The sequence below is a fragment of the Ursus arctos genome, unplaced genomic scaffold (assembly GCF_023065955.2).
Source record: "Ursus arctos isolate Adak ecotype North America unplaced genomic scaffold, UrsArc2.0 scaffold_24, whole genome shotgun sequence".
Lineage (NCBI taxonomy): Eukaryota > Metazoa > Chordata > Mammalia > Carnivora > Ursidae > Ursus > Ursus arctos.
In genome coordinates this window covers 40724362-41000420 of record NW_026622919.1, presented here as the reverse complement: position 1 = coordinate 41000420, position 276059 = coordinate 40724362, and the positions used below count along the sequence as shown (strand labels likewise).

At 49.5% G+C, this 276059-nt stretch overlaps 14 protein-coding genes, 2 non-coding genes and 1 pseudogene across 33 annotated transcripts in view; 9 read left to right on the top strand and 8 right to left on the bottom strand.

The window, feature by feature from the left end:
* Window positions 1-19200, top strand: part of SEZ6 (seizure related 6 homolog) — a 21199-nt gene extending 1999 nt beyond the window's left edge. The window contains exons 3-16 of one of the 2 annotated variants that reach the window (XM_026517740.4): window positions 7323-7518; window positions 11692-11877; window positions 14237-14405; window positions 14539-14705; window positions 15289-15483; window positions 15731-15869; window positions 15980-16176; window positions 16796-16990; window positions 17386-17577; window positions 17684-17881; window positions 18397-18435; window positions 18688-18805; window positions 18889-18991; window positions 19171-19200. In XM_026517740.4, coding sequence (XP_026373525.4) covers window positions 7323-7518; window positions 11692-11877; window positions 14237-14405; window positions 14539-14705; window positions 15289-15483; window positions 15731-15869; window positions 15980-16176; window positions 16796-16990; window positions 17386-17577; window positions 17684-17881; window positions 18397-18435; window positions 18688-18805; window positions 18889-18991; window positions 19171-19200 — 2124 coding nt within the window. Of the gene's footprint in view, window positions 1-7322; window positions 7519-11691; window positions 11878-14236; window positions 14406-14538; window positions 14706-15288; window positions 15484-15730; window positions 15870-15979; window positions 16177-16795; window positions 16991-17385; window positions 17578-17683; window positions 17882-18396; window positions 18436-18687; window positions 18806-18888; window positions 18992-19154 lie in introns of both variants that reach the window. The other variant, XM_044390807.3, reaches the window with a different exon arrangement.
* A 4137-nt stretch (window positions 19201-23337) lies between these two features.
* PHF12 (PHD finger protein 12) lies at window positions 23338-63479 on the top strand. The gene is made up of 15 exons (XM_026517739.4): window positions 23338-23980; window positions 24629-24810; window positions 44800-44872; window positions 47450-47843; window positions 49160-49280; window positions 50516-50648; window positions 52495-52659; window positions 55542-55700; window positions 56310-57105; window positions 58341-58466; window positions 59043-59186; window positions 60209-60307; window positions 61054-61136; window positions 61710-61848; window positions 62211-63479. The coding sequence occupies exons 1-15, from the start codon at window positions 23915-23917 to the stop codon at window positions 62543-62545; spliced, it is 3015 nt and encodes a 1004-aa protein (XP_026373524.1). The 5' UTR covers window positions 23338-23914; the 3' UTR covers window positions 62546-63479.
* Window positions 63480-66036: 2557 nt separating this feature from the next.
* On the top strand, window positions 66037-70636 carry DHRS13 (dehydrogenase/reductase 13). Its single transcript, XM_026517738.4, has 5 exons — window positions 66037-66278; window positions 66380-66498; window positions 67533-67656; window positions 67839-68150; window positions 69655-70636. Exons 1-5 carry the CDS (start codon window positions 66152-66154, stop codon window positions 70095-70097), a joined length of 1125 nt encoding a protein of 374 aa, XP_026373523.1. The 5' UTR covers window positions 66037-66151; the 3' UTR covers window positions 70098-70636.
* Window positions 70637-70821: 185 nt separating this feature from the next.
* FLOT2 (flotillin 2) lies at window positions 70822-85741 on the top strand. 7 transcript variants are annotated; one of them, XM_026517734.4, is made up of 11 exons: window positions 70822-70999; window positions 75878-75959; window positions 80928-81018; window positions 82016-82139; window positions 82542-82660; window positions 82763-82876; window positions 82978-83097; window positions 83186-83400; window positions 83810-83993; window positions 84260-84409; window positions 84486-85741. In XM_026517734.4, the coding sequence occupies exons 1-11, from the start codon at window positions 70951-70953 to the stop codon at window positions 84522-84524; spliced, it is 1287 nt and encodes a 428-aa protein (XP_026373519.1). In that variant the 5' UTR covers window positions 70822-70950; the 3' UTR covers window positions 84525-85741. The 7 variants fall into 7 exon arrangements, with proteins under 7 accessions (XP_026373519.1, XP_026373520.1, XP_057174001.1 ...); XM_026517735.4 differs by lacking the exon at window positions 80928-81018 and adding an exon at window positions 78879-78969 and having other exon boundaries at window positions 70834-70999; XM_044390740.3 differs by lacking the exon at window positions 70822-70999 and adding an exon at window positions 73445-73779.
* Window positions 85742-103507: 17766 nt separating this feature from the next.
* Window positions 103508-107566, bottom strand: ERAL1 (Era like 12S mitochondrial rRNA chaperone 1). Of its 2 annotated transcripts, none has more exons than XM_026517732.4 (10): window positions 107249-107566; window positions 106184-106311; window positions 105985-106062; window positions 105540-105586; window positions 105320-105381; window positions 105040-105152; window positions 104700-104948; window positions 104414-104563; window positions 104211-104291; window positions 103508-104097 (listed from the first exon to the last, which is right to left on the bottom strand). In XM_026517732.4, the coding sequence occupies exons 1-10, from the start codon at window positions 107529-107531 to the stop codon at window positions 103975-103977; spliced, it is 1314 nt and encodes a 437-aa protein (XP_026373517.1). In that variant the 5' UTR covers window positions 107532-107566; the 3' UTR covers window positions 103508-103974. The 2 variants fall into 2 exon arrangements, with proteins under 2 accessions (XP_026373517.1, XP_044246716.1); XM_044390781.3 differs by having other exon boundaries at window positions 103508-104058; window positions 107249-107563.
* A 6716-nt stretch (window positions 107567-114282) lies between these two features.
* On the top strand, window positions 114283-192117 carry FAM222B (family with sequence similarity 222 member B). Of its 2 annotated transcripts, none has more exons than XM_026517730.4 (3): window positions 114283-114424; window positions 178858-178979; window positions 185989-192117. In XM_026517730.4, the coding sequence occupies exons 2-3, from the start codon at window positions 178898-178900 to the stop codon at window positions 187593-187595; spliced, it is 1689 nt and encodes a 562-aa protein (XP_026373515.1). In that variant the 5' UTR covers window positions 114283-114424; window positions 178858-178897; the 3' UTR covers window positions 187596-192117. The 2 variants fall into 2 exon arrangements, with proteins under 2 accessions (XP_026373515.1, XP_026373516.1); XM_026517731.4 differs by lacking the exon at window positions 114283-114424 and adding an exon at window positions 143748-146094.
* Window positions 172428-172824, bottom strand: LOC125280896 (60S ribosomal protein L28-like; annotated as a pseudogene).
* Window positions 192118-192132: 15 nt separating the features above from the next.
* Window positions 192133-198359, bottom strand: TRAF4 (TNF receptor associated factor 4). Its single transcript, XM_026517728.4, has 7 exons — window positions 198126-198359; window positions 194971-195022; window positions 194273-194377; window positions 194040-194201; window positions 193788-193949; window positions 193539-193694; window positions 192133-193281 (listed from the first exon to the last, which is right to left on the bottom strand). The coding sequence occupies exons 1-7, from the start codon at window positions 198266-198268 to the stop codon at window positions 192649-192651; spliced, it is 1413 nt and encodes a 470-aa protein (XP_026373513.1). The 5' UTR covers window positions 198269-198359; the 3' UTR covers window positions 192133-192648.
* Window positions 198360-198931: 572 nt separating this feature from the next.
* On the bottom strand, window positions 198932-208129 carry NEK8 (NIMA related kinase 8). The gene is made up of 15 exons (XM_026517727.4): window positions 208032-208129; window positions 205574-205779; window positions 205103-205335; window positions 204768-204899; window positions 203859-204067; window positions 203616-203698; window positions 203353-203534; window positions 203111-203261; window positions 202551-202627; window positions 202086-202203; window positions 201067-201217; window positions 200682-200845; window positions 200418-200576; window positions 200082-200240; window positions 198932-199694 (listed from the first exon to the last, which is right to left on the bottom strand). Exons 1-15 carry the CDS (start codon window positions 208076-208078, stop codon window positions 199666-199668), a joined length of 2100 nt encoding a protein of 699 aa, XP_026373512.2. The 5' UTR covers window positions 208079-208129; the 3' UTR covers window positions 198932-199665.
* A 2137-nt stretch (window positions 208130-210266) lies between these two features.
* TLCD1 (TLC domain containing 1) lies at window positions 210267-215403 on the top strand. The gene is made up of 4 exons (XM_026517725.4): window positions 210267-210626; window positions 210945-211027; window positions 211118-211200; window positions 211621-215403. The coding sequence occupies exons 1-4, from the start codon at window positions 210433-210435 to the stop codon at window positions 212002-212004; spliced, it is 744 nt and encodes a 247-aa protein (XP_026373510.1). The 5' UTR covers window positions 210267-210432; the 3' UTR covers window positions 212005-215403.
* RPL23A (ribosomal protein L23a) lies at window positions 212582-217829 on the bottom strand. Its single transcript, XM_026517726.3, has 5 exons — window positions 216055-217829; window positions 215257-215440; window positions 213368-213544; window positions 212825-212894; window positions 212582-212641 (listed from the first exon to the last, which is right to left on the bottom strand). The coding sequence occupies exons 1-5, from the start codon at window positions 216077-216079 to the stop codon at window positions 212627-212629; spliced, it is 471 nt and encodes a 156-aa protein (XP_026373511.1). The 5' UTR covers window positions 216080-217829; the 3' UTR covers window positions 212582-212626.
* Window positions 213631-213699, bottom strand: LOC113269219 (small nucleolar RNA Z17). The gene has a single exon (XR_003321377.1). It is a non-coding gene; the product is annotated as a small nucleolar RNA Z17 (small nucleolar RNA).
* Window positions 215531-215595, bottom strand: LOC113269217 (small nucleolar RNA SNORD42). The gene has a single exon (XR_003321376.1). It is a non-coding gene; the product is annotated as a small nucleolar RNA SNORD42 (small nucleolar RNA).
* RAB34 (RAB34, member RAS oncogene family) lies at window positions 217497-221477 on the top strand. 3 transcript variants are annotated; one of them, XM_026517724.4, is made up of 11 exons: window positions 217497-217657; window positions 218439-218535; window positions 218744-218835; window positions 219696-219761; window positions 219864-219965; window positions 220072-220136; window positions 220248-220299; window positions 220490-220571; window positions 220656-220746; window positions 220879-220986; window positions 221069-221477. In XM_026517724.4, exons 1-11 carry the CDS (start codon window positions 217512-217514, stop codon window positions 221134-221136), a joined length of 969 nt encoding a protein of 322 aa, XP_026373509.1. In that variant the 5' UTR covers window positions 217497-217511; the 3' UTR covers window positions 221137-221477. The 3 variants fall into 3 exon arrangements, with proteins under 3 accessions (XP_026373509.1, XP_026373508.1, XP_048079924.1); XM_026517723.4 differs by having other exon boundaries at window positions 217551-217657; window positions 218323-218535; XM_048223967.2 differs by lacking the exon at window positions 217497-217657 and having other exon boundaries at window positions 217877-218535.
* A 2949-nt stretch (window positions 221478-224426) lies between these two features.
* PROCA1 (protein interacting with cyclin A1) lies at window positions 224427-232175 on the top strand. 4 transcript variants are annotated; one of them, XM_026517715.4, is made up of 5 exons: window positions 224427-224879; window positions 228495-228578; window positions 230449-230584; window positions 230863-231021; window positions 231116-232175. In XM_026517715.4, exons 1-5 carry the CDS (start codon window positions 224792-224794, stop codon window positions 231792-231794), a joined length of 1146 nt encoding a protein of 381 aa, XP_026373500.2. In that variant the 5' UTR covers window positions 224427-224791; the 3' UTR covers window positions 231795-232175. The 4 variants fall into 4 exon arrangements, with proteins under 4 accessions (XP_026373500.2, XP_026373501.2, XP_026373503.2 ...); XM_026517716.4 differs by lacking the exon at window positions 228495-228578; XM_026517718.4 differs by lacking the exon at window positions 230863-231021.
* A 1055-nt stretch (window positions 232176-233230) lies between these two features.
* On the bottom strand, window positions 233231-265740 carry SUPT6H (SPT6 homolog, histone chaperone and transcription elongation factor). Of its 2 annotated transcripts, none has more exons than XM_026517714.4 (37): window positions 265329-265740; window positions 255603-255744; window positions 254665-254823; window positions 254492-254568; window positions 253939-254131; window positions 253622-253706; window positions 252726-252999; window positions 252012-252113; window positions 251648-251764; window positions 250982-251071; window positions 250631-250773; window positions 249868-250016; window positions 249617-249715; window positions 248995-249124; window positions 248761-248911; window positions 248431-248585; window positions 248048-248243; window positions 247513-247652; window positions 247273-247390; window positions 245986-246062; window positions 245600-245735; window positions 245180-245317; window positions 244934-245101; window positions 244066-244193; window positions 242727-242934; window positions 242079-242226; window positions 241500-241642; window positions 240472-240612; window positions 239215-239410; window positions 238620-238858; window positions 237694-237807; window positions 237397-237521; window positions 235585-235697; window positions 235233-235310; window positions 234970-235136; window positions 234325-234512; window positions 233231-234036 (listed from the first exon to the last, which is right to left on the bottom strand). In XM_026517714.4, the coding sequence occupies exons 2-37, from the start codon at window positions 255709-255711 to the stop codon at window positions 233850-233852; spliced, it is 5181 nt and encodes a 1726-aa protein (XP_026373499.1). In that variant the 5' UTR covers window positions 255712-255744; window positions 265329-265740; the 3' UTR covers window positions 233231-233849. The 2 variants fall into 2 exon arrangements, with proteins under 2 accessions (XP_026373499.1, XP_057173797.1); XM_057317814.1 differs by having other exon boundaries at window positions 265420-265652.
* On the top strand, window positions 265512-274594 carry SDF2 (stromal cell derived factor 2). 3 transcript variants are annotated; one of them, XM_057317815.1, is made up of 4 exons: window positions 265512-265591; window positions 266206-266366; window positions 268843-269039; window positions 273916-274594. In XM_057317815.1, the coding sequence occupies exons 2-4, from the start codon at window positions 266258-266260 to the stop codon at window positions 274201-274203; spliced, it is 594 nt and encodes a 197-aa protein (XP_057173798.1). In that variant the 5' UTR covers window positions 265512-265591; window positions 266206-266257; the 3' UTR covers window positions 274204-274594. The 3 variants fall into 3 exon arrangements, with proteins under 3 accessions (XP_057173798.1, XP_026373504.1, XP_026373505.1); XM_026517720.4 differs by lacking the exon at window positions 265512-265591 and adding an exon at window positions 265849-265948; XM_026517719.4 differs by lacking the exons at window positions 265512-265591; window positions 266206-266366 and adding an exon at window positions 265741-265948.
* The last annotated feature ends 1465 nt before the right edge of the window (window positions 274595-276059 follow it).

Below are 276059 nucleotides of genomic sequence, written 5' to 3'. Positions count from 1 at the left end.
TTCTGAGCCAGCCAGGTGCTCCTCCACTGCAGCCATTTTTCCCATATGAAATCGGTCCTCCCCTCCACACCTCCCCAGAGGCCTCTGAACCAAGGCCATTCCCCCGGCCCGTGTCTAGCCACTCCCTCCCTCCCTCGTTGTCTACCCCCCCTTTGCACTGAGCAGCTTGCAGCTAACTGGATGGGCCGAGCCTGCTTTCCCCACAAGCCCCAATTGTACATGCTGGTCCTTCTGCCCAGAAGAGTCATCCTACTATCCCTTCCTGGGACTCACCCTTGGGGTCACTTTCTCTGTGACTTCTCTCCTGATGCCCCATCCTAGGAGTCTGTTAATAAGCTGGCCACGTCCCCAGCTAGACTGTGAGCTCCTTGAGGGGTACCCTGGAGCACAGGGCCCAGAATGGGGTCTCCGTGGACTGGCTGAATGAATGCACAAATGGATGGAGGAAGGAAGGAACGAGGTGACGGTGGCCCGAGTCTGGGGACAGACTGGAGGTAGAGGCAGGCATTCGGCCTAGCTGAGGGCATCAGGCAGGTGACTGAGGAGCAGAGGGAAGGGGGCAGAGGAGGAGTCCGGGAAACAGGGCAGGGCTGGCTGCTCCCAGCTCCTGGATCTGGGCCTGGAGCCAACTACACCTGACCTGGGGATGTCAAAGCCAGGTCTCTGAGCCAGGCCCAGAGGAGGGGGACCCTCTCCCACCACTGGTGGACCCCTCGCCTTCTTTCTGTAGCTGTTTGCTCCTGCCCTGCCAAGGCCTGGGCCCTCGCTCTGGGCTGACGGGGAGGGCAATTAGGAGTAGCCACCCCCCCACCCCCCGAGCCATTAGCACTCAGTGCCGCTTAATTAAGGTAATTAATGTAAAATCATCACCTAATGAGAGGTGGCACCGGCTGTGGCTCACCGGGTGGAAGGCGCCAGCTGCAGGTGTGAGGAAGGGTGAGGGCAGGGGCAGATGCCAGGCTGGGTGCCTTCCTGCGGGCCTGAGCCGGCTGCACCTGCCCCCCAAGCCTACCATTCCCACCGAAGCCCACCGGGCCAGGCTGGGCCCAGTTCCGGTACTCTCCACAATGGGACAAGATGCTGGCTCTGCCTGCACCAGCCCTGGCCCCGGCATGAGCCCACCCTGGAGGCCCACCCCCTCCCACCCTATAAGCCCTGTGTCTGTTGTCTGGTGCCGCCACTATTTTTTTTCATCAGAATGCAAAAGCTGTTACCAGGCAACCCTGAGATGAAGACCTGCCACAGCCCTGATCGCTGTCTGGGAACATGGCAGGCAGATGCTGGCGCCGCCCTCCACTTGCCACCATGGGCCAGAGTCCTTGGGGGCTCCCGCTGGCCCTGATGGCCTGAATTAGAGTCTGAGGCCATGGCAGGAAGGGCCGGGGGGGAAGGGACGGCACCAGCCAGGGCTGAAGCAAGGGTTAAGATTCGTCTCCTTCCGGGGCTGAATCTGCAACGTCTGCTCCTATCTGGGCCTCATGGCCACACCGTGCAGGTCTGGTTACTGGTACTGCAGACCAATACCCATGGAGAGCTGGGAAGACTGAGGCCAGCAAGGAAAGGGAACTGCCTAAGGTCACTCCAGTAGCCACTAACTAGCGTTTTTTGATGAAGGAATTTGCTCTCCAAATATAAACGGAGCAATTACCACGTGCCAGGCTCTGTGCTGGGGGCGGACACAGTTCCCCGGGGAGACGGATGTCCTAAGCCCTGACCAGGGAACGCTCAGCACCGTTGGGATGGAGTGGGAATGCTGGGATGGGGCGCACTTCCCCAGCCTGGAGGGTCGGAGAAGGCCTTCCAGAGGCCGTGATACGTGCTCTGGGGCCTGACAAAGGAGAGGTCAGCCGACAAGCCCGGACTGGGAAGCGGTGGCTCTGGAGGACTGGCCGTTGACGACTCCCAGGGCAGGATGGGACAGATGATTTCTATTGCACAGGAGCGGGAGGTGAGCCTGGGGTCTTCCCGATCACACTTCTGCCAGAGGCTAGGCCTGAATGCAGTGCTCCTCTGCCCGGACAGTGGGGGATGGAATGGGTGATTCTGGGTGGGTGGAAGGGTTGAAATCCAGGCAGGGGGGATGGGGGAAACCATGGGAGGAGAGGAGCATGTGAAGGACCATAGGTCACGTCCCTGACACCATGCTGAGCCCCTGCCATGTGATCACAGCTCTGACTAAAGTCTAGGGCCCCTTTTCATGAGGTTCCAGAACGCCTAACTCCCCAGCTCTCTGTTTTGGACTCCAGCCCCTCATAACTTTCTTTATCCCCCACCCCCACCTCCCTTCAGGCCGCCGCAGCAATTTGCGTGCTGAGGCCGAGGGTCTGAGCTGCCCACAGGCAGGAGGCCAGCTCAGGTCCTCTGTAATCAGAGGATGTTTGTCGTTTCAGCCCGGGCCCAGGAGCTGGGCTAGGCTCTCTTGAGAGGTCTAGAGAAGCCCCTTCAGGATGGGTGGGCACAAGCCCCCTGGCCCATGTGGGTCCCATCCCTTTTCCAGGCAGCCGGTCTCCCCCGAGGGCTCCAGGCCTTTCAAATGGGCCTGGCATGTGCCTCTCATTGCACTTGGCATTCCAAGAGCCTTCCCACTGCCAGTCTCCGTCTTGGCTTGGCTGCTCTCTGTACCATCTGGAGCCTGGGCACAGCTGCCCACAGTCCCTACCCTAGTGCCCCAGGTGGCCTCATTGGAGCACAGCTCTCCCACGCCAGGCCAGCTGCCAGTTTGACAGCCAGAACACCAGGACCAGGCTTGATGGGGCCACCAATAGGGTGGTGGATCAATGAGGTGAGATTTCTGGGCCACCTCCTCTCTTCCGGCTCCTGGAAGGCTCGTCTAAGAGGGATTACGGAGGCGCATGCAGGTCTGGCCCATTGCATTTAGGCCCCTCTCCCCATCCCTAAAGCAGACTCTGTCCCATAGGCTTTGTGGACAGACATCAATTCAGACAAGAGCACAGAGGCTGTCATGTGGGCCTGGGTCCCAGACCTGCCTCTGCAGCCCGTCTCTTGGTGACTAGGCAAAGCCACTGGCCTTCTCCGGAATGGTTTCCTTCTCTGTAAAAGGAGATGAACCAGATGAGGCAGAAGGGCCCTCCCAGCCAGTCCTTCTGAGAGTGTCTCCTCTCGTGGGTTCAGGAAGCTCCCTCCTAGGCCAGGCTGGGCCGCGGCCCCTCAAGCCCTTGAGCCTGCTTCCTGCTTCCTGGCGGCTGTAGAACCTGGCCCAGGGAGAGGGTGGCTTCCAGGGACAGTGCCTCCTAGGCAGAGCCCTGACAGAGCTGAGCCTCAGGGGGCTTGACAGCCAGCTATCCCCATGGCAAGAGCATTAGTCTTACCAAGGTAGAGCCCAGGTCTCCCCAAGAAAGGGGAAGAGGACTGTTCAGATGCGCTGAGCCCCTCACAGGTGGGATCTAACTTAATCCTGACAACCCTATCAAGTGGGCACGATCCTCCCAGCCCACACACGAAACCGGGGTTCAGAAAGGTCATGTGACTTTCCCCAGGACCTTTCAACTAGTCAGTAATGGAGCTGGAGGTTGATTCCAGGACTCAAGAGCCCCTGTTCTGCCCCTGGCCCAGGAGATTGGCCCAGGTGTGGCGAATCCGAAGAGGGAGTGCATTTGGGGACAGTTGGGGGCTCTAGCCCAACCCCTTTCCTCAGCTCAGCACTGCCTGCTCCTGTAAGATACCCACCTGGAACTCCCCCAGTCTGGGGCCGGGCCTGGGACGCTATGCACAAAGACAAAGCACTAGGCCAGGAATCGGGGGTCCTGGTCCAGAATCCTGGCTTCGCTTTGGATTTACTGTGCGATGCAAAGAGGAACTCTCAACTTCTCTGATTGCAAGGTTCCCTTATCTATAGAGCGGAAGTAAATACACTCTGCCCTGCCTCCCTTATTGAGATTTTGTGCGATCTGAAAGGATAATGGGTGTGAAAGAGCTTTGAAAACCGATAAAGGGTCTCATGGGAAAAGTTGTGATTCTACCGCTGTGGGGAGTGGGGAGCACGTGGGGGCGGGGGAGCACGTGGATTTTGTGGCGCATGCAAATGAGGGAGCACATGTGAGGAGGCGCACGTATGTGGGGGAGAACGTGGGAATGAGGGCACACGTGTGCCATGCCGTGTGTTTGAGGGAGCTGCGTGCACACGACCGGGCCTGTGTCACAGTACACGCGTGGGTGGTGGTGCCCAGGAGAGTGTCGGGAGCAGGGCCTGAGGCCATCTTCTGGGGGCGGGGCTCACACCCCTGAGTCATCCTTGAGCTCCTGGGTCTGTGTCTGCCTGTGTAGGGTTTTACTCGGGGGCTTGTGGCACCATCCCACCTATGAGTCACACCATTAGGGCACATTCTGAAGACCCAACTGGCAGCTTCGATGAGGATAGACAGGCCAATCAAGGCTGATGGTCTGGGAGCTGGCAGAGGGCAACCTAAATCCTCCCCACTCCCATTCGGGAAGGAGTCGGCCCCTTCAAAGTGGTTATATTTTCTTCCTTGAATGGACCTCATGGTCAGCTGGAAGCCAGGCAGTGCTAGACAGCCCAGGGTCCTGGGGGAATTGTCCTCACCTCCCTCTGCTCTATCTTCCCCCTTCCTGCCCCCCAGCTCCCCCCCTTGTCACAGGCTAGGGGTGTGGGAAGACAGCCCTTGTGAGCAGAGCTGACATTTCAATCTGTCTCCCAAGCTCTTCGGATGCCTGCAAATTGCATCAAGACTTCATCACCCTCCTTGTCCAACACTCAGCCCCGTCTGGCCCCTGTCAGGCCTGGCCCTCAAACAAGTGACAAATTACATTGCCGCCACTGCGGCAGGCCTGCAAGTGGGTGCTTGAAACCCAAGGGACCAGAGCCGCACAGACAGCCTGTAGCCGAGAACAGGGTGCCTTCTGAGTGTGAGCCCCGGGTGACCCAGGCCCACTCCATCCCATGCTCTCATGGCAGCCCTCACCACCAGGCTGGGCTGGAAGCCAGGCTAGCTGAAGGGGGTCATACGCCTCAGCTCCCAGTTTTCCCAGCCTTACAGGCTTCTGGGGAGGGTGGAGAGATGGTTGGTGGGAACATAAATCTCAACATCTTGGAAAAAGCCCTGGTCTGACCAAAATGCACCCCACTGCTAAACCTGGTGGGCCTGGGCTCTGGGAATAAACGGGTCTGGACATCTAGACGTCTGGATGTCTGTCTGCAGGTGACAGCCGCATGAGGTTGGGAGGGAAGGAGTTGCCTTTGCCTCCAGCAAGGCAAGATTCTGCTACTTAACACCGTGGTGACCTTTTGCAAGTTCCTTAGCCTCTCTGAGCCTTATAGAAGTGGCGAGGAGGAAATAATGCCTGCAAACAGAACAAGGCTCAAGGCGTTGTCGGTGCTCCTGTGCTCTGTGACTGCTAATTGTTACTGCCTGTCTGCCTGCCGTCCCTGCTGGTGGCAGAGCAGCAGGGTCACGAGCTGGAAGCTGTAGGTCCGAGGACGTTTATGGCAACTAGGAAAACTGCTAAGTTCATTTCTGTTTCTCTGCTTTTTCCTCCTTAGTCATTTCCTTGCAACGATGTCCTCCCTCCCACCTCCTTCTCCCAGTGCAGCCCCCACTGGGGCGCTCTCAGACCCACCTGCTACTCACTCTCCCTGAGCCTGCAGCCCCTCTGCTCCCCCTCTCCAGGATCCCCGCCGCAGACATTCAGTGCCTCTTAAGGCAGAATTATATGCTGCCTGGCATCTCTCGATAATTACAGATTCCACGTGTGTGAGTCTTGTTTGCCCAACTCTGGAATCATAGAATCTCCAAGTTTGAAGGGACCTCATCCAGCCTCTGCCTGCGGCAGGAATTCCCTGAGGAATGTCCCCAGCAGATGGCCAGGCAGGCTCACCCAAACGCGGCCTCTAAGGGAGGCTCCTCGCGGAGAGCCAACAGTGCTGCCCCAGCAGCCTGCCTTGAGCCTCCTTTTGGCCCCAGAGACCCACTGGGTCTTTTCTCCCAGGCAGAGAAGTCCCCGGGGCACATCTGTTTCCGGCACCCAGAGTCCAAGGGGCCCAGAGCATGCCATCTCCTCCAACCTGCCTGGGCTCAACACCCATCCTCTGTGCTCCTCAGCTTGCAGGAAGCTGGTGGTGAAGGGACTTCCGGTGGTCCACACGTTCACGCTCTCCACACATCTTTATTGTCACTGGCCAGTGATGAGGACGTTGCGACCCCAAATGCCACCCTGGGCTTTAATGGAGAAGTACAGAGAGGACAGGTGGGGAGGGCTTGCCGCAAAAGAACTGACTGGCCTGGCTTGGGAGGCAGAGGGCGATGGTCCTGAGAGCTGAAAGAATGACCAGCTTCCCCAGGAGGGCAGGAGGAGAGGGCTTCACCTGCATATGCACATGCCCAGCGGAGGTGAGGCGTGGCCTCCGACTGCAGTGTGGGCAAGTGTGGCTGGCTGAGCTGTCCTCAGAGGCCAAGGTGGGCAGGGCCCTGAGGGCCAGAGCAAGGCGTTTGGACCAGATAGTGGGGCTTTGTGGGCTCAGTGGAACGCCATCGAAGGATTTCAGTGAGGAAGCACTATGTGTGGATGGTCGGTCACAGGTTGGGGCTATTAACTGGCTGCAGTTCAGAAAGTATTGATGAGGAGGGAGGAGCGGGTGAAGCCTCGCAGGCAAGGAGGCTGGCCGGGAGGGCAGGGGGGATGAAGAGTAGTAAAAAGATCGGAGTCCAATAGATTGGACTGAATGACTGATTGGCCGTGGGGTATAAGGGAGAAGGCAAGACGCCAGTTTTGAACTTGGGCATATCGATGGATGGAAAGGGAAGCTGCTGGTGGAGTGGGGGGGAAGAGGGTGGCTCAGTATGAGGCAGGCTGGGGGTGGGATGCCTGTGAGGCGTCCAATGGGGCATCCAAGGGAAGCTGGGCACATGGGTCTGATGCTTAAAAGACCTCACATGGCTGGCCAGGCCCTTGGACACCATCTAGTTCAACACACCTACTCCATCCCCACCTTACAGATGAGAAAAGTGAGCCCAGAGAAGTGAAGGGACAGGAAGCAGCTGGTGTCCTGGTGTCATTGAAAAGCTTTGGAGACAGAAAGACATGCTTACAAATTCCAGTTCTGCTAATAATCTCTATGTGACCTTGGATATGAACTTCAGATCCCCTGTTATAGGGTTAATGGGAAGGTGAAATGAGCTCCTCCTGCACTCACGTGCCCAACTCAGGGCCTGGAGGTTCCAGTGGCCAAGTGGTCCTGAGGATTGATCATGCCTGGGGCTGGGGCCTCCGGGAGCCTGTGGGCAGCAGGGCTCAGTCAGCAGGAAGAAGCCTGACTGCTCCGCTTTGCACTGTCTATCCCATGGCAGGTCCAGAACATCAGCCTCCGAGAGGGGGAGACGGTGACTGTGGAGGGCCTGGGGGGGCCTGACCCACTGACCCTGGCCAACCAGTCTTTCTTACTGAGGGGCCAAGTCATCCGTAGCCCCACCCACCAAGCGGCACTGAGGTTCCAGAGCCTCCCACCACCTGCTGGGCCTGGCACCTTCCATTTCCACTACCAAGGTAGGCCTGGGCAGCTGGGGGAAGAACCAGCCCAGACTGGGTGCCCTCCTGGGGAGCTCTGCTGCCATTATAGGTTGGGGGGGTGAGGGAGTCAATGGGACAGGCACAGGTGCCCAGCGACACTCTGTACAACTAAAAGTAATTATTACACATTTGATACTTCTAGAACCTTCCCTCCTCCACCTACTACCCTGTAGAGAACTGGCTGTGAAGGGGGCCTGACACAGAACCAGGTAGCCCCGGGGGTGCCCACTGCCACTTACCCAGTCACTCATTCATTCATTCATTCATTCAGTAAACTCTTCCTAGGTATCCGCTCTTTGCCAGGCTGTGGACAATGACAATATCAAGGATATTTGAGGGCCTTGAGGCATTCCTTGACCTCAAGGAATTCAGAGTCTCTGGGGGAAGCAGACACTGAAACAGGCAAGCCCTCTCTCCCAAATGCAAGGGGGTCAAGGTCAAAGGGGCTTGATGGTGACCCTCTGGAGATCCTTAGCAACGAACCTGGCCTTCCTGAACCACCCCACCCACCCTAGACCTGGCTCATGCCCCAGTCAGCTCAGAACACCTCTGGAAATAGGGGAATGGCAAGATATAGTGGGAAAATCACAGACTCGGGAGATGGGCAGGCCTGGTCTAAATCTCCTTCCCATTGGCTGTTGACCTCGGACAGGTCATCTGACCTCTGTAACCTCCTTTTCCTCTGCTGTACCACATGACCAATATGCCTACGCCATAAAGTCACGAGGAGGGTTAAACAAAAGAGTTCATGTGAAGTGCTTAGCACTTAGCACATTCCGTGAACTTAGCGTGTTTCATGAAGGAACCGGAAACAAGTATTAAAGAGCTGGCAGAATGGAAAAGGGAGGAAAGGGGGCTTGCCTCTTCTCCTCTTCCATCAGTATCTCTCCTGGCCCCCTTACCCCAGGCGAAGTCTTCTTGATCCCTTGTACTGCTGTGACAGGGTCACCAGTTCAGACTGGGGAGTGCTAATGGGGAAATAATTGGTGTGAACAATTATGGCATTGCCCTGCATTGTCAAGGACTGCTTCTGCAGCCCTGCAGGGTCCACAGCCCAAAGAGGAGGACAACCGCTGGAGATGGGGATGCTTGGAGTCCACCTAAGAAGCACTCGCCCCAACCCCAGCCTCTCCACCCAAACTGGGAGAGCAGTCTGGCGTGGCAGCAGGGAGCCTAGCGGTGGGCAGGGGCTGGCCAGGGGCTTGGCAGAGGCAGGGGGCCAGCTGAGACAAGGGAGAGCATCTAGGCGGCCCGGCCAGCCTCCCTAATGGCTCATCAATCCTCCCTAGCAGCGGGCATAATTTCACGCCACGGTAACCTTCTCCCTTGCCGCAAATTCCTTTGCACAAAACTCTGGACCTTCTCTCTGTTGGGCCAGGCAAAGGTGGCTGAAAGGCAGTGAGCTGGAGGCCCAGCGAGGGGTGCAGACCCCAAGGAGGGGCTGGAAGAGCTGGCCCAGCCCTGCCTTCTGCTCAGCTCCCAGAAGCCCTCCCTCCTCAGCCCAGTTTTTGTCAATGATCAGCTCTTTCCTTAATGAGCGTAATTCCCCTAATTATAGGCTGTAATTAGCCCTGATCCCGGAGATGGGAACAGGAGCATGTGCTCACACGCGTGTCTCCCCGGGCTGGAGAAAGAGGGTGCCAGAAGAGGGGGCGAGGGGACTGGTACCCACATCACCGCCAGAGCTATCCAAGATCATGTCGGAGATCACAAGGATGGGCCCCCACAAGGGCCTCATATGCAGAACCAGGCTCCAACTCCCCTCCCACAGCCTCAGGCAGGGTGAGGAAGCAGAGGGCCCTGCCAGGCATGCCCCTCCTCCCTCCTGAGCATTCCTGGCACTGGACTTGGCCCCAGAAACAGACGCCGGGGAGAAAATAGCTCAACAGATTGCAGTCATACAGGCTCCCTGGGAACGGTAGTCATGGCAACAGGAGGAAGCTCCTCCTGCAAGTGGCCACCATGGAATCTGGGGGCTTCCTCATCTGCCCCCAAACTCCTGCTCTCACCTCATCCCAGCCCAGTTTCCTAATCCGTCAAATGGGGGACCTCCCTTCCTAGAGTTGTGGTAAGAACCCATAGGAAAGATACGAGTACATCTGGCTCATGACCTAGACTTGTCTGGGTGTCACCCCCCATCCCTGCACTCTGGTTGGGGTGCCCCACCCTCTTTTTCCCATCCCGTTCTGGCTGGGGACCGGTCTCTCCCCAGGTCATCGTGAGTGGCCACCCTCACCAACCACCCAGGGCAGCCTTATGTAACACTCATGGGTTCCTCTGACTCCCAAGCCCTGGTTTCTACTTCACCTGGGGAAGCAGGTGGGAGAGGGGCGTTGGAAAGCAATGGGCTCTAGAACCAGGAGCTTCAGTGCCCTCTCTGCCACTTACTGTGTGGCTGTGTGATCAGGGCAAGTCCCCCAGTCGCTCTGAACCTCAGTTTTCCTTATCAGAAAACGAGTTAATAACCCATACCTTGCCTTCCTTCCTCCCAAGCATGTTGTAGACCTCTAGTAAGAGTGTGAAGGCATTTTAGAAGCTGGAAGGTGTGAGGTGCTTTTATTATTATTATTTTTTTTAAGTAGGCTCCAGTGCAGGGCTTGAACTCACAACCCTCACATCAAGACCTGAGCTGAGGTCGAGCGCTTAACAAACTGAGCCACCCAGGTGCCCCTGTGAGGTGCTTTTATTAATCGAGATTACGAACAGTAACAGCAGGCTGGGACATTTGGTATTTGTTCTGTGCCAGGAATTACGCGTATGTCCTGTCAGTTAACCTCTCATGTAACAACACTGGATGCAGTACTCTATAAACGGGTGGGTAAACAAGGAAACGGAGGCACAGAGAAGTTAAGTAACTTGCCCAAAGTGGCACAGCAAATAGGGGCGCTTGTGTTCTTCAAACCCAGGCAGTCAGACCCCCAGAACCCACCCCCTAAGTGCTGCCCTGTCTTGCCTGCCAATCACAAGTAACCACTCATTGGCCATGAGAGAGGGAAGAGTAAGAATCATCCTCTCCCTTTTCACAAGCCCAGTGACTACAGCCAGGATGGGGAAAAAATCACAAAACTCATTTCTGGATCCTGTTCTGCCCAGAGACGGCTCTTTTTTCTGTTCACACAAATCACACAGAGGCTAGCAGAGTTCCAGCCTGGACCTCTCTTCCCATCCACCTATGACCATCAGTAAGGGTGGGCCCTTCGACCCAAAGATCCTCAGTCTAGACAATCCCCATCCATCTTACAACCCCCACGGGTTTTCAGATTCTGTAGCCCGAGCCTGCGCTCGGCCTCTCTCCTTGACCCCTCAGGCCTTCTTTCCCCCCTCTCGGACCCAAGCCCTGACCCCCATTTTTAACTCTCACCCTGGCTTGGCTCCAGGTTGGGGCTTGCCATTTTGTTTTGTAGGATTTGCTGCCACCATTCGGTCATACTTGGTATGACAATCCCAAAAGAAGCTTCCCAAGGCAACTTGTCCTTCCCCCAACTTCCAAGGAAGGCGTGCCCTGCCTCCCCACCCTCGCCCCATCCTGTTTTTAAAAGAAGTCCACAGTCCTTGCCAGTGAATACTGGGAAAGCTTTTACTGTCTGACTTCAGTCGTTCTGGCTGTAATTCATACTTGTCCCCTATAGGAAAAATAGTATCAATACTTTACATCAGGATAGACTTGTCATTGTTTCAAGTGCTTTCACATCTACAAGTCATTCAATAAATATTTCTTAAAGATGTGCTATCAGCTGGATTTCAGGGATACCAAGCAAAATAAAATAATACCCCCTTTATTCTCTTAATAACCCTGTAGGTAGCCTGGCATTTTGAACCTCATTTAACAAATGAGAAACTGGGACACAGAAAGGCTGAAAAACCTGCCAAAAGCGTCAGAAAGCTTGGACCAGAACCCAAGCAACCTAACTTCCAGCTCTGTGCTCGCTCCACTCACCAGCCCAGGCTGCTGGAAAGATCTGGCCCCTTCTGGGGAGGGGATCAGTCTTTCCTGGAATTCCTGATGCTTCCTTTGGCCCCGAGTGACACCTCCAGACAGCCTGTGGCAGGGCCCTTTTGCCCTGGCTGTGACTCAGCCCCCAAAACACACACACACACACACACACACACACACACACACACACAATGTCACCCACTTTCTCTCTGCAGCCTACCTCCTGAACTGCCACTTTCCCCAGCGTCCTGCTTATGGAGCTGTGACTGTCACCAGCCTCCACCCAGGAGGCAGTGCCCGCTTCCGCTGTGCCACTGGCTACCAGCTGAAGGGTGCCAGGCTTCTCACCTGCCTCAATGCCACCCAGCCCTTCTGGGATTTCCAGGAACCTGTCTGCATTGGTAAGTGGCTCCAGGGGACTCAGTCCTAAACAGAGGAGTAAGGGGAGGGCTTATCCCTCTCAGTTGCTATCTGGAACCTCCATTTGCTCTCCGTAAGGAAGCCAGAAAATGGTCACATACCTCAGTAGCATTTATCCAACCCCCCGTGTTGAGCACTTCCTATATTGAGGCGCCACGGGTATAAAGAGCTGAATTAAACGGGGACTATGCCCTTAAAGAGCCCACAGTCCTGGGAAATGTGTGAAGAAGGAAGCACATGGATCACGAATTTCCAGAGCAGGAAGTAAAAAGCACCAATGAAGAGACATAAAGTGACATGGGCAGGGAGGAAGCAATCGTTCTGAGCTGGGTATTTGGGAGCCTTCCTGGGGGAGCTGACATTGAAGGTTTGGCATTTTAATGGAGGGAAGAGTGCGGGCAGTTAACACAGAGGCAGCCAGGTGAGGCAGTGTTTAGGGACTCGGAAAACAGTCAGGGAGAAGCTCAGAACTATTCCTCAGGAGAGCCAGCCCAGCCAGGTGGTGTCTGGAGGCCAGAAGGCCAGGCAAACAAGAGGGTGTGAACTTAGACAGTGACTTTGGGAACAGAGAGGAGGGAAGAGGTCCCAGAGACACTGACGAGCGAAGGGGGACAAGTGGAAGGAGACTTCCTCCCAGGTCCTGGACCTGGACGATCAGGAAGTCTGAAGTTGCTGCCGGTGGAGAGGGGCTTCTTGGCAGAAGGAAGATGGAGTGTTTAATCTGCAGTGTGAAAGGCAGCTTGAACATCTTTTCTCTTCTTCTTCTTTTTTATTTTTAATAGCTTGGGCTCTTGAACCTTATGTCATTTTATAAACTCTCCCTGGGTGCTAGACACAAGCAGAGGTGAATAAGCCAGATGTGGTCTCTGCCCTCCAGGAGCTCTCCGGCAAGTGGGGACACCAGCATCAGCAAGTTCTGTGCAGACTGTGCTGTGATGGGGTGAATTCAGGGCATGGTCAGGATCCAAGGGAGAGAGAGCTGCTCCAAAATGAAGAAGAAGGCAAAGAAAGCTTCCCAGGGAGAGAGCATGGAAGGATGACAAGAATGTTAGCTCAGGGAAGTGGAGTGGATTCTCGGGACAGCATATGCAAAGGTGTGGAAAACACAAAGCCTGCTAGAGTGAGGACATGACAAGGTGTGCCTGAAGAGCGCATGCGGGATGGAGTGAAGCCGAGTCAGGAGACAGCCAGCTTCATAAAGGGCTTGAAAGCCATCTTGAGCTTGGATGACCTGGGGGTAACAGGGAACCACAGACAAATTTAAGTGAAGGGTGGGCATATCACGTTCGTGGGGCAGTTCTGTTCCGACCAAGCAGAAAGGTAGGTCTTGCCCTCTCCGCAGAGAAGCTAAGAAGAAACACCACGAGCCCCTCCCCAGGAGCTTTATTAAGTTAAAATATTCTGCCATCTTGAACATCTGGAGACAAGGGTGCTGTGTCTTGGCCAGGGCAGCCCGGTCTCTGAGAGCAGAGAGGGTCCAGAGCTGTGTGTCCAGGAAAGGAAAGTGCTGCCTGGAGCCAGCCATATACTCCTCTTGCCTTTGAAACCCCTTCTCTGGCCCCGTTCAACTGCCAGGAGCTTATGGCCAAGTAACCCAGAAGTCTTCAATGATGGGGCTGGGTGAGCTGCTCAGCCTCCCCTTGGAAAGAGGACAGTCCCAGGCCAGAGGGGTCAGCCCAGGAAAGATGGTGGTAGTGAGGCTATTTCAGAAAGTAGTTGAGGCCAGGTCCTGGCTAGTAATGTCTGCTGAGGCCATAAGATTTGGAGGTGGGTGGCAGGTAGACCAGATGTTTGTTGGGCCAGATCTAGTCCTGCCCTCTTTTTTTCATCCACTCACTCATTCAACAAACGCTGAATACCAACTCTGTGCGTGGCCTGAAAAGACCTGGCTCCTGCCCCAGGGGGTCCTAATGAAGGGACCTAGCCAAACAATAACTAGCTTTAGGACAGTGGCATGAGGTAGAAGCAGCAGATAGGCCCCAAGAAGGTTGGAGCCCCTGGGTAAGGGGCTTTAAGGGGCTGCCTGGAGGGAGTCGGGGAAGGTGTCCCAGAGGAGTCAGCAGAGAGGGAAAGTGACTTACCCAGGGCCACTTGGCTAGGTCTTGGTAGATCTACCACAGTCAAAGGAGTTGCTCATGAATAATCCCAGAGGTGTAAAAGGTTAGGATTCTGGAGTCCAGGCTGTCCGTCAGCCTGCTTGGGCCAAGGATTGACCTCCGGGATCATGAAGGCACAGAGGGCACAAGAGCTGGGGAGAGGCAGGCAGGCTTGGTAGGCCATCCAGAATCCAGTGGATCTAGGGTCCAGAATCCAGCCCACCGTCCTGGCCCTGTCTCACAGCTGCCTGCGGTGGGGTGACCCGCAATGCAACCACTGGCCGCATCGTCTCCCCGGGCTTCCCTGGCAACTACAGCAGCAATCTCACCTGCCACTGGCTGCTCGAGGCCCCGGAAGGCCAGCGGCTGCACCTACACTTTGAGAAGGTTTCCCTGGCGGAGGATGACGACAGGTGAGGGGAGCCCTGGTGGGATGGGAGTGCCTGGCCGGCTAGTGCCCTGCTGCAGGGCTGGAACCCAAGCCCGGGGCCACACCCCAGCCAGGGCAGTGAGACCAGCCATGCCTCTGCTACTCTCCTGGCCCAGGCTCATCATCCGTAATGGAGACAACGTGGAGGCCCCTCCAGTGTATGATTCCTACGAGGTGGAGTACCTGCCCATTGAGGGACTGCTCAGCTCTGGCCGACACTTCTTCGTGGAGCTCAGTACTGACAGCAGCGGGGCGGCGGCCGGCATGGCCCTGCGCTATGAAGGTGAGCCGGCTGGGGCCTCACAGGAGTGCAGGGCTCAAGCCTAGGGCCTCTCCTCTCACACCCTCCCCCCGCCTCCATTCCATCATCATTCCTTCCAACTTAGCCCTTGCTCACCTAGCACTTAGGCTCCCCTGCCTACCCCTCCCCTCCGGTTCTGGGGGATTGCTACCCCGTCCTTGCAGGAGACCCTTGCCTGGACCCAGGTCCTCTCGTCCAAGAGAATGAATCTCTACAGTTTGAAGAGCAAAAAGGGCCCCAACCCTAAGAGAAGGAAAATTGCTGCAAGAGACATTCTAGAACTACTCCTGCATGCATGCATTAATTAATTAATTAATTAATTAATTAAAAACATTTATTGAGTGCCCTGTATGTATGAAGCACAAAACCAGGTGCTGGGAATACAACAGTGATCAAGCCTGCCTCCCGAGCATGATAGGGTATGGTGCTCTGGGCATCCTGCTGCAGGCCTAGGACATGCATTTGTGGTCAGGATGATAAAGGCCTTGGGGCGGGAGGCAGAAGGACATCTGCCCCCAGTTTGGCCCAGCTGAGGCTGAGCTGGGCTGGGCCCCATGGTTTGCAGCCTTCCAGCAGGGCCACTGCTATGAGCCCTTTGTCAAATACGGCAACTTCAGCAGCAGCGCCCCCTCCTACCCTGTGGGCACCACCGTGGAGTTCAGCTGCGACCCTGGCTACACACTGGAGCAGGGCTCCATCATCATTGAGTGCATTGACCCCCATGACCCCCAGTGGAACGAGACAGAGCCAGCCTGCCGAGGTCAGTAGGTACCTATGTATGGGCCTGGCTGGGGGCAGGAGCAGGGTGGGGGACCAGAACCAGCCGCAGAGCCTGGGGCCACAGGGGCCCTGTGATGTGTGAGATTCAAGGTTCCCCCCTCCCCAGGGAGGAGGTGGGGGCTCCCGGCCATGGGTCGGCATACCTGTGGGCAGGTGGCAGCCCCAGGACATAGCACTGGGGGGGGACGCGGAGGGGACGCACCTCCCGGGCCTCCCCTGCCTTCCAGCTGTGTGCAGCGGGGAGATCACAGACTCAGCTGGTGTGGTGCTCTCCCCCAACTGGCCGGAGCCTTACAGCCGTGGGCAGGACTGCATCTGGGGCGTGCATGTGGAAGAGGACAAGCGCATCCTGCTGGACATCCGAGTGTGAGTGCCCGCTGGGTGAGGCCAAGCCAGCTCCTGAGCTCTGGGGCCATCTGTGGCCCAGCCCCCCTGGAGTCCCCAGGCCCACCCTCCCTGACGGTCCTCCTCCACAGGCTGCGCATAGGCCCTGGTGATGTGCTTACCTTCTATGATGGGGACGACCTGACGGCCCGGGTACTAGGCCAGTACTCAGGGCCGCGTGGCCACTTCAAGCTCTTTACCTCCATGGCCGACGTCACCATACAGTTCCAGTCAGACCCCGGGGCCTCGGTGCTGGGCTACCAGCAGGGCTTTGTCATCCACTTCTTTGGTGAGCTTGTTGCCCCTACCCTGCCCTGCTGCCTGGGGGACGTGATGCCCGAATACAGATCCCAAACCATGGCGAGTCAGAGAAACTGGCACAATGAGCCCAAGTGCTCTTATCCAACAAGGGAAAGCTGGGAAAACCCCAGTTATCCTCTACCTTGAAGGAAGCTAGTCTAATTCCCCATCTTCCCTGAGGGCCCAGTGAAAGGGAGCCTTCCGTTGCAGCAAGAGAGATTTGGGTAGGCAACAGGAAGACCTTTTTCACAAAAATGGGAAACTAAGGGAAGGGGCCTGTTTCTACCTTCTGACCATCTTAAATAGAAGTGACAATTTCCCCCAGCCTACCCGGCCCCCTCTCTCAGGACCAGGGAACCAGCCAACGTGTTTTTGAAAGTAAAGCCAAAGCCTAAATGATAACCCAGGAATCTGAGAGACAGGATGATGTCAGGGACAGGCAAAGAGGGGCCCTTGAGCAGGAAGGAATGCATTGCTGGGCCTGTCCAGGCCAGGCGAGGCCCAGGCCAAACCAGCAGGAGCTGGGGTGCCCTCGCAGTGAGGAAGGCTAGCACAGTCACATCAGTGCTGGCTGAGGGCCTGCATCTTGCTGCCCCTGTGCCCCCCAGAGGTGCCCCGCAATGACACATGTCCGGAGCTGCCTGAGATCCCCAATGGCTGGAAGAGCCCGTCTCAGCCTGAGCTGGTACATGGCACTGTCGTCACTTACCAGTGCTACCCCGGCTACCAGGTGGTAGGATCCAGTGTCCTCATGTGCCAGTGGGACCTAACCTGGAGTGAGGACCTGCCCTCCTGCCAGAGAGGTGAGTGCACCTGTTCCCCATGTTCCCCTCCTCCGTGCAAGATACGAGCCTCTCCCCTCGATTCTGAATCAGACCTCAACTGTTGCCAGCTAGTGCCCTTGAATTTCCTCCACCTCTTGTAGCCTCAGTTTCCTCACCTGTGAAATGGGATGATATCTTTTCAAAGTGTTATCCACCAAGCACTTCAGATATTTCCTTCCTGGCCAGTGTTTGTTGTTTCACATGGATAGGAAGGGGACAAGTGAGGGATGCACCGGCCAAACGGCAGGGACAGATAAAGAGGCAGCAGAGCCACGTGACATAAAGATATTAGCTGGCCAGGAACAAAGCCTGGGTGGACTGGCTTTTGTTGAGTGCAACCTGGGCTACTTTCCCCCATTACCCTCTATCCCTAGTGACTTCCTGCCATGATCCTGGGGACGTGGAGCACAGCCGACGCCTCATATCTAGCCCCAAATTTCCTGTGGGGGCCACCGTGCAGTATATCTGCGACCAGGGTTTTGTACTGACTGGTAGTGCCATCCTCACCTGCCATGACCGTCAAGCCAGCAGCCCCAAGTGGAGCGACCGGGCCCCCAAGTGTCTCCGTAAGTGTCGAATGGGTAGGAGGGGAAGCCGCTGGTAGGAGACAAAAGATGCCACCTCTGGAAGCTAGGGACCGGGCACCCTCACTGGGCTCCGCCTGCTTTGCAGTTGAACAGCTCAAGCCATGCCACGGCCTCAGCGCCCCCGAGAACGGTGCCCACAGTCCTGAGAAGCGGCTTCACCCAGCAGGGGCTACTGTCCACTTTTCATGTGCCCCTGGCTACGTGCTGAAGGGCCAGGCCAGCATCAAGTGTGTGCCCGGGCACCCTTCACATTGGAGTGACCCCCCACCCATCTGTAGGGCTGGTGAGTGTTCTGCCCACCCTCAGAACTCCTGTCTGTCCTGGGGCGCCTGGGTGGTACAGTCGGTTGAATGTCTGACTCTTCGTTTTGGCTCAGGTTGTGATCTTAGTGTTGTGGGATCAGGCCCTGTGTCGGGCTCTGAGCTCAGCATGAAGTCTGCTTATCATTCTCTCTCCCTCTCCCTCTGCCCCTCCCACTTATGTGCGCGCTCTCTCGCTCTCTCTCTCTCAAATAAATCTTAAAAAAAAAAAAAGAAGAAGAAGAAATTCTGCCTGTCCCACAGGGCTGCTGTAGCAAATACGCCAAGTGTTGAGAACCAGAACCCACTGCCCATGCCCCCTTCATGTCACCCTTATTCTCTCCAGTTTCTGCCAGATCCTTCTGACCTGGTGACACCAAGACAAATGCTGGGGTGGGCTCTCCTTGGATAAATCCTTCCCATGATCAGTCTACTCCCTGCCTTAGTGGCTTGGCCCATTGGTCTCACCTCTGCCCTTGGCCCTCCCCTCTTGTTCCAGCCTCTCTGGATGGGTTCTACAGCGGCCGCAGCCTGGATGGTGAGCCCCCCCTTGAGGGCCAGGGAAATAGTCTCCCTGCCCCTGGCTCTCACAGCTCCCAGGCCATGGGTTCCCCAAGAAGGGAGGGCAGAGAAAGAGAGAAGTCTGGGACCAGCAGAGCAAAAGTTCCTTTCCCTACCCCCAGCTAGCTAGAGGGAGCTGGTACCTGGATTCTCCTGGGCAGAGGTGAGGACAGATACGGGCTCTGGGTCACAGGGACTTCTGTCCCAATCCCACCCACTGTGTTTTCAGTTGCCAAGGCACCTGCTGCCTCCAGCACCCTGGATGCTGCCCACGTTGCAGCCGCCATTTTCTTGCCGCTGGTGGTGATGGCGCTCTTGGTGGGAGGTGTGTACCTCTACTTCTCTAGGTGAGTCCAGTTCCCTTCCTGCCCTACATACCTGACTCACTCCTGCCCAGCACTTTTAACTCACAGGCTTCTCCATCCCACAGGCTCCAGGGGAAAAGCCCCCTGCGGCTGCCCCGGACACGACCCCGCCCCTATGACCGCATTACTGTGGAGTCAGCATTTGACAATCCAACTTATGAGATTGGAGTAAGTACCCATCCCACTCTTCGCACCCTATCCAGGACATAATTCTATGCTCCCTTGGGCGGGTACCCCGAGGGTCCCTCCAAGCCCTCTTACTCTTTCCCTTTTTCTTGGGAAGGTGAATTATGGGCTGGCAAACCTTATACAAGTTTCCAACTCCCAGCAGTCTCTTTACTTTGCAGGAGACGAAAGAATATGAAGTCTCCATCTAGGTGGGGGCAGCTTGGAGAAGCCAGCTCAGCCCAGCATCACAGCCCAGCAGCAGAGTTTCCAGCTTCCTTCTGTCCCTACACCTCCTGTACATACCATCTGGGAAGAGACGCCACCAATCCCTCAAGAAGTTGTGCCCTCCCCCACCTGCAATGCCCACCAGGGCCTATTTTCTTGGTACCACTGCCCACATAGGGCCCTTCCTTGGGTTCAAGTCAGGGGGCATTTGCCTCTGGGCAGAGCACAGCTGGAGCACGTGCATTAAGAACCAGCATTCTCCTGACCCCTCTTCATGCCCTGGACCTCTAGCCTGGAATTCACAAGCAGAGGAAGAGCACCTTTCTCCAGGCTGACCACCATCCAGCCTGTCATGTGGCACCCTGCAGCAGGGTGAACTTGATGGTGGTGGAGACGGCACCAGGGTGCTCCTCACGGGACCATCACCAGTGGCCAAAGCTGCTGTCAACAGTGACCTCGGGGTACTCCTGGCACACTGACATCAGCCCCTTGGGGAGGTCTCTAGTCCTTCTCTAAGGCCCCAGGAATGGACAGTTCTGCTTCCTGGAGGCAATAATTCAAGGGACCCTAAGGGTTTTAGGGACCCTACCCCAAGCTCAGGTTGGGTTTCCCTAGACACTCATGCTCCACACCAAAGCAGGACACCCCACTGCTGCCCTGGCAGCCCGACATGCCAGGGAGAGGGAGACCTTCCCCTGATGTTGATCTGGGTTTACAAACATCTTCGTTCCCACTAGTCCCTCCCCCAACCCCAGCCACTCACCAGTCTCCCCTCCTGGTCACTGGGTTTTGGGATAAGGGGAGTGGGCAGGCATATTCTGGAGAGGAGCAGAGGTCCACGGGCCCAGGAATTTGGCATGGAACAGGGGGTGAGAGACCCAGAGAGAGACCGAGGAGTTGGCTACAGGCCATTTTGTACATGTAATGTATTATGTGGGGTCTGGGCTCCAGCCAGAGAACAATCTTCTATTTCTGTTGTTTCCTTATTAAAACGGTGTTTTTGAAAAAAAAAAAAAAAAAAAAGCAATGGCCAGGTAGATGGTGCTTTCTTGGAGGGAAGGGAGGTGGGAAATAAATGGGACGTGGATTTCAAGACCAGAAGGCATGCTGAACCTACCAAATGATCACTCCCACATTTCATCCAAAACAAGTTACAGGCAGGCGCTTCAGGGACTACTGTCCCAACAAGCTCAGTGCAACAGACGGCAGGTGAAGTAAGAGGCCCCAGTGGCTGGCCCACAAGGGTGTGGAAGCCCAGGAACCCAACTGCTCATCTACCCCAATGCTTCCTTTCTTTCTTTTTGCTAGGTCCAGTACTACAGGCTGGCACACTCCCAAGCCACTCCTCAACGCCACTGTATTGTTGACAAGGCCCAGGAAGCCTGATGCCTCTCTCCTTCCCTTTCTTTGCCAGCTAGCAAGGTTTAGGAAATTGGAATAAGAATCAGAGACTGAACCCCTAAACATGAGGCCCTAGTCCTTCCTGGCCTCGGGGACGATCCAAACTATCAGGAGGAAGGGCAATGCAGCTTAGGGTAGGGACCCGGCTCATATTTTAGCAAAAGCCCTATCCCTGGGCTCCAGAAAGAAGTTGGATGGAGAGGATCTGCTTAAGCTTGCCGTGTTTGGTCACTTGCAGCCCCAATGCCCCTTCCCTACAGCTCCCAGACACCTCCTGAGATGAAAGGTCTTAGCTCAGCATGCACAACCAAGCTCAGCTCTCCAGAGTAAGAGCAAGAGACAGGCGGTGGAGTTATGGACACTCAGAAGCCAGAAGACAAAATCCCTGAAAGAAATAATGGCAGCCGCCAGCACGTTCTACTTCCACAGTCTTCCAAAAGAGAGGTCCTGATCATTCATGGCTGCCCACCTCCTGGCTCTACCACAGGCCACCTTGAAGGCTGGAGAAGCTCCAGTCCATGTAGAGTGCACTGCCTATATTAGCCACAAGAGGTCACTTCAGAAGACATCTGTATCCCACCTGCGAGCTCTCCTCAATCCCCCTTGAATAACCAGGACTGGAGCTCTCCAAGGTGGCACCAACTTCCGACTGCAGGGCTGACCTCCCCCTCCAAGTTCTAAAAGGAAGGTGTGTAGAGTGATTAGTTCCCCTGGCACTTGTCAACAGAGCCAAGTATTATTTCCCTAGTTAGCCCACCACCTGTTCCTGTTCTCCACTGAATATTATGATGTTGATCAAAGCAAAGCGTTACTCATTGGGCATAGGCCAATGGACTACTTATCTGCCCCATAATGCTTTCAGGCTGACACAGCAGCGCAGCTGGATCCTGAGCAGTAAGAAGCCAGTGAGAGACAGTACATGTGTTTCCAACTTCTGAGGGCCTGTGGCATGAAACAAAACCTCAGAGGAGATGAGGTCTGGCCACTTTCATACAACTAGCACAGCCCTACTCTCTCTGTAGGCCGCCTCGCTGGTCCACAGCCACTAGGATTTTTTGTTTGCTGAGGCTGGTAGAGGGCAGAAAATGGCCAATCTACATGACACCTACACACACACACACACACACACACACACGCACACACACGGATAAGGCCCGTGACCTTATCACTCTTCCTAGGCACCAAGAGGATCATCAGAAAAGTCAGAAAAACAGAAACCTAAGACCACACACTGACATCCCCACCCTATCTAACTCATCCTCCTTAGTATCCCAAAAGAAGCAGCAGCAACAACTCCTCACAGACAGTTAACCTGGTGTAGTGGAAAGTGTCCTGGCCTGGGAATCAAATCTGTTTCATTCATCGGTCTGCCATAAATTCACTATGTGAACTAGGCAAGTCACCACTCCTCTCTATGCATCTGGAAATGAGAAGATTAACACAGATGGTCTTTAACCCCTTTCCGGTTTTATCCTTCGGCAAATGCTAAGTACACCTTAACGATCACAGGTGAGCAGGACTCAACTACCCGGCAACAATGCCAACTAAATGCCTAGTGGCAGTCACAGTGATGCTATTCCCTTCTCCACCTCTTAACCTGCAGTCAGGCAAGAGATAACGGGCCATCTCTGAAAGCGATAACAAGGGCGGGGGCGGGGACCGGGGCAGTGAGGGAAGCCCAGAATTCGAGGTGAGACCTTCAGACTACAAATCCCAGCATACAGCACAGCAGCTCTCAAAAGTATCCCTTCCTGGCAGACAAATCTCTCATCCGCGGGTCCATCCCACCATACAGTGCATACCATGCACACGGAACTACGGCTCCCACAACCCAACAGATCCCTCGCGATTCTTGCTCCCAGGGTGCAGTGCGCTCTCGTTAGCCCTTTGGACCTCTTGCGCATTGCAAACTGGGAGTTGAAGTCCACTATAGGCAGGTAGTTGGGCGTTGTCAGCGTTACTACTCTTCGCTGTTGGCTTCTTCTGGAGCAGTTCTCAGGGACAGTGATCGAGAGAGAGTAGTAATGGGCCAGCGAAACTCTCCATGGTGTCATCATTACGCAAGGCAGGGATGCTGAGGTTAAAATTAACTGTCGGGAGCGGAAGGGTAGTGCGAACAGCAGCCATCCAACCCGACACCAAAAGAATAGTTTTCCGTCGCTATGGCTTTTCTTTTCTCTTTACCAATATGGCGCCTAGTTCAGCCACACCTGACGCTGGGAACCAAACGATCCAGTACAATATCCCTAGGAATACTGCTGTCACCGACAGCCTGCCAGCTCCAGCCAACACCACACCTTGCTCCTTCCTGTTCTTGTCTGAGGACTCCAAGGACATGGTAGCCTATATCCCATTACCAAAATGGCGAAAGTAGAAGCATTCTTGTTAGGGCCTGCAGGTGACAATACGCTTGCGCGGAAGGCGGTTGTGTTGTGGGGCGGGAGGAGAGCATTCTCAACACGCCTGCGCAGAAGCAGAGTCTTCTTGGTCTATACACAAACACCAATGGATGAAGAGCCCCCATGTTCCTGCGGCTGCGCCGTGACCCTTAGAAAGTCTCCCAGGCGCCTGCGCGAGACCTCAGGTCCCGCCCTTTTATCTTAGTACGCTGGCGCAAGGCGGAAAGGCGGGGCTTCGGCGCTCCAGACGAATGCCAGCGCGGCTGCGCGCTGGGGGGTACCCCCTCACTGCGGCTGCGCGGGAGCCCGGCCGCCGGCTGTCACTGCGGTTGCGCGCGGCGAGCGGCGATCCCGGGGCGCCTGCGCGGGTGGCTTTGCGGGCGCTCGCGGTAAGTTTGCGCCAAGTGCGCGGCAGCCGGGACGCAGACGGCGGCGGCGGCGAGAGGCGGAGCTCGGGGACCACCCCCCATCACCCTCCCCGCAGTCACCTCACGTACCACAACCTCACCTAACCTCTCACCCCCCCTCCGATCCCCCCAACCCCGGGATGGCAGCGCCCGCCAGCCTTCCCGGCCGGACCAGCGGTCGCCAGCGCCGGCTTTAGCCTGTGGGACTAGGCCCCGCCGAGGCCTGACCCCCGGAGCCGGGACCCACCGTGCAGCCAGCCGCCGGGCCGGGGCTGAGGGGCCGCTCCCCCCTCACGGCCCGTGGGGAGGACGCTGCCGTCCCGGGGACTGGGGGCCGGGGGGTGGGGGGGAGCCAGGGCGAGGAAGTCGGGACCCGTGTTGGGAAAAAAGAAGGGGGGCCGGGGTCAGGAGCGCCCCCTCCCCCCGCTTCCCCCCTCCCCCCGGGGTTGGGGGGGCCGGAGCAGAGAGCGCCCAGCCCGGGAGGTGGATGAATGTGGGAGAAAATGGAGACCAAGACGATCGTGTACGACTTGGACACGTCGGGGGGGCTGATGGAGGTAAGAGTGGCCCTCCTCATCCCCTTCCCCCAGCGCCGGGAGTGAACCTCCGCCCTCCGCCCCACAAAGCCGGTCCTGAGCTCACAGCGCTAAAGGGCCGGGGGAGGGGGGGCTTCTTCCTCACCCAGACTCTCCCTCCCTTCTTTGCAATTCGAGGGGCTGAGCTCAGCCTCCGAGGACGTTTGCAGCAGTTTCACCTACCCGCCGCCCTGGATTCGCTCTCCCGAGGCACCAACCCACTCCATGTCGTTGCACCGGCGGGCCTCCCCACCCCCTTCTTGTCGGCCCCTTTGTGCTTCCCCCAGCACGTCCGGGTACCGGGTTTCAGGCCTCTCCAGAGCCTGGCTTTGGAGTCCCCCACTGTCCATACAAGGAAGTGGCGAGAAGGGAACCGCGCACCCTCTCCCCATCCCCCTACCCTGATCCTCCCCATTTGGAAGAAGCTGTTCTCGTTGTTGTGCTGCAGGAACGCTGTTAGGGTGGGCTCCCCCCGGTTCCGGGGGCTGAGAGGTTCTGGGAGCAGCTTGGATGGGAGGAAGAAGGACAAAAGGGGGGAGAGGGGTGGGTGACGGAGAAGCCTTGCCGGGGGGGCGACGGACCGCCCGGGAGCTCCGAGTGTGCACACACGCCGTTTGTATGTGTGTGCAGCAAATCCAAGCTCTGCTGGCTCCCCCCAAGACGGACGAGGCAGAAAAGCGGAGTCGGAAGCCTGAAAAAGAGCCCCGGAGAAGCGGCAGGGCCACCAACCACGACAGCTGCGATAGCTGCAAAGAAGGTGGGGATCTCCTGTGCTGTGACCACTGCCCGGCCGCCTTCCACCTCCAGTGCTGGTAAGGTCTGGGGACCCTTTGGAGCTCCTTGGCGGACCCTTCTCGGCACATTCCTTCACCCGGCCTACCCCTGGCTGCCGAAATAACGGGCGCTTGCTGCCGCTAGCTGAGTTTCTGCAGCGGCTGGGGCGAGCGCCTCCCCGCCCCCAGGTGTCTGCCGGGATCTGGCCGTTTGGGGGGGGAGGAGCAGCAGTGGGTCCGGACCCCGAGGTGGGGGTTGGGACGAGTGAGGAGTGCCCCATCTGGGATTGGAAGGCTCTGGGTAGCCGGGACAGAGCCGGCAGGGCACGGCCGGCGGTGGCGGGGGAGGAAGGGGAGGAGCTCCGGGCCCTGTGCCGCTCGTCTGCCCGCGCGCCCGCTGCCTTCGGGCTCCTGCCGGGCTGGGCTCTCCTGCGGGCGGGTGCGCGGAGCCCTCGGCCGCCAGAGTTGGCCTGGTCCAGACCCAGGGGGCCGGACACCCGGGCGCTCGCGGCTGTGGAAGAAATCATGGAGGGTGTCTTTCGAGTCCGCGTCTTCTGTGCTTCTCTGTTTACAATATGGCGACCTGCCTTTAAATTATATTTTTATTCTCAGCGCCATTTTGGCTGCATATATGATTTGCAAACGTTTCCCGGGGAACGGTGGGAGTAGAGGCTCGGGGTCCTTTCTGCAGAAGCTCCTCAGGGACCAGGGCTAGGATCTCGCCGCTTTGGTCCCCTTTCTCTGGCTCCCCTTGCCCCCTGTTGCCTCTCGGAGCTGCCTCCCTCTCTCCCTCCCCTCCCCGCGCTGCCGCCTCTTAGGAAATCGGGCCGGGTTAGACAATTAAAATTGCCCTTGGGCGCCGATTTCACTTCTCCGCTGCGGATCAGCGAGCCCTTCGCGGCAAAATTCTTTGCTGCCGGGGCAGGATTGTGTGCGGTTAGCTCCGCGAGGGCATTTTTAAGGAGCAGAGAGCTGGAAAGCTCTGCGCTTCCCTCCACCCACACCCCCCCCCCTTACTGAAAGCGAGAGGAGGGGAGAGACCGGAGAGAGAGGGAGGGAGGGACCTGGGTTGATCGCCCGCTGCGTGATCCTCCTCGGCAGCTCAGCCCAGAACAATCCGGCCAGGAAGAGTTTAAACTCCAGCTTCTGCCTGGAGAAACCATCTCTGCTCTCCACAAAAATCCCACATCTGCGCAGGGAACCCAGATGCGTCGTGTTCTGATGGGTCTTGTTCTGTTGTTCAGCAACAGTTGACTGAGGCAGGCGTTTGTGAGAGCGGGAAAGAGCGGGGCTTCTATTTGTTCCCACCCGTTTTTGATGTTGCTTTTTTTTTTTTTTTTTTTAGTCCGCTGTTTAAAAAAGAAAAAGTGAGGTTTTCTTAAGCTCTCCACACTGTTCCATTGACATTCCGTCTCTTGGTTTGTGGACTAGTGCCTACTGTATATTTGTACTAATTGCAGGTTTTGGAACACTTATTAGACAGATGACTGATACTGGGCAAATTAAGTCTGTGGTCAGAAGTTATGTAGGAAGCTCCCATTACCATTCCCCAGATACTTTTGCCCAGGAGGGCACCCCATCTGGGCTTGTAATGTTGCAGGGACAAAAATGGTTATCCTCGAGGAAGCTTTGTTGTCGGTTTTAAATTTTTTACTATGAAGTGACTAATACCAACAGGAAAGGTCTGTGGTTTTTAGCCTTTGCTTCCTGTAAGGTGTAATCCACCTGGAGAAAATATCTCTGGTCAAGTTTCCCCATGCTGTTCTTGAGCAAGGAGGAAATTTGTACCTGGATATGCTATGTTGCTTATCAGTTTTTTTCCTGTTGCTTACATTTTTTATTGTGCTTGTTTGATACATATACTTGGACTGAATTGTAGCCTTCTTGATTGAAAATGTGGGTGTTTCACCTCTAGGATGAAGCTAGGGTTAGTTAATCAAGAATGGTGACTTCCGTATTGAGAATTTTATAAGCTCTTTATTATCTTTAGCCTCCTGTGTTTAGTAAAGCTGAGATTGTTTATTAGAAACTTCAGGTATGGAAAAAGTGTGCTGTTTTGCCTGAGTTTGGGCTTCAAACTCTAAAATCTAACCTCTGGATCTTCTAATTAGATGAGTGTAAATCTTGTCAAGTTGTAACAATTAACAGTTTCTACTTCAGCTAGGAGAGAGGGAGGTACTTGTAGCTGTTGGTGAGACTCAGACTTGCCCAGACTGTGCATTTCATTGAATACTTTTTTTTTTTTCTTTCTTTTTTTAAGACCATGAATGGGAACTGGTAATCAGAGATTTGAGAATACTAGTAAGTGAGGCAGGGCTTGTTTTACATCTCCAATTCCCTCTTTGAAGATGCCAGTACTGAAGGTGCCATTGGCTTATCTGAGTTGTTATATAAATTACAAAACATTCTAGATACTGGTACAAAGGCAGGAAGCCCTCTTTCAAATGAGGCTTATCCCACTTTCCTGACTCCTGTTCCACACTTTCCAGCACAAGTGAAGTAAGTACTTCATTAACCGTCTCCACCAGAGTCATCAGGTCAGGCAGTTGACGGTCTCAGACAGTTTTGATTCCTGAGTGTCCTGGCTTTAATTCATGCCATTACTGATTACTTGTGCCATGTGGGAGTGCAGTTAGGTGTGGCTCTATTTTCTCTTGCTTCCCCTTTTAACTGGCTAAGACCGGATTACAGTTGACCCTTGAACAATGCTGGGGGCTTAGGGACACCAACCCCCATGCAGCCAAAAATCAACATAACTTTTGATTCTTCAAAAACTTAACTACTGATAACCTACTATTGACCAGAAGCCTTACCGTAACGTAAACAGTCAGTTAACACATCTTTTGCATGTTATGTTGTATTCTTATAACAGAGTAAGCTAGAGAAAAGAAAATGTTAAGGAAATCATAAAGAGAAGATACACTTACAGTACCATACTATAAAAAGTCCACATAGAAGAGGACCTGCAGTCAGACCCATGTTCTCCAAGGGTCAGCTGTATTCAGATAAGCGCAGTGATGGTAATTTTCCTTACGTACAGAATGTCCAAGAGTGAAGACGAAGGGTTTGCAAACCCTGTCGATCATAACTGTAGTGCTGCTGCGGGTCTTCGTCGGGAGTTCTCTGAGACAAGTCCTTTTTCAGTCTCTGGTGTGCCTTGCCAGCTTGCCTCACAGTGAGCGAGATCTAATAAAATGTTCCAGAAGTGATTCTCGGCAAACTTTACCTCCTGGGCTTAGTGACATGGTCATAACCACAGGGGATTTTTCTAAGATAAACTACTGTAGGAAATGACTGGTCAGATAAACTGTTTAATTGTCTTGTCTTTTCTCAGGGGCCAGTGCTCTGTATGAGGAACCGTTCTCTCTTCCCAATTAGACTGGGAGCCCTATTTCTGGGTTCTCAGTAATGATCCTTTGGGTGAGGGAATGAATTGTCCTGTGCTGGGTACCATGACCTCGCTGAAGAATTAAACTTAAGGAGGTGATTTTTTTGTTTTTAAGTCAGAGTGTAATCATTTTATCTAAGTTTAACTGGTTTATCAATTATTCAGAGTGGTAGTAGGAGTTATGAAACCTGCCCCAGGAGAACTGGAAAGAGAGAGATTTTTCAGTGTTTTCTGGTGAACCTGACCCCTCTCATAATTGGCATGCCGTTAGTTGAACTTTCTGAAAACACTGGTCTCTGTGGATTGGTCCCTAAAAATTGGTTTTAAAAAATTAGAATAACTGGTGGCGCTCTCGTTGCCACTGACCCATCTTTCTGTTTGAAATGGATTGAATTGTTCTCACCGGTAAAGTGAACACCATAGGCCATCGGTAACAAGGCCAACTGGAAACGTTGTTCTCTGATTGCTTTCTCGTGGCATTTTGCTCCAAACGGACTGAAGGACCGGAACGGTCTGATTGAGAAGTGCGTCTACCTCAGCAGACCTCAGCATGGTTGCTTCCCGTCAGACAGATTTCTGTAGCATTTGCCTCCGCATGTTATATTTGGAATTGTTGGCCGGCTTTCCTCTCTTTGGTGTTGGCAGCAAGATCCAAAATGAGGTTTTCGAAGAATGAGAGTAAAAAGGTCTCTGTGCACAGGCAAAACTAAGCTCAGCTTGGAGTTTTGCATATTTAATTTTCAGTGAGTCATAACAAGAAAGGTTTCACACATAGAGTAGAAAACTGCGTTGCAGAAAATCTTTGCTGTTTGAACTTTTAAGAAGGTGATTTTTTCTGATTTTGTTGGGTTTAGTTCCTCATTAGGAAAGTAGCGGGCTAGTGCTGAATTAAAATACATTTATTTTAACATATCTTATGAATCTGTTGTTTCTGACATTGTAAGTGCTTGGAGATCTGGCACTGAAGAACTGGAGGGGTCGGCATCTGGACTTCCTCCCCTCACCCTGCCTCCTCAGTAGTAAAATGATTGGACAGTAAACAAACCTAATTTGGTTTTATGTGTATTTTATTTATTTATTTATTTTTGCATTTGCTGCACTGCGTTGGAATCTGGGTGCGTATTATTGTTTTTAAATGTTCCACTCAAACAGGGAGGGTCCAATAACATTCAGCTTTAGCGCAATTTCACACGCATGCTTTGTAAACGTTGTGTGGGGCTCGGGGGCTAATTGTGGTAGGGGTGCTTTGGTTCAGTGATAATAAGGATAATCACCGTTTAAAAATAATAATAATATTTAGTATGAAATGTTTACTCAAAAATGGGTGTGACCTAGGTGGCTTTGGTTAAGAAAGGAAGCATCAGACGTTTTTTAAAGTGGAAGAGGAGGTAACACTCCTCAGAGGTGACAGTGTTTGTGTGGCCTACGGCAAGGACTTCGAGGTGCCGCTGTGGGAGATCTTTCCTGTCCCCAAATTAATAACCATACTCAGTGAAAGGTAGGATGCAGTTGTAATCTCATCAGTTTCCTGCTGCTCCTTAAGGCTCTCGAAGTACTTTACAGATGGGCTCCACTAAAACATTAGGACCTCTTTTAGGCTTTGTAAATGACTGGTGTATTTTTTACGGGTGAAATCATGTAAAAGACGACTTTGGGTACTGCCTTCATTTATATCTGGAGATGGGATTCATATTGCTCTGTTTTAAATTCTTAAGTATGTCTCCAAGAGAATTTTTTTAAGCCAAATCATAAAATACAGACAAATAGTGTAATTTGAACTAAAAAAGGATCCAAATAGTCACTACTGTGTGTTGAATGAGACGCTGGTTTTTATTAAGCTCTGAGCGAAAGGACAAGTGATACTCAAATGGGCTCGGTGAGTTTTCAGGATTCACCCTTGTAGGATTTATCAGTACTTACTCCCTTTTTGTAGCCGAATACTATTCCGTGTATGGCTATACCACATTTTTGTCTATCCATTTATCAGTTGATGCACATTTGAGGTTTTTTCTAGTTTTTGCTGTTGTGAGTAATGATGCTGTACACGTTTGTGTGCAAGTTTGGTGTGGACGTCTGTTTTCATTTCTCTTGGTTGTATACCCAGGAACAGAATTGCTGGGTCACAGGGTAACTCATGTTTAACCATTTTTTTTTTCTTTCTTTCTTAAGATTTAATCTATTTATTTGGGAGACAGAGATAGCAAGAGAGAGCATGAGTGAGTGAGGGGGGCACAGAGGGAGAAGGAGACGCAGACTCCCTGCTGAACAGAAACACACACACACACACACACACACACACACCCAGTGCAGGGGCTCCATCTGATGACCCAAGCTGAAGGCAGATGCTTAACCAACTGAGCCACCCAGGCGCCCCCATGTTTAACCTTTGAAGAACTGCCAGATTGTTTTCCAAAGTGGCTGCACCATTTTGCATCCTCACCAATACATGAGGGTTCCAGTTTCTCCACATCCTTTCCAACACTTGTTATTATCTGTCTTCTTGATAAAAGCTATCCTATGGGTGGGAAGTGCTATAGTTTTGATTTGCATTTCCCTAGTGGCTAATGATACCAAACATCTTTTCATGTGCTTATTGTCCATTTGTATATTTTCTTGGAGAAATGTCTATTTTGATCCTTTGTCCAGTTTTAATTGGGTTATTTGGTTTTTTTGTTACCGAGTTGTAGGAGTTCCTTATATATTCTAGATAGCAAGTACTTGGTCAGATATATGATTTTCAAGTATTTTCTTCCATTCTGTGGGTTGTCTTTTTACTCAGCCTTTTTATTTTTTAATTTTTGAGTCTTACCTAGGAGAAAGGTAGTTGATTTAAGCACGCTTTAATGCCTGTGCTATTTTACCAATGTAATGACAGTGACTCAAAGTCTTCTGTGAACTCCAGTCAGGATATATATCTCATTGGAGAGAACCTTACAGTGTGATTTGTGTTTCAACTTTTCTGAGTGATCCATCTTAGTAAAGAAGTCTAAGGCTGGAGGTTAACCCTAGAAAAAATTTTAAAAAATCCACCACCTACCTTAAGGCAGGTTGCCCACCAGGCACCCCCCAGCCACAATAGAAATTTTCTGTGTATAGAGATCTCTCTTGGGACGCCTGGGTGGCACAGCAGTTAAGCGTCTGCCTTCGGCTCAGGGCGTGATCCCGGCGTTATGGGATCGAGTCCCACATCAGGCTCCTCTGCTGGGAGCCTGCTTCTTCCTCTCCCACTCCCCCTGCTTGTGTTCCCTCTCTCGCTGGCTGTCTGTCTCTGTCGAATAAATAAATAAAATCTTTAAAAAAAGAAAGAAAGAAAGAAATCTCTCATATCTGTGAGGCTCCTAGTTTAAGGAGGAAGATTTTCATTTTCTCAGTTTGATTGGTAACACCTTGGGGTAGAAATAACTCCAGGTCAGTTGAGCTATTTCTTGAACTCAGTTAACAAGAACAAAAATTGCTTGTACATTGTATTGAACTCACCTCTTTATATGTGTCCTTATGTAAGCTCAGATAACAATAAATAGGGAGCCAGGGTACAGAGAGTATTTGCCTGAAGGTTTTATATAACTTATAAAAAGAAATCGTCTATTTTGATGCACCACCCCCCCCCCAAAGATTTTTGCTGCGTAGAAATGCAGACGTCCTGCTTCTTAACAGAAATGGGTACATCTTTTGTCCTACAAGCGATAGGGCAATAGAAAACAGATGAAGTTGAATGTTGTTTGCTTTTGGTCATGCGGAAGAGTGTTGAAATCTATCTCTGAACCTTCTTGTCTCACCCCCAGCACACGCACAGTTCCTTGGGTGTATAGTTAAGCAGGCTGCCCTAGTAGAAGATTCTGGTTGGGGTTGTGATGGTCATATTGTTATGATAATACAGCACAGGCTCCTGGAAATGCATTCCTATTTTAAGGTGCCAGAGTTTTAAGTCACCAGAGCAGGGGAGGGGGTTTGTTTCCCCACCTCTGCTGTGCTCTTCCTTTGACTTAAGAGTCCCCAGGGAGTACAGACATCGCCAGCTGCATTGCCATTCAATGAGTGACACTTATAAGAGCACCTCCGCATAATGCTAGCCTCCCAAGAGATGGGACAGGAGTACAGCTGTCCCCCTGCCAGTTTCCTGAAAGAGGAGGACATTGTATTCAGTGCAAGTCCTAGACCAAATTTCAGAAAGGCACTTTGGTATTGCGGATTTGTCACCATGCCCAGGACACATGCACAGGTCACTAGCTGACTGCTTTTCCCATGACTTGAGAGCAGTTAAGAAGAATAAGAAGGTGACTCCTTTTTCTGCCTGCCGTTTATAGATGTCACAGGCTTCATCCTTTAAGTCTAATATTATTTCTGAATCTAGGTCTCAGCAAATAAGAATAAAGATGAAGTTTTAGCACATTTGCATGGGAGGTGGAAGACACTGAGGGGTACAGTAGACACCGATAAAAGGAGAAATCATTGCTTTTGACCCATCAGCAAAAATGCACTTGTCTACTCTGTAGAGCTGTTGTTGAATTTACAGTACGCAAATTCCAAGTACACCTTACAGATTGATGACGTTTCAGGTAATATAAAACCTGACGCATTCAAAAAGCTGCTTTCCCTTTTGCAGCTATGTACTAAATGCCCACTAAACTCCTTGAAATCCATGGGCTGACCCGTTTCCTCTGCTCAGTGCTGCGTAATACCTAGTAGTCTTACAAATGAGAGATAAGCAAAGATAAGCACTAGCTGGGGAACAGAACTGTCTGCTTTTGCCAAGTAGATGGTGCCTTTGTTAACACACCCACAGTCACTAGTCCCTTCCCCCTAATTATGTTTCCTGTATGTTAATAGCGTTGGTGTTTAGTCTTTGCCCTTACCCTGTTTTCTGACAAACTGTACAGGATATATCTCCCAGGAAATGTTTCCCAGTCTTGAAAGGACAGAAGACAGAGCGTGTAACAGCAGGGTGGGGAGTCCATGCCCGAACCTAGCGTCGGTCTTTCCCACTGACTTGGCCTCTGCGTGAGGCTCTTTTTGAAATAAGCCTGAGTGAGCAAGAGAGGACTCTCTGCAGGGTTTGGATTTAACCATAGCCCAAAGACATCACTTCACCACCAGCCTAGGCAAGGGTGAGGGAACCTCTCAGAATTACTAGCGAGCTTGAGTTTCAGGGTGGAACCCCGTTTGTAGCAGCACAAACACATTGCTGACTTCTATCCAGCTGTGATCCTCAGACGGATGTCGAATATTTTTTTCCTGTCTGCATTTGTGCAGAGAACAGAGCAGAGAAGCTAATGAATGCTTAGAACTCTTAAGTGATAGTAGATAAGTCTCCTCATTACAAAACTAGGCAGTGAGGAGCTACTCTTGTTCCTTACGCCAGCCTGGGCTCCTGTGATGAGCTGGGAGCTTTTTAATTCCCACTTTTCGCTGAACCATCAGAGTTCTACTGATTCTTGGTTCTAGTGAAGCTCTGGAAATATTAGTGGGAAACTCTGCAGTGAACTTTTTCAGTTGACAGTCATCAATTATTGGTCAAAATGCATTATGAAAATTAGACTCTGTTAATTTCATTAAATGTGTCTAAACCTATGCCTTTTCCTAGTTCTTTTTATACATAGATTAGTTATATTCAACTTTCCTTGATCTTGCTTGCCATTTTTTGAAAGAGCATCTTAAATGTAGGGAGAATTTTTTTTTTTTTTAAGATTTTATTTATTTATTCGACAGAGAGACAGCCAGCAAGAGAGGGAACACAAGCAGGGGGAGTGGGAGAGGAAGAAGCAGGCTCCCAGCGGAGAAGCCTGATGCGGGGCTCGATCCCAGAACGCTGGGATCATGCCCTGAGCCGCAGGCAGACGCTTAACGACTGCACCACCCAGGCGCCCCTAAATGTAGGGAGAATTCTGTCACTGATTCTGGCCTTTTGATAGAAATTTTTTGCTTTATTGTTTTTGGTTTTTTTAATCCTTCCTTTGTAGTGCTCGTGGTTTTGCCTGGCTTAGACGACACTTAGCCATTCTAGCTTAACTTAGTTCTTAAAACACCTAATTCATCAGACATCTTTGACTGCAGGCTTCAGTTTGTTGGTGTTGAAGTAGCTGGATGGTAAGAAAAGTGTCTGCAGTTTAGTTAAGTTGTGGGAAAGAGCTTATGTCCAGGACTTGAATGCTTGCTGCATATAAGCTTTCCTCAGATCTTACCATTCGTGTGCACACATTCAGGCCTTTAAGGTGATCGTTCTTTGGTTAGGAATCATCTGAGAGAAAAGTGGGCCAAAGGGAAAAAATTATGGTGCTCTGTCTCTGAGAAGTATGTTCACCTCCTAAATAGATCACCGGGGGTATAACTGGAAGGCTTCAGAAGCCCAAGTCAGCACTCAGCTGTGGCGTCAAACCATGACAGCATAGTTTGACAATATGCCCAGGAGATTACTTCAATCGTGTAGAGTGGGGAGCTTTGAGGTTTAGAAGTAAAATGGGGTTTATGAGTGAAAAGGAGGAGGGAATAGGCCCTATGCTGTTTTGGTGCAAATAATAGCATTATTCTTTATCTTTCCTTTTTTTAAGAAGACCCTGTCAGAGGGGCGCCTGGGTGGCACAGTCGTTAAGCGTCTGCCTTCGGCTCAGGGCATGATCCCGGCGTTCTGGGATCGAGCCCCGCATCAGGCTCCTCCGCTATGAGCCTGCTTCTTCCTCTCCCACTCCCCCTGCTTGTGTTCCCTCTCTCGCTGGCTGTCTCTCTGTCAAATAAATAAATAAAATCTTTAAAAAGTAAAAAAAAAAAAAGAAGAAGACCCTGTCAGAGGAGGGTAAATGGAGCAGAAACCCTCCTTAGCAGCTGGGTCTTAAGTAGAAACCTGCTCTCTCTGTATTTAGTTGGATTTCAAATAAAGACATTGTTAGTGTTTGTTTTTTAAGATTTTATTCATTTACTGGGGCGCCTGGGTGGCACAGCGGTTAGGCGTCTGCCTTTGGCTCAGGGCGTGATCCCGGCGTTATGGGATCGAGCCCCACATCAGGTTCTTCCACTATGAGCCTGCTTCTTCCTCTCCCACTCCCCCTGCTTGTGTTCCCTCTCTCGCTGGCTGTCTCTATCTCTGTCGAATAAATAAATAAAATCTTTAAAAAAAAAAAGATTTTATTCATTTACTTGAGAGAGAGTGAGAGAGAGAACACAAGAGGGGAGAGGACCAGAGGGAGAAGCAGACTCCCACTGAGCAGGGAACCCAACGTGGGGCTCCATCCCAGGACTCCAGGATCATGACCTGAGCCGAAGGCAGCCACTTAACCAACTGAGCCACCCAGGCGCCACAAGACATTGTTAGTGTTTTTTTGTTTTCCCAGCCTTTATAGAATTTTAGGTCCAGTATCTTTAAGATATAAACTGATCCAGATTTCCTGAGCTGCATATGCCCCCAAAAAAAAAAAAAAAAAAAAATGTCCTGGCTATTTCCTTGATTTGGCCACAGAACAGTACCCAGTTTTCCATACCTCTGAGACTCCTCTGGAATACACAGTTAGAATTGTTGATTCTTCTGTCCAAGGAAGAACATTCCCTAGGAACATCAGAAAGTGTCTGTTGAGGCCAGAATGTTGACTCTTCCCACATAGGTGGGCTCCAACATCTACCAGGAGGGGAGTGAACGAAGCCCATTTTTAAAACGTTTGCAGGCAGCTCGTTCCTCATCACGGAGAAGCCAGGATTTCCAGAATAGCCGAACTAATGATGGATAAGGCCCTGTGGCACGCAGTTCCAGCTTGTAGGGAAGTAAGCAGAGGCAGACACCTGGCACAGCTGTTGGTGCTCTGCCCTCTCACCCTCCTTTTGCCGCACTAGCGTATAACCCTGTTCACCAGGTGTCCCTTCACTGGGAGGATGCCACAAGCCAGCTCTACATAGAAGGCAATGAAATTTGGGGGCACAGTCAGCTAGTCTGAAAGGACTGTATGCCTGTGGAAGTGACGCAACTCGCTAAGTTTCTCAATGGGGCATTTGTAATGGCCTGGCACTTCATTGGTCTCCTTGTTAACACTGTTACTCAGGCTTTGCATGAAAAAGCCGGCGGTCCTTGGGCTTTTTTTATGTACTTTGTGGCATTAGCAGTATTCGAGTCAGTAGCTGTGATGAAGGGAGGGTAAGGAGTTAAGGTTCAGGGATCCCATGAACTTTCTGCTTTCATCTCCAATATCTTTCAGTATGGCCATCTTCCCAGCCTTTGAAAGGTAGGCCATACTTGAAAATAAAAGCTGATCCCCATACAAGTGTCTGGAGGAAGCTGGCTATTTATGCTGACATTTAAATTTCATTAGATTTTGTTTCTCAAAACATAAACCATTAAATTGGGGTACATTAATACAGCTTTTAAGCTTTAAAAGATATTTTTTTTAATTAAATTTTCCCTGGCGTCTCTTCATTTTCCTAGAACAGAAGCTGGTTCCAGTTTAGAAAAGGCTTGTTTTCTGTGCTCATAGATTCCTTTGTGGATCAAGATGGCTGCCAGGAGGCGGAGATGGGATGGTGGTCCTGTCAGTGATCACCTTCACTCCCATTCTGGCTAGTACCGATGTAGTTCCTCAGCTGGCCAGAGTTCCGCAGCAGGGCTGGTCTGAGGGAGAGTAGGCCTGTTCTGAACATGTATTGTCTTTTGCAGTCACTCTTACACAATGCCATTACATATAATTGCAGGATTTTTATCTGGTAGTGGACCTCAGATGGATGGATGAGACCCATGAACTGTGAAATTAAAAATCAAAACTGCTCAGTGCTATTGTTTGCTGGCTGAACACCCCGCCACCACCCAAAAAAGGGAGGAGACATCAGATGCGGGGAAGGGGCAGTGAAATCTTTCTTAGTCTGATATTTTAACTGAAACTACCATATATGGCTAGAGAGCTTCTGATCCTTGGAGAATGATGGGTTCTGACAGGAGGGACCCTAGCAGTTCATGCGACTGACCTCTTCCAGAAGAGAACCCGAGTGGAATGCTGTTGGTATATTGTGTGTGGATATGCTGTCTGCACAGTGTTCCTGTTCAGTCTTTGTATTAAACAGAGTATTTTGTCAGTCTAGGAAGAGAAAATAAAATGTCTTCTTTCTTAAATATTTTTCATCCGTTTTGTTTCCTTTTGTCCTAAGACACACACCAAAGCTTTTAATTTGGTTAAGTGATATTTCCGTGTCTCCCAAGCTGCCTTTGGCTCAAGTTTTAAAATGTCAGTGTCACTTAGCTGGATAGACAGTTACAAGCCAGACATCGGTAACCTAACATATTTTTTAAAAAATAAGTCCAGAGCCCAATACCATTTTTTTCCTCAGCACCATTTTTATCTGCATGTTGTAATGCAAAAACTAGGTCTCTGAAATCAAAGGCAGTCTTTCTGCTTCCCTGTCTCCCTCTCTCCCTCCAACTCTCCTCTCCTCCCTTTGTTCTCTTGTTCCCCTCCCCCTTCTCCCTTCCAGTTCCATATTGAAAAACTGCTTGCGCTGGATGGATAATTAACACAGAGCTGTGGAGCAACAGGTCCCGCTGGTGGCGGCTCCATCTGAAGGAAATGTTGATGTCGTGCAGGGCCACGTGTATGAATAGGTGAGGGAGATGAGTGAGCTGAGACTCACATCAGCCACACTGGTGTAGGACTTGAAATAGATCCTCTTAATTAGAGAGCCAAGAACCATGACAACTAGCATCTTCCACCTGCAGTGGTGGGCTGCAGCCTCATTAGTGAATGAAAGAGGCACTCTAAATTAAAACTGGGCTTCATCCTTTGGCTGTGAGTCGGGAAGTCCGTCAAGGCAGGCATTACAGTGAGCAGAGGAGTGTGTGTGTGTAGTTTTCTCTTCCATGACTCCAGAAATAGACCAAGCTGGACACCCTCGTCAGCTACAGAGTCGAGTCATTTGATTTGTTTATGGGGGTCTAGATGCTGGAGTCCTGCAGACGTTGGCTTCGGGAGTTTCGGTTTTGGAAAATTAATGCCGGGGCACCTGGGTGGCTAAGCCAGTTAAGTCAATCCCCATTCTCCCAAAGAGAATTAAAAAGAAAAAATTGTTGGGATGCCTGGCTGGCTCAATCAATAGAGCATGTGACTCTTGATCTCAGGGTTGTGAGTTCCAGCCCCATGTTGGGTGTAGAGATTACTTAAAAATAAAATCTTTAGGGGCGCCTGAGTGGCTCAAGTCGGTTAAGTGACCGACTCTTGATTTCGGCTCGGGTCATGATCTTAGGGTCATGAGATTGAGCCCCACATCGGACTCCGCGCTCACCACAGGGTCTGCTTGAGATTCTCTCCCTCTGACTCCCCACTCCTACACACACACACACACACACACACACACACACGCTCTCCCTCTCGGTCTAAAACAAATAAATCTTTCTTAAAAAAATTAATGCCTTTGACCAGCTTTCTAACTGGTTTGTGTACAGGTGTTACTGTTAACGGTTTACAGGCCCTGTCAGGCTTCACAGAGAGCCACACCAAACTCTGAAATGCATATCTTTCAGTTGTACAATCTCTGAGGATTCAAAGCTCTATTGTTACAAGCTATTGTATAGCTAACGGAATGTCTTTACAGTCAGGTAGTGGTTAAGCAGCAAGTTAGAAAGCAGTGAATAGTCACTTTCTGGCCAGGAATTGCAGGCCGGGGCTTTTTAACAAATGACCTGAGAGGAGACATCCACAGCAGGGAAGCTGGATGGGTATTCTGCAAAAGCTCTGCCCTCACAGGGTGCTCTCTAAAGAGTTTTCCAAGACAAGCCAGCTCATGTACATTCCAGGACTCACCTTCCTTTCTAGGACTTGGACAGATCTCAGAAGGAATCTAAAGGTTCATACTGTTGGGTTCTAGATGGACATAAAACACTCATTGCCAGGAAAATGTCCCCACTCCCAGAACTTCCCTTCTTTCATGTAGTTTTTTCAACATAACAGAAATACACCTGCTTCCAAAATTATCATTTCCTCTTGAACCCCTCGAGATCCTTAACTTCACTGTCTTTAAAGGATCACTGACTGAATTACCATTTGCTGTATAGTTAGGAATTATGGAAAGAGAGTCGGGAAAAGGCCACCGTCCGCTTCAGATATCAAGTAACCAAACTTCTGGGGCTCTTCACTGAGCCCAGCAGCCGTGCACAGTTGAGTCTTACATAGGCCTTTATAGTAGCAGGTTCCGTTTGTAGTTGATTGTATGTATTCTCATTGTCAACTGTCCTTTTCATGGTCTGGTCTGTGATCCCTGAGAGCAAAGACCTTGTCTGAAATCTCACCATTTAGCACATTGCCTACCATAAAATAATGAATCGTTCATTAAATGCTTGAGTGGACGAATGACTTTGATCCTCTCTCGCCAGAGGCTGTTTCTAGGCGGGGTAGATCATAACCTGTCTGCTTTGTGTCTTTCCTCGCGTGCGGCACCTCTAGCATGGCTTCGGTTGGCTAGTAAGCAGTGGGAACTCAGTATCCTCACGTGCGGCACCTCTAGCATGGCTTCGGTTGGCTAGTAAGCAGTGGGATCTCAGTATCCTCACGTGTGGCACCTCTAGCATGGCTTCGGTTGGCTAGTAAGCAGTGGGAACTCAGTATCCTCACGTGCGGCACCTCTAGCATGGCTTCGGTTAGCTAGTAAGCAGTGGGAACTCAGTAAATACTGACTGTTGTAGGAGGAGATGCTCAACCTTGATGGATGTTCCGCTGTGTCCCCCAGAAATAAGAGAACTACCAAAGTTTTTTACAAATAGCTAGGACTCGAGATTTGAAAGAGCCAGGAAACTGATTTGGGTTCTGATTCTGAACCTTCACTGGTTCTGTGGCTTTAGATAAGTCCGTGTCCTCACCTGTATGATGGGAGTAAGAATTTTCACAGCGTGCTGGTGAAGATCAGATAAGAGCATCTGTGAAAACACTGTGAACTGTTACACACTAGGTAGATGCTACGTGCGGTTATCGCTCTGCTATTTCTAGGCTTCAGTGATTAGGAAGCATACTGATGTCTTTCCAAGCAGCACTGGCTCATGACAGCGGCCTCATGGTTTTCACTGCTGAGCAGCGGAAACTCTGATAGAGCATTTCCAACATTACCTGACTTTCAACTTGTAATGATTTCCTTTGATAGGGAATGGCCCTCAGCACCTTGTCTTCACTGATGTATACATACGGGTAAGAGGGAGCTGAGACAGAGCCTCGTCTTTCTTGACAGACATGCCATGATTTAAAGACTCTGGCATGCGTGTAGTTGTTCAGAGTTGCACACTAACTTAAGGGAGCACCGTTCTTACGGGGGAAAGAGCTTCGAGAAGGGAAAGTCTTCAGGATGTGTATGAGTGTCCTGAGGCTGCAGAATCGCCTTTCTCCCTGGAATCCTTTCCCTATTGGCAATATTTCTGATAAAGAACAAAACTAGTGTGTCTGCAAAACAGCCTCTTTCCGAACTAGTTCCTGAGTTTATTACTCCCACAACAGTCTGTCTTTCCTGGATCCACTTCATGAAACCTTTTTGCTCTAGATATTTGAGTTGAAAAACTGCCTTCTGAATATCTTGAAAGGAATTGAAAGGAATTGCTAGGGCCAAAGAGGAAACATCGAGAATGCTTTATGATGGGCAGTTCCTATATTCCTGCTGTACCTGTGCTGATCATTTTCTAAAAACAGAGATTTTCCTGGAGACAGTACTCTGACTTTCCTGTGCTGTTCTCTAAACTCACAGCCCTCATCACACACTTTCGGGCAGACGAGAAGAGCCTGTGCCCATAATCTAGAATTCTGAGCAATGAGTGTTCTTAAACCTGGTATCTCTAAAAGTGATCCTTTAGAAACTAACCAGAAGCTACTTTTAAGAACCTCTTAATAAAAATTTTAAGCATTTGACCCCTGTGTTCAGAAAAAGAAGTGAGAAATCAGATTGTTTAAAGAAGATGCAAATGAGTCAGCTGGGGTGGTTCAACGTGAAGTTCAGGTTTGCAAGTGTTAAGGTTTGCGAAGCTTATTGTTTTGTGACTTAGAAAACAAATTATTCCATGTGTGATTTAACCACCAAAACAAGTGCCTGCCCAACTGCATTGCTTTGCCTCATGACTTTGGAGGGGTATCTTCACTTCCTAGAAGCCCATTCTCTTAGGGTCCCTCAGTTCTTTAAAGCTGTATTGAGTACCTAGTATGTGCCAGGCATCTTGCAGAATGTGGAGGTACAAAGATAAATAAGGCATAGAGAAAGGGATTCGGGTACGTAGTAGTTTGAGTACAGCGTGGCACAGAAGTGCTGGAGGGAATCAGGGGCTGCCAGAGAAGGCTTCCTGGAGGGAATACCTGACGTGAGCTGCAGAACATAGAGTCCGGCAGGTGAAGGAATGAGGGAAGGCCCAGCTTTTGCGGTTGTAGGTGGCAGCTCCAGAGTGAACAGACATGCAGAGTAGAGGAAGGGTATAGACTGTGTAGGGAGCCACCAGGTTAATGAAGCTGGAGGAAGATGTAGGATTCTGGCCACAGGGGTCTTAACCTTCAATACTGAGGAGCTTGAACTTTATCCTGTAATAAAGGATAGGGTAGGGGTGATACCGAAGAGCTCTTTTTTTCTTTTTTTTTTTTTTTAAGATTATTTATTTATTTATTGGACAGAGAGCCAGCCAGCGAGAGAGGGAACACAAGCAGGGGGAGTGGGAGAGGAAGAAGCAGGCTCCCAGCAGAGCAGGGAGCCCGATGTGGGGCTCGATCCCGTAACGCCGGGATCATGCCCTGAGCCGAAGGCAGACGCTTAACGACTGAGCCACGCAAGCGCCCCCGAAGAGCTTTTTAATTAGGAGGGTGATATGGTCAGAATTGTGTTTTAAATAACTCATTCTACCAGCAGGGGTTGAAGCTAGATTGAGGGAAGCATGAAGGATGGCTAGGAGGCCATTTACATCTTGGTAAAAGATCTAAGTTCAAACCACCTTGCCTTGCCCTTCTCTGCCTTACATGTTTGGTGGAGAGTATCTTGGTACAAAGCCAAGTGGGCAGATGAAAAGAAATGATGAAAAACAGAATCAGAAGTGACAGCCTTTTCAGGGTTAATTTTACTATGACAGCTGCTGAAGCATAGCAGAGTCTGGAGGCCTTTGCAGATTACATGCATGCATTTCATTAGTTTGGATGTGGCCTATGCAAAAATCCACTGGAGGGAAGTGGGGAAGACTTTATAGGTGACATTCATCTGTGGTCCTTTAGGGTTTGAAGACCTATCACAACAGGCTGGTGTGCCTCCAGTTTTCTGCTGCCTAGCAAGGATCTCCTGAGATTCCACCAAGAAAACAGGGAGGAGAGGGAGCAAGGACCTGGGAGGGCTTGGTGGACATCCTGACATGTATACTGAGGGCAGCAGGGAAGCAGGCAAAGCAGGAGCTAGGGGAATTTGCCAAGCCAAGTGCTCTTTTAGAAAGAAACAGTAGAGCAACGTAGTATTAAGCCCTGGGACTTAAGAAGAGTCCTTACATTATTCAGCCCTCCATTAGTTTTTTAGTATTTCTCCTCTCTTTTTTTTTTTTTTTTTTTTTTTTTTGAAAATTTTATTTATTTGTTAGAGAGAACACGAGCGGGGGTAGAGGCAAAGGGAAAGAGAGAGAATCTCAAGCCAACTTCCTGCTGAAGGCAGAGCCTGACTCGGGCCCCGAGATCCTAGGGCCCCGGGATCATGACCTGAACCGAAGGCAGACGCGTAACCGACTGAGCCACCCAGGCACCCCTTTCTCATCTTTTTTTGATGAAAAACTTCCTCCTTCCCATTCCAAATAGGTGACTCCCAGGAACCAAATATAGGAATTTCTTTAGCATAAATATAGCCTCATTCTGTAGAAGATAATTTCTCATTCTGTATGCCTGAACTGAGGTCTCAGAATTTGCATTTCTAATAAGCTCCCAGATGATACTGATGTTTGCTTCTGATCTGGGTACCACACTTCGAGAACCACTACTGTATAGACATTAGAAATGTGACCCTCCCAAGAATTTAATAAAGTCTCATATGTATGGTCCTTGGTGTAACCTTAATGGAAATCAATGGAGGGTCAGTAAGGCCTGCCCTACACAGCTCTAATTCTGACTCAGTATTGACTTATTGAGTGACTACTGTGTGCACAACCTCTGTATCATAAAGCTACAAAGAGGGAAGAGATCCAGTCTTTGTCTCAGTCCCTCTAACGGAAGAAGTAAGAGCGGCATCTGGCCGGCTCAGTTGGTGGAGCGTGCAACTCTTGATCTCAGGGTTGTGACTTCAAGCCTCACGTTGGGCGTAGAGCTTACAATGAGTGGATGAATGAATGCATGAATGTGAGTTCAAGCCTCACGTTGGGCATAGAGCTTACGGTAAGTAATAAATAAAGAAGAAAAGACGTAAGAGAACTAGGGTGCCTGGCTGGCTCAGTCAGAAGAGCGTACGACTCTTGATCCTCGGGGTCGTGAGTTTGAGCCCCATGTTGGGTGTAGAGATTACTTAAAAATAAAACTTGAAAAAAACCTGTCGCACAAGGGAAAACATGAGAAGCACAAAAAGAGGACGAAAGCATGTAGCCCAGAGGTCCAGGATGCCTGAGTAATCCAGGAAGAGCGTATGGAGGAGCCGCACTCAAGTTCTCTGTTGCTGCGTAACAAACTACCCGAAACTCGGTGGCTTAAAACAGATGCTGGTTATTATCTCTCATAAGTCTGCAGGTTGACTGAGCTCCGCTGGGTGGTTTTTCTGTTCCATGTGGTCTTGTCTGGGACCACGGTCCTTGAGAGGCTCGACTGAGCTGGCATGGTCCAAGATGACTTAGTCACATAGCAGTAGTTCACGCTGGCTTTTGGCTTGGAGTCCAGAGGAAGCTGTTAATTGGAGCGTCTGAAGTCTCCACTGTGTAGCCTCTCAGCATGACAGCAGGGCTCTGAGATGGAACATTCCAAACATGTAAAAATGGATCTGCAAGTCTCTCAACACCCGGCCTTGGAAGTTACAACATGGTTACCTCTGCTGCATTCTGTTAGTCAAAACAAAGTCACAAGGCGAGCCTTATTCAAGAGGAAGGAAATGGCCTACCTCTGGGTGGTAGGAGTAGCAAAGAATCTGCAGCCATCTTTAATCTACCATAGGCTGATTGAGGCAAGTTTTACAGGATTAAAAAGGGTTTTAAGTGGCATAGCTTTCTGGGGGGGAAAGTAATGTAGAGAAAGAAATAGCAAGTCTTCGATCTGACTAGGGGGAAGGGTACCTGAAAGGGTCCTGGGAAGGTGGAATGGGTGTGTGCTACTACACAGGGCTCTGAGCAGCCCATGGAAGGGCTTAGCCTCACACTAACAAACTTTGAGGATAGTGAAGGACCTATCAATGATTTTATTAGCGTGATACAGTTTGGGAATGATTCTTAAGGCTCCAAACTAGTTCTTTCTATCTTTCCGTATAAGCCCAGTGTTAATAGCTATGGATTTGGCTTCTCTTTCTAAGATGTGGGAGGGGGTCCTCACTCTTTAGGTTATGATAAACGATACCAGGTAACCATTTTGAAGGAAGAGAGAGAGAGAGAGAGAGCCCTAGCAGTGCTTGCAGGACTGGCCAGAGTAGGAGTCAAGGGATGTGCGGCTTTGTGCCAGGCCTAGGCAGGCTTTTTCCTGCTGCATCAAAGCTTAGTACTTAGTCTTGCCCTTGTCTTTTCCCCACAGTAACCCTCCACTGAGCGAAGAGATGCTGCCTCCCGGGGAGTGGATGTGTCACCGGTGCACTGTGCGCCGAAAGGTAATAATGCCGCTTTCTGAAGGCTTTGCTGAGAATGCCGGATCTAGAGCACTGATACTCCAGAGCTAAGACGGCCTGGCCCTGAAGGCATTTTCGTCCCTTCTTCTTGTCTTTTCCAGCCCTGGAATCACCCTCACTCTCCCCATGGTGACTGTTTGGAATCCAGTAGGGCCTAAAATCCAAACATGAGCTGCTGAAATGGGCAGAAGAGGTGTGTTAACTTACTGAGCCATGTTCATTGACTAGTGACAGGAGTAGGCTGATAAGTGGCCTGAATGTGGCAGCTATATCCATGATTGAAAGTGGCTGAAGAAAACAAGGCTGCTTCTCCAACTTGGAGGAAAAAGGATTTCCCTCACCCCAAAGGCAAATAAGTCACTGGTATCCAGAGGCTTGGCTGGGCATATAAGGGACAGAGGACTTTGAATCCATTTGTACCCAGGGTTCCTAATCCCTCCTGAGCTCCCCGTCCCTTGGTTTTGATAATTTAGTACTGGCTTTGAGAACATGATTTTCTACTTTGAGACCTTTTCTGGGGTGCAAAAGCTCAATTCCTTATCAAAAAAGGAAGTAGGTGTGTTTCCATCCAGATTATGAGACCCAATCCTCAAATTATAGACTGTGGATTAGAATCTGTCTGTGAATTGTAAACCATCTCCTTCCCTCCCCCCCCCACACTAATTACACACCAAGCAACTTGCCTTCGTTGTGACATCACCTCTGTTTTCCTGGCCCCTGAACGTGATGTCACAATGAATGATGATTTCCTTGGTTGCAGAAACAGGATGAGATGATTCAGAGATTGTGGTTTATGTGTGTAACAGTTTTTAGCCTTTAAGAAGGTAAACAGATAGGCGGACTTTTATTTTTCAACATGTGCACAAGGGTTCTTATTAAAAGGCAAAGCAAGGCCAAGTCAACCACTTAGCCCCAGCTGTAGTTTGATGCCTCTGAAAGCCCACAAACCAGGCTGTCCTCCAGCCCGTCCACCTGTCAAGATCTCTTCCTATGCATCCCCAGTTCGGTTAGAGCAGGGCCTGTTAGTAGCACCTGCCAGCCAGGAGGCCTTTCAGAAACTTGCCACTGAAGAAGCTAGACGTGAAAGGGTTGGCAACAGCTGAGGGAGAAGTGAAGCCAGGAAAAGAGGGTGGAAAAGAGGAATTAACATTATTTTGGTGCCCGTCATGTGCCGGGTATTTTACATATGCTGGGGGTAGTATCTCCATTTTAGAAAGGAAGAAACTGAGGCTCACAAATTTAGAATAACTTTCCCAAGGACTCAAAAGAATTAACAGAGCCAAGGTATAAGCCACATTGTCTCACTCCAAAGCCCTGTTACCTCTTCATCAGTTTTCTAGAAGCAGAGCTGCTTGGTGGGGATTATAGTAGCCTTTTGCTAACATAGTGTGCTTTCCCTGAAATGCCATTGTGACAGGCTCTCGGATGGCCCTCTTTGCCTACCATTGCCAGGTCTGCCTTTTCCAGCCCCACTACCTCTGGCCCCTTTTGGTCTCCTGTAGTTACGCTGAAGTAGACTGAAATGGTACATTCTTTGGGCCTCAGCAACCTCTGATGTTCAGGTCCTGTTGCTGATGGAGGCTAGATCTTCCCCTGCCGTAGAGCCATCATCCCTTTCATATATGTGATCCTCTGTCTCCACCGTATCTCTAAAAGGAGGAGAAGCAAGGTTTTACTAGTCTTACTTTACAGAGAAATTCCTGCACACCACCCCGAGTCATCCAGGGTCGTAAGGAATCATTGGCAGAACTGGGACAGATCCCAGGTCTCCTGACTGGAGACCAGTGTTAAACCTTCATTTGACCACTCTTTGGAGTCCTAGAGGAAAATGTAACACCAGTCATCCAGTCCTACTGAATAAACATAGTCTTTTTCCATTTCCCCACCTTCCCATTTGAAGAAATGTCCCTTTCAGAGTTCTAGTTAAATTTGAAACATTGGAAGCCACCATTCTCAGACGCCGGGATCGCTGGGGAGCTCCCTTCCACACACCAGCCGTCCACCTTGTAGCGTAGTTACTTTCGCGTCAGCGCCCAGCCTCCCTGGACAGGGGGCTCTGCTTGCCTGTCGTACCTTTTACCTTTGCATTTGCAGACTTTATTTGGAGCACAATTCTTAAAAGCATTCAGGAGGTCAGGATGCTTCAACTACAGTGATGTTGAGTCCCCTTAGGTTTTTCTCACTGTTCCCGCGTGGCCTCCCTCAGTTTATGCTCACTGGGGTAACTTTTTATCCCTTTGCCTCTGTACTTCGTATAAAGATAGTGTGTATCATATGACGACTTCGAGTAAACAATGTATGATAAGTGTGTATAATTGTTTCTAACTTTCCCTGCTGTTTGGTGATTCCCTGCTGCTGTAGTTTGCCAGCTTTAGTTTAGCTTAGCTATAGTTTTGTCAACTTGAACAGACCAGTGTTCCAAGTTTCCAGGTGGATGAGTCTGTGACAGGTTAGAAAATTTCATAATTTTGGCTAGTGGTCTAGCAAGGACTTCGTAGTATCCATCTCTTTCTGTTTTGTGGTACTTTATGTGACGGGCCTACCTGTTCATTTGCATAGAAACGAGAGCAGAAAAAGGAGCTGGGACACGTCAACGGACTGGTGGACAAATCTGGCAAACGGACTACATCCCCCAGCAGTGATACTGATTTGTTGGACAGATCAGCCAGCAAAACTGAACTCAAGGCCATTGCCCACGCCCGGATCCTGGAGAGGAGAGCCAGCCGGCCTGGCACGCCCACATCCAATGCCAGCACAGAGACCCCCACCTCTGAGCAGAATGACGTCGACGAGGACATCATTGACGTGGACGAGGAGCCAGTGGCAGCTGAGCCGGACTATGTGCAGCCCCAGCTAAGGCGGCCCTTTGAGCTGCTGATCGCTGCCGCCATGGAGCGGAACCCCACCCAGTTTCAGTTGCCCAATGAACTGACGTGTACCACCGCACTACCAGGTTAGCCAGACTCTCGTGCCCCACCCTCACCCCCCCCCCACCGCAGCTTCCCCGAAGGGCTACTGTCCAGCCAGAGGGCAGTGCTGCCTCTGGGGTCACCGTGCGTGGAATCACTCTCAGGTTCCTGTTCTTTGTTCTTCCTAAACATCTTCGAAGGTTTTAGCTTTTACTGTGCTTATTCAGTCTTCTGTTTTCTGCCCTTCAACATATTACCTTTTTAGAAATATAGGTAATATATTCTCATGGTTTAAAAGCCAAAAAATACACAAAGGCTTAAAATGAAAAATTTCCCTTCCACCCCTGTCTGCCATTTGCCTCGTTTCTACCTTCCTACCCCTCACAGATAACCACTATTTGGTTCTCTATTTCCTTGTAGAATTTCTTTGTGCATATATAAGCAGTTACAGATAATATGCTCAGTATTTTCCCTCTAACTAGCTTACTTGCTCTACACTTTGCTTTTTTTACTTCACAATATGCTCTAGAGATCTTTCCATACTAATGTAGGCATTCCTCAGTTTTTTTAATGGTTAGACAATGGTCTATTATATAGACGTGCCATAATTTATTTAACTGATTTCCTATTAATGGACATTCGGGTTGTTCCTAATCTTTTGTTGCTATAGATGGTGCTTCAACAAATAATTTTATAAATATATCATTGTGTACATGTGAGTGTATCTATAGGGTAAATTCCTAATGTTAGAATTGCTGGGTTATAACCAGGCATTTATAATTTGATAAACTGTTGCCAAATTGCCCTCCATACCTTTTTTTTTTTTTTAACCAAGTCATGTCTTCTACTTGATACCACAAAGCTTCTAGATGTTCTTTTCTCTTTCCCAGAGAAAGTGAAATTGGCAGTCTGAAGAATCCTGGTCAGTCAGCAGGATGCATATGGAATCCAAGCTTTTCTGATTTCTGTAGAAACGCAGTAAAATTACAGTCTTTTCCTCAGCCACCTCCACAGAACAGTCTTTGTTGACTGTTTGACTCAGGCCCTTATATTCCGTAGGTTGCCAGTATCTAACAACCTAAACTTCTGACTGCTTCATGTTTGCGAAACCTAGAGCTGTGTTTCTGCCCCAGAATGAGTGACTTCTGACCATGGTTCTGATTTCTGTCTGTGTTCCTTTTCCTGCCTTCCTGTTCTTTTTCTCATTTGAAGCCAGCCCAGGGGGGTCTCAGAGAGACCCATGTCTAGGCCATGGCACGTGCTTTTCCTGAGATCTGTTCTTTCACTTACTGTTGTTTCCATATCCCAAACTAGGAACTCTACATCCAGGGAAGCTCAGCACCATCAATTTCTCTTCCAGGTTCTAGCAAGAGGAGAAGAAAGGAGGAAACCACAGGGAAAAACGTTAAAAAGACACAGCATGAGTTAGATCACAATGGTCTTGTTCCCCTACCAGTCAAAGTCTGCTTCACATGCAACAGGTATTTTTCTTCATCCTGAGGGCTCTTCTCCGTAGTCAGCAAATGATGTTTTTTCTCTCTCCCATCACCTCTTCCAAACCCTCTGTGTTAAATGTGGACACCGCATATTCTCATGATATGAGTACAGAGCCTGGGTGACCAGTTGACCAGAGCCTTGACTGTCTTAACAAGTTCCCTGAAGTATCTGAGACCGTGTTTACAGAGGCTCGGATGAGAGGAATTGGACTTAAACAGAAGCAGGAGATATTTAGACTAGCTAGGAGGAGGAGCTCTGGCCAGCAGAGACACAGGTCCCTGGAAAAGGCAAATAATTTTTTAAATCACCAAAGATGAGTTTAAAAGTAGTACAAGTATCCATGGTAGCTAATATGCATCAGACTGGATGACTTCCAAAAGCCTCTAGGCTGCCCCAGTTGTAGCTTCCCTGAGACGCTGGTTTCCTTCAAATAGGATCTCCTCAGTGACAGGAGCCAGCTGCTTCAATTACTGAAGCTGGACTTAGTGGCCTGGGTGTCTTAGAAGGGCAGGATACCAGGAGAAAATAGCTATCAGAAAGAAATGTGCCAAAGAAAAAAAAGAAGTGTCCCACAACAAAAGCTGTAGGGAACTAGATAGTAGAGCAGCAGAACCCTGAGCCAGGCCCAGAATGAGGCTCCGGTGCCTGTCAGACACACAGGGAGTGTCGTGGTTACAAGTCAAAATTGGTGTTTCCCGAAGCCCCTCCCTTGGACTATGCATACACGAATACATTACAGAATCCTTTCCTGGCACAGCTCTTTCTGCGTGTCATTTTTGCTGAGTGCTTCATGCAGAAGAGAAGTCTTGTCTTGCTGTAGTGTAAGACTCTAGGAACATGGCTAGAGATTTTTTTTTTTTTTTTTTTAATGAGGTAGTTACTTTCTTTTAAGGAGTAGAAAGATCAGAGCAGAGTTGGCTGTCTTCCCCTTGTGGGTACTGAGCATTGATCATTCCTGCTCTGACAGCCACTTTAGCTGTGCTCCAAATAAACATTCACTTCCCCACAAGACACATTCCTCTTAGAAGAGAGAATAATGGAGAGCCTGGTGGGAGCCCCCAACTTCATCCATCTTCCTCATCGTGAGTGTAACTGATCACTGGGGGGGGGCTCTGGGAGAACGTGGTGAGGATTAAGGAGGAGAGGCTGTTCCACGGTGCAGAGTCGGTTTGAATTTTCCCATCTTGCCACAGAAATGGCCCACAACTCTTTCTTGCAGGAGCTGCCGCGTGGCCCCTCTCATCCAGTGTGACTATTGCCCCCTCTTGTTCCACATGGACTGCCTCGAGCCACCGCTCACTGCCATGCCCCTGGGCAGATGGATGTGTCCGAATCACATAGAACATGTGGTGGTAAGCGCAGCGTCGCCCCTTCAGTTCTCTCTGGGCACAGCTGGGGCGTGGACGGATTCAGTAGAAGCGTAGTAGGGTCAGCTTTGTACCAGACGCTGGATTCTGCAGACCATCCTACTCAAGTCCGATTATTTTGACATGCCTCAGCTGTGCGTTTCGCCTTTTCCCACAATGCCTTGTGTTAGCTGTACAGGCAGACTTGGATGTTTATGCATAATTTCTTCCACAGTGAATTAAGCAGCTGATGTTACAGCTCTAAAAGGGGAGTATGTTAGATGCAGCTTATGGAATAAATGCTCTCATGGTGGTTGCTTCTGTATTTTCCTGCCTCTTATTTTTAGAGGAAACAAACTAAGAAACTAAGAGGTTTATTCTCATATCTCAGGAATTATCCCAGGCAGTCAACTCCCAGGAACTCGGGAGAGTTGAAGAATTGGCATGGATAACAGTGTTCAGTCAGCCATTTTTGAACACGGATGTGACCTTGGCACCCCATGAGGGTCTTTCCTGTCTCTGTAGTTTTTGACACCCACCTTGTCATGGTACATAATAGGGCTTCAGTAAGGAAGTTGTTGAATGAATGAATGGCCTGAGGATCCTTTTATCTCCTCTCCTGGGAGTCTTGGGTGCATTTTCCAGATGCTTCCTGCGGCTCAAACAGAACTGTAGTTTGCTATCTCCGAAAGAGGCTTAAGCTTAGTCCCTTTCCTGCTAGGCACTAAGAACAATCATTTACAAGGTTGAATGGGTGAGGGCTTCAGAAGAGCAGCTCCCTCAGAAGAGCAGCCTTTCCAGATTAAAAAGAGATTATCGCTTAAGACATTGTCTGTCAGATGGTAATAACCATGGAATGTCTTTTGACCCTCAGCATGACAGTGTGCTGCTCACGTTGCACTAAGGGACCTCGGTTATAGACTTACACACATGGGCAAATCGGTTGCTTTGGTCTCTTCACTCAGCTAGCACTGCTCAGAAGGGCTTGAGAAGGAAGCTTCTCTCTGAGGCGCAGTTATGAGTGTTTCATTTTGCCTCCTGCTGAACCAGAAAAAACAACCACGAGCGGTATGCCCAAATACGAATCTTAAAGAGCAGCTTTCCAACAGATGACAAATTAATTAGGTAATTTTTTTATTAGCCACTTAGGGGTTTTTCTTACTTGACTAATTAGGAAGCTGCGGCGCAGATCTTTTCTTTTGAATTAAAGCACAGTGGACCAGACATAGAAGTGGGAAAGCGGCACAGGGTTTCTGTGCCTTCTGTATGCCGCTGCATAAAATTCGTTCTTCCCTCCCTTTGGCCTCTGGGGGCAGTCCAGGTTTTGCACCCCGTCTGGAGCGGGACTGTGAGGTACAGGTGGACTCGCTCGTGTTCCCTGGGGTGTTGGAAGAGGAATAGGGCGGGCGCACGGCATTCTGGCGCTGATCCCTGCTGTCTGCCAGGCTCCTGTATAGGAAACCATCCTGTTTCATGTGGGAGAGAGTGCCTTCTAGAAAGGGAGTCTGGGTCTTGAGGGCCAAGGCCTGCATCTCCACTCAAACCTGTGCTCTGCTGGGGTGCACTGGCAAAAGGTGGTGTGAGCTGTCAGAGGCTGAATTTGAAGGGCATTTCTTGGCTAACTTCCTATTCCCTGTCCCCCTCAAGCATCTCTAGCAAATAGAACATACCAGTTTTCCCTTGCTAGACCAGGCAGGGCTGAGGGAGAATGTCTTATCCATGTCCCCTGGTCCTCTGACGGGATTGTTGACATACCAGCTCCTGCCAGAAGGAGCGCATTTGGCCAAGGGCTTCTATTTTCCGAACCTAGAGAATAGAGGTCGTTGTAAGAGTGCATCTGCTTTGTCCCTAGCTGAACCAGAAGAATATGACGCTGAGCAATCGGTGCCAGGTGTTCGACCGTTTCCAGGACACCATTTCCCAGCATGTGGTCAAAGTGGACTTCCTGAACCGAATCCATAAGAAGCACCCTCCTAACCGCCGTGTGCTCCAGTCAGTCAAAAGAAGAAGCTTGAAGGTGAGTCCCAGCCTGGTGCAGGCAGGATGGGGGGCTCTGATTGTTTTCATGGGATAGACAGAGGATCCTGGGCCCGAATGTGTAGACAGAGAGACTGAAGCCCTGACGTTTGTCTGTGCTGTCTCAACAAGTGGTGAATGTGCCTGTACGTTTTCATACTTGAGGATGGAGGTCAGGATAATGAAGGCCAAACCCCAGACCCTAGAAGTCTCCTGAGGACCGGTGCTCTTTAGCCCCTTCCGCCAAACAGATGTGCTCTGCTGTCGCTGCCCCTCACCGGGCACTCATGCCGTCTGTTCCTGGGAGACAGCCCCCTTTCCCAGAGCTGCCTGGTGGGCTGAAGGTGACAGTGATGAAGCAGAGGACCATATGGAAAGTGAGGAGCTATCCCGGCTGAGGAGAGTGGCTAAAGGAGAGTTAAATCTGTTTTTCCAGGCTGCTGGTAACACATCGTAAATACTCCAGATTATGGCCTTGGCTGGAATAATACCTAACCCTCGTATGCACTTGACAGTTGCTAAATTGTGTCCACAGAGATAGACAGAAAAAATCCCTTTGTTGAAAAGCATTTGGGGGTGTTGAAGTTGTTTTCATAAACCAGTCGGTTCCCTTATTCATTTAATCTGGAAAGCCCAACACTGTATACCCACACATATGCTTGATTTTTCTCTTGTGAAAGTAATCCCACAGGCAGCGCTCCGTGCCAGTGGAGGCCAGCAGTTCCCAAATATGGCCACTTGGTGGCAGCCTCACTTTAACTCACTCACACCACTCCCATCGCTTCCAATGGAAGTCAGCACCAGCAAGATGCTAACTGTTGGAAATTGTGTAACAATCTCTTAACCATGTAAATATTTATACTTCAGTGCAAACACCAGTTTCCAAAATTAAATCAAGGTGTTTTCAGTTGGGAGTATTGTAGAGGTGGCATGCCTCATATCTTAGTGAAACAGCTTTAAAAGTCATCTAAACTGTAGATTTGGAAGAGAGCCTGGCGGCTGAAACGAACAGGCCAAGAAGCCTTGATAAAATCCTGTCGTTTTACAATACTCCCTCCCTCCCTTCCTTCCTCTCTTTCTTTCTTTCTTTCTTAGAAGAGCAGGGGCGGGAGGTAGGGAGGGGAGGAGGGGCTGGAGAAAGGGACAGAGAGAATCTTACGCAGGCTCCGTGCCCAGCGCAGAGCCCAGCACTGGGCTCCATCTCACCACCCTGAGATCATGACCTGAGCTGAAAGCAGGAGTTAGACACTTAACCGACTGAGCCACCCAGGCCCCCCTCCCCCTTTTTAAAGATTGCCCTGTTCTTGAGGAAAATCCAAGGGCATGAATTTCCGAAAAGCATTTTGTACTTAGACAGTTTGAGAGTAGATTGAGGACGGCGGTGGCACAGGGCAGTGGCGGAGAAGTGCTCGGCTCCGTCCTGGAAGGTCTTCATCATTGAGAGAGAGCAGTGCAGCAAAATCACCTCAGGAACTTTGTGTTTTTGTTGGGGATTCTTCATCCTGCTACCCCTTCACTCTTTGCTAGGGGACAACCCTAGATTTGCCTACCATTCCATTCCTCCCCCTCCCATTCCTGGGTGGCCTCGGACAAGCCCATGGCACCTGCCATCCCTGTTAATGGTGCTGACTCTCATTCCATCTGCCTTGCCTTTCTCCTCATACGCATATACATAGCTGCCTGCCCGTCCCACAGACACTTCAGTCTCAGCTTGCCCAGATCAAAAGGCTTCTGCCTCCAAATCTGCTCTTCCTCTTGCTTTTTTCTGTTTCAGTAAATGACCACCATCTCCACCCAGCCCCTCAAACCAGAATTCTGGAAACCATTTTCAGTTCTTCTCCCCTTACCCTCCATAAGGACTCGGTCACCAAATCTGTCCTCTAAATGTTTTCCAAATCCACCAAGTGCCTCCACATCTCTGTGCCTTATATGCTGCTTCCCTCCTCTCAGTTCCCCTTTGTCTGCCTGGAAGTTCTCAACTTGCAAGACTCAGCTCAAATACTGCCTTCCTCTAAAATCTTCCCTAATCCCAAATTCCTGTGCCCCCGCCCCAGACAGAAATGAACACTCTTCCTCTATGTTTTTTATCGCTCCTTAGCCATGCCTCTATCCTAGGACCCGTTACACTGTGTTGTAATGTTTCTGTGTTTATCTCCCCAACTAGACTGTGCGCTCCTTGAGGGCAGAGCTTAAGTTTTATTCATCTCTGGATCTCTAGGACTTGGGACAGTACCCAGACTCGGGAGGTGCTCAATAAATATTGGTCGAATGTATGAATGACTCTTTGCTCGTGTGGCTCTTTCATTCTTACATCGTATGATGCAGAATGTGTCTTCTGTCTCCGTACAACAAAGAGGTCTTCAGCTGTTTCATTAGTCATGAATGAACGGATGAAGAAAACTGACCTTGATTGAGTGCTTGTCACAGGCCAGGCCTCATGCTGAGCATTTCCACTGTGAGTGTGGCCTCCTTTAACTTTGTACCTCTCAGATCCTGCTCGCTCACCTCCCAGCGTTGATGCTGAGCCGCAGGAGCCGAGAGTGCTACTGTGAAGCTGTGTCCAGAGCCAGTCTCACACGTCTCAGGCCAAAGCAGTGGTTTCTGGCCTCTACGGGCCTTAGACCTGGATGAAGAAGCAGAGGGTAGGAGGGCAGGCAGGGCACGTGCCTGCTGTTTCCAGTTCTGTGCCTTCTCAGGCTAGTGCGTGTGTGTCTGAGGCACAGAGCAGTTGCCGCCCGGTGAGCCTCCGTGCCCTGGTGGACCCCAGAGTGCGTGATGGTCCCGTGGGCATCGGCACCACAAGCAGAAAAATGCGGCCAGGGCAGAATCTACTGGACGTGTTGGCACTATCTCCCTCTCCTTCCTCCTGTCTATCCTAAACAGGTTCCTGATGCTATCAAATCTCAGTACCAGTTCCCACCCCCTCTCATTGCACCCGCGGCCATTCGGGACGGGGAGCTGATCTGCAACGGGATCCCTGAGGAATCGCAGACGCACCTTTTGAACTCTGAGCACTTAGCCACCCAGGCAGAGCAGCAAGAGGTGAGTGAAGGCAGGGCCGGGACTCCAAAGCCAGTCTTCCTTCCAGCTCACCACAGCTGATACCGCGAGTAGCCTCAGTGCCAGTCCCATCCCCGTCTTCCGCAACCCCACCCACCCCTGCCCTCATCCCCCAGGAGTTGAATATTCCAGAGAGAACTCCTGGCCGATATTCTGAGGCAAGTAAAAGAAGTACAGAGTCAACCAGTCTGCTTCTCTCCATTGGTCCCCAATGTGTGCTGTGAGACAGGCACATCCGTCTCGTAGGAAGAGCTTTAGACCCGTAGAGAGGTTAGACGGTAGTGCTGAACACACAGCAGTTGCTTAGGGTCCTGGCTGAATAGTGGTTCGCAAGGTGGGCCTTAGGGGCAGAGCCCGAACGGGAACCCCAAGCTCTGCTGACCAGGGTGTTGCCTGCTGAGTATACAGCAAGTCTCGCTGGGGACTGGAAGTGGAATCCTGTCAGAAGTCAAGCACACCTTTCCTGGGCGTTTGCGATGGGACCTCGGAAGCAGTGCTTACCAGCTATGCTGTAGCCCCGGCCACGGGCAGGAAGGACCAGCGCCTCCCAGGCCTCTCACGCTCCTCTCCTCTCCTCTCCTTCCGTTGCAGTGGCTCTGTAGTGTTGTTGCGCTCCAGTGCAGCATATTGAAACATTTATCTGCTAAGCAGATGCCTTCGCGTTGGGACTCTGAACAGACAGAGAAGGCTGATATTAAGCCTGTTATTGTGACTGACAGCTCAATCACCACCTCCCTGCAAACAGCTGACAAGGCACCTACACCTTCCCACTGCCCCTTGTCCTGCCCCTCAGGGATTAGCACCCAGAATTCCCTGAGCTGCTCTCCACCCCACCAGCCCCCAGCCCTAGAGGACATCAGCTGCAGTTCTTGCGCGGAAAAATCCAAGAAAGCCCCCTGCGGGACTGCCAACGGGCCAGTGAGCACAGAGGTGAAAGCCAATGGCCCACACCTCTACAGCAGCCCCACTGATTCCACGGACCCCCGGCGACTTCCAGGCGCCAACACCCCCTTACCAGGCCTCTCCCACCGGCAAGGCTGGCCCCGGCCCCTCACGCCACCAGCGGCCGGGGGGCTACAGAACCACACCGTCGGCATCATTGTGAAGACAGAGAATGCCACTGGCCCCAGCTCTTGCCCCCAGAGGAGTTTGGTTCCTGTCCCAAGCCTGCCCCCTTCCATTCCCAGCTCTTGTGCCAGCATCGAGAACACCAGCACTTTGCAAAGAAAGACTGTCCAATCACAGATAGGACCTCCGTTGACAGATTCAAGGCCACTGGGCTCACCCCCAAATGCCACCCGGGTGCTCACTCCCCCCCAAGCAGCAGGAGATGGTATCTTGGCCACAGGAGCCAACCAGCGATTCTGCTCACCAGCGCCATCATCAGGTGAGTACTGCTCAGCCTTGGGGTAGCTGGGATCCAGTCCTTTCCTGCTCCTCCTGGCAGTTAAACTTCAAACACTTAGCGTCCTGTGAATATTGCAGAGGACTTCGGCCTCTCCATTACTTGCCCTCCCCACATTTATGTGATAGAAGAGAAAACACACGTTGACTTGTCCCCATTTTATTGGTGGGATTGAGTGATTTCCTCTAGGTGACCTGCCGAGTCAGTGGCAGGACTGGAACTGCGGCTGGGTCTCCCGATTCCCCTTCCCACACCTGTCAGGCCTAGTCCTCTGCGTGTCTTTGTTCGTCTCCTTAGACGAAGGCAGCATGCTCTGTGGAGCCCCTGTGGCCAGCCCGAGGTTCTAGGCGATGGCCTCTGTGTTTCAGGATCCCCACCAGAGACCAGATCACACCTGATAGATTCTCAGAGCCTGCTCATTTGAAGGAGCTTCCACGGCAGGGAAAGCAGGGATCGAAAGCAGCCCTGCCTTTCAGAACAGCTGTAGAGCAGCATGCCCACAGGGGTTGGTCTGGTCCCAAAGCTCACCCTTGGGCCACATGCAGAAAGGCAGTCCCCTGTACCCATACTTGGCCTAGTGTGGACCTGCTCTCAGCTGTCCCCAGTCAGCACTCCGGACCTCGAGCTTGCTGACCCCAGCATCTGAACCAGGTTTCAGATGCTGCTGGAACCCCCTGTGGTCTCTCCCGTCTGAACAGAAGCTGGCCTCCTAGTCAGCTGGGAGTCTCGGTAACCAGGTGACTGTGACTTCTCTGCATGGGGGCCCCTGGTCCCAGGATGGCCCCTACTTTTAGGCTCTTTTCCTGTCTCTGTTTACCTCTTTATACCAAGCTCTTAATACCAGTTTTGCCCCCTGTGAGTCGGACTGCAGGAGGCAGGAATTCCAGGGGCAGGCCCCGCTTACTTGAATGCATAGACACAGCAGGGAGGTCGTTACGGCCCAGAGAACAAAGCTACCCCACCACGTTCCCCAGAGCAGTAGATTTCACTGTTTCTCGGCACTCTGGAGACTGCCGCGTGCCCGGGTGCATTGTCGTTCCATCTGCCCTTCCTCACCACACATTTTTAGCTCTAGGAGTTCCAGAGCCTATGGGGTGAGAATCAAGAAGGGAACATCACCTTGGGTCCGAAATCCAGACCTGTCTCGGCAGTGGGGGATTGGACCGGTGGGTTTCCCTCAGGCGACGTAAGTAACAGTCTTCCTGCTCCGTCCCCAGATGGCAAGGTCAGCCCCGGCACGTTATCCATAGGAAGCGCTTTAACCGTACCCTCTTTCCCAGCCAACTCTACTGCCATGGTGGACCTCACCAACTCGCTGCGAGCGTTTATGGATGTTAACGGAGGTGAGTGAGCGAGCCGCTGCTCTTCCGCCAGCTGCCGCGTGAAGGTCCTGTCCCCGCGCAGCATCCAAGCTCATTTCAGAAAGGAGCGGAAGGGATGCCTCATCTCCGAGGGCTGGGGAGGTGGGTTGAGAGAAAGCCCCTCCTGCCTCTGCCTTCTGCACATCATAATGGAAGGCGAAGGGAGAGCAGAGCCAGCTGAGCCTGTGAGAAGAGAGGACAATTGCCTGAGGCAGAGTAAAGGCAGGAGGGCCTCAGGTGTCGGACATGCAGCCCTTCCCCCGCACGCAGCCAAGTGGTTTCTCTTGCTCTGCCTTTCCAGGACCACTTGGCCTACAGTCAGGCTACGGCCTCCCAAGCGGCCACCGCACAGGCTGCGACGGGGCCCGTCTCACTGCAAATGGCTAGTGAGATGCCCAGCTCTGGATCCTTAGGCCCCTTTGTACTCTCTGCTGTTCGAGAACAGTCACCACTTAGCTAGACTTTAGAAATGCGCAACTATTTGCTCTGTGACCCTCACCTACTTCCACATTCCATATCCTCCTCAGCTGCCTTTTAATCTTTCTCTTTGGTTAATAGAAATCGAGATAAATATGCTGGACGAGAAGCTGATCAAGTTTCTGGCCTTGCAGAGAATACATCAGCTTTTCCCCTCCCGGGTCCAAGCTTCACCGGGCAGTGTCGGGGCACATCCGCTGGCTTCTGGAGGGCACCACACAGAAGGTGCGCACACGCCTGCCGCCGTGGCACACCGTCCGCTCTCCCCGTGTGTGAGCAGCTGTCAGGATCTCAGCCCTTTAACGGGCTTAGTAAAGCACCATGGTTTCTTTCCCCAGAAAGCAGGAACAAAAAGGCCACCACAGCTTTCACGTCAGACTCAGGGAAGTCTGCCATAACTTTCTTTCATGCTCATGCACTTTGAGACACACAGAGCAGCTACGAGTGCCTTTGGGTATATGTGGTACGCTTTCTGCTGAACTGCTTTCAAATATTTGGGTTACAAAGGTTTCCCAAAAGGGAGTTTTTCAAGTTCAAGGTGAGAAGCAAAATAACAGTTGGGCTGGGGGGGGCGCCTGGCTGGCTCAGTTGGTAGACTCTTGATCTCAGGGTCATGAGGCTGAGCCCCGTGTTGTGTGCGGAGCCTACTTTAAAAAAGAAAAGAAAAAATAATAGTTGGGCTAGCCTCCTGGAAATTCTTCTCAAGAGTTTAACTGCTTAGGATATTCCTTTGAGCATTAACTCTTAATGAGCCTTACTGATTAAAATCGTGTGGTCCCCAGACCAGCGGTATCAGCAGGCTTGTGGGAAACACAGACCTCGGGTCCCACCTCTGACCTACAGTATCAGAATCTACATTGTAACACGGTCCCTAGTGGATTCCTACGCACACTGAAGTTTGAGAAGCACTGGTCTGTGCCTTCTGTTGTTTTGCGTGGCCTCCCTGTGGTATCATCTGGTCTATCCCTGATGAGCCAGTCAGCAGCCCAGGAACTTAAAGTACTTTCATCCTTGAATTCTATGACCATCTTCAAAGATGGTCCCTCTTACCCCGTGTTGGAAATGCTGTGGGTGTGGGGAGAGCATCACCCTGAAGCAGCCCAGTGCCCAAGGTGAGTGCGGCAAGATGACTCACCTAGTGGGATGATTTTTCTCTAGGCCACGAGCCAGAGGTCTGGGTTCTGGTATATGTGTGGGGCTCAGGTTCTGAGTTTCCGAATGACCCTATCCCTGTGTTTATTTTGTAGTGCAAAGAAAGGAGGTCCAAGCCCGAGCTGTGTTCTACCCTCTCTTAGGGTTGGGAGGAGCTGTGAGCATGTGCTACCGAACCCTCTACATCGGGACAGGTGAGCCAGCTGGGAGAGGCACCAGATGTCTTCAGCCCCAAATACTAACGCCCTTACCCACAGAGGCCAGAAAGGGGTGAGGGAAACCCTCTCCAGGGCTGACTGGTTTAATCCAGCAGATATCCAGGCAAGAGGGACTAAGAAAGGAGATTATCAGCTGCTTGTCTTCCCTGGCTCGAGCCCTTTTGCTTTGGGCCCGGCATGACCTCAGGAGAGAGGAGAGGCAGCTCTGATCGCCGCTCAGTGAGCCATTTTAAGCACGCAGGAAATAGCTGAGCAGAGGCGCATACTTTGTCCCTGGAGGTCTTTGAAAAAGTGATGGGGCTCACACACCCCTCACCTTTATTTAGTCCTATATCTCATGCAGAGGGACAGTCAGCTCAGCCCACAGCCCAGAAATCTCCTTTCTTTCCAATGATGGGATTTATGAACCCTGCACCCCATGTTGTGCCCTCATAGAAATAGAAATAACCACCCCCCCCCCCTTCAGGAGCTCACTCTTTCCATCTGGGCAGCAGCCACATGTTCTAAATGAGATCACCTGGCAGGGACAGCTGTTCTTTCGAAGGGGATTGGAAAAGAAATCAGTTTTTGTTCAAAAATACAAGGAAGGGGCCCTGAGCTAGCTTCCCCCTGAGGTCTTACCAGTACCCGCCCAGAAGCTAACTCCCTGCCCCCCACCTTCCCTGCATACACCTTACAGTCTGTTCTCTACCTGCCTTTGCCTCTACTCCTGCCACTTGCAGGAGCTGACATGGACGTGTGCCTTACAAACTATGGTCACTGTAACTACGTGTCCGGGAAACACGCCTGCATATTCTATGATGAGGTGAGGGCTGGGGATGGGGTGGGAGGGCGCTCTCCCCACCTGAGGCCTCTCCTAGGCACTGGGGTTTTTGTTCAGTGTCCTGGGTGAAGGGAAGAGGGGGCGGGGGGGTCTTCTCCTCTTTTTCCCTCCCTGTCATTCCTGGAGGAGAAGAGTCTTGGTGTGAAAGGGCGTCTTACCATGGCTACCGCTCCCTAGGAGCGGGGCTGCCATTTCTCCTGAGGTTGCTCACAGGCTCAGCAGGGGGAGCCCACTGAAAGCAGGGCAGGGGAGCAGCATAGAAGGAAGCCAAGCCTCTGTGCCAGTGAACAGCACTTCAACAGGACCCAGTGCCGAGGAGGCAGAGAAAAGGAGCAGTGGGAGAGCGGGGTGGGGTTGGGGGGCACTGGGAAGGAAGGCTTCCCTGGGCAGGTGAGTCTTGAACCCTGTTCTAAAGAGACAGGGAAGTGGGGCTTGACTGGGGAAGCGAGGGCTCGCCAGGTAGAGCAGCACGGCCTTCTCCATGTGTCCTCTCTCCCCTTAGCCCCAGGCCCCACGCAGCAGACCACACATCTTATCTTCCCTCCTCCTCCTCAGAATACCAAACATTATGAGCTGTTAAACTACAGTGAGCATGGGACAACGGTGGACAATGTGCTGTATTCATGTGACTTCTCTGAGAAGACCCCGCCAACCCCCCCAAGCAGTATTGTTGCCAAAGTGCAGAGTGTCATCAGTAAGTCGGACCCCGTGGCCCCAGAGCCGGCCGTTTTGGACACGTCATGTTAAGATCCCCGTCAGGGTGGCTCCGGCTTGCTGCTGACGGCCGGCTCCCTTGCCTTCCCGGTCCCTTCCCTTCCCGGTCCCGTCGGCCAGGCTCTCCCTGTGGGCCAGGGAAAGCCACAGAGAAGCCAGCGCTGTGCGCACGCACGCCTCCTTGGGGACTTCAGACTCCCTTGGTCCTTTCCCGGTGTCCCTCAGCCCTAGTCACCCCGCAGTTAGAATGGGGAGGTGCAGGGGCCCAGTCGTGGCCAACAGCCCCGGCTGGGTTGGCCACTTCCCTGGTCCTCTCCCAGTGACCCCCCTCCTCCTTCCCAGGGCGCCGCCGGCACCAGAAACAGGATGAGGAGCCAAGTGAGGAGGCAGCCGTGATGAGCTCCCAGGCCCAGGGGCCGCCGCGGCGAGCCTGCAACTGCAAAGCCAGCAGCTCGAGCTTGATAGGGGGCAGCGGGGCCGGCTGGGAGGGCACGGCCTTGCTGCACCACGGCAGCTACATCAAGCTGGGGTGCCTGCAGTTCGTCTTTAGCATCACCGAGTTTGCGACCAGACAGCCCAAAGGCGACGCGAGCCTGCTGCAGGACGGGGTCTTGGCCGAGAAGCTGTCTCTCAAGCCCCACCAGGGCCCTGTGCTGCGCTCCAACTCCGTTCCCTAGGACGGGCGGCTACCCCGTCCCCCGCCTGTCCGCCCAGCCCAAGACTTCCTGCAATGCAAAAATGTACACACACCAAGCCCGGGTTTTTTCTATACTCCACCAGAAACCCTTCAACTACAATCTTTGCATGAAATGAAGAAAACCTTTTGACTGTTTTTTAAAAATCCTTTTTCTTTTCTCAAGTTCTAGGGGGCATTTGCACATATATTTGTACTCAACATTTCATGGGTAAGCGGCAGACCCGAGCTGAGGAACAGCGTGGGCAGGGAGGGGAAGGCCTATGGTCTGGACACTTCCTCCAACACGAAACCGTTCCCCACCCACCTCCTGCTCCCTCCCCCTCGCCCGCCGTTGTAAAATAATCAGAAACTTGTTCTATTTTGTGGCAGTGACAATAGTTTTATATTAAAAGAAAAAATACAGTTTTCATACAGCAAAATCTATACAATATCATTGTTTTATTTAATATAAAGATCGCTACCCACCCACTTCCGTGGCCCCCGCCCTCCGCGTTACTTTCCCTTTCTGCAGCGGTTGCACTACAGGTAGCTACTGTGTATTATGGACAAATGAGAAATGAATTCGTTTTCTGGCTGTCCATCTATTTTATTTCAAATAAGGAAAAGTGTATTTGGATTTTGTGTAAATACATCTAGTGATGACATTTTTTCAATGTTTTTAAAAACTGTACAGTACTACATGTGGTAGAGCGTTTTCTTCAAATTGTCTATTGTAGCAAAAACGTTTTTGTCGTAAACCTGTTTCGTCTCCTTTTTTTGTTCTCTTGCCACTTCTCTCCTGTTCCTCCCACCCCTGGCTCCCTCCTTCCCCCCTCCCACCCCAAGTAGTACCAATGTACATAGTAATTGTAATGTTTTAGACTTTACAGAAACTTTCCTGTATTCTGTATATAAAAAAACAAAAATACTTCAAATTATGTTTTCTGCCTGTCTGTCCTACCTGTCATCACCCTTAGAGGGGACCCTCCCCAAGACCCTGGTCGCAGTCTCTTTGAACTAGTCTCATTCCCAGACCCTCAATCCCCATGGGAAGGCAGGAGAGCAAAGGTCTGGGAGAAAAGTGAGCCCAAGGTGGGTGTGGGAAAGTGGAGGGCTAGGGGTGCATCTGAGGGGCGGGGGGCTGTTGCCTGGCTTCACGGGGGACTCAGGGGAATCATTTGACGTGACCACATGCTGCAAGAATCCGGGAGTGTGCAGGCCCTCCTCCAGTTGACTCCAAAACCTATCTAATAAAACAGGAGCTGTCTTGAGACCCCTGCATTCTGGTCTAGAACCTTCAGCTTCAGGAGTTGGGGCTGCCTTTAGTTGCGGTTGCTATCACATTTGATTCATCAATTCCGGGAGAAGTCAACACCTGGCTGTATCCTTTCCCCGTCGGCCTGAGCTGGGCATGCGGCAGCTCGTTCAAGTATCACTTGAGCTCCTCCTCTGGGCATGGCCTTTGCCGCGAGTTCGGGCTTGGTCTAGGGAGCTTGCCGTGAGCAGTCAACTGGGCACATAACGGCTCCTGCCTCTTGGAGCTTAGAATCTGGTGTGGAGCAATTTGTCCATTCAGACATCTCCGGGAAGCCTCATGAGGAAAAAGATCCGGTCTCTAGACCAGTGGAGCCACAATTTATGTGACTAGCAATCCTGACTTGCCTACAATTGCAGCTCCTCGTCAGAAAAGGAACCTAGCGCATTACCTGAATTCTCAGGCCCTGAGAAGCCTCTCATCAAACCAAGCTCCCACCCTTTCCTCCTCCCAGAACTTACATGAGACACTTTCTCTGGGATGTTCTTCCTGAAGACAGGTCTTCGACTCCTTACAGATCACCTGTGTCTACCCCAGCAGTGTTTAAGGAAGTTGTACCTGTTGGCGTGTGGGGATTTTGCCTTGAGGATGGAGAATGCACCCAATTGTTTCATTAATATTCCATTCCCAGCTTCAACCCACAGCGTCTGCAACTGAACCCCAAATCCATAGTGCAGCCAAGTAGGAAACTACCCCCCCCCAAAATCAGGTCTGTCCCTGGGCTCCCACCTACCTGCCTAGCTTTGTCCCCACCACTCTGCTCCCCCTGCCCTGATGGGCCTCTTGAACTCGCCCAGGGCAGAAACCTGTTGTTCTGCTCAGTATTTCCAAGGCTAACCACGCTGCTGGGCGCACCGTAAGTGTCAAACAGCGGGTGTTTAGTCGCAATGGTTTCCTCAAGCAAGTCCTTGTCCTGGCAAGTCTCCTGGCCAGCAGTCTCCTTTTACCTGTGCCTCCCTAACTGTCGCCACCCACCTTGCCATCATAATCCCTTCTTCCACGGAGTCGTGGAGCTGCTTTGCCTATTTCTACCACCTGTGAGGACCATCCCAGAGAAATTGCCTCCTAGAAGTCAGATAACAGGGGCGCCTGGGTGGCACAGCGGTTAAGCGTCTGCCTTCGGCTCAGGGCGTGATCCCAGCGTTATGGGATCGAGCCCTGCATCAGGCTCCTCCGCTATGAGCCTGCTTCTTCCTCTCCCACTCCCCCTGCTTGTGTTCCCTCTCTCGCTGGCTGTCTCTATCTGTGTTAAATAAATAAATAAAATCTTTAAAAAAAAAAAAGTCATAACATTTTGTATTTTATTCTCTTTCTGCTTCCCTTCAGGAATGTGGGGACTGCGGGGGTGAGGCAGAGGCAGGGAGAAAGAGACTGCAAATGAATGAATCCTAACAGCCCTGAGCGGATGGGGCCACCCTGGCCCCTGCATCATCTCTCTGACCTTATAGGAAGAACAAGGAAGAATTCCAGAAGCTGAGGGCTGGAAGTGAGGATAAGGAGTAGAAGGACTTGTTTATGGAGGGCAAGGCATCTAGGACCGGACTCACTCAGACATAACAGCGTTCACACACCTCTCCAGAAGGGAAAGACTCTGCTAAGCACAGATGACACCCAGAGGGCTCACACACATCCTGCAAGTCCCAAGCTAGGGGGCATGAGCACAAAGGACAGCTACGTAGGAAGATGTTCGTTCAAGGGGACACATTGACAGAGACTACAGACGCATGCACACACCCGGAGGGGCTCTCGGTGCACGGGGGGCACAAACCTGTAACAGGTGGTCACACAGACACACACCCACAGGGTACTTCCTGGGCCTGCAAGTACACACACACCTCCAAGGTGCTCACACACAGGATCCAGAGGCACACACACAACCCCAGGGCAATCCCAGGGCCCATGGGCACATTACACACTCACAGAGTCACTCACATACTCAGAGTAGGTGAATGCATGGACAGCCAGGGCGCCCCTGCTCGCAAACGCTCATCTGCAAGGAGTTCACGCAGGCACACACCTAGAGGGCGCTGCCAGGGCCCATATGCACACGCGCACCTAGAAGGTGTTCCACAAGCACACACCCGGAGGACGAGGACGCATGCCTAGGGGGCGCTCGCAGGGCCCACGCTCACACGCACGCACACACACCCCTGCCCTGCCTCTCGCCCGCCTCCGCCTCCGCCTCCGCCTTCAGGGAGGCCCGAGCGGGTGCGGGGCGGATCGGCAGCCGCCGGGCGGGCGGCGATCCAGGGAGGTGCGGGGCCCGTGCGGGGGCCCGGCGGCGCGGCGGGCATGGAGGCGCTGCTGCTGGGCGCCGGGTTGCTGCTGGGCGCCTACGTGCTTGTCTATTACAACCTGGTGAAGGCCCCGCCCTGCGGCGGTATAGCCAGCCTGCGCGGCCGCACGGCCGTGGTCACGGGTGAGTGCCTGAGGACCTGCGGGCGGCCGGGTGGCGGGGAGGCCGGGCGGCGGGGTCAGCGGCCCACGGGGCTCAGCGCGGCTACCGCCCGCCCACCGCAGGCGCCAACAGCGGCATCGGGAAGATGACGGCGCTGGAGCTGGCGCGCCGGGGAGCGCGCGTGGTGCTGGCCTGTCGGAGCCGGGAGCGCGGTGAGGCAGCCGCCTTCGACCTCCGCCAGGTGAGGCGTGGGGGGCGGGGGCGGGGGAGGCCGGAGAGGATGAGAGGGTGAGCGGAAAACCGACACACCGGGACACAGAGGGGCGAACAGAGCGGCTTCCTTAACTGGTCGTTAAGCGCAGAAAAAGAGGGTCCCCTGGTGCTCTGGCCATACAGGGAAGGGGCACCAGACGCAAGCTAGGAAGTGGGCTTTCGGAAGGAAGTAATCGCTGCTCTAAGACATTTATGGATGGGTAAAACTTACATTAATGAAAGACAGTAGGGAAGGGAACAGCAGAGGGAACAGCATATGCAAAGGCCCTGAGGCAAGAGAGCTGATTCGATTTAAAAAAAAAACTGAAAGCAGAGGTTTATTGAGGCTGGATGGAGCACAAAATATGGGGTAAAGAAGTAAAATGAAGAGGCTGGAGGCTCTGAACCAGGGCTAGATTCTGGAGGCCCTTATAGACCCTATTGAGGAACTCAGATTTTATAGGATGAGCAGTGGAGATCCAATGAAGGGTCCTCAGCAGGGTATGGACTGTCAGAATAGCCTTCTTGGAGGAACCCCACAATGGCTGTACATGTCTGGATTGGGGGGGTGAGTGGAGCAGGAGTGGGGAAGGGGAGACCAGTGAGAAAGAAGTCTGTTGTAGATTTTAGGATAAGCTATAATGGCCAGAGGGAATGATAATAATAATAGCAAGTACTACCTACACAGTGCTGACTGGGTGGCAGGCAGTGTTCTAAGTATTTTACATAGATTAACTCACTGAATCCTCACAACAACTCCATGAGATAGGTACTGTATTGTTCCCATTTTACAGTGAGAAAACTGAGCCCCAGAGAGATTAATGTCACGCTTGTCTAACGTCACATTCTAATAAAAGACAAAGTCAAGATTTGCATCCAGAATCCACATACGTGTCCACTACTTTCTAATGGATGGGGCAGATCTTAGTAAAAGTAGGAGGAGGACTCTTAAAATTTGATACCTAGGGAGAGGGAAGAGGAGAGAGGTGCCTGGTGACAAGCCCAGCCCTTGCTGCCCCACAGGAGAGTGGGAACAATGAGATCATCTTCATGGCCTTGGACTTGGCGAGTCTGGCCTCCGTGCGGGCCTTTGCCACTGCCTTCCTGAGCTCTGAGCCACGGCTGGACATCCTCATCCACAATGCCGGTGAGGGGCAGCAGGACCTGCCGGGGGGCGGCGGGTGGGCAACTGTCCCATCTAGCCAGGTCTTGCCGGAGGGCCAGTGCGTGCGTGGGAAGGATGCCCCCTACCACTGTCTCACAGATGGGGACACCGAGGCCTTCGGGGATCCCTGTAGCGCAGTTGCTCATATCAAGCCCCTGCCCCAGGGATCAGTTCCTGTGGCCGGACCCACAAGCCGTTTAACCTGCTGCTGCGAGTGAACCACATTGGCCCCTTCCTGCTGACACATCTGCTGCTGCCCCGGCTGAAGACATGCGCCCCTAGCCGCGTGGTGGTGGTATCCTCAGCTGCCCACCGGCGAGGGCGCCTTGACTTCACGCGCCTGGACCGCCCGGTGGTGGGCTGGCGGCAGGAGCTGCGGGCATACGCCGACAGTAAGCTGGCCAACGTGTTGTTTGCCAGGGAGCTCGCCGCTCAGCTTGAGGGTACTGGTGTCACCTGCTATGCAGCCCACCCAGGTGAGGCCTGGCTCTCTGACTGCTTTGCTTTGCTTTGGTTCCCCCTCTCCCATCCGCGACCCATCCTGTGCACCCCCAGCCTCTCATTGAGCCCCAGAATCTCGGAACAGGAAGGAAGCACCGTACAAGGAGAGACCTGTTCCTTGCTTATCTTGGAAAGAGGCTCTCCTTGCCTGGGTTCTTTCTCTCACACCACTAGCCTGGATACTGACTACTGGATAGGGAATGGCAATGAATAAAGCCCAGGTTCTCACCCCAGGGAGCAATCCATATGACTGAACTCACTATAATATGATGGTAATGATGATGATGGCTAATAACCACTTGTTCATTCAAAAAACATTTACGAAGTACCAGTTATGTACCTGGCATTCATCTTGGTGCTAGGAATATAGCAGTGAACAAAACAAAGACCCTTTCCTTCGAGAATTTACATTCTCTTAAACATTCTAGTTTAAGGGAAGGGGAGATTGCTAATAAGTTTATACAATGACAGGTGGCGATAAAATGCTATGGGAAAGATAAAGCAGAGTGAGGGGAATATGAAATGACAGAAGGTGCTGTTTTTCTCTGGCAGTCAAGGAAGGCATATCTGAAAAGGTGACATTGGCTTGAAGGAGATGAGAGAATGAGCCGTGTGGTTTTCTGGGGAGAAGAGTGTAAAGAACAGAGCAGATAGCAAGTGCAAAGGCCCTGAGGCAGAAGTCCCTGGTATTCTTGAGAAGGAACAGGGAGCCCCACGAGGCTGGAACAGAGTGAGAGGAGGAGAGTGGCAAGAGATGAGGTATAGAGATGGGCTGGGTCATCTAGGGTCTAGAAGTCCACTTCTAGCATTTTAGCTTTTAGTCTGAGTGAGTTAACTGATGAATAAGGCCCATCTCTGCCTTGTGAAACAGATTATAGGATAACAAGATCTGTCCTACCCATATTACCAAAATGCATTTTTTTCAGATTTTATTTTTAAGTAATCTCTACACCCAGCGTGGGGCTCAAACTCACAACCTGGAGATTGAGAGTCCTATATTCCAACGACTAAGCCAGACGCCCACCATACTGCACTACAGATAGTCATTGCCTAAGGCTCACTAGTTATTATAACAGTGACAATAATAATCACAACTAACATTTATAAGCCTTTATTACACTCCCCATCTCTAATGTACAAAACAGTGGCTGGTCTGCCATAGGTGTTAATACGTGTTTGCTGGTTGAACAAAGGAACAGGACTTGAGCTAGAAGAAAAGAGGTCCCCTCAGGCAGGGGACGCAGCATGAGAGAACATCTGGGACATGGGGACGTACAGGAGCTCAGATGGAGAGGAGGAGGCTTGCTGTTGAAATGAGTGAGGTCCCCTTGTGAGGACCCTGAATGCCCACTCAATACTATCCTGGTCTTCCTGGAACTGGACTCTGTTCCCCACTCCCTTCTAGCCCTGTTCTTGTCGCTCTTCCCCTGGGCCCTCGCCCACCGTCCTCCCCACTCCTTCCTTTCTTCCTGTCCGCAGGGCCTGTGAACTCGGAGCTTTTCCTGCGCCACGTTCCTGGATGGCTGCGCCCACTTTTGCGCCCACTAGCCTGGCTTGTGCTGCGGGCACCAAGAGGGGGTGCCCAGACACCCCTGTACTGCGCTCTACAGGAGGGCATTGAGCCCCTCAGTGGGAGATATTTTGCCAACTGCCACGTGGAGGAGGTGCCCCCAGCCGCCCGAGATGACCGTGCAGCTCACCGGCTGTGGGAGGCCAGCAAAAGGCTGGCAGGGCTTGGGCCTGGCGAGGGGGCCGAACCTGATGAAGATCCCCAGCCTGAGGACACAGGGGCCCCATCTTCCCTGAGCAGCCCCCACCCAGAGGAGCCCACAGTTTCTGAACCCCACCCCAGCCCTCAGAGTTCACCAGACTTGTCCAAGGTCACACGCCGAATTCAGGTTAAAACCGAACCTGAGCCCTAAAATCTCCTAATCCCCAGGCAGGGATGCTTTCCATGGCACTTGGTGGCCCCTGAAAACCTTAACTGCATGCCAGGCCATGCTCTGGGCACGGCGGGGTTTGCAATTTTTACCTTCATGGTTCCTTTCTGGGGCGTCAAATTGTGTCCTGAACAGCTCTTTTCCTGGTGGAAGGAAATCGTGGGTGATGATTTCTTCCTGAGAATAACAATAATCCCCGATTGAGAGGTGAGGGATAATGTGCCAGACATTGCTTCTGAGGAATTTGAATTCCGTACTTCCAGTCCCCACTCTGGGTGATGCTGATCGCCTCTGGATGAGGTCCTGGGAGGGGGTTGTCATTTGATGCAGTTCAACACTGACAAGTACTGAACTGGGCCCTTTGCAACCACGTAGCCACGTAGTGAAATGACCCCCACTTGCCGAGGCGGGATTAGGCTGCAGAGGTAAGGGACTCGCCCAAGGTCTCACCTCCGGGAAGGGGGTAAGGGCAGGAGCGGTGTGACTCCAGGGCCACGGCGGTCGGGTGGGAGCGGGGAGGTGAGGCAGGGCCGCGCCGTCGCGGTGCGGGCGGCCGGCGGGAGCAGGGGGCGCCCTCGCGGGGTGCCGCGGGCTGGGCCCGGGGAAATAAAGCGTGTTGACCGCCGCGCCTCGCCTCGCGCTCGCTGCCGCCGCTGTCGCCCGCCGGCCCCGCCCTCCGCCGCCACACTTCCGGCGGGGCTGCGAGCGCGGAGGGGCGCAGGCGGGCGGGCGACCGGCCGCTGGGGGTGGCGGGATAGGCTGGGCGCGGCCGGTGGTGCGCGTGGTGCTGTCCAGGTCCCTGCGGTGCCCGCGGGCCCTCCGTGCCGCCGGCGCCATGGGCAATTGCCACACGGTGGGGCCCAACGAGGCGCTGGTGGTTTCAGGTGAGAGGGCGGCGAGGGAGGTGGGGCTGGGGCGCCGGGGCTGGGAGGGTGTTGGGGCGCGCGGGCTGTGCCCGTGAAGGTGGTTGAGGAGGGGGCTCGGGGTGGGTGTGGGGCTGGGGAGCGAGCGGGGACGGGCTAGGCCGGAAGGGCTCGGAGGGTGGAGGGCAGGGCGGAGGGTAAGGGGCGGGGGGTGGGGGTGGGGGCGCCGATGTTGGGCCTGAGAACCTTCCAAGAGGGGCCCCCATTCTCACGCTTGCGGTGCTCCGCGCCCTCGGGACTCCCCCTCCCACTGCATGTTTTCCCCTGTTTATTCTCTCCTTTCTCCGCCTCCTCCCCGGGCACGGTCTCCTCCCCTCTACTCCACCGTGGCCTAGGGGGTCCCGAACTGAGGCCGTAGGGAGGAGACCCGTGGTTACCGGAACACAGCAGTTTGGCTGGATTCCAGCGCCCGGGCCTTGGGGCGGGTCTCGCAGCTTTGGAGGGCAGGTGCCTGCCCGGGGAGGGGCCCTGGGACAGGGATCCCTGTGCTCCCGTTAATTCTGAGCAGGTCGGGGCTTGCTGGGGTTTACTGGCACTGCCCGCCCCAGAGATGCGGGTGCGGCCTCTACAGGTTGAGAAATCGGGCTCTGGGCTGTGTCGCCCCGATTGCAAAATGCTACAGGCTCCAGAATTTCTGGAGCTTCTGCAGGGCCCGGGGACTGCTGTACTGGGGAGGGGAGAGGTAGCTTTGCCTTAAGGCTGCTTCTTAAAGTGTGTATTTGGGTATTTTTCGAGGTGGCTGAAGCCTTTAAAGCCCCCAGTTTGTGCAACCCCTGGCTCACAGGTGCTGGGGAGGGTGGTGTTTCCTGACAGCTTAGAGGCCTGTGGCTGCGGGAATCCTTCAGCTCTTCACACTGTCGATGCCAGTTTCCAGCCTGTGTGCAGAGTTTCAGGGCTGGCTGTAGACCGGGTGGGCTAGACCAGTGTTTGTAGCTGTGCCTTAGGGGAGGTGTGATCCATTCATCTGGAACTTTCACCCCAGAACATGGCCTCTGGCTGAGTTTGGATCTCAAAATCAGTCTCTCTGCCGACAGGAAATCCCCACTCTCCTTGACCAGGGGAGAGCAGATAAGACCAGAGGTGGCCTTTGGGATTAGGAGGGAGACCCCTCAGAGAGCACTGAGGCCAGACTTGGACCTGACTCCCAGGCTCGGATCCCAAAGACGGCTGTTAGAACCTGAATCTGCCCCACACTTTGTCTCTCTTGTGGAGTTTCTTTCTGGAAGCCAAGACTCTGGGCTAAGGAGACAAAAGTTCCCGTCCTGTCCCGGTGGAGAGCTTTGAGACTGAGGGGTGAGAGGAGCACCTGACGCGGGCTGCTCTGTACCTTCCCCTTGCTGGAAACCTCGTTTTCGGGCCAGAGGCCAGGGCCATGCTAACTTCAAAGCTGTTTTAGGGGTGGGGAGAGGAGGCCGTGCTGAGAATTGAGGGTGCCGGAGTCAAGGAAGGATGGGAGAGAAGAGGGAGGGATAGTGCCCAGCGTCACGACACCTGGGGATTTGAGATGATCCCGCCAAGATGTGGCTCTCTCCCACACGGAAGTCCCAGCGGAGCCCAGCGGAGCTGCCACTCCCAGCCCTGCCCCCACCTGGTGACGTTCAAGTCCAGAGGCATCTCTTTCAGCCCAATCTGAGAGGGATGCTGATACGTCTCCTGGTCATCTTCTCCACCTGAAAAGGCTGGGAGTTTTTCTGGTTGTCTTACTTCCCTCCTTCAGTCTGTAATATAAAAACCTTTTTCTCTATTTCTGCTGTCAGGAACTTAAAAGGGGACTCCCAACACCAGACACCTTTCTCTTGTCTCTACAATAAGTCAGAGGTTCTTAACCTGGGGTTGGTGGGGAGAATTCAGAGGTCTGTGTGTTTGGGTAGGGAGAGACGTGAATTTTTATTCTCACTAACCTTAATCGAAATTTAGCATTTCTTCGCATTATAAATGTCAGCCACAACCCGTGATGGTATTAGGAGATATTTTCCTACCACACCGCAGTTTTTCGTAGGTACCTTCAGAATCATTCATGCTCATCATGACTTTGAAGTTAAGCTAGTTGTTAAATCTACCACTAGATTGTATTTAATGTTTTACTGTATCACACGTATTACCATGTATTACATATGACACATTTGTTTATTTTAATATTTTGATAACTTTCAAGATAACTTGTTTCCTATGTATTTTATGCGTTTATGATATTCCACCATTGCTGGACTACTAAGGGGGGTTGTGGCTCAAAAAAGACTCCCTCGTAGAATCCCCCTCGTAGAATATGGTCTTCTGGAGTAGTGGGAAGAAGGTAGAAAAGTGGCAGAAAGGGAGGGGAGTATTCCTGAGAGGGCAGAGGGTTGGGCTGGGTCTGGAGGGGCTGAGAGTGGGGCAGAGGTTATCATGGAATGTTTTGTGATTCTTCAACTTGGGTGAAGACAGGGCAAAGGAAAGTAAGTTGGGTTAGAAAAAGTGAGATAAAACTAGGAGAAACTTCCAGGTCGGAAGAGAGTGAGAGCAAGGGAGATCAAGGAAGGGGCACCTACGTGCTCTTTTTGGGGAGTGGTGCTCAGACTCAGGGTGACCAGGAATCTGGGAGGAAGATGCCTTCCAGGGGTGGAGGCTGCTGGGGGCGGGGCAGGCTGGAAGGCCCAGCTTCCTGTTGTTGCTACCCCTGGGAACCTGGCCATGTTGCCCTTGGCCAAGGCCCAGCTTAAGTGGTGACAGCCTGCTCCCCAAGGTCAAAGACGAAGTTAAAGGTAAAACGTGCACCCCCCTCCCGTTCCCCACCCTCCTCCCTCCCCACAACTACCACTTCCACCCCAGCACACGGAGAAGTGCCCTGGAGCTGGCCAGAGGCAGCCAGGCCCCAGCCCTCACCAGGCCGGAGTGAAACGGGCTGTGATGTGTGACCCTCTGTTTCTCTGGATCCCAAGATGGCTTAGGTTTCAGCTTGACTGCTTGCCCTTAGAGGCCTCCTCACCCCACTCCCCAAGGCCGAGAAGCCTGCAATAGCTTCCCTTGAACAGCAGCCCTGTGGGCCGGTGTTTCCACCACAGAGAAACGGACAGAGCTCCTCTTCCCACCCCAACTCCTACTGCTGGGCTGCTCCTTGCTGCCTGGAGTTCCGGTGTGGCTCCTTGCACGCCGTGCAGGCCCTGGAGACCGGGAGGGCTGCCCAGTGAGCCGGCTCAGCCACCAGCTCTCTGTGCTGACGGGCGCTGTGCACTCGTGGGGCCCCCTTCGCCTCCACCTGTCCAGAACTCGTCTCCAGTTCCCTGTTCTCTCTGTCGTCTCTCTTGCCCTTGTTGGCGTCCCCACCAACTCCGACCTGGACTCCAGAGCTGCACCGGTACGGCAGCCACTAGCCACTTAAGTTTCGATTAATTAAATTAGAAATTTCGCTCTTCAGTCACACCAGCCGCGTTTCAGGTGCGTAGTGAGCACGTGTGGCCGGCGGCGGCCTATGATGTGCTGCCCCTGTAGACGCTTCCGCTTCCACCCTCACGGAAAACCGCTTGGACAAGATTGCTCTGGAAGTGACTTCCTAATGTCAGCCGCCATATCTGGCCTAGGTCACTGCGGAAGGCTTCTACCGAATCTCCTAGACCACCCTGCCCTCATCTTCCTTGTGCAAAGCGGTGTTTCTAAAATGCAAATGTCATTTTGTTGCTCACCAGCTTAAATTCCTATGTGCCCCCCCCATCACACACACACACACACACACACACACACACACACACACACACACAGCTTCTTGGCCTGATACCTGAGACACCCTATGATCTGCTCTCTCTGCTGTGGGTCCTCAGAATACTGTAACCAGCTACATGAAACTACCCCTGACCCTTGCGCACTGGAGGCACACACCCTAAAGCTTTCCCGAAAACCTAAGTTTGTAAATACAGAAATGACGACACCCACTGGCTTTTTCCCAAATCATCACATTTCCTTTGAATCATCTATTTCCTGTATGGGGTGTGTGTGTGTGTGCGTGTGTGCGCGCGCGCGTGCACACGCTGCAAGGAAACTGCCCCTCTAGCTTTTACTAAAGGTTTCTTGAACTTGATGAATAACTTTGGCATTCACAGGAGAAGTTCACAACAAGAGTTTCAGGAATTGGTTTTTCTCACTTCCGCATAGATGCGTGCTGGACATGTCTACGGCTAGATCCGAGTTGGGGCCCGATTCGACGTTCTGTTTAGTTGATAGAATTTTCAGGCACCACTTCCTTTTTAGACCTTTTCCCTTTCTCTCCACTTCTCCCATGGGTACCACAGGCTGGCCTTTGTGTTGAGGCCTTGCCTTCCGCATTCGCTCTGCTCCCCAGAGGTACGCAGTCACTCTGCAGCCCTGGGAGTAGAGAACCAGCCTTACCGAGATGTGTCTCCTGGGCATGAGCAAGGATGCCATCTTGGCTCCGAGACTCCTCCCTCCCCTCAGCCTCCCAGTGCCCCCCAGCCAACAGCCCCCCACATTCCCTCTCTGCCTGCACACGCCCTGATAACAGGCAATCACATGGGATTAGTATTATGGTTATTTCAGGAAAAGCTCCCATCTCCTTCAAGATGGGGACTGTATCTTCATCTCTGCACCCCTAGCACAGAAATCTACTCTGCAAACGCTTACGTTCTGAACCACTCATTGGATATCTTCCTTTTTATGCAAATTATCTGTCTACGGAACTAGCATCCCAGACCCTTAAGAGCTCTCTCCCACTTCTGTGTGACCTCAGCACCCACCAGTGGGAGTTGTCAAGTGTCAGGGCAGGTAAAGGGCCAAAGTTGCTGCTGAAGGGACGGGGAGCGGACAAACCCGAGAACTGACTGACCAGCAGTGGTTTGCTTTGCTCTCCAGGGGGCTGTTGTGGTTCTGACTATAAACAGTACGTGTTTGGCGGCTGGGCCTGGGCCTGGTGGTGTATCTCCGACACTCAGAGGTAAGGGCTCGGGGCCCCCGGGAACCTGGCATCCAGGTGGGCAAGGGAGAAAAGGATTTGCAGCATTTCCCCCTTCCCCCCACAGTCAGCCAGAGCATCTGCCACTGGCCACATTCCATCCTGGGGGGGTGGGGCCTCCTAAGAAGCGGGAGAGACGGGTGGCACAGGGGTGCAGGGGGTCCGTCTGGGTGCCTTCAAGGGGTGCACTTTTCCCTTGGAGACATCAGTTGTGTTCCAGAGAGTTCGGGGGTCATGCCCAGGCAGAATCGTCATTCCATAAGTCTAGCTCAGTTATTCCCGAAGCCTTAATTAACCTCCCTGTGAAGAGGAGAGGCTGAAGAGACCCACACACGCCCTCGCCTGTGCAGGCCCAGACAGTGCAGGCCGTGGCCGGAGAGCAGGGAACCGATCCATAGTCTGAAGTGGCTCCGTGGCAGTGGCCACTTAGGGATGGGGAGGGGAGCTAAGGATTTGGTGCTGGGCCGGGCAAAACAGATCTGGACCTCCGCAGTCGGTCTGGGAAGACTCACTAGAGGAAGGGAGATGTCATCGGGCTCTCCCTGGAGCTCGCCCAGGACCCCAGACTTGGCCTGGGCCCCTCCTGCCTCCCTCACTGCGCCCCCAGGAGGAGATGAGGCGTGCCAGCCACCTTTCCACCATCACCCCCTTCCTTACTGTGCCCAGATCCTTCCAGGCCAGGACCCAGGCGGCAGGGGCAGCAGAACTGGGAGGTGTGGCAGGGGAAGTGGTGGTCGCCCCGAAGGGAAGCAGTGGTGGTTCCAGTGGAAATCCCCCTCTGTGCCAGCCCCACCAATCATCAGAGAGAAGCCCCAGGGCCGCACTGACGTTGACAGTGTCGGCTAGGGCCAGGGGCATGGGAAGGAGGTCAACTTCTTAACTTCACTGAATTCCCAGTAACCCCCCTGCTCTCCCCTCGCTTTGCTCCACCTGAATTAAGGGATCCTGGGGGACTCCTATGGCCCAAGGCCGGAAGTGTCTGAGAATAACCGATACTGGTCACAGCTTCCTGTCAGGAAGTTGCTAGGCCCTCTCGAGTGGGCCAGTTGGCCTGTCAGAAGCCATGGGGAGCCCTCTCCAGAGGCACTGCTACCCCACCCCACAGGCCATGCAGTCCGGGGGTGACAGAGTATCTTGTTCAAACACCTTGATGCACAGCCAGGCCTGGAGAGTTTGCAGCTATCCCAGACACTTGTCCCGCGCAGGCACCCACTGCTAGGGCCACACCCCTGCAGCCCTTTCTCAATGCTCTTGGCACCCCCTCCTCCCCCGCCCCACCCCCCACTTCTTGCTCCAGGGAGCAGCGCCCCGAGACAGGGGGCCAAGCTGCTCTGACAGTAAGTTCGGAAGTACGGAGTAGAAGGCTTTGTGCCCAGGCTCAGCATTCCCCCTCTGGTCCCATTGCTGGGGAGTCTGAGCCTGCAGCCCCTCCCCTTCTTGGACTCTGTTCCTGAGGGCAGCCCCTTCCCCGACCCCATGTCTATTTGAAGGACAGCTCTACGAGCTGGGGCCTCTATTTCCCTAGGCCGGTGGGAGCCTCTCAGGTCAGAGTAGAGGCTTCTAACCTGGCCTGGGTTCTAAGCCTCCCTTTCCGCAGCCACCTGGCATATCCACCACTTCCGCCACCTCCCTTGTCAGCCATTCCTCCCCAGGCTCAGTGAAGTCCCTTCTGCCGCACTTGGCTGCCACGTCCTGTGAGACCCTGAGGCCCTCATGTGGCAGCTCTGTCTCCCTTACCTGAGTGAGCCCTCCCCCTCTGGCATCTGAGCTGCAGCCTCCTTCCTTCCCTCCTTCCCTCCTTCCCTCCCTCCTTCCCTCCCTCTCTCCTATCTCCCTCTCTCCTCCTTCCCCAGAAGAGAGCTTGGTGGGTTCCTGTCTGAGCCGAGTCTAGAGCCCTCTCAGGCCCAGGAGTGCTAGCATCAGGGGCTCGAAGGAAGGCAGGCTTTGCACACCTGCGTGGCCGGAGCCCCCGGGGCTGGCGCTGTGACAGGGGAGGGCAGGGCTCCACTCGGCCTACTGCTCCCATCCCCCAGTCCACCTCCCTCAGCTCCTTCGGCCTCAGCCACTGTCCTCCTTTCCTCTGGTTTCAGGGAACCTCCCACGCTGCCCACAGCCTCGCTTCTGCCCGGCGCGCCAGCCTGCACACACTCACACACTCGTGCTGCGTGCGCTAGGAGGCCCGCTAGGGTGCATGAGCACCTCGCTTTCTGTGCCATAACTCTCTTCTCTGCCTGTGCCCAACTTTGGAAATTCCAAAGCGAATTACTCCATCACCTCCCTGTTGTCCCTGGGAATATTCTGACAGGGACACGCTTCCTCCCCCAGCCTTCCTTGATACCTGGCCCCCCAAATCAGAAAATCCCAGGCTCTCTCTGGGCTTTCCTGGCCCTACATTGCCTTCTCAGCGATACGTGGCACAAACCCACGCAGGATCCGGTCTGTGCTGTGGCTCATTAACCCCCAGAGCAGCCTCTCCTGCCCAGTTTCTGGAAACACAGGTTTGCCTGTGTTTGGAAGGTAAAACTGAGGCTGAATCTCCCAGACCGTGTCAGGACCGTCCTGGGAAAGTGAGGTGGTGGGCAACCTAGGTGCCCTGCGCACAGGCCTCCCCGCCTCAGAGCCCCAGGGCGTTGGCAGGCTTTACCCGCAGCCCCGCAGCTCCCCCTTAGCCGGGTATGGAGGCTAGAGAAGACATCCAGAGGCCTCAGGCCAGCAAGGGGGGTTCCTCTGTCCCCCTACAGTCCTAGGCTGAGCTGGCAGGAGAGGGCTCGAGTACTGACAGCAAACCCCGCCCCCCAGGCATCAGGCATCGGTGCTTGTCTGGTAACCACTGTGTGTGTTTGCTGTGTCCCCTCCTACCCCTCCTGTCCCTACCTCTCCCTCCCCCTGGCTGCTCCTCAGACTGTCTCTGGAGGTTATGACCATCCTGTGTCGCTGTGAGAATATTGAGACGTCGGAGGGGGTCCCGCTATTCGTAACAGGGGTCGCACAGGTAATAACCCACCTGCTCCCTCCTCTGTGTCTGACCTTCTCTCTTCCTGCCCTGCGGGGCCCGGCAGGCAGGAGCCGGATGGACCCCCCTCCTGAGAGTGTGCCTCCCTCCCCTCTGCTCCCACCTGCACTGCTCTGGGCGCCAGGGTGGACCCCTGGAGAGCCCCAGCTCCCTTGCTCTCACCCACCGGGGCTGCTAGTGGGGAAAGAGCAAGGGAGTCTGGAGGCTCTGCCCAAGTCCGCCAGTGGGTGTCCTTGGCTGCCAAGGGGTAAGTTGAGGCAGGAGATACAGGCCCCTATGTGCCAGAGCAAGGCTGTCTGGGTAGGAAGGGTTCAGTCCAACCACTCCAGGCACTGTGGAGCCCCTTGCTAGCCAGCCCCTGCCTATCCATGCTGACACATGTCAAGCCCTAGCCCTCCTCCTCACAATCCAGAAGATGGGTCCCCTGAAGAGTTCTGTTCTCCCAGCTCCTTGGCCTCCTCCCGTCTTGACAGGCCTTAGCAAAACGAGTCTTGGCTCTTCCTGCCCTTTTTGTGGAGAAGCCTCTGAGCCAATCTCTTGTCACTCATGTTGGTTCCCTTACGTGTGAAATGGGGGAATGCTGTCCTCTCGGTGCTTTGTGGGGATATGGGAAAGGCAAGGAAAGCGTATGAGGGCTCCTTGGGAGTTTTGGAAATGAAGTGCTGCAGAGGGACGCCTGGGGGGCTTGGTCGGTTGAGCGTCTGACTCTTGATCTCAGCTCAGGTCTTGATCTCAGTGCCCTAAGTTCAAGCCCCGTGGTGGGCTCCACGCTGGGCATGGAGCTTGCTAAAAAAAAGAAGAAGAAGTGCCAGAGAAACTCAAGCTTTATCATGAATCCAGTCTCACTTAGAAAAGCAAGTGTCCCTCTTCATTGCCATGTGGCCGTAGCCAGCGAGACCCCCTCCGGAGCCGAGGGGTTTAGTGCCTCCCAGAGATTTCTTTGCTTCACTCCTCAGCTGTTGAGCTCCTTCCCGGTTCCAGGCACTGTGGACCCTGCAGTGAGCATCAGAAAGCCCCTGCCCCCTCAGAGCCTGCATGCTGGGTCCCCAGACTGGAAGAGCCCACACCATCATCTTACCCATCCCTTCCCTTGCGTGAAATTGCCCTTCAGGCTTCTCAGGCAAAAGCCTACAGCGTTTCTCCCTCCCTCACCCATCCTGCCGGCTCTCCTCGGGCAGGGGACCATCTCCACCACATCCACTCCTTATAGCCTCCAGCGGGCAGGCTTTGGCACAGAGGCCCGAGAAGCTCAGAGCACCTTGTGTGGAACGGGTAGGGTCCCGGCCTCCCTCGACACCCCTGGCGAAAGTGACCGCGCTCCCCCTACCCCCGGAGGGTAGGCTTCCAGGCAAGCCCACCGCCAGCTGAAGGGACCAAGCAGGACTTCCCCGGCAAGGGGCAGACGCAGGATCACCTCCGTCGTGGTCCAGCAGTGGGCAGACTCCTAGCATGCCAGGCTAGTAGGCAGAGCTTTCTGGGCAGCCTTCCAGGGCATCTTGGGGTACTGAGCAGACCCAGGGGACAGGTGAAGGCCCCTGAGGGCTGTTCCCATGGCCCCCGCGGACGACCTACACAGCACAGCCTGGGGTACAGCACTTCCAGGACGTTTTCAGGCCATAGGCACACAGCTACACCTGCACTCTCCCCACTGGCCCAGACCACCCCCGACCACTCCTCTACTCCCTTTCCCCACGCCGCAAGCCAGGCTGCTCTGACCAGGGGACGTGTGCTGTGGGTAGCACACTGCACCCGAGCTGCTCTACCTTCCCACCCGTCCCCTCACAGACTCCTAACCACGAGCCCTCAGAGCGTCCTCCCCACCCTCTGCAGCAGGACCCCCCGGCCCATCCCAGCTGGAGCAGTGAGGTACTGGACTCTCCCCACACCCCAGGCCCTGGGCCCCCAGACCCATGCCCCTGTTTTGCATTTCTTGGCAGGATTTCCCTAGAGATTATGACGTTGCAGCCCCGCTGCGAGGACGTAGAGACGGCCGAGGGGGTAGCTTTAACTGTGACGGGTGTCGCCCAGGTATAGTAACTCAGCAGCCCCGCGCATGTCCGTTGAGCTGCCTCGTCCCTGTGCTGGGGTGTGGGGGGAGGAGGAGAGGACGGCAGCCAGGGGCAGTCTCCCTCCAGTGCCCCTGCCCCTGCCCCCCTTCCAAGAGAGGGTCATCGCCACTGGAACGCGCTCACTCGGCCCCTTGGCCACTCAGCAGGACTAACAGACATCCTTTTCTCCTCAGCGGGCCCGCAAGGGACAGAACCGGCGCTGAGGGCTCCTGTCTCACTAACCCCACCCGATTCTTTGCAGGTGTTGGAAGTGCCACGCCCCAGAACCCAAGCCTTCCCCGTCCTCTGGGTAGGGGGCTAGAGGGGCGGGGGCCAGAGGGCAAGGCCACGTGAGCAGAGGAACTCTCGGAGGTTGCTTTGTGTTCCCAGCTCAGGGCCTGGGCAAGGGGCTTCCTGCTGTAGTCCAGTTCTCAGCTTCACAGGACGGCAAGGCACAACCGTGTTAGAGGCCGCCGGTGCGGGGTGGTTGGCTTAGTACTTGGGGAAGGAAAGGCCAGAAGATACCCCCCCTCGGTGGCGTCCCCTCGACCTGTCTCCTGCCCCGTGCAGGCTCTCTTCCCTTGCCTGTGTGTCTGTGTCCCTGTTGCTCATTCTCCTTTTCGCCCTCTCTGCCCCTCAGCCTGCAGGTCTCCCACTGTGGGGAGCCTGCGTAGGAGGAACTGGCTAAGGAGGGAACAGTGAGTGGGTGAGGGGTGGGGAGACGAGCCCCAGATGCCTAGCACACGGGCCGGGTCAGGGCCTGAGGCTGCCAGTGAACATAAAATTTGTCAGTGTAAGAATTCCTGGTGTGCTCTGCCACCAGAGGCCTCAGCCAGACTCTGGCCCCTCCTGGCCCCTAGGCCTCCAGGTCTGAAGAAGTAGGGGAGGGGCACAGCCACCACCCTCCACACCTCTGGGTCTGGGCCTCCATATGCCCCCCTCCAGCCTGGTTCAGGCGTCTCTGTGACCACTGGCAGGTGAAGATCATGACGGAGAAGGAGCTCCTGGCAGTGGCCTGCGAGCAGTTTCTGGGCAAGAACGTGCAAGACATCAAGAACGTCGTCCTGCAGACCCTGGAGGGGCACCTGCGCTCCATCCTCGGTAAGGCCCCGCCCTGCCCCGCCCAGGGACCCCTCTGCTGCCTTCGAGAGCCTCACGGGATCTCCAGGCCGGGGCTGGGGAGGGGCGCAGGGCCAGGCAGGGGGGCCTGTCAGTCCTACCAAGACTTTCTTTCAAAACTTCAGGCAACCTGAGCGAAGGGGAGGGCCCTGGGATGGGGCGGTGAGGGGCTGCTGGTCTGGTCAGGCACCCAGTGTTGCTTGGGACACTTTTCCTCATCCAGCCTGGGCTCTGCAGGAGGGGGCTCAGTGTTCAACACCGTGAAGAACCCCCAGCTCAGACTGTACAACGTGTGCATACACTCAGACTGCTGCTTGCCTGCCTCCTCCCTTTCCCAGTGCGCTGGGCCCCCAGGAAGCCAGCCCATGATCCCTCTGTCCCCAGGGACCCTGACCGTGGAGCAGATTTATCAGGACCGAGACCAGTTTGCCAAGCTGGTGCGGGAGGTGGCGGCCCCCGACGTCGGCCGCATGGGCATCGAGATCCTCAGCTTCACCATCAAGGTGACGTGTGTTAGGAAGGCTGCACCCCCCCACCTCCCTCTGGATACTTGGCCCCTTTATGCCTGTGACTGTTCCCAAGGATGACTCGCCCTTCCCTCCCAGGACGTGTATGACAAAGTGGACTATCTGAGCTCCTTGGGCAAGACGCAGACTGCCGTGGTACAGAGAGATGCCGACATCGGGGTGGCCGAGGCCGAGCGGGATGCAGGCATCCGGGTACACGCGCTTTCCTTCCCGCCCCCAGGGACAGGGACCTCAGGGGTGGTGGGACCCTGCTGGCTTGGGGGACCCTCAGCACCTGCCCCTCCGGTTGCCAGGAAGCGGAGTGCAAGAAGGAGATGCTGGATGTGAAGTTCATGGCAGACACCAAGATCGCCGACTCCAAGCGAGCCTTCGAGCTACAGAAGTCAGCCTTCAGTGAGGAGGTCAACATCAAGGTGAGGCGCCGTCGGGCATCCCAGGTGGGGCTCAGGGCTCAGGACCTGGCAGCCAGCCTCTGACACGCTCCCCAACCTCCCGCCGCAGACCGCCGAGGCCCAGCTGGCCTACGAGCTGCAGGGGGCCCGCGAGCAGCAGAAGATCCGGCAGGAGGAGATCGAGATCGAGGTGGTACAGCGCAAGAAACAGATAGCCGTGGAGGAGCAGGAGATCCTCCGCACAGACAAGGAGCTCATTGCCACAGTGCGCCGCCCCGCCGAGGCTGAGGCCCACCGCATACAGCAGATCGCCGAGGGGGAGAAGTGAGCGCCCTGGCCGTGGGGGGGTGGGGACTAGTCAGGCTGCTTGATGCGCGCACCCCGCCTGCTTTCCCGTCCCCGGCCTGGAAGCCACCTCTCCCTGTCCCTCCTTACTACCTGTGAGTGGAGGGGGCCTGCGTCCCCGTGGGATTGGTGCTGGGAAGACTGGAGGAGATAAAGGAGGCTCGAGGGCCCGCTGTGGGACTTGGCTCAGCAGGCATCCTGGCTAGTCCCCACTCCCATTTGCATCTGGCAGCCAGCGGCCTCCTCCTGAGAAGGCCAGTGCATTCCCCTTCCTGGGTCCCCCACCCCGACACCTGTCAGAGCAGGGGGCTTGAGGGTTTGCCCCCAGACAAGGCTTGAGAGGCCCCTGGCTCTTGCCACTGATCCTGCCCGGCCCGAACTCCTGCAGGGTGAAGCAGGTCCTCTTAGCGCAGGCGGAGGCTGAGAAGATCCGCAAACTCGGGGAGGCGGAGGCAGCGGTCATCGAGGCAATGGGCAAGGCAGAGGCTGAGCGAATGAAGCTCAAGGCCGAGGCCTACCAGAAATACGGAGATGCAGCCAAGATGGCGCTGGTGCTGGAGGCCCTGCCCCAGGTGAGGCCTGCGCCCTGGGGTGGGTCTGGTAGGGCCCACAGGCACAGGCTGGCTAAGTACTCAGCAGCGGGGCGGGACCCCTACAACAGGCACGGGCTCACCTGGGCCCCTGGGTCTCCCCAACCCTGGCTTGCAAATAAGAGCCACCCAAGCTGCGTCGGGTTTGGGGAAGGCAGAAGAAGGAGGGAGACACACTGGATGGGGCAGGTGGACCGAGTCAGAGCACCAGCCAAGCTCTCCTCCCGCCCCCACCCCCCGCCTCCTAGATTGCTGCCAAAATCGCCGCCCCCCTGACCAAAGTCGATGAGATTGTGGTCCTCAGCGGGGACAACAGCAAGGTGACATCAGAAGTCAACCGACTGCTGGCCGAGCTGCCCGCCTCCGTGCATGCCCTCACAGGCGTGGACCTGTCTAAGGTGAGTGCCGGGCTGGCGGCGGGTGGAGGCGTCGCGGCCGCAGGCCCCGGCCTCACGGCATCTCCCATCCCGGCAGATACCCCTGGTCAAGAAGGCCACCGGTGCGCAGGCGTGAGGCTCCCGGAGGCCCGCGCCCTCCAGGAGCCGTCTTCCTACCACAGCGACGACGGGACGTTACTGACTCTGGTGCCTTATTTCACAGGGACCAGAAGTGCTGCGCGCTCAGGCCTTCTCTGGCTGTCTCCCGCCTCTCCTGTGTCTGGCTGTCTCCTTTCTCTTCCCCGTCCCACATCTTCACTTTCACTGCCACATCCATCCGGTCTGTCCCTTCCACCCCCATCTCCCATCTCCCTGTACGTCTCTTCCTTCATCTGTTTGTCGTTTTCTCTCCCTCTCTGCCCCCACTGTCTGCACACATCATGTAGTTTAAGCTGCAGACGTTTGTGATAATCACGGTCTGTCTGGGGGGTGGTAGCCCTGCTGCTCCTCTGAATCCTGGTGCCTTGAAGTTCTCTGTGCATCTGTCCATCCTGCCTGTGGCCCTTGCCAAAACTCGGCATGGGTGCGGAGGGTCTGGGTAGGATGGCCACCCTCCCTTCTCCTGGCCTGGTCTTCCCAGCCCTGAGCCCTACCCCAGGAAGTCCCCAGCCTCCCCCACTCCGGACCCCCTGGGCCTCCCTGGCCATTGCCCTCCCCAGCCCCAGGCCTGCTCTCGTACCTTACCTCTCTCTCCCTACCTAGGGGCACAGAGGCAAGGCCTCCTGTCTATAGCAGCTCCCTCAGTTTACTACTGCCTTAGGAGGCCTCTGCTTGTGCTCAGGGAAGTCCCCTTCACGGACAGGTCCCTACTAGGTGGAGTAGGGCTTGGTCCCAACTCTGTTAAGCCTTTCTGGGATCAGGGTCTAGCCCTGTTGGACACTAGAAGGTGTGTAGACCCTCTTCCTGCTAGGCCTGTGCTGTCCTGGGTATGGGGCCAGGCCTCTCCAGTGGGCAGGGCCGCACCAACCCTGTACAGAACTGAGTGCTGTAGACTGGCCAGACTCCATACCCCTTGTGCTGTCTTTCCTTCTGACCAGAGTGATAGAGTTCCAGCCATGGGGAAGCAGCCCAGCCCTCTGTCTCCTGGCTTTGGTGGAGACAGAAGAACCCAGAGCCCAAGCGTCCTGGCAGGGGTGCTGTGGGTGTCCGATGGTCCCAGTGTCCCACTTCTGGCTCTGCCCCAGCCTGTGTAGCTGTTCCTGCATGTGGATGCTGCATGTCTGGTCTGGGGCTTGGATGCTGCACTGCCCCGCTGCCTGTCCCTTCTAGTAAAATAAAGATCTGTTATGCCTACACCCTGCACTGTGTCTTCTGTGAGGGGAGAGGCTAGGAAGCAAGGACGAACCAGGTCCCCGCCCATACACCCATTCACCCTGAAAGCGGCACTTTGCCGGTTCTTCCCCATGGTAGCCACTGGGGGGCATCAGCACACCGGCCTTGTCCCCAATAGCATCCTGGGGCGGGGTGGCCATTGGCCCAGGTGCTGCGGCCAGATCTGAGCCCTGAAAGACCTGACTCCGTTGCAGGCAGACGATGGAGGGGGCTGCCAGGTTCCCTGCACCTCTGTGTCCGTCCTGAGCCCCACTCAGTAACGGAGCCCATTTCCGAGGCTTAAGAGCATGAACTCTGAAGTCAGACTGCTTGGGTTTAAGTTTTAGCTCTGTTGGTAAGCGCCTGTGTGCTCTTGAGCGAGGAACTTCATCCCTCTGGGCTTTAGTATTCTCATTCGCTTGACACACTTGTCTAATGCTTGCTGTGTGCCAGGCATTGTCCTAAGTGGTGAGGAGACCACAGTGAACAGTACAAATCGCTAGCTTTGTAGAGCTTACGTTCAGGTGGAGGTAAAGAATAGAAAATTGGGGGGGGTGAAATTTTAGGGTGTCAAAGGAAGGCCTCATTGAGATGGTAGCGCTGAAGAAAGTAAAGGAATGAGCCATGAGTGAAGAGCTTCCTGTCCAAAGACCCTGAGGTAGAAATGTGTCTGGCAGGGTGCCTGGATGGCTCAGTCAGTTAAGCGTCTGCCTTTGGCTCAGGTCATGATCCCGGGGTCCTGGGATCGAGTCCTGCATCGGGCTCCCTGCTCAGTGAGGAGTGGGCTTCTCCCTCTGCCTCTGCCACTCCCCCTGCTTGTGCTCTCTCTCTGACAAGTAAATAAATAAAATCTTAAAAAAAAAAAAAAAAAAAAAACTAGTTCAAGATGGACCACAAGCCTAATGTTAAAATCAGACTGCAAAGTTTATAGAATAAAAGGGGAATGTTTCTATGACCTTGACATAGCAAGATTTTCTTTTTCCTTTTTTCGGTTTTATTTATTTGACAGAGAGAGAGAGTGCGCACGCGCGCGTCGCACAAGCAGGGGGAGGGGCAGAGGAGGAGGGAGAAGCAGACTCTCCGCCCGGCAGGGGGCAGATGCAGGGCTTGATCCCACGACCTTGAGATCCTGACCTAAGTGAAAGGCAGACGCTTAACTGACCAAGCCAGCTAGGCGCCCCTAGGCAAGATTTCTTAGGACAAAACAAAACAGAGCAGTAACCATAACAGAAAAGTTGATAAGTTGGACCATCAAAATAAGTCTCTGTTCATCTAAAGAAACCTCAGGAAATGAAGAAGCAAGCACAGTCAGAAAAAATATTCACATATATCAAACAAAGGATTTGCATTCCATATGTAAAAAGAGCTCCTACAAATCAATAGTAGACAACACCAAACGAGCAACGCTCCGAATGTTCTGCTGAGAACAGAATGAAGGGGGTGGGGGCCTGGGTGGCTCAGTCGGTTAAGTGCCTGACTCCTGATTTTGGCTCAGGTCATGATCTCAAGGTCCTGACATCGATCCCGGTGTGGGGCTCCCCACTCAGCTGGGAGTCAGCTTGTCTCCCTCCCCCTCTGTCCCCCCACCCCCGCTCGCGCTCGTGCTGGCATTTGTGCACTCTGTCTCAAATAAATAAATCTTAAAAGAAAAAAGTGAAGAGGGGCATGGAGGCAGCAGGGAGGACCAACACTGCAATAATACAGCTGAAATAGGGTGACAACTTAGACCAATGGGGGTGGCGAGAAGCACTCAGATTCTGGATACCATTTTGAACTAGCCAGAGTTGAGGATGTTAGATGTGACCGAAAAAGAGAAATACAAAATATCTCCAATGTGCCATGGCTATCAATCTGAAGACTCCGTATTGCAAAGATACCTCTCCTCCCAAATTGCTCTATAGGTTAAAAACAATTCCAGGGGCGCCTGGGTGGCACAGCGGTTAAGCGTCTGCCTTCGGCTCAGGGCGTGATCCCGGCGTTACGGGATCGAGCCCCACATCAGGCTCCTCCGCTGGGAGCCTGCTTCTTCCTCTCCCACTCCCCCTGCTTGTGTTCCCTCTCTCGCTGGCTGTCTCTATCTCTGTCGAATAAATAAATAAAATCTTAAAAAAAAAAAATTCCAAACAAAATCCCAAGAGACTTTTTTTCACTTCTTTTCCCTTTGTTTTCAAACACTTAACAATATTTGTTATTTTGTGTATCTTTTTTTTTTCATTGAAGTATAATTGACACGCAATGTAACATTCGAGGTACAACATGGCAATTCTACAACTCTGTACACATTACGCCTTGCTCCGGACTGTGGCTCGCGTCTGTCACCACACAACGCTATTACACTACCATTGACTATATTCCCTAGGCTGTGCCTTACTCATTCCAGAGCTGGAAGCCTGGATCTCCCACTCCCCTTCACCCACTCTGCCTACCCTCCCCAGCCTCTCCCCTCTGGCAACCATCCAGTTTGTTCTTTGTGTTTACAGGTCAGTTTCTACTTCGTTTTGTTTTTTAGATGCCGCATGAGTGCAATTAATCCCAAGACATTTTTTTAAAGACTTTTTTAAAAAGATTTTATTTATTTATTTCACAGAGAGAAAGAGAGAGGGAGAGAGAGCACGAACAGGGGGAGTGGCAGGCAGAGGGAGAGGGAGAAGCAGGCTTCCCGCTGAGCAGGGAGCCTGAAGTAGGACTCCATCCCAGGAGCCTGGGATCATGACCTGAGCAAAAGGCGGATGCTTAACCAACTGAGACACCCAGGTGCCCTTAAAGATCTTTTTAAAAAATTAAACTCTACGCCCAAAATGGGGCTCCACCTCATGACCCCAAGATCAAGAGTCACATGCTCTACCAACTGAACCAGCCAAGCACCCCAATCCCAAGAGTTTTTTTTAAAAAGATTTTATTTATTCATTTGAGAGAGAGAGAGCACAAGCAGGGGGATCGGCAGCGGCAGAGGGAGAAGCAGGCTCCCCGCGGAACAGGGAGCCAGATGCGGGGCTTGATCCCAGGACCTGGAGATCATGACGTGAGCCGAGGGCAGATCCTTAACCGACTGAACCACCCAGGCACCCCTCCAAGAGATTTTTAATTGACAAACTAATTATGAAACTAAGAGAGAAATGCCAGAGTACCAAGAATAAGCAAGACAAACTTGCAAAAGAGCAAAGTTGAAGGATTAAAACTATCAGATATCAAGACTTAAAGTTTTAGTCACTCAGAGAGTATGAAATTGGTACATAGTAGACCAGTGGAATAGAACAAAGAGTCCAGAAATAGACCCACACTTGGTTTATGACAAAGGTGGCAATGCAGAGCTCTGGGGAAAGGACAGTCTTTTCAATAAAAAATACTAGATATCTGTGTGGGGGAAAAAATGGTTCTTTTTTTTTTTTTTTTAAGATTTTATTGACTTCTTTGACAGAGAGAGACAGCCGGCGAGAGAGGGAACACAAGCAGGGGGAGTGGGAGAGGAAGAAGCAGGCTATCAGCAGAGGAGCCTGACATGGGGCTCGAGCCCAGAACGCCAGGATCACGCCCTGAGCCGAAGGCAGACGCTCAACCGCTCTGCCACCCAGGCGCCCCGAAAAAAATGGTTCTTGACCCTGAACCTCACATTATACACAGAATCAGTTCCAGATGGATTGTCGATCTAAACGGGAAAAGTAAAATAATAAACATGTAGAAAATAGCAGAATATCTCTATGACTTTAGGGTAAGCAAACTTTTTTTAAACCAATACAAAAATCAGTAACTATAAAAGAAAAACAATAACTATAAAATAAAATATTATTAAAATGGAACACTAAAATTAAGAATCTTACCCGGGTGGCTGACTGGCTCAGTCAGTGGAGCATGTGAATCTTGATCTTGGGGTCATAAGTTCAAGCCCCATGTCAGGAGTAGGGTTTACCTTAAAAAATGAAATAAATAAATAAATAAATAAATGCTCAGAAGTAAAAAAAAAAAAAAAAAACAATAATTTTTTTTAAAAAGGGTATCTGCTTATCAAAAGACATTAATCTCCAGGGAATTATGCTGGGCTGAAAGAGCCCATTCCCACCTGGGTGGCTTAGTCGTTAAGCGTCTGCCTTCAGCTCAGGTCCTGATCCCAGGGTCCTGGGATAGATTCCCCGCAGAGCAGGGAGCCTGCTTCTCCCTCGCCCTCTGCCCCTCCCCCCACTCATGCTCTCTCTCGCTCTCTGTCTCTCGCTCTCAAATAAATAAGATCTTAAAAAAATAAAAATTAAAAATAAAAGAACCCATTTCAAAATGTTACATACATCTGATTCCATCTATATAACTTTTATTTTTAATTGTGGTAAAATACACCCAAAATAAAATTTACCATCTTAACTCTTTTAAGCATACAGCTTGGTGGGATTAAGTACATTTACATTTATATTGTGCAACCATCACCACCATCTCCAGAATTCTTTTCTTTTTGTAAAACTGAGACTCTGGGGGCACCTGGGTGGCTCAGTCAGTTAAGCATCTGACTCGATTTTGGCTCAGGTCATGATCTCAGGGTCCTGAGGTCCAGCCCCATGTTGAGGCTCTGCTTGGGTTTTTCTCTCTCTCCCTCTCCCTCTGCCCCTCCCCCCATTCTGTCTCTCTTTCTCTTTCTTTTTCTCTGAAATAAATAAATAAAACGTCTTAAAAAAAAAAAAAGCTGAGTCTCTGTACCCATTAAACAATAACTCCCCATCCCTCCCTGCTCCAGTCCCTGGCAACCACCACCCTGCCTCCTGTCTCTACGAATTTGAAAGTTTGACTTCTCTAGGTACCTCACATAAGTGGAATCATACAGTATTCATCTTTTTCTGTCTGGCTTCTTTCACTCAGCATAATGTCCTCAAGGTTCCTCCATGTTGTAGCTTATGTCAGAATTTCCTTCCTTTTTAAGGCTGAGTAACATTCCGTCGTATGTATATGCCCCATTTTGTTTACTCATTCATCTGTTGATAGACACTTGGGTTACTTCCCTGTTTGGCTATTGCGAATAATGCTGTTATGAACATGAGTGTATGAGTATCTCGAGATCCTTCTTTCAATTCCTTTGGGTCATACGATAATTCTATTTTTTTTAAAGATCTTATTTTTCCATTTTAGAGAGAGAGAGAGAGCGCGCGCGTGCAAGCATGGGGAGGGGGGACGTGCAGAGGGAGAGGGAGAAGCAGACCCCCATTGATCGGGGAGCCTGACTTGGGGCTTGATCTCAGCACCCTAAAATCACAACCCAAGCTGAAGGGAGATGTGTAACCGACTGAGCCACACAGGCACCCCATGATAATTCTATTTTTAGTTTTTAGAGGAATTATATTGTTTTCCATAGCAAGTGTACCACTTTATATTCCCATCAACAGTGTATGAGTCCCAATTTCCCCACATCATTGCCAACACCTGTTGTTTTCTGGATTTTTTATTTTTTAATTTTTGTAGTAGACATCCTAATGGGTATGAGATGTGTGACTTTTTTTTAAGTTTTATTTTTACTTAAGTAATCTCTACACCCAACGTGGGGCTCGAACTCATGACTCCAAGACCAAGAGTCACACACTCCTCCAACTGAGCCAGCCAGGCACCCCGTGTATGACATTTTTGAAATTACAGAAGTTTAGAAATGGAGAACAGAGGCACCTGGGTGGCTCAGCAATTAAGCGTCTGCCTTCGGCTCAGGTCATGATCCCAGGGTCCTGGGATCGAGCCCCACATCGGGCTCCTCTGCTACGAGCCTGCTTCTTCCTCTCCCACTCCCCCTGCTTGTGTTCCCTCTCTTGCTGGCTGTCTCTATCTCTGTCGAATAAATAAATAAAATCTTAAAAAAAAAAAAAGACAAGAAATGGAGAACAGATTAGTGGCTGCCAGGAGTGGGAGTGGCAGGAGAGAAGCGGGTGTGGTTATAAACATTAGGGGCCTTTGTACTGGAACAGTTTTGGTAACTTTACCGCAGTGGTGGATACATGAATATCACACAGGTGATAAAATTGCATGGAACTTAACACAGACACACAAGTGAGCCCAAGTGAAACAGGAAATCTGAATAAAATGGATAGATTATATCATTGTGAACATCCTATGATATTTTGCTGTGGCGATGATATGATATTGTAGTTTTACAAAATGTCACCACTGGAGAAACTGGCCGGAGTGTGCAAGGAATCTCTCCATGTTATTTCTTACAACTGCCTGTGAACCTACAATGACCTCAATGAAAATTTCAGTTAATACTCATGCACCTCTACAGACAAACCCCATTGAGAGAGTGAGAAAACAAGCCTCCTCAGGATAATAGAAAAGACATCTGGGGGAACGAATATATCCTGAATATATTTTACAAATCAATAAAGAAAAAAGCAGATGACCCAGCAGAAAAAATAGACAAATGATGGGCTCAGGCACTACGAAGAAGGGCTGATCGACGTACGAAAACACGTGTGGCGGATGGTATTTTGCAAAGATAGTGGCAACGGTATCATCCATTCTATGTCTTCTTCTGGTGACATTGACAGTCCTGATCAGAAGTAGAACCTATGGGGCGCCTGGGTGGCACAGCGGTTAAGCCTCTGCCTTCGGCTCAGGGCGTGATCCCGGCGTTATGGGATCGAGCCCCACATCAGGCTCCTCCGCTGGGAGCCTGCTTCTTCCTCTCCCACTCCCCCTGCTTGTGTTCCCTCTCTGGCTGGCTGTCTCTATCTCTGTCGAATAAATAAATAAAATCTTAAAAAAAAAAAAGAAGAAGAAGAAGTAGAGCCTATGCCCCCTTCTGTGAAATGGAGTAGGCTTTTGTGACTAATCGAGTCAACAGAATGTGGCAGAAGTGATACTATGTGGTTTCCAAGGCTACATCCCAAAAGACGGTGTAGATTTTGCTTGATTTGCTGGAATATTCTGTCTTTAAGACTTCAGTCACTGTATAAGCAGTCTGACCATTCTGAAGCGACCTTGCTGTGAGGAAGCCCAAGCAGACAGACCACAAGGAGAGTCCCTGAGCTCCAGGAAGAGAGAGATGTCTGGCCAGCCCCCATCTGACCGCATCCTCACGAGAAACACCAACCAACCTCTCGAAACCCTGACCCTCAAAACTGAAACAGTGCGAGGTAGTAAAAGGACTATTCATTGTCTGAGCTTCTCCATTTGGGGATGATTTCTTACAGAGCAATAATGGGAACGGCAGCCTAATCCCATTAGTCTTCAGGGAAATGCAAATTAAACCCGAAATGAAAAAAAAATGATATCACTACACACCCACCCGCATGACCAAAATGGACAAGAGTGACAATTCCAAGTGTAGGAGAGGACATAGATCGATTGGAACTTTCGTACACTTTCATACGCTGCTGGAAGAAATGTAGGTCGATACAACCACCTTGAAAACGTGCTTGTTGGAATCTTACTACAGCTGAGCACAAGCATATCTTTTGACACAACCATGCCACTCCAGACAGAAATATACATACATGTCCATACAAGAATATTCTTAGCCATTATGAATAATGGCCCCTGAATTCAAACAAACCAAATGTTTAAAAATGGTAGAATGAGTAAAGTGTAGTATATTCATGACTTTGAATGCCACGCAGTAATAAAAATGAACTATTGGTACATGAAACAATTTGAATCTAGCAAACGTAATATTGAGCCAAAGAAGCCAGACAAAAGAATACATAGTGTGTCGTTCCATTATATAAAGTCCAAAAAAGCAAGCAAAGTTAATCTATGGTAGTAGAAGTCAAGATGGAGTTCACCTTTGGACTGAGAGGGGACGCAGGAAGCTCCTGGGAATATTCTGGTAATACGCTGCTTCTTGGGCACCTGGGTGGCTCAATCAGTTAAGGGTCTGTCTTTGGCTCAGGTCATGATCCCAGGGTCCTGGGATCGAGTCCCCCCATCGGGCTCCCTCTCAGCGGGGAGTCTGTTTCTCCCTCTGCCCCTCCCCCTGCTTGTGTTCGCTATCAAAAATAAACAAACAAAAAATTAGAAAATATGCTGCTTTTTGACCTGGGTGATTGTTACATGGGTGTATTCACTTTGAGACAATTCTCTTCCAAGTCATACACTTTTTGAATGCATGTTGTCTTTCAATAAAAAGTGAATTTGGGACACCTGGGTGGCTCAGTCGGTTGAGTGTTTGACTCTTGATTTTGAGTTTTTTTGTTAAGATTTATTTATTTAATTGAGAGAGAGAGAGCATGAGCAGGGGAGGGCCAGAGCAAGAAGCAGGCTCCCCACCGAGCAGGGGGCCCAATGCAGGGCTTGATCCGGGGACTCTGGGATCATGACCTGAGCCCTGAGCCGGAGGCAGATGCTCAACCGACTGAGCCACTCCGGCCCTCTTCCCCCAACCCAACCCATGGTCTCGGCCCAGGTCATGATCTCAAGGTTGTGAGATCGAGCCCAGCGTTGGGCTCTGCATTCAGGGAGTCTGCTTGACATTCTCTCCTTCCACCCCTCCCCCTGCTCTCTCTCGGGCTCTCTCTCTCTCCCCCTCTTACTAAAATAAATAAATCTTTAAAAAAAAAATCTAATTTAACAAACCTCCAAGGTTTTGGGCCTGCCTGGAAGAATGGAGTTGGTATTTACTGAAATGGGAAAAAACTGTTGAAGGAGTAGATTCAAGGTGGGATCAGGACCTCAGGTTTGGACTTGCTAAGTCTGGTGCTTATTAGAGAAACTGGCAAGTAGGAGATTCACTCTACAAGTGAGTTTAGCGGAGAGGCTTGGCCTGGACAAACGGACCTGGGAGTCACCACTGTGCAGATTGTATGTGAAACGTTGGGATGAAAGGAGATCAGTGAAGGAATGAGCACAGGCAGCAGAGAGAAGAGGTTCCAGGATTGAACTTGGGGCCGTCTGTGGTTGGGGTTGTCGCAAGGACTAAACCACACAGTTCATGTTAGCATCGAGCTCGGCCCTCAGGGAGCAGTTAGGTTGTACTACCTGGTATATTTGCTTGCAGCTGGATTATAAAGTCTGCTCACGGGCATTTCTTTTTTCTTGTTATTTTTTTCAGATTTTTAAAATTATTTTTTGAAGATTTTATTTAAAAAAAGATTTTGGGACAGCTCGGTGGCTCAGTCAGCTAAGCGTCTGCCTTTGGCTCGGGTCATGGTCCTAGGGTCTTCGGTCCTGGGATGGAGCCCCACATCCAGCTCCTTGCTCAGCAGGGAGCCCGTTTCTCCCTCTGCCTGCTGCTCCCCCTGCTTGTGCTCTCTCTCTCTCTGATGAATAAATACATAACATCTTTAAAAACAAAGTTTTCTTTTTTTTTTTTTTAAAGATTTTATTTATTTATGTGACAGAGAGACAGCCAGCGAGAGAGGGAACACAGCAAGCGAGTGAGAGAGGAAGAAGCAGGCTCCCAGCAGAGGAGCCCGATGTGGGACTCGATCCCGGAACGCCGGGATCACGCCCTAAGCCGAAGGCAGACGCTTTAACGACTGCGCTACCCAGGCGCCCCCAAAGTTTTCTTTTTATTTTTAAGTAATCTCTGCACCCAACATGGGGCTCGAACTTACAACCCTGAGATCAAGAGTCGCATGCTCTACCAACTCAGCCAGCCGGGTGCCCCTTATTTTCAGATATTAATGTTATTTTCCAGCTGATTACTAAAATTATACGTGTGTGTGTGTGTGTGTGTATGTATATAATTTTTTTTTTTTTTTACTTCATTTAATCCCTGAGTCAACCCTGTGAAAAGAGCTCCTGCCCTCTATTTCATCAAATGAGGAAACAGAGGAGCCTGGGATTGGAGGAATTTGCCCAAGTCACATGGTGTCTGAGCCAGAACCAGGACAGCGAGCCAGACTCCCAGCCTCCATGCTCCTGCTCTCCTCACTCCTTCCTGCTGACCTTCAGGAGAGGGAGGCCTGGGTGGTTGCAGTGGGGCCCGAGCAGGACTTGGTCCTGGTTAGCCTTAGTATCTGGGACGGTGGCTAGCCCGGGGAGATGACCGGAGCAGCCCGGCAAAAGGCAGGCAGGGCAGCAAGAAAACAGGCAGGGGCCGTGCTGACAGGGGCCTAAGGATGCTGCGGAGGAGGAAGGGCCGTGATGTGGGGGAGGAAGGAGGGGGGTGATGTACCAGCACCTCTGCTGAAGCCAGTGGAGCCCGAGAGTGCAGCCAGGCCTCCGTCCCCAGAACCTGGAACCAGCCTGGGGGAGGGAGGAAAGACAGTATAGGGCCTTTGGTCTAAGCCCTTAAAGGCCTGCCCCGGTTGTCCCTCCTTACCCTAGGCTGCCATGGACCCAAGACAGGCAGGAGACAGCCCAGTGTGTAGATGGGCTCCTGGAGGACACAGGGGATATTGTACCCCACTTCCTGGTGCTCATGATTCCAGTCTTGGGAACTGGATATGGGGGCAGGGCCCCTTCCCTGCTCTTCCCAGTCCCTGGGCCTGCGGGCCTGGCACAGAGGGGGTTAAGGGCCCTGGAACCTTGCCTGGCGGAGGGGGGCACAGGGAACTGTCACGAGGAGCCTTGTCTGGCCTGATAATCCAAGCTGCCTATCTCTTCCACAGCAGCTGTGAGGCAGACAGGTTGTCCTGGCAGGGAGGGAGGGAAGCAAGGGCCCGGCTGATGGCGGGAAGGATTTGAGGTGGGAGGGACACCCAGGCTCCCTGGGGATCCTTTCCCACCCAAAGGCCACCTTCAGGACCGTACCTGCGGGCCAGAGGTCAGGGCCCGGGTCTGAACGTGGGGGTTGCCACTGACCCAGAGACTAGGAAGTGCGAGCTGATGAACAAACAGACTTAGGGAGGTGTTGATCGGGAAGCTTCTATTTCTGACTCCGTGTGTGTCTGCGCGGGGGCGCGAGGGGTGCACTATCACGTGCATCTTCAGGCGTCTGAGCGAGTGCACGTGCCCATGGGTTCCTGCCCCCCTGGAGAGGGCCCGGAGGGAAAGCCCGCTGCAAAGCCAGAAGGGAAGGAGATCCGGCATTTGTTGAGTTCCTATGATATGTGAGCCAGGTTCTACCTAGCCCTTTCCAGCTCTGCTATCCCATTTCATCTGCACACCAATCATGGACAAGGAGGCGTTTTAAGCCCATGTATCTGACAAGGCAGCCGAGGCTCCAAGAGCGGGCAAGGGCCCGGGCTACCCAGCGGTAGGAGTGGAGTCCAGGGTCTGGCAAATCCGGAGCTGTGCTTTTCCCTTTGGGCTCTGAGTCCCTCCGGGGCAGGTGGTCTGGAAGAAAAGCCACTCTAAGGCAGAACCCCGAGCTACACGGGCTAGGGCTCTGGTTCAAGCTAAGGATGGCGTGTGAGGCCCGGGCACGTGAGCTCCACGCCAGGGCCTGGGTCACAAGCTGCAGGAGTCAGAAGGGAGAAGGTTATCGCCAGGTTGGAGCAGCTGTGGAAGAGGCTCAAAAGGGGACTGGACGGGGCGGGGGGGGGATCTGAGCGAGTGGGAGCGAGGAGGGCGTCCTGAGTCATGCGGAGGCTTTGCACACATTCTTTCCCTGAATCTCCCCGGGGGCCTTGTGAGGTAGGTATTACTGCCATCCCCATTTTAGAGATGAGGAGACCAAGGTTCAGGGAGATGAGGCGACATGCTCAGGTAAGTGGCAAAACTCAGGTCTGATTCTCTCGCCTTTGAAACTCAAAAAGTTGGGGCGCCTGGGTGGCTCAGTCGATGAAGTGTCTGCCTTTGGCTCAGGTCATGATCCTGGAGTCCTGGGATCGAGTCCTGCATCGGGCTCCCTGCTCAGCAGGGAGTCTGCTGCTCCCTCTGCCCCTCACCCTGCTTGAGCTCTCTCTCAAACAAATAAAATCTTCAAAAAACAAACAAACCCTCAAAACGTCCTCACAGAGACGCACAGAAAATCCACCTCGTTCATAGCAAGTTTGTGCACAAAGCCTGGGGCCCGGAGGCTGAGAGCAGAGCTGTCGTCCTGCCTCCTCTCCCACTTTCTTGGATCACGCAGGCCACGCGTTTACTCCAGGAGCCTGTTTCTCAACGATAAAATTGGCACATACGGGCACCTGGCTGGCTCAGTCGGCAGAGCGTGTGGACTCTTGATCTCAGGGTTGTGAGTTCGAGCCCCCATTGGATGTAGAGATTACTTAAAAATAGATTTTTTACCAAAAAAATAAAATTGGCATGTAGTCATCTTTTGGAGACGGATGGACGTTGGCGAAGTCCCCAGGGAAGCCAGTGCTAGGAATCCACGGCATCTGTGTTGGTCGCTCGACAGGTACACTTGCTCGTGGGGCTGAAGGGCACGGAGAGTGTGAAGGGGCGTGTCAGGTACTTGAGCGCTAGTTGGGCACCGACTGCGGGGTCAGTGTCTGTTCTGTGCAAAGGTGTTCTCTGAGGGTCTCGCAGGACGAGACCCATGAGGGGTGCTGGGGCCACAGAGAATCCGGTAAGCTGCCTGCTCCCGGGGTAGCTGGGGACAAATAAGGGATCAGATGAACTCTCGGTGTGATGAGGAAAACAGAGCAGGTTCAAAGCCTGGACATTAGGGGGCAGGTTAGGAGGGAGGGTTAGGAGAACCTTCTCAGGATGGCCATGATGAAACCACGCAGTCATCTCAGGTGCCCTGGATCTCGAGCCCCAGCGTATCACACAGAGAGCACGGATGAGAGCAGTGTTCCAGCTTTTCTTTCTCACACCTGGTAAGCTCCTAGGCTCTCGCTTTGGGTCCCCTGGGTGTAAAGCAAAACAGGAAAGTAAGAACCTCCCAGAACTTCTCAAAATCCTTGGTTCCAGGATGAGTTTTGCTGCTGATTGTACTTTGAGTGGGACACTGAGTGACCCTATGATTTGGCCACCAAAGTTTTCAACTTCACGAAACTTAGTAGAGTAACCAAGAGGGAATTAAGAGTAATTTTACGAGCCGAATGTATTTTTTAGTATGTGCGCTGCGTCTGTGTTTTTGTAGGCGTTACGCATGTGTGCTGTGCACATGTGTGTGTGTGCGTGTGTGTGTGCGTTCCACGTGCTTTCTGTGTATCTCTGACTACCTGCCGCCGCCTTGCTGTCTTAGGGTCATGGGTTCCCATGTGCTGAGAGGTGGAGGAAACCCTGAGGCTTTGGTGGGTGATTCGCTCCCCTTCTCTGGGCCTCAGTTTCCTCTCCTCTATAAATGGAGTACTTGAATCCCATGATTTTGAAGGATTCTTGCAGATCTGACCACCCTTAACTTTGTCATTCACCACACGGTTTACGCATTTCATCCACAGAAGATCAAAGTCAGAGTCGAGGGCTCAACGCTGCTGTGGCAGGGACTGGGATTAGACGTGAGACGGTTAAGGTCCCGGACAAGTGCACACTGGCCTCAGGAGAGCCACGGAGCTCCTGATCTGAAGCAACAGTTGTTAGAATGCAAGGCCACGGGAGGCTGGGTGGCTCAGTAGGTTAAGCATCTGCTTCAGCTCAGGTCATGATCCTGGGGTCCTGGGATCGAGCCCCGCCTCAGGCTTGAGCAGGGAGCCTACTTCTCCCTTTCTCTCTGCTGCTCCCCCTGCTTGTGCGTGCCCTCTCTCTCTCAAATAAAAAATAAAATTTAGAGGGGCGCCTGGGTGGCACAGCGGTTAAGAGTCTGCCTTCGGCTCAGGGCGTGATCCTGGAGTTATGGGATCGAGCCCCACATCAGGCTCCTCCGCTATGAGCCTGCTTCTTCCTCTCCCACTCCCCCTGCTTGTGTTCCCTCTCTCGCTGGCTGTCTCTATCTCTGTCGAATAAATAAATAAAATCTTTAAAAAAAATAAAATAAAATTTAGAATGCAAGGCAAGGTCCAAGGACCTGGATTGTGTCCTCCGCCCCCATGCTGGCCAGGGAAGGGGCAGAGTCTCCATATGATTTCTGGAAGGGTTCTAAGGAGGCAAAGGGACGGAAGGGCTGTCATCCAGGAGACAGCTCGGGGCGGGAAGCATCCTCAGGTCCTCGTGGCCCCTGCAGGCTCCTGATAAGCAGAAGGGCCTCCACCCTGATAGCCCCAAGTCTGCTTATCAGGGTCCCCAGACTACCCCACCCAGGCTCAGACTCTGCTCCAGCCCACACCCTGATGACAGCCCCCTCCACCCCAGCCAGGGCCATAGCCACAGGATCTCTGGCTGGCTGAGATATCTGTCTCCTCTACCTTCAGGACCCCTGGTTTCTGCCCACGTTCACCTTAGGTCTTAGGACTAAGCAGGGGCTAGGCAGGACGCCTCGGCGATGAGTGGCATAAATCATGGCCTCAGTGCATGAAGCCTTTACTCTGGTAAAGGAGCCTGAACTGTCGGTGGGTCTCTGAGTTGAGGTGACTTGGCAGGAGGGGTCACAGGACAGGAAGGGGGGCAAGGAGCAGACATGTGATAATTTCTCACCTGGCTCGAGTGCCTGGGTTTCGGAAGGTTTCTCAGCCGTATTTCTAAATTCTTACAACTTGGTGAACTACGTGTTCCCACCAAAGCTCAGGGAAGTAGCACTTTGCTTCTGGTCACACAGCTAGTGAGTGAGACAGGGGAAAGAAGGGGGGCACGGACATTGCTTCCACAGGTGCTAGGTCTGACCTCGGAGTTCGAGATGAGCATGCACATGACCCTGGTCACCCCCATAGGAGCGAGGTATGGATTGCTCCGCTTGTACACGAGAAAACCGAAGCTGAGGGCACTCGGTCCGAGGTCACAGAGCTGGATGCAGGCGACGAGGGACTATCACTCAGAGCCTGCTATTCTTTCCTTCCTCCCTCCCTTTTCCTTTCTTTCTAAGATTTTATTTTTTTTTAAGATTTTATTTGAGAGAGACAGAGTTAGTGACAGAGATAGCGAGAGGCAGCATGAGCAGGGAGGAGAGGGAGAAGCAGACTCCTCACTGAGCAGAGAGCCCAGAGGCTGGGCTCGATCCCAGCATCCTGGGATCATGACCTGAGCCGAAGGCAGACGCTTAACTGACTAAGCCACCCAGGTGCCCTCTTAAGATTTTATTTTTAAGTAATCTTTTTTTAAAGATTTTATTGGTCAGAGAGAGAGAGCGCACAAGCAGGGGGAGCAGCAGGCAGAGGGAGAAGCAGACTCCCCGCTGAGTAGGGAGCCCGATGCGGGACTCGATCCTAGGACCTTAGGATCATGACCTGAGCCGAAGGCAGACGCTTAACTGACTGAAACACCCAGTCATCCCTATCTTTAAGTAATCTTTACACTCAACGTGGGGCTCGAACTTACAACCCCGAGGTCAAGAGTCACATGCCCCACTGACTGAGCCAGCCTGGTACCCCAGGGCCTGTTATTTTGAAACCTGGGCTCTCTCAATGGCCTTGAGCGGCTTTCAAGAATAGCCCATGAGGGGCGTTTAGCTTCTTCATTCGGCTAAGTGCTTTGCCGGCAGCTAGTCCCCTAGCTCGCAGCTCTGAACTGGGGACTGTCGTTACTGCGGTCTACAAGGAGAACAGGAAGGGTCTGAGAGAAAAAGCCTTGCCTGAGAGCTACAGTTTTGTCTGCCTGCCTCCGCAGGCCAAAGTTTTTCTCCTCCCCCGCATCACACTGAGTTTAGCTCCATGTCAGACATTTGACATGACTGACCAATAACCAGGCCCCCATGATTATTTGCCTAAATGATTACTCACACAAATAAATGAGCCCGTAACAGGGAGATTTAACTTGCCAGCGAAGACTTCCCTGCAAAGGTGTTACCCACATATGAAGTGGGAACAGGAGCTAACTAAACAAGAAAGGGGGAAGATGGCGCCAGAGGGAAGAGCAGGGCGCCCGGCTGCCTCAGTCAGTGGGGCATAAGACTTTTGATCTCGGTGTTCTAAGTTCAAGCTCCACGTTGGCTGTAGAGATCTTAAAAATAAATAAATAAAATCTAAACAAAAGCAAAAACGAAAACCGAGGGAAGAGCATGTGCCAACATTGTGCGGCACCAGAAGTAGTACATCTCCAAGGAACCAAACGGTTTGCTCTCTCCTCCCACTCCCATCCTGGCCTCACCGGCCCCTGCAGGGGAGGGGTCTAACTGCCTCCCAGCACACAGACCAGACTGTGTAGGACGGAGAAGGGGCGGGAGCAGAGAAGCAGATGTGTCCCCCTGAATGGGGGTCTAAAAGAACAGATGTGCGGCACCGGGGGGGGGGCTCAGCTGGTTGTGTGTCCAACTCTTGGTTTCAGCGCAGGTCGTGATCCCAGGGTCGTGGGGATGAGCCCTGCGTTGGGCTCTGTGCTCAGCTGGGAGTCTACTTGAGATTCTCTCTCCCTCAGCTCCCCCTACCCTGCATCCCCCCCATCTCCAAACCTCACAGGAACATGCTCTCAGACGAATAAATCTTTAAAAATAAAATACAATAAACAGAGCTCCCCTCCCCCAGTCTAAGAAGCCTCGACACCAGGAGTCTTGCCTTCCCCAGAGGCAGGGAACCGAATACTGCCAGGCTCTCAGGTGAGTAGCTTGAGCTCTGAACAGGCCCCTACCCATTCTTACGCTGACTCTCAGAAGAGCCTGAATTCCCCGGCCCTCAAATGACCCAACAGAGGACCCCCTCCACCCAGGGGAACTTGCCACGGCAGCAGTAGCCTAGGTCTACCCTCCTTGGGCTCAGCATAAACACAGGCAGGCGCCCAGGACCTGAAATTTAAGCCAGAGTCTGTTCCAAGAATCCGGCTGTCAGGACCCTGCCTGCTTTATAGACGTTCAACTAACATTTTTACCACCGCCATCACCGCTGCTGCCACGGCCAGAACAACCGGCACCCGGCTACGGCCAACAATTAAACCCCGAAAGATGGGGTGAGGCCGTTCTTCCTTCTCCCAGGCCCAGCAGACAGATGACCGGCTTCACAGGGAGAGCAGTGAAAGGCAGACCCTAGCCTCAGCAAGGTCCGTGAAATTTATGGGAGAAAGGGCCTAACAAAAAGAGGGGCCAGTGACCCTTGTTCAAAGGAGTCCAGCAGGGAAAGGGTTAAGAGGCAGGGCTTTCTAGAACCCGGGGAAAGTGCCCCACCCAGGGGAGGGGCCAGCGAATTAAAAGGCCAGCAGCTTGGAGCGGAGAGGCAGGGTCAGGGCCTCCTTACCTCTGAAGGCCTCCCCGCAGTCTACAGTTCCAGCTCCAGGTAAGTACCCTCTCCTGGGCCTGTCTGTCTGCTTGTTGGTCTGACCAGAGAGAACCTTCTGTCTCATTATGTGATCTCTGGCTTGTTTAATTCTGACACCGGGTCCCCAAGGAGATCTCACCAGACCCTAGCTCTGCAGGCTTCTCCGGGCCAGTCCCCTTTCCTACCCGACTTGGGCTGCCTTGGCCACAACCATCGAGGAGCTGCTGGCTCAGGAGCTATGGAGCTGGGGGGGGGGGGGTGCTGTGTGTCCAGCACTGACCTGTCCTGCTCTGCCCCCAGCCCCTGGCTCTCCCTGCCACAGTGCTCTCCAAGCCACGCCCCCTGTGCCTGCTGCAGGGCCCTGGCTGGGATATCATCATATACTGTAAGTTTGCGACGAGATACTACAGTATAGATGATGTACTAGTCCGGGTCCCCACAGCTCTGGAGCCAGACGAGGGCAGGGGGTGCTGCAAACCCACCGGGCTCGCCACTCAGCCTATCACAGCCTGCTGACCGCCAGGACGCTTGGAGATGGCGAGGAAACCGTTACCATTACTGAGTTTAGTAATGGTAACGGTTCTCTTGCTGTACCCAGAATACGTGCCAAGAAGAGAGCTCTGGACCCTGGAACAGACCACTGGAAGGGAGGGAGACTCCAGCTCGGACAACAGGGTGGGGGTGAGGGAATGGTTTTCTCTTTCCTATTCTAAGGAAATAAAGATGAGAACCAGTATCCTTGTCTTTTAATTTTATTAGCATTCGAGACTGGGGAGAGGGATGGGGCGAGTGGCACTATCTCATTTAGGACCCAAAAGTCCTTATGCATAGCTTCAAGGTAGAGGACCTGAGGGGACGGGAGAAAGCCCTCTCTGCTGAAACTAGCAACTCAGGGAGGAACTCTGGGTTCAATGCCAGCTAGAAGCAGGATGGCATCGTTCCTACCAAAGAGCCAACTTCTAGACCTAAGCAGCTGGGACCCCAGGCAGAGGAACGACCTGGGAACTGAGCTAAGTTCCTTCCTCCAACAGGAGACGTGGTCAGGCAGGGCTAGGCAGACTCAGTACGGCCAAGCCAGCCGTCAGTCGAAATCAGGCAGTGTCCATGCCTCTCACCAGTTTCTGTCCCTGGGCAGGGGCTGTTCTGGTCAGTGGCTCCTGCCAGCAGCTCTGACTGGGATGCCTTGGGAGAGGCAGCAGTGGGCGGTCACTTGAGAAGCTTCACGATGAGGCGGAGCCGAACATCGCAGAGGAAGATGTCCATGAGGTCGCGGCTCACCTCCTGCGCAATCTGGGAGATCAAGTGCCCCTTTGGACCAATCAGGATCCTCTGAGGGTGGGGTAAGAGAGAGAGACACAAGCCTGCTCCCAGGGCTCCCGAGCAGTGGAGGAAGAACCCCTGCCTAAAGCCCTGGTCCTTTCTCCAAGCCTAACCCGACTTACCACGTGAGATTCTTTGGGCACCAGAAGCTTCTGTTCGATCACCAGCTCCCCGCTTGGGCCTTCCTCCCACATCACTGTCCTCTGCACAGGGAGACATCATGATTAGTCAGACAAGCCTGTATCCTTACCTCTCCAGGCCACAGGTGTGCTGTCCTGGATGTGCGCCTGACAAAGAGCCCCCGAGTCCTTCACTGTGCCCACACCTGCTGCACACTGTAGGGCATCTCCTGGGGCAGGTGCTCTAGGAGCTTCTCTCGGATGATGTTGGCACAGATCTCCTCAGGCGTCTGGCTAGTGAGGACTCCACTGTGGAATTCCCAGGGTCCTGGCCGGGCCTGTGCCAGGAGGTAGTGCTGTGGGTAGAGAGGGGGTAGGTGGGCAGCTCAGTCTCAACCAAGACTTTCCTACTCACTCTCACTACCAGGAACTCTGAGGCTTGTCTTCACATGGTAGAAATCAAAGGCCAGGCTATGGCCAAGGCTAACTGACCTTTAGTGTTTTCACATCCTCCTGGCTTAGGGCTGACAACATGAAGATCTCCCGGAAGTGGGGCCAGCCAATCCTCTGAGGGCCTCCCACAGACTGTGTGTTTGGGCCCTTAGCTGCTGGGCTGGGGCAAGGAGTGCCAGGCTGTGAGCGAAGGGCCTGCCTCATCTTGAGTTTCTTGCCATTGACCACACCTTCGGTAAGGGCTGCTGTGAGCTCTAGGAGAACGGACTTCTGCTTCAGGCAATCTACCTGGGCATGGAGGATGGGAAGAGGGTGTGTGGTCAGTGAGATGGGCACCACGGAGGAAAGCGGACTCCTTCTTCAAGTAGGCGGTGCTCACCTTGTTCATGACAAGGACGCTAGGGACTTGGGAGAACTGGGTCAGGCACTGGAGCACCTGGGGGCTGAGCTGGTTCCGAGTCCACTTGTCTGACACATCCACGAGAACCACAACTAGAAGTTGGCGGGGTAGGGAGCAGGACAAATATACGACCATTCTCTCCCACCCCCCAAAAGTGTCCATGATATGGGCTCTGGGTCAACCCCCATCCTCCAAACTACCAGGAACAAGAGGCCGTGACCATATAAATTGGGCTTCAGATTCCCATCATGAGTCTAACCCAGATCAGCAGATTCCATGCTCTTCCATGGATCTTCCAACAAGGAAAGCTCCAGGTGGTGCCTGAGGGACAGACAAACAGGTCAGGAAGGGTCTTATGACTGACATACTCCTAATGAGGGACAGAGTATAATAAGGGGGTTTTCCAGCCCCTATGATGGAATCGCCCCACCCTCTCCTCAACACCTTTCCCTCTACAAACCTGTTTCCACAGCTATTACCTTTTCTGTTTAACAGGGCTGATGAGGCCAGGTGTGTCAAGTAGAATCTAAAATCAGGAAAGAGAGATGCCCACCCCCCAGATGGAATGATTATAACTGGCAAGTGAGAGAAAGGCCACCATTGACGTCAGAAGCTTGCACCCACTCTAGGCCAGGGTGACTAGATTCTTACCCTCCAGCTTTGTTTTAATTCTAGATGGGATCCAAGAGAAAGATGATGACTGTGAATATATGGGAAATTAGGAAGAGTAAAGAGGGAATGAGACCTTTCTGACTAGATGTCAGAGGGTGAAAGTAGAGAGAACTGTACTATGCCTAACGAAAGAGGAGACCCCGTTCCCTCAGAAAAGTGAATCTACACATTTTCTTCAGGTCTAACTATAAGGGAGAGCCTCTTAGGTTCACCGGCTGTCCAGTTTGCTGGACTTCCTTGGCAGGTACCCACCACCTGGGCCTCTTTCTCTGTGATGACCCCCAGAGCTTGGCAGCGAGTGGTGTGCACCTTCTTGGAGACAGGGAACACCTGCCAAAAACAAAATAGTCCCAATTAAGGTCCAGATTACTGTAGGACAATTCATGAAGAAACAGAAAAAAGTGAGAGATGAAAGGGGCGGTTGGGGTGGGGTGTCAAGGATGCAGCATACTTTCCGACCCAGCAGCTGGTTGGAGAGTGTTGACTTCCCTGCATTCGGGGCACCCAGGAGGACCACTCGTAGGACCCGGGGGTTCTCAGGCATGTCGGGACGATGGACCAAGAGGAGATCCTGCTCATCTGTGTGTGGGGGCAGGAAGGGAGTGAGAGATAGTGCAATCTGGATCCCCTGTCAGGTACTCAGTCCTACCCGCCCCCAAAGGAAGTAGGGAATACAAGATTAGTGCACCAGGTTGAAGCTGAGACCTGGCTTTGAGACTTAGTTTGTCCATTAATTTGTTTATATGATTTTATCAAGTTCTCTAACTTCTCTAAGCTCCTTAGTTTTCTGACATGTAAATTGGAGATAATATTAACAATATCTACTTAAAACCTTCTTTTGACAATAGGCAATTTTGTGGAAACAATCAATACAATGCCTGGCATTTAATACTCAATTACTGTGTCAACTTGTACTGTGTAGTTGTGCCTGATAAATGTATGTGCATGTGTGAAAGTACAGATAGATCAGATAAAGCCAGAAATCCCTCCAGCTCGGACAATCTCACCCTAGTAAGGGTGTTATGAAGGCTCTGCAAGCTTTCTCAGTATTTGCAAGTATTAGTTTCTTAAAATACTGAATTAGGATGATCAATTTTTTGTCCACCCTCCCTACCAGAGTGTAGTCTATGTTACTTGAAGACCAGAGGATGCTATTTCCTAGGTGTAACTCAGTCTCCTGACAAGTAGGTGGGGGCACTTATTGGATCCAGTTTGCTTCCCATCTCCGGGGCACAGAGCCACAATTCTGCCTTGCCTGTGGCCCTTCAATCTCTTGCTTTTTGTGAGCATCTCTAATTGTGACCACATCAGTTCCCTCTGGTTCCCAACTCTTAGAACCCTGTAGCTCTCTCCTGTGAGATCCTTCAAGGCTCGCCTCTCTCTCGGGGCCTCAAGATCGTTTTCCATAATATAGGACCAAATATGATAACTCCAGGGACTGAGGAGTTTCCCCGACCCGGAACTTTCACTGCTAAAAACCGTGACAGTCCGGGACAAGCCTATCTGGGTCCTTTACCTCTGTGCATGGACACGCCGGGAGGGCGAGAAGTCAACGAACTGTCTGGCTGAGAGAGTCCAAGAAAGCAGTCCAAGGCTGAGCTCTGGCCATGATGGCGAGAGGCAGAGGCCAGGCGGGGACCAGAGAAGGCGGCGCCCGCGAAACAGGACACGCACCTCCGCTGACAGTCAAAGAGCGAGGAAAGCCGGGCCCCCCACTCTCTCGCTGCGGTGGGGCCCAACTGCCGGACCCCTAACATCACCCGAAGGAGCGTTACCGCGCGACCGCCGGCGGCAGCCATTACAGCCGCAAGGCACTCCGGGAACTGACCAGGAACTCACCTACGATTGGATAGAGCCGTAGAAAAATGAGCGAGCAGGAGAGAGCTAGATTGGCCCAGAGTGCGGAGATACACGGGATGTTGGAGGTGGGTTGGAGGAGAAACTGCTCTGGAGACTGACCGAGGCTAAGGAGAAGGAAAATGTGTATTTAGAGTTTGCGTAGACAGGACGGTCGTTTTGGACTCCCATACACATCCTGCTTTCTTCTTCTCCTGCCAAAGTTTGGTAAAAGGCCCGTCTAGCCCTGGCTTTTGAGAGACTACATCTCCCATGAGGCCAAGCGGCAGAAAGCTTTCTCTTAATTCCTGCTGGAGAAACTGACGCATTGAAGGAGGAAAGGCCGCGGGAGCCGTAACGGGTGCTTTTTAGTTCTCTCTGGTTTCAGGATTGCAGGTTCTCTCCCAGTATCCCCCTGGTTTGCCCTAGCGGTCGGCAGCGTTCTCCGACAGTCTGCATCTTTGCTTTATACAAGCCTCCTGTAGGGAGTACTCCCTGGGTGGGTGTTCCCGAGGAGCAGCGGACCCGGTTTCCCATCTATGAACCCCCGTTACTATCTCCTCCCTGAGGCCATTGCTTTCTGAAGAAAAACCAGAGGGTCTGTAAAGGGAGAAGAAGATGCGTAGTCACCCCTCCCCCGCCCCAGATTGCCTTAGCGGCCTGTGGAACTTCATACATCTTAGTCGCTTTGCGGCCTTAGGCTGTAGTCATTCTTTGAAGCCTCTCAATCAAGCTCTTGAAATTGAGAGAGAAATGTTGCCGGGATTGGAGGGATGGGGATTTATTCATATGCTATGTACAGGCCGTGTCCAGGTGGGGGGAGGGGTACATGAATTAAGAAAATGGACAAAAATCTCTGTCACAGGACTTGTGTCCTGGAGGCTGTGTGTGTGTGTGTGTGTGAGAGAGAGAGAGAGAGAGAGAGAGAGACAGAGAGATTAGTTTAGTAACCTGACAAGAACAGTTCAGGTAGCATGGTCTAGGTGAAAACCTAAATGGAGTGAGTTTAAGAGAGAATGAGAGATGGGGTGCCTGGCTGTCTCAGTCGGTAGAACATGGGACACCTGATCTCAGGCTTGTGAGTTTGAGCCCTACGTTGGGTTGTGTAGAGCTTACTTAAAAAGAGAGAGAGGGGGGCGCCTGGGTGGCTCAGTTGATTCAGTGTCTGCCTTCAGCTCAGGTGACGATCCCAGGGTCCTGGGATGGAGCCCTGCATGGGGCTCCCTGATCAGTGGGAGACCTGCTTCTCCCTCTCCCTCTGCCTGCTGCTCCCCCTGCTTGTGCTCTCTCTCTCTCTTTCTGTCAAATAAATGAAATCTTTAAAAAAAAGAGAGAGAATGAGAGGAGAGGTAATTAAAGAAAGCTGGGGGGGGAATACACACACACACACACACACCACACACACACACGTGTGTGTGTGGTGTGTGTGTGTGTGTGTGAGTGAGTGAATGTGTGTGTATCTATATCTATATCTATATATCTATATCTATATCTTCTCAGGGGAGCAGAGCAAAAGGGAAAGAAATGGGGTTAAGAAAAGATTTTCTTTTCTAAGATCAGAGATTTTTGTTTGCTCATTCATGGCAATGACCAGGGGGAGAGGAGAAAATTGATGATTTAGGACAAAGAGGAAAGAATTGTTGGGAGAATGGTGGGAACCAACTGACTGGGCTGCTGTTGTGGAAGTGGAGGCTGAGTGGGTACTCCAGAGTAGCTCTGAGTGACACAGTATTGACAGAGACTGGGCAGCTAAATGCACTGATGGTTTGCAAATGGCGCCAGGCTCCAACTTTCAGGCTGTCTGCTCTATTAGCAGAAGAAACAACCTTTCTGGAACATGATATTGTGGATGTTCTTTGGGCATATGGGTGCCCAAAGAACAAAATACCACTCAATACAGGGCAGCTGGCAATCGGAAAAAATATGAATCTTCTTCCATGGATAGTAAGGTGAAATGCCATTTCAGTTGCGATTAGGGTGAAGGGCAATTTCAGGTTAAATGGTGGTTGAAGGGCTTAATTAAATAAATGCAAAATCACCCAAGGAACACATACTAAATAGTACAGCACTGGCAACAGATAAGAGCTTGGAAGAATCCCCGGATAACACAAAAACTTCGATTCTCTTTGTTAATTCTCTTCCTTCCCTCAGATTTTCCCTCAAAGGATATTGTGGGGAAATGTATTTTGTGAGATTAGGAGAGGCTAATCAAATGAAATAGACTGCATGGGTTCATATGTCAACTTGCCACTTATGAGCTGTGTGAGTTTGGACAAGTTATTTCAACTCTCCAAATATCAGTGTTGTCATCTGTAAAATGAAGAAGAAGATATTAAACACATCCACCTAATATGTGTCCATTGGAATCCAGGCTTTAGAACAATGGAGGATTTAGAACAATGGAGACTCTCAATAAATGTCCTTATCTTAAAGCTAATTATTTTAATCTTTTCTATATAGACAATTTCTCTCTGTACTGTATTTCTCTCATCAGCATTTATTTTTAAAATGCTTGATCTCGGGATGCCTGGGTAGCTCAGTCAGTGAGGTGTATGCCTTCCACTCAGGTCATGATCCCAGGGTCTTGGGATTGAACCCCGCCTCAGGCTCCCTGCTCAGTGGGGAGTCTGCCTCTCCCTTTCCCTCTGCCCCTCCCCCCTTTTAAAAAGTATTTATTTGTCAGAGAGAGCACAAGCAAGGGGAGCAGGGCTCGATCCCAGCACCCTGAGATCATGACCTGAGCAGAAGGCAGATGTTTAACTGACTGAGCCACCCAGGTGCCCCAGTCTCTCTCTTTTTCAAAGAAAGATTTTCTTTTTTTAAAAAAATATTTTATTTACTTATGTGAGAGAGAGAGCACAAGCAGGGGTGGCAGCAGGGAGAGGGAGAAGCAGACTCCCTTCTGAGCAGGGACCCCGACACTGGGCTCCATCGCAGGACCCTGGGATCATGACCTGAGCTGAAGGCAGACGCTTAACCGACTGAACCACCCAGGCGCCCCGGAAGATTTTCTTTCTTTATTTGCAAGAGAGAGAGCATGAGCATAAGCAGAGGGAGCAGCAGAGGGAGAAGCAGGCTCCCTGGTGAGCAAGGAGCCCGATGCGGGACTCGATCCCAGGACCCTGGAATCATGACCTGAGCCTAAGGCAGATGCTTAATTATCTGAACCACCCAGGCATCCCTCTTGAATATACCGAGTTCATTTCTGCCTCAAGGCCTTTATAGCTGCTACTTCTGCATTCTATGTTCTTCTAGATTTGGCTTCTCCCTATTCAGGTCTCAGTTTCAATGTCATTTCCTCACAGCATTTATCACTACCTGCAATGATCCTATTGCAGTGCCTGAGATGCTTTAGAAATACCATCAAGAGTCTCCACAGTCTTACCAACCCCTCACAGCCCCAATCTGAACAGGTCACTCCCTTGCTTCACTGCCCTCAGAATAAAGTATAAACTAATGTGGCTCTGGCTTACTTTGCCAGACTCATCTCTCTTTGGTTTTTGTTTGTTTGTTTTGTTTTAAGTTTATTTATTTATTTTTAGTAATCTCTACACCCAACGTGGGGCTCTTCGGACTGAGCCAGCCAGGCGCCTCCACTACTCTCATCTCTTGTCATTCCTCTTTTTCAGCTTAACTGAATTTTTTTCAGTCTCCCAATTGCCCGGTATTCTTTCTCACTTCCAGGTGTCTCCTTCGACTGTTCCTTCCATGACTGGTTAAATTCTTTCTGAGGACCCTTTTTTCCCCCTCCTTTGATAAGGCAGTTTATAATATAGTGATTGAGCACAAAGATTACTGAGCCAGATACCCTGGGTTTGATTTTCAGCTCCATTATTTGCTGTGTGACCAGGGCAAGTAACTTCTCTCTCCTTCAATTTCCTTATCTACAAAATAGGGATAGGGTTGGTATGATGATTAAAAGAACTGATATGTATAAAGGACTTAGAACAGTACTTGACACATAGTAAATGTTATTCAAGTGTTTGTTGTTTTTATTATATGTCCCCTACTAGACTCTAAGTTCTGTGGGGACAAGGAAAACATATATTACTCACTGCTGTTACCTCCTACAGCTACAACAGGATCTAACACATAATGGGTACTCAGTAAATTTTTGTTCAGTGAGTGAATAAATTATGTCTTTCTATAGATAGATTGGCCCTACCTTTGTGGTGTCAACATGGCTGCAGCATCACCAGATTTTACATCTTCTCACATCCAGTTTTCGTTGGAAAGAGCAATGGATTTCCCCTGAAGGAAAGTTCTCTATGTGGATTTTGGCTCTGACTGGGTTACATGCCCATTCCTGAAACAATCATTGTACCTTAGAGAATGTTACATGCTGAATGACTTGGGTTTGGGTTATGTGCTCCATGCCTGGAATGACCTCATCCAAATCACAGGGTCTGAAAATGGAGTGGAGGTGGTTCTCTAAATGATTATCATTGGATATAGTGAGTCGCTACTTGGCAGGAAAAAAAAAAAATCTGCCATTCTGCCCTTGGTAAGAAATTCAAGTAGGTTGCGGTGCCTGGCTGGCTGGACTCTTGATCTTGGGGTTGTGAGTTTGAGCCCCACATTGGGTGTAGAGATTACTTAATAATAAATAAACAAATAAGCTTAATAAATAAATAAATCTATATAAAAGAAGAAATTCAAGTAGGGAAATGGTTCAGGAGACCCTTATGGTTCATATATGAGAAGACATACTGTCAGGGCGACTGGCTGGCTCAGTTAGAGTAATGTGCAATTCTTGATCTTGGGGTCATGAGTTCGAGTTCTACACTGGGTATAGAGATTCCTTAAATAAATAAATAAACTTCAAAAACAAAAAAGGAAGATATGTCATCATCATGTAGATTCCAGCAGAGGACTTCATTGGTGGTAGAATTAGGAAAATACAGTTCCCAAAACTTCAGGGTCAGCTTTGGCCCTTTTTCCCCCCCTCTTTTTCACACATCCATTCATCAGAACATAGAGTCAATATTAATTCTTCCCCCTTTCTGGCTCTGCAATTTCCCCATGGTGCCAAATGTGCTCTCGTTCCGAAGGGTACTACTTTTGCAAGTAAAGACAACTCTTCCAAGTCACGAGCTAGCTTCTGGGATTGGTCCTGGGCCCCGCCACCCTACTCTGTCAGCAGTTGTATGTTACTCTATATATGTCGAGAGGTTGGGAGGCAGTTCATATATGAGGCATGCACTTTTGTGTAAATTTGCTTTTCTAGGGACTGAATTATGCTAATCTATACACTGTTTTCCCACGGCAACATATAACTATATGTGTAAAAGTCACATGCACCTGATGAGTAAAAAATCTTCCGGTTCCTAGGTGCTACAGGGAGTAACCCTTCATTTCTTAGTGACTTGAGAATTCTATTATATGCATTTTTAAAAAAAGATTTATTTATTTTAGAGCGAGAGAGGAGAACGAGCAGGAGGGACGAAGGGAGAGGGAGAATCTCAAGCAGAATCCGTGTTGAACCTGGAGCCCCACGAGGGGCTCGATCTCACAATCCTGAGATCATGACCTAGCCGAAAACAAGAGTCAGATGTTTAACCGACTGCACCACCCAGGTGCCCCTGTATGCATTTTTAATTAGTAATCTATAATTAGGAATACTAGTGACACTCCATTTTCAGCGATCTCAAACTTTACTGTTGGGCCTATTCTTGCTTCTTTCCAAAATGAGGAAAAAATTTCCTTAGTCTTAAATTAGAAATTTAAACATTCATGTCAGATCCTGAGATCAGGAGTAGCTTTTGCTTTCTCTAGAAGTACAAAGAATTTAACACCTTGGAACTGCCCCCCCCCCCTTTGATCTCTTTTTGCCTTACATTTTATCTTGGTCCCTATCTCTCCAAACTCTGAACTGTAGAGGGAAGGCTGGGCTGGAGATGGGATGGGGGTCATGGTAGTAAGGATAGAGTTTAGTCCTGTGTCTCCTCTTCCCTTCTACTGCAGTGCACTGCTCTCAGTTGTCAAGTCTATACCGAATTTCCAAGACTCAATTAAGCCTAGTCTTTTGTTTGGCTATGCCAAGGCAGCACAATGATCTTGGAGCTGATGGTTGGGTCTCCATGGGCTAAAGGTCTAGTTTTTGTTTACCAGTTTGCACAAGGGCCAGGCTTCATAGTGATAGCTGGAAAGTAGGGGACTATTAGCCTGCAAGTCCCTCGATGGCACATATGAGATGCCTAGAACATTTTTGTCCAATAAACACTATGCGCTTGATAAACAGACTGAACTTATTGTCCCAAAGTTCAGTGCAGTCACCGCCTTGACAACATCCTTGTGGCTTCTGAGCACCTCCTGGCCAGTAGTGTGTTCTCGGATGTCAACGTTGCCTTTTACACAATTAGCCCCAATGCATTCTAGATGTGATCGTCTTCTTGAAAAGAAATCCCAAGCTCATTATCAGTCACCTGACAGCACCTGCATTCAGGCCTTTAAGTGCAAGTAGGATCCAGAATCTTAAAAGTATCATTATGTCTGTGGCTCCTTACAGGCATCGCGGTCCAAGCGTTTAGTAACCCAGGCAAGGTAATCCAGAGGTCTTGGACCTAGGGTCAGCCGTCAAAGCCTGTAAGCCTAACCAGTCCTCGAGGCCAGCGGCCATGTCCACCTGACACCCGAGGGTCCAGAGCATCAGGCACTGAGGAAGACGCCTCGGCGCGGGCTGCGCAGGCGCGGGCGTCCGTAGAGGGCCCCGGCACTCCAGGCTGCGCAGGCGCATCAGCGGCTCCCGGCGAGTCCCGACGGCGACGGCGGCTACTGAGCGGCCGGGGCGTGGAGCAGCGGTGGCGGCGGCGGGCGGCAACGGAGCAGCCATGAGGGCCGGGCCCAGTCACCGACAGTGAGTGATGGTAGAAGAGGGGTGGGCGGCGGGAGAGAAGAGGGGTGGCCTGGTGGAAGGATACCTTGGCTTGGGGGGGGGGGTCGGCTCTGCCTGTCGGAGGCGAAGGGGCGTGGGGGAGGGACAGTTTGAGGTGATGATGGGAGAATTTGGGGCATAGGTGGCCGGATCGCCCGCGCCAGGGCTGGGCAGCTTGGCGGAGGGGAGGAGGTGAGTGCTGCAGAGTGAAGGAGCCCACGGCAGGGGCAGTGTCCCGCGCTTCCCCGTTTGTCATCGTCCCTTCCCCCAGGAGCTTTCGGTCGCCTCTCCCTTTCCGCTTCTTTCAGAGAATGGTCGCGGGGGGAGGGTGGTGGAGGATGAAAGCCCTGCTGGAGCTGAAGAAGCTAACTCTGATCCAGGCAGGGAAGGGCCGGTCGCCCGGAGTCATGGGCTTTTCTGGGTGGAGGATGGGAGTCAGGAGCCCTCTGTTTAAAGCTGGGAGGGATCTAGGGAAAAAAGCTAGGGGCTTAGGGTCTGACAGGTTCGAAACCACGTCCACCATTGATAAAGCTGATAGATAACCTTGGGCAGGTCCCACTTAACCTTTCTGAATCTCTGAAAGATGCAGCGCCTCAGTGGGCTCTTGCGAGCATCATGGATGTGATTGAGATTGTTGATGAAAACTGTAAATTGTAGGTACTATGCCGATGATACTGTATCACCAACAATATTACGGGATTTTCGACCTTACCGTTATTAGTAGAATGATTGATTTCTTTGTCAAGGCGAACGAAGCATATTGTTTGTAAAACCTCACTAGGCGCATATGTGCGTTCTACGTAGGCACGGTAGATCATGTGCAAAAATACCAGTTTGCGATGTGACTAATTAGCCATCAGACTCGTGTAGGAAAAATACCATACTCTTGGGCATTTTTACAAATGGTGTGTAGCTCCTTACTCAAGAGGAAGGAAATAGAGAATGGAGGGCCAATCTGTTTAATGCTTTTAGAACATAGCTCACTCACGTTCCTCGTGTTGTAACACAGTTGGTACTATTGTGCTTTATTATGAGTGGAGAAAACTAGTTTGAGACAAGCTGGGAGGGCCGCACAATGAGGGATGTGCAAATACAATTTGTTATTTTTAAATTGTAAAAAAAGTTTTCTTTTGCAAGGGAGTTTCTGGTTGCCCCAGGGCCCTGTCTCTGAGGTCAGATAAGCATATACCAGCTTTTCAGCTCCACTTTTTGTTACCCTGCGTGTGGAACCTCCAGGGTGGAGTGTCTCTCAGAGAAAGACAGAAGCAGCTGTGCAAGAGCCCAAGAGGTGGCTGGTTCTTTTCTGAGAGGCTGAAGGAGCACTCCTGAGGCTTTGTTGTTGTTCTTGTTGTTATTTAGGGTAGACAAAGCAGAGGACAGAGTTAAACCGTGTGCTTCTAGAGAGAGAAAATGACTTTCTAGCCACAGCTTTTCAAAGAGGTGAAACTTCTTTCAAAAGGACATAAGGAGACGGATGCTTTAGCTTTGTTGGCTATGAAGATTGATTGAAAGCTTGAAATGGCGAGGCCTTTTGGAAATTAGTGATTTGTCTTTCATCTGAGCAAAGGTAGGGAGTGGCTGTACTAGATCCTTGAAGATTCACAGATAAGAACAGTGAATTATTTTATAGGAATGGGGGAAATGAACCCTAGTTGTCTTTAACTTCTCCATCTGGTAAAACGTGTTTTACCTCTCTTTCCTGGAAATGCACAGTGATATATTATTTTTAATTTTTTGCTCTAGTTCCTTGGCTTTCCCAGTAACTATCCATAACACCATAACACTGATTATCCTTTTTTTTTTAAACGGTAGTTTTAAAAAGAAAGCACTTGTTACTCTTGTCATAGGTCATTTACAGAATGCAAATTTATTCTGTTTTTTACTTCCACACGGAAGATGAAGTAGAGGTATAAAATGTTAGAGCTGGCCTGGTTGTCTTATTTTATTTTAGTAATTGGACGTTTATTTTTAATTTTGGTAATGTATTTTTCCCTCTACTGGAAATTTCCATCGGTTCAAACAAGTCCATAATGCCGCCTGTGTTATGTTAAAATGATAGAGGTTTGTTCAGCTGTGATGAGAATTTCCTGTCCTTTTCTCTATTCTTTTTCCTATTTGTGGTTATTTTTATGTAGTAGATGACTGTTACCAAATGCAGAGTCTTCCCCTGGGGGAGATAAAGGGCATGGTCAGTGCTTTGATTACCTGTTGTGTGAGCAATCTGTCTAAAGTGGGGATGCAAAGGGGAGCCTGGGTGGCACAGTCCCTTAAGGGTCTGACTCTTGGTTTCAGCTCAGGTCATGATCTCAGAGTCCTGAGATCAAAGCCTGCACGGCACTCAGCGGGGGGTTTGCTTGGGATGCTTTCCGGAAACTCCCTCTCCCCTCCTGCTTGTGCTTGCGCTCTGTCTCCAATAAATAAATCCTTGTTTTTTATTTTTTATTTTTTTAAAAGATTTTATTTATTTATTTGACAGAGAGAGTGAGAGAGCACAAGCAGGGGGAGCAGCAGAGGGAGAGGGAGAAACAGGCTCCCCGCCGAGCAGGGTGCCTGATGTGGGACTCGATCCCAGGACCCTGGGATCATGACCTGCGCCAAAGGCAGACGCTTCTCTGACTGAGAACCCAGGTGCCCCCAAATAAACAAATCTTTAAAAAAATGAAATATTCTAACAACAGTAAATAAAAACAAAGTGGGGATGTAGGGACTTCTCATGAATCTCTGAGATAGCTAAAATAAAAGGAATTAATGGTTGCTAGCTCCTTTTTCTTCTGACAAAATTTTTATTTTATTTTATTTACTTATTGGAGGAAGAGAGACAGAGATAGGGAGAGCAATAGCGGAGAGTAGAGGGAGAAGCAGGCTCCCTGTTCAGCGGAGCTCCATCCCAGAACCCTGGGATCATGACCTGAGCCAAACGCAGACACTTAACCGACTGAGCCACCCAGGCACCCCTATTCTGATGAAATTAATAATTTTTTAAAAAGTATCTCATACCTCAGGGGAAACTATTTATTTACTTACTTACTTAGTTACTTACTTAGTAGGCTCCACACCCAGCATGGAGCCCAACTCAGGGCTTGAACTCAAGGCCCTGAGATCAAGCGTCAGACCCTTAACCAACTGAGCCACCGAGGTGCCCCAGGGGAAGACTTCTTAAAACAGTCTATTTAAAAACAAAATTATGGTGTTACAAAATAAAAACAAAACCACGGTGTTTTTACCTCTCTCTTTTTTACTTTGAATATTTGCTTGTGAACAGAATCTTTGTTCCTTTAGAGCCCTTTTGATCTTGCCATCTATTCCTTAACTGAAGTGTCTTTTGTGATATTTTCACAGCTGCTGATAATTGAGCACAAAGGTTTTTTGTTGTTTGTTTTTTGTCAGTTGTTTGGTTTTTGACAGAGCGCTAAAAACTTTAAAGGAGGGCTATATGAGAAGATGTTAAAAAGGAAAAGTAAAGAGGAAAGCAGATTTAACTTAGTGAATTTATAGGTGGTTCTGATGTTTGGAGGATGAAGGATTCAAGAATGTATATATGATTCAGAGTCGCCTCTTGAGGACCAGGTTTTGCTTCTCAGTGTTTAGCACAGTGCATAGTTGTCCTACGAGTAATTGCTCATTAAATATTTGCTGAATCGGGGTGGGGGGAGCCTGGGTAGCTTGGTCAGTTGTCTGACTTTTAATTTCAGCTCAGGTCACGATCTCAGGGCTGTGAGATCGAGCCCCTGTTGGGCTGGTACTCAACAGGGGTCTCCTTGAGATTCTTTCCCTCTCCCTCTGCCCCTCCCCTGGCTCTCTCGGCTGTGCTTGGTCTCTCTCTCTCTCTCTCTCAAATAAATAAATCTTTAAGAAAATATTTGCTGAATGGAAAAATTATAACCAATATAAATCATAACCAGCAAACATGAGTTCAAATCTTCTGCAACTTTGTGTCTCTTTGAATGAGCTTACCTATGTTTCTTTGCCTCAGTTTCTTCATCTATAATAACTGTACTTACTGCACGGGTTGTTGTGAGGGTTAACTGTGTAAGTACATGTAAAATGTTTAGGATAGTACTTAATACTTAGTAAATGCTAAATAAATACTGTGCAACTAGTATTTGTTGGATGCACACTCTTTTTGTGCCCAAATCTATGCTGGTCAGAGGTGTTTATAATGTAGCCCCTGCCCTCTCAGTTCACAGTTTAGCAGAGGAAACAAAGTATGTAAAGTAATCATTACAGACTGTAATACCTTATTTCATCAGATCTGTGATGCCAATGATTGTAAGGCTCGCAATTACTTCAACAGGAAAGAAAAAAGAAATGCTTCTCAGGAGACTGGCATACCTTCAGTTGTAAGGTATGTCCTGTTTTCAGAGAATTGTGAGAAGGAAAGTATGTCTTAGAACTGATGAAATACAGGGGCACCTGGGTGGCTCAGTTGGTTAAGTGTCTGCCTTCGGGCTTACGTCATGATCTCAGGGTCCTGGGATCGAGCCTGGTTTCCAGCTCCCTGCTCAGCGGAGAACCTGCTCCTCTGTCTCCCTCTGCCTGCCGTTCCACTGTTTGTGCATGCGTGCGCACTCTCTCTCTCTCAAATAAATAAATAAAATCTTTTTTTTAAAAAAGATTTTATTTATTTATTCGACAGAGATAGAGACAGCCAGTGAGAGAGGGAACACAAGCAGGGGGAGTGGGAGAGGAAGAAGCAGGCTCCTAGCGGAGGAGCCTGATGTGGGGCTCGATCCCAGAACGCCGGGATCACGCCCTGAGCCGAAGGCAGACGCTTAACCGCTCTGCCACCCAGGCGCCCCGATAAATAAAATCTTTTAAAAAATTGATGAAATACAGTAAGTGCTCTACTAGAGGGAGGTACAACTTGTGAGACTTGATGGAAGGCTGGGTGCGGGTATTGTCAGTAAAGGCCCGTTGCATAACCTGTGTGGTAATGCCCTCACAGATGGACAAGGAGGATGGGGCATTCCAAGCAGATAGTAAAGTCTGAAAGTGGGAAGGGAGAGGGCATTATTGATGTGTACCGCCATTTCGGAGCAAGGAGGAGGAGGAAATGAGCTAAGACTTTGGCAGAGTAACATTGTATAATGCAGCAGAGCAGGACAGGAAGCTTGGAATATTTTCAGGAGAGACATGAGCCTAATTCTTGGATTTCAACTCCTAAAACGTAATAACAACTCTAAAAAGATGATACTAATATATTAAAATGGGAAGTGAGAGTAGTGTGAGAAGCAAAGTGGCCAGAGGAAGGGTTGAAGCTTCACAGCTGACCAGAGTGGGGATAAGTGTGAAGTCACTGTACTCATGGTGAGAGGTGAATGCTTTCTCAGCAGAGAAGTGTTTAATCTATTTCTGTCTTTTCACTGCCTATCAAGGTCTCGATTATGTCCCTTTTAGAGCTTTGTAACTTAGAATGACAAGAAATGCAACTCAAAAGGAAAACTGCTAAATTTTCTTTATTAAAAATGCATTTAGGGGGCGCCTGGGTGGCGCAGTCGTTTAGTGTCTGCCTTCGGCTCAGGGCGTGATCCCAGCGTTCTGGGATCGAGCCCCACATCAGGCTCCTCCACTAGGAGCCTGCTTCTTCCTCTCCCACTCCCCCTGCTTGTGTTCCCTCTCTCGCTGTCTGTCTCTGTCAAATAAGTAAATAAAATCTTTAAAAAAAAAATAAATAAAAATGCATTTAGGGGCACCTGGGTGACTCTGTCGGTTCAGCATCTGCCTTTGGCTCAGGTCATGATCCCAGGGTCCTGGGACTGAGCCCTGAGTCGGGTGCCCTTGCTCAGTGAGGAGTCTGCTTCTTTTTCTGCCCCTCCCCGCTGCTTGTGCTCACGCTCTCTTTCTCTCTCTCAAATAATTAAGTAAAATCTTTTAAAAAATGCATTTTATTTTATTTTATTATTTTTTTAAGCTTTTATTTATTTGAGAGAGAGAGAAAGAGCACACAAGCAGGGGGAGGGGCAGGCAGAGGGAGGGGGAGAAGCAGGCTCCCCGCCGAGCAGGGAGCCTGATGCGAGCAGGGAGCCTGATGCGAGCAGGGAGCCTGATGCGGGGCTTGATCCCAGGACCCCAGGATCATGATCTGAACAGAAGGCAGACGCTCAACCAACTGAGCCACTCTGGCGTCCCTATTTTTATTTTACTTATTTACTTTTTAAAGTTTCAATTATTTAAGTAATCTCTGTATCCAACGTGGGGCTCGAACTCATAACCCCAAGATCAGGAGTCACGTGCCCTTCCAACTGAACCAGCTAGGCACCCCTAAAAATGCGTTTATTTGTTTATTTATTTTAAAATATTTTATTTATTTATTTGACAGAGACAGTGAGAGAGGGATACAAGCAGGGGAAGTGGGGAGAGGGAGAAGCAGGTTTCCTGCTGAGCACGGAGCCGGAGGCCGGGCTCAATCCCAGCACCCTGGGATCATGACCTGAGCTGAAGACAGCCGCTTAACAACTGAACCACCCAGGCTTCCCTATTTATTTTTTTTAGGTAGGCTCCAGGCCCAGTGTGGGGCCCAGTGTGGGGCTTAAACTCATGACCCTGACTGAGATCAAGACCTGAGCTGAGACCAAGAGTCATACACTTAACTGACTGAGTCACTCAGGTGCCCCTAAAAATGCATTTAATACAAGGAGGGTAGTAAGTTGCCAGATTTAAGGTTCAATTATAAAATGGTGGTTTAGTATAACAGTGTATTGTACTGTTTCATGGAAAAATATAGGTCATTTAAGGAGTGGTTTAAAAGACTTAATTACTAATTTTCTGGCAACTAACCCTGAAGCTTGTAGGGAAAAATATGAAAAACTAGAAATAGCATGAGCATGAGTTTGTGTGGTGTCTTTTTCTTTTCACCAGTAAACCAAAACTAGGTTTGAATGTCTTAAGCTTTTTGGTCTCTGGTCTCATTAAAAAAATGTTAGAGTTGATCTTTTCAGCAGTCAAATTCAGCAGACATTCAAGTGCCTACTGTGTGTTAGGCATTGTGTTAGGCACTAGAGTTAAAATATGAATAACATAATCCTTGTTTGTAAGGAGTGCATTTTATTTTTTAGAGGCTCTATGCTCATCATTGCTCATCATGGGGCTTGAGCTCATGACACCAAGATTACGAGTTGCATGCTCTACCAACTGAGCCAGCCAGCTGCCCCTAAAGAGTGCACATTTTTTGAAAGATTTTAATTAATGTGTTTATTTTTTAAAATTTTTTTAAAGATTTATTTATTTATTTATTCGATAGAGATAGAGACAGCCAGCGAGAGAGGGAACACAAGCAGGGGGAGTGGGAGAGGAAGAAGCAGGCTCATAGCAGAAGAGCCTGATGTGGGGCTCGATCCCATAACGCCGGGATCACGCCCTGAGCCGAAGGCAGGCGCTTAACCGCCGTGCCACCCAGGCGCCCCTATTTTTTAATTTTTAAAAAATATTTATTTATTTATTTTAGAGAGAGAGTGTGCAGTGGGGAAGGGGCAGAGGGAGAGGGAGAGAGACTCTCAAGCAGACTGCTGAGTCGGGAGCCGTATTCCGGGCTCGATCTAACGACCCTAACATCATGACCTGAGCTGAAACTAAGAGTCCGACGCTCGACGGACTGAGCCAACCAGGCGCCTCAGAGTCATTTGGGTTTTAAAGAATGAATAAAATTTGGCTGCTTCAGCAAAAAAGAATTAGAGATGATAGTGTTTCAAATACAGAGAACAGCTTGCACAAGGGTACCGAGGTATATGAGTATGGACATGTGGGCCAGTGGTTTAATGTGGCTAGATCATGGGGCATGAGGAAGGAATGGAAAGAAGTGAGGTGAAAGATGATTTGGAGCCCCATTGTGGATGGCCTTGGTGAGGGGTCTGAATTTTATTTTGTAGATACTAGGGAGTTATTGGAGAGTTTTAAGCCAGGTAAGGAACATGTTCATATCACTGTGTAAGAAAAGTAACACTGTTGGCAGTGTGGAAGTTAGATTTTCAAGGGTGAAATTGGCTGTAGGGAGACTAGTTTGTAATGAGACTGGTGTGATGATCACTTTAGAGATATTGAAGATCTCAATTACAGTAGTAAACGGTGGAACTGTAGACAGGTTAAAGAGCTTTTAAGGAGACTGACCAGAAGGATCTTACTGACTTTATGTTGGGGAGTGTGTAAGGGAGAAGGAGTTATCAGAGATGGATTTGAAATTGCTTGCTTGGGCAGCTAAGTGGATGGTGATGTCATTAACCAAGGTAGGAAATACAGGGGTAAGACGGTGTTACATTTGAGGGAAAATGATTTTGATTTTGGTATATTAGATTTGAGGTGTCAGGAAAATCCAGGAGCAAATGTCCAATAGGCTTCTGGATGTTTGGGTCTTGAGTTTAGTAGAAAAGTTCAGAGTGGAGATACAGATCTAGAAATCATTCGAGTATAAGTAAGAGTTAAAGTCAGTGTGATTACCTTGTGAGTCTGTGTTCCAGTTGCTTTATATGTTCATTCACATCATCTTTAGAGTGCATGCACAAGCAGAGGGGGGAGGCAGAGGGAAAGGGAGAAGCAGGCTCCCTGTTGAGCAGGGAGCCGGACACAGGGCTTGATCCCACAGTTTCGGGATCATGACCTGAGCTGAAGGCAGATGCTTAGCCGACTGAGCCACCCAGGTGCCCCATTTTTCCATTTAAAAATTTTTAAAAATTTATTCATTTATGTAATTTCTACACCTCCCCAACATGGGTCTTGAACTCATGACCCTGAGATCGAGTTGCATGCTCTACCAACTGAGCCAGCCAGGCTCCCCAGTGAAATTTCTTTTTCTTTTTTTTTTTCTTTTTCTTTTTCTTTTTTCTTTTCTTTTCTTTCTTTCTTTTTTTTTTTTTTAAGATTTTATTTATTTATTCGACAGAGATAGAGACAGCTAGGGAGAGAGGGAACACAAGCAGGGGGAGTGGGAGAGGAAGAAGCAGGCTCACAGCAGAGGAGCCCGACGTGGGGCTCGATCCCATAACGCCGGGATCACGCCCTGAGCCGAAGGCAGACGCCCAACCGCTGTGCCACCCAGGCACCCCTTTTCTTTTCTTTTCTTTTCTTTTCTTTTCTTTTCTTTTCTTTTCTTTTCTTTTCTTTTCCCTTTCCTTTCCTTTCCTTTCCTTTCCTTTTTTTCTTTTTTTTTCCTTTCCCTCCCTCCCTCCCTCCCTCCCTCCCTTCTTTCTTTCCTTCCTTCCTTCCTTCCTTTCTTCCTTCTCCATACCCAATGTGGAGCTTGAACTCACTGAGATCAAGAGTCACATGCCCTACCGACTGAACCAGCCAGGTGCTCCAAAAACTGCCTTTTCTAACATCAGTTCTATTATAAATGTGGAGGGAAAAGGAATCTATTCCACTGAATACCTCTGATTAGAAACTAGATGGTTTTTATGAACTAGAACCTCAGCGGATTTGGTTTGAAGACCACAGGACAGTTTTGAGCCAGTGCCAGGTTAGTTCAGAGTTGGGATTAGGAACTCAAGCCAACTAACTGTCTAGCTGTCTGCTACCCCCTAGCTTTTTCACCAGTTATGTAAGAACTGAAAACACTGAAATAAATATACCTGATGGTAAGTGAAAGATACACATGCTTTTGTTGCTTTCTGGACGGATAGTTTGGTGTGATTTAGGTGCTTTTTTTGTTGTTTATGATTTTGAAATAAAAGCAGAAACATGTTTTATGAAAGGAAGGAATATGCGGAGTATCTAAAGTTGTTGGTTGATTTTAGCTAAACATTTTAATATTGACATTAAACAGGATGTCTGGCTTTGACAGGAAAATCAAATGCTTGGAATCGCAGACATCCCTAGGGTCTCAACTTGATTCAGGGCTTAACTAACTCCCCATACTTCTCCTCTTCTCCCTTTCCTTGGGGAGTTAAAGTTAAGAGAAAATTAATTCTCTAGATAGGTTTTCTTTTTACCTCTTTAGTATGGAAAATTTCAAATAAATGCAAGAGTAGACATCAGTATAACGAATCCCTATCACTCTGCTACAGTAATTGTCAACCGTGCCAATCTTGTGTTATCTCTGTTGCTCCTACCCACTAACCCACCCACCCTAGGTATTTTTAAACAAATCCCAGATTCAAAAATTAATAAATATTTCTGTGTATATCTCTAAAAGGTAAGGATTAAAAGAAAAATCCCACAAAAAGTAACAAGCATTTTTAAGTTTAATTTAATTTTGAATTTTTTAGTTTTTTTTTTTTTTTTAAAGATTTTATTTATTTATGTGACAGAGAGACAGCCAGCGAGAGAGGGAACACAGCAGGGGAGTGGGAGAGGAAGCAGGCTCCCAGCGGAGAAGCCCGATATGGGACTCGATCCCGGAACGCCGGGATCACGCCCTGAGCCGAAGGCAGACGCTTAACGACTGCGCCACCCAGGCGCCCCTGAATTTTTTAGTTTTTTAAAGATTTTATTTATTTATTTGACAGAGATAGAAAGAGAGCACAAGCAGGGGGAGAGGGAGAAGCAGGCTCCCAATGCGAGTGATCCCAGGACCCCGGGATTACTACCTGAGCCTTAACCAGCTGAACCATCCAGGCACCCCAAGATTTTATTTTTAAGTAATCTCTAGACACAGTGTGGGGCTCGAACGTACAACCCTGAGAGCAAGAGTTGCATGCTGTACTGACTGAGCCAGCCGGTGCGCCTAACAAGCATTTCTTTCTTTTTTTTTTTTAAGATTTTATTTATTTATTCATTCGGCAGAGATAGAGACAGCCAGCGAGAGAGGGAACACAAGCAGGGGGCGTGGGAGAGAAAGAAGCAGGCTCATAGTGGAGGAGCCCAATGTGGGGCTCGATCCCACAACGCCGGGATCACGCCCTGAGCCGAAGGCAGACGCCCAACCGCTGTGCCACCCAGGCGCCCCAGTGCCACCCAGGCGCCCCCTAACAAGCATTTCTTAATACCATCAATTATCTAGTTTTCACATTTCCCCCGTTATACCAATAATTTTTCAACTGTTTATTGAAACAGTATCCAAATAAAATCCATACATTATGGTTTTCTTATGTCTGTTGTTTAGCTTTATTTTTTATTTTTATTTTTTAAAGATTTTATTTATTTATTTGACAGGCAGCGAGAGAAGGAACACAAGCAGGGGGAGTGGGAGAGGGAGAAGCAGACTTCCTGCTGAGCAGGGAGCCCAATGTGGGGCTCGATCCCAGAACGCTGGGATCATGACCTGAGCTGAAGGCAGACGCTTAACGACTGAGCCACCCAGGCGTCCCTGTTGTTTAGCTTTTAATCTGTATGTCTGTCCTCCATTTCTTCATGTATTTATTGAAGATCTCTTTAAAAGCTGCTATCACTCCTTTTTGTCTGCAAAGTAAGATACCCCTTTTTCAGCTTTGTTCCTTTCTTGCTGTCTTTCAAAGCAACAGGTCATTCAAAACAAAGATTTATGCATTGCCCACTTTGTGCTGGGAGCTAAGAAGTAGCTAATGTAGTTAACTCCTGCCCACCCAGGGTTTATGTCCTGATGGGAGAAACAAAGTTAACTGTCAGTTACAGAATACAACATATTAAGAGTGATGTTAGAAGACCTCTGGGTTCAGTGGAAACATGTTAACCCTTAATCTATATTTGGGGGATCAAGAAAGGCTTGTGGATGGAGGAATGTCCAAGGTAAGACCTGAAGGATGAGTAGGAATTGGATGAGGAATGAGGGAAGCTTGCTGACAACAGAGGGACCATTGTTTGTAACAAACACAGGAAGTTTGTAGTGCCTGAGTGGCTCAGTTGGTTAAACCTCCGACTTTGGCTCAGGTCACAATCTTAGTGTCTTGGGATCGAGCCCTGCCTGGAGCTCTACACTCAGCATGGTGTCTGAGGATTCTCTCTTTCTCCCCATGCCCCTTCCCCTGTTGGTGCACGCGGGCGCGCGCTCTCTCTTTCTCTCTTTCATAAATAAATAAAATCTTTGGGAAAAAAGAAACACGCAAGAGTGGCACCTGGGTAGCTCAGTTGGTTAATCATCTGCCTTTGGCTCAGGTCATGATCCCGGGATCCTGGGATCAAGTCCCGCATCAGGCTCCCTGCTCATCGGGGAGCCTGCTTCTCCCTCTCCCTCTGCCACTTCCACTGCTTATGCTCTATCACCTTCTCTCTGTCAAATAAATAAAATCTTTAGCAAAAAAGAAAAAAAGATTAGGGGCGCCTGGGTGGCTCAGTGGTTAAGTGTCTGCCTTCGGCTCAGGGCGTGATCCTGGCATTATGGGATCGAGCCCCACATCAGGCTCCTCCGCTGGGAGCCTGCTTCTTCCTCTTCCACTCCCCCTGCTTGTGTTCCCTCTCTCGCTGGCTGTCTCTCTCTGTCAAATAAATAAATAAAATCTTAAAAAAAAAAAAAAAGAAAAAAAGATTAAAAAATCTAAGAAGTTTAACATTTATATTTTCACTATTTGAAGTAAATAGCATGTCTTTTAGGAGAATTGGGTTTTCAACTTTATTGTATCATATATATATTTATATATTTATTATATATATATATTTTTAAAGATTTTATTTATTTATTTGAGAGAGCGAGAGAAAGTGAGTGCACAGGGGTGGGGGGGGGCCAGAAGCAGACTCCCCACTGAGCAGGGAGCTGAGCTTGGGGCTCCACCCCAGGACCTGGAGATCACCACTCCAGCTGAAGGCAGATGCTCAACTGACTGAACCACCCAGGCATCCCTGTACCATATAATAATACATATCTTTATACAAAGTATTTTTCTTTCTTTTTTTAAAGATTTTGCTTGTTTTTTTTTGTTTGTTTGTTTTGGTTTGTTTGTTTTTTTAAGATTTTATTTATTTGAGAGAGAGCACGCACGAACGGGGTGGGGGAGGGATAGAGGGAAAGGAACAAGCAGACTCCCTGCTGAGCAGTGAGCCTGATGCAGGACTTGATCCCAGGACCCTGGGATCATGACCTGAGCCGAAGGCAGACACTTAACCAACTGAGCCACCCAGGCACCCCTATCTGTCTGTCTGTCTGTCTATCTATCTATTTATCTATCTATTTTTCCTATTTATTTTAAGGATTTTTTTTTTTTTTTTGGTTTTATTGTAAGTCATGTCTACACCCAACATGGGGCTAGAACTCACAACCCCAAAATCAAGAGTCACATGCTCCATGGACTCTCAGCCAGCCAGACACAACTATACAGAGTGTTTTTCTTTCCTTCTGCACAACTTAGGAAATCCCAGAGCAGCTGTGCAAGTAAAAAAATCAGAACCTTAAAAAATAAACATACGATTTCCAACCTTTACAATATCGTCATCATCTTTGTTAAAGTAATCCTAGGCAGCTTATCCCCACCTAAAAGTAGACACTTTTGCAGAAGGTTTAAAAAAGTCTTTGACAGCTGATTGTAAAATTTATATAGAAAGGCAGAGGGACCAAGATAGCCAAAACAATTTTGAAAAAGGACAACGAAGTTGGAAGATTCATACTGCCTGATTTCAAGACTTAGTAGACAGGTACGATAATCAAGACAGTCTGGTATTGGCAAAAGGATAGTTTGACAGATCAATGAACAAAATAGAACGTCCAGAAATAGACCCACACTATTAAATATAGTCATTTGATTTCTGACAGAGGTGCAAAGGCAAGTCAAAGGAGAAAAGATAGAGTTCTTCTTGGGGCACCTGGGTGGCTCAGTCGGTTAAGTGTCTGCCTTCCGCTCAGGTCATGATGCCAGGGTCTTGGGATCGAGTACCGCATCGGGCTCCCTGCTCAGCGGAGAGCCTGCTTCTCCCTCTCCCTCTGCCTGCCATTCCCCCTGCTTGTGCTCTTTCTGTCTGTGAAATAAATACATTAAAAAAAATTTAACAAAGATAGAGCTCTTCTCGACAATGAATTGTTGGAACAACTAGATATCTTTAAGTTAAAAAAAAAAGAAAAAATGTACCTCAACCTATACATCATACCATTTGTAAAAATTAACTCAAAATCGGTCACAGACCTAAATGTAAAATGGAAAACTATAAAATATTTTAAATAAAACTGGAGAAAATCTTTGTTTCCTTGAGTCAGGTAAAGCGGTCTTAGATACAACACCAAAAACAAGATCCATGAAACTAAAAAAAGAATTGATAAACTGGGCTTCATCAAAATTTGAAACTTTTACTCTGCAAAAGATACTGTTAAGTGAATGAAAAGTCAGACAAGGGGCTTGGCTGGCTTAGTTGGTAGAGCACGTGACTCTTGATCTCAGCGTCATGAGTTTGAGCCCCATGTTGGGCATGGAGCTTACCTTAAAAGAAAAAAAAGTAGGGGCGCTGGGTGGTTCAGTCGTTAAGTGTCTGCCTTTGGCTCAGGGCGTGATCCCAGGGTCCTAGGATCGAGCTCTGCATTGGGCTCCCTGCTCCGCTGGGAGCCTGCTTCTCCCTCTTCTGCTGCTGCTGCTCCCTCCTGCTTGTGTTCCCTTTCCTGCTGGCTGTCTCTCTCTCTGCCAAATAAATAAATAAAATCTTAAAAAAAAAAAAAAGTGAAAAAAGAAAGGAGAAGACACAGATGGGGAGAAAATATTTGCAAGTCATATATCAGACATGCATAGACCCATATCTAGAATGTATAAAGAACTCAAAGCTCATCAAGAAGCAAACAGCATGGGGCGCCTGGGTAGCGCAGTCGTTAAGCGTCTGCCTTCAGCTCAGGGCGTGATCCCAGCATTCCGGGATCGAGTCCCACATCGGGCTCCTCCGCTGGGAGCCTGCTTCTTCCTCTCTCACTCCCCCTGCTTGTGTTCCCTCTCTCGCTGGCTGTCTCTCTGTCACATAAATAAATAAAATCTTAAAAAAAAAAAAAAGCAAACAGCAGCATAAAAAAATGAGTGAAAGATTTGAATAGGGGCACCTGGGTGGCTCAGTCAGTTAAGCCTCTGACTTTTTTTTTTTTTTTAATTTTATTTATTTGACGGGGTGGGGGCACAGGCAGGGGGGAGCAGCAGAAGAAGAGGGAGAAGCAGGCTCCCTGCTGATAAGGGAGCCTGATGTGGGGCTCGATCCCAGGACCCCAGGGATCATGACTTGAACCGAAGGCAGATGCTTAACTGACTGAGCCACCCAGGCGCCCCTAATTTTATTTATTATGTTCCATTAGCCAACATATGGTACATCATTAGTTTTTGATGTAGTGTTCAACGATTCATTAGTTGCATATAACACCCTGTGCTTATCACAACACATGCCCTTCTCAATACCCATCACCCAGTTACCCCATCCCCCCACCCCCTCCTTCTGTAACCCTCAGTTTGTTTCCTGGCGTCCAGTCTCTCATGGTTTGTCTCCCTCTCTGATTTCTTCCCAGTTTTCCCTCCCTTCCCCTGTCGTCCTCTGCTCTATTCCTTATGTTTCACATATGAGTGAAACTATATGATAATTGTCTTTTCTGCTTGACTTATTTCACTTAGCATAATCCCCTCCAGTTCATCCATGTCAATGCAAATGGTAGGTATTCATCCTTTCTGATGGCTGAGTAATATTCCATCATATATATGAACCACATCTTCTTTATCCATTCATCTGTTGAAGGGCGTCTCAGCTCCTTCCACAGTTTGGCTATTGTGGACATCGCTGCTATGAACATTGGGGTGCAGGTGCCCCTTCTTTTCACTACATCAGTATCTTTGGGATAAATACCTAGTAGTGCAATTGCTGGGTCGCAGGGTAGCTCTGTTTTTCATGTCTTGAGGAACCTCTATACTGTTTTCCGGAGTGGCAGTATCAGCTTGCATTCCCACCACCAGTGTAAGAGCGTTCCGCTTTCTCCACATCCTCGCCAACATTTGTTGTTTCCTATCTTGTTAATTTTTGCCGTTCTAACTTGCATAAGGTGATATCTCATTGTGGTTTTGATTTGTATTTCCCTGATTGAGCCTCTGACTCTTGACTTCAGCTCAGGTTGTGATCTCAGGGTCCTGAGATCGAGCCCCGCGTTGGACTCTGCGCTCAGTGGGGAGTCCTCTGGAGATTCTCTCTCTCCCTCTGCTCCTCCCTGTGCTCGCTTGCTCTCTTTCTCAAATAAATAAATATATTTATTTAAAAGATTTTATTTATTTATTTTACAGAGCATAAGCAGGGGGAGTGGCAGGCAGAGGGACAGGGAGAAGCAGGCTCCCTGATGAGCAGGGAGCCTGATGTAAGGCTTGATCCCAGGACCCTGGGATCATGACCTGAACTGAAGGCAGATGCTTAACCAGCTGAGCCACCCAGCACCCCAATAAGTAAATCTTTAAAAAGAAAAAGAAAGATTTGAATAACTTCATTGGAGAAGATAGTTTTTTTTTTTCTTTTTTTGAGAGAGAGCAAGTAGGGGAGGTGCAGAGGGAGAGAGAGAGAACTTTAAGCAGGCTCCATACTCAGCAGTGTGGAGCCCAATGTGGGGCTCGATTCCATGACCCTGAGGTCATGCCCTGAGCCGAAATCAAGAGTCAGTTGCCTAACCGGCTGAGCCACCAAGGTGCCTCTGGAGAAGATAGATTAATGGCAGGTAAGTGCGTGAGAATGTGCTCAGCGTCTCAGTCATTAGAGAAATGCAAGTTAAAATCATAATGAGATATGCCATTAGAATGGCTAAAAAACAACAGAAAACTGACTAGATTATGGGCTGGCAGGGATGTGGAACAACTAGAACTTTGGAAAACACTGTGGTAGTTTCTCACTAAGTAAAACATACGCTTAACATATGACCTAAGTATCTACCCGAGTGGAATGGCAACCTATGACGTAAAAACCTGTATGTGAATATTTATAGCAGCTTTATTTGTACTCAACCAAAAACTAGAAACAACCTGCATATCCTTCAACTTCAGTACGGATAAACCAACTACAATATAGTCACACAGTAGAATACTACTTAGCAATAAAAAGGAACTATTTATATATGTAATAATATTAGTGATTATATGACAATATGAATGAATCTCATATGCATGTGGTAAGTGAAAGAAGCCAAACTCAAAAGGCTCCTCACTATATGATTGCATTTATTTGGCATTCTAGAAAACTGAAACCTACAGGGACAGTGAAGAACAGATGAGTGATTTTCTCGGGCTAAGGGTAGGGGAATGTTTTACTACAAAGGGATATCATGAGATTTCTGGGGGGTGATGGAACTGTTCTGTACCTTGATTGTGGTTACACAACTGTATGCTTATGAGAACTTTTAGAACTGAACACTAAAAAATGAATTTTACTGTGTAAAACTAAAAAAAAAATTTGGGGGTGGAAGAGGGAGACTTTAAAGAATTCCAGAAATGTAATTTCCTAAATATATTTAAATTTTAACTTAATTTTATTTCTGTTTTGAATATATTTTAAGTAACTTAAAAGATACATAGTGTGGGGGTGGCTGGCTGGCTCAGTCAGTAGAGCATAAGACTCGATCTAGGGGTTGTGAGTTTGAGCCCCACATTGGGTGTAGAGCCTACTTAAAAAAAAATGCATAGTGAAAAGTCTCTGAGTGGCAATTTTAGCTCCTTTAGAATTTCTTCATTTTACTTTGAAATTCAGTCGTGTACTCTGATTCTTAAGACTTCAAGAATATTTTGCCGTTTATTTTCTACTTTAAGTTTGCTTATTCTCAATGAGCATGATGCTGCTAGCTTTCCTTCCCCACGCTCTTCCTATCCTGGGACACTGCTGTGTCACCTAAAGATATATTCTCTACTTCAGTGCATGAAAAACATATAGGAAGAGATTTATCAAGTTAATTGGGGGGATATGTGAATATCATCCAAAGTGTAGCCAAGCTCTATCTGTTCTCCCAGGGATTACTTAATGAACTGAAGCTTGGACATTCAGAATATTGTGGCAGGACACATCCTTCAAATTCTTGGAAGATAAGTATTACAGCTTCTAGGTTGTGGATTTTCAGATTTGGTAAGACATTGAGAAAATTGTCTGTGATTTTTGGACAGCTGGACCAGGCCCAGTATTGATTAACAGTGTTTCCCCCTCGCTTGGCCATCCATCCTCTTCCCTCTGCCACTGCTTTCTTGTGAGAGGCAGTTTGAACTATTTGCTAGTGTTTCTAGATCACGTGTCTGCTCTTTTTTTGCACAGCTACTCTGATTTTCCACCACATCTCAAATTTCAAGGTAAGGACTTTTATTTAGATAAAGTAAGATCATTTCTCTTAGTAGGAGGTTGTTGGGTGACTAGTTAGGCTCCTTTGTGTCACCTAAATATCTGCCTGCTCTTGGTAAATTGTTAATCCAGCTGATCTCTAGTCCCTTAATGTTATTCTCTCCTCTACCTTTCCCTCAAAGGCTATCAGGTGAAAGTTACCTTTACTTCTTTTTTCCCCACCTGCAGACTTTACTATATTCATGTTGGCCTTTACTTTCTTGGCCATATTGTTAATTCTTCTGTGACCTTGTTGTATCATTGTTTCTCTTTCATTTGAATCTTCAGTCTTTATGTCTGTATTTCTTTTCTTTTCTTTTTTTTTTTTTTTTTTTAAGATTTTATTTATTTGAGAGAGAGAGAAAGAATGAGAGAGAGATCACAAGCAAGGGAGAAGGGTAGAGGGAGAAGCTGACTTCCCCTGAGCAGGGTGCCTGATGTGGGACTCATCCCAGGACCCTGGGACCATGACCTGAGCCAAAGGCAAACGCTTAACCGGTTGAGCTTCCCAGGCGCCTGTCTGTATTTATTTCTTTTCCCCAATTCTTTATCTCCACCCTACCCCCAGTTACTGCTTAGTTTCTCTTTTGTTCGTAAAAGTGGTCTTCCTCCTGATCTCTTCACTTTCTCACAGCCTGTTTATTCCTCAAGCACGTAATTTGATTTTATCCCCACCACTGCACTGAAATTTCTCTGCTCGGTGACCTAATTGTCAAACCCAGATAATGCTTTTCAGTCCTCTGTTTTGCCTCTCTGCTTCTTTTATTTTATTTTATTTTTAAAAAGATTATTAATTTATTTATTTGACAGAGAGAGAGAGAGAGGGACAGCGAGAGAGGGAACACAAGCAGGGAAGGTGGGAGAGGGAGAAGCAGGTTTTCTGCAGAGCAGGGAGCCCAGTGCAGGGCTCAATCCCAGGACCCTGGGATCATGACCTGAGCTGAAGGCGGACGCTTAACGACCGAGCCACCCAGGTGCCCCTGCTTCTTTTATTTATTTTTTTAAATTTTCCCGCCTTTCTGCTTTATTTATTTATTTAATTAATTTTTATTTTTTATGGAGGAAGGGGCAGAGGGAGAGGGAAAGGAAGAGAGAATTCTAAGCAGGCTCCACGCCCTTCTCCATCTCACAAACCTGAGATCATGACCTGAGCCAGAATCAAGAGTTGGATGCCTAAGGACTGAGCCACCCAGGCACCCCATCTCTCTGCTTCTTTAAACTGTGGATATTGTCCACACTTGGTTTTTCTCTTCTTATTCCTGTTTAGTCTCCCTCATAGTCTCATAGTCTCCTTTTCTTCTATCCAGTCTCTACATGTTAATGTTTCTGAGAATTCTGTTCTTAGCCACCTTTTCCTTCTTCATTTTTCACAGGTAATGTAATTCACCATACACAGAGACACAGCATCTGAATCTCTGTATTTAACTCAAATCTTTCTCTCCTGGGATCTAGGAGAGAAAATCTATATTTCCAAAATCCACTTGCATTATCTTATGGGCACTTTGGAATTCATTATTTTTCCCACAAAATCTAAACCTTCTAGATTCTCTGCTTATTAATAGCCATGCAGTTGCCTAAGTCAAAAACACTGGATTTGACCTTGCTCCTTCCTTCTCCCTTATTACTTGTATCTCCTTGATTCCTAGATCTGATTTTAACCTCGAAGATCTCCTAAATCGGCCTTTCTTTTCCAACCATCCAAAGTCTTGGATTAGACAATTTTTTTCTCTCCTTGGACAGTTGGCAGTAACTGGTCTGTGTGCCTCAAGTCTTATCACCCCTTCAGTTGATCTACCACACTGCCACAAGAGTGATCTTCCTAAATTGTGCAATTACTTATGCCCTTTCCCTTTAGGACCCTTCATTATCCACCATACCTAATATATAGCAGATGATTGATTCCATCTTCCTTCCTCCTTTCCTCATTATATTTTTGCTCAAGCTATTTTCTTTCCCTCTATGGATGCTTCTTCTAAAACAGACAAACATAACCCATAATTGTTGAATCTCCTAACTAATCTTTAGGATTTAGCTCATAGCTCATTTCTTCTGTGAAGTCTTCCCAGTTCCCAAGACAGAATTAATCACTCCTACTGTTGGGCTACTGTGACATTTTATTATCCTTCTAGCATTGCATTTATTATTTAAATGTTGTTTTGTTTTTTCAACTGGATTGCGAGCTTTTTGTGGGTAGGGGTAACTAAGCCTGCCAAATTTATTGAGTTTCTAGTACGTGTGGAACACTAGTAATACACTGGTAATCAAGGTAGACAAAATCCCTCTTCTTATGGAGCTTGTATTCTAAGGATTAACAGACAACAAACAGCTTTTTAAAAGCCATTTAATGAGGGGTCCCTGGGTAGCTCGGTCGGTTAAGTGTCTGCCTTCAGCTTGGGTCATGATCCCAGGGTCCTGGAATTGAGCCCTGCATTGGGCTGGCTCCCTGCTCAGTGGGGAGTCTGCTTCTCCCTCTCCCTCTTCCTCTCCCCCCCAACTCATGCTCTCTCTCTAGCTTCCTCTCTCTCAAGTAAATAAACAAAATCCTTTTTTAAAAAACCCATTTAATGATAAATAATATGCAGAGAATTAAAATAGAGTGATGTCTTAGAGAATGAATGGGTAGCTGCTTCAGAGTAGAATAGGAATACCTCTCTGAGAGTGTGGCAGTTAAGATCTAGGAGAATTCAGAGACTACCAGATCAGACATTCTAATGCAAAGCTAAAGAGGAATGAACATGGTATCTTGGAGGAATAGAAATAAAGCTAATAGGGCTTGAAAATGGTAGGTGAGAGGAAGAATGGTGCCAGAAGAAGGCAGAGACCAGATGACACGGAGATTTGAAAGCTAGGGTAATGTGTTTTTTGGAGGTTTTTAAGTGGGGATATGATGTGAGTTGATTTGTAATTAGAAGGAATGTTCTGGTTACTGTGTGGAAATGGGTTGATTGTAGGGGGATCCAGAGTAGAGGCAAAGAGACTAGTTACAAGACTTGTACTGATTCAGATGAGAGTTGATGGTGACTTAGACCAGAGTGATGGTAGACGACCTGTAGAGAAGTAGACAGATTTGGAGTTTCTTTTGGAAATGAAGTGGACCCAGGCTTGCTTAGGGATTGGCAGCAGCTAGAGGGAGTGAGACAAAGAGAGGAATCATGCCTGACTTCTGCATTATTGGCTAGAGCAACTAGGTAGGTAAATGGTGATGATATTTATTGAGATGGGTAGGACTCTGGCAGAACATACTTGTTAAGAATTTTGTTTTGAGGGACACCTGGGTGACTCAGTCGGTTAAGCGCCTGCCTTAAGCTCGGGTCATGATCCCAGGGTCCTGGAATCGAGCCCTGCCTTGGGCTCCCTGCTCATTGGGGAGTCTGCTTCTCCTTCTGCCCCTCACCCTGCTCATGCTCTCTCTCTCGCTCTCAAATAAATAAAATCATAAAAAAATTTTTTTTGTTTGTTTTGGTCAGGGTGGCTGGGTGGTGCAGTTGATTAAGTGTCAGACTCTTAGTTTCAGCTCAGGTCGTAATCTCAGGGTTGTGAGATCAAGCCCCGTGTTGGGCTCCCTGCTTGGCCCAATGTCTGCTTGAAATTCTATCTTCCTTTCCCCCTGCCCCTTCCACTTGTGCTCTCTCTCTCTAAAATAAATAAATCTTAAAAAAAAAAAAAAAAACTACTTTGCATTAGACACTTCCTGATTTAAAAAAAAATTTTTTTTTTGGTCATGTCAAATTTGAGATGTTTGTTAGACAACCAGCTGGAGCTATAAGATAGTTAGCTAGAAAAGCCTGGCATTCCTCAGAGAAATCGGGGCTGGACTCATAGACTTGTGAATCATCAGCATGTAGATAGAATTTGAAGTCCTCAAATTCAGTCAGAAGAGCACCTAGGAATGGATTGTGGCTAGAGAAGAGGGGTCTGAAGGAGAAGGAGCAGCCAGTGAGGTAGGAGGAAAACCAGTAATGTTATAGAAGCCAAGTAAATGTGTTTCAAGGATGGAATGGGTCACTACATTAATTATTGTCTCAGAGGAGAACAGAGGAGAGTACCCATGGGATTTTGTAACCTGGAGGTTATTGGTTGACCTTGAGTAGAACCACTCATTGGAATGATGGAGTTAGAAGTCTGTTTGTAGTAGATTGAGGAGAAAATAATGAAGAAGCATTTGATCCGGGATACCTGGGTGGTTCAGTTGTTAAGCGTCTGCCTTCAGCACAGGTCATGATCCCAGAGTCCTGGGATTGAGCCCAGCATCGGGCTCTTTACCTAGAGGGGAGCCTGCTTCTCCCTCTGCCTGCTGCTCCGCTTGCTTGTGCTCTCTGTCTCTCTCTCTGACAAATAAGTAAATAAAATCTTTAAAACAAACAAAAAGAAGCATTTGATCCTTTTTTATTTTCAAATAATGACGCAGAGGTTTTGGAAACCAATTTCTGAAAACGCCCTGTGTCATTATTATTAAATCCTTACCTATTTGTATTTGAATGTGGTTGTATATTTTCGTTGAAGTGCTGTAATAACTTAATGTTTCTGTACCACCATTTTAGATGGATTCCTGTGCTCTAAGAATCTAGTAAAACTAGGGTTATGAGCAATACAGATACACTACACTGGTTGAGTGAATGAGACTGTTTTTAAGGGTTAGGTTCCTGGTTTTGGAAAAACAGACTGGCTTGACCTTGGCCTTACAAATACATCAGTTTTCTCAGCTGTCAGATGAGGATAACAGGACCAGTTTAGCTCATGCGTGGTTGTGAGGCATGGCTACTAATGAAAATAATTGTAAAACACTTTTGCAAGTTAAAGTGTGATATAAATGCTAAATAATAGTTCTTTATTGGGATGTTGTGAAAATTAGCAACATGCTGTCTGTTAGAGGCCCTAAGTTCATTTTGAGAAAGGTGATACATTTTTATAAATACAATTTGAAGAAAAAAATAGCTCTGGATTTGGGGAAAGACATGCTACCCTGATTTCTGGAATTTAACAATTATGGAATCACAATGAAACAAATTTTAGTCAAAGAGTATTTTTTTTTTAAAGATTTTATTTATTCATTTGAGAGAGAATGAGAGAGCACAATCAGGGGGAGCGGAAGAGGGAGAAGCAGGCTCCCTGCTTAGCAGGGAGCCTGATGTGGGGCTCGAACCCAGGACCCTGAGATCATGACCTGAGCTGAAGGCAGTTGCTTAACCAACTAAGCCACCCAGGTGCCCCTCAAAGAATATTTCTAAAGGATTTATTATAATACCACTTCAGAGGATTCGTATCACAAGAGTTTTTATCATTCTTGGTTTTTTGGTTCAAGTGAGGGTATGAATGCCACCCTATGGCAGTTACAATGCTGAATGTTAAAAGGACTGGTAGTGGTGATTTTTTATCTATATTTAAAGCATCATAGCCAATTAGTGGAACCACTCACAAAAAAAGCATTGAAAATGCATTTTAATTTATTTTAGGCAACATCATATAGCCACTTCCATGAAGGCTTAGGTGATGGCTGCAGTTAGGCTTGGAGGAGGGACATGGTGCCATTTCAGGCAAAGCTAGCACTCCTTGTTCCACACCTGAGTTTAAATATAGAATCCGTGGCATCATTACCTATAATGTACTTAGCAAATGCTTGAAATTTGAATCTGATGAACTAAATTTTTCTTGGCCTCTAAAGCGGCATTAACAATAGAGCAAACTTGGGATGTGGTTCTTTTATGTCTGAAACTGATACGGGAAAACTGAAATGGTTAAGCAATAATCTGCTGACATGCTTAGAACTTTACCCTGCTGACAGCTCAGGAGGGATCTTGTGTATTGTTTTTTCAGTAGGGACCTGTGTATTGCTAATTTTAAAACAAAAGTGTGTGAAGTTCTTAGCTTTACATAGGTTGGAATTGAATCCTTTTTCTGGAATTTGAGTTCTCCCACAATTCATTCCCTCTTTTTTTTTTTTTTAAGATTTTTATTTTTAAGTAATCTCTACCCCCAACTTGAGGCTCAAACTCATAACCCTGAGATCAAGAGTCACATGCTCTACCCGACTGAGCCAGCCAGGCGCCCCCATTCCCTCTCTCTATCAAGGACAAGTAAAGGGCTTAGCTTTCTTTTCCTCTTTATCAAGACTTTGTTGCATCCAGGCGTTATTTGCTTTTCTTTTGCATTTGATGACTGGAACAGGGGTCCCCCCTGTTTCCACAGCAGGGCAGTTGAGTACGCTTACTTTCTTAGAGATGCTTTACCTCTATGGGTGTATTTAGATTTTATTTGCTTCCATTATCTCCCTTGTTCGTTGTAGACTTGGGGATCGGCTTCAGCTGTTTTATGTTCAGGTAAAGGTTCATCTTATATTCTTATTTTAGTTCCTTTGAATTTGATTTGCAGTTTACCTGTATCCATTCTTTTTAATAGCTGCCTTCCCAAAGTAGATGTTTCACAAAGCTTCTGTTTATTTGACAGCGATAGAGACAGCCAGTGAGAGAGGGAACACAAGCAGCGGGAGTGGGAGAGGAAGAAGCAGGCTCATGGCAGAGGAGCCTGATGTGGGGCTCGATCCCATAACGCCGGATCACGCCCTGAGCCGAAGGCAGATGCTTAACGACTGAGCCACGCAGGCGCTCCTGTTCTAAACATTTTTAGGAATGTATTACTTATGCTAGGCACTCTTATCTCCCCTACCCCAGCTTATTTGAGGTATAATTGACAAAATTGTAAGATAATTAAAGTGTACAGTGTGATCTTTTTAGGTACCATTATCTTTTGTTTTGTGTTTTCATTCTGAGTAGCCAATTTTCTCTGAAGCTTGCAGTTGGCAGTACTATCAAGTCAAAAAACCTTTCGGCCTGGGGCACCTGGGTAGCGCAGTCGTTAAGCGTCTGCCTTTGGCTCAGGGCGTGATCCCGGCGTTCTGGGATCGAGTCCCACATCAGGCTCCTCCGCTGGGAGCCTGCTTCTTCCTCTCCCACTCCCCCTGCTTGCGTTCCCTCTCTCGCTGGCTGTCTCTCTGTCAAATAAATTAAAAAAAAAACAAAACAAACCTTTAGGCCTGTATCGAGAAGGCACTTTTCACTGCTTTCTAACAATATGAAATATATATATCTTATTTGACATTATGTATTACTTCTGTGTCTACTAATTCATGCCTTTTGAAAATTTCCCCTTTGGTTGTCTTTTTCTTATTGACTTGTAAACATTCTTTGTGTTTTGTGGCCATCAACTGTTTTTTGTAAGTGTTGCAAATTATTCTTGAAGCCAAGAATGAGAAGTGAGAAAGCAGGCTATTTGCATCAAATGCTTATCCAAGATGGTATTTGGTTAAAATGTTTGCCTTGGTTATTTGAGCAATAGTAAGCTTCTTTTGTCTCTCTCCTTCCAAAGATGCATAGAAAAGCTCCTTCTGTCTGAAGTAAAGTGTTGGCTCTGTGTTGGTTATAATTTGCTTTTTCTGGCTGGCAAAGCCTTCTTTTTGTTTTCTGTCTTCTGACAGATTATAGGATTGTGGGGAAACAGCGTCCAGGGCTTTTTCAGGAACTGTGCCATTTCATCTACGGGAGAAGCCATTGGCTTTGGCACTAGAAGAGAATCGGCTCTGCATTTAAAGATGCCAAATCATGCTTGATTCACAAGTTTGCTGCCTCATTTTGTGTATGTGTGTGAAACTTTTTCAGGATGTTGGCTTTTACTTTTTCTACCATGTGCTATCCCATGAGTATGAGAAATCTACCCTCAGTATGAGAAGTTAACAACTTGTTCCTCGTTTCCAGCTCCCCAACCCAACCCACACAATCTAGACAGCCCAGACCATAGCAAAAGATGTAACAGTCATTTTAGGGTTAGGGAAAAATATACCACACAAATGTTTCCATCACTCTTCTGGTGACTTTGAGTTCACGTCTTAGTCTTTCCTATGTAGGTTTGAATTATTTAGGTGTGCAAATGATTTGCTGACCAAGATGTCTCTTGACAAAGGCATCAGTGAAAGCTAATAGAGTACTCTATTTCCTAACTTGGGAAACTTAATTTGTATGAGACAGAGCACTTTTAGGAAACTTCTGTGTATTTTTTTACCCTTGACACACTTTTCAGGGATGCGTGGTATAATTTATCATGATTGCAAATAAGAATTTTTATTATCATGTAAGCAGTCGTAACTCCAGTTGTACTTGTTACCTTCATGTTTTTAAAACTGTGTAATAGGGGGCACCTGGCTGGCTCAGTTGGAAAGCATGAAACTCTTGATCTCAGGGTCGTGAGTTCGAGTCCCACGCTGATTATATAAATAAATAAATAAATAAATAAACTTTAGAAAAATTATTTAAAAGCTGTGTATAATAGATTTTGAAACCTAGTCAATTCAGTATTTTAGCAAATCTTCCACATTTGTTAACACCTCATGCCTCTACTTTCTATAGTTGACCTAAAGTTGGGTTTGGTTCTTCTATACATTTTTTGTTGTAGTTTCCTTTTATTATTATTTTTTTAACTGTCGTGTTTCCCCTCATTAAATTAAGCACTTTAAAGACCAGAGACTGTAGCTTATCCACTTTTTTTTGTCTCTGGGTCTAATAGAGTTCCTGGTATAGGAATGCAATAATATGTGATGAAGTGAGTGAATGAATGAATAAATTGAATTTCCGAAGATATAGTGAATGGATTTTATACTTCCCTCTAGTGTCTGAAAGAGAAAGTGCAGCCATCTAAAAAAAACCCCAATGAACTTGGCTGCATTGAAATCATAGTTGAAAGCAAAAGGCCTTTTTTTGTAACTTTCACATTTGTTTTTTCAGACCTGCTGTTCTCTTTAAGACTAGTGGATAATAAGGTTGTTTGTTTGTTTTTATATTATTTATTTATTTGACAGAGATAGTGACAGCCAGTGAGAGAGGGAACACAAGCAGGGGGAGTGGGAGAGGAAGAAGCAGGCTTCCAGTGGAGGAGCCTGATGTGGGGCTCGATCCCAGAATGCCGGGATCACTCCCTGAGCCAGAGGCAGATGCCTAACGACTGAGCCACCCAGGTGCCCCTGTTTGTTTTAAATCAAAGTCTGTGTTCAGTCTCATGGGTGTTTGAATTCTATAAAATGTCACATAGCAGGTCTTTATGGGAAATGCCCTTTAATACTTTCAGCTTCTGCTTGGGGGTAGATCATTGTTATGTTTTTGTTTTTGTTATTCAGTTCTGAAAACTGTTTATTTGTTTTGATTGGAGTAACTAAAGTGTCAAAGGGACTTTTTTGGGTGTTTTGTTTGTTATAAATGTCATTTGGGAAATTTGCCAGAGTACTCAAGAAATAGTGAAGTGTGATCAGACTAGTTGGATGTTATCTGAACTAGTTTTCAGTCTAGCTCATTGCTCTTTTCCCCTGCTTCTGAAAGGCAGTGTGCTTGTTTTCTATTTTAATATCTTTTACTGATTATAAAAGTTAGACTTGTTCAACATAAAAAGTTTAAAAACTATAAAAATAATCTGTTAATTCCACTACTCAGCTAATCTACTAAAATTACGAAATTAATGCGTGTTTTTTATTTTTTGAAAGATCGAATAAAACAAATATTTAAAAAGTTCTCTCCTTTGTTCCCCCTTAGCGCTCTTATCCTCTCAGTGATAACCACTATTGACAGATTAGTGTATATACTTCCAGCTATTTTCTTGGACCTACAGACATATATAATACTCATATGTGCTTTAAAATAGATGTGATTAGGGACGCGTGAGTGGCTCAGTCAGTTGGGCGTCTGCCTTCGGCTCAGGTCGTGATCCCAGGGTCCTGTGATCAAGTCTTGTATCAGACTCCCTGCTCGGCAGGGAGCCTGCTTCTCTTTCTGCCTGCTGCTCCCCCTGCTTGTGCTCTCTCTCTCTGACAAATAAATAACATCTTTTAAAAAAAAAATAGATGCGATTATTTTATAATACAATCTGAAACTTGATATTTTAGAGCTTTTTATTGAGACAAAATATGCAGTATAGAAAAGTGCACATAAGTGTACAGCTCTGAATTTTCACAGATTGATACCTATGTAACTAGTTCCCAGATCAAGAAACACTACCAGCCCTCTTGAAGCCCCTCCTATCAATTTGGCCATGATACTGTTGAAGCACAGAGTGGGTAAGTTCTTAGTAATGGCAGACTTAGAATTTGATTGTTTTATCATGAAAATGAATGAAGAGAATTAATGATTTCAACTTTAGTAGCTGTTATGAGAACTTGGGTCATTTAGGTGGTTTGGACCATTCTTTTGCTATAAAGTTTACTGATCTAAATATATATTGAGGACTTCACTGTGTGTGCCTTACTGTGCATAATTGGGAAGGGAGAAGATACAAAGGCAAATATACAAGTTCTGAGTTACAGTCTAAATTAGGAAGACAAATCACATATTAGACAACAGAATAAGTATTAAATTGTGTAGTACTGATTCAGGAAAGGAATCATTGCTGACAGCATCAAAGATTGACACCTTCCACGGGAGGTGGAATTTGAGCTGGGCCTTGAATGGGTAGTATTTAAATGCCATGATTGTAATAGCACGAGTCATGGCATAAAAGTAGAAATGGATGAACATGATACACAGACAATAAGCAAGCAGATTAGTTTGTCTGGTGTGGGGAAAACATGCTGAGGGAAGGTAGGAAGTAAGTTTGGTAATATAGGATAGTGCTAGATTATGGTACATACAACAACCATAGAGCGGAAACTTGGCTGGATGACATAGGTGCGAGAGAGCCACTGATAGCTAGTGGATTTGGAGCCAGGAAGACTCAAATTCTAATATTGACTTTTCCATTTACCAGCTATGTGACCTAGAGAAGATCCTTCAACCTCTCTGGACCTGAGTTTCTTCATCTGTAAAAATGGAGAAAAATGTCTATTTCATAGATTTATTATGACAAAATAATAAATATAAATATATAGTTCTTGACATAGGACCTTGGACCTAGTAAATGTGCAATAAATTTAACTGTTTCTTTAGTTCTTTTTTTATTTTTATTTTTTTAAATTTATTTTCTTAGAGAGCACAGAGGGAGAGGTAGAAGCAGACCCCTGCTAAGCAGGGAGCCCGATGTGGAGCTGGATCCCAGGACTCCAGGATCACAACCCAAGCCAAAGGCAGACATTCAACCAGCTGAACTACTCAAGTGCCCCTCTTTCTGTAGTTCTTTTTTTTTTTTTTTTTTAAGATTTTATTTATTTATTTGACAGAGATAGAGACAGCCAGCGAGAGAGGGAACACAAGCAGGGGGAGTAGGAGAGGAAGAAGCAGGCTCATAGCGGAAGAGCCTGATGTGGGGCTCGATCCCATAACGCTGGGATCACGCCCTGAGCCGAAGGCAGACGCTTAACCCCTGTGCCACCCAGGCGCCCCTCTTTCTGTAGTTCTTAAGAAGAAGAGCAAATGGTTGAAAGCAGTGGTATGTAGAATGAGGGAGACTAGAAAGAAGTTATAGTTACCCCACAAACATGTTAAGGGTCTCTGTTAAGGTAATGGTAACAAGATAGAAAGAGTACATTTGGGGGACATGAAAAGAAATTGGACTTGAATTCTTTTTTAGGAGGAACTGTTTTGGGCTTTTTCAGTGATCTTTTATTAAACTGTTGTAATTCCTCTGTGGACTATATATACTTTGGCAAGGTGAATTTGACAGTTTAGTTTAGTTGAGGTATTTGAAACTCCCTAAGAGTTCCTCGTTTATATTTTAGAAGAGGATATTAGAAATTTTATTTGAATTATCCTTTTGCCAAGAACATTTGTGATAATAGTGGTGAGATTAGGTATGTTTCTTTGTTTTTGATAACTCGGCAAATTAATCGGTGCAGGCATGATCTTGGAACCATTTAAGTTTTAGTTTCTGGGTGCCTGGGTGGCCCAGTCAGTTAAGCGATGAAGCGCGTCTGCCTTCAGGTCATGACGTGGGGGTTGAGCCCTGTGTGAGTGGAGCCCACTTGTCCCTCTCCCCCTCCGCTCCCCTTCCCCCGTCATATGCACTCCCTCTCTCTCTCTCTCTCTCTCTCTCTCTCTCTCTCTCTCTCTCTCTCTCAGATAAATAAAAGCTTAAAAAAAAAAAAGAAGAGCTGTCTTTAAAGGGGGCATGCCATACAGCTCCTTTTCCTTCTTACAAGAAGACTTAGGTTATAGATCTGAAATGCTTTGAGCTCCACATAAGAACAAGCTACTTAAATTGCAAGTTATTTGGTTGTCTTTTAAAAATTATAGTACTACTTGGGGGGAACTGATGGGGATTGTAGAGTGTGATGTAGATACTTAACATTAGTTGCAAGATCTCTGTGGACAAAAATGTCAATATAGGTAATAGCTTGCCTTCCCTGATCCCTGTTGTATTTTACTTAAATGAGCCCCAGGCACTGTTCTACCCGTACACTTCAGAAATTCTAGTCTTTGGCATATTCCATCCCAGCAGTGTTATGCCCCTAACGTTGGCATTAGTGATTGAAGTGTTGATGCAGCCTGCCAGTTATCTAGCCACCTGGCTGTTGCTAAGAGTTTTTTCCCAATATTTGGTGTATGGCTTAAACAAGACTTAGATCTTTGCTTCCTGATTGTACTGAACGAAACCTGCTAAGGGAGTGGTTAGCTTGAATTTGGCTGGAGATGTTTTATATCCGAACTGGGTTCGAGCCAACTGTGTGTGTTTTGGGGTGTGTGTGTTTTTGCAGATTATTTGATATATTCCTTCTACCCCTACCAACTTCCAGATACATACCTTCCCAATATGCCCCCTCCCTTCTTAATTTCTGCATCACAGGAAGCAGGAGTTTCAGACAGGGTGGTTTGATGTGTGCAGGTGAATCTAATATGCAAACCTATATCTATCCACGGCGTGAAGTTGAGTAGTCTGAGAAAAGAAGGGCGAGGCAGAAAGGCCCCGAGAGCTTTTTACTGTCGGGTGTCTTCTGGTGCCTATTGCTGGGGAAGTCTGAGGTGCTGTAGGAGGTAGCGCCTGGATGGGGGTCGCTCCTAGCACCCAGGCAGAGAGAGTGGGTGGAGGAGCTGTAGATGGAGCACTGCATTACCTGGCCCAGCTGTGGGATGCTTGGCTCCTGGCTTTCGGGTGGTAGCCAGCGGAGATGGGGGCAGCTCTAACAAAGAGGAGCCGCGCAGGGGCCGGGGCCGTGGGTAGCTGGCCTATCCCCGGCGGCTGACCTCCCAGTGGGCCTCCCCAGTTGGCTGCTTGGCGGGTCGCTCTGCTGGCTCCCTGGCTTGCCATTGGCTGTGCGGACGGGAGGGGGTTTGCAGAGGGCCGGGATGGAGTTGAGGGGGCGGGGCTGGCTTCCGGCAGCAAAGGGGAGCAAGCGGCTGCCGGCTGGGGGAGGGGGTGTCGACGCACCGTGGAGTGCTGTGCTCAGAGAGCCTGGCTCTCGGAGCAGCCGCCTCCCCCTCCCCCTGCCGAGACCGCTCTAAGCCCCTTCTCATCGCCCCCCTTCCCCCGCCGGGGCGGGCGAAGAGGGTTGAGCTGCCCCAGGCGGGCGGGGCGGAGCCCGGAGCCCCACCGAGCGCTGCGGAGCGAACCTCACCTCCCTTCCAGGGCTCAAGGTGTGTGTGTGTGCTTTTTCTAATGCAACCCCGACTTCAGCCGACTTAACCTTGTGAGAAAAGGGGAAATGGAATGGGAAGTGAGAGCTCCACATCCCATCAGTTTATTTTGATTTTCTGATTCTACCCTTCATTCTTCTTTCCCCTCCCATCATCTCACCCCTGCAGCAGGGTAAGGAGATTCAGGACTCTTATCTTTTTTTTAAATGATATGTCGATGTCGCTCTCATGTGTAGCAAAATGAACAGAGAAGAAAAGAGGAGCCCTTTCTTGTGTGACATCTGATGCAGTAAGCCGCGGGGCGGGGGGGAGAGAAAAAAGAAAGAAAAGAAAAAGAAAAAAAAAAAGGCTAGGAGTGGGTTTTTGGAACTGTACTGCATCTGTGTCCATTAAGGCTGTCTTCATCATTTTCGTACTTGGGACTGCCTTAATCAGCAAAACAATCTGAAAAGGAAGGAGGTGCTAGTGGAAAAAGGGAGCAGCCCCTGTCAAATGGTGGTTAAAGAAATCCTGATAGTTGTTAGAGATTAACTCTGCTAAAGTCTCTTCCTGAGTACCTTGTCACCGGCTTTGTTTAGTATTCGCCCTATTGGAGAAACCTAGCTAGAGCGAGCAAACTTGCCTTGCTGTTCTGAAACCTGGAAGTCTTGTCTATCTCTCCGTAGGTGTATTTCTCATATCCATAGGTTCTCAGAGAGGTTAGCTTCTGTCATGAAAAACCAGAAGCAAACTTTTAAAAATCCAGATGAATTTTGTTTAATTAGTTTATTTTTTAAAGTTTTCTCTCTGACCCAAACTTTATGAAATTGGGTGGCTGTAGCATTACAATTTAAATTATGTTTATCTTTTCTGAGTTCTTTTGCTTCTACAACTTATGGATCCCTTCTTTCTGAAGGACACAAAGCTTCAGCCAAAATCAGGAACCTCTTTATAAGTTTTTAATTGAGAGGAAAGTTATCAGTTGAAGATAGAGAACCCAAATTTTATGATGTTAGAAACAAAGGGTTTGTGTTTGTGTCTGTTTGTCTTTCTCTGGTGAGTGGCACTGTTCTTGATAAACTCGCTTAATTTAACTGGGTGTTTTCACCAAAGGTGTTTGGACCAGATTTTTCTTAATGTTGATTAGTAAAGAGCTAGAATGCCAGACGGAATGAATATTAATTTTTGGCAGCACTTTGGTAAATATTAATTGAAATGATTGAGAGTTCATTCTGATAATCCAGGTTCAGTTTCCATAGTTTGTTCTAATTGGAGTTCAGTTTTGAAGACAGAATTGATATGCTGAAGCGGTCTTAACAGTTTAACAGGATCAGTGTTTTTCCTTTGCATTGATATATTTGGACCTCTAATAAAGGTCAGTTTTTTGTGAAAGCAAGTATTGTGAAGAAGAGGGGTAATAGGATAGAAAAATCAGGAGTCTATCTTTTTTAAATTTCAAGTACCCTTACTGGGGCGCCTGGCTGGCTCAGTCAGTAGAGCATGAAACTCTCCATGTTAGGGTCGTGAGTTCAAGCCCCTATATTGGGCGTGGAGCCTACTTAAAAAAATAATAATAAACTTAAATTTTTAAAAATCAAGTAGCCTTCCTACAGAATTGTACAAAAAAGTGGGCACCTGGCTGGCTTAGTTGGTAAAGTATGTGACTCTTGACCTCGGGGGTTGTAAATTCTAGCCCCCACATTAGGTGTAGAGATTACTTAAAAAAAAAAAAAAGTCTTTAAGAAAGAAAAAGAATTTGGGGGGCATCTGGGTGGCACAGCGGTTGAGCATCTGCCTTCGGCTCAGGGCGTGATCCCGGCGTTGTGGGATCGAGCCCCACATCAGGCTCCTCCGCTGTGAGCCTGCTTCTTCCTCTCCCCCCCCTTGTGTTCCCTCTCTCGCTGGCTGTCTCTATCTCTGTCAAATAAATAAATAAAATCTTTAAAAAAAAAAGAAAAAGAATTTGGGATATTTTGTTTTTTATACATTTATCCCTTACAACTCCGTATCATGTTTAAATTCAAAGGCTAAGAGGGTCTCCCAAATGTTTTCTTACCTAACTTGTTAGTGAGAATAAACTATTAAAAATCACTGATTGAAGCTTTGACAGCTAGCTGCTGTATAAAACAAAATGCACTTTGATGTCTAAGCTATAGCAAGCTGAGGAAGGAAGGAAGGAAAAGAAAGAAAGAATACTTGGGGGCCATATTAAAGCATGTATCACTTCAGCTTGCTTCTACTAGAAAATAAGTTGCTGTCCTATTTGGTATCCTCGACGGTTTTTTGTCTGCCCATGGGGTAAGCAATACAGCTTTGTAAAGTTATATTACAGTTTGTTCACTAAATTTTTTAATATATCTGTTTTTTTTGCCTGATTTGTATAATCAATATTTTGCATGGTACAGTGATTTCCCCAAAGAATTTTCCCCAGGAGAGAAAGGCTATGTATAGAACTAATCATAGGTGTATCTACACTGATCTCCAAATATCATTTAAAGGGAGATGGGACTCCTCAAATTTGGTCCTCTGCAAGGAAACAATTATATGAAGCCATGACTTCCCATAATCTCTTAGGTTGAGGGGACATGGTGCTGCTGAAGTTAAAGTAGCTGATTTAATTTTCTTTAGCGATCTGTTTTTATCCATCCTGATTATTTCTGTGAGTCACAGCTTAGAATGTGTTAAGAAAAAGGGCCCTGTGTTCTCTCTAAAGGGAGACTCGAGCCCAATCCCCCATTCACATCAGAAGTATAAAATGATCCCCTTGAGAAGGTAAAGGGAAAGATTGGACCCTTGGCGTTGATTCTCCTAATAATCAGCATGAGTGTTGTAAGGTTTGGAATTGGGAAAAGCTTGTTCAAGATGGGGGAAATATTAGAGGCAAAAAGAAGTGGGAATGCTGCTATGTGAGAGACTTATTTAGAGACAATGAATGCATTCATATGGAGATGTGATTGGTGGTAGTTTTAAGCTATTCAGCTTTGTCAGTCAGGTGTCTGAGACAATATTTTGTGTGTGCTTAAACCCAACCCCCTCCCCCAGGGGTTGACTCTTGGAAGCTGAATCTTTTGAGGAAGTTTGCTGTGAGTCTGAATCCAGAGGGTAGAGGACTTGGTGGGGTCTGTTATCTGCTCAGATAAAGACGTGGAATTGATTGCTGGTGAGTTACTGAACTCTTCCTAATGAATGGTTGCTAGGCAAAATGCATCTCAATCAGTTTAATCCTCAGTAGTTTACAGGTCTGCTCTTGGTGAGGGCCAGAGCTGCCTTTCTAATGATACTGCCCTTTAGGAATCCTGTTGGATTTGCATATATGTTGCTCAGTGGCTCACAAAAAAAAAAAAAAAAAAAAAAAAAAAGAAAAAGAAAAAGAAAAAAAAAAAAAAGAAAGAAACAGAATGACTTATGGATCTCACTTTATCCACCTAAGAGACTTTAGCTTTTGGTAACATTGGGTCAGCATTGTCTTTCTCCTGGATCAAGTGGTGAGTGGGGCTGCTCTTCAGTTGTAGGATACCATTGTATTTGATTATCTTTGGTTTTGTAACTGGTAAGGCAGTGAACTAACACATTCATTTTGGAAACAGGCCAGTGATAATACTGCCCTTGGGCCTGGAAGGATGGAAAATAGGACAGAGTAAACAATTGAGGGCATAAATAATGAATCTTCCAACTGAGCCCTGGGAGAGTGAAGGAGATTATCCTCAGAGCTGTTCAATCTGGCAGCGAAAGGGGGGAAAGTCCACTGAATTAATTACCCTGACTATGTTTGATACTGCAGTTATTATGGGATTGTTAGAGCTATTCAAAACAGAGGTGCCTTTTATTTTTTTATTTTATTTATTTTTAAGATTTTATTTATTTATTTGAGAGAGAGAGAGAGAGAGTGCATGCACAAGCAGCAAGGGGTCAGAGGGAGATGTTGAAGCAGACTCCCCACTGAGCAGGGAGCCTGACGTGGGGCTCAATCCCAGGACCCCAGGATCATGACCCTAACCGAAGGCAGATGCTTAACCAAGTGAGCCAGCCAGGCGCCCCCAGAGGTGCCTTTTAGATATTAACTTTTAACCCATTTTTTTGTTTGTTTGTTTTAAAACCACCGAAATTGCTCATCTTTTTGGAATCCAGGCCTTTGCTTCTTCCCCCAACTTTGATCTGTATGTTAGCATATGAATACTGGGCAGTCCTTTTCTTTGGCTAGATCTTAGAATTTTACTTACTGGGAGGTTTCACTAGCTGTAAATACATGTGGTAATAGAAGAAAATGGAGAAAGCCTGTATCTGGTTTAAAGAAGTTCTTTAATTTCTTTAGTACATATTATATGTATCTTTTACCACATATTATACTTTGAAATTAAATGTGGAGTTGTAGGGTAGAATTATATAACAACTCACAAAAGGTTAAGACAAGAGTTTCTTCATTTTCGGTATGGACATAAACATTTTTACTTTTAGATTGGTTTCATTCAGTGAATGAAATAAGCAGTCTCAGTGTTCTCAGCATTTCTCTGAAGTAGGAAAAATGCCCTGAGAATTCTAAATAACGTAGTGATTTGGTAGTGAAGCCAGACCCAGAGCCAACCAAGGTCTCTGAATTCTTCCCTTTGAATTTCTAATACATTTGTTATTTTTTTTTAAAGTAAGCTCTGTGCTGAAGGTGGGGCTTGAACTTACCACTCTGAGATCAAGAGTCACATGTTCTACTGACTGAGCCAACCAGGTGTCCAGAATTTTTAATATATTTAATTATTTTCCCCAAGAACTCCTTTCAGGATCCTTATTTGAAATGATTTGAAATTTTCCTGTTTCTACCATGAGAGGCTGTTTTTATTTCTCTAGATGTGAAGGAAATCCAAAGACCAAGATGCCATTATCAATCAAGAGAAGGAGGAAGGTTCAGGATGAGGTGCTGAAGGAGTAAAAGACTGAGCTGTAAAGGCAAGGCCAAATTGAAGTTTTATGATGTTTGATGCTGATGGATCTCAGGGAGGGAGCATTGGGCCTAGGAGATCAAATTCAGTCATGGACTGAGTTTGTTACATTTCAACCTAGCTGAAAAGGGCAGAGACATCTTTACAACACATGGGTAGAACTCTAGTTAAGGATTCATTCCTGATCAGAGAATACAGTCAGTTCTTGATTCTTCATATTCATGCAGAAGGGCAAACAGACAAAGTACAGATAGGTAAAATCCGAAGATATTCCTAGCAGTAGCTTTAATAAGTTGCTCTACTTTTTAACTGGGATTTTCTAGCTGAACAAACTGGTGAGAGATTTGTTTTCTTTCTCTGGTCGTTCAAGAGACCAGTAAGTAAAATACCCACAAACTTGAATTAAACTTAGTTTTTTGATCATTGAAAGTAGTATATGACTCATTACTGGACCTAGAAAAGTTTAGCTCAGTTTAGTATCTTTGAGATTGTTTATTTAATTTTTTAAGACTTTGACCCTTGTTATCTAATTATACTGAGATCCTATGGAGAATTGAGATCTTCCAAGTAGGTCTTAGATAAACTGGCTTTTGGTACTAGCATGTCGTCTTTGTTGGCATCTTCTAGCCCCGCGGTATTGGCCAATCATTCATCATATGTGGGCAAGCCATAGATAACCAAACCAAAGAAGTGTTACCAAGCAAACCCCTCCTCTTGACACTGGGACGGTTTATACTCTGATGATGAGAACTGTTGGCCAAAATAAAATCCATTTAGAAGTCAGATGCCAGGTTGTGATTAAAGTAGTACTATACATTATAAATTTCAAAGCTGAGGATTTCTTAAAATGCTATTTGGTGGGAAAATGTTTGTTTCTCTCTTTCTCTCTGTCTCTCTCTCAGATCAACTGATTACAGCAGATTTAAAAGGCAAGGTTCCCATGACCAGTCACTAATTCCTTGCACTCAGCAAAGTGGTTTTGAAGATCAGTTGCTGCTCTGAGTGAAAATCAGATTTTGTGCCACTTGGAGAATTGAAGGGATTTCCGCACTATCCCTGTTGCTTCAGAGGAGAAGCATAAGTATTGTTAGTCATAACTTAAGTTTCTTCTTTCCTTCCAAAAGCTAAAGTATTTTTTCCATTGGAAGTTCACTTATCACTTACTATGTAAAGGATAGAACTTAATCTATTTTAAAAGGACAGAGGTATCAAGACGATGAGAAGTTAAAGACAGCTCATCCCAGATCGCAGTACATCAATGGAAAAGACACGTTTCCTGAGTTCCTGAATGGACTGTCTGTATTACCCAGCTGTTCAGCTGGGAGTGGACGTACTATTGTGAAGACATGAATTTTGTAGCTGTGAAGGAACTGGTTTAGCTGTTGCTTATCTTATTCTCCCAGAACCGTTTTCATTCAGCAGAAAGTGGGACCAGTGGATTAATGAAGAGTCCATATCTTGGTTTTAACCTGTCCTGCTAGGTGTTACTGTGCATTCACTAAAGTGCTTTCAAAGGATTTTAGTACTTAGGTTTCATTCAATCCCTGTGAGGTTATGGTACAGTTGGAATGTGATAGTGTGTTAGAACATTTCTGCAGAAAGACAAAAGGAACCTTTCCTTTTAAGAAAAGCTCTTCACCTATTTCCATAGCCCATGGCAAAATTCAGTTGGAACAAGTTGCTTTTTTAGCAGGCTGTATTTTAATTTTTGCCTCTTCTCCCAGCTAAACAAATGTCCCAACTGAAATGTATCATTCTTATCATTCATAGTACGTTTTGGGGGGATTGTTCCAAGTGCCCTTGGAAGTGAGAAGCTGGTGCCACTTAAGCCTGCACACCAATTCTGTAACTCTCTGAAATTCTGTTTCCACCAACTGCCTCCATCCCCCCATCTGTCCGCATCTGCTCCTCTCTCAGCTTCCCACGACTAGTTAAGAAAGTACCATTGCTCAACCAGGGAAATGCTAGTCTTTATCAAAGTCAGATTTGTGTGCGTGTGCACACACGTGCAGGCTTGCACTATTTGTTGCATTATTGTTTGAAGAGTATTTCTACGATACAGAAATCAGATTCCGCTCTTCTAAACAAGTTGATAAGTTGCTTTTTTTTAAATTATTTTTTATTAAAGATTTTATTAATTTGACAGAGAGAGACAGCCAGCGAGAGAGGGAACACAAGCAGGGGGAGTGGGAGAGGAAGAAGCAGGCTCCTAGCAGAGGAGCCTGATGTGGGGCTCGATCCCAGAACGCCGGGATCACGCCCTGAGCCGAAGGCAGACGCTTAACGACTGAGCCACTCAGGCGCCCCGATAAGTTGCTTTTTATTAGAAGTGCAAGTGTCTAAGAGTTAAACTTGAAACGAGGGAGGGGACAACTATATTGGTTTTAGTTTAATTGCTTTAAAAAATCTGTTCTGTTGGGACGCCTGGGTGGCTTAGCTGGTTAAGCGTCTGCCTTCGGCTCAAGTCATGATCCTAGGGTCCTGGGATCGAGTTCTGATCGGGCTTCCTGCTTCGTAGGGAGCCTGCTTCTCCCTCTCCCCCTGTCTGCTGCTCCCCCTGCTTGTGCGTGTGTGTGTGCGCGCTCTCTCTCTCTGACAAATAATAAATAAAATCTTTTTAAAAATCTGTTATGTAATTAAAAGCTGTACTACTGTCTTGCAGTGAAACTTCGTAGATAAGGCATGGAGAATTACAGTTTCTCAGTGATGAGGACCACTCTAACTATGCTATTTAAAATCGCCATCTCATCCAGTACGCCTCATCTCCTTACGCTGCTTTTCTTTCCGTAGTATTTATTACCTTCTAAGAGTCTGTGTAATTTACCTACTCATTGAATTCGTCTCCCACTCTACTCCGTGTAAAAATGGAAGCATGATTTTTGTTTGTTTTGTTATTTGCCAAGCCCCTCACTCCTGGAGCAGTGTTTTGCTACATAGTAGGTTCTCAGTAAATATTGGTGTGAATTAATTGGAGAGGTACTCTTTAATAGATACCTAGGGATTAGAGTTGGAGTATATGGGTAAAGATTATTGTACTGGAGCTAGTACTAAATTAGGGATCACATTTCTTTTCTTTTCTTTTTTTTTTTTAAGATTTTATTTATTTATGTGACAGAGAGACAGCCAGCGAGAGAGGGAACACAGCAGGGGGAGTGGGAGAAGAAGAAGTAGGCTCCCAGTGGAGGAGCCCGATGTGGGACTCGATCCTGGAACGCCGGGATTACGCCCTGAGCCAAAGGCAGACACCTAACGACTGCGCTACCCAGGCGCCCCAAGGATCATATTTCTTGACTAGCTTAAGGGAAAGAATATGTGGGGAAAAAAACCTCAAGGAATTGGGGTTAATTAGCCCAGATTAGGGAAATGACAGATATTTTATAGTATGCAAATATAAAGGAACATTATATAAAGACAGATAACTAGCTCTTATTCACCTTGAAGAGGACAAAAGAATAGGCTGAAGCTCCTGAACAATGAATATAAGACATGCAGAAGAATTTCCTGATTTTGAACAGGTGACCAAAGAAGGATGGTTTCTCTGAATTGATTTTCAGCTGTGGCACCATGTTGCAGGCAGTGGTGAGAACGGAAAGAGAGCCAGGGGTCAGAAAACCTGGTTGTAGTCTAGGCACTTTGAGCTTTTCCTAGTTTCTTTATCTCTGAAAATGGGACTAATGATCCTTGCATAAACCATCTCATAGGGCATGTGAGAAAATCAAGTGAGAGAATTCATGTGAAAGCACTTTGAAAATTATGAACCTTTGTACAAAAGTAAGCAGTCACTAATGACTGTATAAAGTCACCTTTGTTAGTGATTTAGAGTCATGGAATCTGGAAGTTGGTTTAATGATCGATCATCTAGTTCAAATTCTTAGCTCCTTGGGGCGCCTGGGTGGCACAGCGGTTAAGCGTCTGCCTTCAGCTCAGGGCGTGATCCCGGCGTTATGGGATCGAGCCCCACATCAGGCTCCTCCGCTAGAGGCTGCTTCTTCCTCTCCCACTCCCCCTGCTTGTGTTCCCTCTCTCGCTGGCTGTCTCTATCTGTGTTAAATAAATAAATAAAATCTTTAAAAAAAAAAAATTCTTAGCTCCTGAAAATAAATTTTCCACCATTTTTTTTTTATGACCCTGAGATCAAGACCTGAGCTGAAATCAAGGGGTCAGATGCTTAACCGACTAAACCACCCAGGCGCCCCTCTTTTCCATCATTCTTAAGGAGTAGTTACGGCTTTTGCTTCAGCATTTCTAGTACTGCACTGCTGTTGAATAAGCTCGTTGTTTATGTTCATCTAAAATTGCCTTTCTTCAGACTTTATGAACCTGTTTTTGAGCTCAGAAATTAATCTAGCCCCTCCTTTGTGTGACGGCCCTCATGGCGCTCTTGTTTACGGTCTTCATCATCTTTTGCCTCGAAATCACTACAGCCACTTAACTGATTTCTGCTGTCTCCTATTTGTCTTTCACATTTTCAGCAGATTGATTTAAAATAGACATCTCATCATGTTACTCTCCTTGAAACCTGTCCCTATCTCCCCATGGCTTCAGATAAAGTCTGACATTAGCCCGTAATAGTTATAACTACCGTCGTTGAGCATAGACACTGTACTAAGCACTTTATGAATATAATCTTATTTAATCATCACAGTTACTCTGTAAGCTGTCGGGACTACTTTTATACTGCTTTAATGGTAAGACTATTGAGCTGTGACTCCAACCCAGCTTTGTTCTTTTTTTCTTTTTTTAAGATTTTATTTATTTTAGAGAGCAAGAGCCAGCACAAGTGGGAGAGGGAGAGAGAGAGAGAGAGAGAGAAAGAATCTCAAGCAGACTCCACGCTGAGCATGAAGCCCAACGCAGGGCTCGGTCCCAGGACCCTGAGATCACTTGACCTGAGCCAAAACCAAGAGTTGGCCGCTTAACCAACTTTGCCACCCAGGTGCCCCAACCCGGCTTTATTCTTAATCTGCTGTTCTGTCCCCCTAGTATGAAATGTAATGCTCTTCATAATTTGGCACATACATCCAGCACCCAGCTCTTCATACCGTTTGTGGTTCCCAGACATGCATTTAGTTATGCTCGTTTCCAGCGTAGTCGTGCGTGCCTTTTCATTGTGCTAGTTTTCTCTGCCTGGAGTAGCTTAGGCACCAGACCGCCTAAGTCTGGTAAATTCTTGCTTGGCTTTCAGTGGCCCATATTGTTGTTCTCCCTTCGTTCTCACCATTCCTTGGAAGTATCTGTTTCGTTATTTTGATTTTCAGACAGCTTTATCCACTTTTTTTAAAAGATTTTATTTATTTATTTGACAGAGATAGAGACAGCCAGCGAGAGAGGGAACACAAGCAGGGGGAGTGGGAGAGGAAGAAGCAGGCTCATAGCAGAGGAGCCTGATATGGGGCTCAGTCCCAGAACGCCGGGATCACGCCCTGAGCCGAAGGCAGACGCTTAACCGCTGTGCCACCCAGGTGCCCCCTATCCACTTTTTTTTAAAGATTTTATTTATTTATTTGTCAGAGAGAGCAAGAGAGCCCAAGCAGGGGAAGCAGTGGAGGGAGAGGGAGAGGGAGAGACAGGCTCCCCACTGAGCAGGGAGCCCCATGCGGGGCTTGATTCCAGGACCCTGGGATCATGACCTGAGCCGAAGGCAAGACGCTTAATCATCTGAGCCACCCAGGTGCCCCCACTTTTTTTTTCTTATTGAAGTATAATTGACTTAAACAGCATTGTATCAGTTTAAGGTGTACAACATAATGATTTGATATTGCATACTGCTGTGAGACGTTCACCACAGTAATCACGTTTCTCACCAGGGATTTTGTCTGCCGTATTTGTATTCCCAGTGCATAGTACTACCACAGTGCCTGCTGCATCACAGTGGCTCAGGGAGTGAATGAATGTAGGATGTTCCTACTAAGGGTTCTCTTTTTCAGGTTAAACTCTTTTTCCATTTACTGTACATATGCAGTTTCTAGATCCCTCTCTGTTTATTACATCTTGGCTGAGCTATTCCTAGGCTTTCCTCTATTTCCATCAGAAAGTGTATTTTAATGACTGCAGGAAGTGAACTGCAACCTTCCAAAATAACTTTTAACGAAAAATGTACCAAACGAACAGATTGTCCAGCTGTTGCTTTGGGAAGGGTTCTGATTACATTAATTTCTAGCCCCCTCCTTGCCAGAATAGAGCCCAAATAAAATAAGAAAAATAAGCAGATAAGAGGCACCTGGCTGTTGAGTCGGGAGAACATGCGGCTCTCGATCTCCGGGTTGTGAGTTCGAGCCCCATGTTGGGTGTAGAGATTACTTAAAAATTAAAAAAAAAAAAAAGAAAAAGAAGCAGAGAAAAAATAAGCAGAGGTGAGCACTTTGTACCTGATTTTCTCTTTTACTTTCTGTCTCTTCAGCAGGGTCATCCCACTTTATAAGTCACTGTTGATATAAAGACCACAATTTTCCCCTTTCTATAAAACAGAATGGTTTCCTAAGACTCCACAATACCCTTAGGGGAGTCTTAGTCTTGGGCTGTCACGCAGTTGAAGAGCAGAGAGTCTGGTACTGAATTCCAGGGGAAAGGGTACAGCTCTTAGCCAGAATTGAAGGCAAATGAGTCAGGGGAGCAGGAATCTATCAGCTCCAAAGTCTATTCAGAAGTGATTTAATCTTCGCGTTGAAGCAGATCAGCAGTGCCATTTGCCTGTCTAAAAAATGAGATTACACAGGATTCTCTTAAAAGAAGATAACTTATTAGTGTAATAGCAGCTCCTGGCCTTGTATAACGCCTCTTCTTAGTACTGCATGTCAGTGTCACAGGGCTCACCTAGTGCATAGTACTCGGGTGTAGAGCTCAGGCCACAGTGCCTTACTTAGGGTGGTTAGGGGAAATTTACCAGTTCTCAGCAACTCTCAGCCTTAATGGACTTGGTTATTGTTAAAATTCATCTTTATCAAAGGAAGCACCGGTTAATGATTTTTCTCCTGCCTCAACATGCTCGGCATTAGCTGGAATTGCTGAGTGATTTGCAGTGGGGAAACCATGAGAGCAATTTCTCGTTTGTCCACAAATTATCATTAGCAGTTTCATTTGCAGATTGAAGAAGCAGGAGGAGTGGGCTGTTTGCCAGTTGCAGCTTCCCTCCGATTAGGGCGTTAGTTCAATTATGTCCAATTAACTTTTATTGCAGATAGTGGTGATAATTACTTGCAAGTCAGTTTTTTGGCTGCAGTTATCCCAAGGCTGAAGTATGAACTTGATGGATTTTAATAACCAGAATGACACATTTTACTCCCTCCCACCACTGTAGTTATTTCTTTTTCCAGACTTCTTTTAGGCAGGAGATCAAAGCATTGTAAAAATTCATCTCACAATTAAAACGTGTTGTCCTTCTTTTGAAGAGCTGTGTAGGATCATATTTTAGAAGAATCTATTAGGAGCAGCTTTAATGGCATTTTATATTCTGAGATCATACCCTTGAGTTCATTGCTGCTTATCGTAAGAGAATAGACTGAGGTGGAACTGAATGTCATTCACAGCAATATGTGCTTATTGTAAGGTTATAGTAATTGGCAAGGTGCAGTCTAGTCTTCTGCTTGCATGTGAAATTCTCTTCGAAGTGCAAAAGTAAAGTTTTGTTCCGGGCACTCCTATAGATTTTTTTAAAGATTTATTTATTTGAGAGAGAGGGGCATGCACAAGTGGGGGGAGGGGCAGAGGGAAAGGGAGAGAGAGAATCTCAAGCAGACCCTGTGCTGAGTGTGGAGCCTGACTCGGGGTTCAGTCCCACGACCCTACGATCATGGCCTGAGCCGAAATTCAGAGTTGGCTGCTTAACCTACTGAGCCACCCAGGTGCCCTTATTTGGGGCATTTACTTATTTATTTACTTATTTATTTGAGAGAGAGAGAGCACGAGCAGGGGGAGGGGCAGAGAGGTAAGCAGACTCCCCACTGAGTGGAGAGCCAGACATGGGGCTCAATCCCAGGACCGTGAGATCATGACCTGAGCCAGAGTCAGATGCATAACTGACTGAGGCACCCAGGCACCCCGCTTGATGTATTTTTAAAATCAGTAGCCCACTAAGGACACATTTCGTTAGCATATAGGAATTTTAGTATGTTTTTAAAAAAAAATTTTTTTTTACTATTACAAAAGTTTATTTAACAAAATAGTCCAATATGAAAATGCACAAGACCTGATTTTTGTATTATAGTAAAACAGGTGCTATGGAGAGGAGGGGACATGTGGAAGCAGTTGATTTCTTCTGGCGAACACACCTGTTGGTTTTATTTGTTTGTTTGTTTGTTTGTTTTTTAAAGATTTTATTTATTCACTTGACAGAGCACAAGCAGGCGGAGTGGCAAGCAGAGGGTGAGAGAGAAGCAGGCTCCCCGCTGAGCAGGGAGCCCAACGCAGGGCTCAGTCCCAGGACGCTGGGATCATGACCCAAGCCGAAGGCAGCCGCGCAACCGACTGAGCCACCCAGGCGCCCCTAACACACCCGTTGTTTATGCTTGTTCCAGGGCTTCTAACTTGATGGTATTATTTCCTGGTATTATTTCCTCCAATTACCACCATTCCCGTATTGTTCTGTTGCTCACGAGTTGCCATCTCTGTACATTCATCTATCACAAGATTCATAAAGGGATTGAACTCTTGTAATATTCCTTGGACATGTCTGCCACCATTTAATTTCAGTGATAATTTTTTTTTTTAAAGATTTTATTTATGTGACAGAGAGCCAGCCAGCGAGAGAGGGAACACAGCAGGGGAGTGGGAGAGGAAGAAGCAGGCTCCCAGCAGAGGAGCCCGATGTGGGACTCGATCCGGGAACGCTGGGATCACACCCTGAGGCGAAGGCAGACGCTTAACGACTGCGCTACCCAGGCGCCCCTCGGTGATAATTTCTTGTCCGTAAATTTTTTCTACTTGGGAGGGTGAGCTTTGCTCTTGATGTCTACTCAGTGAGCTCAAAGATGGCTCCCTAAAAAAAATTTTTTGTTTTAGCTGTTATTTTAATAGAAAGTTGCATAATACCTTTGGAAACATCCTCGCTAGGTGGAGAGAGAGAGACAGAAGGAATAGTTTGTCTTTCTCTGACGATGACAAGGTCTCTTTGCTATTTTGTTTAAACTTTCCCTTCATTACTGTTTGATGGTAACCCTGAAAAGTAAATGGTCTTATAAGGAAAATCTTACCTCCTTAACATGCAGAAGACTAAAGTCGATTCCAAACTGGGACTGTTCCTAGATCTTCAGGTTTCTTTGATTTCGGATGTCCTTGCTCACTTTAGTGTCCTTTGTTGCTAGGCTTTCTTCCCAAGGGCTCATCAGTCTCCTTAGATACTTCATGGATGTGGCTGCATAAAAATTTTGTTGAGCATAAGTGCCCAAGGAGTACGGCAATGCATTTTAAGAGCTTGCTTTTCTTAGTGTTTGTGTGAAGTAAAGGAAGAAAGTTCATGGCTGCTTGGAGAAGAGCCATAATACAGTTGTTTCTGCTTCAGAGCTTCCCTGATCACACTAAAAAGGAAAGAAGAGGAAAGGGTGAGTGATAAACATCATCCTTGCACAACTTCAAAGCTCTTCATTGACTGTTACTGAAAACCTTCTGCTGTAGAAGAACTGAGACTCTGCCTGCCAGCCAGCTGCTATTGGTGTGAAAGTGGAGAAGCTAGTTATAGTGGGGACTTTTCAGGAAGTCTGGAGATAAAGTTTATGATGTCATTTGAAACTTTTTGTATAGTGGGAGGAAAGGGTGTCAAAACTGTTCCACTCTGGAAGATACAACAAGGATTTCACTTCTGATGACGTTCAGGATGTGTGGATGTGTGCTTAGAAGGAAAGGCCTTGCAAAACTCTTATTGAAACATGAACATGAACTTGATGGAAATGCTAGTGAATGTCAGGCCTGAAAAAGGGGGGTTATTAATAGGGCCCCTTCAAGGTAGACATTTCTTTTGGAAACATTCCAAAAGTAAAATTCTCCATCTTTAAGTAAGAGGATTGCATTGAATGCAACACAGTGGAAGCATTGCCAGAAAAGAGTGGAGGTTGGGAGAGAATTTGAAGTATAGGCACCAGAGAAAATGTTATTGAGGTTAAGTGTTGAAAAGAAATTGGAAGTTGATGAGGCAGAAAGATACAGGAGACCTATTCCAGATAGCAAGAACCCCGAATGTCAGCTCTCACCAATGTAGAGGTAAGTTACTTGCATTAAGATGAAATAATAATGGTTACCAACAGACCATTCTTTCCAACTCCTCTTCATGATCTCCAGCCCACCCCCTTTGCAGACTTCAACACTGCTGCCTTTTTTATTTTTTAATTTTTGTTATTTTTTTGGAAGTGAAAGCAGAGTTTATTGAAGATGTAGAGAGAGCAGATACAGATGGAATGTCTAGGAGACTCGGAAAGGAAAAAAGGAGCATGAGTTTCCTTTTCTGTGTATTTTTGTTTTGTTTTTTAAAATAAAATGTCCAGGGGCGCCTGGGTGGCTCAGTCAGTTAAGCGTCTGCCTTCGGCTCAGGTCATGATCTTAGGGTCCTGGGATTGAGCCCCGCATCGGGCTCCCTGCTCTGCAGGGAGGCTGCTTCTCCCTCTCACTCTGGCCCTCCCCACTGCTTGTGGTCTCTCTCTTTCTCAAATAAATAAGTAAAATCTTTAAAAATGAAATAAAATAAAATGCCTGGTGGGGCGCCTGGGTGGCTCAGTCGTTAAGCGTCTGCCTTCGGCTCAGGGCGTGATCCTGGCGTTCTGGGATCGAGCCCCCACGTCAGGCTCCTCTGCTGGGAGCCTGCTTCTTCCTCTCCCACTCTCCCTGCTTGTGTTTCCTCTCTCGCTGGCTGTCTTTCTGTTAAATAAATAAAATCTTTAAAAATAAAATAAAATAAAATGCTTGGAAACAATCTCAAAATTACAGAAAAGTTGCAAGTACAGTACAAAGAATATTTTTCTTCCTTAAATCATTTGACCTGATTGCTTCATCATCTCAGAATACTTTAGTGTTTATCTTTTACAAACAAGGACATGCATCAGCGTTACCGCAATACAACCATAAAAATCAGGAGGCTTAACATTGATACATTGCTATCATATAATTCTCAGACCCGTCTCGGATGTTGCTGTTTGTACCAGTAATGTCCTTCATTGCAGTGAGGATCCAGTTCAGAATCACACATTGCATTTATTTATTTAAAGTGTTTTTTGTTATTGTTTTTTTGTTTAAGTAAACTCCACTCCCAGTGTGGGGCTTGAACTCACAACCCTGAGATCTGGAGTCACATGCTCCACCAGTTTAGCCAGGCGCTCCATGCATTGCATTTATTTGTTATGTATTCTTGGTTTCCTTCGATCTGGAACAGTTCTTCAGGCCTTTGACTTTCATGACCTTAATGCTACTGACAGTTATTTTGTAGAAAGTCCCTCAATTTAGGATTGTCTGATGGTTCCTTGTGTTTAATTTAGGTTATATATCTTCAGCGGGAATATTATAAGAGTGATGCTGTGTTCTTCATTGCCTAATTTTAAGAAGTGCAGAATTTTTATATGTCCTCTTTCTGGTAATGTTCAATCACTTGATTAACATGGTACCTGCTAGGCATTTCTAGTGTAAAGTTACTCTTTTTCCCTTTTTAATTACTAAGTATTTTGGAAGGAGATACCCTTTTTTTTTTTTTTTTTTTAAGTAGGCTCCATGCCCAGTATAGGGCTTGAACTCATGACCCTGAGATCAGGAGTCCCGTGCTCCACCAGCTGAGCCAGCCAGATGCCCCTGGAGGGAGATACTTTGAAACTATGCAAATATCTTGTTCTTCTCCACCTTTTCAATTTATTAGTTTATATATTTACATTAATATGGACTCAAGATTTTCTATTAAAATTTTTTTTTCTAATTTGAGTATAGTTGACACATAATGTTAAATTAGTTTCAGGTATATAACAATAGTCAACTTTTTTTTTTTTAAGATTTTTATTTATTAGAGAGAGAGCATAAGCAGGAGAGAGGGGCAGAGGGAGAAGCAGGCTCCCCACTGAGCAGGGAGCCTGAAGTGGGGCTCCTGGGATTCATGACCCAAGCCGAAGGCAGATGCTTAATCGACTGAGCCACCCAGGTGCCCCGTGATTCAACCTCTTTATACATTATGGATTTTCTATTTTACTCAGTAGACTATAATCTGTTATCATTTGCTTGTTTATTTTTTTTTTTAAGGATTTTATTTATTAGAGCATGAGCAGGGGGAGGAGCAGAGGGAGAGGGACAAGCTGACTCCTCACTGAGCTCAGAGCCCGATGTGGGGTTTGATCCCACAACCCTGAGATCATGACCTGAGCCAAAATCAAGAGTCAGGTGCTTGGATACAGACATAGTGAAGAGAAGGGCCATATGCACCCCAATGTTCATAGCAGCAATGTCCACAATAGCTAAATCGTGGAAGGAGCCGAGATGCCCTTCAACAGATGACTGGATTAAGAAGTTGTGGTCCAGGGGCGCCTGGGTGGCACAGCGGTTAAGCGTCTGCCTTCGGCTCAGGGCGTGATCCCGGCGTTGTGGGATCGAGCCCCACATCAGGCTCCTCCGCTATGAGCCTGCTTCTTCCTCTCCCACTCCCCCTGCTTGTGTTCCCTCTCTCGCTGGCTGTCTCTATCTCTGTCGAATAAATAAATAAAATCTTTAAAAAAAAAAAAAAAAAAAGAAGTTGTGGTCCATATATACAATGGAATATTACTCAGCTATCAGAAAGAACGAGTTCTCAACATTTGCTACAACATGGACGGGACTAGAGGAGATAATGCTAAGTGAAATAAGTCAAGCAGAGAAAGACAACTATCATATGATTTCTCTCATCTATGGAACATAAGAACTAGGATGATCGGTAGGGGAAGAAAGGGATAAAGAAAGGGGGGGTAATCAGAAGGGGGAATGAAACAAGAGAGACTATGGACTATGAGAAACAAACTGAGGGCCTCAGAGGGGAGGGGGGTGGGGGAATGGGATAGACCGGTGATGGGTAGTAAGGAGGGCACGTATTGCATGGTGCACTGGGTGTTATACACAACTAATGAATCATCGAGCCTTACATCGGAAACCAGGGATGTACTGTATGGTGACTAACATAATATAATAAAAAATCATTAAAAAAAAAAAAAAGTCAGGTGCTTGGAGCGCCTGGGTAGCGCAGTCGTTAAGCGTCTGCCTTTGGCACAGGCGTGATCCCGGCGTTCCTGGATCAAGTCCCACATCGGGCTCCTCCGCTGGGAGCCTGCTTCTCCCTCTCCCATTCCCCTGCTGTGTTCCCTCTCTCGCTGGCTGTCTCTCTGTCACATAAATAAAAATAAAATCTTAAAAAAAAAAAGTAAGATGCTTAACTGACTGAGCTACCGAGGCTCCCCATCGTTATTTGTTTCGAGGTTTGAATTATCCCAGAATTTGTCAGTATATCAGGGAAAAAATTATATACCTATATATTTAATCTTAAAGACGACTAAACGATTTGCTGTGCTTTTATTTCAGAGGATTGGCTGATACTACCCAAACTAACATGAATAGTGGTAGAAAACAAAAGTTTTTAACTCTTCTATTGCTAGACATACCTCCTTCACTCATGTACCCATTCATTGTTCTTTCCAATTTCTACTGTGTAAACTTCTCTTTTGAGGGTTTCTCTCACCATTTGAGCATTCCATAGCTTCTCTTTTCTTTGACATGTCACCATTAATCTTTGAACACTTCCTTTCCTGCACAGTAAGATGTTCCAGACTCATTTCTCTGCCTCTGCCATTTCTCCAAAGAGCCTTTGTTCCTGTTAGTAGACAGATTTGGAAATCAAGTGTCTAAAAATCAAGATCTGTTTGGACCTTATTGGGGCTCATTGCTATTGGATGGTGGAGTCGTCACTGCTTCCCTCCGGGGATGTTCTCATACCACTTGGGTTCTGGCCCCCCATAACAGGCCCCCCACCGCTTTGTGGCTGCCATCCTCACTCTGTTTGGGTACCTTCTATTTCCAATCTAGTTGAAGTGATTTAACAGAGGGAACTGGCTGAAGGCTCAGTTGGTGAGGGAGGCCCTGGAAAGAGTAGTTTACAGAGGAGAATTTAGGACAGTGAATGGGCATACTGAGTGAAGGAGGCAGTGTACCAGGAATAGAAGAGTTATAAACTTTTGTTTTCTGCTGCTGTCCAGAAGATGTAATTTGGGTAGGGTTAGTCATGTCTTTGAGGTAAAGGAAGGCACATCTTTTGGGCATCTGTAGGATAAAACATGTATATATATATATATACATATACATATACATATACATATACATATACATATATATATATATATTTTTTTTTTCCCCCAATTCATTCAGTGCTGAAGTAATCTTGAGTTAAATTCTTCGTTTGGGTGAGGCTTAATATGTGGTATAAGACACAGAGTTGACCAGTTAGAACCAGTCATACACTGATTAAAAAAAACAGTGCTGAATGATTATGGAGTTTTTCAGGGCTACAGAAAGGAGCAAAAGAATTGTCCTGATCAGTGAATGAGTTGTGTACTTTGAGTCTTTGAGAGGTTTAAAGGACTACTTTTTTAGTTTTTGTTTTGTTTTACAAGGCAGTTCCTGAAATGAGGAAGCCTCCTGAAGCTCAGGTCAGAATTTTATTTCAGTGGGTGTTTAGCTGTAGAAGTACTCTTCCAGCAGGGACTGTCTGTTCTCTCTGCTTTCTAGGGATTGAACCAATATCCCAAATTTAATTAGCTAGTTGCAGTGATGTGTAGGGTATAGAAGGAGAGGGTGCTCCTCTTCCTCGGTGGGTTCTCAGTTCCTTGGTGGTTTTCAGGCTTAGCAGCCTGTGCCACTTCCAAGACCCTTTAGCTTCAGAAACCTGGTAATTCCTTGGATATGTGGGGTATGAGCCATGGAGCTTCAGGTTATAGTGAATATCAGTGAAACGGCAAGGTCAGATTTTGGGATTTTTGCTAAGGCTGCAGAGGCCCTCACGCCAAGTTGTTACACATCAGGATTCCTCATGGTCCTCTCCTCCCGCTGGCAGAGGAGAAGGGAGGGCCTAAATGAACAGAATATATAAAAATCGCAATTATGCTTTGTCCTCTTAACCTTAAAATCTGCCTGCTGCCAAACTAGCCCTGGAAGGCAGCAGACTAGAGGAGAGAGTAAAGGGCAATGTACTAACTCTAAGTAAAACTTCATTCCCCATCTGCACTGAACTTACTAGCCTTTCTACAACTTCACTAGATATATAAGGCACTGTGTTCAGAGAACAAGTTCTGAGAAAGTAATAGACCAAATGAGTATAGAGTGGACATAGTAGATGTGTGGCGTGGAAAAGTATAAGCCCACCCTCCTTCTGCCCTCGCCCAAATGTAAAACACCGGCGAGAGCAGAGGGATGTTTCCTGTCAGAGACCTGGGTGGGCTCTGTGATGCCTAGCTTCCGAAAGCTGTCATAGTGCAAGTGTCCAAATGGAAACTGACTTAGAAAAGGTGTGAACTGAGAGTAGGTTCAGAGTTAGAGTTCAGGGAAGAGCATGAGGATAGGAGGGGTAGATTTTTCTGTCCCGGGACTGTTTGAGAATGAGAGAGAACTGTGTTCAAGCATTACTTGTATTTTTGGATATAGTTTCCTCAGTGTAAATTGATACAAGTTTTCCCTGAAAAAAAAGTTTGACAAGTCGAACATAAAGTTTTGTCTTTGTGTAGGCACTTTCCCAGTGCATTCTTACCTTGGTTATAGATGCTGGCTTTATATTGTTCAGCTTGAAAGAATTTTCACTGAGGGCTGATCGGAAAGTGTCAGGGTAGCCAAAGGATGATGGAGTTCCAGTGCAGAGTGCTGATCTGGGACGAGCAATTCCCCCAGATCCATAGGCAAGTCAGTAATTACATTCACACTTAAAAAACAAAACCATGGCTTAGAAGTATATGTTTTGTAGGGGCGCCTGGGTGGCACAGCGGTTAAGCGTCTGCCTTCGGCTCAGGGCGTGATCCTGGCGTTATGGGATCGAGCCCCACATCAGGCTCCTCCGCTATGAGCCTGCTTCTTCCTCTCCCACTCCCCCTGCTTGTGTTCCCTCTCTCGCTGGCTGTCTCTATCTCTGTCGAATAAATAAATAAAATCTTAAAAAAAAAAAAAGTATATGTTTTGTTGTACATAACAGTGTAAAAAGAGGGATATGATAGGTGGTCAATAAATATTGACCTGAGGGACAGCTGTGGTATAGTGTAGTGCAGTGTTTTTCAAACGTTTTTGTCTAAGTCCACGATAGGGATTGCATCCCAGTAAAATATATATAAATGAGATAATCGAAATGAGAATCATCAAACAAGCAATTCTGACTTTGTGAAATTTTTTTAATTCAGTTCTTTTTTTTAATAGGCTGGTCACAGTCTGCAGATTAGGAAATACTTGTCTAATGGAATGAGCCACAAGCCTAGGAGTTAAGATAGAGAATTTAATATGAGGTCCACTGTTTCAGCTGCATATTACTGGACAGATAATTTAAATCTTTCTGAGCCTGGGTTTCCTAATTTATAGAAGGGGAATGATACTTGTTCCATCTCAATTAAGAGATTGTTCTAAATTTCAAATTAAATCATTTGTATAAACATGTTTCAACATATAAAGAACTATAAAATGTGAGGTGATAGTTTGATTCTGTTGGCAAAATAAAAAGTGATCTGAATTGTAGTAGATTAGGAAAGTGATAATAGCCAACGTTTAAATTTAACTGTATGTTAGGCACCAAAATCAGTTAAGCACTTGAATGGGTTTTTTAATTATTATTATTATTTTTTTTTTTTAAGCAAGCTCCATGCCCAATGTGGAGCTCCAACTCACGACTCTGAGATCAAGAGTCTCTCGTGCTCTACCAACCGAGCCAGCCAGCTGCCCCAGGCACTTGAATGTATTAAACTCATTTAATCCTCACAAAGGGGCACCTGGGTGCCTTTGGCTCAGGTCATGATCCTGGGGTCCTGGGATCAAGTCCCGAGTCGGGGCTCCCTGCTCAGTAGGTGAGTCTGCTTCTCCCTTTCCCTGTGCCCCTGGCTCCTGTGCTCTCTGTCTCGCTCACACTCTCTTTCAAATAAATAAATAAAATCTTTTTTTAAAAAAAGAATCCTTACAGCAATCCCATGAAGTAGGTACATTTTACAGATGAAGTGTCTTTCCCAAGGTCACACTGCAAGTAAGCAACAGACCTGGGACTCAAACCTAAAATCTTGTCTTAACTACTTTGATATAGTGCCACTTGTTAATCAGGTTTCTTGAAGGTGATTTGAACTGTGGTTGACATTTATCTGCATGTGAATTTCCCCTTATAAAAACTTATCAGAAAATGACTTGCCTTTGCCACTCACTTTTTTCCTAAGTTACTTCCTTGCCTCTCTTGGCTTTATGTTCAAGAAATGAAAGCTAGGGGTGCCTGGGTAGCTCAGTTGTTAGGCGTCTGCCTTTGGCTCAGGTCATGATCCCAGGGTCCTGGGATCGAACCCCGCATCAGACTCCTTGCTCAGCGGGGAGCCTGCTTCTCCCTCTGCCTGCTGCTTCCCTGGTCATGCTCACTGGCTCTCTTTCTTTCTCTCTGTCAAATAAATAAATAAAACCTTTAAAAGAAAAAGAATAAGTGAAAGCTAATTAGAATGTTATTGTTGGGACACGTGCGTGGCTCAGTCAGTTAAGCATCTGCTTGCGGCTCAGGTCATGATCCCCGGGTTCCGGGATCGAGTTGCGCATTGGGCTCCTTGCTCAGCGAGGGGTCTGCTTCTCCCTTTGTCTGCCGCTTCCCCTGCTTGTGCTCTCTGTCTCTGACAGATAAATAAAATCTTGAAAGAAAAAATGTTATCCTAAACTATATGGTCCAGGAATGAGCATTTATCCCCACAAAGTGCTATAATGCATTTAATGGTCAAATACAAATGACTCTATAATTTGTGTGTGTGTGTATAAATTTTAACAAAATTATTATTTTACCATATTTGTTGTATGTACTTTTTTAACCTAGCGTTTATATTATAAGCATTTTCCTTTGTTTTTTAGATATTCTTTAACAATTAAAAATTAAGAGGCTCATCTAACTTTATTAGATGAATATCCCATAATATATATAACCATTTCCTTGCTTTGGGACATTTAGATTGTTTCCAGTTTTTACACAATTATGAGCAACACTGAAGTGAAGAGAGTCATATGTAAATCTTTGTTTGCATCTGTCATTGGTTGTTCCTTAAATTAGATTTTAGAAGTGCAGTCACTATGTCGAAGAATGTGAGTATTTAAAAAACTGTTCGTGCCGGGGCGCCGGGGTTGCGCAGCTGGTTGAGCGTCTGACTCTTGGTTTCAGGTCGTGATCTCAGGGTTGTGGAATCAAGTCCTTCATAACACTCCGTGCTCAGCGTAGAATCTGCTTAAGATTCTCTCCCTCTGCCCTTCCCCCCCTTCTCTCTCCCTCAAATAAAATCTTAAAAAAACAAACAAAAACTGTTCGTGCTTATTTCCAGAAAGAGTGTATCTATCAATTTAAGCATCTCACTTTTGGGGCGCCTGGGTGGCTCAGTTGTTAAGCGCCTGCCTTCCGCTCAGGTCATGATCCCGGGGTCCTGGGTTTGAGCCCCTCAGCAGGAAGCCTGGTTCTCCCTCTGCCACTCCCTTTGCTTGTGTCCCTCTCTCACTGTGTCTCTCTCTGTCAAATAAATAAAAATCTTTAAAAATAAAAAAATAAACATCTCACTTTAGACTCTTAATCTTAGGAAACAAGCTGAGGTTTGCTAGAGGGGAGGGGGATGGGGGGATGGGGTGGCTGGGTGATGGACATTGGGGAGGGTATGTGTTGTGGTGAGTGCTGGGTGTTGTGTAAGACTGATGAATCACAGACCTGTACCCCGAAACAAATAATACATTATATGTTAATTAAAAAATAAACATCTCACTTTAGTGATTCTTCTCTATATCCTTGACTATGTTTTAGATTTTTTTCACACTTTTTTTTTTTTTAAAGATTTTATTTATTTATTCAACAGAGATAGAGACAGCCAGCGAGAGAGGGAACACAAGCAGGGGGAGTGGGAGAGGAAGAAGCAGGCTCCTAGCGGAGGAGCCTGATGTGGGGCTCGATCCCATAACGCCGGGATCACGCCCTGAGCCGAAGGCAGACGCTTAACGACTGAGCCACCCAGGTGCCCCATGTTTGTCATTTTTTAAGCAAAAAATAAAAATCTCATTCCACTTAATTTACATTTCTTCAATTATTAGATAGTTGCACAGTTTCTTCATATATTTAGTAGTTGCTTATAGTTCTCCATACAGCTTTGGTGGGAGCCATGTCTTCACTCCCTTACATGGATTCAGATGTTGCTGTGGATCCTGTCACTTTCACTGCTTCCATTCATAACTCTTCAACACTTGTTCAAAATTTTAAGTTATTCTCTGCAGGGTTTTTTTGTTTGTTTGTTTTAAGATTTTACTTATTTATTTGACAGAGAGAGAGAGACGGAGAGGGAGAAGCAGGCTTCCTGCTGAGCAGGGAGCCCGACACAGGGCTCCACTCAGGGCTCTATCCCAGGACACTGGGACCATGACCTGAGCTGAAGGCAGACGCTTAACTGACTGAGCCACCCAGGCGCCCTGTATTCTCTTCAGTTTTGATAAACTACCCTCTTATGCAGTGTAAATCAGTTTTACTTATTACATAGCAAAAATACTGATCTATAAATGTCTCTTGAAATCTCTGAACGCAGCAGTGAACTTTGATGAGGCACGTTAGACTCAGAAAAGAAAGACAGCTCTATACCAGGGTCAAGAAGCACAGGCACACGTGGTGCAAACGCTCTCACCCCAGCTTATTTCAGAACAACACCTTGGAGTTGTACACCCAGGATGCGGACAGCTAAGTAACTGCCCTTAAGCCTCTTCAATTTCTGTCACCCTTCAGACTTCAAAGCCAGGCTCTAGACTGGGTTAGAGGGCCTTCTCTCAGGCGAGGTGGTTCTGAGGCGAGGGAGTCACTAGAGAAATTGGCCTCTGTTGTGCCTTGTGCAGTTGCGGGGAGGAGAAAGGGCATGAATGAGCAACTTGTTTAGCTGTTCTCTAAACATACGCTTGCCAAAATTTTTTAACAGCCTGCTAAATTCTTAAAATTCTTTTTCTGTGTTGTAGCTGTGGGCTATATAAGTTTACAGACGCTAACTGGGGAACTGCCTTTTCTATTTTTATCAAAACCAGTACCGTCTATGGTCTGCCTCGTTTTGCGCTCAGTGAGGGCCTATTAAGGGTCTTTTTACACACCCTAAGATTTAAAATTTTACCCAGCTTTGATATCTTTTTAACAGATTTCCTTTTTAAAAAATAGGTTGGGTCTGTTGCCTCGGTTTCCCCATTTGGGTGTGAGATAAGTACTTCTCTGTCACTGGGTAGCTTTTCCTGGACTCATGTGGGACTCATAGCTTTGAAGATTAAAAATTGCCACAAATTGTAACATATTTGTTGAATTATATTCATCTAAATAATCATTTGAAACTTTTTGATTCAGAACAAGTTTCTACAGAAAATTGTAAAAGGAAAAAAATCCGATATTTGTGTCTTAAAGAAGCAGTTTCTTCTGGTTTCTTGTGCTCCTTGTCTTGCTGGGCAAAGTCCCGGGTACTTAGGAGTAAAATTCTACCCGGTCTGACAGCTGCGATTATGAATGAGGTTAAATGCAAAGGTCAGTCTTTCTTTCTAAGATGGTTCATCTTAAGTTATAATGATCCAGTCCTGATAAGCTTTGGAAACTCAAGCCTTATTACATACTCTGATGAAAAATTGCAGGTTCCGATTTAGCTGCCTGCAACGAACACAGCCTGCATTTTCACATTTTTAGGAACACTGATTTCTACCTAATGGAGATTAAAGTACAGCAGTCAAGTGATACTTCTCAATACAGTGTAAATAAAAAGTAGAACCTGGGGCTTTTTTTTTTTTTTTTAAGATTTTATTTGTTTGGGGGCACCTGGGTGACTTAGTCATTAAGCGTCTGTCTTCAGCTTAGGGTGTGATCCCGGCATTCTGGGATCAAGCCCCACATCAGGCTCCTCCGCTGGGAGCCTGCTTCTTCCTCTCCCACTCCCCCTGCTTGTGTTCCCTCTCTCGCTGGCTGTCTCTCTCTGTCAAATAAGTAAATAAAATCTTAAAAAAAAAAAAGATTTTATTTGAGAGAGAGAAAGCACAAGCAGGGGAAGGGGCGGAGGGAGAGGGTAAAGCAGACTTCCCGCTGAGCAGGGAGCCTCAATCCCTGGACCCTGGGATCATGACCTGAGCTGAAGGTAGATGCTTAACCTTAACCAACTGAGCCACCCAGGCGCCCTGGGGCCTTTTTTTTTTTTTTTTTTTTAATCTTCTTTCCTTTTTTTGGTGGTTGACATCTTTATTGCTTTGGAGGTGGGGGGCGGGTGCTCAGGAGCTCTTGGTGGGGACGGGCTGCTTCCTCTTCCCCATCACACGCTTCTGGCTGCACAGGACGGCACTGGCTCTGTGAATGGCAGCCATGGGCAGATTGCTGTACTTGTTCTTGCGGATCACGTGCCTGCATTCTTGTTAGTGGTGGTCTCTTGTAGGAGGGTTTTCGCTGCCTGGATCCCGGTTTCATGGCCACCACTGACCCAGCTTTTTTGCCTTTGGCCACCAGCTGCACACCCACAGCCTTGTAGTGAATCGGGTGGAAGTGGAAGTGGTAGCGGAAGAAGTTGTGAGCCCTCAGGTTATTGGGTTCGGTGCTGCATGCCTGCTTACTCCTTTTGATCGGGAAGCTGGAGTAGTTGTGCAAGAACATTCATTGCAGGTGGGTGGACATGGCGGCAGCTCCTCTCGCTCTGGCAGCTGGAACTGGAAAGATCTGCCCAGGCATTTTTTTTTTTTTTTAATCTCCTCTGTCCCCTCACAGAGCGAAAGTACCTGCCCCATGCACATGCACAGGCCCTTGTTGGCACTTGTGTTTTCCATGTCTCGAGGATGTAAACTCAGATAATTTCTGGACCCTGAGATGAAAGTATATGCTATTTTCTTCAGGAATGTGAGCCAGTGATATTTATTCATTATCTATGTCATAATCGTGTTCCTGATTCTGTAACTTAGAAGGATAAAATAAAAGACAAGCTTGGGATGCCTGGGTGGCTCAGTCGATTAAGCTTCTGCCTTCGGCTCAGGTCATGATCCCAGAGTGCTGGGATTGAGTCCCACATCAGGCTCCTTGCTCGGCAGGGAGCCTGCTTCTTCCTTGGCCTACCGTTCCCCCTGCTTGAGCGCGCCCTCTTGCGCTCTCTCTCACAAATACATAAATAAAATCTTTAAAAAATAAAATAAAAGACAGGCTCGGGTCTAGGGAAGCTCACTCACGCTCAAGTTGAAAGGTCAGAATGTCCCGGGAGAATACTTTCCCAGTACCAGAATAACACATTCAGGAGAAAGCACTGGGTCATAGATGGGTTAAATAATTACAGGATCCGGGAAGGAGCACCCTTGCTGAAGAAAAAAGAGTGCATTTAGGGACTAGTGGGGTTGGGACCTGGACAGGAAGAGGACCTATTGTCATAGGTTCTAAAGGGCAGTTAGTAGAGAGTGTTTCCAAACCCCATGTGGGGATAGTTTGCAGTAGGGGTGGTTCTGGGCTTTCAAAAAAGTAAGCCCTGGGCACCTGGCTGGCAACTTTTTGGTCTCGGGGTCATGAGATCGAGCCCCACATTTGTCATAGAGATTACCTTTAAGAAAATGTAGGGGCCCTGGGTGGCTCAGTCGTTAAGTGTCTGCCTTTGGCTCATGTCATGATCCCAGGGTCCTGGGATTGAGCCCCACGTCGGGCTCTCTGCTCAGCAGGGGAGTCTGCTGCTCCCTCTCCCTCCACCCCCCCAGTCTTGCTCTCACTCTCTCTCAAACAAATAAATAAAATCTTTAAAAAAAAGTAAGCCCAGAGTGAACATTTGTTCTCTTCTCTGCCTCCCTAGAGTTGTGAGGTCACAATTCCAAGTGAATTTTAACTCCCCTTGTGGGTTAAAGATAGAAAAGAAAGATGCCTTTGAGCAATGGCTGAACTTCATTCAGGTTGGGTAATTAGTGAAAAGTTCAATTTAGTTGGAAGTTCACAGTTAAACCTGGACTGACAAAATTACCTGTTGAATAGATTGTTTTATTGTAACAGACCACACAGGTGACTGACTTTGCAGAATTTGATTGGATAAACATACAATTTTTGCTGTCATTTGCCCTGTTTATTTTCTCCTGAGCAGTATTTTGGTATTTCCCTTAGGTTTTAGCGTAATTTCTTGGACCCCAGGAGTAAAGGAACAGGGAGCAGTAAGTTAAATTTTCCCTGTTATCAAAAAGTCATCTTTTAAAATAAGCCTTTTTCTCACAGATGAGAAGGCTTTAATCAGAGATACTGAGGACTCTTAAAGTAATGCAGTTTTGCAGTATTAATCATATTCTCTTAAGAGGCATGTCTGCAGGATTTTCACTATTGGACGTACTTTATAAAGTGAAGCCAAATGAGCACAACGTGTCTTTACCTGTGGTCACAGAGATGGCACTGGTGTCAATTTCAGTTTTTTAATTAAAGACCACAAAGGACAAATTAAAATTTTTGAACCACAGCATGAATCGGAAAGTCGGCTAGTCAGCCTTTTTTTGAGGGTGTGTTCTTTTTGTAGGTGGGGGCTGCAGGCGGGGAAGGGAAAGCAGGAGAGAATTGGCAAAGAAGTGTAGTGGGAGGCAGTAGGTTGTGGGTGGTGAAACTGGGCTGGAAGTGATGGCTCTAGACCACTTCACCTCGCCCCAGAGCCCTGAGGAAGAATAAATCCCTTCTCTAGCACTTGATCTTCTCTCCTCTCCCCTCCCTCCCTTCCCTCTTAAGCATGAGCAGGGTCAGGCAGCACAAACATGACAGGTTTTCTTACAGGCACAGAGATAGTCCTAAGGTAGAGACAGTCCTTTATCAGATGCCACCCAGGAAAACAGCGTGACATCACAACTCTAATATAACCTCTAGCAGTCTTCTGACGGGTGGCGGAGGGTGGGTCTAGGGGGGAGCAGATGGAAGTACTTTTGAATTTTCCCAGTGGGCACAAGGGTTTTGTTCCTTAATTAGAGGTAGTCTGGTAAATGCTCACACCGGTGCTAGCGCCCCCAGAGAGCTAGAACACCTTCATCCTGGGCGTGCTGTGATACCACAGTCCCTCTGTTTGGGGAGCAGACCAGCCGGTGGCAGGAAAGCTGGCTGAGAGCTCACTTGGCCTGAGCTCTAGATGACTACTTGATTCTGTTGAGAAGTCAGGACTTTGAATTCGGAGGTCCCTTCGGAAGGTAGTGCTCGTGTTGATTTCTGGCCGTACTTGTGCTTCTGGAAGTAACAACTGTTAAAATTATATTGGAATTTGCTTTTTAGAAAAAGCCAGGTGGTAATCAGAATGTGTAGGTGGTTTGAAGTTGTGTGTGTGTGTGTGTGTGTGTGTGTGTGTAAGATTTATTTTTAGAGAGAGACAGAGAGAGTATGAGTGGAGGGAGGGGCAGAGAGGGAGAGAGAGAAAATCCTCAAGTAGACTCCCCGCTTAGCCCTGAGCCTGACACGGGGCTGGATCCCAGGATCCTGAGATCATGACCTGAGCCAAAATCTAGAGTTGGATGCTTAATCAACCAAGCCACCCAGGGGCCCCTGGTTTGAAGTTTTTAAATAAAAGGCCTGTGCCTGGCTACCAGGCCTCTAGAAGAGTACTTTATATTGTGCATCCCAGCTTCTAGAATGGGTTCTGGTTTTAGAATGCTGCCTTCCTGTTTCATCACAGCTCTTGTGACCTTGCCATATTCCCTGCCTTCCCTGCCCTCACAGAATCTGATTCTTAACTTTGGTTGAAACTGGTTAAGGGGCTTGAACTCTTCCTTAAGTACTGAGCGCAGTCTTTGGGAAAGGATGGCAGATAGATCCCTGAGCTATTTTTTTTTTTTAAGATTTTATTTTATTTATTTGACAGAGAGACAGCCAGCGAGAGAGAGAACACAAGCAGGGGGAGTGGGAGAGGAAGAAGCAGGCTCCCAGCAGAGGATCCCAGAACGCGGGGATCACGCCCTGAGCCGAAGGCAGATGCTTAACAACTGAGCCACCCAGGCGCCCCAGATCCCTGAACTCTTAAAGAAGGGGTCACAAATTGGAGGCTGTTCTCGTAGCAGCCTAGATGATGAGTTTTCTAAACTTGCTGGGTGGTTCTTGTTGGGAATGTCATCATGGCCCCAAGCTCTGATATCTTTCTTCCTCATTCACCCTCTCCTGTCCAAACTAAAAATTGACTTTCTGGAGTCTTTTTTCCTTTCTTCTCTTTTTTCTTTTTTCCTTCCAGTAAGCTGAGAGCTCACTTGGCCTGAGCTCTAGATGACTACTCTAGGCCCCAGCATGGGGCCTGAACTCAACTCCGAGATCAAGAGCTGCATGCTCCACTGACTGAGCCAGCCAGGCGCCCTGACTTTCTGGAGTCTTTACAGAATTCAGCTATTCTTTTTGCTCCTCTGTTCACTATTAATAAATCCATTACTGTGTCTTTGCCGCAGTTCATCTGGTTTAATTGTCTCCTCTTCCTATTGAAATCCAGAGTTACGGTTTTGAGGAGCAGTATGTTATGGTCAACTTGTAGGATCCACAGCCCCCCACACTCATCTCCTTCTAGTTGTAGGCATCAAGATTTAATAGTTATATCAGAGATTGCAGTGATCGTGCATAGATTGGTTCATTCCAAAAAGTACAGGGGAAGAGTGTATCTGCAAGACAGCTTAGTGAATGTGTTCTCTGAACCTCCATCATCACAGCATCTCTGCTATCTGGATAAAGTACAAGGCAAGGAGGCGAAGTGTACTTGGCTCATTGGAGGGTCTGCAAGGAGACCACTGTGGCTGAAAGTAGAATCAGCAAGAAGGGGCAGTGGAGTTAGAAGATGAGGTCAGAGAAGTAGCAGTAACAGATCGTGGTAGGCCTCGTGGACCTGTTAGGATTATTTATTGTATTTGAATTGAGATGGGGAGTCATTGGAGATTTTTGAGCCGATATGATTTCTAATTAAAAAAGTAAATTACTCTGGCTGCTGTGTGGAGAGTAGACTGGCTGATAGGGGCAAGGGTGAAACAGAGGAACCATTTAGAAGGCTACTGTAGAGATCCAGGCTAGAGATGAGGAGATGACAAGGGAAATTATTACCTATCTCCAAGAAAGGTTGGGAGACCTAATTAAGAAAACCTCACTAATGCCCCTCATACAGCCCATTTCACAATATTAAGCTCTAGTATTCGCTAATTCCCTTTCCTTTCCTTGGATTTTGCCCTCTCCTATATTAGGACCATAGGGGAGAGGTTATTAAATAAAGAACAGACTTCACAAGGGAAGGGATTGTAAGCAGTACCTCAGTCATTCGACCCCAACAGAAGGCTTTTTATTTCTTGCGGCACTGCAGTTGGCTCACTGTGTACATTCTGTTATCCCACCCACTGGAGACCTGAAAAGGCGGAATCTGTGCCAGAACTCTGGGGCAGCTCGATTCTCATTGAGGCATTCGATCTTCAGTTCTTTCTGCAGTTGCTATCTTAGACACAGTTTGAGCAGCCTCTTTTTACAAAGTATCTTTTCAGCTACCTGGCCTCGCAAGCTGGAGCTCTCTGATACTCATCGTGACAAGGTAGTTTCACATACCTGAGAGGGCCCCCAAAGAGAGAGAGAGGATTTGTGGTCTTTATTTAACCCTCGAGCTCTTTCCCCACTTGTCTTTTGTTGGGATTAAAGCTTTAACATGCCACCTGGATTTCTGGGTTTTGCAGTATGGAAAAGGAATTCCATGTATTTTAGTACAATATGCTTGCTTGAGAAAAGCTTGGTCCTTGGTACACAGGGAGCTTATTCCCTAGAGAAGGCCACATCAGGTCTGCTTTCTTGGGCAGGTCTTGTTGGTATACATTACTGAGGAAACCGTGCCATCTTGACTTAATGTCAGGATTACTTGCCTAGAGAGGGCTGCTGGCAGCCTACAAACTCCTTGATTTATCCTGGGAAAAATGCAATTGTTTTTTTTTTTCCTGGAGGCCAGGGGGTCTAATTGTGTGATTGCAGTAGGAAAGGTAAATCCCCAGAAACTTACGAACAGAATTTGCTTTAACAGTAGCTATTGTGTCTCCTAGGATGTTTTCCCCCTTCTTCCTTCTAAAAGTGAGCTCAGGTTACTGTCATTGCAAGTTAGACTTTGGGTGCTTACAGCTCAGGTCCTGCACTGCTTCTGAAGATGTCTGACTGCCCCTGCCCCAATCAGGTCTGTAAATAGACTGAGCCAGGACCTATGAAGGCCAGTTCTCTTCAGGAACCCTGTTCTATTTTCGGGGAGAAATCATTTTTCCCTTCACTTCAGTTAGAATCCGCCCTAGCCTTTCTGCTGTTGCCTTAGCCCGGTCTCAGACGAGAGCTAGCATGCCGTGTCTCTGGCAATCCAGTGGGCCTGCCCAAAAGTAGTAGGGAGAGGCCATCTACAGGAAATGCTGGTGCCAGAAGTGCATCCACAGCTGGTGAACATAAAAGACTTTATAGATGCACCTTATTTTCAGTTATTTGTGTGGATAGGTATTTCCAGTTTTTATTTCTCCCCACCCATGCGTCTGTGCTGACTGAAACATCGTTTTGCCTTAGTAATAGTTGGGAGCAAATTGTTGCTGCAGATAACGACATAGATGTATTTTCAACCAACAGGCTTCTAATTAAATTGCTTATTCTCTCTCTAAACTTGGGCCTCTGCTGCGCATATCCGATGTCCCTGGTATCTTCCTTGAGTGAGTTGCCTTGTATTCTATGACCTTGTTTTTTCGTTCATTGCAGTGTGAGTGACTGCCCCATGTTGTGTTGATGCCAGTCTGCCATGCTAGCCTGTCTACCAGGGCCAGGTGACCTGTCCTTTCAGCTTCTTTCTCACACGCAGATGAACACTGGACTTCAGAAATGTAAGTAATCTGGGTCCCAGGGAAGGATGTGACCCTTATTTTGTCCCTACATTTGGGTAATCACAGAGGCATGTCAGGGGTATGTTGACCGTGAACTTTGGCACCTCCGAGATACTCTTCGGCACAGAGAGCAGGAAAGCAGCTGGCAAACTTGTCAGCAATGTGCACACTTTTCTGATGAGAGAGATCCTCTTAAATACTAGGATTCCTCAGTGTATGTCATCTGAATTGTCACTGTTGCTGATAGCTATCTGTTGAGCAACAAAGCTATAGGAGCTCACAGAGTATGTATGTCACCCTTCAAAAAGGTGTTCCAGTTTGAGCCTCCCTGAGGAATCGAATGAAAACTCACACTCTTGGTTACTCACTGTATTTCTGAAACAAGCTATTTACGCTTTCCTGTCGTTTTGGACTCTGAGCATTCTCTACCATGGAGACCATTCCCTTTGGCTTTGCTCTCTGCCAAACCAGTGACCTCGGTTCACAAGTAAAGAAGCTTTCACCCCGGAAGGGGTAGGGAGCTAGCTTTCTCAGTCTCTCTGGGTATATTCCTGCTAATAAACTTGCCCACAAGATTGAACTTTTGAGAACTATTAGATTCCTATCTTTTTTCTTTTCCTTTTCCTTTTTTCTTTTTTCTTTTTTTCTTTTTTAAGGAAGCTCTATGCCCACCGTGAGGCTTGAACTCATGACCCCGAGATCAAGAGTCATATGCTCTACTGACTGAGCAGCCAGGAGCCCCAGATCCCTGGCTTCTGTCCCTCCACTACAAAGACGTACAAGGAAAAGATTCTGTTCCTATCTCATTACCATGTACGGTGTCTTCAAGTATAAATACTGCCCTAAATTTGAGATAGACCTTCCTTTCATAGCAAAAGGGAAAATCAATGAGGCATCTAGGCTTACCCTTTAATAGAAAAGGTGCTTCAGCACCTTACCCGAATCCTTTATGACAGAGCCTGGTAAACTTTTTCTGAAGGGCCAGATAACAAATATTTTAGGTTTTGTGGGTCATATGGTTCCTGTTGGATCTAGTCAGAGCTGCTGTTGTAGGGCAAAGGCAGCTGTAGACTGCATGTAAAGGAATGGGCGTGGCTGTGTTCTGACACAATTTTTTACAAAAACACAGCAGCTGCATCTTGGCCCCACAGGCTGTAGTTTGCTGACCCCTGCTATGTGAGATCATCTTCAGAAGTTAAAAATGGTCTAGCTTCTTGACTTCCTTTCTTTGAAAGTAAGACTCAGAGCCTGGCTAGTTCTGGAATTTGGCCAGTGAATCCAACTCACGTAATGACAAAGCTGAAAGTAACAGTCTTCCTTCTGCAGCTGCCTGACCCAGTAGGCAGACTGTGCTATGCTGTACCAGCTTTTCCTCCAGTCTTTCTCTTAATAAATGATGATTGGGTGAGAAAGTTGTATGTGCTCCCTGGCCACTGAAATCTGCATGCTAACTGCATTTTGACTGGTTTGGGGTTCCAGGGACACAACTAGAGAAGGAAGTATACTTGGAAGCATGACAGAGCAGCTCACTGACTTTCTTCTAGGTTCATGTACTCAAACAGCTTTACCCAGAGATGGGATATCAAGGGTGAGCCATTTGGGAGGAAAAGCAAATTGGCAGCTTTATCTTGGGTGCTGACTTCGGATCTCCACTCCCTTTCTGTCCAAAGCAGCCTCAAAGTAGCCTCTGCCAACCACTGTCTTCAAATTTTATTCAAGAATTGAGATAACCTTCTTCCCTAGTTTCAGGCTTGTCTGTTTGTTTGGGGGAATAGTGTATCGGAATCCCTCCGTCTCATTTGGTTGCTATCCTTAACTATACCCAAGCCTTGGCAGAGAAGAAAGCCTGATGGTGTTTTAAGCTGACTTGCTTTCCTCTCACCTGTCCCAAAATGTATAAGAAAAAAAATTCTGCCATGTCACTTAATAGCTGTTAGCATTGAACCCTGAAGGTGAGATGGAGCGTAAACTCTCTCCTTTGGGAACCAGCACCAGCGCCCTGCTCAGAGCCCAGACCTCTCAGCTGTAGAGACCTTAAACCCAGTTTTGTGACTCTGCTCTTCAGCCTTTCTCTGCCCCTCATCCCCAGGAGGGTCTTATGAGTTGTTAGAAACACAGAGCTTGGTGTCTGGTGGGTCAGGGATGGGGTACAAATGTTTATAGATTATTGTGCTTTATACTGTAAGAGCTTGAGGCAGGAGAGCTGTATCAGGGGTCCGGAGATGGGATATGTGGCATCTTGGCTAGCACTCCAAGTCACCTGGCTAATTGCTTTCCCCAGGCTAAACCCACTACAGGTACAGAATCACACGATTGATCCCTTCTGACTCCAGCATTTCCTCGTCTCCCCTTCCTTTCCTTCGTGTGTAAGAGAATGTAATGCATTTCCCATCCTAGATGTGGCATTTGCCGTGGGGCAGTCTGGATTAAGGAACACCTTGGCTTTGGTGGGTCCTGGACGTGATAGAGGACCACAGTTTGGGTTAGGTGGATACCCTCGTAGAGCTTTTCTGAAAGATTGAATATTCCATGATGTCAGTTGCTTTGAGATTTCTCAGCTGTTTTGGAACTTTCCCTGACCCATCTTTTCCCAATTCCCCAGAAAACATGTTTTTGAACATTTTTTTCTTCATTAACCCCAGGCCTCTGCTCTTACTTCCCCAGCTCACCATCAGGTGTGTCATAGTGGCTCAGTAAATATTTCTAGGTGAGTGGCTGAAATGACCAAAGGTCCTTGGTCCTCAAATCATCTATTTATTTATTTGCTTATTTATTTATTTTTAAATTTTTATTTATTTATTTGGCAGAGAGCCAGAGAGCACAAGTAAGGGGAGCAGCAGAGGGAGAGGGAGAAGCAGGCTCCTGGCTGAGCAGGGAACCCGACTTGGGGCTCGATCCCAGGACCTGAGCTGAAGGCAGACGCTTAACTGACTGAGCTGCCCAGGTGCCCCTCAAATCATCTTTCAGACAACAACTTTGCCCTCCTTCATTATAGGGTATCAGGGACTGAGACAAACATCAAAATTACCCAGTTTTACTACTACTTTCTATGCATATCTGCCCCCTAGTGGAAAGGCCTGGAAATGGTGAATTGGCCCAGTGACTGGAAAAACCCATAGAAATCTCAGAAATACTAGCTAATATTTGTTGATTGCTTACTATGTGCCAGACACAATTTTGAGTGTATTTATGTGTGTTGTCATTCGTTCCTCTATAATCCCATTACAAGAAGTCTCATCTTTCTTTTGAGGAGGAGGAGACGTAGAACAGCACTTGCCAATGTCACATTACTGTTCAGGGACTAGGCTAGAACTCACTCTTGGGTCAGACTCCAAAGCCAGTGTTTGAAACACTGCCTGTGCTTCTCCACCAATTGATAGAGTTTCCTGCTGCATATGGTACTTGTGTCTTCTGACCTTCAAAATAGAAGGATAAACAGGGAGGCCCCTGTGGGGAGGCTGGGATTCGGGGAGATATCCCCCCTCACCCCCCGCAGTCCCTGGAATAGATAACACTGCTTTCTGCTACATTTAACTCCCAGACTCAAGTCCAGTGGACTTTCTTGGCCAGGTTACCTTTTCCTGTCTGTGCGCAAACTCAATCAAACCTGCTATCCTTGAATAACTTTTGATAGTCATGGTTCCTGTTCACAGAGCATTTTCCTGTTCATTGAATCTCTTGATCTTAGTAATTCTGTGAGGTATGGGGGTGCCTGGGGGGCTCAGTCGATTGAGTGTCCAACTTGGTTTTGGCTCAGGTCGTGATCTCAGGGTGGTGAGATCAAGGCCCGCATCGGGCTCCTCGCTCAGCATGGAGTCTGCTTGGGACGCCCTCCCCCCCTTTTCCCCACTTGTGCACACATGTGCACCCGCTCTCACTGTCTCGCTCTTGCTCTAAAATAAAATAAAGAAATAAACTCTTTTTTAAAAAATTCTGTGAGGTATGATAGCAGGCATCATCCCTGTTTAAATGAAGAATGACTGAGACCCTGAGTAGTAGATAATAAAGCCTGTCCTGGAATCTGGATCTCTCTGCGTTCTAAGCACGGGTCCCCTAATCTGCACACTGCCTTATGTCCCGATTAATGACAACCTTGGTACCAGATGTTTAAATAAGTTGCTTACAGGGGCGCCCGGCTGGCTCAGTCTGTAGAGCAGACGACTCTTGATCTCAGGGTTGTCAGTTTGAGCCCCACCACGTTGGGCATAGAGCTTAGTTAAAAAAATAATAATTAAAAAAATAAGTAAGTTGCTTACAAAGCTGTGGTGTGTGTGAGCTGTACACTTAGGGGCAGATGTTACAGAAGAAAGCAAGCTTCCAGCTTGCCTGTGTGTGACTGAGATAAAGATAAACTTGAGAAAACTTGGTGTTTTTTTGTTCTTTTTTTTAAGGGCTAGGCTTAAGTCTGATACATGAGGTGGTGGGTGGTGCTGGATTCCAAGAGTGTCGCCTCTTTTTTATCCAGTATACTCATCTCATCCTTGAGATTCTTCCTTAACAAAGATACTATAGCCTGTGTCCACCCTTCCCACCCTTACTTCCTTGTGATTCTGATTCCTTGATTTGACTGCCCCCATCACCACTGTCAGCATCAGCATCAGCAGGACAGAAAGAACGAATCTTCAGAAGTGTCCCGTTCCATACTCCTGAATTAAGCCAAGCTGCCTTCTGCCTCTGCTAGGGGGAGGAAAAAAAAAATTCCTGAGACTTGGTACTGAATTGGAACAAAGGAACGCTTATCAGTTAGCATGCCGCTGTGTACCACTCTCTCTTACTTGGCCTTCAAGGAGGGAAGCCCACCAACATGGAGGAAAGCCCCGGAGCAGTCCTGTATTACCTGTCCGAACTAAAACCCAGCAGCTTTTGACTGCCATCTGCTCAGCTGAGCCCGGTCGTTCGGTCAGAACAGAACCTGTCCTGACGCTGCTTACCGAGCGTTCTGCACGTCTGCTCTGGCTGAGGCGCTGGGCTAGGAGTGTCTCGTGATTTCGACCAGTCAGCCACCCAAGTACAGTGGCCGGTCTGGGCAGCTTGTGATGGAATTCTGGTGTCTTGAGGGACTGTCAGCGATCCCGGATTTTTTGGTATTTTCTGGTCCAGGAGAATGTAGCAAGGGTCAGAAAATGGCCCCGCTCTATGGAGACTGAAGCCCTTTGCGGGTCGTTGGCTTATAAGAAGCAGCAGAACTCACTCTCTGCTCTCGGGGCTTCGATGCTGCTCAGCAGCTGGTGCTGCCTAGTGGGTAGACGGCTCCTGGGCCTCTCTGCCTCCCTCTCCTTCCTGGCCTCAGCTGTCACTGTCACATTCATCCTTTTAAGACCTGCTCCCTGGCAGGCATCTTACAAACATTTCAGCTGTGGACAGAGCGGCTGTCCCGCGCGCGTTCACAAAGCGGACGGCAGACGTGGGGGTGCTGCGCTGCGGCACTGTGCCCGGGAGCACGGCTCTCCTGCACTCCGGTGCTAAGAGCTGCCCGGGTGAGCGTGGGACCAGAGCTCTCTGGGCCTCGTGGACTCGAGCTCCCTTTTCCCGCCTGTAAGAGCAGCATTTTCTGAGCAGTTGCTGCCCAGCTAACCACCAGTGCTACCAAATGAAGGCCGTGCCCTCTCCCTCCCAGCACACTCCTTGAGCCGCCTCCCTTTCCGTGGGTGCCCAGCGACATGACTGAACGGGGTCTCCTTGGGCCGGGGCAGCCGAGGCCACAAGCTGGGCATTCAGCCAGCTTAGTCCTCCCTTGCTCTGTCCTGCCTGCCTCCTGCAAGGGGGGGAGTAGGGCGGGAGTTCACTAGCTGAGCCCGAGCTCCCCGCCAAGCCCCTTCCTCTGTGGGCGTACTCTCTCAGCAAACCTTTATTAAGCACCTTCTGTGTATACTTAGGAGAGACCCTACCTCAGAGAGGGAGAACAGCTGAGACCTTTTGCAGGAGCCTGGCATCCTTAGAGAGCTCTTGTTCTCAGAACCTTTTCCTTTTTGACTGCAAGTCCGCCATCGGCTGGAGCCCCCTGATGGGTGGCCGCGGGAGACGGGAACAAAGAGACTGTTGACTTAATGAGGCCCACGGAGTGGGTACTTCCGCAGGCTCCCAAGGAAGGCAGGTTTTTCCTCTTTCATTTTGGAAAGTGACAGCTGACAAGGGCCGAATACAGACTATTTTTGGCTCTTAGGACTTAAAGATTCTCCGAATCCTTTCTTCTTAGCTCTCTCCCTGCTGTCCTGTCATTATTGTCACCCCCCACAAGGAAATACAGCCTTTTGATCCTCACCCAATCAGGCAGAGAGTGAGCTGTAAACAAAAGTGAACTCGTGACATGAGGCTAGGGGGAGGGATGTTGGCAGCTTATTCCTCTGCTCCTGAAAAAAAAAAAAAAGCATCCTGTTTGCTGTGCCAGGATGCCCACCCCGGGGTACTGCGCCCCAGCTGCCGAGGCCCAAGAGAAGCTGCTGCCTCCCTGGCCACCGCAGACTGAAGAGGCGTCACTGCGGGCGCCCTCTTTACCACGGTGTCATGGAGAAGGGACTGAGTGGCCGCAGAGGGCCCTGACAAGCAGCTCCATGCAGAACCTTCACCCCCAAGGCCAGCAGAGGCTGGTAGGAACTTGGAGAGAGGGCCATGTAGGGGGACAACCGTCAGTTACCTTTGTGAGAACTGGCCAGGTTCTGGCTCTCCAAAATCTGAGACTTTGGAAGTTACTCTGCTGTTCTGCTCTTTGGTGGCCTCATTTATAAATGAGAATCCTGATTGTAGCTGCCTTCTAAAGCAGGAGCAAGGATTCCTCGAGATGGCCTGTCACCTTAGCACCAGGCCTGGCCAGTTGTAAGTACTGACTAAACGTTAGCGGCGCTCGTTACTGTGGGGGCTCAGTGAGACTGGGTCTAAGATGACCAGGGCTGACTTCCTTATCCCCCGCTCCACCCTCCGCCCTCAAAAGGGAAATCTAGAAGGGCTGGTTGGCTTGGCACTGATGAGCTCCCTCTCCTTCTTTGCTCTCCTTACCCTTCTCTCTCTCTAGGGGACACTACACAGAAAATGAGAGCTGCTCACTACCCTACCCCAGCCGAATTGGACGCGTATGCTAAGAAGGTCGCAAACAACCCACTGACTATAAAAATCTTCCCCAACAGTGTGAAGGTTCCCCAGCGGAAACACGTTCGTCGTACTGTGAACGGCCTCGACACATCAGCCCAGCGCTACAGCCCCTACCCGACTCAGGCTGCCACCAAGGCAGGCCTGCTTGCCATTGTCAAAGTGCCAGCCAAAAGCATACTCAAGGACTTTGACGGCACCCGAGCCCGATTGCTCCCTGAGGCCATCATGAACCCCCCGGTGGCGCCCTACGCTCCTGCGGCACCCAGCACTTTAGCCCACCCCCAGGCCCAGGCTCTGGCCCGCCAGCAGGCCCTGCAGCATGCACAGACCCTGGCCCATGCCCCTCCCCAGACGCTGCAGCACCCTCAGGGTATCCCGCCACCCCAGGCGCTGTCCCACCCTCAGAGCCTCCAGCAGCCTCAGGGCCTGGGCCACCCTCAGCCCCTGGCCCAAGCCCAGGGCCTGGTCCACCCTCCAGCCCTGTCTCACCAGGGTCTCCAGCACCCCCCCAATCCCTTGCTGCATGGAGGTCGGAAGATGCCAGACTCAGATGCTCCCCCGAATGTGACCGTGTCTACCTCAACCATCCCCCTTTCGATGGCGGCCACCCTGCAGCACAGCCAGCCCCCGGACCTGAGCAGCATCGTGCACCAGATCAGCCAGTTTTGCCAGACGAGGGCAGGCATCAGCACTACCTCAGTGTGCGAGGGCCAGATTGCCAACCCCAGCCCCATTAGCCGCAGTCTGCTCATCAATGCAAGCACCCGGGTGTCAACCCACAGCGTCCCCACGCCAATGCCTTCATGTGTGGTCAATCCCATGGAGCACACCCATGCGGCTACGGCCGCGTTGCCTGCCACAGGCCCTGTCAACCTGCCCGCGGGCATCTCTCGAGCCCCCACTGGCTACCCTAGCGACCTCAAGCCAGTCGCCTGGAACCAGCACCAGCTGGCCCATCTACAGCAGATGTGCAGTGAGGCCGGGGGGACGCCGGCCCCTGGCCTGACAGGCAAGCATGCGGCAGGACGTGAGTTGGCAGGGCCCGGCTTTGTGGGCAAGGCCCCTGCCTACCCGCAGGAACTCTGCCTGGCACAGTCCTTCCATCTGAAGCCACCCCTGGAGAAGCCAACCCCATCCCCACCCGTCAACGGCCTGGCAGCCCCATTGGCCTACCCCAATGGTCACTACTTCCAACCCCTGTGGAACAACATTCTGCCCACCCCCAATAGCGACAGCTCGGGGTCTCAGGACCTCGCCATGCCGTTCCATGGTGGGCAGCCCACGGGTGCACCCCTCGACTGTGGGACGGCTGCTGGGGCCCACTACCGAGCAGGGACCGGGGGCGGTCCAGTGGCAAGCCAGAACAGCCTGATGCAAACGGTGGATTACCTAAGCGGGGATTTCCAGCAGGCCTGCTTTCGAGAACAGAGCCTGGCAATGCTGAGCAAGGCCCACCGAGCCCCTGGCAACCGAGCCCCTGATCCCGCAGATAGTCGAAATCTTCATATTCAGCACCCCGGGTATAGATAGGGAGCTCTGGTGCCCTCCACAAGCTACACATCGTACATCACCCTCTTAGGTCGAGACTTACTTTTGAGTTATTGGGTAGTTTCAAAATTGCGCTGCTCCAATGTGATCATTCTTAGATGTCTAAGAAAGGGAACTTGGTGGGATCTCATTTAGGACAGCGGGGGCTTCCCCTGTGCCCTCATCCTGTCCTCCACCATCCCCAGCAGCTTCTGGGTTTATGTGAGGACCTAACCCACTCCAGGCTTTTCTCTCTGCTGCCTATCAGTCCCTTTGCCTTGGCCATTTCCCACCAGCCACCTCCCGTCTTGTCTCTGCCTCTTTTCCTTAGGACTGGGGTGGGGGGAGGGGCAGGGCCCTGGAGAGGTGACTCTGGTGCCCAGCCCCTTCAGCTAGGCCTCTCCCTGTCTGTCTCTGTCTCTTTGGGACTAAGAAGCCAGACTTCCCAAGTGCTCTGGAAGCTAATTCCTTATTCACCCAAAGATCTCAAATCAGAACTGACCCAGTCTTCACCTCCTCCCGCCCCTCTCCATTCCTCAGGGCTCTGTTGTACGCCTGCCTTGATCCCAGCCTCTGCACTTGTCCTTGCTACGCTTCTCAAGGGCACCCTGCAGGCACCCGGCCGTAGCCTTGAGGCACGGGGAGAAGATCTTCGTATTGGTATCTCAGTTCCTGACCGTCCCCCTTCCAGCCCTAGAGAAAGGTAGTAAGGTAGTGACCGTTCAGCATAGCCAAGATCGCTTTCTCACTGTTGTCTCTGCTACTGTCTGCTGCTCCCATCCCCCATGCCCCTCCAGAAAGCAAGCAAAACAAAACAGAGTCTTGAACTAGGTAGGTAAAGGATGATCACATTGGAGTTCGGAATTAAAAACACCAAAAAAAAAAAAAAAAAAAAAAACCGTTTGGTTCTGTCTACACTGGCTAAGAATACTGCTCTACACTGTAAGTTTTAAATGTCCTGTTTCTGTATGAATGTCGTGTGGGTTTGAGTAGCGTTGTGTGAGCGGCCCCACAGGTACATTCACCCTCTTGTCACCTCCTTTTGCAGCCCCTCAGTTTAATGAAGAAAGAAAAAAAAAAAAACAAAACACAAAGCCTTAAGCTCTTTGAATTCTTCCTTTACCGACTGAGCATGTCTCTAACAGCTGGAGGCGGACCTCTGTGGGAAGCAGCCCCTCCTGCCCTTGCCCGCCCTTCACGCGCCCATCCTTCACCCCATGCTCAGCCTGTCTCATTCCCAAGTGGCAAATAGTTGGCTAGAAATTTAAAACTTTTCTGTAACTTTCAATTTAGATCATGTTTTGTAATTTTTTGCACCCTTCTGTTAAAGATACGTAGTCGTGCTCTTTTTTTTTCCCAACCAAATAAGCCCTTACCTTTCCTCTTGTCTCTGGGGAACGTGAGCTGATGTTCTTATTTAAGATTTGGGGTTTTGTTTACTATACTATCTACTGTTCTTTAGCCAGAAATTCTCTAGTGATCTGAAGCAATGTGACTGAAGACCAGTTTTTAAATTATGTGTTGGCAAGTTGCCTTATATTTAAAAAGAGGAAAAAAAAAAAAAAAGAAAAAATGCCTGATTGTGTTATGCCAAATGATAGCAACATGAAGTCCTAATTTATTGTTCCTGATTTCCCTGCCATCTGTGAACACTGGTACCTCCCTGTCCCCGAGCTCTCAGGGGCACCTGCAACTTCTGGTGCAGGGCCTCCCCCCAAGGCGTCCACCGTCTCACCCAGGGCCCCCTTCTGGTTCTCGCTTCTTGGAGTTATATTTAAAGAGCACCACTGTCTCCCTTTATCCCTCGCTTGACCTCCAAACCAGATATTTTTGCCGTAATTTTTTCCAATGCCTCTCCCCGAAAGGTGAGCTGCCATCTTAGGAAATTGGACCAGACACCAACTTGGGGGCTTTAAATCAAACCTCAGTCCCTCAAATCTCTTCCTGTGTAGGGGTGCAAATCTCTGAAGCTCTCACTCCCACCCCTAGTCTGCATGGAAAATGTACTGTGACCCCCCCCCCCAGCCTCCCAACTGCCCTTGCCTTTGGTGTGAGATGTTTCCCAGTTCACCCTGAGCCCTCTCCCCCTCTGCCAGCCAACCCCCAACCAGCAATAAGGGTCCAAGCCAGGGCCTCCTGTCCACACTCCCTGCCTCCATCCCACACTGCCCCTAGGGAACACCTGATTCCCTACGCTGTCCACATACTGTAGCATTCATTCTCCATCTCCCTCATCTTCTCACCTGTGGTGGTTTATGGGTGTGATGGGGTTTTTAAGATTATTATAAACCAGTAAAAAGAAAAAACTCACCTTCTGATCTTGTCCTATTCGTTGAATGCTGCGAATGTTTGAGGTGATTTTTCTTGTAATGGTTTCTGACATCTCATTTCCAGAAGGAAAGCCAGTCCTTATTTTTCAGAGGGCAGCTGTATAGTGTCTGTCCCACTCCGAAGCCCTCCCGGTCCGTGAGCCCAGAGCGGGTCCGTGGTGACTGGAAGGCACGGGGCGGTGCACTGCAGCCGGCACCCGGGGCCTCTCCCGGGGCTGCCCTGCACGGCCGGCCGTGTGTGCTGCCGCTTGCACTCCAAGGACCATTGAGAAAGGGATCTGCTTTGCTGATGAGCCAGCTGAAGACGAAATGTCCCCCCCTTCCCCTTCTCCCACCTCCAGCACTTACGTTTTAAAGATTTTATTTGACACAGAGAGGGAGAAGCAGACTCCTGCTGAGCAGGGAGCCCGACATGGGGGCTTGATCCCAGGGCCCTGGGATCATGACCTGAGAAGAAGGCAGACGCTTAACCCACTGAGCCACCCAGGCGCCCCACCGCCAGCACTTTGGAAGTTTTGAGGGCCTCTGACTGGTGGAGGTAATAGGTGCGGTGATCTGTAACACGTGACGCAGCCCCTCAGATGGAGTCGTCAAAGTCCAGTCCCTTTCTGAGCATGCCGGTCTCTGGGGCGCCCTTCTTCCTTTACTCCATGCTGTCCCTGTGAAAGCAAGCCACCTGCCTGGGTCACATACCTGCAGTCAGCCCAGGGTCACCCCGCTAGGGTAGACAGGTGAACCCGCTGTCTGGCCTCTTTGGGCAGGTGCTTATGGAGTCCCATTTTGCCTGCAACCGCACTGGAATGAGGAGGTCTGGGGTCAACCACGACACCCACTGTTGCACACAACTCCAGGAGGCGCCATTCGACCTTCCCTGTGCACGCGCCCCTAGAGCGGAGCATGGCAGTCCTGCCAGCAGAGGGAGCCCACGGGAAAGCTGATGCTGGACGGGCGGTCCCCCCTCTCGCCGGCCGCAGGAGCTGCAGAGCAGCCGTTCGCTGGAGCCCCTGCTTTTCCCTCCCGGCTTCCAGACATCGCTGTACCAAGATGGCTTATCTGGGGAGTGGGCAGTCTTTACTTTCTCAGCAAGGCGACCAGGGCCCCATCTTCCCCTAGGTCAGTGAATTTGACCTTTTAAAGGGTGAGCTGGTGTTTGGTTCCTCAGGCTGGCTGTGTCGACTGTCCTAGCCCGTCACCTAACGAGGGCTCTTCTCACCTCAGCCCGTATGTGTAAGAGTGAAGGCAAAAACCCCAGCCCTCGAACCTTCCGCTGTTAGGTAATAGTTGCCACACACCGGTCCTTTTCCCAGGGCCAAGCAAGAAGAGTAAGGGACTTGATGCTGATTAATCGTAAAGTTTACAAGTCTAGGGGAACAGGAGTACTCCCATTTTACCAATGAGACTAACGGTGCCCCATGTACAGAGCAACTTGCCAAAAAGCAAGCACAGCAAGGATCCGAACCCAACTCCACCGCCACAATTAAAGGGAGCTAGTCCACCAGGGATTGCTAGAGCTTCAAACAACCCCGGCCGTCTCAAAGCAGCTCAAAGTTCGCTGAGAAGTCAGTTCACGGCTCGTGCCTATTTCATCAGCCGAGTGTGGGTAATCCCAGGCACTCACTGAGGCCCGTATGGGAAAGTAAACATGCAGAGGAGGAAGTCCAGGCGCGTTGACACCTCAAAAAGCCGTTGGCTCGGCTTACTCCCTGGGCATGGGCTGGGCTTTGGAGCCGGATTAACATTCTGACAAGCACATATTTTGTGCTGGGAACAAGTACTGTGGTCTTAGAAGTCTTCACTACAGCCGGCTGAGATGGGTTCTTTTAGGATGGTGGTAAAAGGGATTTCATTTGCCTGTTGTATTAAACGAAGTCATGTACGTAAAGCGCTGAGCAGTGTCTGCCACACGACAGCTATCATTAGACCAAGAAAGACCTACCTCGGCAGAAACACTGTCGGGTGGGGTATGGCTGGATCAGGGACTCCAGGCTTATAGAACGTTCGGAGCCTGCACCTCCCCCATTTAGCCACCAGACGGCAGCAGCAGGCAACTGCGTCCCGCACAAAGCCTGATGCAGCTCCTCTGTCGTCCACCAGAGGGCGAACCGGCAGGGGAGAGTGGCAAGCAGCAGCCCGACTGGCCCTGAGCCTTCACAGCTGGGCCCAGCCTTCCAGGGCCCTAACCATCCCAGATAAGTCAGGCTGGAACCAAGTTAATAAATACAATTCAGGATTTATTAAAAACCAGGGCTCCCCTGCCGTGCCCTCCTGGCACTAAGTAAATAAATAACCAGAGGGGGCACAGCCGGGGAAAGAGGAAGAGAAATCAGATCTCAAGACAGATTCTTTTAACTACCCCTCACTTTCCCAACTCCCCCCCCGCCCACTATGGCTCTTGGGACGTAGCACCAGCAGGCACCTCAGTCCCGGGTAGAGTGTGGCCGGCACCAAGGCAGGTCTTTCTTCCCGCCCAGGAGAAGAGACAGACCCTGGGATCACTTGTTCCCAAGCCCTTGATGACCCCAAGACCTGTTCCCACCCAGAGGCCAGGGCTGAAGCACCAATAGGAGGCACCTGAGGGTGGTAGGGAAGGTGGGAGGGGGAAGAGGGGAACAGAACCCAGGCAGCAGAACAGGCTGAAAGGGGGTCCGGCCCCCTCTCCGGGTTCAGCCAAGTTCCTGACTGGGGTCATATTCCACCCTCCCTTTCTCCGGGAGCCCCGTCTGCACTCAGCTGAGGATCTTTCGGGGCAATTCAACAGAGGCACGGATGAAGACGGCATCATCCCGCACGTAGTTTCGCTTGCGGATATCCTGGTGGGAGATGAACTTGGGATACCCAAAGCCCAGAGAGCTCTCATCCAGGGAGCCCCGCCAAGTGCCCGGTTTTTGGAAATTCTTCCAGTTTGGGTCGGGGTGAAAGGTCTCAGTGACATGCTGTGGCTTGGCCAGCCCAGGGTCGCTCTGATCCAGCAGGGAGAAGGTGACACGGCGGGCGAACGGCCACTCAAGGAGATTGTCAAAGGCACCTGGCAGCACGCGGATGTAGAGCGAGAGGTGTGTGCCCTCCCCACTGCCGTTGCCATTGAGGAACGCAGACACCTGCAGCTTGTAGCCGTACTTGTGCGTGTAGAAGGCCGGGCTGAAGCACTCGAGGTTGGGCTTGGCTTTGGCTTCCTGAAGCCGCCGTCCGTAGCCGCTGATCTTCCAGATGAGCACGCCGTCACTGCCCACCGACAGCTCCTCCAGCTCCCGCCGCAGCTCCTGCAGCTCCTGCCGCTGCCGGCTCACCAGGGCGCACATCATGGCCAGGTGTGGCTTCACGCTCTCCTCCACGTGCCGTGCCATCGCCAGCTTAGGGCACTGTCGGCCAAGCCCCAGGTCGGGGGAGGAAGGGAGGACGGTTCTCAGTAGGCACAGGCCCAGGGGAGGGTGGGGGGGGGGGGGCGGGGACAGGGCTGCAGGTCCCCAGGGGAAGACAGAGGACACTTAGGCCGGCGGTGGCCAGCAGAGGGAAGGAGCGAAGGCTTCAGAGCAGCACAGCAGGGACCACCAAGGGCCTGTCTGCATCTGAGGCTTCAAGGACCAAAAAGGGGGCAGAAAGCGGAGGGGCGGCTCACCCTGTGCTTGCAGCCGGAGTCCTTGAAGGGACACAGCACCAGGGCCGTGCTGCAGCTCTCCTTCAGATGGCCAGGCAGGTCCTCCCGAGCCACCGTGCCCACGCCACACTGGTTGGGGCAGGGCACGGGCAACCTCGGGCACTGGTACTGGTGGCTCTAGGGCCGCAGAGGCAGAGACACGGCGGTCAGCAGCTGAGCTCCCCGCCCCCCGCTCCCCGCCCACCGCTCACCCCTCGGGAAGGGCCTCACCTGGATGGTGTCGAAGACGAACTCCTTGGCGCAGTAGGTGCAAGGCTGGGTGCGCTTGGGGCACTCGGAGGTGGCGTGCTGGGCCAGCAGGCGCCGCATCATGCGGGCCCCGCACTTGTTCTCGCAGTACACGCTCTCCTGGGGGCACACGCCCTCGTGGCTCTGCGGAGACGCCCAAGAGGCCGAGGTGAGGGCTCCCCGGGCTGGTGGGCGCCCCACTCTCCCGCGCCCCTCAGCCAGGCCCCTGCTCACCTCAAAGGCCTCCCCACTGAAGTCGCAACCGCAGAACTCGCACTTGAGGCGCCGCTTGGGGCAGTCGTGCTGCAGGTGGGCAGGCAGGTCCCGGCGGCTCAGCTTGGTGGGGCAGCGGTTGGGGCAGGGGATGACATTGAAGCTGCACGTATTCAGGTGGCTCTGGTGGCAAAGGAGGCAGTGAGTGCCTGCCAGGAAAGGGGTCGGCCCCTCCCTGCACAGGAGAAACTCACCTGCAGGTGGCGGAGTGGCCCGCTCCAGCGGCAGCCCTCCTCGCTGTGGATGCAGCGGATAGCCAGGCCCAAGACCTGTACCTCCAGCTCGGGGTCCGGGTAGATCTGGGTGGATGCGGAGGAACCATGCAGGGTCAGAGCCTGCTACAGTCCCCAGTTACACTCCCCCACCCCCCCGCCAACAGCCTAGCTGGACCATAGCGGCAGTAACAGGCTCTCCTGAGCTGTATTCCCGTGCCCAGGGATGAAAGGCCCAGCAGGTGCTTATCTGCGGCAAAGCTCGATACCAGGGTCCCCAGTATGCCTGCACATGACACTCCCTTTGGAGTGGCAGCCAATCAGCCTGCTCAGTTCCAGGCAGCCCTCCACATCCTCTGCTTCCTTCCTCCTGGTAGAGGGGTCCTGGCCGTCAGCCACGGGTCTGGCTTGCCACCCGAAGGGGAGGGGAGCACTTCTTTTGGGCACAGAGCAGCTCTGTGCACCCCCACAGGCCGGGCATTGTGCCTGCCCTCCAGGGCAAACACTGGCCTCATTTGCAAACTGGCCCAGTGGGAGGGAAGAGGCCACCTTTGTGGGGGCACATGATTCCACAGTACGGAGTTGACATTGGCCCTGAGCCAACTGGCTGCCAGCAGCTCCAGCCTCCACCAAGGGCAAAAGCCTGTAACCTGGGCCTCTGCCTGGCACTGTGGACTCACCTTGGCATAGTCCAAAGGAAGCTGGTCCTCAGGGCATTTGAAGACTCCTTCACTGTGAAGGGGGAAGGGACAGGGTCAGGCTTCAGCTTTGGGAAGGGGGAACCCAGGCCCCACTCACCCCCTCAAGGGTCCCTTCAAGGACTCCGGCTGCAAGCACAGGGTGAGCCGCCCCTCCGCTTTCTGCCCCCTTTTTGGTCCTTGAAGCCTCAGATGCAGACAGGCCCTTGGTGGTCCCTGCTGTGCTGCTCTGAAGCCTTCGCTCCTTCCCTCTGCTGGCCACCGCCGGCCTAAGTGTCCTCTGTCTTCCCCTGGGGACCTGCAGCCCTGTCCCCGCCCCCCCCCCCCACCCTCCCCTGGGTCTGTGCCTACTGAGAACCGTCCTCCCTCCCTCCCCCTCACTAGACCTGTTGTCAGCCAGACCCCAGAAGATCCCAGCTCTTGTCCTGGGGAGAGGGGCTCTGGGCCCAGTGGAGGCAGACAGCTGCCTCAGACAGCATTTGGCCAACAGGTGGCGGCTGGTACCCCTCCCCCCAGGAGGGCAGCTGGACTGGAAAAGAACAGGACACCTGCACTCCACCACCATTAGTTTTCACTGGCTGGGGGGATGGGATGGGGGGGCAGCGACGGGCTGAGATTAAGTGGCAGGGCTCCCCAGCCCCCATTAGGGTTCATGTCCAAGACCCAGAGCAAAGGTCAGTTAGGGGCCACTTTATCCCATCCCTTCCCTCCTCCCATGAGGGTGTGTCTTCTAAAGCAAAGAGGAGAGGCTCACCCTAAGGCACTGTTTACAGTCCTATCCAGTCCTAACCACCTGCCCCTGGGAAGGGGCTGCATACCCCCATCTTGCACATGAAAGAACTGAAACGCACAGGAAAAGCAGCACCTGGATGTCTGATTCCACAGCTCACATAGCTTCCACTACACTGTACACACAGGAGAGAGGCTGGGGCAAGAAACCCCTCCAGGCCAGCTCAGCCAAGGCTGGTCACCGTAGGGCAGGCTCTGAAAGCTTTCTCACCTTGCGCCAATCCCCACTTCCTGACCCTGGCCAGGACCAGTCACACACACCTGCCATGGCCTAGGCAGGGCGAGGGCTCACCCAGTAGGGCTGAAGGCCCTCAGGCATGGCATTCCTGGCAGCTTTGAGTCAGGCAGGTGGGAGGCAGAAATCGAGGAGGAAGCGGAAGCCACATGGCAGCCCTGTCCATGATGGTACTTTGTAGGACCTGGGCAGTTCATACCCCAGGTGCCCAAAAGATTTCTAGCACCTACCTCCCCTGACCCCACTACCACCACTGGCCAGGGCACCAATGCCAAGAACAATACATGCCCAGGCACTGAAGAGGTGTGCCCATACCCACAGGGCAACCAGCCTTCCTAGGCCAACCTGAGTAATAGCCCTGGCAGGCATGGAGAAAGAGGGGTGGGCCATGGGGGAGGGGTCTGCTTGGCTGCTTCAGGAATGTGCTGATTTAGTGGTTTGGGAGACAGGGAGGGGACTAAAGCAAGTCCCCAGGCTTCAGGCAGATTAGCCAGAGCGGCTTGGGGCCCAGCCAGGACAAAGGTTCCGCCAGGGCTATGGACACCCTTGCTTGTAGGGTAGGGGATGGTGGTGAGGGACAGAGCCTGTTCAACCACTTCTTTCCTTCGGGGGGGCCTCAGCTGCACAGCTCAGGGGCTAGGGGAGGGGAGAGGCAGGGGCCGAGACTGCTCCAGGCTGTGCAGTGGAGGCCCAGGCCCAGGGGAGAAAACAGGATGGGGGGAGGGGGCTGTGGGAGAGGAAGAGGGGATTTCCGGGAGGGGGAGGGGCAGAAGCTGGGGAGAGGGGCAGAGGAGGTGGAGGGAAACGGCCTGACAGCCCCCTCCCCTGCTCCCTCCGAGGCAGTAAGGGTGGGTCAGCTGCGAGTGGGGGCAGGGGCTCAGCTGGCCTCATCTGGAAACCAGAGGGCCGGGGAAGGGCACCGCACAAGACAATGGGACTGTGTGTCTGCAGGGGAGTATGTGTGCACACTGAGGGGAGGAGGGCGGAGAGAGGAGGGTGAGGGAAAAGGAGGAGGGGGAGCAGCAGCTCTCGCAGGAGCATCTGTGAGGGCAGGAGCCGGCCCAGGCTGTGGGGAACTGAAAACAAAGGGCCTGCTGAGATTTCCGCTAGCGAGGGGCTGCGGAGGGCGGAGGGGGGGGGCACGATAGGTAGGAGCCCCAGAAGTGCTCCTTGCCTGGGCCCCTAGCTCCCCTCAGCAAACAGCCTCCAGACAGGCGGCAGTGGCTGAGCCGGCTTTCCTCCGTGCTTTTGGGGCACGACCTCCCCAGGAGTGGGGGCTCCCACATCTCGCCTCCCCACACCCGGGCCTGACCATCTCCAGCGAAGGAGTTTAGACCGAGGACACCGCAGAGCGCCTAGAACTCAACAGATGCCTCAGAGCCAAGGGGTCACCTAGATCCCTGGTTCAGTAACACCCAGAGTGCGACCCCCTCCCTCACGATTTACGGACCATCCTTGGTACTCAAGATTCCCAGGGGCGAGGAGGGACACCCGAGGGGCTCCACTGCTTCAGGGGCGATCTGTAGTGTCACAGTCTTCCCTCTGTTGTGTGACCAAAAGCAGCCCGGCTTAAATCCCAGTTAACCCTTTAAGTAATTGTGTGACCGTGGGCAAGTCGCAGGCTTTCTTTCTATCTCTTGTTGCACCATCTGTGAAATGGGAGAACAATAGCTGCCGTTCTCGGATTGCTCTTAGGATCAGAAGGGGTGAGATGGGCGAAAACTCCAGGAGCTTAAGGTACTGGGCGGGACAGAGGGTTCTGGCCTCCTCTTCCCGCACGGATTCAAAGTTCAAGAATGAGGCCGCTCCTGCTTTCAGGTGAGGGGGAGGGCCTGCCACGGGTCAGGAAGGGCGTCTTCGGCTGCCTCCTCCCCGCCGGCAGGCACGGAATTCTTCCCAAGGGCCCCGGGACCCTTAGGATTACTGCGTGGGGTCCTCCCTCGGGGCCTGACGTCACCGCCGCCCCGTGACGTCACGGTGGGCGCCCCTGAGGTCACCGAGCCAAGGCGCAGACAAAGGCCCGGCGCGCCTCCGGCCTGGGCCCCTCCCCACGCGCCGTCCCCCCTCGCCACGGCCACCGCCACGGCCGTTCCCCGCTCCCCCCGGCCCGCACCTGAGGAACTCCTGCAGGCAGGTGTCGCAGAAGCGGTGGCCGCAGGTAGAAACCTGCACCGGCTCGCGCATGGGCTTCCCGCACAGCGGGCACAGCAGCCGCCGCTTGGGCTTCTCCAGGAACTTGTAGTCGAAGCCGGGCATGGCGGGCGGGCGGCGGGCACGGGCAAGCGGGGCCGGGCACGCGGCGGCCCCACAGCCCGCGCCTCGCTCCGGCCGCGCTCCCGGCTCCGGGCGGCGCCGACTGGCGGCCGCGGCCTGCGCCCAGCCCCCGAGCCCGCGAGCCCGCCCGCCGGAAGAGGGGGTGGAGCCGCGCCCGCGCGGTCCTAGCGCCCACCGCATCCAGCTCCCACCCACCTCGCGGGCTCTCGGCTTCGGGGTCGGCGGGCGGCCAGCCTGGCGCCCTCCACCGAGCGCTGGCTCCTCGCTCCCTTTCGGAAGAGAGATCGTGGCTCGACTTCTCCCCGGGGCTGGGGGCGCCCTGACGCTGGATGGGGCGGAGGGCACCGGCGGCCGGGCTGGGCCGCGCCACAAAGTTTCGCTTCTCCAGAGTCAACAGCTCGGTCTCGGGGGGCCATGTGTCGCCCCGAGGCCCGGGACTCCAGTTTGCAGGTGCTAGGCAGCCGAAGCCTGGCAACCAGATCTGGGGAGCTCGGCTGGCGCGGGGAAGACGAGCTGGGCGCTGGGCCAGAAGAACCTCGGCCCCAGCCTCGGGCTGCGCCCACATTCCTCCCTGGACCGCGGCCCTGCCCAGCTCTGGGGTGTCGGACCGCCACCCCCACCCCTGAAGAGACCACATTCTAGGCAGGCAGCTGATGTTTTTATTGGCGCGATTTCCCAGTCATCTGGAAAACTGGTCTGGCCCAGCTAGCTACCCTTTCTCCCAACCTGCCTTGGGGGAATGGCTGGGGTGAGGGGCAAACTTCAGCAGGGATCCCCCTCTGCAGTAGACCCTTTGGTGCCCTTGCAGATGCACTCCCAGTCCGCTCAGAAGTTGTGCAATGAATCTATGCCTCAGGATCTCTCAGGATCTTGGAGTGGGGTGGGGGGAGGCTCCCTGTCCCAGGCAATGCAAAAGCTAGTCGGCCAGAATGGCCAGTCCAGGCAGGACGGGGCTTGCCCTGCTCCAAAGCACCGAGCTGCTCTCCCAGGGGGCACTGGTGACTTATTTTCCAACTGGGCCGGCGTAAGGGGCAGGATCTGGGTGGAGTCACAGCCGCCTTCAGCTTTTTTCTGCCAAGACTCTGGAGACCACCCTGCTTGGGAAGGTTGGGTCTGGTTTCCGACTCTAGCCAGGCGGGACCCTGGGGACACCGACTTAAGAGGGGTGGGGAGAGAAAAGAAAGATGTTGGGGGAACAGGGTGGGTTGAGGTTTACGGATCTAGGGCCATAGGAGAGTGGGCGCGTCACTGGTTCTTATACCACACTGAGGACCATCCAGGGGGCTGGTGGGAACAGCATTGCTGCGGGCATCTGCGGTTTTCAAGCGGGTTCCAAGAAGAAGCAATATCAGGGTGGTCGGGAGGTGTTTCTAGGTGCCTCAGGGTGGAATCTGCTCATCTGTAACCGCTGGAAGGTACAAACAAGAAACCCCTGCAGCCACCCAGAGGGCAGCGCCTCCAGCGAGGGGCACCCACCTCTGCTCCCACTCCCACCCTGGGCCCTGGACTCTGGACCCGGACAGGTCAGAAGCAGAGGTTCTAACTAAACTGGACTGGGGGTAGGAGAAAGAATGCCTCTGGGCCCTGGGAAGCCCCTCCATGAGGCCCAAGAAGCAGACTCCCTTGCCCTCCCCAGGCAGGAAGCTGTCTTAGCCTGCAGCTTCTGCTTTCATTTATCTGGGGGCTTAAGCTGCTTTTAGTGATTTGGGCTGTGACCACTGGGGGGGTGGGAGTGTGGGCAGAGGCCTGCTGGATTAACCCTTGTGGGGGTGAGGCGGGAAAAGTTATAACTCACCGCGAACAGCCAGGAGAGTGTTTCCATGGCAGCAGGACACCGAAGTCACTGTGTAGGGGTGTGTCTCATCCAGCTGCACTGGCCGAGGGAGTCCAGCATCCTCATCCCTTCTTCCTAGTCGACCCCGGGCCCCTTTGCCCCAAGAGTACACTTCACCTTCTGCCAAAGAGAATCGCAAGGAGGGAAATAGGGGGACACAGCTTAGCAAGCAGCCACCCTCCTGGATGCCGTCCTGGCCCCAGATGGAGGTTGGGCAGCCCTGAGCAGGATACCCCCCACTGCCCACGGGCCTGCCAACGCCCCTATCTGCCCCCATAGTGCCCACTAATCGATCACCTGCCCCGATGGCTACAGTGAAGGCATCTCCACAGGCCACCATCGCTATCTTCATGTTCTGCAAACCTTGGACTTGACAAGGTGCCCTGCTGACCCGGCGGGCATTGGTGCCCAACTGCCCATGCTGATTGCTGCCGAAAGTGTAGCAGTCGCCAGAGGCTGTAGGGGAGGAAACAGGAGAGGAAGGAAAGGGGTGCCTCGGCTGAGATCCTGAGGAGGCCAGGAGAGTCCACCTGGGGCTGCCTGGGCCCGGGTCCTACTCACCAGTCACGGCAGCTGAGTGAGCAGTGCCCAGGTCCACGCTGAGCAGGGGCTCCTGGTCGAGGGGCGCAGAACCTAGTGGTGTGAAGCTCAGGGCCTCCTCCACCTGCTGGTAGGGGGCAGGCTCCTCCCCCAGGGAGAGGTGGTCCAGGCCCAGCTTGTTGAACCTGAAGGTGGAGCCAGAAGCCAAGCCTGACTGATGGTTTGCATAGACCCCCCTGACCCCACCAGTCTGGGCAAGAGCTGGTCCCCAGGAGACAGATCCCACCCTGGCTTGAACCCAGCAGCACTCTCAGCCCCACCCTCAGTTCGGACCCTGGGTGGAAGGTAGGCAATGACAGATGGAGCATTAGAAGCCGGGGAGGGGGAGGGGCAGGCTAGTATTCACCTGTTACTCCCACAGGCCAGGGCTTGGCCAGGGACAGTGAGGATCATTGAGGAGTCAATGCCACATACCACCCGCTGGGCTTCCTGTCCTGGGGGCATGGACACCTGCTGGGGGCAGCTGTGGGACTCCCTGGTGCCCAGGCCCAGCCGGCCTACAAGGAGAAACCAGGATGGGGCTAGTTTGGGTTTCAAGGTTGGTGATGCCGGGATGAGGAGCCACCACAGAGAGGTGGTAGCCCCGTGAGTGCAGGCTGCGCCCTCAGCCTGCAATACCTAACCTGGGGCCCTACTCCTCCTTAAGGCCCTGTTCAGATGTCAACTCTGTCTCCTCCAGGGACGTCCCATGCCATTCCTTGGGTTCCCACATCTCTGGACCTTGGGGGGAGCCCTGATGCTCTCTGTCCTTTATTGTAGGGAGATGTCATTCCCCCCCCCCACTAGAATGAGTCTGCCAGGAGGACAGAAACCCCATGTGAGTCCTCTCTAGTTTCAAATGCCCAGCATGACATCTTTTTTTTTTTTTTTTAAGATTTTATTTATTTATTCGACAGAGATAAAGACAGCCAGCGAGAGAGGGAACACAAGCAGGGGGAGTGGGAGAGGAAGAAGCAGGCTCATAGCAGAAGAGCCTGACGTGGGACTCGATCCCAGAACGCCGGGATCACGCCCTGAGCCGAAGGCAGACACTTAACCACTGTGCCACCCAGGCGCCCCCCCAGCATGACATCTGACCCAGAGAGGGCCACCATAAGTACTGCCAGATGAAAGAGATCGCTCGTGACGTCATAAGCACCTGAAGGAAGGGACTCTTATGTTCCTCTTGTCTGTCCACCCACCACAGGGAGGGGCTCATACTAGATGTCCAGTAAAGCTTCGCTGAATGAAGAAACTAATGGAATCGGAAGAGCAAAGAGGGAGAAGGGGCCATGGGGTGGAAGGAGGGTATAAGGAGGAACAAGTCCCAGCGAGGGTGCTGTGGGGGGATGGAGCCCAGAGGCTGGAACAGGGTGGAGGCCTTACCACCGTCTCCGCGGCCCCAGGCAAAGAGTTCTCGCTCAGTAGACAGGGCCAGCACGTGGGACGCCCCACAGGCCACCTGCACCATCTCATAGCCCAGCAGGGCCTCCACAATGGTGGGCTAGAGAGAGAGGGGAAGCAAGAGCGACTAGGCAAGGGGGCTGGGCTAGCTTCCTGGCTTCAACATCCCATGGAGGGATGAAGTTGAAAGCAGCAAATTCTCATGAGACAGCTGTGTCTTTCACTCACACACACACACACACACACACACACACACACTGCAAGCACTGGGGAAACCTGGTCTTACTGTAACTTCCGCTGGTGTTGCCCAGAACAGGTGCAGCCCGGGAGCTAGAGGGGCCTGTGGCTGCTGGGGATCCCCGGCCCCCAACTTGGGTGTCAGCTGTCAGATGTGCGCTCCTTGCCATTTCCCCACTTCCTCCTCCCCAAGGTACCGGCAGCACCCACCTGGCTGAGGTCATTGAGGCCGCCATGGCCTAGGCACCCATTGCTGCCACTGCCAAAGGTCATGATGATACCTCGGTCTGCAGAGCAGGGGTGGTGAGGAAAGAGAAGGGAGAGAGGTTGGGCTGTTTTTCCAGAGAGGCCAGTCCACAGGTTGGAGGGAGCAAAAAGTTGGAAGCGAAGCCTGGAAGAATGGGACAGGAGGCAGAAAAAGACAGGCAGGGTGTCTCTTCGTGTGCGCTTGGACAAGTGACAGTCTCTGAGCTTTAGATCTGAGCTTTCCAGATCCATCACTGAGCCTCCCTCAGATAAGGATAATACACAGTAACTACCTGGCCAGGCCTAGTGTGAAGGGTAAAGGGGATTGTGTAAGTAAAGCACCTCTCTCTCTCAAGATAATAAATACATCTTAGGTAAAAATGAAGCACCCGGCGCAGGATAACAATAACGAGTAGAGAGAAGCATTCACGAGTGAGCAAATGACAACCAATGAGGGAAGTCGCTCTGGGGGGGCCTTCTCGGACTCTGTGGGATGCCCCAAGTTAGTCCCCTGCCGGACTCACCGGTCAGGCAGGCTGTGAAGAGGTCCCCACAGGCCACGTGCTTGATAGTCACGCCCGACTGGCCCTCCAGGAAACGGGAGACGAACTGGGGCTGCTGCTGCTCCACGGCCCCGGGCAGGAGGGCGCCCCCTCCGGCGCCTAGGGGCGGGGCCTGCGGGCCGGGAGAGCGGGTGGGCGGCACCTGAGCCTCAGCTCCTGGCCCGCCCCTGCCCCCTCCAGCCCCCCTCCCCCAGCCTGCTCACCTCCCACAGGATGAGGCGCCCGGAGCGCGTGACGCCCGCTTTCTGCGTGCGTCCGGCTGCCACCTGGACCACTTCTGTGTTGAGCATCGGCAGCCGCAGCGGGGCGCTGAGCCCGCCGCCCCACGCGTACACGGACGACAGCGGTGGCGGAATGGCCGGCCGTGGGGGTCCGCGGGGTATGCCTGCGGGACAGCGCATCAGGCCTATTAAACTGGTGGCAATTGCTTGGCGTCAGGGCGCACCGGCGGTCGGCCCCGACTTACCCCTGCAGCGGGCGCCCGTGGTCCTGCTCCCTGTGCTGCCGCCGGGGGCCATGGGTGGCCCGGGGACCAGGGACTTCTCTGCCCTGTGGGTCACAGGGGGGGCTTCAGGACACAGTCCATTCCTGGCACCCCCACACGCAGGAATGGAGGACTTGCCCTGAGCTCCGTCTGCCCCAGGTTTGTTGTGCTCCCGCCGGGTGCCCCCCGCTGCCCAGAGCGCCCTCCCCCACTCCCTGCACAGGCCTCCTCATGCGGACACTGCCCAGGTCGGTGTGCAGGTTGAGGAGGGCGCGGATGCAGAGGGGCTGTGCCATGATGTGGCTGAGCGGGGGCCGCTGGGAGGGCTCCAGGCTGAGCAGACTGAGCACGAGCTGGCGCAGCTCCGGGCTGTACCGGTCAGAGATGGGCGCAAAGGTGCCGCTCATGATTTTCAGCACCAGCGCTGGCAGGTTCTGTGAAAGCACCGAGAGTGAGGTTGGCCAGAGCCTGGGTCAGGCTCTTGGGTGGCAGCACCTCCCGCCTCCAGGCCTAATGGGGTGGTCAGAGCCCTGCACTGAGAACTTGCGGTCTGACAGGGGACTCCCAGTGAGAGGAACTCCTGATGGCGGAGCTGCAGCTATGTCCTCAGAAACCCTAGGTGGTGGAGAGAACTCAAGTCTTGCCCTCAGAAGGGTCCCTAATCTGGGGCGCCTGGGTGAGCAGTAGTTAAGTGTCTGCCTTCGGCTCAGGGCGTGATCCCAGCGTCCTGGGATCGAGCCCCACATCAGGCTCCTCTGCTGGAAGCCTGCTTCTTCCTCTCCCACTCCCCCTGCCTGTGTTCCCTCTCTCGCTGGCTGTCTCTCTCTCTCTCTGTCAAATAAATAAATAATTTAAAAAATCTTAAAAAAAAAAAAAAAAAAAAAAAAAGAAGTGTCCCTAATCTGGTGGGAGAGCCCTGCCCTCAGGAGTCTTCAGTTTAATGAGGGACCCAGGCCCTACCTTCAGGAACCCATAGCCCGAGGGCAGCCACAGCTCTTCCCTGAGGTAGTCTACCACTCTGATGAGGGAAACAACTCAGCCAAAATGGAAGAAACACAGAAGTGGCTGGAGCCACGGACTTCCAGGGGAGGGAGATAGAGATTTCCCAATTGTCTCTTTGGGGGTATAACTCACCGCAGCTTCAAAGGCCCTCTTGAGACTGGCCAGCTCATAGAGGACACAGCCCAGGGCCCAGATGTCACTCTTCTGGTTGTAAGGCTTGCCCTCACACAGTTCCGGGGAGATGTAGCATGGGGTGCCCACCACCTGCAGGAGGGAAGTAGGTATTATTATAGTTCAGGGTAGGGGAGCCTCTGTCCAAGGCCCGCAGGAGACTGCTTCTTCCTGCAGGACCACCCAGCCGGGGGCTAAGGGGCCAAGGTCTTGGGGAGGAAGGGGGTTAGGATGTACACTGAGTCTTGGCCCTCAAAACCTCCATCACCCTTGAGGTCCCCTCTGTGCCCAGGCACCGTGTAGGCCTTGCTCTTGCTACTAAGGATCTTGGAGATGCCGAAGTCACCAATCTTGACAACCATGCGGTGTTTGTCCAGAAGGATGTTTTGAGTCTTGAGGTCCCGGTGCAGGATGAGGTGGGTATGCACGTGGTGCAGCGCGAGCAGGATCTGCACAAAGAAGTGTAGGATGGTCTCCTCCTCCAGCAGGGAGTTACAGCGCTTTTGGATGAACTCAGCCAGGGTGCCACCTGCGGCCGCAAGGAACTAGTTAAGATCTAGGCTTTTCCCTGCCTGGGACTCTCCTTTTAAGAAACCAACAGCCCAGACAGGGCAAGGGCCTGCTAGCCTCACACAACTGGGGTCACAACTCTATACCTCTGACCCTCAGTCAAACCCATTCTGAGGAGGGAAGCCGGCTGATCTGTGACTGCCTGTCCAAAGGTGAGAAGCCCTTGGAGCCTGGCCAGTACAAGGAGGCTGGCCCACCTGGTGCGTACTCCATGGCGATCATGAGGGCCTTGTCTTCCAGGAAGTTCTCATAGTACTCAATGACATTGGGGTGGTTGAGTAGCTTCAGGACCTGGCACTCATTTTGGGCTGCCTGCCGCTCTTCTTTGGTCATCTGCTCCACTGGGATCTGCTTGATGATCACCAGCTTCTGGTCAGCCTTACGCAGGCACAGGTGCACAATCCTAGGGACACAGAGTACAGGGGTGGGTCTCAGCGGAGCCTCCAGCCACACATCACACAGGGCAGACTTAGTCACTGGATGTTCCTTAGAAGAGGGGATGGGCACAGAGACTAAGAGGTCATCTAACTAAATGCATAGAACACTGAGTTCAAGAACAGGGAGAACTGACTGCAGTTCTCAGAACACTGTGTGAGACCTTGGGCAGGTCATTTAACCCGAGGCTCAGTTTCACCCCAGGCACAGTGAAGTTAGTCTTGATCTTCCTAAGTTCCCATAGACTTTGGAGTTAACTCCTGGGTTCAAATCCTGACTCTTCCTCTTACTACTTATCAGGTTTGGGGTTGTATGACATTTTCATCTGGAAAACAGAATCAATTTCCCTGGGTTGTTGAGAGGATCAAATAAGAAAATGCATGTAAAGCACTGAGCACAGTGCCTGGCACATCAAAAATGCTCTATGAGTGGAAACCGTTCATACTGTTATTTTCTTCCAACTCTGGTCAGTGGCCATAAAAGCAGGGTTCTTGTTCTCCTTCGCAACTATATTCCCAGAGCAGAGCCCAGTATTTAGCACATAGTAGGAGCTCAGTGAGTATCTGCTGAATGAATGGACTGTAAGATGATCATCTAAGGATCAAATTTATATATATATATATTTTTAAGATTTTTAATTTATTTGACAGAGATAGAGACAGCCAGCGAGAGAGGGAACACAAGCAGGGGGAGTGGGAGAGGAAGAAGCAGGCTCCCAGCGGAGGAGCCTGATGTGGGGCTCGATCCCAGAACGCCGGGATCACGCCCTGAGCCGAAGGCAGACGCTTAACGACTGAGCCACCCAGGCACCCCTAAATTTATATTTCCAATTCAGACCTCTCCTCTGAGCCCCAGACTCACAAATCCAACTACCTGTTTTGCATTTCTACCTGAATGGCTTGCAAGCATCCTAAATTTTAATAAATTCAAAATAAAACTTTTGATTTTTGCCCCCAAACCCTTTCCTTCCTCTGTCTCTTCCATCTCAGTAACTGACACCATCATTAAAGTCAGACACCTGAAAATCATGCCAAAGTCTTTCTTCCATTTCACACTAACATATCAGTAAATCCTGTTTTCCATCTCCAAAATATTATGAACTCATCCATTTCTGACTTTTGTTATAACCCTTGGCCAAATCATTCATTCATTCTTTTTTTTTTTTTAAGATTTTATTTATTTTTTTGACAGAGAGAGAGACAGCCAGCGAGAGAGGGAACACAGGCAGGAGTGGGAGAGGAAGAAGCAGGCTCCCAGCGGAGGACCCCGATGTGGGGCTCAATCCCAGAACGCCGGGATCGCGCCCTGAGCCGAAGGCAGACGCCCAACGACTGAGCCACCCATGCGCCCCCAAATCATTATTTCTTGTCTAAAATACTAGCCTTTAAAATGGTGCTTTTCACTTCTGTCATCCTCAAATCTAAGTTCCACACAGCAGCCAGAGTGAACATTTTAAAAATGCAAATCATATCAAGACCATTCATTCTGCTTAAACCCCTTCCGTTTTACACTTGAAATAAATCCAACCTATTTACCTCAGCCTATTAGGCCATCATCCGTCCTTTGTGACAATCACATTTTATACCATTCATCATATATATTTATGTGTACCATTCTTGACCTTGCCCACTACATTCCAACTTCACCAGTCTTTTTCTCAGTTTCTTAAATACTCTGAATTCTTTCCCGCGTAAGGACATGCTGCTTCCTCTGCCTGAAAAGCTCTGCCTTCACCTTCAGATTACTGGTTTTCATTCCTCAAGTCTCGGCTTTAAACTTCACCTCTCAGAGAAATTCTCCTTGACCACCCCAAATAAGTACTCCCTGGTGTATGCCACGCTCGCAGCTTGTTATAATTGCTTTAATATCTTGTTTATTATTTTACTAGCTCCGAGTGGGAAAAGACCAAGCCTATTTTGGTCTTTACTGTACAGTCGGCGCCGAGAGCCTGACGGGTATAGTTGGCGCTCAGTATTTGTTGAATGAATGAGTCAGGAATCAAAGAACAGAATTCGGCGGGGGCGCAAAGGCTTGTCGGGGGCGTGACCTCGTTAGAGGCGGAGTCTCCCAGCTGGGACCGGGACCGGAAGCCTGGGCGGGGCTTGCCAAGGGGGCGCTCACGCCTCGGGGCGCGGCTAACCGGGCAGCGAATTCGCGGTCAGAGTTGGGGCTCACTTTCCCTCTCCCCGACCAATTTCCTTCCCCACATCCCTGGCTCACCCGAAGGCACCTCTCCCCACCACTCGGATCCGCTCGTACTTCTCCATCTCATTTCTCAGAGTCACATTTCCGGAACCCCCCACACCCAGACGCGGCGCGTGCGCGGACCCGCCCACTCTAAAGCCACGCCCCCAAGCTGCCAGTTAATCGCGGGCGGAGCAAGTGAGATTGGTGTAGGTTTCAGGTTTGTATACATGTTGTGCTGTTTACACAGTCCTTGCAGCCCCCGCGCGCAGTTGCTTTTTCAGGATCCCAAGAAATGGGGTTTTATACCATTTCTTGGCGCTTTTGGCGGCTAGGGCAGCCATTCCCTACACATATGTCCGCATCCGACCCTCGCAAAGCTTCCTTAGACCGGAGGGGGTGCCCTGCACAACCAGTGAGGGTGGAAAGCGAGGACCGACCTCTCTCAGCCCACTTCTTTGCCCACTAGTGACTCCATTCCGGAAGGAGAGAGATTTTCATTGGCACGCAAATGATAAACTACCAAAACTGTACCAAGAGCGTCAGCACTCTCGGTCTATGGGGCAGGGAGCAGGGTTAGTTTCGTGTTTGTCTAGGGAGGGACCGGGGAAACCCCGAGCTGATTCACCTAGGGAGGAGGAGACTCCAGGCTGTCCCAACAAGTGAGCACCGCGCTCGTCAGAACTTTCATCACACCCCTGCACACACACAACTTTGCCGCCTTCAACGCTCAACTATAGGGAGAATCTCCTTCGGGGGAAGATGAGAGGGAAGTGGACAACTATCTGAAAGCATCAAAGAGAGGAGGAAGGAGATCTGTTTGACCCATGTGGGTTCCAGGCTTCTGCCTAAACGTAGGGGCCTGGTTAGTAAGATTGTCTAGGATCTTGACCGGAAGTGAGTTTAATTCCTGTTGTCTCCCTGTGCCTCCTGCTCTGTGCGAGCTCCCTAAAAGCTCAGTTAAGGAGCAAGAGGGTGGTGATTAGCTAAGAGACAGTGTCCCTATTTCTGAGTAAGTGAGGAATGTGAGGAAAGGAGTGTTTATGTTCTGTTCCGCCCCACCCCTCAAAAGGTACTCAAACTTGCCCACGTGAAAGACACCTCTAGAGGGGCCCCACGAGGGGTCCTTGGTTGCTGGTTCAGGCTGCTGTTGGCTGATGAACAAAGCTGCCCTGTGAGCAAACGGAAACTCCGAGGGGAAAAGCCGTTCAACCCGGGACACTCGTGCTCTCACCTAGAAACCAATCGGGCCGTGGTTGACCCAGGAGCCCCACAGGGGTTAATATGTAACCTTGGAGCCATCAAGGGAGGCAGAGCAAGCACCCAAACCTCTTGGTCCCTGGGTCTCCAGCGCCTAAGGCTTCTACCTTTCCCTCCCTCTTGAAGCATCTTTTCCCTAGCCCCGCCCCTCCTCCGACTACTCCCTTCTTCTCCTTTACCACCACCCCCAGCCTCGGGTTCTCAGTCTTTCCTCTGTTCGCACCTCGTTTGTTTGGAGGCGGGAGGGGATCCCGCGTCAAGGTGGGGATAGGCTGACACCTAGTGACCACGAGCTGCAACTGCTCCAGGCCGCTGTCCTGAAGAGTAAGGGTCACCCCAGCAGCCCGGGCAAATCGGCGGTCTTCCTCGTGCCAGCCTCGAGGGAGCTAGGAGAAGAGCTGGGACTGTCTGAGGGAGGATTGTGACAGCCGCTCGGCCCCAGGAGCCCAAGAGCGGGCTGGGAAGAAGGGTGATGGATCAGTCGACCCTTTCTAGGCACCGAGTCGATGCGGGGCGCCGTAGAGACTGATAAACAGGCCGGTCTCTGCCCTGAAGAGATCCAGTGGCCGAACAGGGTATGGGCGGAGACCATTATCGAGGCGGGGTCGAACCCCTCCCCAGCACCAGGGCTTAAAGGACGCGGGTGTGTGACGGGCCCCGCCCCGCTCTGCCCAGAAAGGAATTGAGGGCGGAGAGAGAGTTCTCTCAGTACCCGCCGAGGCGGGGGAGCCGGTCGCCCCGGGGAAAGTGGGGACGCGGGTTAATGAGGCCAAGCGAGCGAGGCGGGACTCCGTCGGCAGTCGGGAGGCGCCAGCGAGGGGTGCAGCGGCGTCGGCGCCCCCCGGACAGCCCCTTTCCTCCCGAAGTCCCCGGGAGCCAGGCGGGGCCCGGAGGCCCCCGGGAAATGGGGCCCGGGCCCTCGGTGCCGCGGAGGCGCCGGAGGGGCGGGGGCAGGCGGCCGGGGCGGGGCGGGGCGGGGGCGGCTGGGGGCGGGGGCAGAGGCCTGCGGGGAGGGGACGCAAGGAGCGCAGGGGCCTAGAGGGCTCCGCGAAAACTGTGAGCCTGGAGGCCGGCGGGGAGGCGGCCGGTGTGAACGGGCGGGAGAGGAGCCCCGTTCCCGGAGCAGGCCGACGAGGCGGCTTACGGAGCAGACAGACAGACAGCAGGGAGGGCCACCATGCCCCCACTGCTGCACCCCGCCTTGCCGCTGCTCCTGGGCGCCACGCTGACCTTCCGGGCGCTCCGGCGCGCGCTCAGCCGCCTGCCCCTGCCCGCGCACGTGCGCGCCGACCCCCTGCGCACCTGGCGCTGGCACAACCTGCTGGTCTCCTTCGCCCACTCCATTGTGTCCGGGGTCTGGGCGCTGCTGTGGTGAGTGAAGGACTGGGGGAGTGAGGGTGGCTGGGGGATCCCACGTTACTCTCCGCATCACTCTCTGGCAAGCCCAGGCCATGCAGTCTCACCTGACTCTGTGTTTAGAAAGCTCTCCAACTAGGAGCGGCAGAGGCCCCAGGGGAGCAGGAAAGCTCATCTGGGAACCGGGAGACACCTGGGTTTCAGCCAAGCTTCTCCTCACGTCCCACAAAGCCAATAGCGCGAGCCCAGATTCCCCGGGGACTGGGAGGGGTAATGGGGGAGTAGAGGGGCCTTGGGGATGCGGAGATGTTGAGAGCCTGCCTTCCTTCCCAGTCTATGGCAGACCCCCGAGATGCTGGTGGAGATTGAGACGGCGTGGTCGCTTTCTGGCTATCTGCTGGCTTGCTTCTCCGCAGGTAGGTCGTGCCCAGAAAATATTAAGTAGGTACGGAACAGGGAACTTTTTGTTCGGTTCCTTTCATGAACTTTTTCCATCCCCCCGCTAGGGTATTTCATCCACGACACGGTGGACATCGTGGTTAGTCGTCAGACACGAGCTTCTTGGGAATACCTCGTTCATCACCTCATGGTAAATGAGAAGCAGGGGATGTGGTGTAGGCTTGGTGCTAGCAACCTGGTCTCGGTTCTTTCTGAACCTGGGAGGTAAAGACCATCCTTCTTAACCCTGTTTCCAACCTGTGTCCTACATCTCATACCAGGACACTGGAGGTTGTCAGTTTCTGCCCTTGGTGAGTTCACTTTTGAGGCCAGCAATCCATGGCCTTACCTATTACCTCCTTGAACAGTTTGGAAACCCTCCCCAGAGTCAGAATCTGTGGGCAGGGATCAGAATTTAATCATGTTGAATCCATCATGAACTATAATCCAGAAGGAATCCAGTAAGGATGGATTTCCCAGCAGTCAGTCTGGTAGCCTTGATATTCCCAACAACTTTCAGGAAAGCCATGGTATCTGGGTTCCCTGACACGTTATCTCCCTTGCCTTCTAGGCCCTGGGTGCCTTCTTTGCAGGCATCTTTTGGAACAGTTTTGTTGGCGGGGGAGTCCTGACACTGCTGGTGGAGGTCAGCAACATATTCCTCACCATCCGCATGATGATGAAGATTAACAATGCCCAGCACCTCCTCCTGTACCGGGTCAACAAGTATGTCAACTTGGTCATGTACTTTCTCTTCCGCCTGGCCCCTCAGGCCTACCTCACCCACTTCTTCCTGCGTTATTTGGGCCAGAGGACCCTGGGCACCTTTCTGCTGGCTAACCTGCTCATGCTGGACATCATGATCCTCATCTACTTTTCCCGCCTCCTCCGCTCAGACTTCTGCCCTGAGCGCGTCCCCAGCCAGCAACACAAAGACAAGTTTTTGACAGAGTGAGAGGCACAAAGCCTGCAACTTGTGGCAAGAGCAAACGCAGCCAAGGACAGCCTCGCACATAAGATGAGCGAATTAGCCCCAAGCCTGGGGCATCTTCAGAGGCCAGCCTCTGCACCTACTATTCAAAATGCTAATGAAGGCACTCCTCTGAAGTCCTTGTCCTTTCTTGGGCAAGGGGTGAGGGAAGCAGACAGACCGGTTGGACGTGGTCGTTGGGTGCGGGGACCCGTGTGATGAAAGCCAGCCAGTCCACACTGCCCTGAAGTGGATGCTAATGAGGACTCTGTGTACTGGTTTCCTACAAAGCCCCTTCCAGATAAAGGGAGGGATTTTTGTCTGTTCTCTTACCCCCATGATGGTGGCAAATTGTAGTTGTCCTAGAACAAGGAACCTTAATCTGGGTCACAAATATCTGAGCTCCCACTGTCAGGATTAATAAGTGTGGTGAGGTAAGAAGGCAGAGTGTTCCAACAGGGTTAAGTAGACCAAAATCTTGCCCAAACCTTGTTCACTTAAGTGTGTGTATACCACAGTATGGCTTCCCCAAAGCCCAACCAGAAATCAACAAAGAAACATATATGGTGAAAAAATTTATATTTAGATTTAGCCAGCTGGACTCAGTTTAGATGATCCCAATCTGAAAAACAAAAGAGGAGCTTTGTTACTGCGAGCTGAAATGTCATGGTTAAAAAGCAAAAAGGTGAGGGTAGGGTCTATTAAGGATAGGGATGCAGTCAATCAGCAAAAGTCAGGTTTTGGTCACTAACAGACACATTACTTGGACAAGGTGGTGGGGGAGTTCACAGCAAAGGAAGCTTACTTTGTTGGCAACATCCAAAGCATCATAGTCGGGAGCCAGTCGAACATATGCCTTCTTTTCTCCATCAGGCCTAGGATAAAGGAAGTCTTAATTCCTCCTACCCTCACTGCCCTCAAGCCTCCCCCTTTCTCCTAGTCTTTCTGGCACACATCAGTGCCACTGGTCATATCATCTTTTTCCCCAAATAGTGCCTTTTCCATCATTTGCACAGGAGGCTAGGGATGCCACCAAACCACAAATGAAGCAAATTCCCCTTTGTGGGGAACACCCCAGAACATTTTAAGACTGAAATCCAGGTAGGTAATCTGACATAAATTGTGCCTTACTCTAGGGCCTGCCCGTCTAGAGGTATAGGGATCAAGAAAATGAACACCAACACCATAAAGTTCTAGAGACAGGAGAGCTAATGTGTCCTCAAAAGTCCATATTAGATACAAAGGACTAGAATTACAACAGAAGCTGTTCATTTCTTAAGGCTCAAAAACTGAAACCTACTTCTGACTCCATGTAGATTTCCTGGCTCCTGACTGAGGCCCTACTCACCTGATCAAGGTGTTGACCTTGGCCACATCAATATCATAGAGCTTCTTCACAGCCTGTTTGATCTGGTGCTTGTTGGCCTTGACATCCACAATGAACACAAGTGTGTTGTTGTCTTCTATTTTCTTCATGGCTGACTCAGTAGTCAGGGGGAATTTGATGATGGCATAGTGATCAAGCCTGGGGAAGAGACAAAATGGTATCACCTGGCCTGGGTCCAATAAGAGGATAGGCCCTCTTTTAGAGCCCAAAGCCAGAAGAGCCCAGGTGCATCAGACCATTAAGCAATCATTTTTGTCAGACTTTGGTCGCTAAACAGTGTCATCATCTGCACCCTGAAACTTAGGGACCTGGGAGTAGAAACCTGTGCACTTTCTTCCCCTTGAAGGGCTTTGTTTTTTTAAAGACTTTATTTATTTATTAGAGAGAGCATGCATGCACAAGAATGAGGGTAAGGGGAAAAAGGAGAAGCAGACTCCCCACTGAGCAGGGAGCCTGATGCGGGGCTCCATCCCAGGTCTCTGGGATCACGACCTGAGCCAAACAGACTGAGCAAAGGGTGCCCCCACTGGAAGTACTTTCATCCTTCAAGTGATTTAAGGATCATCTCTGAGCTCCAAACCCCCTTGCATTCTTTGAGTTCAACTTTTTTTTTTTTTAAAGACTTATTTGTCAGAGAGAGAGAGCGAGCACAAGCAAGGGGAGCTGCAGAGGGAGAAGCAGGCTCCCTGCTGAGCAAGGAGCCTGATGTGGGACTCAATCCCAGAACCCTGGGATCCTGACCTGACCTGATGGCAGATGCCTAACCAACTGAGCCACCCAGGCATCCCCTGACTTCAACATTTTGAAGGGCAAACTTCTAGAAGAAATTTGGAGACTTGAGAGGTTAAACAATTTACTTCAAGAGCATAAAGTTAGACTATGGAGTCTTGAAACCCAGAGTAGAGTTCGAAAGAATGCTGTTGCTTCACTATGAGATTTGATAGATATTTCTGCCCTCCCTGGTTGCTGAAAACTGGTTTGAGGGCCATTGATTGACAGCAACTTTTATTTACAGCCTGAGTTAAGCTTACAGTGGCTCGACCACACCTACCATACAGCTTTCCCCCTGAAATTCAGAAAAACAAGTCTCTTCACCTGGACACTATGTTCCTATCTTAAAACTAGACATCAGGTCTCAATCTCTCATCACACTAAATCCCATGTCCAAAGGGCGGTAAAAAGGGCTTTCCTCCATGGACACAACCCACTCTCCTTGTCTTTTTCTTAAGAAGCAGTGGGAGGTGGCTATTACTACTATTGCTCTAATTTGTGGCCCCCTAAGCTCAGTTTTATTACCAGTAGTGTGACACTAAAACACTCAAGACCCTAAACCTTTTGCCCATTTCCCTCTATTTCTTGAGTGTAAAGACTTGAGAGTAAATCAGAAGAACCTTTTATACACTGTTGCAGGCCTTCTCCGTCCAATACAGATTATAAGTGTCCTTATCAGTCTAGAATCATCCCACACTGTCACCCTCAAGGACTATTCCCTACAGCAAAAGGTGCAATGAATAACTAAACCTGGAACTCCAAAATAAAAAAACATTTATCGAAGTCCTACTTTACACTCCAAGAAAGCAGAATTTGAAACCCAGATCATATACGAATGAATAATTAACCTAACAATTAACTAACCTTAATAGTCACTGAGCAGTTTTAAACAATTCCTGCCAATATTGTAAAAACGTCTCCTTTCGTTCTTAAACAGGGCATAACAATCTCCTCACACTCCCTTTAGAGAGGCACACTCGGTACCAACATATATTTGAGAAGTCATTCTGCAGGTTTGGTAAACTTCCAAATTACGAATGGCCACCCAACATCTTTTCATGGGAAAGGGCAATACTGACTTGTTTCTCCTGGGGGCGCTCTTTCGAGGATATTTGGGCTGCCTTCGGAGACGCAGAGTCTTGGGTCGTCGGAATGTAGGTGACGTGCGAATCTTCTTTTTTTTGTGGCTGTGGACGCCTTTCAGCACTGCTTTCTTGGCCTTCAAAGCCTTTGCTTTGGCTTCGGCTTTGGGAGGGGCAGGGGCTGAGAGAAAGAAAGAAAGAAAACGAGGGCACGGGATTCAGAAGCCAATCACTTCCGTTCTCAAAACCCCTAGCGGGCGCTCCAGAACACGTGCATCAGTGGTTCCTTTGAAGACATCACCAAGTCTCAGGTTAAAATTTTTCCATCATATGCACGATACCGGGGCGAACTTAGAGTAACTCCAAAAATACGACTTAGAAGTAAAGGAACTAGCAATGATCGAACACTTGATACTTGACAAGATGTGTGCTAGTGGTTTTATCTACTTATATAGCTCTAACGGGGGGAAAAAAAGAAACTAAGTTGAGGACTATAATTCTTCAGAGGTCTGGAGACATGGAGCTCCGGCCTGCGGATGCGTCTAGTTCCCCAAAGTCAACAGTCCGACAGCCCTCGACAGGTGGTGCCGGCCGGGCTTGCCTTCCCAAACCTCCTCACACGAGCCCATCTCACGCGGCTGGGCCCACGCGCACCGCAGCGTGCCGGAATGCGAGAAGCAGCTCCGGAGCAGACACCCCAAGGCGTAGCCCAGCCGCTGTCCTCCCAGTTCGTTCACTCTGAAGGGATCCCACGCCAGCTACCTGTGGTAGCCAACCCCCAGCCCCAGCACAAACCTTCCTTCTTAGGCTTCGGCGCCATCTTCGTAAAAGGGATTTTCAAGGCTCGTTTCCAGGGGCTTATAGAGCAGAGTCTCACCAAAGAATCGCGATACTTTTTGTTTAAAGCTAATTGGATAACCTTAGCGCGGTGCCCTCTGGGAATGGTAGTTGGGTTTAATGTGCTCGCGAGAGTGATTAAGCATGCTCCACCTCTTCCTTCAAGAGTCTAAAGCTTCTTGGGGGTTGTAGTTTTTTGGAGACGCGTGTTTATTTGTTGCGGTGGATGTGGATGGTGTGGCTCGCTGCTGCTGGGCTCTGGTCCTGAGCGCTTATCATCTTGATGAAAGAGTACTGCAGTTCCAGGAGACAGTAGCACTGAAAACTGGTCTGAGTATAATTAGGTTGACTCAGGGAGAGTGAAGCGAAGTTCCAGAATGTTAGAGCAGAAATTGGTCCAGGGGCACCTGGGTGGCTCAGGCGTTAAGCGTTCCGCAGAGGTCATGATCTGGGGTTCTTGGATCGAGCCCCGCATCCGGCTCCCTCCTCAGTGGGAAGCCTGCTTTTCCCTCTCCCTCTGCCCCTCCCCCCGCTTGTGCTAGCTCTCTCTTTCTCTCAAACAAAACCAAACCACAAAGTTTTAAGAACTTGTCTGGTCCAAGTCCCTCTAACAACTTCTGTGGAAATTTAGGTCCAGAATGGGGACGTGGCTTATCAATAACAGTATTTTGGTGGCAGAAAAAGTCAAGTCAGGCAGAGGGGAGGAGAAAAGTATCACAGAAGGTAGAAGGTGGCCACATCTACCCCTCTTTACCTATGACAGATTTCATGCGTTTTCCCGATAATACTCTTGAGACTACCAATATTCCTGACACCCGGGGTACAGATTTCTCTAGGGCTTACTAGTTCTTGTGAATAATTTCTTTCACAGTCCCCTTCCTTTAAGTAGTCTTCCCTTCCCTGCTCCAGTCATGTTTGCATCCTCAACTTCAGTTCCTGACACAGAACAAGTTTTCGTAAAGCTTAGGTTTTTTCCCCCTGAGGGTCTGTGTCTCTCCCACCTCCACCCAGCCCTTTCTATCTTCCTCCTCCCATCTTTGGAACCAGATCCTCCTTTTGATGGTGAGGATTATTATGTGCTACACTCCTCTTATATCCTGCAGAACTGCAAAATGGAAAAGTTGTCCTTGGGGGTAAAATTCCAATGGAATCAGAGAACGCCGGTCCCAGAGCGGAGTCCCCTGGTCCCAGAGCGGCGATCTATCCAAAGGGCGAAGTTTCAGGTCCACCTAGCCCTTCTTTAGACTCCATTGAGGGACGCCGGCTGGTCTTCAGCCTCCCACCACTCAGTCTACACAGGAGCCTTGAAGGAAAACACCCCAGACTTTGGACGTCTCTCTCCTCGGTGGGCATCCCCTGTCTGCTTCCCCCACCCCACCCCATCCCGGGCAGAAGGGCGAGCGGGGGCAGACTCTATGAGTCACGTCCCGGGCCTGGAGTTGAGGAGGGAAGCGCCGCCTCTCCTTGGGCCCCTTCTCTCCTCCTTCCCCCACCCCGCCGGCTCCTGGCCCAGCCAGATACTGCGCAGCAATCACGGATTCTCCATCACCAGTTTGACTGGGTAAGGGTCCCCTTGGAGCCGGAGCCCGGCCCAGAGGCGCAGGGGAGAGCGACCTGGGGAACTTCGATCTGGGCGGGTTCCAGCCTGGGTGGAGGCGGTCCTGGTGCCCGTGAGGCGTCTGGCAGGGTACCCAGAGCTGGGGCAGCGCAGTGGGGAGGAGAGGAGGGGGAGGCTGGGACAGGCTGAGAGGCCGGGAGCTGCCGGGAGAGGGGCAGGGGGCGGCCCTTCTCCAGGAATTTCCGGGGATCATGTTACAGCGCTCGCGGAGGGAGAGCGGGGTGGGACGTGGGCCCTGCAGCGGACTGGGCCCGGGCCCCCTCCTCCAGCAGCCCGCGGGCCTTGCAGCGCCATCCCTGCCCACACTGACCCCGTGCGGCGGGGCCGCTCCGCGCCCCGGGGCAGCTCTGTTATGGTAGGGACGCCTCAACCTCGAGCTGTCGTCGGGTCACCGCGGCCCCGAGTCATTGTAGGAACTATCCGGCCCCGAGTTATTGTGGGGTCTGCGCGGGCCCGGCACCCCCCGGACGGGACTTCCCGCCCCCATTTGGCGGCGGAGGAGTCTCCCCGCCCCCGAGTCGTCGTCGGGACGCCCCGGGCCCGGGTGATTGTGGGTTCTCCCCGGCCCCGGATGATCGTCTCATCCCCGTGGCCCGCTGTGGTGGTAGCGTCCCCGAGGCCGCGGGCTCCTGTAGGCTCCCCGTGGCCCAGAGTTATAGTCGGGACACCCCGGTCGCGGGTGATTGTCGGGTCTCCACGGGCCCGGGTCGCTGGGGCGGATCAGGCCCCCGCGCCTTCTCGGGGCTCCCAGCAAAACCGCAGGCGAGATGAACATTCTGGCGCCGGTGCGGAGGGACCGCGTCCTGGCGGAGCTGCCCCAGGTAGGCGCCACGGCCACGTCGGGCTTCTGGCTGCGGTGGGGTGTGGGCGGGGAGGAGGCGGCACCAGATCAGTTAGAGGCTTGGGCCCAGCCCTGCCGCCCAGCTAGGTCTGCTGCTTCTGGGTGGTCCCCTGCCCTCCCCCAGGGCAGCTTGGCTGCGGGACGTGGGCCAGGAGTGGGTGAGTCCCATTCTCTTCTCTCGGTCTCAGTGCCTGAGGAAGGAGGCCGCTTTGCACGTGCACAAAGATTTCCACCCCCGCGTCACCTGCGCCTGCCAGGAGCACCGGACAGGCACCGTGGGGTGAGTTAGACGCCCTTAACTAAGAAAGGAAGTCTCAGGCAAAGCTAGGGTATACAAGCACCCCCTGGGGCTCCATTTCAGCCTCTACTAGCTATATGGTTATTCCCCCTTTTTTACACCCATGTGTTCTCCCTTTTCTTCCCAGCAAGGTTGTGATGAGTGCTATGAAATGGGGTGGGGTAGAGAGGTGGCAGTTCACTTCCTGACACAGAGAAGGTGTTCTACCGGAGAGGGTGGTCACCAGCTCACCTTCCCACAGACCACCCATCTGAGCCCCAGGGCAGGGGGCTGTGCCTGTAGGGATGTCTCCCATTATGGGTAAAACAAGGTAATACTGATAACATCGGCATGCCATTAATTGAACATTTACTGTGTGCCAGGCAGTGTGTTGGTTACTATTATTGTCTTTTATTAAATGGAAAACACCATCGCTTTTAAGATGTATCCTGATTTCAGAAATGTTAAAATGTGGGGGAGTGAAGGGGGAGATATATAGGATATTTATCTCAGAATATGGTACATTTATCTCATTTAAACTTCACAACAACCCAATAGAATATATACTAAATGTCCACTTAACAGATGTTGAAACTGAGGCTCAGAGAGGCTAAGTATCTTGCCCTAAGTCACACAGCTAGTAATTGTAAGAACTGGGATTCAAATTCATGGCTGTCTGATGCTGAAGCACAAAACAGCCTTCTGCAAGCATATGTGTCCAGGCAAGCTGCCTGGGAGGCCTTGTGTCTGTTGTAACGTCAGCCTTAGTGCAGCTAACTTTATAGACTTAGCAGGGAACACTGAGACTCCCTAGGTTGCAAGAGCTAGTGCTCACTCCTCCTGTCCACTTTTGTGTCCTGCAGATTTAAGATCTCCAAAGTCATTGTGGTGGGGGACCTGTCAGTGGGGAAGACTTGTCTCATTAATAGGTAAGAAGGTGCTCTCGCTGAGCTGGATTGTGCTGGGCAGGGTTCGGCCAGACCTAGCCAGGTGGGCTGGGCTCAGGGCCAGAGCATCTGGTGCTCCCTCAGGTTCTGCAAAGATACTTTTGATAAGAATTACAAGGCCACCATCGGAGTGGACTTTGAGATGGAACGATTTGAGGTGTTGGGCGTCCCATTCAGTCTGCAGCTGTGAGTGCTTCCTCCACACCTTCCACCCGTTCCTTCCCCCAGTGCCTGTACCCCACCTCACGCCCCCTTCCCACATACCTGTGTTGTCCCCCCTCCTTCCTCCCAGCTGGGATACTGCTGGACAGGAGAGGTTCAAGTGCATTGCATCAACCTATTACCGAGGAGCTCAAGGTAAGGGCCTCGGTGAAGTGGGGCAGGTGGGTGTTCCTGGTCTCTAATCTAGGGTAGGGGGGGATTTTGGAAAGAAGCTAATAATGTCAGCTGTTTTTGCCACTTTTCTAGCCATCATCATTGTCTTCAACCTGAATGATGTGGCCTCCCTGGAGCATACCAGGTATGTGGGGCTGCTGAACTATAATGGGGGTTCCAGGAAGAGCGGGTTCAGACAAGCGGGGTGGTCAGTGGCATTAGTAGAGAAGAAGAAGAATGCATCGAGGACCAGAGAGAGTGTGAGGGGCATATGAGTATCAGAAGGAGGACCCTCTCCAGCCCACTCATCTTCGGTTGTCTACCCTCTGCGGCAGACAGTGGCTGGCCGATGCACTCAAGGAGAACGACCCTGCCAATGTGCTTCTCTTCCTTGTGGGTTCCAAGAAGGACTTGAGTGTGAGTGTGTCAGTGGTGGGGGGGCTCCCAACTCGGTGAGGGGACCCCATCCCCCCTTGCCGTCTGACTCTGACCTTCCCTCAGACTCCTGCTCAGTATGTGCTGATGGAGAAAGATGCACTCAAGGTGGCCCAAGAGCTGAAGGCTGAGTACTGGGCGGTCTCATCTCTCACTGGTGAGTCAGAAGCCTCGGGTTTTCTGCAGCGGCACGCCCGTCTACCAGGTCTTTCACTCCTATCCCTTCAGCTGTGCCCAATGACCCGAGGCCTGGAACGGCCCCTGAGCACCCATCCGCTCCATGTGTCAGGTGAAAATGTCCGGGAATTCTTCTTCCGTGTGGCGGCGCTGACCTTCGAGGCCAACGTGCTGGCTGAGCTAGAGAAGTCGGGGGCACGGCGCATTGGGGATGTTGTCCGTGAGTGCCTGCCTGGATGAGGGTGGCAGAGAGTGCGGGGAACCTCTGATCCCTGCTTCATATATTTCCCACCCTTCTTCAGGCATCCATAGTGATGACAGCAACCTCTACCTAACTGCCAGCAAGAAGAAGCCCACATGTTGCCCGTGAGTGGTAAGGGGACCGTCTAGAGCCTGCTCAGCCCTGGGCACTGTGCCACCTTGACTCCCCTAGCGCTCGACCCTGGACATTTGCACTGATTGTTTTACCAGACCAAAGAGCTGCCCCTTGGTGGCAGTACCCCTGGAGGGGTAGCAGGGACCATGCTAGTCGCTCCCTGCCCCAGGGACCATGCCAAAGACTAGACGTCCGGGGGCTCTCCTGGGTGCCCAGCAGTGGGGAGATAATCCCTGCTGCTTTTGCTTAGCCTGCGGGGCCCTTTTGAGTATGAGGATGCTTAATGACCCCAGCCTCACACTGTGCCTTATGCATTAAAATCTCTGTTATTAGCAGTTTGGGGACTGGAGTCCTTTGTTGGGGATGAGGGATGCGGAATTGGCAGGGCTGTATGGCTGTCTTGGGACTGGAGCTCCCTGCTGGATTCTGGCCGTCCCTGGGTCCTGGGCGGGGCCCAGACAGGCTGGGAGCTCAGGAACCACATTTTGGAGGGCTGTGCTGGGCTCTCAGTGGTCGGCTCTGAGAGCTCTTTCCCTTGGTTCCTTACCCTCAAGTATGTCCCCCTACGTGGTGCTTATTCCCAAATTTCTACCACTGGATAACTGTTTTCTTTTTTTCACGCCCCCCCTTCCCTTTAAAAAAAATACTTCTCCGAGGGGAGCACGGTAGGAAGTGATTGAGTTTTGGATGCTCTTTGGGTTGACCAGAAGGCCCAGGTCAGGTATGGGCTTGGTTCTTACTCAGAAGATGTGCTGTCTAATGTCTGTCTAACATTATTAGTGATATAAGCATAAATTAATGAGTAATGTCTTTTTACATTTTAAAGCCTGATTAACTAAATAAAACAAACAAACAGCATAGGGGCACCTGGCTGGCTCACTCAGTAGAGCATGTGACTCTTGCTCTCAGGGTCGTGAGTTCAAACCCCATGTTAGGCCTAGAGCTTACTTAAAAAAGAGGAAAAAAAAAAGAAGAAAAAAAACAGCATATTTTTTTCCCCTCTTCAAAAAGAAAAAGACATGCTCTGAGTCAGGAGGTCCCCCATTTGAGTCCTCATTGTTCGTCCTCAATCACTTCTCACTGTGTTCCCCTCAGAAAAGTTTTATTTATTTATTTGTTTGTTTGTTTCCAAAGATTTAACCATTTATTTTAGAGAGAGAGAGTGCATGTGCACAAGCTGGGGGAAGGGCAGAGGGAGAGGGAGAAGCAGACTCCCCACCGAGCAGGGAGCCCAGCATGGGGCTCATTCCAGGACCCTGAGATCATGACCTGAGCTGAAATCAAGAGTTGTATGCTCGGGGCGCCTGGGTGGCACTGCGGTTAAGCGTCTGCCTTCGGCTCAGGGCGTGATCCCGGCGTTATGGGATCGAGCCCCACATCAGGCTCTTCCGCTGGGAGCCTGCTTCTTCCTCTCCCACTCCCCCTGCTTGTGTTCCCTCTCTTGCTGGCTGTCTCTATCTCTGTCGAATAAATAAATAAAATCTTAAAAAAAAAAAAAAAAGAGTTGTATGCTCAACCAAATGAGCCACCCAGGTGCCCCAAAGAGAAGTATTTTTTAAAGGGAAGGCAGGAAAGGGGTGAAAAAAAGAAAACAGTTATCCAATGGTAGAAATCTGGGAGTAAGCACCGGGTAGGAAGGCACAGTTGGGGATAAGGAACCAAAGGAAAGAGCTCTCAGACTCCCAGGCAAATCACTTATCCTCTGGGCCTCAGTTTCCTTATCTGTAAAATCAGGCTAATAATACTGATGACGTTTCATGGATGAAATAAGGTAAAGCACTAACACACATAGGAAGAGTTCCAGAACCTTAACTATTATAACTAATTGGAGGGAAGAGTGGTGAAGAACCTGGCTCCCTGTTGACATCTGACCCAGAGTCATAGATTGCCTGGAAGTATCTCAGACATCTGGGCCAACAATGGTGGGACACATGTGGCCTCAGGTGTTATCCTGAGAGGCCATGGAGAGCCAAGATTAGAACACAGATCCAGGCTCCCAGTCAGCAAGTGCTCTGTGCATTCCATGCCTGGTACCATTCTCACCCAGCCACTCTGTCCTGGAGGGGTTGGCTTTTCTGCATACTCCTCTCTCGTGGCTTCTCCTTTCCTGCTGTTTCTGGAGTTGTCTAGAGCTAAGGTGAGGAGGGGAGTCTGGGTAGTGGCCCTATCTGCTCAGCCTGCTGGGCCTGGAGGAAGGTGAAGGCTGGGATCATGCAGACAGAGTAGCAGCAGTGGGAGAGGCCTTTGATGACTGCAGAAAACAGTTTAAACATCATCCTTCCCCCTTTTTTCCATCTGTTGAGGCATATCCTGGCTTAGGAACCTGGTGCCAAAAGAATTTGAGGGGAGTGATATGTGGAGTGTGGGTGGTACGGTTCTTAACACTTTTTCACACTCCCTGGGATTGTTTTTTCCATGTCTCTTCCCTCCCGGGACTGTGCTCCTCACCCCTCCTCTTCTACAGAGCCTGTAACTCCGTGTGTGTGTGTGTGTGTGTGTGTGTGTGTGTGTGTGTGTGTGTAGCCTGCACCACAGAGCTGCTGTAGGTTTGTGCTGAATGGTGGGGGGGCATCAGGGGTGTGGTTGGGTTTTCTGGGTGCTACCTGTGAGGGGCATGTGCATGTGTGCATATTGCATTAGTCCATGTGAGGAGGAGATTTTCTACGTGTGCAGCGTGTGCGATCGATGCACGTGCAGTGTATGTGCTATATTTAAGGGTGTGAGGGGTGTGTGTAGATTACTGTGAATGCAGCCGGCCCTGCTCCCGCGTCACCGACAAGCCTATGGAGACACATGCGGTTGCGTGAATGAAATAAGACAAAGCACTAACATACATAGGAAGAGCTCAGAAACCTTAATTAGTTTAATCATTTGTTTGGGGAAGAGTAACCGAGACCCTGGCTCTATTTATCGGGCAGGATTGTCTCTGGGACAGGGTGCCTGTGGGGTCTAGGAGGGAACGCGGGGAGGGCGCCTTGGGGCTGGAAGCCGACATCACGTCGTCCACTTGAGAACTGGGCCTTGGGCTCCAGTGGAGGGGCCTGAGGGTAGAGAGAGAGAGAACGCGCGAGAACGCGAGCGAGCCGGAGATTGCCTTGCTCCAGCGCGGGCGGGAGCTCAGAGAAGCCGGGTTGGCTGCGGGGAGGCGGGCGGGGCGCCAGGGCTGCTGCTGGGTTCGGAAGGCTTGGGAGGGGCTGGATTGCGGCGGAAGCTTGAGGTTGAGAGAATGGCTGGGGCGGGGCTAAGAACGGGGGTAGGGGCGGGGCTAAGGTCCGGGGGTAGGACTAAGAGCGGGGAGTAGGTCTGGAGAGGAACTAGGGATGGGACTGAGGGCTGGGCCTGAGCGGCCGAGCTAAGGTTTAGGCCTGAGATAAAGAGGTGGTACTAAGGTTAAAGGTGGGACAAAGAGGGGCCTGGAAAGATCTGGGAGGCCCCGGATGAAGAGCGCGGCTGAAGCTTAGATTTGGGCTAAGACAACGCAGAGCCAGGGGAGGGTGGAGGGAGGGATCGGGCAAGCATGAGGCGGAGTTAAGGGCTGGACAGGGGCGAAGCTGAGATTGGGGTTTACGGTTGGCTCGGCCAAGCTGAGGTTCAGGATTGGACTTCTGCCAGGAAGAGTCTTGTAGAGACGAGAACTAGTCTAAGAGCGATGTGGGTCAGGACGACACTGAGGATTGAAAGGTGGACTAAGGAAAAGATTGAAGACAATGCCAGCATCTGGGAGGAGGGCAGCACTGGTAAAGAGGGGGCGGGGCAAGAGTTTGGGGGTGGGTTTCGATCTGGGGCCGTGGCGCCCAAGGAGGGTTTAGAACTGGGAAGAGCCAGGCGAAGGAGGCGGGGCCAGGGGCTGGGCTGGGGCGGAGTTAGGGCCTGGGGGCGGGCTCACGCCGAGCCGTGGACCAATGATTGAGGACTGGGGTCCTGAGGCCCTGGAGAGTGCCCCCGGGTTCGGCTGATCCAGTCCGGCCGGACCCAGAGCTGCTAACCCCTAGTTTGTAGGGCTGGAAGGCGTTGCCGTGTTTCCCGGCCGCCGCCTAAGAAATGCGGGGCCTGTCTGGAGCGCGTGGTCCAGCACCCACCCAGTCGCCAGGCTGGGGCGGGCGGTTCCATTGACTCTGAGGGGAGGAAGGAGTCTGGAGGTTCCACGCGTGACATCACAATCACCGCCAGATGTGGGCGGGGCCAGAGCGGCATTTCCCCGGAGACGCGTGCACACTGCACTGCCTAGCTCCCTCCTTCTCCCTACTTCCCTTCCTTCCTCCCTTTCCCCTCCCTTCCTCCCCCATTCAGCTGCTTTGGTGCCTAACCTGGAACCCGCCACCTGTGTCACAAGGGCGGGGGGAGCTCCTCAGCCCGCAGGACTGGGAGGATTCTGTACAAATGAGCATCACCTGTGAGTTTTGAGTTAGGCCCCTGCGCCTGGTTGAATGCCCCACCAAGAAAAAGACCACAAGCCTCCCTCTTCCTTTTAAGCTATCATTCTCCTCATTTCATTAAGAAGTCTGCCCCATGTCCGGCCACAATTATTTCTGCTGCAGGAGCACCGGACCCCCTGCTCCAGTAGGAGCTCTTCTCCGGTCTGTGAAACTGGAGAGCAGATTGCCTTCCTCAGATCTGAGGAGAGTTACTAAACCCCACCCCTTGGCAAACAGAGTTAGGATTGTTAGGGCCTCTTGGGGGTTTGGGAGGAGTTAATCAGTGGACCCTGTCTACAAGCCGCCTTCATAATGACTCCAGAGAGAGAAAGAACAGGAGTCCGATAAAGCAGAATTTGAATCCTGACCCTTAGGGTCCAGGCTGGATCTGGTTGTGGAGTCAGGATTGAGTCAAACCAGAGGATGAAGAATGGGCTGTGTTGGAGCTGAAGAGCAGGTGCAGCAGGAGCTGACCGCTAGCAGGATGGGTTTGGGATAGGAACCCCAAGTGACAGGGCTGAAAGAGCACAGGTCATACGGAGCCAGGAAGATTGGGTTTGACTCCTACCTCTACCATCTATTAACTTGTGTCTTTGGACAGGTTTCTTATCCTGAGTCTCTGAGTCCCCATTGATAGAATGGATTGTGGTGAGGATTTCAAATTAAAGGCCTATTTTAAAAGCCCAGCACAGTGCCTAACGTTGGGAAGATGCTCATCCTGGGTCCATTCTCTTCTGGGAAAGCCCCTGCTTTGAACCCTGGGCAGAATCTCCAATGCTGTAGCTTCTTTGTGGTTCCACTGGAGGGTTTATTTCGTTCTACTCATGTCATTCAACCAACCAACATTTACTGGGCACTTTTCATGTCCCAGGACTTGCAGATACAGAGGCAGATGAAATGTGGGCCTTGTTCTCATGTTGCCATAGAGTAAGTGCATGAATACCACGGCAGGGTAAAGGGGCCCAAGACATGTATGACCGATTCTCCTTGGGTAGATAGTATTGTTCTTTCCAAGATGAACAGGTATTTCTGGGGAGGGAGAGGCAGGAGAGAAGGAATGGAGAAGGGAGGGATGGGAGGAAGGATGGATGGGTGGGAGAAACTTATAACTGAGGAAGGAACCAGGGCCTGGGTCTTGGGGGGGGGGGTGTCAGTTATGTCATGATGAGGAATTTGCACCTCATCCCGAAGGCAGTGGAAGGCTATTAAACAGGAGGAATGTGGTGGACCAGTTGGTGTTCTAGAAAACTCAGTTTGGCTGCATTGTGAAGACTGCATGAAGATAGTGAAAGAGAAGGCAGGGAGGCCAGGAAGGGGGCTCCTGTGGCGGTCTTAGGGATAATGGAGGTTTGAACCAAGAGAGAGGCAGATGCAGGGGGCAGGTAGGCGTGGCAAGACTTGGTCATCAAGTTGGTATAGAGGTGAAGGAAAGAATGATCCCTAAATTTCTAGCTGAAATGGAAGAGACAAGAGGAGATGGTTTATGGAGGGTAAGGAGAAGAGATAGGCTTGTGTGGGACATGCTGGTCTAAGATGTTTTGGGAAAGTCCAAGAGGATATTGACCATGTGCTCAAAAAAGCAGTCTGGATTGGAGACCCTGATTTATGTCATTTTTTTTGGTTGGTGTTGAAACCATGTAAGTGGATGGCATTTTCCAAGAGAAGGCTGTAGAGTCTTTGAGAAGGAGGCCAAACACAGGACCCGTAATCACCAATTTTAGGGGTACAGCAGAGGAAAAGGAAACTGCAAAGGAGTCAGGAAGAACTAAACAGCAAGTCAGAGAAGGAAGGCAGATGAGATGAGAGAGATCTGTCATGGGAGTCAGAACAGTTTGCAGGAGAAAAGAGATTGATTGGTCAACAGGTGAGATGAGACAAAAAGAAGGCTGCTGGGTTTAGCTATTAGGAAATCATTGGAGGGGCGCCTGGCTGGCTCAGTCGGTAGAGCATGGGACTCTTGATCTCGGGGTTGTGAGTTTGAGCCCCACGTTGGGCATAGAGATTACTTAAAAAAGAAAAAAAGGAAATCATTGGTGGCCTTTGCCTGGGCTCTTTTGATAGAAGGGCCCAGTAGCTGCCATGTCGTATGTGGCTGGCATAGAAGAGAGATGGAGACTCTGTGTTCACTGAAGATAGGGACTGGGCCTCCTTCACTGGTGCCTAGTGAAGCTAATCAGTATGTCTGTTAAATGAAGGAGTGAATAAACCTGGGTTGAAAAGGAAGCGAGGTGGGATATGTAGTGGTAGAGGGAGAAACAGGGCTTATACAGTGCTTTAAGGATATTCATTTCCTGTAGGAAAAAAACCCCAAAACAGTAAAAAGGGAGAAGGTTAAAATTCTGGCTGGGACCTAGAATTCAGGTGCTTTGGGCAGGAGGAGGGCGGAGGGATACTTCCCCTGGCTGGAGGAGAGCGGATGAGGGTGGGAGCAGCCTCGGGTAATACTGGTGCAATGAGCTGAGAGGAACAGCAGCAGGGTACGAGCTTCCAGAAGGTGCTGGAAGTTTCCTACCTTCCTTCCTTCCTTCCTTCCTTCCTTCCTTCCTTCAATGAATTTTGGGTACTTACTGAGCTGTGGAATATAGAAGGAGCTGACCAGGGACCTGTGGAAAGATGACCAAATGCCACCGAAGGCCCTGCTAAAGTCCCCCAAGCAATGAGCTCAAGGAGCAGGACTCAGCTCTGATGCCCCAAAGGACAAAGCTCATTGTGGGAAGGCAAGGCAAGTGGCAGGCTCTCTGCCATCAGTGTCTGCATTGTGCCGCCGTCCTGAACGATTCATCCTGTGTGTCAGTCTCCTCACCTTGAGCACAGGGCTGTTGGGTTGTTCTCTTGATTTCCGCATCTCAGGGCGCAGGTGGAGCTTCTCAGGGAATGCTTGCGGCGTGAAGGGCATGGGGCGGGGGCTGCAGCTGCTCCCACTCTGTGCTCTCTCAGATGTAAACAGGTTGCCCAGCTGGGAGAGAGGACCTCTGCTGGCTGCTGTGCCGTCCAGCACTGATGCCTCCGCCTTCTCTGAAGGTGGGTCCAGGGAATCCCGGCCCTGGGGTTCCCCACCCCCCTCACTTGGGAAAACTCAAACCTGGCAGGCAGGAGGGAAGGAAGTGTTTGGTCCTGAACGGTTACCCAGCTGCCCCAGCCCCACCCCATCCCCTACTCCTTGTCAGGCCGGGAGGGCCCATTCCCCATTCCCCGAGGCCCAGTCCCCTGTCTTTGGCCTAGCACTTGATGGTGCACAGATTTCTTTCACATGTGTGAACTGGGCCCTCTCAACAATCCTGCACAATACATATTACCACCCCTGCCATGTTACGGATGAGGAAATGAAGGCTCAGAGAAGTAACTTGCCCTGGGACACCCAGCTAGTAAGTGACAGAGCCAAGACTTGGACTCAGGCCCGTCTGATGACAAGTACAGGGCACATGGCACTCTTTTCAGCAGTGCTGAAAAAGGTGGTGGTGACCCAAGGTCCAGCCTCACCTGCCTCATTCCCCGCATGATGGGAAGGGGGCACGGGAGGAGAAGCAAAAAGAGAGGCCCCAAGTGGGTCAGCGGTGGATGGGGGACTCAGGGCCCTCACAGCCTAGTGGGGGGAAGGGAAGGGAGGAGGAATGTGGGGCAAATTTCATACTAAGCTGCTGTTCCCTCATCTCTCAAGTACTTTGAAGGCCACTTGGACTAAAACACCCCCAGCCTGGGTTACCTCCTGGGGGGTGGCCAGTGTGAGGTCTTGTCCCAGTTCTACCCCCGCAGAGGCTGGACAAAGGCTCAGTCCTCCTCGCCTGTCTGGAGGGAGTAAGCCAGCTGTAGCACCCATACCAGGCTGTCCTGGAACTCACAGTGCCAGCTTACTTCTTCCCGCAGGGGTGGGTGGAGCTGGAGTCCAAGGGGGGCCCTGCAAGAAGGTACCTTGTTCTCTCTGTCCTGGTACGTGAATCCTTGGGCACATGGAGTTACTTCACAGGCTCACCTTTTAGATGGTGGCCCGACGGAGAGCCATTGGTAGCCTGGAGCCTTAGGCAGGGTCAGGGGGGAGGCTGTGGGGTAGAGGTTGGGAGACTCCAGTGTGAGCAGGGCTGGTGTTGGCCTGAGCAGAAGAGGTGGAGCCAGGGCTTTCCCAAACCCCAAACCCTCACGCCAAGGGCTTCTCCGCTGTGTCCATGGTACCTGTGCTGCCCCCAAGGGGTGGCAGGGCTCAGGATGGGGGCGGGTCGTTCAAGCCTGTGGCTCTAAGGAGATGGGATGGGCAACGGGGCCTTGATGAATGCGAAGCAAAGGGTGAGCATGGGGAATGGGAGAGAAGTGAGAAAGTGAGGAAGGTGTCAGAAGGGAGGAGGGGCTTGGAGAAGAGGAGAGAAAGCAAGCACCAGGGGCAGGCGGAGGAGCTGAGGAGATAAGGAGCTGACCTTATCTCCCTTCCAGGCTTGAGCCTCCACGCCACAGCAGGTCTCGGGGCCCAGTGATGCTGAAGCTGAGGGGTAGGGACGTAGGCCTCCTGGCCTGTGCAGGGCAGGCGGGAGGGCTCATAAATGGTGCTCCTGTCGGCCATGTGGTCCCACGGTCTCCTTGGCCCGAGGGCCTTCGCCTACCTGGGCAGCCTGTGGAGGGCTCCAGCAGGAGAGGCAGGAGGCGGGGAATGGAAGAGGCAGGTGTCCTGGGGCAGCAAAGGGGACTCGCTGAGACATTTTCCTGGGAGTCTGCAGGGGAGGATTTGTGCAGGGGACCTGAGGGGAAAGGGGAGTGCTGAGTTCCTACTCTGTGGTTACCACTCTGAAGTAGAAAGCGGGGGGTGGGGGTGGGTGGCAGCCGGTGAATTTGGCGAAGCCTTTAGATTGAGCTATGGGCGGGGAGACCCAGAGGTGTGCTGTGACCCAGACTCCCACCCCCTCAGGTGAATTCAAGGACCCGGACAGGTGCTGCTGGAAACACAAGCAGTGCACTGGGCACATCATCCACCCCTTCGCCTCGGACTGTGGCCACCACAACCTGCACCTGCACTCCGTCAGCCACTGCGACTGCGATTCCAGGTAAGGGCCGCCCTCCTCGGGACCCCCGCAGCCCAGGAGAGACTCCAGGGCAGAGCTAGGCCCCACAATTTCCCTGTGGTTCCCCCTTCAGCTTTGACCTGGCGCTGCCAGCCCAGCCCCAGCTTTGTAAACCTGGCTCTGCTCCAGAGCCCTGGGGAGGCGGTCTCTCGGCGGCCTGGGCTGAGTCCGGCAGCAGCCAGCTGTCCCTCAGGCTTCTGCTCTGGGTCCCGGGGGAGTCACAGAGGCGTGGGAGCCGGGCTGAGTCCTCTGTGTGGCAGGCTGAAGGACTGCTCAGAGAAGACAAATAGCGACAACTCCCGAGATGTGGGCCCAGCCTGCTCCCGAGATGAGGGCTCAACATGTTTCAACATCATCCAGTCCCCTTGCTTTGAGCTCATCCCAGAGGAAGAGTGTGTGGAGCGGTTCTGGTATGGCTGGTGAGTGCTGGCAGGCTGACAGGGGCGGCACTAAGGGGCACCGGCCCCCCAACTCTCTGTCAATCTTCTCTTTCCCTGTCCCCCTCCCTCCCAGGTGCAAAAGCTATAGGCCTGTCTCTGTGGCAGTGATCCACCATCCCATCCACCATGACTACGCGGCAGACGACCTGAATGAAGAGGAGGAAGAGGAGGAGGAGGAGGAGGAGGAGGAGGAAGAAAGCAAGCCTCCCATTCCGACCCAGGTGGGGCCCGCTGCCACCGCACCCGCTGACACAGGCATGGGCGCAGTCGCAGGTACCCCGGACTCAGCAGCTCCCATCACTATCTGGCGCTCTGAGAGCCCCACAGGGAAGTCCCAGGGCAACAAGGTGATCAAGAAGGTGAAGAAGAAAAAAGAAAAAGAGAAAGACAAGGAAGAGGAGATGGATGAGAAGGCAAAGCCGAAGAAAAAAGTCAAGAAGGGCAAGTTGACTAAGAAGAAAAGCCCAGTTAAATCGGAATCTTCACCTCCGGACTTGAGCCGATCAGTAAGCCCAAGAGAGTTGGCCAGGATGTCAGAGTCCAGCCCAGACAGCCGGGAAGACCTGGAGAGTGAGGACAGTTACAATGACCCCAGGCGGGAGGAGCCCTCCAGCGAGGATATTGTGGAGTCTTCATCGCCCAGGAAGAGAGAGAAGAACACGGTCCAGACTAAGAAACCTGGGGCGAAGGCCTCACCAGTCAAGAAGGTCAAGAGGAAATCTCCCCCAGCATCAAACCCCAATCTCAGTTGAGGCCAGGGCATCCAGGGTGAAGAATAAACGCGATCAAGCCTGTAGCTGACCCCCTGCTGCTGTTCTCTCTCCCTCCAACCTGTCCCTGAGGGGGAGGGGGCTTCTGGGCATAGCTGGAGCCAGGGGGCCAGGGGGCTGCAGGGGTTTCTGAAGGGTAAGCTGTCTTTCAGGACGGAGTCCATGGGAACGTAGCGGGGAGGGCAGAGAGGAGCAGAGCCTGTTTCTCTGTAACATCCTAGGCTCGGGGCAGGAGAGGAACACATCTGGGTGGGTGGGAAGGAGGCTGCCCATCTCCTGGGAGACTGGTTTGTGTGAAATCCACTCGGGGACAGGCAGTGCTGTCTGCAGTGATACCCCTAATAAATCGAACCTTTTAACCCATTCTGTGCCACTGTGCCTGGCCTTTCCCTCCTCTAAGTGGCCCTTAGGAAGATGCTGGTGGCAACAAAGGGAATGTGATCTTCCCTGCTGGTGTGTCCTTGCTCCCGCGAGGCCCTTCCAGACCTTTGTGCCAAAGGGAATGGAACTGATTTCCTGGCAGAAGACCAGCCTTTTCCTCTCAAGTCTTGCCAACAGCCAAAGAGATCTTGAATGACGGGATGAAGTCAAGACGGGAAACTCAAGTTTGGGTAGCAGTGACCCTTTCTGATTTCTCTGCTGAGCCCCAAACAGAGGAAAGGGAGGGGGAAAGCCTCACCTTCCCAGCACCAACTTGAAAAGCTGTGAGGCGAGGCCCTTCTAAAGAAACACGGAGACCAGGAGTCTAGAACACAAAGAGGCAGTGGAGCTGGGGGAAGGGGTCGGGGCCAGGGGGCTGGATGGACCAAGCTGGTAAGAGGGGGACTGGCCTCCCCTGCAACAGACCGGCACTTCCTTTTCCAGGCTGTGCAGGGGAGCAGGCGAGCATGGGGCCCGTGCTGGGGCAGACGTACTAGAGTAGAGGTACTCTGCTATCACAGACCAAGGCCCAGCGGGCAAAGAGACTGGGGGAAGAGGTGCAGGGGCTCGAAGTGAGAAATTGAAATTTACTCGCGGCCCTTCTTCACTGTGCCAGAGGCGGCTAGTAGGCGTGGTAGATGGTGTGGCTGTGTGCGAGTGTAGTAAGAGCAGCTAACGGATGCTGGGGCCTTACGAGGTCCTAGGCCCGGGGCTGAGTGCTCACACATCCTCTCAAAGTCCTGGCAGCTACCCCGATGAGGCATGTATCACTCCGCTTTACAGAGAAGACGGCTGGCTCAGAGACCACAGGCACAGGCCTGGGAGGCGGAGCAGGGATGTGACCCCGGGCAGCCAGATACAGAAGCTACTTGCTGTTCTGAGTCACTGTCTGATGGCCTGGAAGGAGTCAGGGGGAGCCCCCAGAGCTCCACACACTGCTTTGAAAGCCACCCTTCAAGAGCCGGAGCGTTGGAGAGAGAGGCTTTGTAGAGAGAGAGTGCTCTGTAGAAACACTGTTTATTCAAATGACAGGCAGGAAGCGGAGGCAGCAGCAGGTGGGTGAAGGCGGCCAGGCGGGGGTGGGGCAGGTTAGCACTGCGCCCCCGTGTCCCCTGCAATTCTGCTTTGCTAGCCACCCAAGCTGTCGGCATCAGGGTCAGAAATACTTTCCCTCCTCTCCCTCCTGCCCCAAACTGAATAAATAGCATTCCTCTCCCCACAAGAGCTGGGGGAGACTCATGTGCTGAGCTTGGTGCCCCGGGGTCACAGCCCAGAGTCAGGTGAGGGCAGAAGCTCAAAATGGCTTGTAGGGAGTAGAATACAAAACTGTTCCACTCTCATTCTTGTCTTCCTCTTCTTCCTCCCCGCCACACTCCCCTCCCAGCCTGGTCCCGGGACAGGTGGTCGGTGAGGGCCTGGAGTGGGAGAATCGTTGCCTAGCGTACACTGAGCTCAAATTCGCAAGGTCATCCAGCTTGTCACCCATCCAGGCTGACCACCAAAGAGAATGTCAATTCACGCCACTTTATGGACAGAAAAGGAGGGGCAGGGAGTGAGGCAGTGGGCGGCTGGGCCTCTCCCAGCCTCGAGGTAACCAGAGTCCTAGGAGCAGGCCCCCTACCGATCCATCTCATCCAGGAGCGGGGTGGCATCGCCGGCAATGGACATAGGGGTGCTTTCGATCATGGGGCTGGGAGAGGGCCGAGGCGTCAGCCGCTGCTTCTGTTTCCGTCGCTCGGCTTCCTTCTCCTGTAGCCACTGCTCTGCCATCTTCCCCCAGTCGATGGCGGCGTGGCTGTTGGACCTGGGAGCAGGAAGAAGGGACCTCTGAGACCAGGACTCTCCGGGAGCTCGCTAGAAGAAAGCCTTCCCTCATCCGTCCTTACAGAAACGGACCTCCTATTTTTTGACCGCAGCTGTAGCCAGCTGCCACGTCGCCCTCTTCTGTCTTCTCCCAGAAAGCAGTCGTCCCGGGCTATCACCTGGTCATGACTCTCACAAGGTCCAAGGTATCTGCCTATGCCGAGCCTGTTGGCCTCCTGACAACACCTGTCCCTAGCAACCTACTCTGTGCCACCAACCACATACTTACTTTGGCTGCTGCTGCCGTTGCCGAGAGCTGGAAGAGGGCTGGGGCTGGGCCTGGGCAGACTGTGGGGTGGTGCTGGCCTGTAGCTGGTGGTACTGTGGTGTGGTGATGGGCTGGCTGGGGGTTGTGTAGGAGTAACTGGGGGTCATTAGTGGTGTGGCCACTGGCTGCTGGGCTGGCGTTGGGAACACCTGGAGAAAGGAGAACAGTTAAATGTGGATGAGCTTGGGGCTTGCTGGCCTTGCTATGAACTTCCGGCAAGCTGAAAGCTGGGGCTCAGCCCAGAGCTTTCCAGCTGACCAACCATCTCTTGAGCAGTGTGTGGTTCTAAGCAGCAGAGAGAGGCTAGCAGGACAGGACCTGGCACAAGAACATGGCTGTTTGAGGGTTCCAAAGATCCCAAAGGACCGTGGAAAAATCAGACCTTACTCCCTTTACCCTCAAGTGGGCCCGAGGAAAAGGACCATGGGCTGGAGACAGTTCCTAAGGCTGTGGTGACCCCATCTGTATGTATGAAGCCCCCTACGGTGGGGACTGCCAGAGGCCAGTCTATGGACATGGGTCTGTGAAGGAGGGTCTAGAACGGATGATCGTTCCCTTTCAGTCTTCTCCACCCCCTGCAGGGAGTCTCGTCCTCAAGCCACGTACGTGGTAAGCGCTGCTGCCCCCTCCACTGCCGCCATAGCCATACTGGCTGGAGGCCCACTGGGCTGGGGTGGCATTAGGGTTCTGTCCTTGGCCCGTCACGGCCGCAATGGCACTGAACATCTGTGAGGTCATGTTCTGGGGTAGGGCATTCACAGCTCGCGTCAGATCTGTAAGCACACAGAGGTGGAGGATGGGCATGTTAGAGGTCAAAGTCCTTCTAATGCCCTCCCTCCAGCTCCCAGTCCCAGACACGAGCTCCTCACCTGCAAGGTTGATGTTGGCTGGGGTGGCATTGATAGAAGCAGGTGTCCGGGTCCTGCTGCTGCTACTGGGGGTGATGCCTGTAGGAGATGGCCAAAGTTAGTTATGTCCCTCCAGAAAACTATTTCTGGTTTCACAACACGGGGCTGGAGAAGGTCTGAGGTGGGTGGAGAGAAGGGCAGCTGTGTTGGCCAAGTAGATGGAGGACGTCCTTGATGCCAGGAGGCTGGAGCAGGAGTGAGACAGCTGCGGCGACAGCCCAGTCCTGTCCCTTCCACAGGTGGCAAGCGAGTGCCCTGATTCAGGGCCTACCTGTCCGTCTAAGCACAGTCCAGAGCTCAGGGCAGAACTCACCCGGTACAGGATCCTGGTAGTGATCCTTAAACCATCTGAAAAGTCCATTCACAGTAGGGAAGATCTGGCCCCGGTACCGGAATCCTTCTGGAGTCACCGTTACATATTCTATCCTAGGATTTTGGAAGGAAACACGCGTCGGACACCACTTGGGGCCAGCTCTGAGAGCGGCCAGAACAGATATCTACCATGTGAAGGAGCCAAACTGGGTGCTGGGGGAAAAGGAAAGCTGAAAGAGCCCCGGCTCTGTCAAAGGAGGCTGCACTCTGAGGAGGTGAGCACAGTCAAGGCCAGGAGTCAGCAGTCCCTGGTGTGCTAGGTACAGGCCGCCAGAGGAAGGCCTGCTGGGGGCTGGGCCACCATCCTGGGCTGCAGGATGATGGCAGCACAAGCACGTGAGGGTACGACCGAGGTCACAGTGTCAGAGTTACAGGGGTCTCCCAGGGCAGCAAAAACTATTCCCCATGAACTGGAATCTGGAAGCACCCCTGTTCAGTGGTGAGTCTGACCTTACTCCACACTTCGCGGTGCAGGGAGTGCATGAGGACGGGCTCTGGGTTCAGACCAGTTCCAGTTCTAGTTCTGACTCGGCCACTCACCACCTAGATGACTTTATGTGAAGTTACTAAATCCGAATCTCAGCTTCATTTGAAAATGAGAGTAACAACACTAAAACCTTTACAACTGAGTGTGAGGAATAAATGAGACCGGGCATGGGACACACTTAGCACAGTGCCTGAAATAGGGTTCTGTTCAATTAAGGGTAACTGTCAATTACCAACACACAACGACAAACATCACCAAGTTCTCACTTATATATAAGTTGAACTCTGCTTCCTAAATCTAATGACACTCGAGTGTTGTTAGTTCTGCAACACGGGAGTCTGCATGCCTTCCCGTGGAAAGTTATCATGGTGTCTCTACTCCCTTGTTTAAAGGTCCCTCGTTTGTTCAACTGTTCCTCATGGGACAGTGTCCAGCCAGGAGCCCTGGCTGCCATCCTATGGAAACATGAAGGTGAGTCAGAAAGGGCTTCTCAGAAATGACAACAATATTCCACATGTGCCCAAGATGGTGTAGGGTCTGGAGTCTAGAGCTGCTTGTCACCTAGTCACTGAGTCCCTACTAACAGTCTACACTGTTTATCATGTGCGGGCAATAGAAGGACAAGAGCAGAAATGCACTGGCCTTGGCCAAGGGCCGAAGGGAGGATGGGGGCATAGAGAAGGCTAGACAAAAAGAACGCAGATCAGAAAACAAAAGGGGGGGGAAGACTTTGATTCAGAGTGAGCTCTAGCCCCCAGACAAAGGAATATGTAGGAAGGCCGGCCTGTCAATCACACACAGAAGGGAGCAGAGGGGAGTCAACGGCAGGAAGAGGAGAAGCTCTTCTGACCCCCCTTCAGTGCAGGCAGAAGTTATTTAGCGCACTCCAGCGACTGTGAGCCACCACGTATGACCGCCCTGGCCGGGGCAAAGCGGAGAATAAAAGGGAGAGACCTGTGTCCTGGCCCCCATCTCTGCCAGTCAGGTGGAGAGGGGCTGGTAATCACTCCTTGGGAGAGAGAAGAGGTGAAGGAAACTTTCTCTAACAGGGTTGAGGAAACGTATCTTTCTTACTGAATCTTTGCCCTTTGCCTCTAAATCATCACCCTCTTTCCCCAACTCCAACCTCCACTGCTGGTCTAAACAGGTAAGGGGGAAAAGACAGTCAAGCAGAACCACAGAGAGGACTGCTCCAGGGGTCTCTAACTGCCCCGCCTGCCTGTCTGTGGACCCCAGCGGCAGCACCTTCTCAACACCAGTGCTCACCTGGGTTTACCCCGGGGCTGGTATCCCAGTAGGAACTTGCCGGGCAGTTCCTTGCAGGCACAGATGAAATAAGGGATGAAGGTGGGCTTCTCCTTCTTAGTTTTGATGAGCAGCTCCTCTAATTTCTGGGGGTAGAACGAGGGGGAGAGGTTGGGATAGCCACGTGCTCGGTACACGGTATCTGGTGCACACCCGAGGCGCGCCTCCTTCACCAGCAGAACGTCCCCTACACTGAAGGGAAACCAGACATCCTGGAGTGACCGGGTGAGGTCATGCCTTGAAGAGCCCTGGGCTCACCTTACGGTCACCACCACTGCAGTCCTGGTAATACTTGTGGTTCAGGAGGTCACGGGCAAAGGATGCCATGGGCTGGACATAGCGAGCAACAATCTCATCCAAGTCTTCAAATTCCTGTGGGGAGACGGTAAAGGCCCCACGTGTCACACTGTGAGCTGAGACTCCTGGCCCTTCATCCAATCCACTCAGAAGAGAACCCGTGGGAGGATGTGGACTTCCCAGCCCTGCTGTGGCCTCACTCCACTGCAAAGTCCCCTCCGTTTATCCAGCCGTTTGATCTGTGCCCAGATCTATCAGCTTACGAGGCACAAAATCCTTTATTTTTTTATTTTATTTTTTTTTAAAGATTTTATTTATTTATTTAGCAGAGATAGAAACAGCCAGCAAGAGAGGGAACACAAGCAGGGAGAGTGGGAGAGGAAGAAGCAGGCTCATAGCGGAGGAGCCTGATGTGGGGCTCGAACCCAGAACGCCGGGATCACGCCCTGAGCCGAAGGCAGACGCTTAACCGCTGTGCCACCCAGGCGCCCCCACAAAATCCTTTAAACTGTAACTTCCATTCTCCCCAACAGGGAATTTCATGAAATTTTTCTCTACTGAAAACAAAAAAGAGAAACACGTGTGCGTGCATGCGTAGGTGCGTACACAACCGTGTGCTTCTGCATGTATATTTTCTCCTCTTCCTCCGCTGGGCGCTCTCTAGGTAGTCTATTTTAAAATTTAGAAGACACAGAAAAAGGAGCAAAACATACAAAAATGGTTATCAAATGACTCATCTCACAGTCAACCTCCTGTTCTGTTGCTCTGTGCAGCTAAAATACATGTAACACATATAAGTCACTAGCGTCAGCAGCAAGTAGCCACAAATGGCTTGTTTCTGGAAGCAGGAAAGGGAGTGGGAAGTGGGTGGGGGAGCCGGCTCTCACCTCACTGTTGATCCAAAGGGTGGCTCCCAGGCTGAAGGCATTTTCCTTGCCCTCTTCCCGCACGTCCACGTGCTGGTAAATGCCGTCACTGACCTTCCAGGTCACGGTCAGGTGATTTTCACCCTTGCTACTTGGGCGGATGATCACGTCACCCTGGTCCATGGTCTCCATCATCTTTTCTGCTTGCTTGAAGTTTATATTATGGAAGGATGGGTGTGCGATCACTCGCTTGATGTATGCTGAGGAGGGCAGGAAATAAGTACAGATCAGGTGAGGGGACCGGGAGCCCACAACAACGGGACAAATCGTGGCTTCACTTCTGACCCGCTGTCAAATCCTGGTCCCTCTCTGGACCTGGATTCTCTGACGTGAAGGATGTGTGAACCTGGGTTCCTAAGGTGCTCAGAGAATGAGCCTTTAAACGTCACAGTGCATGTGACCCAAGAAGACCCTGGCTTCCAGCCCTGCCACTGACTTCGTCCACGATGTCTCTGGGGCTCAGCACCTCAGAGCTGAGCACTCACTGCCACTGCAGCACAGCCGTCAGCAAGTGCATCTGCGGAGGGAGGGCTGCCAAGCCTTCGGCCACACTCACTGGTCCGCTGCTGCTTCCGTTTCATGTCCTCCTCCTGTTTGTGGTCTGCTGCTTCGGCATCGAAGTCGTAGTAGGTGTCCTTGGGCAGTTTCCACTCGTTGTTCCTGTCCATGAGGTCTGAGGTTCGGCAGGTAAGGTCGGCGCTGAACTTCTCAATGTCAATCTTCATGATGCGGCAGTGAACGGTCATTCCCACCTAGACCCACAGAACATTTGAGCTGGAAGGGACAAAGATGATCTAGCCCGATGCCCCATTTCACATGTGAGTAAACCAAAGTCCAGGCAGAAAGATGAGAGATTGACTTGCGCAAAGCCAGCCAGCTAGCAAGTGACAGACCAGGAGTTCAGTGCTGAGTCTGGTCTGCAGACTACGGGCCATGCCCGGCACAGATGCCTCTCACTCTAGGCAGGAAAACCGACTGGGGCTTACTGTGTCTATGCTGCCACGGGCACCATTCTCTTCTCCCATAAAGTTACCTAATTACTGCTCCTCAGGTGTGATCAAAGTCTGGCTGCCCTTTTTGGAGGACAGGCAAAATAAGAGCTTTCTGCTCTTTCCCCGACTTGAGTCTTTTTGTCTAAACAGCGGCACAAGCCAGTCACACAGCATGGCTCTCCTTTCAAAAATCTCCCTAGCCTCATTTTTTAGAAAGCTCTTCCTCCAACCTTCCTAACTCCACAGTTCTCAGGGGTTCGTAACACTTAGAACCAGAGAACTTGGCAGATCTGGTACCAGCCATGTCACCAACTAACTGGGTGATCCTGGAAAAGACACTCAAATTTCTCTGAAAAAAGAAGGTCCTATTTCCTTCCCCATCATCATGTTGTGAGATTAGAGACAACATATGTCAATGTCAAGTGCTGGTATCTAGTGGGTGCATAAGAAATGGCAGCTGGCAGGAGAATACTAGAACAGAAACAGAGCTTAGCCTTTCTGTTTCACAGCATGGAATGCTGGGCCCTGCTTCCTGCCCGCAGACTAAAGCACAGGCCCCCACACAGGAAGAGAGAGCCCTCTCCCGAAGGGCTGGCAACCCGATGAAATTTCACAAAGACAGTGAACAAAAGCTGCTACTCATTCACATGCTTCTCACCCTGGCTTCTTTCAACTAGTTATAAATCTTCCTGACACTCTCTCCCCCAGCAGCCACTGGGAACAGAGCTTCACTTCTGGGGGGGCACAGCCCAAAGTTCCGGAGCGCCGAATTTGGGCGGCTGAAAGCCCCACTAGATGCCTTAGCCCGGTCGTTCAGCTACCTTCACTCGCTCCTCCGGCCGCTTTACCACTTTGTCACTGAGGAACTTGGTGGGGATGAAGCCGGTGACACCATTGTCTAGCCGTGTTTTCACCCCAATGGCTTGGCCTGGGCATGAACCGCTGTCAAAGTGGTTCCAGACCTGAAAAGTACATCAGGAGAGGAGCTTGGTCATTAAGATTCTGGAGATTACACGTTAAAAAAAAAGCTGCCGGAGCACTGCATAACACCTGGCAAACGTGGTCTGAAAACACAACGACTTAGCCACCCAGGATTTTGAACATCCCTGATGTTCCTTGACTCATAACTGACGTTTGGCACCACTGGCCATCAGAGCAATCCACGTTAATTGAATCTGTACGTCCCTCTAGCTGCAACTGAGGCCCCTTCTCCCACTTCGTTCAGATACAGTGGCCATAAGAAATGTACACGCCAGTCTCTGCAGCAACCCATTTCAGTGAACCAGGCGCCCCCTGGTTTTCTTATAACCCAGACAAATCCCACCAGCTTCTTTTATTAGGTAAAGTTCGGGAATTATCTCTTTCACAGACTGCCTGAAACATGTGAAGACTCCGAAAAAGCGTTCAGGGTGGCTTTAATGACTTCCGACCACCAGAAAGGCAGATAATGTCTAGAAGAAAGTGGGACAAATAAAAATGTGTGTGGAAAGTGGAAAACTTCAAGAAAGCCTATAGATACCTTCTAACTAGCATGTATGGGAACACTGTGCCTCCCCTGTAAGTAAGAAGTGCACGCCTTCATGTCTCCAATCTGGCTGAGTTAGATGCCCAGAGAACGGGAGACTCAGGTTAAAGGCTGAGTCAGAATGGAAGGAAGCGCACAGATTTCTGACCAGCATACCAAGGGACTTCACGTTAGACCTGTATGTGTTCTGGCCCTCTTCCCTCTCTTCTGTATTTGTTTGGTAAGAGCACCACCTGAAACAGCCTGATTCTCGACTCCTTTCTAGAGCACAGAGGACACTCAATTGAGGAACTCCAGTGACCACAATAACACGGCAGCACATACCTCACTTAGTTCAGGGAAATTGTCTTGCTGGCAGAAGGGGCACTGCCAGAGCCCTGTCTCATCGTTGCGGATCGCCTGGTCATAGCTCTCCCCCTGGGGACGCCTGTGGGCAATGCCGGTGACGTTGCAGATGATGAGCTTTCCTGCGGGAAAGGGTGAGGAGGACAGGGAAGGAAAGAAGAGAATGGGGAACAGGCTAAGAGAACTGGAGGGGTGACTCCTTCCCACTGACTTTTTAGTGACAGAACATCTGTCTTATAGCATCTCCATGGATTTCCCTCACATCTTAAAGAAGGGAAATCTTCCCCTGATTTGATGACGGGGGAACATGAAGCCTCTATGAGTGACTCCCTCGAGATCCTGCAGCAGCAGATTAAAGGCACAGTCTGACCCTAGACTTAGTTTTGACTTCTAGTCCAGGGCTTTATAGTTATAATCTTCTTACAGGCTCGCCTGGTCTTTTCTCCCTACAGTCCCGCCTCATTCTGCTGGAATCATGGCCTGATTGGAATGTATACAGTAAATGCACCCCCCCCCTTACCTATCCTCCTCCAACTGAAAACCAGACCCAGAATTTACCAATGTAGAAGGTCTCTGGTGTTTCTTTGGTTAACATATTGAAGATTTCCTCTGTGTTGGGAGAGCGGTAGGCTGTCCGGAGGTCCTTATACCGGCAACTCAGCTCCGCCCGGATGTCGTACAGGGTGATGTGCTTGTCACCATAGCCCTGGGGAGGAAGCCCATCAGGAAGAACCTTGCAACCATTCCCTGACTGGAGCCACAGGGGCTTTCAGTGAAAGGAATAGGCCAGTTGGCCCCTGTCAGAGCTTCTCTTCTCTTTTTCCCCTTCAACATTTATGACAGGAAGTTTTCAAGCTTTCTCTTCATCATGCAATGTTCTAGAATAGAAATCCTTCATAGAACCCCAATGTGTGAAACAGACACATGCAAAGCTGTGCTATTGGAGAGGAGGAGAGAAGGCCTAGAAGGAAACTTAACTATTGCCCCAAGCCCCCTGTAGTGGCTGTAGCAGTCTGAGACTTCCCTGGCTCCTTAACAAGCAGACCGAACACTTCCTTGAAAAACCTGGTATAGCCCAGGGAGGGAGAAGAGAGGATCGAGTCTCCCACGTTAACAGTATCAGAGGTTTTTTGGAGACTTGCTGCCAGAGTCTTCTCCAGGGCACTTGAGATGATTTCTGTGCCAGGCCTCTACGCTGTCACCCACCTGCCTCTCCAGTTCTTCAGCAAAGGCATCAAGGTCCAGGTCCTTCAGTCGCTCTGGGTTTTCCAAGATCTCTTCGAGGGCTCCTGCAGGGTTGGCATCCTCAGCTGACTCATCGTATTCCAGAGCGTCCACCGCCATCTTCCTGGCCCACTCATAGGTCTCAGGGTGGACTCGGGAACCATCAAGAACTTCAATGTATGAGTCAGTGCTGAAGGAAAGGCAGAAAAGGGGCCAGGATATAGAACAAGAAGCTTCTAGTAAGAACCCAAATGTCCACCAATGGGGAACTGGTTAAATAAATTAGGGTACCTCCATACAATGGAATACTATACAGCCATTAAAAATAATGAGGTAGATCTATGTGTGCTGATATGGAAAGATGGCCACGATATACTGATACGTGAAAAATGCACTGCAAAACACTATGAACCGTATGATCCCATTTTTGTAGTAAATGGGTAGTTAGTAAATGCATAGCAAAAATAAAATTTAGGAACGTTGTAGTATACACCAAATTGTTATGGTAGTTATCTCTGGGGGGTGGGATTATGGGGGACTTGCACTTTCTGCATAATACTGCTATACATTGAATTTTATATCATGAACTTAAATAAGTGTTATAATAAGATAAAACAAGAAGGGGGAAAAAGACTTCTGACAATTTGCTGGCAGCTATTTTCCCCCATAAAGCCTTCCCAGGCTGGTCTTGCCCGTGCACTCACATGGACCTATGTTATTCGTGGAGTGTTACAGCAAAGCTGGGTGGAAAATGAAGTTTTAGAACTTGAAGCCTATTTCCCCACTGATTTCCATTACTGAATGAGGAGCTATGTGCCCGTGGAAAAGATCCTCCAAAGACTGAGTTGATAACTTCTGGAGAGGAAGAGGTCAATAGTGAAGTCCAAAGTCCAAGTGAATAGAACTTTCTCTCAATAACATCATCCAAAACATACCGAGTCTCTCTCCCCGTTCCTTATTTCCTCATACCCCCACACTCCTTTTCCATTGCCCCTGCTAGCCCCGCCCTTATCTAGCCATGGCAGATCACAGTAACAGAACATGTTCGTGTTTACTGAACGAAGCGTTGTATGTTTCCTGCCCTTAATTTATAAAATAAGTTGGTTCTTTTTATGTTTTTCTCACACAAAAAAACCTTCACATAATTGAACCGATCTTTTCCATAGGTCAGAGGCTCTTGACTTAATAAAGGTTCCTCACCTTTGCTTTAAAGTATTTTTTAATTCAAATACCTTGGGCCCTTTGACAGCCCCAATTCCCTGAATTCCCAAAGCAAAGCCCAAGGGAATTCCTCCTGGCCCACCCAGGCAGAGGGCATCACCTGTCCCCCAGGGAGGCCGTGTCAATCTTGAGGAAGCCAGCACAATTCATGAAGACTTTGGGACCCATGTGGCACATGGTGACCAGCTGGGTCCGGCTCTCGAGCCTGGTGTTGTTCTGCTTCAGGATCTAGGGGAGAGGTGTGGAGTGAGCAAGAGCAGCTGGCAGGTCCCACCCTCCTCGCCTGCTTTCAGATTTCTGGGAAACCCTCCGCGACGGGAACTCCGCTCCCAAGCCTCCGTATCTAACTGAGCACTATGCCATACTGTCTGCGATTTTAAAAAATTATCTTAGTGAACTATGTCACACCTGCCAAGAGAATACTTAATAATGGATGGCTTAAAAGTCAGTGATAAAATGGGGCGCCGGGCCGGCTCAGTTAGAAGAGCATGTGGCTCCTGATCTCGGGGTTGGGAGTTTGAGCTCCATGTTGGGCGCAGAGATTACTTAAAAAAAAAAAAATTAATGATAAAATATATACCCAAGTATCCATCACTCATCTTAAGAAAAAGAATATCACTGATATTTCTAGAGCTCCCTGCATACCCCGCCCCCCCACCTCTGACTGAAATTCCTTGTTTCCCCACTGGAATAAACCACTATCCGGAGGTTTGTGTCTGGTACTCTTCTCCCTTTCTTTCATCCATTTTAAATCTAGGTTAATGGCTATCTTTCCCATAGTATAGTAGTGAAGACCACAGCTGTGGCCACCTGGATCTCAAGTCTGACTTGGACTCTCACTAGCTGAATGACTCTGGACAAGTCCCTTTACCTCTCTGACCTTGGTCTTTTATCAAATCATGCTGGCAGAGTGTAAAGGCTCAATGAAATGGGAACCTTTCTTATTTTCTGATTCAACCCCACCCTACCTTAAGGAGATGGGTCCCTTTTCGAGGTCCCAGGCCACAGACATACTGGATTAAGGCCTGGCTGTACGGGTGGGCGATGGCACGGTTGACATCGACCCCAACCTCATTGACTCGATTGATAAATTCACAGTACAAGGCGCTGAGCAGCTCCTCTTTCACCACGTGCTCCTGTGGACACATAGCAGGCAGGAGTAAGGATCCTGTGCCATTCTGCCTGCCTAGGCTTGCCTGTCAAACCCCACTCACCTGCAAGGGATGAAACTTGAGACACAAGATGTCTTCATCAGAGCTGCACACCTGGGCAAATTCAATCAGAGGGTCCTGGATGCGCCGGGCCAGGGAGACGGCCTGTCTCAGCACTGGAGGGTAATCCCGGAACTCTGCCTAGAGTCAAATGAGGACCAGCAGGACCATTAAGTTCCCTCAGCTCTCAAAAGCAATAGGAAATTCAAAGTGTTCTGGCCTTAAATCACTTTCTCATCTCCTCTGGGGCCAATTTAATCTGCAGGGCTCCCAATCTGAGCCATGACTGGCGAAATGAAGCATCCCCACGTGGGTAAGTAAGTGCAGTCCTGTGCCCTTGATCCTTTTTCTTTCCCTATTAAATTTCCCTGGGACTGACAGCTCCTACTTGTGCAGGTCCCAAGAATGGGGCTCCAGCATTACCTCCGATTTCTTGCTGTTCATATAGAGAATGGCCAACTCATTATCAACCAGCTCCACCCCAATAGAGGACAGCTGTTGGCCCTGGTCCAGCTCATGCACAATGCGCTTCACATCTTCAATCAACATCTGGGCGTCCCTGGAGAGATGAGGGGTGTTGGGTCAGGGCTCTTTCTGAATAGTTTCTCAGGGACAGACAGACTCAGGCCTGGGATGGGGGTAGGGCAGGGGAGGAAAGGGCTTTGAAGACAAAGAGATACCCTGGGGATGGGAAATTTACCAAGGGTCTACAGAGTCACATGCCCACTTTGTTAGAGGCATATGCCAGATTCAATAAGAAGGGACGAGTGAATTTAAGCCAGGTCTGTCTGACCCCCTGGTGCCCCTACCTGTTTTCTCCTGCGACTGTCACCACATGAGGCTTTTTGTTCAGAAGAAATTTCTTTAGAGTTTCAATGTCCTGAGCCTGGATTGAAATAAAATAGGAACTAAATGGCTCTGAAGATAGGGAGATTTCTAACGGTTTTCTCTCCCTAAGTAGCGCCAAGACCTTTTAAGACCAGAGAACAGTAAGCTCTAAGTTAGACCTGACGCGCACACAAACTGGAACACAAAACAAGGAGACTAAGATCTCTGGTTTGAACGTCATATACCCACTAACACTTCCTAAAGTTACTATACTTCTGGCTCATATTTGGTTGTGATCAAACACACTTGGGTCTTCCTTTTCTTCCTTTCCTTCCTTTTTAGTAATCTCTACACTCAACGTGGGGCTTGAACTCACGACCCTGAGATCAAGAGTGCCATACTCCTCTGACTGATCCAAACATAGTTGGGTTTTGCTAACACAAAACACTGTTTGGTTGTAAGGATTATTTTAATCTCATTTCAGTGTTTTCATTCTTTCATTCATTCATTCATTCATTCATTCATTCATTCAATTCATTCATACAGAAAGAAAGAAAGAAAGAAAGAAAGAAAGAAAGAAAGAAAGGAAGAAAGAAAAAGGAAGGTTGTTAATGGGGCGCCTGGGTGGCTCAGTCGGTTAAGCGTCTGCCTTCCTCTCGGGTCATGATCCCAGGGTTCTGGGATCGAGCCCCACGTTGGGCTCCCTGATCTATGGGGAGCCTGCTTCCCCCTCTCCCCCTGCTCATGTGTGCTCTATTTCTTCTGCTCTAATAAGTAAATAAAATCCTAAAAAAAATAGCTGTTAAAAATTACTTCAGGATGCAGCTCTCTTGGCAAAATAGAAAGATACCATTACATTAAAAAAATCAGAAACATATACGTGAGATGAATTCGAATTCCTCTTTCCTTGGGAAAAAAACACTGAAAGGCTAAAGCTGGGAAAAGGTTGGCTTAATGCCTCACTGGCTTTCAGCTCCTGGAACAGGATGACCCAGATGCTGGTAAGAACAGAGGCCATAATGGCAGCTCCCAGAAGCACACAAGGCCTAGGACTTGGCCTCCAGCCAGAAGTAAATTCTGCACCAGAACTTGAGTGCCATCTACTGCTTACAGAAGTGAGGCTTCCCCCAGGACTCCACGGTTTAGCAACCAGGTAGAGAGAATCAGGGCCTTGCATGGGACGTTGTATAGACCATAAACATGTATCCCCGTGGAACTGTAAAATGCACTTAAAATGTACACTTGGTTACCCCGTCCCAGCCACTTGCCTTCTTTTCCCGTTCTTCCTCTCTCCATGCAGTTCGCCGTTTGGTAAAATGGGGCAGCCGAAGGAAGTCTGTTACTTCTCCTTCGCCATTGACCAGGGCGCAGAACACAGGGTGATCTCTGCCAACCAGACCGGAAAAGAACAGTGCAATAGTCAGAAATAAGAGAACACAACAAAGAGAAGAATGAGATTAGGAAGACAGGAAAGGGGTGAGGCTGGACAGGCACGAATGGGCAGTTACCTGGCAGAGGAGAAAGCGATGCCTAGGACGCGGATGCCCTTCCCTTGGTTCTCATCCATAAAGTCATCGTCTTCCTCTACCTGTTGATCTGGCCGGTAGGGTGCGACCCTCAACCAGTTGTAGAGTTTTCGACTACAGGCCTGAGGACAAGACACACCAGACGCTATGGCGGAGAGGCTCACCAAGTGTGTGAAGGCAACAGATGTGCGCGCACATGTGCAAAGGTTGTATTGACAAGCGCACGTGCTCCTAGCCCTTGGTGGGCTTATGGTGTGAAGGTATACCTTGCTTTTGGAAACGGGAGAATGCAGAGAACACCAATACAAACGAAGAAAGTTGGATTGGGGGTGTCGAGCCAAGAGGCTCCTCAAATGGGGAGTGATCCGATCCATGGCCTTGTTTGCACTCACCCTGATTACACCCCCCCCCCCAGCGTTTCTCCTTTAGCTAGAAGACTACTATTAAGGGGTTCCTGCACTCTCAGCTCTAGTTTGGGGAAATCACAGGACGAAAGACTATGAGTTTCTGTCTTCACCTTTATGACATATTCTTTGGCTTCGGCCAGCAGCTTGTTCTTGAGCTCTTTGGCCATCTGCACATAGAGGAACTGCTGCAAAGCTCGCTCGATGGCCATGGTGCGCTGCCGGTTCCACTCCTGCACCTGGTGGCTGAACTCGTCTCGGTAGTAGAACTGCTTGATCTCTTCGAAATATGTCTGATCATTGCCGTAGCTGAGGAGAGACAACGCAGCAGAGTTGGGGATGGAGGAAAGGGGATACTCAGATGTCCACAAATGTGTGAGTGAGCCAGGCACAATGGCTCACTCAACTCTGCAACTGCAGTTCATAGTCCTGAGGGACGCCTTCCCACATCAAGCTCCCCCCCCGCCAAGAACCCCCATCCCAGAGCTTTGCTTACCCTTCTACCCCCTTCATGTCTATGCTGATGTCAATGGTGAGCAGCCCTTCATCTTCAGCCAAGCATATCTTGAGGAACTGGTCATCTCTCAGTTCCTTAACAGGCTTGTTCTTTAAGTACTTGAAGGAATAAGCGTAGTGGGCCTCATCCACATCCTGTGTACGTCAAGAGGAATCATCAGTCTACTGACAGGCTGGCTTGACCCTGGGAGAAAAGACTGCCTCTCTGCTCACAGGCAGACAGCTTAGCTGCGCCCGAAAGCAAGAAACTCAGTTCAGTTGAACACAGAGCTAGGCCACATGTTGGATCAAAACCCTTCACCCAGCTCACCTTTCTACCTTTCTTGGTGGGAGTTATATTGAGCTTGGCTCTCTCCTGGAAGGTCTGCCTCAGCACCTGTCGGACAAGGGGCTCTCGGGCAATCTGCAGGGCTACCATGTAGCGGGCGCCTTCCAGCACAGCTTCTGGAGTAGGAAACTGGCTGTGGGGAAAACGGGGCAGCTCAGGATGACAGCGTTGGGCCCTCGGGCCCTCCCTCTTGCCAGCCACTTGCTGCACGCCTACCTGCAAACGTAATCCTTGGCCAGTTCCAAAGGCTCTGCAGGGAACTGCTCTGTCTCGTGCCGCTGGTAGCTGTCCCGGAGGTTTTCCCCGAACTGCTCCGGAGTGAGCCCAAACTTTTTGGCCAGACCATCTAAAGCAAACAGGAGGGTGAAAGGTAAGACAACAGCTGGGCTGACAAATCTCTTTGCTCTCTGAATCCAGAGCAGAAATTCTGGGCACTAGACTTTAAAAGGGTCATGAATAAGCAGGATCAGGAAGTTTACAAGGAAATAGTACAATTGCTTTTAAGCTCCTGATAGGATATTATGAGGCAAAAGAAACAAATTTTCTGTGACTCCTTGGCTCAGAACTAAGGTGGAAGTTAACAGTTTAATAAAAGAACGTCTCAAAGATAGGACAGACTCCATTCCTCCGATAATGTGAGCTTTCCATTCCTTCAGGGAGTTAGGGAAAGGCTGGACCATTACTGTGGGGTGGGTGTGGGTGCTGCAGGCCCGTGTTCAGAATTGGACTGGAGATTTGCTCAGATTTCTGTTAAGTCCTCTTCCTGCCACCAGCGACGATCAGGGAACTCCCCTGCTCACGGCTACAATACCCAGGATGCAAAGCAGCTAGCTTTTACCTAGCCCAGCGCTCTGGCAGATGGTGTACATGTCTCGGCGGGAGGCCTGCTTGAGCTCTGGGCCCCTCTGCTCCTCATCTTCTGCCTCTTCACCCTCACCTGGGAAGAAACCATGAGTTAGTGTTCTCGTCTGCAGTCACTCCCGAGGATCTGACACATGTAGAGAGAAGCCCCAGAGGGCATCCAGCCCAGGCCATCCGAGGGGATGGTGTGGCCATCAAGCCTCCTGGGTTTTCTTTTCCAGCACTCACCTTCCTCATCTCCCTCTTCCCGCACACGCTTCAGCTTCTTGCGGCTGGCCTTGGCAGCATTCTGCATCTTGGGGATATCACGACCATAATAAAGCAAGAAATGGTTGTAGACATCTTTCAGCTCATCCATTGACTGTACATCCTTAAGCCTGGAGGAAAGGGACATAAGACCTCAACAGTCACTGAGCAAGAGTATAAACCCAGTTCTGCTACAAGAGGTCCAATTCCCATGAGGCAAGATTCAACTGGAATGGGTGCCTGTATTCTTCAATGATTAGAGATACACACCACCTCCACACCATGACTTACTTGCAGCCAAGGTATATTAGAGAAGAAATATGTCAAATGGTGGTCGATGGTTATTAGAAATGGAGATGAAGTTGAAGTATCATGTCTCTAGCAAAGTCCAGAATCCTTGAGAAGTCTGTCCCTCCCAAACCTCCAGCTTCATGACACTGGCCACTAAAGTCATCTGCTCCCCTCCCACACTCCACACTTTCTGGTTATAATTTGGTTTCCCATGTAACTTTATGTGGGAATTCTCAGATCAGCAAACATGACTGTCTTATCCTTTTAACCTTTTACAGCAATATAGATAACTAAGATGAATTTGCCTCCTAGAAATACCACTTTTGATGTGGTGACAAATTGGATTTTTAAGGGATGGGCCCTGTGCTGAGGGTTTTGTAGATTATGCTGCTCCCTGGGAGCCTGCCTTTGGTCTGAGGGCTCCCTATAATGGAATAAACCCTGTGCACGTCACCTTTCCATGTCGGTGGTATCCAGAGCTCGGATGCCATCAGCAAGGGGTTTGTCAGGGTCAGCGGAGATCTGCTCGTACTGATAAGCCTGCATCTTCTCAAATAGCCGTGTCAGGTTCTCTTTGCGGATCCTCAGTTGGGTCCACTAGGACGAGACAGGGCAGGAGTAAGGGCTGCTGTTCAGCCTTGGAGACCCGATGCTGCTCTGTTCCTTACCAGGAGACACTGGGGGAGAGCCTAACAGGCTGCAGAGATTTGGGCTGCCACCTGATATGTATAGGAGGCTTGGGCTCCGGCAGTAGAGGTGCCCAATCCACACCTCAGCCTCTTAGGGGGGCATGGATCCCTCTTACCTTTTCATCCCACTGCCACACCCTCCACAGGTCATTGATGTGCAACTCAGGCTCCACATACTCCTTACGGTAGAAAGCAATAAAAGGCACCTAGGATGGCAAGGAGACTGCAGTCAACCAGAGTGGGAAGATCTTTAGGAGCTCCTTTGCCAGAGGGGTAAAGAGCGCTAGAAAATTCAAGAGTCGGCAGCTTGACCCCCCTCACAGGCTCATCAAGGGCACAGGCTCTCCTCCACAGGGAAGACGACGCTGCAGACAGGTAGCGCTGTTCTCCTGATCACTGGGGTCTCCTTTCGTTCTCACACTCTTGAGCCAAGGGACCATATCTGAGGATAGGAGAAGGGGGCTCCCCATCGGATAGGTAGCTCCCCTTTCTCTCATCCCCTAGATGCGTGTGTGTGTGTGTGTGTGTGTGTGTGTGTGTCTTTTTTTTGAGAGAGAGCGCACGCATGTATGCGTGTGGTGGGGGACTGGACAGAGGGACATGGAGATGATCTAAAGCAGGTTCCACGCCCAGTGCAGAGCCTGACGTGGGGCTCAACCGCATGATCCCGAGATCAGGACGTGAGGCAAAATCAAGAGCTAGACACTCAACTGACTGAGCCACCCAGGCGCCCCCCAGCTGAATTTCTAACCAATGGGCCATTAGAGAGCTTGAGGTGCTACCTCAAAGTGTTGATTTCGCATGAAGCCCAGGGCTTCTTTAATCTTCTGAATTGTGCTGGGCCCTTTTCGACTGAAGCTGCTGGTTGGCTGCCCTCGGTCTAGGTAATCACAGCATTCCTAGAGCCGGAAGAAAAAAAGAAACAGCAATAACGCTGTTACTTGTTTTGTCTTACCACGTGTGAAATTGTTTCATGTTAAAGGATAACCTTGTCAGATGAAATCTAGAAAAATCTCTCATACACATACACACACTCATACTGTCCTGTACTAGGCACACAGACGTCTGGGGCATGGGAGGAGCAGGTCTTCATCTTGATGAAGTGGCTTCCAGTTCGTGTCAAACATAAGGATCTTTTTTGGGTACCTGCAGAGAAATGGTTGGTGTGGCAAAGGCATTCCTGTAGATCCAGTCAGCTTCTTCTTCTAGTTCATCATCTTCAGCCCCCTTAACTGGGATGGAGCGGAGCTGCGGGGGATAAGACAATAATGAGACTGACTTTATCCTGTAATCTGTTGTGGAAAACACACACACCACTTCAGGACAGAAACGTGTGCTCCATGGACACACATTTCCGGCACCCTGGAAGAGTGTTGTCCTGGCACGAAGTAGACACCTTATGTATCTGCTAAAGAAAGAGTGCCATTTCAAGAACCATAAGCAGTACAAGAGCCTTCTGTAAGAGCTGGACCCCTGCACCCCCTGGTCAGATGGGGTTCCAAGCCAACTTCCTACATAGCATTCAATATCAGATTGTTGCTAGATTGTTCCTCTGCTACAACCCTTGGAGCAAGGAGGCTCAGGACAGTGATGACAGATTGGCAAAAGGACAGAAGCTGGTGCTTTCTTTTTTTTTTTTTTTTTTTTTTTTTTTTAAAAGATTTTATTTATTTATGTGACAGAGAGACAGCCAGTGAGAGAGGGAACACAGCAGGGGGAGTGGGAGAGGAAGAAGCAGGCTCCCAGCGGAGGAGCCCGATGTGGGACTCGATCCCGGCACGCCAGGATCACGCCCTGAGCCGAAGGCAGACGCTTTAACGACTGCGCTACCCAGGCGCCCCGAAGCTGGTGCTTTCTTACCTGGAACCTCTCAGGCAGGTCAGTGGCTCGGATTTCATTGTCCTGATCCGTGAGGTGGCTGCTTTCCAGCTCGCTGGGCTCATACATCTCAAAGATGCTCCTGCGGCTCACGCGTTTCTTGGTGGTCTTCTTGGGGCGCACTCGGATCTCACCCTCAGCCTCATCATCCTCATACTCATACTCTTCCTCCAGTTCTTCATCATACTCATTGTATTTCTCAAATTCATCATAGTCAAAGTCCACACCAAAAATCTCCTGGGCTTCCTGCAGGGCCCTGCGGGTGACAGCAAGAGGCAGTTGGCCCAGGTTCTGGTGAGGGGAGAGAGATGCAGCCCATGCAGAGATCCTTTACTTGCCCCAAAGGAAACAAGGAAGATTAAGAGAAAGGTAAATTAAAAAATCATATTTACTGTGAAATAAAGGCTTAGTTAGGGAATATTTCTGAGAAAACTTTTACTTATGGAAGATAGAAAGCCCATGGTTGGTATGTGCCAGTGTCAGGGATCAAACAGCAGCAGGGCAGAAAGGTCCACATTCTGCTCAGCGGATCCATCTTTTGCTAAGGCATTACAGTATTCCCTTAGAGCAAAAGCTTTCCTGCAAAAAAATTATACCTAGAAGGCCAGTACATAAATGAATAAACACGGAGCTGCACGTGCACAGGGAGGCCGGATGCTTTCACAAGTGACTCCACCCTGAGCCCACAGCAGCCCTAAAGAGCAGAGAGCTCTCAGGGCTTCTAGGAGCTGTCCAACATTCCAGCCTAGGAAAGCTTATCTGAACCAAAAATGGGGGAGAGCTGGGATGTCCCATCTTTCAAAGAAACCTGACTTCCTCCTTCCTGACTGCGTCTACTCAGATGCCTGCATCACCACCCCATACCAGACCCCACTCACGCATCTGTGTATCCGGGAAGCTTTTTCCGCCACTTAGGTTTTTTCAGAGGCTGTCCATCATCATCCACAATGAAGTCATCAATGTCTGCACAGGGAAGGAAGGATTAGTACTCAGAGGCAGGGCATGAGCCAGGACTGCATGGCTTTAGTTCCCACTATGTGAGTGGCCAGTGAGAAGAGCAGGGAGGCTCCTGGAAATGAACTTCTGTCAAACTCTGGGGGCCTGTAGCTAAAGAATGGTTTCCCACCCTGCTCGTAGGGGCGAGGCAATCCCAACAGCCACCCAAACCCAGGCTTCCCTGCCTGAGGCCACATACCTGATTCTTCATCATCTTCCTCCTCCTCCTCTGGAGGAGCCATGGGGGCCTCCACGGCTTCCTGCCCTTCTTCCCCCTCCCCATCCTGGAATATTTCCTCTGCGATAGCCTCTTTTTCATGTTCTTCTTTGCCATATTCCTCCTCGTCGTCATCCTCATCATCTGACATTTTTTTGACACGTCGGTATTTTTGCTAGGGGTGGGAAAACCTGTCTCATCAGGGTCTGAGGGGGCTGGTACAAAGATGCTTGCTTTCTAGTCTCACTCCCACTTTCCCACCATAGTTCCGCTGACCAAGGGAGATGGCAAAGAACATGTTAAGTGATGTTCTTTCAGCACCAAGGCCCACCCTTGAAACTCCGACCAGCCTTTCTCTAACAGGCACCCAGATCTGGGATGCAAATCTAGTTTCCACGGCCCAAGGACACGGAGCAACTTCCTCTTCTCTGATGCTTCCCAAACCGTTCTGGAGAGGCCTCATCCCCCAGAAAGCTCTGAATTTCAAGGGCCTTTTCCTGCATCCCCAGGGACAGAGACAAAGAATGACACTTACTCCTCTTTTGACTTTGACACCCAAATTCTCCTCAATGAGGTCAAAATCATCATCCTCCAGGCGGTCATCAAAAGATGCTGGAGAAAACAAAGTGTTACCCATGGTGACAGGGAGGCCCCATCTCCACTGCAACTTCCACCCCAGCCTCGCTTGACTGAGGAGAGACTACTCACTGCGTTTTCTCTTCTTGTGGCCAACATCATCTTCTGAATCACCAGAGTCACTACCCTCATCCTCCTCCCCTTCATCTTCATCGTCATCATCATTGATAAAGCCTTTCAGATTGCCTTGCTCATCCTGGTCATCTAGGTTCTCCTCCTCCTCCTCCTCATCTGGAAAACATGCATGTTTGAGGCATGGAGTTTGGGTAACGAGCTGGGGTGGGGTGGGGCCATCTGCTTAACTGTGATTCTCTCTCTGCTCTAAAGCTAACGATACGGGTGCCATGGTAACTTTTCAGCCTCATCTAAAGATGGAAAACATGGCCGCTGACTTAAAGCAGCAGCATCTGGAAAAGGATGATCTCCTTTCTATGTTCACCAACTGTCTTTAGGCAGGATTATCTTCCCAATTACCTGGGCTCTTCAAATTCATACTAGGGGCTTTAGAGCCACCAACAGTCTTTGTTTTCCTCTTAGTTTATAAATTCAGTGGCTCTATTACTTCTTTTATCCAGAATTCTTTTGCTAAAACTTACATTTACCTTTCTGTCTTTAAAGCCATTTCGTGGTTCTACTCTGCTGAGGATCCTAATGGTTGAGTTTGGCCAGAGAAATAGGAAACTGGGCCCATAAAGACCAACACTGCTAGGTCTCTAAAAGAGGAAAACATTAGGTATGTATTTATTTGTTTGTTTACTGTCTGTCCCCTCCCACTACTGTAAACTCCATGACAATAGGGTCTTTATTTTATATTTCTAGCTCTAGGCACAGTGCCTGGCATACAGCAGACAGATGCTCAGTAAGTATTTTCTATAAATTACTGAAAAGTCTCAAGCTGGTACCTCATGTGTGATAACTTCTGTGCTCAGCCTGAGCCTCTCATCAGCAAGAATCCAACTATCCAAAGCTTAGCAATAGTGGGGAGAAGCTTGAGGCTGGGGCCTCCTCACCGTCATCCTCCTCTTCCACAAATTTCTTGGTGACCCGGGGCACCACTTCGCCTTCATCATTGTACTCTTCCTCTGACTCCTCGGCCTCGCTTTCCACAAAATCAGACATGGCTGCAGCTTCTCACGGCCTGCCTAAAGATGACTAGGGAAGGAAGGAAGATGGGGATAAAAAAAAAATGAGACACACGACTTTACAGAGGGCCCTTAAACCTTTCCACAAACAGCCTTTCAGCCACGTGCCACTGCTCTGCCCCCTCAGTCACCCCCACCTAGGAGCAGACAGTGAGAATCAGATGGCTTCATCGCATCCATTTGCCACTCCTCCCATGGTTACTCCTCTCCCACATGCCTTTAAAAAGACGACTGATTATGCTGGGTGGACTTCTTTCTATACAGCTGACTCCTAACAGTACAAGTTTAAGCTGCGTGGGTCCACTTACAGATTTTTTCTGATAAACACATAAAGTACTGTAAATGTATTTTCTCTTCCATGTGACTTTCTTTTTCTTTTTCTTTTTTTTTTTTTTTAAAGATTTTATTTATTTATTCGACAGAGATAGAGACAGCCAGCGAGAGAGGGAACACAAGCAGGGGGAGTGGGAGAGGAAGAAGCAGGCTCACAGGGAGGAGCCTGATGTGGGGCTCGATCCCATAACACGGGGATCACGCCCTGAGCCGAAGGCAGACGCTTAACCGCTGTGCCACCCAGGCGCCCCGTGACTTTCTTTTTCTTTTAAATATTTTATTTATTTGAGAGAGACAGCGATAGTGAAAGACGGCACGAGCAGGAAAGAGGGGGAGAAGCAGACTCCCCACTGACCAGGGAGCCTGATGCGGAGCTCGATCCCAGGACCCTGGGATCACGATCTGAGCCAAAGGCAGACACTTAACCGACTGAGCCACCCAGGCGCCCCTTCCATGTGATTTTAACATTTTCTTTTCTCTAGCTTACTTTAAAAATATGGTATATAGTACATATAACATCCAAAAATGTGTTAATAGACTATTTAGGTTATGTTATGTTATTCCAGCCAACAGTAGGGTATTAGTAAAGTTTTCGGGGAGTCAGAAGTTACGTGCAGATTTTTGTGGGGGAGGCCAGTGCCCCTAACCCCTGCATTGTTCAAAGGTCCACTATATAACAAATAATTTTATCTCACTTACCATTTGGGGGCAGGAATGGGTGAATGAGGAAAGAAATTAGTGTAGGAATGATTATATAGGTAGGGATATGGTAGCAATGAGATTATATGACTTGCTTACAAGAAACTTGGGAAACAACTGCCAACTTAATGACAGGCACTTTCAGATACACTACACCTGGCTACTGACAGAGTCAAAAGGAAAATTCTTTTCAACAGATTAAAACGACATTTCATGAACTTGAGCCACTTGTGTGACTACTGGTTGGGATCATTTGGGTGGAAAAGGGGTCTCTTTAGAAACATTAGAAGCATAACTCTATTTTTACCATTTACCTCCCCAGCAAAAAAACACTTTGAAAGTGACTTCCATGGCCTACAAAATAAAGGCAACACAGTTAAATACGAAGATTGCTGGGCTTAAGAGTAGAGATCAAAATCTGGTCCCATCATCTACCAGATATACAAACTAAGCAAATTATTGAATTTGTCTGGATATCAACTTCTTCATCTGGAAAACAGGAACAGCACTACCTACCCTGTAGAGTAGCTGAGACTATAACATGACACAGGGGAAAGAACCAAGTTTACGGTTTCAAGAAACGTTAACTGAGTCTGAATTTGAATCTTGGGCCTAATTTTCCTTAGCAGTCTGTAATTTTGCACCAACCAGCCCCAACTTCGTCTTCTACTTCCCCACTTTCAGACTCATCCAGAGCCAGGAAATGGCAGAACCATAACATGGAGTTTCCTGGGCCTTGTAGGACTTTACTTATTTATTAGATTTATTTATTTATTTGAAAGAGAGAAGGAGAGGGAGAGAGAATCTCAAGCAGACTCTACACTGAACATGGAGCCCAATGCAGGGCTGGATCTCATGACCCTGAGATCAGGGCCTGAGCCAAAACCAAGAGTTGGATGCCTAAGTGACTACACTACCCAGGTGCCCCACACCTCGTAGGACTTTAAAAAACAGCACACATCACACACATTGTAACATCAAGATCCTCTTCTGGAATCCTGAAGCTGGCTGCTAATAAACTCAGCATCAGTCCTTGCATTGTCCTGAGTTATGGTCTACTGTGTATGTGCCCATTTTCCACACCTAAGACCATAAGCTTCTGGATGTTAGAGATCATATCTAATGGAAGGGCTAATAAAAACCATGAAAACATAGATGGCAACATGAGAGGCATCAGAAGGCACTTTGTGATTCTGTACCAAGTAACTTATATCCTTCTAGGTGCTCTGCACAAAATAGGAACAGCTAAATATCTGTTAAATAAATTATCTGCTTTTTCATATTGTTGCCGCCTTCCCAGGGAAAGATGGCAGCGGGATGGGAGAAGAGAGGAGGCTGGCTAACAGATACCTGAAATGGTCTGAGCTCTAGAAGGAGCCTTCAGTGCTATTTTTCTGAAAATTACCCTTACTGATATCAACTGATTCCACAACCAATTAATTTAAGATTGACTGAACTCAAGGAAACAAAACTGAATGTACTGGGCTCTGGTGGAAAGGGAGGGGCAATGATGTGGTCTTATGTTCAATTTCAGGCTGAGGTTTCAGATGCCATTCAAGCTTTACTGAATGCCTGCCATGTACATACATTCTGCTAGGACCTGGGGATTGGAGGAGAAACACGATTGTTTGTTATCGAGGAGCTGACTTCTGGTAGAGGGAGAATGATATGAAAACAAATAAGGACCACAGAACAATTTTATGTATTATATGTAGAGAACAGGCACAGGAAGAGAATTAGAAACAAACCAACCCACAACACTCACACAAAACCCAAGCGAAACTAATATAGGCCTTTCCTTAAAGCAACTAAAAAAAAAGTGCCTAGAGGAACAGAAATCACACACCCACCAAGTTCCAGACACTTAAGGGATACCTATTAACCCCTACACTGTCCTAGAGTTACAGCGCACGCTCTCCATTCAACAAAGGAGATGACAGACTCTGAGACAAAGTCACTTGTTCAAGCTGATACAAACATCAACCGCCAGAGCTGAGGTCTGAGTTAAAGTGTGTCTGACTCCGAAGTCACAGCTGTATAGTTGTTTCCAATATATCAGCAGGTCTCCAAGTGTGGTCAGGGGACCACCTCCTCCCTTCTCTCATGAGTGTACAGTGGAGTTTTCCAGAAGTAATATGATGTGTAGTATCACAACACTGAATGCAAAAGCAGGTATGAAAATCCAGCTGTAGTCTATTAAGGGAGACATTAAACAGATATGGGGGTGCCTGGGTGGCTCCGTCAGTTAAGAGTCTGACTCTTGGTTTCAGCTCAGGCTGTGATCTCAGGGTGTGGGATTGAGCCCCGCATCAGGTGGAGTCTGCTTGTCCCTCTCCCTCTGCTCCCCCCACTCCTTGCACTCCTGCACACACACACTCTCTCTCAAATAAATAAAATCTTTAAAAAGATTTGGGAAAAAAAAAGTAAAACAATGTTATTTTCACTACTTTTGTTTTGAAGATTATAACTGTTTTTCATAAAAAGCATTATTATTTATATTAAAATAGTGACCTTATTATTTTCCCCCAGCTTTATTGCCATATAATAGACATAAAACGCTGTGTAAGTTTAATGTGTATAATGTGATAATTTAATATACCTGTACACTGCAAAATAATTAGTTTTTTGGTGGTGTTTTATTATTGTTTCAAAATGAATTAATATACCCAATTTTAATTTATCTGGTAAACATCAAAATATAAACATCTCATAAACATCAACAGATACAACACACATAAACAAAACGTCTTTGCAATCTTGAATCATCTTTAAGAGTATAAAGGGGTCCTAAGATCAAAACGTTTGAGAGCTGCTATACCACATAGCTGTGACACGCCCCACAGGGTGGTGATACAAGTCTTGCGCTTAGACTGATGCTTTTTTGCCCCCCAAGACTTGTGTCCTTGAGGTAATTTACTTTGAGTACTGAAGAAAGTGAGTATCTAAAACTGCTAATTAAATTTGGTGCTCTAATTTGAATCCTGACATCATGCCCCCCCCCCCCCCCCGCCCCAGCCCTGAACTGAGCCATTAAAAATAGATTTGGGTACAGCAGCCCCCACACATGGCTTGCTTTAATTAGGCTATCAGACCCACAAATTCAGTCTTATAAGGCCTCAACATCTTCACATTAAATGCCAGCTCCTGCAGACCAGATGCCCTCCGGTCTACTTAACAGAGAGAAACAGACAGCCTACCTGATCAAAACAACAGCTTTTTTCCGTCCCGGGGGGCAGCTGGTGCTCTGTGCTACACGCAGCTTTCCTCCCATTCCCTAGGTTAGCAATACAGTACACGCTGTGCTAGAGCAGGGGGAACGCTTCCAGTCTAGCTCACTGCCAAGCCTTTCAGTTAAAAGAGGTGTGCCAGAAGCAAGCCTGACTTGCTGCAACTCGCAGGAGCTAAATGTGCGGAGGGTGCTGCAGCAGCACTGCAGGCTGAGGTTGGCGAGCAGCAGCTATTCTCGAACAAAAATGCTCTTCATTAGCGTATGATTATTCATGTATGATAGCTGAGATGAGCCCAGCAGAGTTCAGATTTTTTACTCAGTACTTATGCTCTTGAATTTTCCCACATTCAGACCGTAAGTTAATTTGCTACTGAAACAGGTCTAGAAGGGGCACGGGTAGTGAAGGGAAGTTTCTCCAGGCAGAAGCACAGCTGCAGTACAAGACATGGCTCAAAGGGAGAGGCTGGCCGTTACCATGACATTCTCTGGAAGAGGAATGGAGCTGGGATCAGATTGCCACAGGGAGGCCCTCGGCAGTCCCTCCTTTTGAACAAGATGATGTAGGAGGAAATTAAAAGGAGACTAGAGCAAAAAAGATGTCTGTTAATTCCCTCCACTGCCAACTTCAATTAACATTTATATATTATACATATATGTAATATATAAATATATATATATATTTTAGGCTTAAGCTCTGTGTTGGGATTTGAGTATATAAAAATGAGTAAAATATGCTTTTTATCTTGGTAGAATTCACAATCTATCTCAAAAAACTTGTAAATAAAGTTATGACAAAGCATAATGAATAACGAATACTATAGTTATGTATCAAGACTATGGGAGCAATATGAGGAGAGAGAGATGTCAGGGAATGCCTCAGAGAAGGTGATGCCTGAGTTGAGAGGAGTTAAGAGAATAACCTGGAAAAAGGAACATGAGCAAAGGCTTAGTTTTGAAAGGGCCTAGTGGTATGGGGAACAGCCCGCAAGTCTGGTGTGGAGTTTCAAATCTAAGACGTTCTGTATTTTATGAGCAAAAGCCTAGGACTACTCCAAAAGTGTTCCTAAGTGACCCAGTTTGGAATTCAAAAACCTGAAAGTTTAATAAATGGAGTATTCAGAATCCACTTAAGATAATTTCTTTTAAATTCAGAACTCTTTAAGAAAAATCCTAATCAAACCAAATCAAGATGTTAAAATAAAGAAAAAGTTACGGGTGCCTGACTGGCTCAGTCAGTAGAGCATGTAACTCTACTCTTGATCTCAGGGCTGTAAGTTCAAGCCCCACGTTGGATGTAGAGATTACTTAAAACAAAAGAAAACACAGAAAACGTTAACTCTACCTATCGTCATTTTAACATGCACACTATACATTTATAGAAAATAACAATCTTATGATCTTTCCTTTTTTTTTTAAGGATTTTATTTATTTGATAGAGAGAGAGAGAGAGAGAGAGAGAACAAGAGAAAGCATAGGCCGTGGGGAGAGGCTGGGGAAGAGGGAGAAGCCGACTCCCCAGAGCAGGGAGCCCGATACAGGGCTGGATCCCAGGACTCTGGGATCATGACCTGAGCCGAAGGCAGATGTTTAACCGACTGAACCACCCAGGCGCCCCTCTTAGGATCTTTACAATAACAAACTATAAAAAGCATTACTGTTAATGATGACAAATGTATAAGTAATTTAAAAATACAAGTTATCCCTGTTCTTTCCACACTTCCTTGCAGGATAAGGACAAAAGAGGAGCAGAAACAATTGAAATATGTAAACAGAATCAGAATCCCTGCAACACAGGGTGAGTGTAAGTTACTGAGTCTTGTGCCACACACAGTGGGGACTATATAGCTCCTGCCCTAGCAAAGGGGTTATCAAACCACAGAGGGCCAGATCTGCCACTGTAGCACAAAATCTGACACTGATGCTATGTAAATGAATGGGAGCTGCCTAATTTGGCCAAGGAGCTTTAATTTGTTGACCCATGATCTAGAAGTATAGGAGTAATTTAAAGAACTGGTGACCAAGGTACCATGGGAGGGGCGCCTGGGTGGCTCAGCTGTTAAGCGTCTGCCTTCGGCTCAGGGCGTGATCCCAGGGTCCTGGGATCGAGCCCCGCATCGGGCTCCCTGCTCCGCTGGAAGCCTGTTTCTTGCTCTCCCATGCCCCCTGCTTGTGTTCCCTCTCTCACTGGCTAACTCTCTGTCAAATAAATAAATAAAATCTTAAAAAAGAAAAAAAAAAGGTACCATGGGAGCCTGTAAGAGTAGACTCCACTCTGGTTTTGAGGAAGTGACTTTGAATAAAGACCATAAAACTGGAGGAATTAGCTAGGGGAGGAGCTGGCTTCTTTGGTGGTCATGCGAGGAGCGGTGGTGGTGGTGGAGAGTACTTCCAGCAGGAGGCCCAGGTTATGTGGTGACAGGGCCAGTGAGGGCCAGTTTGACTAGAGAGAGGGAACAGGGTTCATAATGAGTTGTAGAGAAGTCATAAAGATCTTGATAGGGTAAGTTAAAGATTTTGGACTCTAAAAGGTGCTGGGAAGCCCCTGTAGGGTTTTAAATCGAACTGACTTAGTTTACTTGCTAATTCAACGAAGATTTATTTAATGAGTGCCTGCTACATGTCAAGCAAGTAGAAAACAAAGTCCTTGTTCCTAGGATATCTATACTTCGGTGCAGGAGACAAACCACAAACAAAATAAGCCCTGCTGTAAGTAATAGGAAGGAAATAAATATCCTCACCTCTGAGAGGGTGAGTTTAGGCTGAGATGTCAACAATGGGTAGGAAGAGGTTCCTGGTAGAAAAGGTGGGCAAGAACTTGGCATATGGTAGGCAATGTCCTAAGGCCAGTGTGACCACAGAATGGTGAAGGCAGCAGAATGGGAGGAGGAGGAGGGTCCTGGTCAAGTGGGGCTCTGAAGGCCATGAAAACCAGCGGAGTGTTTTAAGCAGGGAGACCGGGGTGGAAATAGGGAAAACTGAGGATACCACTGCTGTAGCCCAGACAAAAGATGATGGTGGTTTGGAATAGGGTGGTAGAAGCGGACAGAGAACAGAAAACAGATTTGAAATATATTTTGGAAGAAGTGACAGGACTTAACAAAAGACTTGGGGAGGAGGGTAGTAAGGGAAAAGAATCCAAGATGATTCTCAGAGGTGTGGCTTTGGTAACCATGTGGATGACAGTATTAGTTAGTGAGATAGGGAAGATCAGGTTTGGAATGATGGGAAAATGAAAATGTTTTTTGTCATGTTAGGTTTGGGATGTCTAAGAAACATCCAAATGGAGCTATTAAACAGACATTCTGTGCATGATCCTTGAACACAGAGAAGGCAGGGCTAGAGATTTGAACTTGACAGTTGCCACCTTTCAGATGGTAATTAAAGCCACAACACTGGATCATCTAGAGGAGGTATGCAGAGAGCCCGAAATCAAACTCTGAAGGAAATTCAACATTTAGACATTAAGTAGAGAGCAAAAGTGGCTAACAAAGTTGACTGAGAAGGAGCAACCAGAAAAATGGAGATGATCCAGGAGTTAAGTGTCAATGAAACCAAGAGAAGAGAGTTTTTCTTTTCTTTTTAAAAAGATTTTATTTATTTGAGAGAGAGAGAGAGAGTGAGTGAGCATAAGCAGTGGGAGGGAGAGGGAGAAGCAAGACACCCCATTGAGCAGGGAGCCTGACATGGGGCTCATTCCCAGGACCTGGGATCATGTCCTGAACCGAAGGCAGACGCTTAACCGACTGAGCCACCCAGGAGCCCCAAGAGAAGAGAGTTTCAAGACAGAAGTAAACTGTGTTGCATATTCCAGGGATTGAGGAAGATAAGAACAAAGTATCCATGTGATTTGGCAATAAAGAAATCATTGGTAACCTTGACCAGAGAAACTTCAACCAAGTGGTCAGAAGAGAAACCAGACTAGTAGAGCCTGAAAAATGAATAAAATTCGAGAACATTGACACAGATAGAAATGTGGCTATGAAGGGAAATAAAGAAGTAGGGTAATAGTTGGAGGGGGATGAGGGGGATAGCTTTCAGAACATAATTTGTATGTGATGGGAAAATGTTTTTATGGAGAAACAGGATTGGGTGATTGATTTTATCAGGGAATAATGGAGAGGAAGAATCCAAGGATTTTACATAGGATCCTGATCACAGCGCCATTTATTCAGACCAAGAACATAGGAGAGCAAGGGCAAATTTACTTGCCTCCAAAGGCCATTTGTTTCCAGTATACTACGTGGGCTTCCCTTCTTGCGAAGGTCTGTTGAGGGAGAACTGTGAAACGTGACAGCCTCTCTAGACCGTACCACTTCTAAACGTGATTAATCTCTTAATAAGGTTTAAACCTCTTAGGGAGTAACTACACTAATCTAATCCAGTAGCCATACAAGCCAACTAAAGAAGAATGTATTTGTACTGGCTGAAGGGACACAAGTGATGGAAAAAGGCTCTAAATTCAGGTGATGAGGGTGCAATCATACTTTTGTAATCAATACACTGAAGACTTTAGAACCAGTACTTTCCAAATAAACAGTGCAAGTAAGCTTTTTTCTAGAAGAAATTAATCAAATTCAAAACTGTTTACACTCTCCATGTTCATTAATAGCAGCAGTGTAACTCAATACTCCCTTGCTACTTCTGATATTACAGTGAATTTCCACGGATGTATTTTCAGAGAGCTTAGGCCTCCTCTGAAAGAAAAATAAGTATCATTTCTTGAAACAACCAAGAGAAACGAACTGCTCCAGCTGGTTCAAGGGACTGCCTGGAGAGAAAGGCATAAACTGGAAAATGAAGTTTTGACTCAATAGTCCGTTCTGATGTTTGTGGTAGGCGGTTGATAGATGCAGCCATCTATAAAAAGTTGTAATTTTATTTTCAACAATACGGAAAAAGATGGTATTTGGCATCGCCCTCTAGCCTGATGGCCTACTTGCTGAAAGATCTGTAGGTTTGACATCCCCAGAACAAAAAATTCAATCACCTGATCCTGACTCAGAAGCCCCAAGTCCCTTCCATTTCCAAATCCTTTGGCGTGGCCCAATTTTCACAAGCTCTCGAGAGAAGGACGGAATCCCAGGAAGCCTGTTGATACACAGGGCGCCCAATTCACGGGTTCCGGGTAGCACAGGGCTGGGAAAAGCTCTGAGACTCCAGGCAACTACTCCGGTTTCCTTCTCCTTTTCCCTTATAAAGCAGAGAAGGCCGAGGGGGCCCCCTTCTTCCCGCATACGGCTCCCCAATACCTCTTCCCTTACGGAACCAGGCCCTAAGAGCCTGGTTCCTCACCTGACCCATTCGAGGAACACGCTTTCCAGTTCGAACTTTACCTGCCTGAAGCCGGCCGCTACTCCGGTGCGCTAAGCCCCCACCGAGGAAAATGGAGTCGTAGAACCGAGACTGGGAAAGGATAGTACGAACCCACCGCACGGCCCCTCCGCCGCCACCGCCGCCGCTGCTGCGTCAACGTGCTACGTCACTTCCGGCTCCCTGTCACTGGGAGTGGGCGGGCCATTTCTTGCTCTCTTCTTCCACCTAGCTCTCGGGGCTTCGTTTAGGAGGGCGCGAAAACTGGCCGAAGCGGTTCACGAAGGTAAGTGTCACAGAGACTTGGGAACAGAGCTTGGGGATCGGAAGCGTCAGGACTAACGGCTTCCTCAGGCCGCTCTAGCCAAAGGAACCATAAAGATTAGACTCGGGCGTCCTCATTTCCTCCTCTCTGTGGTTCAGCCGCAGCTTCCGGTTCCGGGGAGGGGCCGAGTTTCCTTCGAAGATCTGGGTCTCTGCGCTACAGCTAGGATGGCTGTAGTGTCGCTACTGTTGTTGGGGGGTTTGTGGAGTGCTGTGGGAGCGTCCAATCTGGCTGTCGTTACATGCGGTTCTGTGGTGAAGCTACTCAATACGCGCCACAACGTGCGACTGCACTCACACGACGTGCGCTATGGGTCAGGTACTGCCACCCGGGTTCGGGTGGGCTGGGAGGGCCTGGTAGGCTCCGGAGGGGGCGGGGCCAAGAGAAAATCTGAGGGGTGTGGTCTGGGAAGGTTAGGGGAGCCCGGGGGAGGTTCCTGAGTTCTAGAGGCGGAGAATTGGGCATAATACCAGCTTCTATCTGGTAAGCTACGTATCGGGCACATTTACACATATACTTTTTTGGATCTATAACATTCCTACGAGGTAGAGATGATTGTTATCCTCATTTTACAGATGAGGAAACAAACTCAGATAAATCGCATGCTCAGAGCCTTGCAGCTAGTGAATGACAGAGACGGGGTTCGAACCAAATCTGTCCAGTTTCAAAGCCTGCTTTCAGCTACTCCAGGCTGGCACTACTCAGTGCGGGAGAGACAGACATGTAGAAAATTACAGTAAGTGCTGTACCTCTGAAGTCTTGAACTCCAAGACCTCACTCTTTGACTATATCTTTCTGTTCTAGCTGTTTTGCATCTTACACTTGCTCTTCAGCCCTTTTCCTTTGGCCTCTTTTTACTCAAACTTTACCCTTCTTGTGAAGAATTTAAAGCACTCATTGGAATGGGAGAGGAAACCGTTTAGAGATGGCTTTTTAAGATAGGAAATTGGTTTGGGTTAATTTATAATTTAGTAATTGTGGATTCATTCGTTCAGTATAGATTTAACAAAATCTTACTACATCCCTAATATTCTAGGTACAGGAGATAGAATAGTGAGCCAGTCACCAAGTTACAGGAAAACAAAAACTGACAAAAGAGAAAAAAGTTCAGTTAGTGAGATGTGCGATGCATCTAAGATGATTGTTAGATTTCCCTCTTGGATGACTGATGATGCTATTAGTTAAGAGAGGATGGGGGCTAGTCTGTGATTCGTGATTCTCAAAATGTGTCTGACTAGTTAGACTAGGAAAGGACTGAGTTGTCATTGTTGGGATGTTTTATAATCCTAGCAGCCATTCGGTGAACACTTGCTACGTGTCCAGCTCGCTACTTTTTAATTTGATCTAGTTTCCTAGTTTGGTTCTACTAAATCAGAATGTGGGAGAGAGGGCTGACAGTAGAAATCTGTAGATTTGAAAAATTCTTCAGGTGCTTCTAATGGCAGCCAGATTTGAGAACCAGATTCAGTCTGTGCTGAGCCTGAGGTGGAGTTAAGTACAACATCATTGCTCTGGGTGGGGGTTAAAGATATGGGGAGAGTGAGATTGCCCAGGATGCACTGTAGTTCTTAATCTGGCATCGATTGAATCACTTGAAAAACCTTTTGAAACATGTAAAATGCTTTTGTTCTGATCTCCAATAAGTATTTAAGAATGGATAAGGATAGAACTCTTGGTAATCCCAAGGTTTAAGGGTGGGAGAGGAGACTACAGCCATTTCCACCCTGAATGCACTCTATCCTGTCGGATTTTGAACGATGGGAGAGGAAGTGGAGGGTTGAACAGAACGTGAAAAATTAGAAGACACAAAGTGTAGAGCGTGATTTAGTGAAGCATGGCAATGACCCAGGACCAAGAGAGCTGTAAGGCAATAACCAGAAGTAAGGAGGGAGGCTTGGTTTGCCTTTTTTTTTTTTTTTTTTTTTAAAGATGTTACAGAGTCATTGTGAGCTGAGTGAAAGAGGCAATAGAGAGAAGCTGGTAGTTTGTCCTCAAACATTCACCCAGATACCTGTGTTGCAAGGTGTAATGTGTTAAGTGCTAAAAGGTGAGTGTTATCAAGAGGCTGTCAGGCGGGGTCAGGGGACTGAAAGCAAAGCTAGGAGGAACAGGCGAGAGTAACTAGGAAAGTGTCTTGAGTGCCTTTAAAGAATTGAGTAGTTGGTGAAGGCAAAGGGAAGAGAATATCCCCGGAGTTTATGTGAGAGAGTGGTCTTTGATGCAACTTGACAGAAAATAAAGTTTCTTGGGGAGGCCATGTGGTAGAGTGGTGAAGAGTGTGAGTTCTAGAGTTGGGCCATCTAAGTTCAAACCCCAGCACTGTGTCTTAGTGCTCTGTGACCTGGGGTGTACTATTCAGCCTTTCTGAGACTCCACTGTAAATTGCGGGTGATAATAACAATAATACCTACCTTAGAGAATATATTGCATGTATCAAATAAGAATATTTGGGCAAAAGGTTTGGATTGGTATCTGACATTTAGAAAGTGCTCAGCACACATTAGCTGGCTAGCAATTATTATTTGTATATTTTCCTTTTTCTTTTAAAGTCTGTAGCTTTGTGTTTAACCTGGTACCTTTTAACCAGAATTATATCTCTTTAGGCAGTATTAACCAAATTTAGAGGATTTATGAATAGTTTTATAACATATTGATCACTCACGGGGAATTCGGGAGCTGCAGTGATTGGTTGGATTAAAGTTGACAGCAAAAGCTGGTCTCCTTTTTATTGTGAAATGTGACAGAAGTTTTGATTGTAATACGTAGTAAACATTTAATAATATTAACCATGTTTCAATTGTGTGACATACTAGGGGCTATCCAGGTTATTGTATATAGGTACGTAATACTTGTGTATATATATACACTGATATATACTAGGGGCTATCTAGGTTATTGCGTGTAGGTACATAATACTTGTTTCTCAAAAAAATGAACGTAAGTTATTTTATTTAGTGCCCTTTGGTGCAAATTCTTAAGCGTTTTCTGATATCATACATTTAAGTATAACATAACAGACAATAGTACTATATAAACTTATTTAGTATTTTTCATGTATTTTTTTAATGTCGTAGACGAAGAAATATTAGGCATAGGGTTTCCTCTCCACTCCTCCAAACCTGTTTTATAATATAGGGCACATTACTGGCCTTAGGAAAGAGAGGGATTAGGTTGAGCTCACTCTCTTTTCTTTTTTTTTTTTTGGACTGCAGGTAGTGGGCAGCAGTCAGTGACAGGTGTAACCTCTGTGGACGACAGCAATAGTTACTGGAGGATACGGGGGAAGACCGCTACAGTGTGTGAGAGGGGAACCCCCATCAAATGTGGCCAACCCATCCGGCTGACACATGTCAACACTGGCCGAAACCTCCATAGTCACCACTTCACCTCACCTCTTTCTGGAAACCAGGTGAGATGGGATCCTGTGGCTCACTGGTTCCTTGTGCATTACTCAGTTGAGTTGTCTGATATCTTCGTTCTTAGCCCTTTCTTTTCTATGCGTAGTTCTTTTTGTGCAGACCTGGAGAATGGGCTTTGTCTTGTAAGTGTGAAGGAAATTGTTTCTGGTCAAAATAGAGACTTTACATCTTGATGAAATCAAGAAATGAGAAAAGACACAATAGGTATATTTAGCATATCATAAGTCATCTTGATAAATTCTGCAGTAAAGAGACCCAGTGTTGACACATGGAAAGAGCTCAGCATCACTAATCATCAGGGAAACGCGAATCAAAACCATGGTACGATATCACCTTATACCTGACGGAATGGCTGTAATCAAAAAACAAGAAATAACAAGTGTTGGCGAGGATGTGGAGAAAAGGGAACCTTCATACACTGTTGGTGGGAATGCAAACTGGTGCAGCCACTTTGGAAGACAGTATGGAGGTTCCTCAAAAAATTAAAAAGTAGAAATATCATATGATCCCGTAATTCCACTATTGTGTATTACCTAAAGAAAATAAAAACACTAATTTGGAAAGATATGTGCACCCCTGTGTTTATTGCAGCATTATATACAATAGCCAAGATATGGAAGCAAACCAAGTGTACATCAGTAAATGAATGAGTGAAGAAGATATGGTGTACATACATACACAATAGAATATTATTCAGCCATAAGAAGAATGAGATCTTGCCTTGCGACAACGTGGATGGACCTAAAGTGTATTAGGCAAAATAAAATAAATCAGAGAAGGACAGATATCATATGATTTCATTTCATCCCATTTCATGTGGAATATAAGAAAACAAATGAACAAACAAAAAGAATCAGACCTATAAATGCAGAGAATAAACTGATGGTTGTCAGAGAGGAAAGGGGTGGGGAGATGGACAGAAAGGGGTGGAGGGGGGGCCTGGGTGACTCAGTCGTTGGGCATCTGCCTTCGGCTTGGGTTGTGATCCCAGGATTCTGGGATCAAGCCCTGCGTCGGGCTACCTGCTTGTGTTCCTTCTCTCTCTGTGTCTCCCTATGTCAAATAAATAAATAAAATCTTTAAAAAAAAAAAAAGAAAAAAAAGGGGAATGGGAGATAACAGGCTTCCAGTTATGGGATGAAATGGAATGAATAAGTCACAGGGATAAAAGTACAGCATAGGGAATATAGTCAGTGATATTGTAAAAGTGTATGATGACCAGTGAGTGTAGCATAACATATAGACTTGTTGAATCACTATGTTGCACACCTGAAACTGATAAAATTGTGTGTCAACTATATTCAAATAGAAAAAACAACTTTTTCCAAACTTCGAATAAAAATTATTTTAAATGATACGAACTAACCACATTAGGAAAATGGAGTATTATGCCATTTTTTAATTTTTATTTTTTAACTAATTTTTTGAAGTAAGCTCTGTGCCCAGTGTGAGGCTTGAATCACTGCCCTGAGATCAAGAGTTGCATGCTCTACGTACTGAGCCAGCCAGGCACCCTAGTATGGTGCCATTTTGTTTAAGCCTTGAACTTTTTAGGAGATATGAACCCCTTAATGAGTGCTTCCCTCCCACCCCCACTCTGCACATAGTTTTTCCTGTTAGCGTCTTAACGTTAGTATGGTAAATTTCCTACAATTTATAAAGCAGTAAGTGTACATTGTTATCAACTAAAGTCCATAGTTAATTTTGATTTCCTTGGTTTTTAGCTACTGTACTTTTTCTGTTCCAGGAGCCCATCCTGGGTACCACATTACGTTTAGTTGTCATGTCTCCTCAGACTCCTCTGAGGTGTGACAGTTTCTCAAATTCTTGTGTTTTTTTTTTTGTTTTTTTGTTTTTGTTTTCAAATTCTTATTTTCGATGACCTTGACAGTTTTGAGGAATGCTGGTCAAGTATACTGTAGGGTGCTCCTCTATTGGAATTTGTTTGATGTTTTTGTCATGATTAGATAAGACTTAGGAAGGTTTTTAGGAGAAAGGCCACAGGGGTAAAGTGCCATTTTTTATCACATTGTGTCACAGGTACATACTATCTACATGATTTATGACTGTTGAAATAGTGTTTTTGATGTTTCTCCTATAAAGTTATTCTTTTCATCCGCCCCCCACCTTTCTATGTTGTGCTTCTGGAACGAAGTCACTATGCACGGCCCACACTCAAGGAATGGGGAATTATGCTCCCCCTCCTTTCGATAGAGTAGCTAAAAAATTTATTTGAAATTCTTCTGCATGGGTATTTGTCTCTTATTTATTCAGTCATTTATTTATATCAGTATGGACTCATGAATATTTTATACTTCGCGCTATAATCCCGTACCACTGCCTTTATTTTGTTGTTCGAATTGTTCCAACTTTGGCCATTGGGAGCTCTTTTACTTGTCTCCTGTGTCCTTTCGACATACTCCCATTTTTGTGTATGTGTGTGTTTTAACCCTTTCTTTCTCTCTGGCACTAAAAGATATTCTAGGCTCATCTTGTGTATTTCTTGCCCCAATCCTAGAATCAGCTGTTTCTCCAAGGAGTTCTGTTTCCTTTTATTGGAGAATGATATTAGAAACCATGATCTTAGCCTTTACATGAGCTTGTTGCTACTGGCGTGTTGTCTCTTTTAGGCCTTCTCACCTGACAGAGCAAAGAAGCATGTGTATGTGTATATAGACATATATATAAATGTTTTTATGTATAAACGTGTGTCTGGATTATGTTAAACATGACTTCCTATTGATGTTTCCAACTATAATCCATTACCATTTAGATGATTCTAGCCTCCTCCCTTTACTTATTTCTAAGTTTCCACACAGATATCTGGTTCCCACCACTGTCATCCACTTACTTGTTCAGTTCCCTATACAAGTATAGTAGAATTGTGGGACACCTGGGTGGCTTGGTCAGTTAAATGACTTTTTTTTTTTTTAAAGAAATTTATTTGAGAGAGAGAGAAAGAGCATGAGCGGGGGGTGGGGCAGAGGGAGAGGGAGAAGCAGACTACCTGCTGAGCATGGAGCCTGATACAGGGCTTGATACCAGGACCCCAAGATCAAGACCCGATCCAAAGTCAGATGCTTTCTCTTTTCTTTTTTTTCCTTTTTTTTTTTTTAAGATTTTATTTATTTATTTGACAGAGAGCGCACAAGCAGTGGAAGCAGCAGGCAGAGGGAGAGGGAAAAGCAGGCTCCCCGCTGAGCAGGGAGCCTGATGCGGGGCTTGATCCCAGGACCCTGGGATCATGACCTGAGCCGAAGGCAGATGCTTAACCGACTGAGCCACCCAGGTACCTGTGAAGTCAGACGCTTAACTGACAGCCACTCAGGTGCCCCAAGTGTCTGACTTTTTTTTTTTTTTTTTTTTAAGATTTTATTTATTTATTTGACAGAGACAGCCAGCAAGAGAGGGAACACAAGCAGGGGGAGTGGGAGAGGAAGAAGCAGGCTACTTGCGGAGGAGCCTGATGTGGGGCTCGATCCCAGAATGCTGGGATAAGCCCTGAGCCGAAGGCAGACGCTTAACGACTGTGCCACCCAGCCCCCCCCCCCCCCCCCCCCCAGTGTCTGTCTCTTGATCTCACCTCAGGCCTTGATCTCAGGGTCATGAGTTCAAGCCCCAAGTTAGGCTCCATGCTGGGCATAGAGCCTACTTAAAAAAAAAAAAAAATCCATAGCAACAGACAAATACACAATCAACAAAAAGTTGCACTCAAAACATTACAAGTATAGTAGATTTGTTAATTATGTACAGTTCCTTTTGCCTTTAGTCTTACAGATTGTATTTCCACATGATGCTTTTAATTATCTAAAGTTATATAGCTTAGGATGTATTTAATATTTCTGAAAGAATAAGTAACTTTTTAATGACTTTTCACCTTTTTTTTTTAAAGGTTTTTTTATTTGTCAGAGAACACAAGCAGGGGGAGCGGCGGGCAGAGGGAGAGGGAGAAGCAGGCTCTCCACTGAGCAAGGGGCCTGATGTGGGACTTGATTACAGGACCCTGGGATCATGACGTGAGCCAAAGGCAGATACTTAACCAACTGAACCATGCAGGCATCCCATTAACTTTTTTATTGCAATAGAAACTCTGAATATTTGGCCTTAAGGGGATTAGAAAAGAAGTGAAAGAACTCTGCTGTAATTTACTCTATTTCATTTAGTTTTCATAATTAATTCTGTAAGGTGATACTGTCATGAGTTTTTAGAGGAGAAAATGAAGGGGTTATACAGGAAGGAATGGAAAAGAGAGGAGATTCAAGGTCTGCCAGTCTCCAGAGCCCATCCCCCCCTTTCGACTTGTGTTGCTCACGGGGTGGCTTAAAAGGTAGTTAAGGGAATGAGGCAGGACTATTTAAAGTCAAATAACAAGAGAAAGGCTAGAATAGAAAATATAAGGCAAATACAGGATTACTTGCAAAGTAAATGTTTGGAACATAATCCTAGGGCAACTGATTTCATGTCCTTTGTCTTTTTATCTTTTTCACAGTTTATTTTTTTAATTTTTGTTTTTAAAAAAATTTTCCCCACAGTTTATTTTTAAACAACACTGGTGGGGGAATGGGATAGGCTGGTGATGGGTAGTAAGGAGGGCACGTATTGCATGGTGCACTGGGTGTTATACGCAACTAATAAATCATGGAACTTCACATCAAAAACTAGGGATGTACTGTATGGTGACCAACATAATATAATAAAAAATACTGTTATAAAAAAATAAAATAAAAGGAACTAAGGAAAAAAACAACACTGGAAAGCCTCTTATTTTTACTTTTGGGTAGCCTTATTTTTCTTCCTGTTGTTTCCCTCTCCCTTCCAAGCCTGTCTGTCAGTCATGCTGATATTGCTATCGTTTGTGTCTTTCAGGAAGTGAGTGCTTTTGGTGAGGAAGGTGAAGGCGATTATCTGGATGACTGGACGGTGCTCTGCAATGGGCCCTACTGGGTGAGGGATGGTGAGGTGCGGTTCAAGCATTCTTACACTGAAGTTCTGCTGTCTGTCACAGGAGAACAATATGGTCGACCCATTAGTGGGCAAAAGGAGGTACATGGCATGGCCCAGCCAAGCCAGAACAACTACTGGAAAGCCATGGAAGGCATCTTCATGAAGCCCAGTGAGTTGTTAAAGGCAGAAGCTCATCACGCAGAGCTGTGAGTCCAGAACCTGTGAGCCACTGTCACCGCACAGTGTTCATGACATCTGCAGCTGCTCCACCTTGGGATCCCTGCCACAGGTTCCCTGGGCAGTGGCCATGTCACCACTGAGATGAAGATGCATGACAAGAAACAGTGGCTGTGTTTGGAAGCTTCAGCCCTTCACTCTTGAATTGGTGGTTCTCCCAGACTTCGGGTCAGTTCTTTCTGAGTACAGGACTTGCTGGTGAAGGAGCAGATATTTTTATTCATATTGATAAAACAGAAACTGAGGGAGATATCCCTCCTAGTTGGGAAATTTTTACTCATCAGAAGCTTGACATCATGGATTATTGATGTGTGACTTTTCTCCTTCCTTTCTCCACAATGATAAAGAATTTCATTATTAGTCACCAGTGTTGTCATTTATTAGGTGTGCTATTTCATAATCTGATTGATCCTGGAGTCTGACACGAGTCACTGCAATCACTCTAGAGATGCTGGTGGCCTTTGGTGTGGGCCCTTTTAAGAGCCTTACTTGCATCCAAACTTTTTCTGTTTTCACTTCCCTCCTAACACCTCACTTTTACTAGATTTTTAACTAATTATGGCTAAAGATTCTCAAGGAATTCAGCTTAATAGTGAAATTTTTACTCTGGATCTGTTACTGCAGTTGAGAAAAAAGAGTAAGGGTAGAAAGAGGAACCAATATTCACTGTCTGCTAAATACTAGATACTGTATTATAGCTCTTACCTCCTTTAATCTTCACAGATGTAGGGTAGGTATTACAGTATTACCAATGCAGAACATGAAGGTTGAGTAACTGCCTGAATTCTTATAGCTAGTAAATAAGGATAGGAATCCAGCTGTGTCTGGCTCACATTCTTTTTACTACACTACAATTATGTTCACTCTTGGATGATAACTGCTCTTTTTTGGATAAATGTAGGGACTCTGAAAAGGGGGTAGAAAACGTCTGTCCTCTGCTTACCTCGTTTCTTCCTTTCTGTCTGCTGGTCAATTCCAGAAAGTTTGATCCTAGGTCCTTTGAGCATGGTAGTGGTGAACAGAGGTGTCTGCCATCTGCTGGAATTTCATTGACTAGCAGGCCTTTTTATTTTCAGAAACAATGATTTTTTTTTTTTTTTTTTTTGGTCCATTGCTTTAGGGACTTAACGTTAAACATTGGGCATACTGGGTGTGTGCCAAACGTAGCCCGTGACATTAGGAGGCTTGGTTTCTTTCACAAGGACTCGTTTCAGTATGTTGAGACCATGAACTGGTTGATCTTCATCTCCATCCTCTCCCTGCTTTTCCCACTTCATTTGCATTGATCATTTGAGATCTCTCCAGAAAGAAGTAGACAAATGATAAAGTCAACATTTCAGCTTATTGAAATATCGGCAGTAGGCTGGAAACAGTCTGGGGAGAAAGAGGAAAGGAAGTTATAGGAATCAGCTAAATAAAGGGAACAGATTGGACAAGATGAGTATGAATAGGGAGGTGTGTTGCAAGCTACCCCAACGTGGCTTGTACAGAGTTTTCATTGAGTTGTTGGGCCTTCCCTGAAGGTTCACAGACAATACCTACCTTGCTAGGAGGCTGCAGATTACAGTGCTTGAGAGAGAAGTATGAATTTGAAACAAACGGTGGAGTCTTTAGGGAGATGTGAAATGACTGACAAGAGGACTAGATAAGGAAATCAGTTGGAGGGGTAAAAACTATGGGCAACCCAATGTGAAAATTGAAATGGTGATTTTTTGAAGGCGTGGAAAAGAATTTGCAAGTAAAATCTTGAAGGACATTTATGGAGATTAGGATGTAAGAGCAAAGGGATATGAAGTACTTATATCGAAATCCTCAGAATTTGTTTAGCT

What these genes read in the sequence shown, in the direction of transcription:
- PROCA1 (XM_026517715.4), top strand. Translation starts at nt 224,792, where the DNA reads ATGTGGGTCAGGACGACACTGAGGATTGAAAGGTGGACTAAGGAAAAG. An exon ending in CACTGCGACTGCGATTCCAG is followed by an intron (nt 230,585 to 230,862) that starts GTAAGGGCCGCC and finishes TCTGTGTGGCAG; the next exon opens with GCTGAAGGACTGCTCAGAGA. An exon ending in GAGCGGTTCTGGTATGGCTG is followed by an intron (nt 231,022 to 231,115) that starts GTGAGTGCTGGC and finishes CCTCCCTCCCAG; the next exon opens with GTGCAAAAGCTATAGGCCTG.
- RPL23A (XM_026517726.3), bottom strand. Translation starts at nt 216,079, where the DNA reads ATGGCGCCGAAGCCTAAGAAGGAAG. An exon ending in GCCGAAGCCTAAGAAGGAAG is followed by an intron (nt 215,441 to 216,054) that starts GTTTGTGCTGGG and finishes TCTTTCTCTCAG; the next exon opens with CCCCTGCCCCTCCCAAAGCC. An exon ending in AAGGTCAACACCTTGATCAG is followed by an intron (nt 212,895 to 213,367) that starts GTGAGTAGGGCC and finishes CCTTTATCCTAG; the next exon opens with GCCTGATGGAGAAAAGAAGG.
- ERAL1 (XM_026517732.4), bottom strand. Translation starts at nt 107,531, where the DNA reads ATGGCTGCCGCCGGCGGTCGCGCGGTAACGCTCCTTCGGGTGATGTTA. An exon ending in CATGGAATCTGCTGATCTGG is followed by an intron (nt 105,153 to 105,319) that starts GTTAGACTCATG and finishes GCCAACTTCTAG; the next exon opens with TTGTGGTTCTCGTGGATGTG. An exon ending in TGCCCTACAGTGTGCAGCAG is followed by an intron (nt 104,292 to 104,413) that starts GTGTGGGCACAG and finishes CTCCCTGTGCAG; the next exon opens with AGGACAGTGATGTGGGAGGA.
- SUPT6H (XM_026517714.4), bottom strand. Translation starts at nt 255,711, where the DNA reads ATGTCTGATTTTGTGGAAAGCGAGGCCGAGGAGTCAGAGGAAGAGTAC. An exon ending in GATACCACCGACATGGAAAG is followed by an intron (nt 250,017 to 250,630) that starts GTGACGTGCACA and finishes CCTTTCCTCCAG; the next exon opens with GCTTAAGGATGTACAGTCAA. An exon ending in ACGGCCTCCCTGGGGGACAG is followed by an intron (nt 242,935 to 244,065) that starts GTGATGCCCTCT and finishes CCTTTCCTTCAG; the next exon opens with CACTGACTCATACATTGAAG.
- RAB34 (XM_026517724.4), top strand. Translation starts at nt 217,512, where the DNA reads ATGAGTCACGTCCCGGGCCTGGAGTTGAGGAGGGAAGCGCCGCCTCTC. An exon ending in TCCATCACCAGTTTGACTGG is followed by an intron (nt 217,658 to 218,438) that starts GTAAGGGTCCCC and finishes GGGGCGGATCAG; the next exon opens with GCCCCCGCGCCTTCTCGGGG. An exon ending in GTCCCATTCAGTCTGCAGCT is followed by an intron (nt 219,966 to 220,071) that starts GTGAGTGCTTCC and finishes CCTTCCTCCCAG; the next exon opens with CTGGGATACTGCTGGACAGG.
- FLOT2 (XM_057318018.1), top strand. Translation starts at nt 70,951, where the DNA reads ATGGGCAATTGCCACACGGTGGGGCCCAACGAGGCGCTGGTGGTTTCA. An exon ending in CGAGGCGCTGGTGGTTTCAG is followed by an intron (nt 71,000 to 75,877) that starts GTGAGAGGGCGG and finishes TTTGCTCTCCAG; the next exon opens with GGGGCTGTTGTGGTTCTGAC. An exon ending in CAGATCGCCGAGGGGGAGAA is followed by an intron (nt 83,401 to 83,809) that starts GTGAGCGCCCTG and finishes GAACTCCTGCAG; the next exon opens with GGTGAAGCAGGTCCTCTTAG.
- SDF2 (XM_026517719.4), top strand. Translation starts at nt 265,798, where the DNA reads ATGGCTGTAGTGTCGCTACTGTTGTTGGGGGGTTTGTGGAGTGCTGTG. An exon ending in CGACGTGCGCTATGGGTCAG is followed by an intron (nt 265,949 to 268,842) that starts GTACTGCCACCC and finishes TTTGGACTGCAG; the next exon opens with GTAGTGGGCAGCAGTCAGTG. An exon ending in CACCTCTTTCTGGAAACCAG is followed by an intron (nt 269,040 to 273,915) that starts GTGAGATGGGAT and finishes TGTGTCTTTCAG; the next exon opens with GAAGTGAGTGCTTTTGGTGA.
- TLCD1 (XM_026517725.4), top strand. Translation starts at nt 210,433, where the DNA reads ATGCCCCCACTGCTGCACCCCGCCTTGCCGCTGCTCCTGGGCGCCACG. An exon ending in GGGGTCTGGGCGCTGCTGTG is followed by an intron (nt 210,627 to 210,944) that starts GTGAGTGAAGGA and finishes CTTCCTTCCCAG; the next exon opens with TCTATGGCAGACCCCCGAGA. An exon ending in GCTGGCTTGCTTCTCCGCAG is followed by an intron (nt 211,028 to 211,117) that starts GTAGGTCGTGCC and finishes TCCCCCCGCTAG; the next exon opens with GGTATTTCATCCACGACACG.
- FAM222B (XM_026517730.4), top strand. Translation starts at nt 178,898, where the DNA reads ATGCTAGCCTGTCTACCAGGGCCAGGTGACCTGTCCTTTCAGCTTCTT. An exon ending in GAACACTGGACTTCAGAAAT is followed by an intron (nt 178,980 to 185,988) that starts GTAAGTAATCTG and finishes CTCTCTCTCTAG; the next exon opens with GGGACACTACACAGAAAATG.
- DHRS13 (XM_026517738.4), top strand. Translation starts at nt 66,152, where the DNA reads ATGGAGGCGCTGCTGCTGGGCGCCGGGTTGCTGCTGGGCGCCTACGTG. An exon ending in CCGCACGGCCGTGGTCACGG is followed by an intron (nt 66,279 to 66,379) that starts GTGAGTGCCTGA and finishes CGCCCACCGCAG; the next exon opens with GCGCCAACAGCGGCATCGGG. An exon ending in CTGCTATGCAGCCCACCCAG is followed by an intron (nt 68,151 to 69,654) that starts GTGAGGCCTGGC and finishes TCCTGTCCGCAG; the next exon opens with GGCCTGTGAACTCGGAGCTT.
- NEK8 (XM_026517727.4), bottom strand. Translation starts at nt 208,078, where the DNA reads ATGGAGAAGTACGAGCGGATCCGAGTGGTGGGGAGAGGTGCCTTCGG. An exon ending in CGCCATGGAGTACGCACCAG is followed by an intron (nt 205,336 to 205,573) that starts GTGGGCCAGCCT and finishes TTGCGGCCGCAG; the next exon opens with GTGGCACCCTGGCTGAGTTC. An exon ending in GCCTCAATGACCTCAGCCAG is followed by an intron (nt 202,204 to 202,550) that starts GTGGGTGCTGCC and finishes CTCTCTCTCTAG; the next exon opens with CCCACCATTGTGGAGGCCCT.
- PHF12 (XM_026517739.4), top strand. Translation starts at nt 23,915, where the DNA reads ATGTGGGAGAAAATGGAGACCAAGACGATCGTGTACGACTTGGACACG. An exon ending in CTCACCAGCGCCATCATCAG is followed by an intron (nt 57,106 to 58,340) that starts GTGAGTACTGCT and finishes CTCCGTCCCCAG; the next exon opens with ATGGCAAGGTCAGCCCCGGC. An exon ending in CCTGCATATTCTATGATGAG is followed by an intron (nt 61,137 to 61,709) that starts GTGAGGGCTGGG and finishes CCTCCTCCTCAG; the next exon opens with AATACCAAACATTATGAGCT.
- TRAF4 (XM_026517728.4), bottom strand. Translation starts at nt 198,268, where the DNA reads ATGCCCGGCTTCGACTACAAGTTCCTGGAGAAGCCCAAGCGGCGGCTG. An exon ending in TGCCTGCAGGAGTTCCTCAG is followed by an intron (nt 195,023 to 198,125) that starts GTGCGGGCCGGG and finishes CCCCCTTCACAG; the next exon opens with TGAAGGAGTCTTCAAATGCC. An exon ending in GGCCACTCCGCCACCTGCAG is followed by an intron (nt 194,202 to 194,272) that starts GTGAGTTTCTCC and finishes CTTTGCCACCAG; the next exon opens with AGCCACCTGAATACGTGCAG.